General features: G+C 45.7%; 1 protein-coding gene across 2 annotated transcripts; it reads right to left on the reverse strand.

Annotated features, from left to right (window-relative positions):
* Positions 1-7,213: 7,213 nt before the first annotated feature.
* On the reverse strand, positions 7,214-228,605 carry LOC119180657 (protein aurora borealis). 2 transcript variants are annotated; one of them, XM_037431768.2, is made up of 11 exons: positions 228,162-228,605; positions 212,747-212,969; positions 176,804-176,898; positions 157,533-157,657; positions 153,355-153,408; positions 144,733-144,789; positions 85,261-85,387; positions 80,536-80,605; positions 72,854-72,986; positions 39,407-39,469; positions 7,214-10,544 (listed from the first exon to the last, which is right to left on the reverse strand). In XM_037431768.2, the coding sequence occupies exons 1-11, from the start codon at positions 228,188-228,190 to the stop codon at positions 10,405-10,407; spliced, it is 1,116 nt and encodes a 371-aa protein (XP_037287665.2). In that variant the 5' UTR covers positions 228,191-228,605; the 3' UTR covers positions 7,214-10,404. The 2 variants fall into 2 exon arrangements, with proteins under 2 accessions (XP_037287665.2, XP_075739065.1); XM_075882950.1 differs by lacking the exon at positions 228,162-228,605 and adding an exon at positions 227,675-227,815.
* Between the last annotated feature and the right edge of the window lie 59,753 nt (positions 228,606-288,358).

A 288,358-nucleotide genomic window follows, 5' to 3' on the forward strand; every position in this document is an offset into this window, starting at 1 on the left:
ACAGAATTTGGTCACAGTCCGGAGTTGGATGTCCCTTGAAAAAAATACATAGGCTTGTAGGTGTACAGGTCGCCACAATTCAGCCCTTTTATTAGGTAAGCCACCACTGAAACGTGGCGCCCCCTGTTACTTGCATTGATTTTGCGCTTTTATATAACTTAGCGCTCATTTGGGAATGTCGGGTCAAGGTGTACGAGAGGCAAAGTCAATGCTTGGCCATACATATTTTCAAATGCTGTAGATTCGCGCTGCCCATATTAAAGCACTTATAATTTCGATGCCTCTGCATGAAATCCACATGTGCTGGAAACTTACTGTAGTATTTCGAAGTTTGCAGGCTATATAGTATGGAGGGCGCTGCTGAATGAAAAAAATCACAGCCCGATCGAGTGAAGTTAGAAGAGTGCCACGTTCTACGTTCACAGGTCACACTCGATTAAAAGGGTTGCTTTTTGTTTCATGAAACTAACGCTGCTTTTCATTGTAACACTGTTTCAAGAATCCCCCCGTCAAGCCGCAGAAGCAGGATACAGGGAGGAGGGTACAGGCGGTCGCCATGCGTCTAGACTATGTCTACACTAAACGTCTCCAGTTCTGTGATGACCACAGGCTAGTTACAGATGCCTTTTGGTCGGTTATGACCGCCCATTTGCACTGTGAATTTGATGGTGTTCAGTGAATAAGTTGTGCAATGTGAGAACAAACATCAAAATGTTTTGCTTGTTCAAGAAGTATGCAATACGCATTGAGAGTTTGATGCATCTGGTATGAAATACGGCGGTGTTACATAGCAGTTACGGTTTGCACTTTTTCTTTCTTTATTAGTCTACCTCAACGAATACTTAGTTTTCATTAGAAGTACACCGTTATGCTACATGTGTGACTTTTTTATTTAGATGCTGTCGAAAGTAGAGTAAATGAACACGACACTAATATTGCCATTTGGCTACCAAAACATTATGAAAATTCAGATGACGAAAAAGGAGACGATGACAACTTCAGCGCTATCACTGTGAAAGACATGGAGGGTGAATGCAGATCGCCTAATCGAAGCCTTCTACAATATTCCAGCAAACTTGCTTCTCACATACTTTAATTCAATGAAATTACCAGGGCCTTCAGTTATCTAAAGCGTACCTGTGCTTCGGTTTATCACTTCATGAATATCTGCACGCGATATAATAGTAAAATTATGAGTCAGGATAGGAGAGCAATATGATTCAATGGCAGTAATTAGCCCAATTTTCTCCAACACAAGTCTCCAAAAAGGTGGAATGCTAGAATGTCTCTATATTTCTCAAAATAAGGCACTTAGCACCGAAACAAAACAGACTGTTTGAAAAAAAATAATACTTCCACAGACGAATTGATACCTTCTTACAATTACCTACCAGCAAAATGCAGCAGTTGCCTTGCTTTTCTTCGTAAATCGGACCAAAATAAATGCAGCAACAGCAAAAAAAATTGCCTTCAGTTCAGCTAAATGATCCTGGCAGCGATTTTTGCTTGTAAGCAAAAAAAAAACATGTCTGCGCTCTGCTATTTGCCGCGGTCTCTGCCGCCAGCGGAATTCGCGCCTTCTCGCGGTAGACAGGCGCGCGAAGCGATAGTCGTCATGGCCTCCGAGACGGCGAGCGCGCGGCGTGTTTCTCTCAGACCATCCCAATCACTGTGCTGCTCAGCAAAATAACCGAGTACTGCCTCGCGCACCCAACTATTGCGAGACGGCGCAGTTTTTGGTGGTGGCAGATCCCGCGGAGAGCAGAGCGCACCGAGTTCCAGAGTGCTTGTGGTTTCTTTTTTCTGCGTACGAGCAAAAATCACTGCCAGAACCTCCTGGCTGCACTAAAGGCAAGTATTTCTTTCTGTCACTGCATTTATTTTGGTCCAATTTATGAAGATAAGCGAGGAAAGTGCCGAATTTTTCTGATATATATCATTGTAAGGAGCTATGAATTCGTTTGCGACATTATGTTTTTTTCCATTACAGTCCGTTTTATCTCGGTGCTAAATACCTTGATTTCAGAAATATGGATGTATTCTAGCACTCCTCCTTTCTGGAGACATGCTAAAACTGGGCTAATTATCATCGTGAAATCATATTGCCCTCCTATTATGACATGTTGTAGTACTTTAACGCGTATGAATATTTATGATGTGGTCAACAGAAGCACAGTTACTCTCTAAATAAATGAATGCCCTAGCCACATCACTGAAGTAAGGTGACAAGTAATTTTGCTGCAATATTGCGGAAGGCTTCGATTAGTCGACCTAAATTTATGATGTGGTCAATCGAAGCAGTTACCCTCTAGATAAGTGAGTGCCGTGGCCCACTGAAGTAAGGTGATAAGTAATTTTGCCGCAATATTGTCGAAGGCTTCAATTAGCCAATCTACATTTACCTCCCCCCTCCACGTCTTTCGCAGAGAAGGTGCCCCAGATGTCATCTTCTCATTTTCGTCATCTGTATATTATGTTTTGGTGGTATAATGGCAGTATCAGTATCGAGTTTACTTACTGTACTCATGTCTACATCCAAATCAAAGGGTCATACATGCAGCAGAACAAAGTCTTGGCAGAACGCGTCAGTCTCTGCGTGTCTGTGCCCCCGCAGCACTAACCACATGACATGGTGTCAGAAGTGGCTGGTTTGACATCGCGGGACAGGAAGTCCGGAGCTTAACGCCCTCAGCCCTAGGCCTCGCCATGACAAAACTGCAGCACGATAGCACTCAAGACCGGTGATCCATCGAAAATATACGGCGTTAACCTTCAGCTACCGGCTCTGTTTGACTTCGCGAATCTGGCAACATGGTCGACATATCTCGGCCGCTATGAAGACTTCGCGGCGATTTCGGCACCAACAAAAGCGTCGAAAGATGTGCAGGTACGCTGGCTACTGTACTGCATAGGCCTGGAGGCACGTCCGCTCCTTGAGACATTCTCGCTTGATGCCCAGTCACTCGCCTCGCACAAAGTTGTTGCCGCCCGTTAGAGCGAGCACTTCGTGCACCCAACCAACAAGCTCTATGAGTCGTTGCGGTTCCGCAAGCAGATTCAGCTACCCGGCGTGCGCGTCAACATGTACAATGTGAAACTGTGCTAAATGGTCAGGTGGTGCAACCACCTGTCAGCCCCTGTTGAGAAAAGGCTCGTATACGACCGGTCTGTCGTCGGCGTCAGTGACTCTCGTCTCTCTATTCAGCTGTGCCGAAATGCGAAGCTGACGCTCAAGGAGGCATGGGCACATTCCCATCAGTCCGAAGACGCTAACAAAGAAAATGAGTTGACCAAGAACCGCACCGAAAACGCACGCGAGCTCAACCTCAAAGGCCCATAAGTTAAAAAGTTTACCTCTCGTTGTCGCACTGGAGCGCTGAGCCTATACGTCGCAGCCGTCAGCCGAGCGCTCTGGCGAGCCGTCTATGTGTGAATTTTCAAGCCACGCCCCTTACCGACGTTCGGGCTGCCCGGCTCGACACTTCGCCTGCAACTCCTGCAAAAGAAAGGACATTTTGCCAAAGTGTGCCAAACTCGCAAGAACCAGCAAAACAAGCATGCCGTCGGCATGCCCACCGTGGCCAAGTTCGTCAACGCGACCGTTGAAAAATACACAGCACAGTTCAAAGTCAGCTCCTGCGCCGAAGTATCTGCTGTACCCAGCAACTTCTCTACGCTGCTCGCCCAGCTCAACCAAGTCGACAGACAGCTCAACGACCCTGGAGGACAGCCACTTGCACAGGCATTACACGTGCTTGGCTCGTATTGTGCCTCTTTTGGGACTGTCAGCGCTCCAAGCTTGGAAAGCTGTAAAATTTCTGAACAAACTCAATACTCTAAAAGCAATGCTGCACGCCAAGCTATTTAAAGGATTGGGCACTCTCAAGGACGAGTACGTCATTCCGCTGAAACCTGATGCCGTGCAATTCTTCCCGTGCCAAAATTCCCATCAGGTTGCTCGAGGTCGTTTGCCACGAGCTCGACAAATTGGAGAGCGCGGCCATGATCCGCAGTCTCGACAAGCCAACTACATGGCTCCTTGACTCAACAAGGTCGTCCTGTGCGAACGCCATATTATGCCAACATTCGAGCAAGTCCTTGGCCTCGGTGGTGCAACAGTACTTTCAAGGCTGGATGCAACTGCAAGCTTCTATCAGGTGAAGCTTTCTGCCAATTCCCAAAAGCTGACAACGTTCATCAACCCATATGGCCAATACTGCTTTTGCCGGCCCCCTTCGGCACACCTCCGCTCCTGAGTACTTCCAGAGATAAATGGCAAGAATGCTGAAAGGCCAAGAAGAAGTTGCCAACATGATAGATGACATTCTGGTTTTTGAAAGCACCTGCCAGGAGCATGACACCAAACAGAGCCAGGTGCTATCTCGCCTTGCAAAAGTAGGTATCACATTGAAGGAGGACAAGTGTCATTTTGGGTTGTTCGAGGTCTCCTTCCTTGGAGTGTTCACCTCTGCTCAGGGCATCCAGCCAGACCCAAGCAATGTGAAAGCGGTCAAAGCTATAGAAGCTCTCACAGAGGTTGCTGGTGTTAGACAACAGCTTGGAATGGTGAGTTGTTACGCGAGAATCCTTCCACACATCTCGGATGTCACAGCACCCATCAGAGCCTTGCTGAATAAGTCTGCAAGTTAGGTGCTGCAGCATGAGCAAGCAGCAGCATTCAAGGAAGTCAAAGAACTCCTGACGTCACACAGGTACATGGGAAAGTATCACCTGTCATATGCCAGGACACTGTCTCTAGATGCCAGCTCTTTCAAACTTGGCACAGCATTGCTGCAGACTCAACCCTCAGGAGAACGTCACCCAGTTGCATTCACTTCGAGGTCAACGACTGATACTGCACAGCGTTACAGCTAGACCAAGAAAGAAGCTTTGACAACGATGTGGCCTATCCAAAGGTTTGACGAGTTTGTCCATGGCATCACCTTTGAGATCAAGACTGACCACCTGCCACTCGTTTTACTTCTGGGCCAGATGGAACTGCATATGTTGCTGCTGCTTCATCAAAAACTACGGCTCAAGACAATGCAGTACCAGTTCCACATGCTGCATGTGCCAGAAAAACTGATAGCAATAGCAGACACCTTATCACATATCACCCACAAGGCATCCACTCATGTAGACACTATGGAACTCTTTGCAGCACAAGTAGTCGGCTGCATGTTGGAAGTCCTGCCACTCAGCCCTGTAGATGCAAAACAAGCCCTAGAATTTGAGTGATAGTGCAAGGCCCTCATCTTCTGCCAGCAAGGTTGGCCACAAGATACCTCTGCATGTGTTAAAGTACGCCTCCGTGATGGTCGAGCTCTCTGTCTGCGACAGTATCCCACTGAAAGGTGCTCGGATGATTATCCCACCGCCTCTTCGGCCGGCGGTCATGACGCTGTTGCACGAAGGCCATCAGGGCATCAACAAGACTAAAGCTCTAGCTTGGGAGTTGGTTTGGTGGCTGGGTATCTCAGCGGACATCGCCTCTCTCATCACCAACTGCCAACAATGTGCTTCCACTCGTGTGCACCTGGCAGAACCCCCAGTCTCCACAGCTCTACCCGAACGTCCTTGGGAATTTCTTGGAATGTACTTGTTCCGTCTCAATGACTAGACGTTCCTTCTAGTGGTAGACTACTACTTGAGATTCCCAAAGGTGGTGACCCTGAGAAGCACAATAGCACTGGCTAACTAGGTCCTTCATTATGATGCGTCGAGTGCTTCAGCTAACAGAGTTCGCTAGGTATACGCTACAGAGAACTCTAGCGCTAGTGTCTATGGGAGCTGCAATGCATGGCACTTCAGCGAGCATAGGAATTATGGGTAGTACATGGATGTGCCTACTCTTCATACCTTACGTTCCTTCTGGCTTCGCATGGCTTAAAGCTACTTTGTCACAAAAAAAAAACAATTAGCAAATGTTTGGCAGTTACGCTTCACCACCTTCACCTTTTAGGATCACCATTTCAATTCAGCTCATGAACTTCAAAACGGTCTGTTCTTTCGTTGAAAACAAAACTGAAACACACTAATAAATGAAGCCACAAGTGCAATTTGCCGTCTGCAAGCACAAAGACTAGGCAAATCCATGTCATACCCATAATTCCCATGGTTGCTGAACAACCACAGCAGAGTCCCCTCTAGCTAATTTTAGAAAACTCTATGCTTCAGCTGCGCACTCGCTAGAAGTCTCGAAGTTGGAACAGTGCGACTGCACGCTGGGCAGAAAATAACACACCGACAGCGCTGTGCGTGTGTTTGCATGTTCCGCTCCATCTGTGTCCAGTTGCGCAGTTCAAACATAACATAATAAACCAACTATAGCTCGCCAACGCACTGTGGGTTGATTCCCCATGTGCTTCCACAGCCGATTGCGAGTGTCGTAATGGCAACGTCTGATAATGGCAACTCGCAGTATTTATCGAACGCTTGACCTAGCGACGAAAGTCGAACATCGTGAAAGAAGTTGAACAGAGAGGCACCACCAAGCAAGACATCACACGAAAGTACTACAGCGTCAAGCCTAACTTGCTCTTGAATATTTAACAAGTGCGAGTAGATGAACTTGACAACGGTAGCTTTGAGGCCATTCTTAGCGACGACGGTTTTGAAAAATTCATTGCCGGGGACAGTAACATCGATACATGCAGTTAACAAACAAAAATTGTGCAGTTGGTTCGGCTAGTGGATGATGACATAGAAACAAGCCGCCATCGAGGACTACCGATGTTCCTGCGGTTCTTGCTCTTGCGCTGCATTTAATTATTTGTTGAAGAAGACAATGCTGAAGAAGCACTTCCACATGTGTAAGGCTTGAAAAACTTGCTAGCCGCAGCCAGGTTTCGCAAGAGAAGATGACAGACTATTTTCTTTGAGAACTGTAGGGTTTGAAGCAATAAAAAGTGCTGTATTTAATGCTTAACTGGCAGTTTGTTAATTTATAAGTTTTCTGCAGTTCCCGTTAACTTCGTATTACCAGAAGTCGACTGTAATGTGCCTACATCTCAGCAGACAATATTCCCTCGAACTCTTGACTATGTATAATATGGATTGACGACTGCTTTGAGTTTTTAAAGTGTCTGCTATGAATAAATCTGTCAGACAGGGCCAATGAGCTGATATGTAAAAAAATGTTAAACTAATTTGCCCACAATCTACAACATTTGCTCCTTCATGTAGAGAGGTAGAGACACAGGAATTCAGTAAAAACAGAAGCAACACACATGATATATATATTTTTTTCATCATTTAAACCCGTCACTGTCGAAATTACATTGTGCCAACTTGTGTAAACAAGGGTATTGTACTTATATAAAAATTTCAACAGCATAAAAGATAAAAACTTAGAGGAAAAAAAATAGACTAATATGATACACAAGCAATGGACAGTTTGCAAAAATATGCAAACAGGCTTTCCTGTAAGGCTTGTTTTCCAACCAAAAACTCTCCTTCATAGACTGCTTTTCTCGCTCATTGTGTTTTTGCCTTCTCCCTTTTTCTTACGAATGACAGGTTCTACGCCGTCTACCATGCGATAGCTGAGGTTATGTACAAAGTGGAAAAATATGTGTTGTACTCGCGTGCCTTCACAAGAATTCAAAGAGGTCAAAGCACAATGAGCGAGAAAAGCAGTCTGTAAACACGAGTTTTTAGTTGGAAAGCAAAACTTACAGAAAGGCGGCCTTGCAGATTTCTGAAAACTGTCCATTCTTTGTCAGCATGCCTAAAAACTCAAAAACGTCAAACTGCATAAAAGTAAATGTGTATGAGCACTTTCACAGTGTGTACAAGCTCATTGCGGTTGTGTCGAATGTGTTTCTCGGCCTCACACTGTTAAACTTTGCAGAAAATGTTGGACAAAACTGCACAGACACAAGAGAATCAATAAGGGAGTGCATTTACGCTGTGCCTCTTTTCTCTTGTGTCCATGATGACATTTTTTTTCTTTCTATAGCGAATCAACTTGCCTAAGGTTTTGAATTTCCAAACTTTTGCAGTAGTGAAAAGCCCCATTATGTTTTCTGAATAGAAAGCATACAATTGACCTCAATATGTCTGCATGATCACAGCAATGCGAAAAATCTGAGGACTATAGACAGACTGTTTCGTTATTTCAAAAGGGTGTGTTGAAAGGCCAGTTGGTACATGATACCGAGGGGAACAGAGCAAAAATAGGACGGAGAAAGAATTATCTCACGACAAAAGCACTGACTAACTGTGTGTAAGTTTACTACACTGGGAAGTATATAGCTGAAAATGGAAACAAAATTAAAACCTTGATGTGCACATCAACATGAAATGCAAGAATAATCCACCAAAAGCCGAGATGTCCATGTTAACTGCTCAAAAGCAAAAGGGGGAGTGAAGGCTTACCGATCCATATTTCCTTTCTTCTTAACATGGAGAGTTTCCTGGATTTCGCACTCTGCCTTGTTCGAATATCTTGAGAGCATCTTGCAATTATGAAAGAGCGGGGCGCAGCCGCATGAGGAACAATGGGCTGCTAAGGTGCTGCATATTGAAGTCCTGAGATTGTTCGTGAGGTCTCTCAAGAGTGCATTAGCAATGTTGTGTTTTATTCCATTGTCTTGTGGCAGCACCTATAGTGGACAGACCGGTCACTGTTTGAGCGACCACCTTAGAGAGCACACAAACTATCTCAGAACTTCAACATGCAGCACCTTAGCAGCCCATTGTTCTTTGTGCGGCTGTGCCCCACTTTTTCATAACTGCAAGATGCTCTCAAGTATTGTAAGAGCACAGAGCAGGAAATAAACGAGGTTTTTCATATCAAGAAGAAAGGAAACATGTGTGTCAGTGAGCCTTCACTCGTCCTCCTGGATTATTATGTTTTTGAGAAGTTAGCATGGGACATTTCGACTAGTGGCAGATTCTTCTTGCATTTCATCATTATGTGCACGTGATGGTTTTAATCTTGTTTCGGTTTTCAGCTATATAGTTCCCGGTATAATAGATTTACACACATTTGTTTGTCAGTGCTTGCGTTGTGTGATCACTTTTTCTCCATCCCGTTTTTGTGCTGTTCCCGTCAGTTTCGATATTTAATGACTATCGCATCTTTGCACACGTAGCTGGACCATGAAAAAATATAAATTGAGCCTAAAAGCTTTCACTACGGTAGGCAAAAGCTGACTTTATATAAACGTTTCAACCGACCAATGTCATCGACATTCTTATAAGAAAAATGGCTCTGATACAACTGTGTCTAAATGGTCAAGTAATGCAAAACTAGTGCTTGAGGAGCAGCAGGTCAAATTATATCAACAGGTTCAGGCATACAAAGTGTGCAGGTATGGCATCCTTCAGACAATATAATATGTTCAGTGGTCTCACCATGACTTTATAATGCTCGCAAGCCATATTTGCACACGTATAACCAATGCAAAATATACAGAAATTTCAAACCCGTATTTTGGGCACAAGCTGGCTTCGCAATAATGCGAGGAAGGCCTTAAATTTTTTAATACATTTTCGCAGTTTTTAGTTGGAGGCACAGATTACATGCAAGGGTAGCCTATACATGAGCAAATACTGATGCGTACTAAAATTCTTATGTGTACTGCACCTCGCTGCTTTTTAAAAACCACAAAATTGATCATGCAATATTTCATTAGACGGCTTTTTCTGCTTACAAAGACTTTCAAGATCATCATGAAGCATAATGTTTGGGTTCTGTCATAAAAAGAGAGATGAATTTGCATGATTGCAAGAACAGTGGCATAGACTGCATTTTCAATTCTTTCATCAATGCAAAGCTCCCCCATCTTGGCTAGACTAGTCACGTTACACAGATAAGCACGTCAGCAATTCTTCCCCTAACGTTCAATTAGTTTTAAGTGTGCGCACTGCATGAGTAGAAAAGACACACGAAGACACGAGGGATGAAAACAACAGTATGAATTTCTGGGAATTTCGAAGATGCCTGGATCGGCAAAGTAGGGACCACGTGAACAGTTTCTAACCTAAGTCAGAAGCAACATTGCAAACATCACACGAGAACTTCCTTCAGTCACATATCCACTCACGAGAACGATGATGTGGGCGAGCTGGTTTGACTTGGCCCAGCAGAACTTGCAGTGTGAGGCACTGAAGTGAAGTAAGAAAGGTAAAGAATTGCAAAGAAAAGAGAATGATGAACACAGGTGAGGTTGTTCGAGATTTTGTCCTAACTCTTGCACCTTCCCTTCCAAGCTTCAGTGCTTCAAGCTGCAGATTATAAACACAAACTGCGCGTCTAGCACCTCACTCTATAGTAAGAAAGAAAAATGAAAACACTGTTCCACCCACAGATGGCCTGGATGTATAGACAAGACTTGCTGACAGAACTGTCAAGAAGAAAAAAAAGGAAAGTCTTAAAAAACTAAAGTGTGGCTGTCGTCATAGTGGCTCAGCCTGCCTCTGTCCGCTGGCGCAAGGGCTGAGCTGCATGCAGTCAGACCGGTCGGCAGCAGTGACCACTGACATGTCGCCGGCACCTCCACTGGTCGCCACACTCTCGTCGGTGTGGTCTTCCTCATCTGCATGAAATGACCACCACAGAATACCGATCAATTTTTTTGTGTTCATAATTTAGGGAAACATGCAATAATTGTTGGGGTCTTGTGTCTTAATACTATGACATGATTATCAGGGGTGCTGTGGCAGAGGAGTTGGAAAACTTACGCAACCTGTGCTTATTTTATGTGTGCCTAAATCTACGCACAGAGCCCTCTAGCATTTCGCTTCCAGTGATATGCGGCTGCCCTGGCTGAGATTCCATCCTATGTCTTTTGGGTCAGCAGTCGAGCACCATTAGACCATGATAGAATGTCACGATTTAACATTATGATAACAGAGTCAGAGCCATGGTTATTATGAAGGACTTATTAGTGGAGGCCCTGATATCAAATTTTCAAAATGGTCAAAGCAACTTTCACAAAATAATCACAGACATAAAGCCTCTACAACCGTATCTTTTTTCTTTTTAGTTGTAGACTCCCACCATCACATTTGGGCCGATGCAGAGAAGGAGGGCAGTGACAATAACATCGTGGACGACACTTTCGGGGGCAAATGTTTCTGAAAAATGCACAAAGCACTGTGTATCTAAAAGATACCTTTGCTATTGCGACAGAACATCGACTATCTGCTAATGCTGGCTGAAAAATATATGCTTTGCTGTGTGCATCTTCGGGCTAGTTGTACTTGAACTGGTATAGCACATTACAGGAAAGAAGAAACAGCGGAGCAGACTGAAACAATCCTAACTTCCAACTCACGTTTAAAAGCAATTTGCATCAAATATGTAGACTTGCACAAGCATGCAAAAACACCTGAACCTAACACCAAGATTAAACAACACCATCACATCACGAATTGAAGTTTCATAGACTGCTCGCCTGATGAAGGAAGTACACATGTTCCGACCAAGGGGCACTGATAGATGCAAGGCCAGCTTTTGCTATACAGTGCGCTTCTGTTATTTCTCGAGCAATTTCTGATGGGTGCTTTTTTCACCACTTCTTGTAAATCAGAAGAGAACGCCGTTTGTGGTGTTCACCATAGCACACCTGATAACCGAACAGTCATTGATACGCATGCGCCCACTAGAGATAAAATTGTAACACTCAATGCACTGTACGGCCATTCATGATGTAACCACCAGCCCGTCAGCTTCTGGCAATAATTGCTTTTGTTCCCCAATGGAACCCTCGCCTGTCAGTCCTTGGACGAGGTACAACACTGGCAATGAAGATGGGATAAAAAAAATGAAGTAGCGAGTAGTTCGGTGAAGAAGTGACAATGCCATCTACAGAGAAGCTGGGTCAGATAGAGTCGTTCAACATCAGTGCAAGCGACCGGATGATATACAAGGATAGATTGACCTCTTTGATTATTAACATGGTTCCCGACAGCGACAAGGTACACGCATTCCTCAGCATCATCGGACCACATACGTATGGGTTGCTCATGTCCTTGGCTGTACCGGACCTGCAATTCGAAAAAAGTTTCGGGCAACTGAAAAGCCTCTCAGATACACATCTTGCCCCAAAGCTGTCCATAATCGGGGAACGAGCAAAGTTTTATAGCAGAACACAGCACGAAGGAGAGTCTTTGCCTGAATATGCTGCTAACTTCGGAAGTTGTCCCTAGTTGTCAGTTTGGAGCGAATTAGGACAAAGCGCTGCGGGATCGTTTTGTTTATGGACTACCGTAGGAGGGCGTGCAGCAAGTACTCTTTACAGAGGACGACAAACTGACGTTACCAAAAGCATTCGAGCGCGCCCTAGCCCTGGAAGCAGCCTGAAAGCATGTCCTCGAGACTCGAGTCATAGAGTCAATGGCCACACAGCTGCACCAAATGGAGGGAGAAGGCAATGATGATCCTGCTGATCTGCATGAGGTGCAAACGACTGCCGGTAGACAGCTACTGGCATGTTATTGCTGCAGTTCTCTGAGCCACACTCATTCAGTATGCCCTCACATTAATAATACTTGCTGTAAGTGTGGAAAGAAAGGGCATATTTAAAGGGCCTGTCGCAGCAATGGGCAATCTTGTGGTGTGTATCAGTTAAAATGGAGAGTGAAAACGCTGAAATGGTGACGCAGGTGCTACCCATAGATATAGGCTGGAGATGGCAACAGCGCCGGCAGGCTCGTTCTGCGACGTGCTGCTGGACAGCGGGCCCAAATGGAGGCCTGAACGAAGCTCCAGGAGGAGGTAGAGCAGGCAGGGAGAAAACTGAAGACCAAAATCCGCCTCTACCACATATGACGTCTTTGTGTAGACAGTGTTTATCAGCTTAAGGATTCGGCAGCAAACAGGCAGTCTGACGCAGAGTGCAGACACATCCAATAACGATGTTGGTGACATCCGGTGAAAATGAGGACAGACCCAAACGAATGATGACGGTTATGATAATGTATAAATCAGAAGTGCACAGCAAATGCCCACAGCATGTTTATTTGTATGATGTGTTCATTAGGCTGTTTTCTTTTAATGATTACAAACCAAGCATCGGCTATAAAATATTTTTTATTACACAAAAACATTGAATTCGTAAGTTGCAGCCTGAGCAATCTTTTTTCCAGAACAACCTTATTGCACACTGTTAAAGAGGTATGAAGCCAAGCGTCAAAAATAAATGTTTAAAAAGTGCTAGGAACCTTAGTTTCTTAGACTATATTATAAGGCACATCTTTTTTGGCCCAGTGAGCATTATGGAGCTCTATCTTTTTTGTTACTCATTAAGGAAAGTGGCTTTTATGTAAAACATGACATAACCTTTGGCCAGTGCAATGAATCACAACAAGTGTGATCTGATGAATATTAAAAAAATAGTGATTAAAGCACCAAAAATATATAAACTAGCACTGGGGACACCTTTGTAAAACAAGGAGCCATATTAAACCTTATGGCATGACTTTGCTTACTGAAGTCTATTCAACATCCACTAATGTGATGCAGAATCTATTAGATTTTGATGAAAAATTTTTATTAGCGAAATGATTCTGACAGTGTGCGTGCGGCAAAATACCGAAAATGTGAAGTCTGAGAAAATGAATAAGAAAAATTTGAAGCAGATGAAACCCTTACACGAGGTGCTATGGAACGCTAAAATCCCTGGTATTTATAACCATTTCAATCGTGGATCACACTTTTCTGTGCTGTTGCTCGAGTGATAACTCGCCATTTTTACCTGGCTTGAATTGAAGCGTCAGTGCCGTCGATGAGATGCTTTCACGATGTGGTGCTAAATTATTTGGGAGGCAAGCTCGGGCGTCTAGTCTGCTCCCAGAACGTTGCGTTGCCACTGTTTAAACACCACTTCCTTGGGCACATTGAACAAAGACAACTTTTTTTTGTACAATTTATACCTGCTCTGGCAACCGGGCACAATACAGTAACTCTCTCGTCTGGCCATCCTCACTCCTCAAGGCATGAATTGAATGGAAAAAACAACACGAAAAGCCTGCACGACGCATGCTGTCGAGTATGCAGACGCGTTTCTCGTGGTAGCCTGACGTGCATGCGGGAGAGCATGCCACTTAGTGGATACATCGCCAAGTGGCCTCAAGTGTCCCTATACGTGCCACTTGGCGGTAATCACACTACAAGTATTTTAGGCACTGTACTTGGGACACACAACAACAATTTAAGGCGAGTCACTAAAGTGCGGCGGTGGTTGAGTGTCACGCGCTTCCAGCATTCAATAGTGAAACTTTCGTTGTAAGCACAGTGATAGTGCTGATAGCACATTTCACGAATAACCATCATGGGCGACCTTTCCAACTCGCCTGCGGCTTCTTGTAGCCTGTTCCGTAGCCAAGCCATGTCAAGACTGTCAAAAGTAAAATAAATGGCGGTGCCCAGGTAGACTTGGTGGACTAGATTGCGACACATCATGCAGTAATGCGCTCACAGTTCCGCCGTTACGGCAGAGTTCGCAATACATGAAATTCTATGCGAGCGCCGGGATCGAGGAAAAACAATGTAACAACCAAGAAAACACAGCAGTGAGGAACGCAACAGCGAAGTTCTGCTGTATGCACAAGCGGCTATAACATTAACAAGTGCCTGAGACACTTCTAGGCTCCACGTCATGTGGCTCTCCATGCTGCATGGTATCACGCTATTGCACGTATTTACAAAAGGCTGTCGGATAAATCACGAGTTTGCGATATGCATCTTCATGTGGAGGACACCTTGGAAACCTAAAGCCACGCTTTTCGTGGGAACAAAGTCCAAAATGCTCACGGTAATCAAGTGGAGTCGTGTCCAGGAAAGTGCCTAAATTTTTCCTAACCTTCTGTGACATCTTTGAAGCCACAAAAAGATTCCAAATCGAGGAAGGATGGTTGAAGAAAATGCATGAAGTTTGTTATGTGGTCACGTGAGCCTGAAAACTGTGTGAATACGGCAAGCAGTGCACTCACTTTGAGTGATATTGAAAGTGGTCCTTGGCACCTGCCAGTTGGCAGCTGCCATGACCGCTTTGATTGAAGTGGTCGTTTTGTAGACTTTTGTGAAATAAAGACTGAAGAGCGTGTACTAGTCATTAAAAAATGCGTCTACGTCCCTGACGATATGTAAGCAAGTGTTAGTGTGCGTAGGCATGCTGCAAAGACATTTAAATCTGACAATATCACCATGCTTTCACAACTCACAGAATTCCTTATAGGCGTTAACGCACTAAGTGTGTGCCAAGGCTGGAAAAAAGTATGTGCAGGGCCGCTATTACATGAAGGAGAAAGTAGCTACTGTAAAGCATTAACCCAGAGTTTATAATCTGCATACTTAGTTCGTATGTGAACCTCCCAACCTCCTTTCCGCACCTTGCGCAGATGAGCCATTGAAAAACTGGGTTGCAACTGGGCTTGATCGCTATCGAAGGGTGCACATGTATAACTTAATTGGTACGCACGAGGCTTGACTTCTGCGAATTCACTGTGCCGCAAAGCTAATCTGCTCAACAACGTTAGCAATGCTATCTAGTCTTCTTTGCGTTTCTTGGTCACTTAAGAAAAACTATAATAATGATATCTACGGTTTCACATCGCAAAACCACGATAATGTTATGAGTAACTTCTTTATTAACCTATATATGAAGCACAGAGCTCGGCGAGCAAGATGGCACCAGTTCATCAACAATCACAGCTGACTTCGTCTTTTCTTTCATGCTCCGCGTTGTGGTGGCAGTTATGTATCAGAACTAGAGCACTGCACGGGCCGATTTTTCTAGCGCAGGCCCGGTGCGGCCCGAAAACTTCATGCTTCGGCCCTCCCAAGCCCAGCCCGGTGATTTTAAATACAACCCATACCCGGCCAGGGCCCAAAAGGTTGGGGCCTAACCCGGCCCAGCTCGTTTCACCCAATCATGCCTTGAACATTAACGAAGCACTGTCCACTCTTCGGTTATTGTTAAGATACCTGCCGCACGAAGGTATATTCTAGTGAGGGCTGTGGAACTAATTTCAGTGTCACGACTTTTACTGGTGTAATCTGCATACCTTCGGTTAACTTCTCGTTATACTTTGCAAAATATTTGGAGAGTAATATAAAATGTAATTGTAGTCATAGCAGGCTGTCTCATGTACATAGAGCTAACTATACAATCTTATTTTTACATTTCAAAGAACAACTACAAAATATACTAAACCCTAAAGTGGAAAAAATAGCAGATATTTTTTGTTTGAGTTTAAATAATTGCATGCTGAGTAAAGGGCTGCTAAGTAGGGGTAACACATCTTCTGCGAACGTCATTTATTACGGCATGCAGAAGATTAACATACACACGCTCTAGCTACTTCTGGGACGAATCCTCCAGGCTGGGCAGCGTTACATAAATTAAAGCTCTTGTGTCAACCCCTCAGCTCTCTCCAACCTACGCTGTTTTTCCGCTCAAAACAAGAAGGTTATTTGCCCGACCCTTCTTCCCAGAGTTGCCGCCACCACAGTTCCATGGATTTGTCAGAGGGAGCCACAGCCATTAGCAAGCGAGCCGCGTCCTCGTTGTTCCCTGAAGATGCCTATATCGTCCTCTACGTGTGACGGCCTTTAATCTTTGAGTGTGTCATGTCTTTGTGGGAAAATCTCTCTTTGTGCTCAGTGCAGCGATGCCCACAACATGGCGTACATTCGAACAGCCCAAGAACAAACAAGCCTCTGCCCCGCTACCTTTCTTCGTCTCTTAATTCCTTGTCAGGCGCAATTTTTTTATAGTATTAAAACAAGACCATACTCAGGGTTTCTAAAACAACTGTCAAAGCGCTGAAGTGAACCAGCTGGTGGCTTATTTAGCGCTCCCCGTCGAAAATGGCATATCGGGTGTCCGGAGCGCGATTGCCCGTAGGGATCCAAAGCAGGAAAGTGGGTTGCCCAGTCGCCGATGGCCCAAGACCTCGGTGCGAATAGGGCAGCGAAGTGCGGCTGTGATTGCAGGCTTTTCGCTCGCGCAAAGACAATGTAGGAGAAGGTGATATGTATGGCCGAAAGGAAAAAGCGGCGACTACGGTGGGGAAATAAAGGTGAAGGGCAAACAAGAAACAGCATGTCTGCCAGAGATACTTCGTCGAGTCAAGCTGCAGGCATTCTTGGAATTTTTAACAAACGTAAGGTCCCTAATGAAGCAACTATGCGGCTTGCCAAACTATGCGACGCAAGCAGCTAGGTCCTCTGCAGACAACAAGGAAACATAAAATAAACGCTTGTTATATGTTAAATTTTTTGCAAGAGTAGGGGATCATGTTTCCATTTTCAATGTATGGTACTTATCTGTTCATATCCAAAAACAGCAGAAATGGGGGAAGAAGTCTAAAGAAATGAAAAATTCCTCAACTGGCGCCATCAAACATTTATGCGGTAAAAGGTGCCAATACATATCATTTTCATGTGACACTCAACTCACCCTGTTTGTTAACAACCTAAGTTCTAGCCTGGATATTAACATACCTGTAGACGCCATTTTCATTGATTTCTAAAAAGCGTTCGACAAAGTTCCCCATAACAGATTATTTTTGAAGCTTTCACGTCTTAACCTTAATTGTCTTGTTTTTAATTGCATATGTGACTTCTTGACTAACTGTAAGCAGTTCGTTTGTGCTAACAACCATCGCTCCTCCCTATCCGCTGTAACCTCTGGCGTACTTCAAGGCACCGTCCTTGGACTTCTGCTATTCCTAATCTATGTTAACGACCTCCTCAATAACTTAGCTTCTAACACTCGTCTATTCGCAGACGACTGTGTCATTTATAACCTTGTATACAATGAAAGCGACACTGTCATCATAAAATCAGACGTTTTTTTTATTCAATCATGGTGCGAAAACTGGCTGATGTCCCTTAACAAAAAGAAAACCTGTGCCATTTCTTTCTATCGCCGACAATCTTATTCCTCCAAAAAATACTTCCTGTCCGATTCTGAAATTACAGCAGCTAATTCATGTAAATACTTTAGTATCACTCTACCTTCGGATCTCACCTGGTCATACCACATTATGAACACCACTAATGACTCAAACCGCATTCTTGGATATCTTTGAAGAAACTTACGTCTAGCCCCGCCTGCTGTTAAACTTTTAACCATTCTAACACTAGTTCGCCCGAAGCTAGAATACGCATGTGCCATCTGGGATTCCTATCAAGTCATCCTTACTAAAACACTCAAATCTATCCAAAATCATGCAGCCAGATTCATTTATTCGGACTATTCCTATCACAGTAGCGTCACTGAGCTAAAATTTCGTGCTAACAAGGTTAACTTAGCTTCGCACCGCAAAGTTTCAAGACAGTGTTTCTATCATATATTTTATCATGCATTGCACCTAAACCATGTTATCGTTCTAGCTCATCGTCTTTCATGCCATATCAGCCATTCGAAAGCCGTTTATTCACCCCGTGTACATACCACAGTCCATCACTCTTCATTTTTTGTGCAAACATCAATAGCACGGAACGATCTTCCTGCTGACGTCGTGCTCCACTCCAGCATCGTCCATTTCAAAGAAGCCATCGAACAAATCATCTGTTTGTGAACTGTCTACCACCTCAAGTAACACCCCTTGAATGGGCCCTTGACGTATTATAAATAAATAAAATAAATAATACATTCCTTGCCTATACCCTCCCCCGCCTTTTTTTTGAAGGGTGCAGCAGTAAATCAACATTATAATCATGACTTTCCTTATACAGAGCTCTTACTTCGTTCGCGCGAGTGTTTGCACCTTTTTGATTTCCATGAGAACACTTGCACCTGGATAAATGAGGACACGTATGAATTACTGTAGAACCGCAAAAAACACAAAGGTGGCCGTAAACTAAGCAAAAACTTGTTGCGTACAAAGGGCATTCCAGTTAAATGCTGAACATTTTTGGATAATTGCCAAGTGCTAAATATCTGCAACGGCCTTGCTAGTACAAAAAAAAAAAACGGCAACATTTGCACTGAGTGACGTGCCTGTGATACAATTCACTCCGAATCTCGCGCTTAAAGTGCACCAACAGCATCTCTGGACGTATTCATGACTCAGCAGTCGCATTGGAAAAAAGGCGTGGCGGGCATGTGAATGTATATGCCCACTTGAAATATATCTCTATAAACAAGCCCGCACATCTTGTGTACACTATATAGCGTTTTCAGTGCACCTTTGCTGTTGCAGCAGTACCACCTGGCAAACCTTTCCTTACGTTATGCAACAGCGTCTTTCACTCAATATAATAGGGCAAACTTACATTACGAGTTCCTTGATTTGCGTGTAGTACACCGAAGGAGTAAATTGGTAAACATCTTGTACATTTCGTTTTCAGATGGTCTAACTTAGCTGCAGAAGCCCTCAACCACAACATCTTATGTAACCTGGGTCGCTTCGGGGTGTTAAACCCCGAAAAACAAGAAAACCAAACAGCATAGACATGCCATCATATCGATATGCAGGGTGTTCCACGAAATGTGTTTATTTTTTTTTAAATATCACAGAAAGGAAGCATCTAATCCTACCTACAGCATTATTTTACTTTGGCAGAAGGCATCTTCATGTGTGTAGAAACATTGTTTACGACAGTAATTTTAAAAATAAAAGTTATACAATTAACTTTTTAACCAGTGGAAATAGCTGGTCGAGTCAAATGGGCAAATCAAAGTTATTCCATACCAATAGTACAGCTACTTTGAAATTTTGGAAAAGTGGCCACTAGTAATCACTGCAGAGCGATGGAATTTGGCTAATTTAGCTGGTCAAACCGAAATCGACGCCCCATACAGTGAGCACTATTCACTTCGACAACGCCCTCAATAAAAAGGTAATTGTTTTAATTCCTTTATTTACTGTTGTGAATAATAAATCGCACTTGCTTCTTGTATATTTGCCTGTTATTGCCTAGTGTCTCGATTTTTAGTTATATATTCGCATGTACCCCCTATTTTACTAGTACCAGTTATGAAAAATTGCTACTGTTGTTACCTTTTGTGCGCATGTTTTGTTTGTTTCTTCGAAAGTGTCCGTATATATTTATATTTTAAATAACCTTGTTTTGAATTTCGAAGACCCTTTCTGTAAATTGCTCTAATTTTATTCTGCTAAAGTGTCCGCTGCTGGGTAATGGGATGTGGGGCCAGTCAAGTAAAATATGCGTAGCTTTTTTCTCACCTTCCAAACTACATCTGAAGTTTTTGTACTTTGTGTGGCAAAATAAACCAAACTTCAAACTTCGTAATAAAGGTTTGTATACATATACAGATGCCCTGTGCCAAAGTTAATGGAACGCCGCAAGTAGCATGCAAATGCCTCCTTTCTGAAATCTTTAAATAATATTAGGCCCATTTCTTGAAACAACCTGTGTATAAGACCCGGGCCTAATACTGGCCTGACTCCGGCCCGAGCCCGATACAACGATGCCTTACCCAGCCTGGGCCCGTGCAGTGCTCTAATCAGAACCCCCCCTTGGTGCAAGCACCGTCCCGGTGCTTAATCTACGCAAATGAAGTCGAAGGGGGGTAATAGGGCTTTAGCTGGGCCCCGTGAAAGGTGTTGCGTGAAGCTGACAATGACGTTAGATCCTTTGGGTAGATCGCGTATGTGATGCTGACAAAGCTAGAGACGACTCTTCCAAATGAAAGGTGTTTATTTAATTGGCTGTACTTGTGGCCAATAAACAGCATCAAGTTACAGTGATACACACTGGCACTGATTCTGTTCATTACAGTATGATACACACTGGCACTGATTCTGTTAATTACGTCTTACACACACTCACAAACAAGTTCATTACACAAGCAATCTTGAAATGCAAGGCGGACGACGCGTCGTCGATTCCCTAACTCTGAGACACGATCTCTTTTTAGTTGCATAGCAGCACACATAGCAAGAGAATGCGCCCCGACTTTTGCAACCCGCATTTTATGTTCATTCCATCAATTAAAACGGCCAACGTAGCTCACGCACTCGCAAAATGTACCGCGGACGACACCAAAGCCTCACAGAGAAGCCACAACTACAGCGGCAAAGTTCTCCACCAAACTTAGCAGCAGTCTGGCAACAACCACCCCAAAGTCTGGCAACTGGGGTATGAGACGCCAAACAGAACTTTGCTGAGACGCGGGACGTGGACAATTTCAGGTCGCAATCAGGGTCATTGAGAGTTGGTGATGTCGTCGGGGGCAACCTTGTAATCGAGTGGGCCGAGGCTTCTAACTACCCTGTATGGCCCGAAGTACCACCGCAGAAGTCTTTCACTGAGTCCACGTCTGCGTATCGGCGTCCATACCCAAACACGTTCACCAGGGTAGTATTCCACAAAGCGTCATCGAAAGATTGTAACGGCGGCTGTCGGTCCTCTGTTGGTTTTTGCTGCGAAGGCGGGCGAGTTGTCGGGCCTTTTCAAAGCGCAGAAGGTAGTCATTCACATCGAGCGTCGTTGCTGGGGTCCTTCCATAGACCAGCTGGTATGGCATCATCTGTTTCGTTTCTTGAACAGCAGTGTTGTATGCGAAGCTCACGTACGGAAGGATGGCGTCTCATGTCTTCTGTTCAACCTCAACGTACATGGCCAGCATGTCGACGATGATGTTCTTTAGCCACTCGGCGAGGCCATTGGTAAGTAGATGGTACACTGTTGTACAGCAGTGACTTGCCTGGCTGTATGCTGAAATCGCCTGGGTTAGCTCAGCGGTAAATGCCATACCTCTGTCAGTGATAGGGGACCTCCGGGGTGCCGTGACGCAGGACAATGTTTTTGACAAAGAATTCGGCTACCTAAGATGAACTACCTTTGGGCAGGGCTTTTGTCTTGGCGTAACGGGTAAGATAGTCGGTAGCTAGGTTAATCCATTTGTTTCCAACAGCTGACGCCGGGAACGGCCCAAGCAAGTCCATACCGATTAGCTGGAACGGTCGGCAAGGTGGATCGATGGGCTGCAGAAGTGCTGCTGGCCTTGTCGGCGGTGTCTTGCGTCACTGGCACTTCCGTCATGTGCTCAAGTAATGAGCGACGTCGGCGGAAAGGTGTGGCTAGTAGTATTTTTCTTGCATTCTCGTAAGCGGGCGGGAAAAACTAAGGTGGCCAGCAGTTGGGTCGTTGTGAAGGGCCTGCAGAATTTCTCGTCGCATTGCCGATGGTACAGCGATAAGGTAGCTGGCTCGGGCCGTAAACAATTTCTTCTTTACGAGGACGTTGTTTTTTAAGAAAAATGACGCCAGTCCTCGCCTGAATACTTTTGAGACGACACTAGCCCGGCCCTTGAGCTATTCATCATAATGGCGTATTCATCATAATGTGGAAACAGTAGCGGTGCCTGCAGCCGTCAATTAAGTTTCTAAAATGCCTCCTTTTCTGCCGTGTCCCACCTAAATTCGACATTTGTTTTCGTGGGGCGAGTTAGCGGCTCACTCAATGATCTGCGAAAAGCCCCTTGACAAAATGCAATGCCTGTAATAGGTGCACAATCCGAGGAATAGGCTTACTGAGTTCTTGTCGTTGGGTTGTAGAAAAGCAGGAATGGCGGCTGTTTTCCGTGGATCAGGCCGGACTCCAGACTGGCTAATCACATGTCCCAGGAACAAGAGCTCCTCCTACGTGAAGCAACGCGTTTCGGGCTTTAGGGTGAGCCCGGAGGTCTTGATAGCTTTAATTACTAATTCAATGCGCCGGAGATGCCCGTCGAAGCTCGAGAAAAACACGACGACGTCCAAGTACACAAGGCAAGTCTGCCACTTTAATCCAGCCAGAAAGGTATCGTCCATCACATGCTTGAACCTCGCCGGTGCAGAGCGAAGACCGAATGGCATGACCTTGAACTCGAAGAGGCTGTCTGGTGTGATAAAGGCAGCCTTCCCTCAATCTCTCTCAGTGACTTCGATTTGACAATAGCCGGTCTTGAGGTCCATCGACGAAAAGTACTTCGCGCTGTGCAGACGATTCAGGGTGTCGTTAATACGTGAGAGAGGCTACACGTCCTTCTGCGTCATTTTGTTCAGGCAGTGGTAATCGACGCAAAAACATAGGGTTTCGTCCTTTTTTTTCACTAAGACTACAAGTGACGCCCACGGATTCTTTGACAGCTGAATTATGTCATCTCGTAGCATTTCGTTGACTTGCCTCTTCCCGGGCTCGCGTTCACGCATCGGAACTCAGTACAAGCTTTGTCGAACTGGTCGATCACTTTCTTCTATTATGATGCGATGTTTCTCAACTGGGGTTCGCCGAAATCAGGACGATCCCGAGAAGCAGTCCTTAAATTGTAGGAGCAGAGTCTTGAGCTGGTCTTGCTCGCACTTTGGAGGCTTCAGGTTGACGACAAAATCTGGATGGATACAACGATTTATAGAAGCTTCGACAGCATCGAAGAGAATGAGAGTGCTGCTGGCGTCCACAAATTCATTGATATAGACTACCATCATACCAACATTTAGGTGCTTATTTTCCTGGCTGAAGTTTGCCAGCCATACCTTTGTTTTGCCCTCACGTAGCTCGCCTATGCGTCTTGCGACATAGATGTGATGGTTTAGAAATAGGTGCTAATTGCTCTCGATGACGCTTTCAAGGCTTGTGTGTTCATCTGTGCTGACAGAAATGATTACGCTGATGAAAGGTGGAATGGCGACCTGCTCTTCAGTCATCTTTAAAGCATGGGTAGGGGGCATCATGTGGGGCGGCCGTGCTTCTTCTGACGTTAGTGTGATCGACTCAGACCTCAGGTCGATGACAGAACCGTGTTGACAAAGAAAGTCCATCCCAAGTATCACATCTCTGAAGCATTGCTGTAGGATTACAAAGCTTGCAGGGTAAGTCTGCTCATTGATGGTGACTCTTGCTGTGCAGAGCCCAGCGGGCATTATTAGATGGCCTCCAGCAGTCCGAATTTCAAGGCCTCTCCATGCGGTCTAGACTTTTTTCACTATGGCGGAGAATGTCCCACTGATGACAGAATAGTCGGTTCCGGTGTTGACGAAAGCTGCGACGCTGCGGCCGTCAATCAGAACGTCGAGGTCACTCGTTTGTCACGTGGCATTGCGGTTGGGTCGTGGCGTCAGCGACCGCTACAGGGCTATCTACAGACCCAGATCAGGTATAAAACTTTCCAATTGGGAAGATGAAAGATTTCAGAAGGAATAGCCCGAGCCTGTGGATATGATTTTCGTGACTTCAGTGCCAATGTCATCACTCAAACGCAGTGGCGTCAAAATTTGATTATCACTAGCTCCGGAGATGACGACTATGCACTCAAACTGGCTGAAGTCACCAGCATTCGCCTTGGAACTGCCACATTTGAACTAACTCTATACATCAAGCCGGTTCCGGGCGCAGTTAGTGGTGTCGTCCATAGAATCACACCGGGTACGACGGATGCAAGACTCAAAGAACTGCTAGCAGCAAATGAAAACTGCACGATCCTGCACACCAGAATGTTGGACAAGTCTTCATCTGCAGTAACCACTTTCGAAGGACCCCATGTCCCCTTTTACGTAAAGAAGGTAGCAAGCTCTTTCACCGGTTCCAGACCTTATCAGAAATCTGTGCAGTTCTGCAAAACATGTGGGGATATAGGGCACTGGCAGGATGTTTGTCCGAACCCCGATACTAGAATTCGCAATAGGTGTGCCAAACTGCACATTGATCCCAATTATGAGTAAGAACCGATCTGCAAACTTTGCGAATTACCTCACGAGACAGCAAGCAGAGAATTTCAAAATAAGCTAAAGCCAGCGCCTTTGCCTCTTCACATAATAGAACACAGTCGATCTAAAAACAGAAACACCCTGTGCCCTGCCCAGGTGAACCTTCTTCCAGCATACCCCTATCGCTGCGTTCGCGATTGAGCCCCTAAGTAGAGAGCGAGACATGCGAGGAACAAGCAAGAAACGCCAAGAGTGGCCAGCAAAAGCTCAGTTGGGCAGAAATCGCTGCTGAAGCTACACACAACACAACGCCTAGAAGGAACGCCTCCTCTGCCCGTGGATCATGGCACGAGGAAGAAATAACATTACGCAGACAGAATAAAGACCTAGAACATAACATGAGAAGAAAGAGAAACCAGCACAAGGAGAGACTAATCTATAAGGGAAGCTGGATCTTCTCATGCAACATAGTAGGAGAACGCATCTACCACACCTCCACCGAAACACGAAGCCGAAAATCCACATATCCTTCAAGCAATTGAGACAACATTCAAAGCATGCCTCAAAATCGCCATGGAATCAATGATGGCAAAGGTAACAGCGACGGTGCAAACAGTCATTTAGTGATTCAAGCTTGAAATCGCCCAAATGGGCAAGGGATTGAGCCAAAACAACCTAACACTAGAACGTGAAAAGGAACAAGCTCGTAAGAAACCAAGCACCCTTTTCGTGAAGCCTGCATTTAAGAAAACCTCAGCAGTCAAAATGGTGGGGACAAATAAGCAGGATTCCAAACAACACCAGTACACCAAGTTATGGCAATAAAATTGCCATTCTACTCAAAGAAAAAGACACAACCTTGTACAGCTGTGCACACAACCGGAATCGGACATCATCGCTATTCAAGAAACTGAAGCAAAAGAACTTCATGTCCGAGGGTGCCATACTCACATCAATGGCAAAACAAGAATGGCAATTCCATCCAAAAAAAGCATCACCACCCAGCATCACGTCGCTGCACATTGCATCGAATATACCCTCATGGAAATCGTCCCTGAAAGAAAAGCCCAACAAAGCCTTTTTGTTTAGAATACATGTATATACAACCCTCCACGAGATCATCTAAAAGATCTCAACAGATTCCTTTGTGAAGTTAAGCATATAGCTAAGAGAAATAAGCTGATTGTCGCGGCGATTTTATTGCGCCTCATGTAGCCTGGGGCTACACTTGGACCCTCAGGAAAAATGAGGCAGTTCACAATGCTGCTTAGCATTATCAACTCATCTTGTTTAACAACTTGAACATATTATAACACAGTGCTCGACTACATGGACACAAAAGAAAAAGGAACAAACCACAGCGCTACAATTTGTCTTTTCTTCTTTTGTGTCCGCGTAGTCGAGCGCTGTGTTATAATATGTTCAAATACTATTATCAACCAGCCTAGCTTTCACTCCTTCTGCTCAATGACCCTCAAGTGCCTACACGCATTAAAAATAACACAAGCCCTGATCTCACATTGACTCATAGAATGAAAAAATGTGAATGGAGTTGCCTGGACGAAACTTCAGGTGGTGATCATGAAATAGTGCAAACATCATACCGCATGCAAAAACCAGATTACGGATTAGAACAGCAAAAGTTACCAATTGGCAAGCCTTTCACTCCGAAACTACAAGCACTACGTCAGAAGGCATCGAAAAAAGTGGACCAAGGACATTTTAGCCACGGCAGCAAAGCATCGAGAACTATCCAGATGTATCTGGGCAGTGCTTAAAACACCCTTTGCAAATAAAAAACATAAGAAAGCCACTAGACAGTCTGTTCAGCATCTTATATACAATTACCCGGGGACAGAAGACAAAGCCATAAGCCAAGAAGAAGTTCCACGGAATAGTTTGCAAGAGACGGATCCACCGAAAATTCAATTCATACACAGGCCACCCCAATCATGAACTAATCTGCCATTTCACTAAAGCAAAAATGTGTGTGATTTTGAGCAACCTTACTCACAATACGACTCCCGGCAAGGACCAAATCAACAACAAGATTCTTTGCAACCTTGACGGCCAAACACTTGATTCGCTTCTTGGCTATATGAATACATGTTGAGAAGAAGGGAGAGTTTCACCAGAGTGAAAACATGCTGAAGCAACTATGATACCTAAACCGAACAGGCCCTTGACTATGCAGAATTTTCGCCCCTGTCAAGAATGACAAGATGAAGAAAAGAGGAAGAGAAAGAAGTTGTCTGGAATAGGTAATTTAAAATGCTGGAATGAGGGAGAAGAAGAGGAAAAAGAAGAGGGCGCGAGGCGAATGAGGAACGTGAGAGCCGGGACGTGGCGTTTGAGGGGGAACAGCTGTGGAAGTTCGGACTTGGTCTCGCTCCAGGCTCCCGCTCGAGCACCTGACTCGGCGAGCAGCGCAAGGAAGTACCGCTGCCCCTAGTTCTCGCCCGAGCACCTGACTCGGCGAGCAGCTCACGGAGCAACCGCTGATCCTGGACAGCAGTTCTCGCCCGAGCACCTGACTCGGCGAGCAGCGCACAGAGCAACCGCTGATCCTGGTCTGCAGTTTCTCGCCAGAGCACCGACCTCGGCGAGCAGCCCCGGAGCCACCGCCGCCCCTGGTCTGCAGTGTATCCCGCCCCAGCACCTGCCTCGGCGAGAAACCACTGGAGCTACCGCCGTAGTGGGTCTTCAACATCTGTGGCCACCGTTGAGCATCGATATGGCGTGTCATCACGCCTGAGAGACACTCCCAGCGGACCAGAGGCCACGCCACAACTGTAAGCGCGAGACTTGGAGAACGCCAACGGAATCGGACGTTGAAACGCACGTCATTAAGACATCTCCTTTTCTGTGTTTTTCAACGTGTGGGTGTTTGTGTTGTTGTTTCGTCTTTGTGATTGTCATGGTAATGAAGTGATAGTTTTCGTTTGGTACCATCAGCCTCTATGGTTCATTTCGCAACGCCCGACGAGCCAACCAGGCCTCAGCATATATTCGTGACAATGGCGAGCCTGCCAGGATCCATGTAACTTTGTCACACGCCTAGGTCTGTCGGGAGCCGTGAGATGGATCTGGAACGCTTGATGGCAGCCGGTAGTGCTGCAGGATTATCAGCTGAAGCTATAATGACGCTCTATCATGAGGAACAGAAAAGATTACGTGAAGAGCGTGCAGAGGCACCAGAGGCCGCGAAAGAAGATGAAGAGCGAGCGAAAGCCACTGAAGAGAGAGCGAAAGCCGCTAACGAGCGAACTCATAAAAACTTAATGCTGGAAAAGGAGCTCACGGAAAAAAAATTGCAGTTGCGCGTAAGCACTAGCGTGGAAGTACCAGATAGGTCAGAGATCGTACCCCAGCCACCAAAAATGAGCCCGCGTAAGTTAATTGCACCTTTTGACGAAAGGCGAGATGACCTCGACGCTTATATACAGCGGTTTGAGAGAATAGCGATAGGACAAGGCTGGCAGAGGAGTGATTGGGCGACTGGATTGAGCATGTGCCTTGCGGGAGAGGCACTGGCTGTTTTTAGCCGTATGCCAGCAGCGGATGCGCTAGATTACGACAAGGTAAAAAGGGCTCTGCTCCAACGCTTCAGATTAACTGCCGAGGGTTTCCGAGAGAAATTCCGGAGCTCGAAACCACAGGAAAATGAGACAGGCCAGCAGTTCGCTGCTCGAATCTCCAATTACTTCGATCGGTGGTTGGAGATGGCTAACATAGAGAGATCATTCGAGGATCTAAGAGATAGCATGATTGTGTAACAATTCCTGGCCTCGTGTCACAAGGGAGTGGCAATATTCCTGAAGGAGAGGAACTTGAAGACGGTGGCTGAGCTATCCGAACACGCCAACCGTTATTTGGAAGCTCAAGGGCAAAGGAATCTAGGGAAAGCCCAAGATGAGAGAGGTTTGGAGAAAAAAAAGCAAACCCGGAGCGCAGTCAAATGCTACCTCTGTGACAAGATTGGGCATAGAGCAGCAAATTGTGCCGCGGGTCGCACTCACAGTTCATCGTCGAAATGCGACCTGTGCGGAAAGCGTGGGCACACAACAGAAACCTGTCGTGATCGGTCAGGAAATAAAACGGCTTGCATGGTTGCAGATGAAAGCTCTACTGATGCTGACAGGGAAAAACAACGTGACCAGGAGGACAAGGATAAGACAAGTGCTGTTACGGCATCTGTCAAGGCGGGAGAAGTCGAAAATGCTATGCCAGTGGTCGTGGGGATGTTGCACAGACGTAAAGTGTCGGTACTTCGAGACACGGGCTCCAACATTGTACTTGTAAGAGAATCCATGGTGCCAGAAACGAATATCACGGGTACAGAAAAGCCGGTTCGGTTGGCTGATGGAACAGTACGGTGGATGCCAGTTGCTAGGGTACTGATTTTGTCGCCGTATTACTGCGGTTGGATTGAAGCCCGATGTGTCAAAGACCCTCTTTACAACGTGATTCTCGGTAATATGCCAGGGGTCGGAGGAGTTGACGATCCGCATCCCCTCTGGAGATTGCCTACTACAACGTGCGCTGAGGGTACGGAGTTCCAACCTCATAAGGTTATGGATAAACGTGACGAGAGATGTGTTGATCAGCATACCAGGGAAGATTCCGCCTATGCCGTGGAGAAAGCTACGAGGAACAAGAGGGAAAAGGAAAAGAAGGGCATCAAGGAGAACGACTCAGTAGCAGCCATGGACATAACTGCAGCAGAAATGGGGAAAATGCAGGAAGCAGACAGTACGCTGCGACGGTGTTTTGAGATTCAGGGCAAATGGATCTATTGTAAGAGGAGTCCGGTCGTGCACAAGTTTGAGAAGCTTTCAGGGCTGCTGTATAGAATAGTCAAGACCCATGAGGGAGGAGAAAAGAGACAGTTAGCAGTGCCGGTGAGTTTACGAAGGGCTGTTCTAGACTTGGCAAATGACACTATTAGGGCTGGCCATCAGGGAGTAAGAAAGACAACTAGCAGGGTCGCTGAAGAGTTTTTATGGCCGTGCATGCAAAGCGACATTAAAAGGTTTGTGCGATCTTGTGACACATGTCAGAGAACCACACAAAAAGGTTTGGTCTCGAAGGTACCTTTGAGAACTACGCCTATTATTGAGCAACTTTTTAAAAGAGTCGCAGTGGACATTATAGGACCTATAAAACCAGTGTCCCACAGAGGAAACTCCGTGCGGACACATACCTAGTATCATTGTTTCATGGATGATGTGGGGTGACAGTGAAGTGTGACTGTGACTCACGAAGATGGATCTGCGTGTTAGTGTAGGCAAGTCTAGTGGTGCCACTGTGGATTTAAGTATGCCGTGCAGTGACGTGGTGTGCCGTGAAGTGAAGTGCTGTATCGTGCAGGTAAGGGTTGTGTGGTACAGTGAAGTGTATGGTGCTAGTGGGGACGACAGTTTTCGTGGAGCGAAAACTAAAAAAATTGGGGGCCACTGTCAAGAATGACAAGATGAAGAAAAGAGGAAGAGAAAGAAGTTGTCTTGAATAGGTAATTTAAAATGCTGGAATGAGGGAGAAGAAGAAAAAGAAGAGGGCGCGAGGCGACTGAGGAATGTGAGAGCCGGGATGTGGCGTTCGAGGGGGAAGAGCTGTGGAAGTTCGGACTTGGTCTCGCTCCAGGCTCCCGCCCGAGCACCTGACTCGGCGAGCAGCGCAAGGAAGTACCGCTGCCCCTAGTTCTCGCCCGAGCACCTGACTCGGTGAGCAGCTCACGGAGCAACCGCTGATCCTGGACGGCAGTTCTCGCCCGAGCACCTGACCCGGCGAGCAGCGCACAGAGCAACCGCTGATCCTGGTCTGCAGCTTCCCGCCCGAGCACCGACCTCGGCGAGCAGCCCCAAAACCACCACCACCGACCCTGGTCCGCAGTTTCCCGCCAGAGCACCGACCTCGGCGAGCAGCCCCGGAGCCACCGCCGACCCTGGTCTGCAGTGTATCCCGCCCCAGCACCTGCCTCGGCGAGAAACCACTGGAGCTACCGCTGTAGTGGGTCTTCAACATCGTGGCCACCGTTGAGCACCGATATGGCGTGTCATCACGCCTGAGAGGGACTCCCAGCGGACCAGAGGCCACGCCACAACTGTAAGCGCGAGACTTAGAGAACGCCAACGAAATCGGACGTTGAAACACGCGTCATTAAGACATCTCCTTTTCTGTGTTTTTTAACGTGTGCGTGTTTGTGTTGTTGTTTCGTCTTTGTGATTGTCATGATAATGAAGTGATAGTTTTCGTTTGGTACCACCAGCCTCTATGGTTCATTTCGCAACGCCCGACGAGCGAACCAGGCCTCAGCATATACGCGTGACAGCCCCATATCTCTAACTTCATGTGTGGGAAATCTTTTTGAGCATATGGTTCTAAATTGCCTCACGCCATACCTCGAAGAAAACGGATACATTCCAAACACCATGTTTGATTTCAGGTCCTACTTTTCTGCCCAAGACATCTTTTTGCAACTTAAAAAGGAAGTAATAGACCAATTAGACACTTGCAGTAAACGAGCTATCCTCGCCCTTGATGTGAAAGGGGCTTTTGATAATGTCTCCCAGGAGAGCATCCTTCATCATCTAAATGTGTACAACTGTGGAGAGAAACTGTATCACTATGTTCAAAATTTCCTTACCGACAGGGTTGCAACAGTAGGACTGGGAAATCTTCACTCAGGAAAACTCACGCTGCCGTCAAAATGTACACTACAAGGCTTTGTTATATCACCAATTCTTTTCAACTTAGCCATGAGCTCGCTGCCTAAGCTACTAAAATGAGTAAAAGGCATAAAGCATGCACTTTATGCCGATGACCTCACAATCTGGACCACAGGTGGATCTACCGGAACCCAACAGGATCAGCTGAAAGAAGCAGTGCAAGTCACTGAACAATACCTTGTAACATGTGGTCTCTTGTGCGCACCAGAGAAATCGGAACTCTTGGTTTTACGAAAACGCACAGGAGGCCGCCCGCCGCAGAAAATTCTGGATCCTGGAGTGACTCTTGGAGGAATCACTATTCCCAAAGTCTCTACACTATGCATTTTTGGCCTTCTTATTCAAAAAAATGAAACCGGTGGAGTGGAAATAGATAAGCTACAATGAACAGCTCAACAAGGAATGCATTTTATCAAGCGAGTTGCCAGCAAACGCCATGGACTCAAAGAGGAGGACTGCATAACTATGATTCAAGCATTACTTACAAGCACCCTAACATACGGGACTCCGTACAAGAACATCAAGAACCGTCAGTGTAACAAGGTGAACATCCTCATCAGCAAAGTCCATAAAATTGCCTTAGAACTTTCACCCACCACGTCTAAGACAAAGCTCCTCAAGGTGGGGGTCTATAATACCTGAGAAGAGTTAATTGAAGCCCAAAAAATGAACTAACTAGAAAGATTGAGACTTACAAAAAACAGGACCAGCACTTTTAAACAGTTCTGACTATGCAGTCGAAAAATAAGCACACCTGCCCCGGTCTATTTCCCACGAAATCAAAGACAAAATAATTGTGTGCCAAATACCAAAAAACATGCACCCAGAACATGACAAAGAAAGAAGACATGCACGAGCACAGCTGTTACAGCAGAGGCTAGCGAGCTACAGTAACAATGAGAGTATACGATACAAAGATGCCGCTAAATACCAAAAAACAAACAAATGTGTAGCCTGCATGGATGGATGAAAAAGGTACAGAGCTCGCTGCCGCTTCGACTTATGCCAATGATGGAACCACCGCAGAGAAACTGGACATGACATTAGCAATAAGTTCAAGTTCTTCGTCGGTAACAGTCGTGACAGATTCACAAGAAGCTTGTTGCAGGTTTCAAAAGGGATCAATTGGCAAAACAGCCCTTCGAATCTTCCTAAAGAGCGACTTCGAAGACGCAAGTATCCTCTGGACACCAGGGCACGAATCCCTAGCGGGGAACCAAGCGATACATGCCGCAGCCCGAAAGCATATATACCGGGCTTCTCCGCAGCAATACTCGGACTCCGGAAATGAAGAGGAGCCAATAACGAGAAAATACTCTGACATTATTTGGAGCATTCCGTTATGTATTTTCTTTCGATGCTTAGTATGTATTTTCTTCTTTCCACTCCTGCATGGGCCGTGAAAAGCCTGCAGTATGTTCGAATAAAAATATTTTACAAATATTTGCGCACTACTGGAAGGGACGATGCCAATATCCACCTGCTAACAAAAGATTGAGCCAAGAACAAGCGGTGACCTGGAGAAGGCTACAGGCAGGCACCTATCCACATGGTACAATACTTCACGCAATGTATCCCGACAACTACCGCAGGCACTGTTACTACTGCCCGTAGTCTCTAAACACCCTGTATCACATGGTGTGCGACTGTCGAAACAACCCAAGTGTCCCTCCCATGGACGAACACAGTGTACAAGAACATCCAGAAGACCAGTGGGAGGCATTGCTGACGTCGGTGAACCCTGAGGACCAGCTCCGGCTAGTGGAAATAGCTCGGGAATCGGCGGCTAGCCAAGGCTACCTGGAATGAGTAAGTCACCTACCTCTGGGTGAAGAGAACGCGCGCCTGGTTGCAAATAAAGCTTATTCCATTGTGGTGAAGTGATAAGCGTGTCAGGCTCGCAATCGTCTTGAGGTCAAAGGTTCGAAGTCTCACTAGGTCATCTTTAATTTTTTTTTCAGCTTTTCCTCTTTTTTTTTTGTTATACTAGCGCTCATATTTAGCCATTCTGATAGTCTGTGCGCGAGGAAACCAGTCAAAAGAACTAAAATGCAAAACTTGGCCCTAGTTCTGCTATTTTTTTTTTCATGAGGTTTACTACTAATCTCTTCAGTAGGGTCACACTACTCTGCTTCGGACAGCACTATGTTACTCTGTTGCACGTAACTAAGCACGTCACAATGCTGAAATCAGTCAATGGTCGTTCATTTGGGTATGAGACATGAGTTGCAGAAAGATTGATTGATTGATTTGTGGGGTTTAACGTCCCAAAACCACTATTTGATTATGAGAGACGCCGTAGTGAAGGGCTCCAGAAATTTTGACCACCTGGGGTTCTTTAACGTGCACCAAAATCTCAGTACGCGGGCCTACAACAGTTCTGCCTCCATCGGAAATGCAGCCGCCACAGCCGGGATTTGATCCCGCGACCTGCGGGTCAGCAGCCGAGTACCTTAGCCACTAGACCACCGTGGCGGGGCCAGTTGCAGAAAGAAGAAGAAACAATATCTGGCTCGCCGTCAAAATTAGGTGGAGCACTTTGACCCATTCTGAGAGAATTCTATACTCTGCTTCAAAAATAGATGATTTGCTCTAGAAAAGAGAGTTAATTATGAGACAAGAAAGTACTATCCCTAAAGAGCCCCTAGCACTGACTCGGTTTTTAGAGTGCATCACGTTCTCTGTTTTTGTATATACTAAGTTTTTTTCTCTTATTTCACAGGATAGTGGTTACGAACAGAGGTGGCGGCAGACAACTACAGTACATGCGACCCTTGTTGTGATCTCATAACAGCTTTCGCTGTAAAAAGCACCCGTCACAAATCAACACGAGAAATAATAAAAGCAAATCATACAGCAAGAGTCGACCTATCAGTGCCCCTTTATTGGCTTTATCTAAACATGCAATGTTGTCCCTTAATCTCGGCGTTACGTTTAGGCATTTTTTGTGTGCTTGCGCGAGTGTGTATGTTAGCCCATAAGCTCAGTCGGAAGTAGGTGCTCTGTTCTCTTGTGTTGGTCTGCTTGGCCGTGTCTTTCCCGTAATGCGCTACACCAGCTCAAGTATGACAAGCCAAATTTTCGACCTAGTCGGCAATCCGAGATTTCTTCTTAAGCCCGAAAAAGCTTCTGAAACAAATGACAAAAAGGGTATCACACACTCACAAGCACTTGTGCGACAATAAGCAAGTTGCATGTCACATTTTTTTCATCCATGCTTTCAGAAGTTTTTTATGTATAAAGAAATTGTGCTTCGCTATGTCCATAAGAAAGTTGCCGTTACATTGCCCAAGTTAAATTAGTTGGTGAAGCAGGAATGGGCCGGGGCCACAAAAATGAGAGGCAAGTAAAATTTTGCTTAAAGGAGCCCTGTGGCACGTTTCTAAATAAGCATTGAATGGCTTCATTGGCATTTGATAACCTCACGAATCGAGTGGCAGACAAATTTCTAGAACCCACGAAGTACGAATAGAGATTCATCGCACTACGTAATTTCTTTCTCTCTTCCCCGGCTTCGATGAGTGCATCAAAAGTTAAGCAGGGAGAGATGATATGGAGGAAATAAGTCATACGCGTGTGTGTCTTCACTTGGAGCAATTCTTGTTTTGAACTTTCTGCTTACCTTTATTTAATCCAATCGCGAGCGTGCATGTGGGTGCACAAGTGCGTCCCCCAGTGGTGGTCGCTATAACTAAGCATCTCATAATGCTTAAATCAGTCAATGGTCACTTATTTGGGTATGAGACATGAGTTGCAGAAAGAAGAGGGAACAATATCTAGCTCACATAAAAATTATTAGCGTTTCAGGTCGCGTCCTGAGGTATAGCGTATGCTCTGTGTGTTCCCAGGAATGTTGACTAACTACAGATGCAGTTTTCCGACCATGCTGAAAAAAGGCTGCAGAGCCCCTCTGAAGGGTGATTAGAGTCGAAAACATAAGTCTTTTTCGAAAATTACATAATTTTCTATTTTACTTGCTTTCAAAAGTTTAGTTTCTCTACTTTCACAAAAAACAAAAAAACAAACGGAAGATTGAAACTAAACTGAATGTAGGCTAAAGTCACTTTTGAAGAGCACAAAGTGGCCACTGAAAACAAAAAGAGCTCATTGTCTTGAGTCGCCTGGGAATTGTCACCCGGCTGCTTGCCATTGCATTTCGGATGAGCAGTTCACTAAAGCCACATGCTCAAAATAACCGTGACTGCCAAGCTCTCGTGATGGAAAAAAAATCATCATTAAAAAAAATGTATTTTTTCAGCATACACCAGCTGTTACTTATACCTTTAAAATGCATTTTTCTCAAGATCCATTCTTGGCCAACTTCTTGAATTAGAACAGAATGTTTTAGTACTTCTGTAGCTCGATGCAATGCAACTTTGCCCACATATCTCTTAACATGTGTAGAGAGCAAGTATCTTGTTTAAAATTTGATATTGACTGTATAATTATTGTAAGAGACCTCTAAATTTTGTTTGAATCATTAAGAAGTTTGAACTATCAGAATATTTCAGATATAAAACTGTGGGTGAGGTGATACCACATATTATGATTAGGCATTGATTTTATCACATTAAAAATTTGGCAGAGACTGCTGCACCGTGTGACACACAAGCCACCTCCATACAAAAACGGTTGCTGCGCCGCACGGAAGTGACGTCATACACGTTTCCGGTTAGGCGCTTTGTGTCTAGTGTCTAGCATTATGCCTAGAAGTAGCGATAGAAGCCGTTGAAGTTACGTCCAATCGTAAAAATGAAAAATGTTAGTTACGTCCACTGTGACTACAATACAAAACTAATTTGTTAAACCCTCTGAATCGATTAGCAGTTGTGGCGTAGTTGGCTAGCACAACACATAAAGAACAAGTGAGGTCGGTCGTTCTAACCCCATTGCCGTATTTGTCTTTTATCTTTTGTTTGCCCAAGTATTGTTTTAACATTCGCGCCTCCTCATCGGCCTCCCGTCAGCCTGACTTGCTGCTGGTGGTCCTGTTCACAGGACCTTTGACATTGGATGTTTGATGACCCTCGCAGAATTGGCTACATTTATTATGATAAAGTGTTTTGCGAATTAATGCTCTTAATCGGCGAGACGCAAAAAAAAAAACTAAAATTTTAAACGCAGCTGGCTGCATCGGTTTCTCCAGCACACGCGTCAGGAATGTTGGTTTCCACGGTTTATCAAAGTTTTGATGACAGAAAGGCGCACAGCAACGTATCCATGCCGAATAAACAACAGAAAACTTTTTTTATGCCGCTCAGCATACAGTCACCTGATGAGGTAACCGACAGGCCACTTCAAAATACCGACTTGCCACCGTAATGCTCATGATGAAACAAGCGCAAAAAGCGCGAAGTCGGCAATGACATACATGCGTGTGATGTATTTATTAGTGTTCGCTTCGAAATAAAATTGTCAGTTGCTAGTAAGCACCTGTCTGTGTCCTCTCTGAGTGTGTGTGTTTTTGCGCTTGTTTCATCATGAACCTTTACCAACACGCCCAACTGGCAGTCATCCTAAACCGTAATGCTGTAGGCGATCATCACTAAATAAACAATGCCCAAGGGCAAGTGCCGAGTCTGCCCACTGCGTTAGCCTATCTAACTACAAAACAGCTTGTCTGCCTTACTGAATACCATGCGCGGCCTGTGACAGCACGGGGGCAATCACGTAGCAACGAATGAGAACAGCCGTACATTTTCGCACTTAGCAAAACAGCCTGCTATGCAGTAGCTTTGGCCTTCAGTGATGACAGGCTTCGTAAGAACACTTAATAGACGCACTGTAGTTTCATGCGTGTGCATCCAGACAGCCAAATGTGAATTGTATTCATTTCATCGACGACCTTGCCCTTCGCGACACGGAAAACTCGGCAGCAAGGACACTTTCACCTTCGACAACACCACGCTTGGCATTGCAATCTAGAAAATGCAGTACGTCCACAACAATAATCCGCACTTCATACTGAGAAACTTTATGGCGCACACATTCAGATGAAGCTGCGGCCCGATGGACGGCCGCGCTAGCTCCAACCTTCAGGACCAACTGGGCATTGAGCAATCCCATGAGGCAGCGATGACAAAGGGTTTTTGGCCCTCCTTAAGGGCGGCCTAGGCACAGTAGGCACAAGCCACGAACTTGTCTGAGTTTTCATTAAGGTTCCTACCACCACTGCACATCGCAGGCAGCTGCAATTTTTGCCACTCTGCTTACCTTTTGCAGCAGCAGCACCCGTAGCCCCTCCTGTATTTAAAATGCTTGTGATATGTACTTAATTAACAAATATAGGCTAATTGACTCATCAAACACCTTGTAACATTTTTATAGGTTTAACATACTATACAATAAGAATTTGTACATTTAAATAGCTTTAAGTAATAATTTTTAAAGTGACGTCGCTTCCGTGCCGCACAATAGCCACTTCTGTGTGGGGCTGGCTGCTGCACTGCGCAGCGCAGGAAGCGCTGCCTTAAAATTTTGAAGCCCTAACTGCATGCAATAAATAGAAAGCAAAAGTGTAAGGTCCACAACTTTATCGGCCATTTAATGCGATCAGACCTCTAAAGAAATCGTGACTTGACAACTGCTCCTTTGCTATATGTGCCTTCAGCACGAACCTCTCTCTACCAGTTAAAAAGCATGTGAGTGCTTCGTTTCAAACATTTGTTTACTAGCAAAGCCTTTTTCTTGAAGGCCTGAGATGCTTATTAGACTGTTACAACTATATAAGCACCAAAATTTTTAAATAGTAGTGGGAAAACAGCAGATATTTTCAGGTATGGAACCACAAAAAAGTATGAATTAACCAAATGATGGAGTTTGAATCAACAGGTTTTCAAACACATTGAAAGAATGGAGGGCCACACAAAAAATTGAATTTGGTTTGAATTAATCGAAAGTATGAATTATCAGAATTTGAATTATTGCAAGTCTACTGTATTATGAACCTAAAATAAGCAATTAGTATTGTCTGAGGATCCTAAGAATTTTAGCATTACAATTTTTCTTGCCTATTAAAATGTCTTATGTGCACTTTCTTGATAGTTATTTGCATTCTACTGAGAATGATGCCATTCAAATCTTCACTAATAGCAACTTCTTTACCAATGCCTCTCCATCACATCATGACCCCGACAAATTAAATATACGTATCAGGCTTGCTATCTCAATATTATGTTTTATAAACTTCTTATTAAACAGCTCTCAACCGTGTTTATTGATTCCAGCTTTCTTACTAATAAAAATATTACCAGGTTTGCACACAACTTCAACTTTCTGTTGCCCGTTTTACATACTAACTAAGCCAAATAACCTCAACATTCACTGCCATAAAACTGTGGAATGATTTGCCCCAGGCTATCAAACCTTCCATATCAGTTCAGATATGAAATTAAGCTTTTTTAGTAAATTTATGCAATTCAGAATATCGCTGCTTAAACGAGTTGTCCTTTCTGATCATCACAATGCATCACTTGTGTTACAATTTATTTTGTTAGCTTTTGTCCTCATTTATTGTACTTTGCTACTGTGTTTCAATTGATATATGTAGCTTTGTATATTACTTGTTTTTTAAATATTTTTTGTTGCTGTTCAAAGGCTCACCTTTTTTTTTTTCATTTTTAGACTTCTTGTTAGCAATTATTAACAGGGGGTACAGCTGCAGTCTTTAACTAAGAGACCCTCATCTGTATATTATTCTGTAATAGCATTTCACTGTGTAAGAATAATAAATGAAATTAAAGGAAATGTGGAGCAATATGAGCCATTAGTGGCTCAGAACCATAAAAAAGTTTAGTGGCATAAAAGTTTGTCTTGAACAAACTATATAACACTTCGTATTGGCACAAAACAAGAACTGTGCTACTTACTATGAAACTAAATGCGTATTTGAAATCAGCATAAGAGTTTATATATACAGCAAAAATTTCATTGCCCTAGGCTACAAATTAACAAAATTCTTTTTTTTGTTCTAAATAGTATCTCCCCTAAAGAAGCATAACAAAAGTAGAATGCTTCGAAAACAGTGCAAGCACTGCGGCGTTCAGCCCAGTTTTACTCACCAGTAAAGGGAGGAGATTCACCAGGATCAGAGAGCTTCATGTTTTGTTGTTGCTGAGGTGATCCTGCAAATGAAAAAAAGTAATGAGGAAACCAACTAAATAAATTCTGAAGCATGGTGTACCTAAAGCACAATTAAATTATGACACAACCACATCGATTTAACAGGCAGAGAAAGCATCGGGGCCTCTAATTTTTGTCTTCTGCTGTACTGTATTGACATTAAGAAACTGAAATGAATAAAAGTGAACAAAATATCAAACTCTTCATAGGAGAGGTCGGAACAAACTACGTTCGAATTACGCATCCAGTGCTTTACCAGTTCACCTACAACTGAAAGCACTTCTCTGTCTACTTTGTTGGGTTTTCCACCTAGGTTTTTCCATCCTTGGGAATGCGGATCAGCGCTACAATGTACTAGAAGAGGGCAGTGGGCTCACTCTCCAGTGAAGGCTATGTGGTGGAGTGGCTCCACATACGTCGCCAATTCATGCTTCTCTCTTGGCCTGGGCTGCGGCGCTGGCATCTTCATCAATAGAACTTAAAAGTAGCTATGCGACTGAAAGAGCTGGCCAGCTCATCCAGAACAACAGTTGTCAAGCCACGTTTCATTGCGGTATATGCTGCAGCGCCAAGTTTTTTTTTTTTTTTTACAGCATTTAGCTGTATGCAGCACGCATCAAGTTAGTGTGGCTTTCTGTGCCTGATCCACGCCACAACATCAGAAAAACTAGTGCCACGTATTTAAGTGCCAAACATACATGTACGTGAAGGGTGAGTTGAAGCTGTCGTTGTTCGGAGTCCTGAAAAATCACAACAGGAGTGAGTAAAGAATGCCAAAAGAACCTGTCAGAGCGGACAAGCCCATGAAGACACCGGCGCAGTGCTCAAGCTCCACTTCGAGCTGCATTATGTGCCCAGAGGCCGTGTGCACATTATCATTGGAAAAGTGAATACCTTGTACGAAACCGATTCTCCACGGCGATGCTGTGCCATGATTCTTCTCAATCTACCAGCCTACTTTAGCCAAAAGGCAATGCAAGAGAGGACAGTTCTTAAAAGAAAAAGATCGGAAGCTTTAGACAAACAATTATAAGCACGCACAGGGTTACTCATCAGAGAAAAGGGGGGCAAAGGTTCATTGCAGCGCTCTCCCCATCTCTCTTAGCAGATGGTGGATAATAATGATGGTTAGTAACAGCCCCCACAAAACTACTATCTTTTCTGCAATAAGCATGTTAGTAACAGCCCCCACAAAACTACTATCTTTTCTGCAATAAGCAAAGTGAAGCAAAAATAGTTTCCGTTACAATATTTCATTCTAGCATACCAAAATGAAAGTGGCCCCCTTCGGGCTAGGACACTAGCGCGACCTATTAGACATTAATGAAGTTTTTTCATCCATCCATCCATCCATCCATCCATCCATCCATCCATCCATCCATCCATCCATCCATCCATCCATCCAAAGCGAAGGCACAAACCCAACAAGCATACCTGCATGTTTAAGCTTGGTAAAGAAGTGGGCGTGCTCTATTTTCTTATTCGGAGCTAGAAGGCAAAAGTTACACATAGTTTTGGTACAAAAGGTCAGGTCTACATGGCATAAAAGCACATGTTTTAGAGGGTACAACATGGCTATTTTCCATGAGGTGCCATACAGGGGCAAATGCGATGTGGTTTAAAAAGATATATATAGTGAATATGCAATGAACTCAAGTGCACCAAAATAAAAAGATGCATTAACTACATTGCACTAAAAAAAAATAAAGACATGGGTTGCGTTCGTTGCCATTGAGTCAACTTTCAGCAAATTCTATTGCAAAAAAAGAAAAAAAATGAATGCAACAGACACTTTCAATATAGTCAGATGGCAGTTAATACAAGCAAGATTATTTTAAATATAGAAAAATCACTCATCACAACTCGTGTACGGCCAGCGAAGAACAGCTTCTGCAAGCAAAGCTTCTATTGAAGTTGCCTGTGGCGCCACCTATCCTTTGCAATGCGAATGGCGTCGGAGGAGCAGAGGAGTAAGTAAGCCCACTGCTCTCTTTTAGTACACTGTATCAGCGCCGCTCGTATTTAAAGAGTCAAGTGTGAAACACTTTTACACAAGATGTCCCATGGCTTGTGACCTTTGCACGAGGTCTCTGCTAACCAATAAACCACAAAGTTTCATACAATAATACCTGAAGGGGAATCTGGCGCTAGTGTCTACGTGGGCTTCTCCAGCGGCGCGTGTACCCCCATTGTAATTATGGGAAGTACAGGCTTCGGATCTGCTATAGATGGATTACGTTCTTGAGATTCACAACACTTGTTTGCAGAGTATAAAACAAGGTGATAAAAAATTATATCCAACTGAAACTTGCTTTAATCTTTCGTACTGTTACGGGTAACTTATTTAATAAATTAAATACGATGCACTGTGCTCGGCGAACAAGATGGCGACAGTTCATAAACAACCAGCCACCAGCGTCGTCTTTCTCTTTCTTCCAGACAGGCTGTGCCGGCTGTTGCGTATTAACCCCCCGGTGGTAGAAGCACCGTCTCGGTGCTTAAGCGACTCGGATGCGGTAGAAGGAGGGTGATAGGGCTTGAGTCGAGCTATGTGCACAATGTCACTCGAAGGTGACAATGATGACGTTGAATCGGCTGGAACGATCTCGTATATAACGTCAGTCACCTGGTGAACGACGCGGTATGGTCCGGTGTTTTTCAGAAAGCCCTACACGCCGAGTGGGGGACCAGAGGAGGACAAGGGAACCCGGTGAAAAGTGCACGTTTCGATGATGGAAATCGTAGAGCTGTCTTTGGCGCTCCTGTGAAGCCTGCAGGCGGCTGCAGGCGAGTTGGCGTGCGTGGTCGGCTCGCGCGATGGCTTCGCCGACATACTCAGTGACCGAGGGCAGCAAGGTGTCAAATGGTAGGGCGGGTTCTCGGCCGTATAGAAGATGGAATGGTGAATAGCCGGCAGTGTCGTGACGAATTATATGCGAACGTCACAAATGGCAAATGAACGTCCCTGTCCCGGTGGTCGGCCGCTACGTATTTAGAAAGCATGTCGGTTATGGTGCGGTTGAGGCGCTCCGTAAGACCGTTCGTTTGCGGATGGTACGAAGTGGCAAACTTGTGCTTGGCAGAGCAAGAGCGCAGGATTTCATCAACGACAGCTGATAGGAAGGTGCGGCCCCGGTCAGTGAGAAGTTGGTGTGGAGCTCCGTGTACTAAAATAATATCATATACCAGAAAGTCCGCCACATCGGTTGCACAACTCGTCGGAAGTGCTCGTGTGATAGCGTACCGTGTCGCATAGTCAGTGGCGACAGCAATCCATTTGTTGCCTGAGCTGGAGATCGTGAATGGGCCAAGCAGGTCGAGGCCAACTCGAAAAAAAGGTTCGATGGGAATGTCGATCGGCTGAAGGAATCCAGCTGGTAGGGAAGATGGCTTTTTGCGGCGCTGGCAGGGTTCACAAGCGGCGACGTAGCGTCGAACAGAGCGGGCATGACCAGGCCAAAAGAAACGACGACGTACACGGTCGTATGTGCGAGAGACGCCCAAGTGGCCCGCCAAAGGAGCGTCATGAAGTTGGTTGAGAACAGTCGCACGAAGATGTGCTGGTATGACGGGGAGCAAGTCATGGCCATATGGATCGAGGTTACGGCGATACAGGATGCCGTCTTTTACCAGGAACATTTGTAGAGATGCGTCGCGAGGCCTTGACTCAAGTTTGCCAATGATGGTTCGCAGGGAAGCATCCAGGCGTTGTTCGTGCCCAAGGTTGAGTAGCTGCGTCACAGACAGAAGGTCTGGAAAGGTGTCAGTATGGGCAGCCTCTTCCACGGGGTAGCGTGATAAGCAATCAGCATCTTGGTGTGACCGCACTGTTTTGTACGTTACGGTGAACGTGTATTCTTGTAATCGTAGGGGCCAACGAGCGAGGCGTCCTGTGGGATCCTTGAGTGAGGCCAGCCAGCAGAGCGCGTGATGGTCGGTGACTACCCGGAATGGACGCCCGTATAAGTATGGGCGAAACTTGGCGACTGCCCACACGAGAGCGAGACACTCGCGTTCCGTGATTGAATAGTTGCGCTCGGCTGTAGATAGCAGGCGGTTTGCATATGCTATAACACGGTCATGTCCGCGTTGATGTTGCATTAGCATTGCCCCGATGCCATGCCCACTAGCGTCAGTGCGAACCTCGGTTGGAGCTGATGGATCGAAATGGGCTAAAATCGGCGGTGTTGTAAGGAGCGTCGTGAGCTGGGAAAAAGATGAGGCTTGATCAGCGCCCCAGAAAAACAGGGTGTCCTTCTTCAGGAGGTTTGTGAGTGGGCGTGCAATGATGGCGAAGTCCTTAACAAACCGCCTAAAGTAGGAGCACAAGCCCACAAAACTGCGAACGACCTTTGTTGACTTCGGAACAGGAAAGTCCGTGACGGCGCGAAGTTTCTCGGGATCCGGGCGGACTCCTGCGGCATCGACGATGTGGCCAAGTACGGTTATTTGACGACGAGCAAAGTGGCATTTCAACGAGTTCAGTTGAAGTCCGGCTCGACGAAAAACTTCAAGAATCGCCGATAAACGCTTGAGATGGGAGTCGAATGTGGGCGAGAAAACGATAACGTCGTCTAAATAACATAAGCAGGTTGACCATTTAAACCCTTGGAGCAACGAGTCCATCATTCTTTCGAATGTGGCCGGCGCATTACAGAGACCAAAGGGCATAACTTTAAAATGATAAAGCCCGTCAGGAGTGACGAATGCGGTCTTCTCACAGTCCATCTCATCCACAGCGATCTGCCAATAGCCAGATCGAAGGTCGATAGTGGAAAAATACGTAGCACCGTAAAGGCAGTCTAAGGCATCGTCGATTCTAGGCAACGGATAAACATCTTTCTTCGTAATTTTGTTGAGATGCCTATAATCTACACAAAAGCGCCATGTTCCATCCTTCTTTCTGATCAGGACGACAGGAGAAGCCCAGGGGCTACAAGAGGGTTCGATTATGTCTTTCGCAAGCATCTTTTCGACTTCCTGTTGTATGACTGTGCGCTCGGACGCGGAAACACGGTATGGACGTCGGTGAATGGGACTCGCGTCACCGGTATTGATGCGATGAGTAACAACACTCGTTCGGCTTAAAGCCGTGCTGGCGAAGTCACTATAGGACTCCAGGACGTGACGAAGGGCTTCCGCTTGATCAGGAGCGAGGTCTGATGGTACCATGTGGTCAACGTCGACGCCCGATGAACGTGTTAGAGTTGGTTCATTGTTTGAGGTGCAGCAACCATCCACTCTGAAGGGTTCAACCGCATGGTCTTGTAGAGCAGTAATTTCGGCCAGGGAGATACCTTGTGGAAGAATTTGGGCAGTGAGGGCAAAATTGACAATAGGAAGGCATGTGCGGCTTCCAACGATTGTCAAAATGGTGTGCGGAAAAGCGACGCCATACGTAAGCATCACAGCATGAATTGGTGCCACCATGTAATCGCCGTCAGGTACAGGTGGTGTAGAGAAGAGGTCGATATGTGTGACACAGTTAGGCGGAAGGCGTGCGAAATCAATGCAGCAAAGGCGACTTTGGGGTGGGTTGGTCATATCAGAAAGTAGAGGCATTTCAAGGTCAAGACAGCCGGCTGAACAATCTATAAGGGCCGAGTGAGCGATTAGAAAATCCATGCCTAGAATTACTTCATGAGGACAATTTTCTATAACGGTGAAAAGAACAGCAGTGCTTCTATCGGCGATAGTCACGCGGGCAGAGCACATGCCAATAATCGCGGCAGTTCCCCCGTCGGCGACTCAAACGGCTCGGTTCAAGGCGGGTGTGACAACTTTCTTTAGGCGGCGACGAAGAGCAGCACTCATTATGGACACATGCGCGCCGGTATCGATCAATGCGCGCACAGGTACATTGTCTAAAGCAACGTTCAACAGATTCCGGGTGGTCGGTAATGTTAAACGAGGATTTCTTGCAGAGGTCGTCGTCAATGCAGCTTCACCTCCAGAAGCTGCACTGCCTAGTTTTCCGGTCGGGGGCGCTGCGAATAGGTCGGAGAGGCAGGACGGCATTGTGGGGGCGAACGAGATTGACGGTGAGCAGGGGATGGTGAGCGGGCGTAGCGAGGTCTCGTCAGAGGTGCGGCAGAATCAGAGGATGTGGTCGGCATAGAGGAACCAAAATCAAATGTTGAGGACGACTGGTGGTCAGAAGTAGCTTGGGTAGGAGGCCCATAGCATGCCGGCGGAGCCCAGTGATTGCGGCAGTGGCGAGCAATATGACCGACACGTCGGCAGTTGAAGCATATGGGCTTGTCGTCCAGTGTACGCCATTCGGACAAAATGCGCTGTCGAGAGTAGTTGGACCCAAATCGAGGAGCGGATGGACGACGATAAAAAGGCTCGGCAGAGTAGGCTGGTTGAATGGGGTGTAAGCCGACGTTCGATAATTCTTGACGAACGACGGCTTGTATCAGTGAGATAGTGGTCGGTGAAGGATCAGGCGTTGTAAATGGAGTAGCTACTGGTTGGGCTGCCTCGACCTCACGACGAATGATGCGGGTGAGGTTGTCACATCGGGGAACTGGGCGGACGGAGTCATCACAAGAGGAAGTAGCAGCTGTGTTCGGCAGGCGCGTGATGCCGTGGGTGACGCGGCGGGCTTTAGCCTGATCTAGACGGCAGCACTCTGTCAGGATCGTGTCGATTCTCGTGATATTATTAAAAACCAGCAGGTTGAAGGCATTGTCAGCAATCCCTTTGAGGACATGGTTAACTTTTTCTTCTTCTGACATGCGCTGGTCGACCTTGCTACAAAGCGCCAAGACGTCAAGAGTGTATGGAGACGTACGATTCAGTAGACGTCTGGGCGCGACTGGCGAGAGTCTTCTTGGCAGCGAGCTGACGACCAGATGAATCGCCGAAAAGATCACGGATCTTCGATTTGAAAAGATCCCAGCTCGTGATTTCGGCTTCGTTGGTTTCGAACCATGTCCGCGGCGTGCCGTCGAGGTAGAACACAACATTGGCGAGCATGAGCGTGGGATCCCAGCGGTGGGTAGCACTGACTCGCTCGTACCGGTGCAGCCAGGAGTCAACGTCGATGGTGCCGTCAGCGGAGAAAGTTCCAGGATCCCGCAGGGGTGGCAGGGTGACGTAGGTTGTCGACTCGGATCGAGAGACCGGTGGGGATGAGGCACTGGCAGTTGAAGTAGCCGAAGAATCCCCGGTGTTGCGACCGCTGCGCGTCTCCATCGAGGTACGGGAGTCGTCCACCTCCACCAATAATGTTACGGGTAACTTATTTAATAAATTAAATACGATGCACTGTGCTCGGCGAACAAGATGATGACAGTTCATAAACAACCAGCCACCAACGTCGTCTTTCTCCTTCTTCCAGACAGGCTGTGCCAGCTGTTGCGTATAAGTACATAAACTTTATCGCAAAAAGTTTCTGTAATCATGAGATAGAAGTAATACATGGAGAAACTTGAACACCAGGGTGTGCATCGCTCTGCCATTGCGTTCCAGATTTGGCATCAAGATATAGTGAAATACTTTTGCAGCAATTGACAACGAACATGCTTTTTTTTTTTTTTTTGAAAGTACGCATTATCTATTTATAGAAATAACAGTGCAGTATCAAGTGAGAAACACTTAATCTTTCGTCTGCTGCAATGCCAGGTGCGTGTGTCAAAGTGATATTCCCCCAACACACATGTTTTGTTCTGAAGTTGAGTCGGGGGAGCATGACGGTGCATATGATTAGCTTCGCCGTCGTTTAGTAGTCCATATGAACTACTTTAGGCAAGACGCGCTCGTTAAAAAACATGAAATCGATGCAATATCTTGCACCAGCATTAGACGCTGTATTGCAGCGGCGAGTACATAAGGCTTCGTTTAAACTGTCAAACATGACTCGTACAGCTCCAACGTTCCAGGAAATCAGGAGATTTAGTAGTCTTCAGCCTCTTCAAACAACAAAGACACTGCTTCAGCCCTTTTCAACACACCCCACTACCAGCGCTGCATGAAGAACGAAACTGAAACGGTAGATAAATGGCAGCATATCCACGGGGTGAATGATGGAGAGAGGGCAAAGCATCCGTACGTCCATTCGTTCTTGCTTCCGTCCATCCATGCGTCCGTCTGTGAGACCGTCCGTGCGTCCATCTGCCCGTCCGTACGTGCGTCTGTTTGTACACCTGGACGTCCATCCGTGCATCTGTTTTTGCGTTCGTTCATGCATCCGCCCCTGCGTTCGTCCATGCGTCCATCCGTCCGTGCAGCCATCCGTGCATCCGTCCATGCGTCTGTCCGTGTGTCCATTTGTCCATCTAGTCAACACTCCAAGTGCCACCATCTCGCATCTTTTCATCATATATTCCCCATATAGAAGCACCGCCACCCAGCGGACATAACAAAGACTAAACGACAGGTGGCACACGCACGCTTTCTTACGGCTTGCGCTTCTTGTCTACTTCCCACCTTTAACCACCTCGAGTTCACGGTATATACTAGTTCACTGTATTCATGGCACTGCGGCCGAACGCTCGCTAAACCTTTCGAAAACCAAGGAGGTTACGCCCAGCGAGTATGACGTAGCAAACTTTTTCAGTCAGATAGTGCTCAACGTACATGCCAATGGCTGCTAATAGGGAATGAGAGACAGGAGAATTTGGCTTTTAGTTAACGCACACGCTGCAAATTTTTTATTGTTCAGCAACGCACAGGAGAAATCTCCCACCGGCACCACCTTGCAGGTCAAAGCGTAAAACTGGTTACGCACTACGACTACGACGAGAGACGAATGGGTGCCGCCTTAAGGAGCTTTGCCCCTAGAAGATGTGTAGAAAGTTCACAAGCTAACGCTATCCAATCCGAAGCCTGTACTTCGCATAATTACCATGGGGGTGCACGATCGCAGAGACGAATTCCTCTCTAGGTAATATTGTATGAAAATCTATGCGATAAACCTTTGCATACCAACATAAGACATTAGGTCTGCTGGGGCGAGGAGTTATTTGATGGTTGTGCCACAGGCCTGTGCATGAGGGAGACAGAAAGGGCAGCCATCTGCCCTAGTCGCCTAAAAAAGAGGGGGCACCAAGTCTGTTCCATACACTGACTTACAAGGGCAGCAGAGGGGGCAGCCGCCTCCCCTAGTCTCCTAAGAGAAAGGGGGCGCCAAGCCTATTCCATACACTGACTCAATGAGGAGGGGAGCAGAATGTCTGCCCCATACATTGACTTAAAAGGGAGGAGGAGGCACTGTGACATACCTTTGCCCCCCTCCCTGAAAGGGAACCCTGTGCACGCGTCTTGGTTGTGGGTCGAGATATGACCCATGGAAAGGATTCTACTTTGGTTTCAATTTATGCCATTACTAGTGCCAGCTCTACCGCATACGTGATTGATACCAGGATGCTGGTTGCGTTGTGCGCTGTGGTCAACACAACTAATGCCGGAATTTGGCGGTGCGTTCATATTGCCGTTTCAGTCACTGCAGCATTACTGCGCTTCGATGCTGGACTTGTATTGGACTCTTCATGAGCTAGCGGGCATCGCATGCTGAGTTCGCTGTTGTAAGCAGCACGAGAAAAAAGAATGTTGCAATGTTCTCTGTGTGCTGTTGGGCTCTTCTAAATTGTGATCTGTGCTGCTGGTGCTTGTGCTCCTGTTCGTCTATGAGTGACTACACTGAGAGCAGCTGCGATGCCAAGGAAGTGTTGTGCACACATTTCTGGACCTCAAGAGTAGGTATTTGAATTTCGGACTGACCAAGGCATGCGCAAGGCATGAATATGGGCAATACTAAGGGATAGTGTCACCCCAACAAAACATGAAAACGTAAATATGCTGCTTTTCTTTCGTTTCATGTACAGTGAAATCTCGGTAGAACGAATCTCACGTTAACAAACTTTTCACATTAACGAAATTTTCAAAAATCCTGTGCCGACTGCTAATAGTTCCGATGTAAAATTGTTTCACTACTACAAACTTCAGAATACTGACCTTTTCAGAATAACGAGCGCTAATATTAACCGCGTTATATTAACAATTATAATATCCACATTATATTAACAACGCCTCAGTACTACGAGCTCATTTTCTGAAAGCCGTCGCGATTACTGGAGCGGTACGCAAGCGGACGACACAGCGAACGGACGCCTTACTTTTTGGAAGACGCGAGACGGTGCTGAGGGGGAAAAAACAAAAAAACAAAGAAGGACTTTCTTTTCTTTCTTTATGTTGACAAACGCTGACACCGCAGGTTTACAAGCGCAGAGACGAGGGGCAAGAGCAACACGAGAGGGCAAAGTCAGCGAGGCAGAGTGGGAGTTGCGGAGCGGCAAGCATGGGGACGGAAAACCTGAGACAGCGAGAGAGTAGAGAACGAAATGCAAGCAATTTTCTTTTTTAGCACTTTTTTTTTCTTCGGAAGAGGCGATCACAGCCGCGACGCTTCGGGATTTTCTTTTTTTGTCACTTCTATATGTGCTCTAGGAGGCCTTGTTTGTCAGTCGTGTTCATCTCTTTTCGGTGATTACTTATCACATCCGCAAAGCAAGTCGGCGTTCGCGTTGCGGTACTACTACAGATGAGTTCATCTCTTTGCGACAAAGAAGCAGAATCAGTTTTCGCTAAGCGAGAAAGTGGATATTCTTTAATTGGAAGGCAAAAAGCTAGCTGTTGTGACCAAATAACTGAAATAGTCTGGTTGATATTGACGCAAGGTGAACGCAGTATTCAAACTACGCGCGCTAGTTCATGCGCCCCCCCAAGAGATCAGCGGCTTTATGATCAAACAAGAAAAGGCCGTGACGGCGCGCGCTTCCTCAGCACGGGATTTTGATGAAGAAGAAGTGGACCACCACTCGAGGGTTTTTCTCTCTCGGAGATTGATCCCTTTTTGCTGATCGCCTGTTACAGACGCCGCTACTTTTCGGGCACAAGTTCACCCCAATAAACAGTTATTCGTACACCATTTGGATTGTACGTAACAATTCTGGTGGAAGTGCTGGGTAATGATCCCAAACCCAGTTGGACTTCGAGGAAGCAGCCCGGAACCACGAGCAGTCCAACCAACTGAGCTCACGCCAGTTCATCAGCGCTCCAGCCGTCGTCTACGTGGTGAGCCGCCGGAATTTCCCCTGCCACTAGAGCCCAGAGTGTCTCCAGCTGCCTCCGGTGAGAGTACCGAAATGTCGTCTCCAACCGCTGCCGCACACGCCGTTTCGTCTCCAGTCGCTGCCACGCACGTCGTTGTCGATGAGCCACGGACGCCGGACCCTTTTCATGGCGATCCTCATGAAGACGCCGAGGATTGGCTGGAGGGTTTTGAGCGCGTCGCCAACTGCAACGGATGGCCCGAAGAACGGAAGCTCCGCCGAGTTTATTTCGCATTGCAGGACAGCGCACGAACGTGGTTTGAAAACCATGAAGGTACCATTCGATCGTGGGATGATTTCCGACGGGAGCTACTAGCCACATACCCGAGTACAGACCGCAAGGAAAGAGCTGAAGCTGCCTTGCAGGCAAGAAACCAGCGCAACAATGAAAGCGTCGCAATGTATGTGGAAGACATGTGCCGGTTATTCCGCCGGTCTGATCAAAATATGAGCGAGGACAAGAAACTTCGGCACCTGATGCGTGGGGTGAAGCAGGAGATTTTTGCCGGTTTGCTCCGATGTCCCCCACGGAACGTCGCTGAATTTCGCACCGAGGCGACAGCGGTTGAAAAGACTCTGCAACAGCGAGCGAGGCACTACAATCGAGATGTTAACGTCGCATCCGTAGACGCGGTGTCAGCAGTCTTCGGGAATGGCATCGACGTATTACGAGAGCTCATTCGATCGGTGGTTCGAGAAGAGCTCCAGAAGCTAAACGGCAACCCCTCAATGGTCTCGTCTTTAGGGGAAGTTGTTCGGGAGGAGGTGAGACAGGCAGTCCCTGAGCAGCAGCCACAAGCCCAGCCTGTGCAAGCGTCAGTTCCGATGCAGCCCGCAGTCTCATACGCCGAGGTACTGAGAAACACTCCTGTACCTCATTTCGTCGCCCCTGGACCTCCTTTCGCCGCCCCTGGACCTTATTTCGCCGCAGCAAGCACGCATCTGCCGAAACCTCGATTTACGCCGTCCCCAGCCGAGACTAGGATCCGAAAAGCTGATATATGGTGCACTCCTGATCGAATTCCGCTTTGTTATCACTGCGGCGAAGCTGGCCATCTTTACCGGATGTGTGCATATCGCCGAGCTGGACTTCGGGGTTTTCCCGTAAATGCTGCCTGTCCACGGAATGGGGAGCGACCTTTTGAAATCGAGGAGTACTCGTCAACGCGTCAAGGGGCTCACTCCTCGCAGCAGCATCAGTCTCGGTCGACAGCGCCACTGAGGTATCGGTCACCAAGTCCGCGCCCATCTTCAAACTCTCCGAGGCGACTTCCCCAAAGCCCGCTTCGGGAAAACTAGAATCGGCGACCTGGGGAGGTAAGGCCGCTGCCGACGCAAGAAAACAACCTCCAGTGCCGATTTCAAAATGTGATGACGGACCCGAGACTACGTGCGGAAATGGTAACGTCGCTTCTGATTTGTCGGTAATTATAGACGGTTACGAAACGAATGCTTTAGTAGACACAGGCGCAGACTATTCCGTGATGAGCAGGGGACTTGCCAGAACGCTGAAAAAAGTGCTGACCCCTTGGATAAGACCACAAGTGCGAACCGCCGGGGGACACCTTATCGATCCGGCAGGCATGTGTACCTCTAGAGTTGGGATACGCGGCTTCACCTACGTCACCAGCTTCATTGTCCTGTCGGAGTGTTCAAGAGATGTAATTATCGGAATGGACTTTTTGCAGGCCAATGGCGCAGTGATAAACTTGCAGGAAACGTGCGTCTCGTTCTCGACGAAACACGCCATCGCGACTTTCGAGAGTGAAAAACGATTCGATGCGCTCCAGATTGCAGGTGATGATGTAACAGTACCCGCAAGATCCATCATCGTTGTCACCGTAAAAAGCAATGTGTACAACGACTATGAAAAAATGGCAGAAAGCAATACTGGGCTATTACTCGAGAAAGGGATCTGTGCAGCAAAAGGTATTGTACGACTGCGTGATGGGTGTACGAGTGTCTTCCTGACAAATTTCCGAAATGAGGTGCAGCACCTTGCGAAGGGAACTGTGGTTGGTCACTTGCATAATTACGTTCCGATTACGGATTTGAATTCTTCCGAGACTGCACCACTGCACCCTGACGGTATAGATTCCATACTCGCATCTATCCACATCGAAGCAGCCCTATCACCGAACCAGAAACAAAAAATCGAGAGCCTTATACGAGAGTACGCCTCATGTTTTTCCACGTCATCGAAAGTGCAAAGAACGTCTATCATCAAACACCGCATCATAGTCGATCAATCTGTTAGACCTATTTGCCAGCACCCGTACCGAGTGTCACCAAAAGAGAGAGAAGTCATCAGAGGCCAAGTTGAAGAAATGCTCAAGGACGACGTAATTCAACCGTCGGCCAGCCCATGGGCCTCACCTGTAGTACTGGTAAAGAAAAAGGACCAGACCTTGCGCTTCTGCGTTGACTACCGAAAATTGAACGTCGTCACAAAGCGGGATGTCTATCCCCTTCCAAGGATCGATGACACGCTTGACAGACTACGAGACGCAAAATTTTTTTCCTCTCTAGACCTCAAGAGCGGATACTGGCAGATAGAGGTGGACGAACGAGATCGCGAGAAAACTGCTTTCGTGACCCCAGATGGGTTATACGAGTTCAAGGTACTCCCATTTGGCCTGTGTTCCGCACCCGCCACATTTCAGTGGATGATGGATACTGTGCTGTCCGGGTTAAAATGGCAGTCCTGCCTTGTTTATCTCGATGACGTCGTGATCTTTTCGGCCACCTTCGATCAGCATGTGGAACGACTACGAACTGTGCTCGAAGCGATTAGTTCAGCAGGGCTGACGATAAAACCCCAAAAGTGCCATTTTGGTTTTCATGAACTGCTTTTCCTCGGTCATGTGGTTAGCTCTGAAGGCATTCGACCTGACCCCGAAAAGACAGCAGCTGTAGAAAAGTTTCCTAGACCGACAGATAAAAGGGCTGTGAGACGATTCTTAGGACTTTGTGCCTATTACAGAAGATTCGTTAAAGATTTTTCGAAGATTGCGGAGCCACTAACCCGACTGACGAAAGAAGACATGCCTTTCACCTGGACAAGCGAGCAAGAAGAGGCGTTCAATGAGCTACGACAGCGACTCCTATACCACCCTGTCCTGGCACATTTCCACGAAGAAGCCGAAACAGAGATTCACACGGACGCAAGCAATTTGGGACTAGGCGCCGTCCTTGTGCAGCTGCAAAACGGAGAGGAAAGAGTGGTCGCATATGCTAGTCGCACTCTTTCGAGAGCTGAAATAAATTATTCGGCGACGGAAAAAGAATGTCTGGCGGTAATATGGGCCATACAGAAATTCCGACCGTACTTATATGGTAGACCATTTCGAGCAGTGAGCGACCATCACTCGTTGTGCTGGCTCGCAGGCCTAAAGGACCCTTCTGGGCGACTTGCTAGATGGAGCCTCAGGTTGCAAGAATACGACATAACAGTCGTATACAAGTCGGGTCGCAAGCACAGCGATGCTGATTGCCTATCACGCGCACCAATGGAATCTGCACCTGGGGAAGATGGAGACGACTTTCCGTTTCTTGGGGCCGTGAGCACCGCAGACATGACTGAATATCAGCGATCTGACGCGGAGTTGCTTAAACTGATCAAGCATCTGGAAGGGCAACCCGTGCGTGTTCCTCGAGTTTTCGTCCGGGGATTGTCCTCGTACCTCATGAGAAACAACGTTTTATACAAAAGAAACTTCGAGCACAGCAAGGAGAAATTCCTACTCGTCGTTCCTTCGGCCTTGCGACCCGAAATCCTGGAAGCCTGCCACGATGACCCAGCAGCAGGACACCTCGGAGTGAGTAGAACATTGGCTCGCATCCGCACAAAATACTACTGGCCAAAGTTACTGGATGCTGTACAGCATTATGTAAGGACATGTAGAGATTGCCAGAGACGCAAAACGCCTCCATTGAAACCTGCAGGATTTCTCCAACCAATTGAACCACCTGAGTCTCCGTTCGAACAAGTAGGAATGGATCTACTTGGTCCATTTCCCACGTCATCAATGGGCAACCGATGGATTGTAGTGGCGACAGACTACTTAACCCGGTATGCCGAGACAGCCTCTCTCACCAGGGGCACGGCTATAGAAGTAGCTAAATTTTTCGTCACTAACATTGTACTACGGCATGGTGCCCCAAAGGTGGTTATCACGGATCGAGGAACTGCATTCACAGCCAATCTGACACAGTCCATTATGAAACTTACCCACACAAGTCATAGGAAAACAACGGCTTACCACCCCCAAACTAATGGGCTAACCGAGCGACTCAACAGAACTCTAACCGATATGTTGTCCATTTACGTTGACTTGGAGCACCGTGCGGGGGACAAGATACTGCCGTACGCCACTTTCGCTTACAATACTGCTGTGCAGGAGACTACTAAAGTGACGCCATTCTAGCTAGTCTATGGTCGAGTAGTTACCACACCATTAGATGCAATGCTGCCTGTAGGCGACAATAAAGAGCACAAGCCTGACACCAGCGAATTCATTGAGCGAGCCGAAGAAGCACGGCAGTTGGCGCGACATCGCATAAAACAACAACAACGCGTGGATGCAAACCGTTACAACCTTCGTCGGAGAGGAGTCGACTACGCACCAGGCGACCTAGTTTGGATTTGGACTCCTGTGCGGACGCCTGGCCTTTCCGAAAAGCTCATGCGCCGCTATTTCGGCCCTTACCGAGTCCTTCGTCGCATCAGCTCCTTGAACTACGAGGTGTCACCGGAAGGACAAGTGAGCTCATCAAGATGCCGAAGGAGCACAGAAATCGTGCATGTAGTCAGAATGAAGCCATACTATGACAGGCAATGAACATCGAATTATACACACCCGATTATGAGGAATACCTATTTCTCCATTGGAAATCACGCATTCAGACCATCTCAGCAACACTGCTTTTACGCATCGGGACGATGTGTTTTTGGAGGAGGGATAATGACGCAAGGTGAACGCAGTATTCAAACTACGCGCGCTAGTTCATGCGCCCGCCCAAGAGATCAGCGGCTTTATGATCAAACAAGAAAAGGCCGTGACGGCGCGCGCTTCCTCAGCACGGGATTTTGATGAAGAAGAAGTGGACCACCACTCGAGGGTTTTTCTCTCTCGGAGATTGATCCCTTTTTGCTGATCGCCTGTTACAGACGCCGCTACTTTTCGGGCACAAGTTCGCCCCAATAAACAGTTATTCGTACACCATTTGGATTGTACCTAACAATATAGATGAGAGCGCCAGCGATGAACAGAGGGAGATCCTGGCGTAAACGAGACGCGCTTTTTTATTGCCCCGGTCTGTGTGCGGGCTTCTCAACCAGTGCTTTAGTGCGACGTGTACCGCTTTCTTGCGGGACGATATGCATTTCTTGCAGGCCGGTTTATTTGATTGACAGTTCTAACAAGCTACTCTACTTCGCGTGTGCTGGTGCACTCTGCTGCATTCTCTCACAAGGACCATGGTAGAGTCCGTACTTTATAAGATATCCCGCTCCAATGAACATCTAACTCATGACATGTCGAAGCAGAGAGCGGATTCTCATTGCTTTGCGCCGGGTAGCCGAAGCGGCTACGCGAGCGATCCGAAGGCGTCGTTGTTTGCATCTTCCAAGGGCGATGATCTTCGCACAAAGTGGTAGCGTGAGCTCTGGCAGACAGGCCTCTGACCGAAACTTCAGCAATGTGCAAACATTATTTCGAGCCAAAATATATCCTGCTCGATTATATGCACATGATAAATGGCAGTGGAGGGTGCATTCCCCAAGGAAAACCATCACTGCTTGCTGATGCCGTGCCAAAGCTTTTACCAGGTTGTCCACACAGTAACTAACCGGGTAATTTTACATCTGTATGAACCAGAAAGTGAACGTGGTTAGAAGTAACCATATGCGCGCCTCTGCAGGAGTCCACAACGGCTTGACAACGCAGCCAAAGCTGGCATGAATGGATGGATGCAATGAGCGTCCCCTTTATAACGTGGCAGTGACGTGTGTCACCAGGGTCGCAAGAAAAAAAAATGAAAAGAAATATTTTCTTTTATGTGTGCTAATGCCTTATCTACTTGAATTAAGTTGATGTTACATAACAAACAAAAATATAAATTTGTGTTCCATTTCCGTGCTTCTTCAGGCAGAGTGACCTCATTTTCACACTATTTCTGTTCTTTATCTCTACTTTTCTGCCACCAACACTCTGTCTTTTACTTGCTTATATCGCAGACGTGTTCAGCTTTCCATGTTTGTCCCTGAAACCCAAAGACTCATGTATGCTTGTACCCACACCTATACCTGGTTGGATATCGCCGCATTCAATCATAACAAAATCCACCGTTACTTTAACTTCCCTACAGCATGTACATTGTCCTTCTTCTTTACTGAATCTCGCTTTATGACTAAGCGTTCTAGAGCAACCTGCCCTCACTTCGAACGGTAACACACTTTCCCTTGAATTATCGTAAAATACCTCTCCCGCCTTATTTAATTTGTGCCCTTTCAGCAGTTACTGAGAGCCGGCTTTTTTTCCATCACTGTCATCCAATAAATAATCTCCATCTCTCTGACTTTTCCCTTAATGCTTCTTGTTGCATGGGTCACCTACACTGACAGACGTGTATTTACTGGCGAGCCTCCTAGTTCTTTTCCTCTATTGGGGTGCACGCTCTTCCTATAGTACAAATACCTGGACACTTTCCCTGCCCATCTACTCTTCTTCATTTTCCTAATGTTCTGTTCAAATCTCATTTTGCTCTGAGCTTCCCTTACCTCAAAGCCTGTTCATCCCGTATCCCCCTTTACAGCCTCATTCATCGTCTTCCCATAAGCGCCCAATGCGAGGCGTCCCACAGTTCTTTGATTTACATCCTATCCTAATTGCACTTCTGACTTCATGCACACCACTGTGTTCCTAAATGTAAGCCCTGGAACCATTATGCTTTTCCACAGACCTTGAACCACTTTGTACCTATTATATTCCTATAATGCTCTGTGCTTAATTATTGCAGCATTCCTCTTTCCCTTTGCTGCCGATGTTCTTTTCTGTACATTCATATCGACATCAGACTCTGGAGTTTTGCGGACACGCAGTGCCTCCTCTCAACGCAGTTTTGAATAGTGCAAAGCCAGACTCTCTTGCACAGTTTGCTGCATAACTAGGTGCAAGTACAACGTACGAAACAACGATTTAGCCAAATATTAGGCGTATTTGTGCATGGAACACTTGGAAAAAAAAGCAACGAATTTCTCTCCGCTAGTCAAACGCGTCACCAAATCGCCGTGAAGTGCCTGCTGGTTCACTCGCCAGTACAACGGCGAAAACATGAGCAGGCACGACAGCTCCGTGCTCCACGAAGAAGGAGCCCACTTGACACTACTAATGCGTCGTGAATTGCCACTAGTATAAAGGACTTTAATTTTACTGATTTACGACTTTTGCAAAACAGAATGATGAGAGCGATAGATACAGGCTGTTGCGCCATTGTAAACGTGTTGGATAAGCGAATTACTCACATTCTCAACAGCCGTTCGCACGAGAGTGCGATAACGTAGGTCTCCTGCTATTGTTTTCAGTAGCCTTGACGGAGAATCATGGTAACTTTGATTATGAAGCTTAACAGACCCTCTGACCACGATGCGCAACGTGCAACGTTATATAGGTGAAGCGCGCTATAAACATCGCACACGGTGTGACCACCGATAATCTGAAGTTGCACACTGAAGCATTACGCCTGAAGGCTTTCAAGGCTCTAAGTTCTGGTTTTACTTAGGAAATGTGAACACGTACTTCAAAGAGGCAAATCGCAAAATGATCACGACTGCAACCAGATTTCTCTTGCCGTTGGTCTCCGCAACTTCCGGAGCTATTTCGGAGGCCTCGGTTTTGCCTTTTGTTGTATACTGAAAAAGTGAACACGCATGTATCTCCGTTTGTAGTATATACAAATGAAATAAAACTGTTAATAGAACATTCTAGCATGTATATTAAAACAGTGCAATGCACAGGTAGTGCAGGTAGTGTAGGCAATTCGTGCCAGATAAAGCGACCTTCGTACCACTGATAGATTGCTCGTGCATGCACTTCAACGCTTTATCATAATGTGCATGCCTAAATTTAACGCACCTAGCCATTACAGAACGCACGTCAAAGTGATTGCATCAGTGTCATGTGATGCTCGCTTGCACTTAAATTTCAAGTTTCAGCATGCTGAAAAAACTGAAACAACTTTTGCATTGTGCCTGCATTTCGTTTTCACGAGCTTCCTACTTTTTTGAAGCTATGTTGGATTGAAGGAAGAAGCTTGCCAGGCCACCGATTTTCAGGAAACCGTGCCTCAAAACCAACGAAGGAAGAAGGCCTATGCCCGTTCACTTGTGGAAGGCTCTCTTTGAACTACCCATTTATGGCAGGCGCGACAATGGGGCGCTGGTGGCGGCGTTTTTTGCAGTGCCACCCGGGCAGAGTCTGACATTTATATCTATCTCCCTCATTTACCTATACCCTGAGGTACTTGTACTCCCTAACCCCAGTATTTATTGGCCCTGTATTGAGACCCCCTGGTCTTTGTGATCATTGAATACCATCAATCTGCATTTTGTAACACTTAATCCTAGTCCTAGAGCCACACCTTCTTTTCCACATACATCTCCCAGCCGCTCTATATTGACGCAAGGTAGGCTGGCAACTATGGTAGCCAGCCTCTGAGGAGGACAAGGAAGTAGTTTTGTGTGCGCATGCTCTGGTGTTCGCGTTTTCTGGCCCTTGGGTTACGAAAGTAAACACTCTATTTTGTATTCCGCACCTCCACCGGAAAATGTCACAAGGACACGGGTACGCAGGTACAAAATAGGGCGTTTACTAATAGGGCATTTTGCTGGCCTGATTCGAAACCCGCCTGCGACACTTGCGGAGTTCCATGAGGAAGCCACTGCCATGGAGAGGGCCCTTCAACAGCGTGCCAGGCAGTATAACCATGGTGTACAACCAAGTGAGGTCACTTCTGTAATTCTCGGCAATGACATCAGCGCGTTGCGAGAGCTTATCAGAGCTCTCATTAAGGAAGAGCTACAAAAGATGCGGGTGACTGCTTCACCTGTAGAGCAGCTCTCCATTGCGGAGATGGTACGCGCCGAGCTACGATAAGCCGTTCACGCTCCCCAACCGTCCGAGGCGCCACAACAGAGGCACTGCGTCGAGATGAGCTACGCGGAACCAGTGCGATATCCTCCATCGTGCAGTTCAACCAGCGTATTTTACCCCAATGAGCGACACGCTCAGCAAATGGACATAGGCTTCCGTCCTCGTAGCTCACCGTTGATCGCCGAAGCAAGACCGAGAAAGAGTGACATCTGGCGTACACCCGACCACAGGCCCCTTTGTTTCCACTGCGGGGAAGCCGGACACGTCTACCGATCATGTCCATACTGTCGTGTGGGTCTCCGTGGATTTTCGCCTAATGCCCCTCGTCCACGACCTGGCGAGCGACCACAGAAAATAGAGAGTTTCATCTCGAATCGCCGCAGTATCGAACATTGGTCGCAAGAGCCTCGCTCGTCGTCGCCTGCTCGCTACAGGCCACCGAGCCCAGCCTGTTCACGCGGCGCTCCGAGATGCCATTCACCCAGTCCTGCAAGTCGGGAAAACTGAGTTCAGCGACCTCCGGAGGTGAGGCCGCTGACGCTGACTCTACGGAAGATCCTCCACTACGACGACGGCGACGGCAGAAAAAAGATGTACAGACGCAGTCAAACGTGGTACGAAGAGTGGTGACATCAAACATTGCGGTAATCATCGACAACGAAGAAGTAATGACGGTAATTGACGCTTCAGCAGACACTTCCGTTATGAGCATGGGTCTTGCCTGCAGGCTGAAGAAGGTTTCTACCCAGTGGGCTGGGTTGCAGATACGTACGGCAGGAGGCCATCTTCTCACTCCAGAGAGACGATGCACGGCGCAAGTTAGTATTCACGGATTTATGTATCTCAGTGATTTTGTAATACTGCTCAGTTGCTCAAGGGACCTAATTCTCGGACTGGACTTTCTGCATGATAACGGAGCCGTGATTGACTTGCAAGAGTCGCAGGTGACGTTTTCTACGGCACACGCTTTAGCACGCAACCCTCACGGCAGTTACGTCAATGCTTTGAGAATTGTTGACGATGACGTCACGTTACCGCCGAAGAGTGGCATGTTCACCTTGGAAGCCTACGACATTTTTGATGAATTCAACGACTATGAAGGTATTGATGATCTGTGGGGTTTAACGTCCCAAAACCGCGATATGATTATGAGAGACGCCGTAGTGGAGGGCTCCGGAAATTTGGACCACCTGGGGTTCTTTAACGTGCGCCCAAATCTGAGCACACGGGCAAAAAATAACCAGCCGTGAGCAGGAATCGAACCTACGACTATGAAGGTGTTGCAGAGGCAAATATCCCACTTCTGCTCAAACGAAACATATGCATAGCCCGATGCCTTGTTCAGTTAGAGAATAAACGCTCTCGAGTTCTGCTGACCAACTTCAGCAATGAGTTTCAGCACGTCCCTAGAGGGACTACTGTCGCTTTCCTCAGTGAAATCGCCGACTTTTTCGATATCGGCATATTGGATATGACTTCACCACATGCAAAAGCTTGTGCTGACCTGGGTAGCCGCATTCACGTTAATCCAGACTTGGCAGATTCACGAAAAGAGCGGCTGCTAAACCTTGTGAGGGAATTCTCGGACTGTTTCTCCATAGCATCGAAAGTTCAGCGTACCACCGTTACAAAACACCGCATTGTTGCCGAGGACTCGGCACGTCCTCTTTGCCAACATCCGTACCGGGTGTCCCCGAAAGAAAGGTGATTAAGCGTCAAGTTCAAGAAATGCTGAATGATGACGTCATTCAACCCTAACAAGTTCGTGGGCGTCACCTGTTGTCTTAGTAAAGAAAAAAGACAACACACTACGCTTATGCGTCGACTATCGACGACTTAACAATGTCACAAAACACGACATTTACCCCCTGCCACGGATTGATGACGCCTTAGACCGTCTACGCCACGGTCAGTTCTTTACATCATTAGATCTCAAGTCAAGGTACTGGCAAATTGAAGTTGACGAGGGCGACCGTGAGAAATCGCGTTTATAACGCCTGAAGGGCTCTACAAAATTGAAGTGCTGCCTTTCAGTCTCTGTTCCACTCCCGCCATGTTTCAACGCATGATGGACACTGTACTAGCTGAACTAAAGCGGCAGACATGTCTTGTATACTTGGATGATGTCGTTGTGTTTTCAAGCACATTTGACGAGCATCTTTCAAAGCTAAAAAGTGTCCTCAGTGCAATAAGAAGAGCGAACCTTACTATCAAGCCTGAAAAGTGCTACTTCGGCTATCAGGAACTCAAGTTTCTCGGCCACCTGGTGAGCCCGGGGGGTGTTCGACCAGATCCAGAGAAGTTGGCTGCCGTTTCCGATTTCCCTCGTCCTCGAGACAAAAAGGCTGTTCAGCGATTCCTCGAACTCAGTGCGCACCACCGCCGTTTTGTCGAAAAATTTTCGAGAATTGCGGGACCTCTTACAAGACTGACACGGCCAGATGTCCTTTCGTATGGACGGAAGAACAACAAGCCTTTGAAGAGCTGCGCAATCGACTGCAGCCAGCTTCAGTGCTGGCACATTTCGACGACACTGCTGACACCGAGATCCACACAGACGCCCGCAACGTAGGAATCGGAGCCATTCTAGTTCAAAGGCAGAACGGCGCAGAGCGTGTGATCGCTTACGTGAGCCGCAGTCTCACAAAAGCAGAGGCTAATCACTCTACCACCGAAAAAGAGTGCCTAGCAGTCGTTTGGGCCATTAGCAAGTTTCGACCCTACCTATACGGCCGGCCATTTCGAGCGGTCAGTGACCACCATTCGCTCTGTTGGCTTGCCAGTCTACGGGATCCATCAGGCCGCCTTGTCCGCTGGAGCCTCCGCCTTCAAGAGTACGACATAACGGTGGTCTACCGATCAGGACATAAACATACAGATGCTGACTGCCTGTCTCGTGCTCCTGTTTCCCCGACGTCATCTCACACTGAACAAGATTTACCGTTTCTTGGCATCGTCGATGTGGTGCAGATGACTGAGCTTCAACGTGAGGACACTGAACTACTACCTGTCATCCAGCATCTTCAAGGAGAAGACGTTATCGTCCCACGCCTGCTCTCACGTGGTATAACGTCGTATTGCCTGCGGAACAATGTTCTCTACAAAAGAAATCTTGAGGGCAGCTAAGAAATTTTTCTCCTCGCCATTCCAACGGCACTGCGTGATGAAATTTTGCAGGCGTGCCACGATGATCCTTCTGCGGGTCACTTAGTCTTTGCTAGTACATTAGTGCGCATCCGACAAAAGTACTACTGGCCACAGCTGTATTAGTCCGTTCAGCGCTATGTCCGTAGAGCTGTGACTCAGAGGCGTGAAGTTCCACCTGCAAAAGCCGCCGGCTTTTTCCAACCTTTAGATCCACCTCAAGCACCATTTCAGCAAGTGGGAATGGATCTTCTTGGTCCCTTTCCTATGTCATCCTCAGAAAATAAGTGGATAATCGTCGCAACCGACTATCTGACTCACTATGCAGAAAGCAAAGCTGTGCCTAAGGGAACTGCAGTTGAAGTCGCCAGATTTTTTGTCCACGACATTGTTTTGTGTCATGGTGCACCTGCTGTTCTCATAACCGATCGCGGAGCAGCATTTACGGCAGAGTTATTGCAACGAGTCACCAAGCTGACGCACACCAACCACCGGAAAACAAGAGCTTATCATCCCCAAACGAACGGCCTGACGGAGAGGTTAAACAAAACACTGGCAGACATGCTATCTATGTATGTTGATGTAGAGCACAAAACGTGGGATGAAATTTTGCCGTACGTCACGTTTGCTTATAACACCTCTGTGCAAGAGACCACAGACCTAACACCATTCGAGTTTGTTTATGACCATCGCGTCACAACACCGTTAGACACTATGCTCCCCGTAGACCAGGACAACAGCGGAAATGACAGCGTTGACGACTTCATCGAGAAAGCCGTGGGAGCCCGCCAGCTTGCATGGAACCGCATTCGAGTGCAGCAAGATATCGACGCTCACCGTTACAACCAAGACCGAAGGAACGTCCACTATCAACCAGGTGACTATGTATGGGTGTGGACACCAGTTGGACATCGTTTGCTTTCGGAGAAGCTATTGCGACGCTACTTTGGCCCTTACGAAGTTGTGGGCTGCCTCAGTGACGTGAATTACGAGGTAGTTCCCCAAAGCTCCGACACCAGTTTAAACCGAAGACATCCATGTCCAGAAGTAGGCTATGTAGTACGGATGAAACCGTACCACGCCCCCGAGTTATAAACACTTCGAACGTTTTCCTTATTATTCACAACAGCGTAGGCTTTTTTTTTTTCGTTGACATGATCATTTTTTTTTTCATGGCCACCTCTAGCATCTCAGTCAATCGATCGGGACGGTCGCTCTTGAAAGGAGGGAATTGACGCCAGGTAGGCTGGCGACTATAGTAGCCAGCCTCTGAGGAGGACAACGAAGTAGTTCTGTGTGCGCATGCTCTGGTGTTCGCATTTTCTGGCCCTTGGGTTACGAAAGTAAACGCCCTATTTTGTACCTGCGTACCTGTGTCCTTGTGACAATATCGTCGTGACTGTCTGCAAATAGGAGGACATAGGCCACGCTGTGGCCGTCGCTGAGATTGTCAAGGTCGCTACTTCTTCGCCTGGCGTTGCGGTTGGGTCGCGGCGTCGGATCATGGCTACGACAGTTTGCAGCTGTGTTTCGACGTTGCTTAATTAGGACTTCTTCTGGTCGCCAAGTTTCGACCTCGGGGCTACGTTGAGGTGACGGCGGGTTCTTGAAGTTTCCTCCTGGCGGTGTCGGCGGCGGCAGAGGATCTTCAGCAGTTCGTCATGCAGCAACTGCCCCTGCATCGATTGCTGCCCTTAGTTTTCCCGATACGGGCAACACGACGGGCCCGGACTTGGGCAGTGTATTGACGACGGTGCAGAGACATGTAGCGACGAGGTGAAGATGAACGAGAAGATCCTCGGGGTCTCCTTTGCCTTCCAACGAGATAGGAAGCGATGTCACGTGGTCATTCACCACACTATGGACGCGGCGCGTCGATGGCGAAACCACGTAGTCCCATCTGGCAGTACTGGCAGCAGCGGTAGGTGTGGCCAGCTTCCCCGCAGTGGTAGCAGAGAGACCAGTGGTCGGGGGCACGCCACACGTCAATTTTTCTCGGACCACTGCGCTGGCCGGCAGGTGCACGGTATGGCATTGGGGGTGGCGGCAGCAGTGTCTGGCGACGAAAATGCGGGGGCGCGGCCTTGACGTGGACGTGTAGATGGTGTCGGGCAGAAGCAGCGTAGCTCGTGGCTTGAGGTTGTGGTTGCGATGTCTCAGGGATACCCATTGATTGCTGGATTTTCTCTCTGACGATGTCTGCAATCGACGAAACTCGAGGCTGGCATAACGGGAACATTCGGCGAAGTTCTTCGCGCACAACAGCCTTTGTGGTCTCGCACAGGTCATCGAAGCATAGTGGTTGTATTTCAGCATAGCCTGGAGCCGAGCGGCAGTTGAACTGTCATGTGAGCATTTGGAGGGTTTTTTCAGCAGTTTTCGCTTCTGTGAGGAATTCCTGGACGGTCTTCGGTGGATTTCTCATCAATCCCGCAAAGAGCTCCTGTTTGACTCCTCGCATGAGGAAACAAACTTTCTTCTCCTCAGGCATGTCCGGGTGAGTGTGACGGAATAAGCGGGTCATTTCTTCTGTGAAAATAGCAACATTTTCATTTGGTAGCTGAACCAGAGAGTCCAGCAAAGCAGCGGCCCTCTCTTTGCGATCGACGCTCACGTACGTTTGCAGAAATGCGCCGCAGAAGACATCACACGTTTGGAGCGCGGACTCTCAATTTTCGAGCCAGGTCCTTGCGGTGTCTTCCAGGTAGATGTACACGCGGTAGAGCTTTTATTCAGTGTCTCAGTGGTTGAGGGTGGCGACGCGGTCGTATGTCTCCAGCCAGGTCTACTGGTCTTCAAACGATGACCCGCGGAAAGTTGGTGGTTCCCTGGGTTAATGCATAATGATCGCGGGCTGTGTTACAGCGGCTGTCATATTGCCGCAGTCAAGGTCAAGGCCTTGGTCTTCCGCACCTTGTCTTGTAGAAGCCTGTACTACGGTGGTAAACTTTGCTGCCGGCAGCTTGTTCACTTCTCCTGGTTGGCGTCGGTGTCTTCTCTGCGACGTGGGCTGGGTTCCCGGCTTAACGGGGACGTCCGGTACATGAACGAAGCTGCACCTCTACCAGATGTCACAGGGTCGTGACGTGGCTGAAGGCAGGAGACTGGATGGTTGGATAATAAACTCTTTATTCGGGCCTAACCTGTGGCCACATAAAAGGAAAGTCAGATTACAGCAAGGCACTGGAACTGATAGCGGCGAGCAGAGCGTCGACCGTCGATCAACTGACAAGCGGCGAAGCGCGTTGGCATTTATACACTTGCCATGGAATGTTCTAGCGTTATTGCTAGCGGCGCCATAGGTTCCAGAATAATCTGTAATGTTTACGAAGTGGGCATAATCCTAACAAAATGATCTACTACCTCATCGAAGTTTTTCGAACATCATAAGCACGGTTTGCGTTGAACGTAGTGTAACGGGGGTGATAACAAAACTTGAGGAAAAGAACGTGGCATTATTGTCTGCATAAAATAGACCTGGTAGCTTCTGCTCAACCATCGCGCGTGTGACAGATTAAACCCAACGATTCTACCTTCAAGCGCTTTTTCCATCCTCACCATGTACAGCATATATAACAGCGGGGACAAAGGACATCCCTGTCTCAGCCCCTTGTTAATTTCAACGATGCCATTGCTACTTATTCCTTCCCATTCTATACAAACTGTATTTTCTCAATATATTTCTCTCAAAAGCTGTTTACAGTTATCACCTATTCCTATTTCCTTCAATATATCCCACAAAATTTCCTGATTAATGTTGTCATACGAAGTGGTGTCCAAATAAGCTACGTATAACAGCCTCTTTGTAATTTTAGATATTTCTATACACTGAGTAAGAACAAACAGATTATTGTTTAATTGCATGTCCATTCGGAATCCATTCTGAAGTGCTCTCAAAAAATCATTTTGCTCTGCCCACGTTTCTATTTTGAATTTCACTGCCTACATCGCCAACCTGTATAGCTCAAATGTAATAATTAGCGGTCTATACGAGTGAATGTTAACCTTTTCTCCCTTTTCTTAACCTTTTCTACTGGCTTTATTCTACCGCTAGGTGCCCTTGGACCTCTTAGATCGCTATTGCGTTGCCGCGACCACGGATTTGTGTGCAGTGGTTGAGGTAAACGGCCCTTCCTTTTACAATACCCGTGCGCTTGGTTGCTCACGCGCCTTCAAAACTAAGTCGTTTTATGCCATCTACAATCGCATCTGCTGCAGTTTTGTCCGCAGAGTTTGCAGAAAGCAGCATTGCTTCGATTGGTTGAGCGTACCTTTTCGGGGTTTTGTCAGTTACATCGTCGCCATGCATGATCTTGTCAAGAGCGGCCGCGGTTCCGTTCACAGCGATTGTGGCAACGACAATCACATGCACTCAAGAAGACAGTACGTGTGCCACTCGCACGCGTACTTCCAGAACTTCGTGTACACTGTTCTCGGCCTTCGTTCAACGATTTTCATTCTTAAGTTCGTATCACCTGCTGCGATTAAAAAATGTGTTCAGAACATTCAAATTTAGGTCCAACGGACATCGTAAAATTTGGCTGGGCAATTTCACGGATTGTTATCTGCCACGGTTTCGCATCACTGAAATTCTACTGTATGTTTAGATGAACGCCTCTCAAACTAATTTAAAATAAAATGGGGTAGGTTCGAAAAGCCTGGAGCAGATTGAGCTGCTTTTTTTTTTTAGCAATGCGGCCAGATGACGCACAGAAATTTCGATTTCCGGGAGATTTTGATGACAACCGTAAAAACAGAAAAAATGGTCGAAATCCGGAAGTCCAATCCGGGAGACTTGGCAGGTATGCATTACTCATGTGCAACAGACCAGACGAATTGTCTGCTACTATTTTTCCGATATTTAGAGACCACCTGTTAGGAACTTGTCTATACTTTTGTCGTTGGAGAGCTTTTGCCATGTTATACAAAGTACAGTGCATGCGCATTCATTTTGTCTTTTATTACTTTGCTGTTTCTATCAAAGCAGCCAAGGAGCTGCCACCGTGAGGACTTCTCCAAAACCTACAGCGTCAGAGAACAATAAAGTTTTGTTTTTTTACCCTCTTTTTTCCCTGTTTTGTTGTCTATTACTCTTGCACATTGGTGCGGCTAAGGAGCTGCCACCATGAAGCTGTTTGGTCAATTGGTTACTCCAACCAATTGGTACCTATTCACTACCAAGTGGTCCATCCCACAAAAACCAATTGGTCGCTTTCCAATACGCCCAAATGCGTACTAAATTGCGATTGGGAATTTTCCAATTCGTTCGAACTCGAAGCATTCCAATTGGAGTCAATATTTTTTTTTTTTTTTTAAGTTAGTTCGCACTGGCAGCCCCTGGTTTCCATCGTTGCTTGCAGAAGTTGGCCCCGAGTGATCCCAATGTGTTTTAAAACCAAATAAACCAACTGATTGTCCTCTTTCCCTTCCTTAAACCAAATTCGCTATAAAGATGAAAAACAACGAAACAGCAGGTTTAATGTTGAGCTACTGATGCGTTTATCAAAATATTGCTACTGGTGAAGCATTTCAGGCTGAGCAAGTGTGAGCAGCATCAACAGTCGTTCTCTTCTTTCACTGGTATTCCCACTGGCCTGTGCCATACACCGCATTTACTTGCATAATGAATGCACTTTTTTTTCTTGAGAAATCAGAGCAAAGGTGGGGTTGCATTTATTATGTGGAGAATATTTTATGAAAACTTTTTTGGGACGGGCAAAAAATGCGGTATTGCAAAAAAAAAGTTAGGTGACTTAGCTTTTCGCAATAGACATGCACGTACACTGTTTGGAAACAGCTTCTTTGTTGCATTCCACTCATCTTAGGCGGTCGATTACACTATCTTCTGCAAGCTGTCTCCGCCCATGCCATAAAAGCGTTTCGTGACTATCTTTAATTTTAAGAATCACTTATACGCTACAGTAGTATATGCTGTGATCTCGATGGGCATAGAGTGTACGCTACAACGCACTTTTTCAACTTCGCGTCAACTTCACAAGATGACCTCGCTGCCGCCGTTGATATTGTAGCAAGTAACCAACATAGCAGCAAGCTGCCATCGAAGCATCAGAACAAACATTCAATAACAAGATTAACGACAAAATACGGCCGTCACCTCACTGTCCAAAGGAGAAGATACTGTAGAAAAGGTTGCCTATATCTTGCATTCCTTAAGGTACATGCGGATAGCAAGCATGTAGAGCATATTGTAACCAAAGCAAGAATCGGGGGAGCTACAATGTTGCAGAAATAGTCACAATCTTTTCAAGACACCAAGTAATTTTTGAAACCTGCGACGCAATGGTAACAAATGGCCCTTTGCGACCGCCATGACGACAGCAAAATTTGTTGTCGTCGCTCGAAAATTGCGTGCATGCGGTAGGGCCTTGAAGTTTTGTATTTGCCGGATGCAACTGTTATTTTGTGCCCGCAGTTTCATGACCTTCGCTCGCTGTGTGCTGATCAGCTGCCATGTCTACACTCGCACCGTTCGTGAGCCCCGCTGTGGCCCGTAGATATTTTAAATAGACTTGGGACGTGCCGCGCACAGATCAAAAAGAAAAAGAATGCGGCGCACGGCAGCGGGTGAAGGGGAAGAGGGAGCGATCAGAGGTGGCCGAGGGGGGTCGGCATAATAAATAATGGAAGAGAGAAGAAAAAATGGAAAGAATTCTGTTGTAGACTGAGTGGCGCTATTTTAAGCATAAGTTACAAAGGATGGTCAGTGGACATGTACATGAATAGCACGTCACCCAGTTACTCTTTTACTCCATTGGTTTGTGGATGGTACACACTGGTTGTCCAAAGCACAACATTTCATTCATGAAGAAGGGTTTTTAAGGCTTCGGAGAGGAACATACATCCAAAGTCGCTCAGTAACTCACTAAGCACGCATGGCAAAGATCAAGTTTCTGAAAAATAAATAAGCCAACTTCATGTGATGTGGCCTCTGGCAGCGCGGCAGTTTCAGCATAGCACACCATGTGATCAATAGCAACAATCACCCAGCGCTTCTTGTCAGGTGTGTAGGGAAGGGGATTGTACAACTCTATTGCAATGTGATCAAAAGACTGGTAGAGGCAAGGTGATGGCTCTGGTGGTCCAGAGACTATGTGAAGTGAGCTCTTCCAACATTGAGATTTGAAACACGACACACGTACTGTTGGACAAGTGGTACATTCCATGCCAGTAGTACCACAGCTTTGCTGTGAAAACATGACCATCACTGCATCCACAATGAAAACTGCACTGGCGGTATGCCTGCATAAGTATTTCCCCAAGTCAGCTTCAAGACCTGGCGTGCCTCTGTGGTAGAATACCTGGCTAACACGCAGAGTGCTCAGGTTTGATTCCTGCCGAGATCTTGATATTCATTCTTCATATTTGTCATGTGAATGCTGCTGATCGTGGCTTTTTTTAATGTGCTTGATTTAAAATACCCACATCTATTCTAGCTGTTGCTGCGTCAGAACTCTTGGGGTGCATATCTGCATACCACGGCCTATAATATACAGATATGTGCCACATGTGTCAGATAGAAAGGGTTTGACAATGTATGCGGAGCGATTGTGACATTATACATGTCATAAATAGACAGCCATATTCATCAAACTCTCTTACTTTTCCATAAAAATTTTGGTTGGCAGTAAGTTCAAGAGGCGGGTACAAAAGCACTTAGACATAAGCAGCTAGATAGATACACTCAAACCTCATTGTAACAAAGGCACACCTGCCATGAAAATAGTTTGTTATATCCAAAGCTTCGTTATAAACATATTTGTAACACTGCATCTGTGACAAAGCTATTCTTCATTTACTTCCCTATAATAAATAATTTGGTATATCCAGGTTCGTTGATTGATTGATTGATTGATTGATTGATTGATATGTGGGGTTTAACGTCCCAAAACGACCATATGATTATGAGAGACGCCGTAGCGGAGGGCTCCGGAAATTTAGACCACCTGGGGTTCTTTAACGTGCACTCAAATCTGAGCACACGGGCCTAGAACATTTCCATCTCCATCAGAAATGCAGCCGCCGCAGCCGGGATTCGATCCCACGACCTGCGGGTCAGCAGCCGAGTACCTTAGCCACTAGACCACCGCGGCGGGGCTATCCAGGTTCGATATATCGACGTTTGAGTGTAGATACATAGAAATGCTCAAAGTGCCTGCAGTTCGCTAGGAAATTCTTGGCACTTGAAAAACATTGGGTAATGACTATGTACTTCTATAACAAAGAGGAGCTATATTTTTGTCCTGAATCTTAGTCACAATAAAGTACTATATTACTATAAGTTTTAAATTTCCATGCTTACGGCTCTAAAAACTACTAATGACATCACATGATCAGCAATAGCTTTACAGGCTACTTCATTAGTAAACCCTTCGGAGTCATTTGTCGTGCTCCTCCCAACTATGCAACATCAGCAAAGCAGTGTCTGCAGTTCCGCACTTCTCGGCAATATTTTTCGAAGTTGGTTTGTGCCCACATTTTTTTCACTGTACTAAGGGCCACCTCTAAAAAAGACGTAAAATTGCTTTACTTGATATTGACTTTTTCTTTAGTTTCAGAGCGAAAAGGAAAAAAAATATAAGTTTTAAGGTTACGGACTAGGAATACTGATTTTGTAGAATGATATTGAATCAAGTAGTTCGAATATTGTATGTCACATGTTAGCATTAAGAAAATAAGAATTTTTGTAACGACCCAACTAATGCACTCACTAGTTAAAAAATTAAAACATGACGTGTAGATGTCATTTTTTGTGGGTTCAACGTTGAGTGGAAGCAATTTTGAATAGTAGCAAAACTTGAATTTCTGTAGGATGAAAAGTGATAACCGATGAAAAGAGTTACATATTAAAATTTATTATAGTTAGAAGACATAACTGACTACAACAAGTTTTTGAAGTCGGAAAACAATCAATCGATGTCAGTGTAATACGTTCACTTAATTTTGATCAGGGGCTTTGCAGCAGTGTGAATGTTTGCTGAAGGTGTTTTGAGGGCATAGCACTTTTTAGTTATGGTGCAATAATAGGCCCTGTACAGGGAGGCTACATGTGCTCTAATACACACCTATTCGTTCATTTGGAAGTTTCGGATGATTTAAATTCAAGCTACAGTGAATTAAAATAGAGTAAAACATGATCAATTAAGACTTACAGTTAATCCGAACTGATGCCCCGGTCTCAGCTCAGCCCTGCGTATTTCTATGGAGGAGAACTCCCTCACAATTCAAACACGTCAGTATCCACTCCGGTTATTTCGAATTGGGAGGGAGAAACTGGGTTTCATCACCTCTCGCAGAAGTCTGCCCAGAGTCAAAACCAAACCATACCAAATTTGCTGGAGGTTTGAAACAACAAAACAGCTATTTGCCAAGCTGTCGCTGCTTATGGAGTCACGACAGAAAAATGTGAGAAAATGAAAAGGACTGATTAACTTCTATTTCCATTCGGTTAAATTTGCCATGTAAATAAACGTGTTATGAAGCATAGATTGCATTCACCATTTTGAGGCTCACTGCTTGTATGAATACAAGTACTGCTTGTTTCCGGTGCATCACTCTCATCACTTAATTCTCTCTGCTGTTGAAGCTCGATGAACGCAATTTACGAAATAGCTTGCCACAAATGTGTATTAGCATCCAATTAGGGATAATGAGCTTACAGTTAGCTCTATTAGGTTCTGAACGCACAGTGTGGCACGATTTTAGCTCATTGTAGTATGCGCCTACTAATTTGAACTCCAGTAAATTAAAACAATTTTATAGTACCCTTTATATTCTATAGTCCCCTGTAATATTTGTTGAAATATTCAAGTGCTCGAATATTCACACGAGCAATATTCACACGAGCCTACTTAAACATTGTAACTTTTGGTGTAACCGGGCTACTTCTCTGCTCCAGGTAAACTGTAATAGTTCTCCTTTCAAGGAAGCGTGCCCAATACTGGTGCATACTCACCAAGCAGTGGCCTGGTGTGGGCCTGGCGGCATATTGGAGACAGCTGCATGCGTTCGCAGCCTGGGCTCGAGGCCTGGCTGCAACGGGGTCGTATGCCTCCTCCCCCACCGATGGGGCTGGAGCACAGTGCCATCTGAAAGAGAAGGCACTCAGACTCTTTGTTGTGCACACCCTTCTAACATATATCAACTTCAAATAAAATTGAGCATAAATAAGGTTGAAAACTCAAAGCCGCTGAAGCAGCATAAAAAAAACGTGGCTGATCCTTCTGTAATAGGAATCAGAAACACAAAAGTAAAACGAATCTTCGTCAAGCATTCATGGTACACTGTTTTGCCACAAAGCTCAAGGATTCAATGGCAAAACAAGAAGTTGTAATGTCGCACAAAGAATGGCAGGCAGCTCGAAAACTGCAGCATCCCCGAGCAGAAAGGATGTATGAGAAGAACATGCGCAGGATGGGCGCGACTAACAACTGCCACAACTCAACAATTGAAGTGTATTGCTCACAAACAGTGAAGGACGCATGAAACGAATGCTTAAGTATACGTAGGATGAGCACAAACTAACAACTGTCCCGACTATTACTTTTTTGTGTGTGAGCAATGCACTCCTTTCGCAAATGTGACCGCTGGGGAAGTGAAGTGACCTGCACTCTAAACGCAAACTAGCGGTAAAAAAACATGATGTCTTGTGATGGAGTCATAGCGAGACAAACGCTAGCGGCCAGGCCATGACCTGTAAAAGTGTGCTTGCATCACAATGCATAGGGCGTCAAACTTTCAAGCGCACTTTCCATGCCTTTTTTCTGATAATAAAAACACTCTGTATCCACCAAGCTGTAAGTGCGTAAGTGCCGCCAATGGTAAATGGTGTATAAAAATAGCTCGCTGGTAGTAATCTAAGGAATGTACGCTCTGTGGTCGAGTCAAATCCCACAGTGCACTGTGAGCAAGGTGTCCCCAGACGCGCCCTGTCCCCAGAAAAAGCTTCTACCATTTCAGTCTTTGCACTCTAAAATAGTGAAGCATGCCATAGCCAACTTATGCATCAACAATGCTCTGAACAGAAGCTGCCATCACTCGATGGAGCAAAGCTTTCACGAACAGGTAAAACGTCTGTAGGCGGCTCGCTTTCCTAAAGCGTCCCCTAAGGCAGTAACTGAGACAAAACTAAAAAAGTTGAAACAAGCAACCAAAGAAGGACGAGTTAGCAGTGCTAACAATACTGCTAATGATGACCGCAAGCGAGTAGAAGTAATGCCTTACATTCATAAGGTCTCACATAACATGAAAATGGTTGCCATGTGGCATGTTGTTCGCGTTGTGTTTTCATCGCCGTGTAAGCTATCAAGTCTCCGGTAAGATCGATGGGCGGAAACCTAAGAATGCTTTTTGTACCAGCCATAAATCATCTTTCACTGCCTGCCCCATCACAACGGTTATTTATTGCATTCCATTGTCGTGTGGTTGTGTGTATATAGGAGAGACGGGACGATGCATTTATGTCCAACTAAAAGAACATAAAGCGTCTATCAGGTCGGGAGGAGGAGCAAATCTGTCTGCTCATTGCCTGGTGTGCGGCTGTCCTCGTGATCTGAAAGGTACGCAAATAATAACCTACAACAGATAACAAACAAAGAAGACGAACACTGTGACGTCATTTTAAACACCTTCCTTGGTCATCAAAAGGCAGATACAGGCCGCATCCACCTTCGAGTTAATGGAACTGATGCCTCATTTGTAACAGACTTTGTTGTCGATCAGGACATTCCAGTAACATTAATTAAGCGGAGCAGTCGCTGAGCAACTGGGTCTTTTACTTAGACTAGCTTCAGTGGACCAGCGAGAGCTATACGAGGCCGCGAAACATCATGCAGACATTTTCAACAGACTCGGCAGCTTGAAAGGTATCATCCACCGTATGAAGCTTAAGCCTGGTTTCCAAGGAGTCGTCAGACCGGCAAGGCGAATACCAATCGCACTTAAAGACCATGTCAAAAGGAAACTAGACTGCATGGAAGACGAGCACGTAATACAGAAAGTGACTGGGCCGACAGAATGAGCGAGCTACATGGTCACGATGAAGAAAAAAGATAAAGTACGCATTTTTCTCAACCCTACTGAACTCAACAAAGCACTTCTAAGGAAACACTACCCTAGGCCGATTTTAGAAAACATTGCGCTTTCACTAGCGGGAGCTAGGTACTTCTCGACACTTGACGCTGCTTCGGGCTTCTGGCAGATTAAGCTTGACGAAGACAGCTCCAAATTTTGCACGATGAGCAACCCCTTTGGCCGGTACAGATTCTTGCGGATTTCGGAATAGCATCAGCACCAGAAATTTTCCAGCGAGCAATGCAGAGAATATTGGAAGGCCTCGAGGAAACTGCAGTTGTAATGGACAATATTATCGTGTGGGGAAATTCAAAGCAAGAGCATGGCCGCAACCTTGTCAACATGCTAAACCAGTGTCGGGAGCACAACTTGAAGTTGAGCCACGCAAAATGTCATTTTTTGCAGAAATCTGTCAAGTACCTCGGTCATGTTCTGACTTGGGAAGGACTCAGCCTCAATAAGGAGTGGCTGGAGGACATACTTCAAGTTCCACTCCCACACAGCAAGAAGGAACTGCAGACATTCCTAGGTATGATTACCTTTGTTTCCCGTTTCATTCCACATGTCTGAAACCATAACTCCACTTCGTGAACTTCTAAAGAACGACGCAGCATGGTTCTGGGAAGACAGACACCAGGCTAGTTTAGAAGCCCTTCGTGAAGCTTTAACAAAGGTGCCCATTCTCGCATACTACCAGAAGAACAAGCCCATCATGCTTTCGGTAGATGCCAGCCAGAATGGGATCAATGCCGTGATTACGCAAAATGGTCATCCAGTAGCAACTCGTCGGGCCCTCTTTTGAAAACTCCACAGAGATACGTGCAGATAGAAAAGAAATGCTTGCAATCGTGCACGGTGGTGAAAAGTTTCAGGACTACTAGTTTGGGCAGCCTAAGGTTAGAGTAAAGTCTGATCACAAACCGCCTGAGATGATCTTTCAGAAACCTTTGTGCCAATGCCCACTTTGACTTCAGTGCATGCGCCTCAACCTGCAAAAATTGTGCGAGTGATGTATACGCCAGGAAAAGAGCTTTTTGTAGCCAACGCCATTATCCCATTTCCCAAGTCCAATTTTGAGTTAATACGATACGCACTTTCATGTCAATTCAATGGCCTATCTTCCAATTTCAGACAAATGCCTGAACCAGATTCTGCAAGAAACAGAAAAAGAACAGACCATGTGTCAACTTCATGACTACGCAAGCCCAAGCTGGCCCAACAGCAAGCATGACGTCATTCCAGAGTTGTGCAACTACTGGAATATTCGTGACGAGCAACACACGGAAAGTGGCATCGTGCTTCGCAGCAACAGGCTCGTTATCCCTCCAAAAATACATGGGGACATTCTCTTTTGTCTGCATGCTGCACACGCGGGAAGAGAAAAAATGAAAGCACGTGCTCGTATTTGTCTATTTTGGCCAGGCATTAATGGTGACATAGACGAAACAGCACGACGCTGTAAATTGTGCAAGCGGCATAGACCTAGAATGCCAGAATGCCATTGGACAGCCATGAAACACCAAGTTTACCTTGGGAGGTCACTGGAGCAGACCTCTGCTACCATCAAGAAAATTAATACTTGGTTGTTGCTGACTTTTACTCCTTTTTTTATGAAATCAGGGCTGTGCAGTCTTCATCAGCGAGCAAAGTGATCTGTGCCTTCACGGGTATTTTTGCTACGCATGGCTTCCCAAGCAGACTCATCAGAAACAATGGACCACCGTTCAGTAGTCAAGAGTTTCAAGACTTCACCAGCCAGATAGGAACAAACCATGTTTTATCGAGTCTATACAATCCTCGCTCTAACGGCATGGCCAAGCGAGCAGCGCCGGAGGCCAAAAAATTACTACAAAAGTATCACTTTGGCTCTTTTGACTTCTGCGCTGCCTTGCTAAAGTGGCAGAACACACCGCGCAATGACCTTTTGAAATCTCCTTCGCAGCGACTCATGGGTCGGCTGACCAGGACGCTCATACCAGTTCCGGCTACCCACTTACAGCCTCAGACGGTGCAACCAAAAGACGTCCAGCAAAGACTGCAAGGCATCCATCACAAGGAACGCACCTACTGCAACAGGTGCCAGGCATCTACCTGAGCTGCCACTGGGTGCCAGGGTCACTGTATATAGTGTACCTTCGGGAACATGGTCACCCGTCACAATCATCAGGAAAGGTAACAGCCCCCGCTCCTACATACTGGAAGGGGAAGATGAACGACAGTTTTAGAGGACAAGAGAACACCTCAAACCATCTCGCACACCTACCGGGCAAGATGCAGTGCCACCTGTCCCTCTAGCCACTAAGACGTCTGAGTCTGCTATGCAACAACCAGTGCAGAAAAGCCAACGAAAGTGTCATCAACCGATTCGATCCCATAGCCAGAACAGTATTAAACTGGCTCAATAAACAAAAAAAAAGGGAGATGTGATGTAGCGATTGCGTCGTACAAAGCCTTGCACACGCGCTCATGTGCAACAAGATACGCCCTTTTGCTCGGGGCTATATAATCTGTAGCTTTCCGGAATAAAGCCCTCTTTTCCCACATCCCCACCCGCCTCGAGCGTGTTACATGGGTGTTACAGAGGAGGGCTCCGGAAATTTCGACGACCTGGTGTTCTTTAACATGCACCTTAATTTAAATGTGTTCACACCGGCCTCAAGAATTTTCACCTTTGTCTAAAGTGCGGCTGTCGCAGCCGCGATTCGTTCCCATGACCTGGTCAGCAGCAGAGTGCCTTAGCCACTAGACCACCATGGCAGGTTAAAGAAGTGACGCAGATGAACACCAACTAACAACTGATTTTCATTAGAATATTAATCAGTTGTGCTGGGAGTTGACATAACTCTTCACATTAGGCAGAAGACAAACCACGAATGACCGAGACACGGAAAGACATTTTTTTTAATGAACGTTACTGTGTTATCTGTTAGATTTTGTTGCTATATAACCATTATAACATTTGCTTTATGTTCATGTTTCATTTTTGTTAAACATAAGATAACATGTACCATCAAATCAGTGCATGAGATTGCCATGAGAATCTCTCGAGGAACATTTATGTTGGCTGTACAAACACCGATCCATAAAGGGTATCTTGCCATTTACCTCAGGCCATTCCAAGATAGTCAAGTCCGGCAGTATTTATGCTGCGCTGCGAGTTGGGATCTAGAAAACATGCGCACATACGATTAAAAAAAAAGTTTCCTGAGCCAAGTTGAAAGGCTGAAGTCAGCGGGCTACCCTGATGCTGAAATTTTGAGGAGCTGACAAAAGCTTGTCAAGTGGGTCAAAGATATTAATTATAAGCGTAGGAGAACAGAGTGCATGTGCAATGAAAGGAGACCAGTTGTGTTGCCTTAGGTGCACAGGTTGTCACATTCATACTCAAGCCTACTCGCACTTGCAGGCAGCCACTCCTGTTCCCAGTCACGTCCACTCACATTCATGAGTGCTCACTCATGTTCATACTCTCTTCTAATCACACTCATCAGTGCCCACTCTCATTCACACTGAAACCTACCCACACTCGTAGGCACTCATGCTCCCGAGAACCCACTCACCTTCATACTCATAATTTATTTCACGTTCAGACTTGCGTCAATTTACATTGACAAGTTCCCCCTCCCGTATCAGGTATCAGCGGTCAGAAGACGACAACGAGGAAGTGGTCTGTCGGTTGTGCGTGCTGTCTTCCATCTTAGTCGACGCCATACGCATCAGTTTGCATATAGATTTTAAATAGACACGCCTCGTGTCATTTTTATGTAACATCTTTGTGGTGGACGTGCTGGGTACTTCCCCGTCTTAATCACGAAGCTCCGCAACAGCCGCATCATCATAGGTCCAACCATGTCACAGGTTGAACAACCATCGTCTTCGCCACCTGCCCCTACCGTGACTTCTACATACGTCGTTCTACCTCCTGCTCGTGATCCCGGTGTATTTTCTGGTCAGGATGACGTTGACGTCAACAAATGGATCAACCGGTACGAACGGGTCAGCGCAAGCTATAGGTGGGACCCGACTCTTATGCTTGCCAATGTGTTTTTTTTACCTCGACGGCCCACCGCGAGTGTGGTTCGAGACGCACGAAAAGGAGATTACGAGCTGGGACTCCTTTAAAGAGAAGATCCGCGACCTTTTTGGCGACACCGTTGGGCGGCAGATCGCAGTGCGGAATCAACTGGCGGCTCGTGCACAGACGTCGACGGAGTCGTACGTCGCGTACATTCACGACGTCATCGCCCTATGCCGCCAGATTGACGAGCACATGAGTGAGTCGGAGAAAGTGGCCCATGTGCTGAAAGGCATAGCAGACGACGCATTTAATCTTGTAATTTACAACAACGTTGCCACCATCGACGCCATCATTAAAGAGTGCCGGCGTTTCGAAGAAGCCAAGAGCCGCCGCATTACTCAGCGATTCACCCGGCTGCCCAACACGGCCGCAACCTCATCGTGTGAAGCCGCCCGCCAGTCCCCCACGTATGACAATATGGTAAAAAAAAAAAATTACTGATGTAATGTCTCTTGATTATTCCATATTCAATTCTGATTAAAAAAATCTAATACTAGCGTACTCTTAATTACCCCCTTCAGGCACCGTGTGTACATATAAACTTTGGAGGCACATCATGCACCACGTGTTTCTTCCCATGGCTTGAAATGCTGCCAGAAAGCAATCTCGTGCAGGCTTCCCGAGTGGATAACTACTGGTCGTTTAGGTATATTATGCTGCGTATTGTAGCAGAAAATCACTGTGCTGGAGACACTACCTTCGATGATCACTCGTTATGCCATGTTCATAACAGGAAATCTGTTCAATTTATTGGCCACTTCATTCAATGGGAAAGGGGTTCATAATTCTAATATGCAACTAGTGCATTGCGTTTCATTTAAGCACCTACTGCATTTCAAAGATTTCCATTTATTCTATAATAAAAATTTGGAATTGCATCTACTGTATATCCTATCGATGAAGAACATTACAAGAAAAATTATGCCTCGTCCAGTACCATTAATTAGGGCATACTAGAATATTTTACTCAATCTAATGAGCACACCTCTGCCACTGGTAAAAGTAACAGATGATGATCAAAACTCTATTACTCACAAAAGAGTGGACCGTCCGAGAGGTCGGTTACGCTTCTTAGAGGAGGTCAGCAGGGATCCCATGGGACATTGCGGCCTCCAATGCGCGTGAGATTACCCGGCGTTGCTGTGCCGAGTCAGTGATATGCAGAAGGGACTCCCATGTATCTTCTGTGTGAGAAGCGTCAGCGTACTGTGGGCCCGTCTATGCCATGTATGAGGGTGGCCGATTGTGAGCAGTATTTGCAGTTTGGTGTCACGAGATGTGGGTATACCTTGCTATAAAGCCAGGGGTTGGGAAAGACACCTGTCTAAAGCTTGCGCCACAGGACGGCATCACGTCGAGGGAGGTTTTTGTGAGCTGGAGCACAGCGGAGACGGCCTAGTCTATAGTGCTGTAGAATGTCTGTGTAAGTGACCAAAGGAGTAGTAAGCAAGGATTTTCCTGCATTCGCATCCTGATAGGAAACTCACATGCACGGACGTAGAAGAGAGCCTCCTCGATGAGCCATCCATCAAGAGACTTAGTCGTTCACTTTCATGCCTGAAACACAAAACACATCAGCATAAATTTGACAGGATGGCAAGGTAACGGACTGGCTTAGACAGCAGTGGTAAATTTGCGAGCTCGAAATACAGGCAAAATGTGGCAATAAGCACAGACAAGAAATGCCACACTTATACTAAGATGCATAAAAGAAAAAAAAATGTGCTTTCAAGAGACCTGCATAAGTTTAAGCAGATGATGTTTAATAACAATTGTTGGTGTTTTGGATCTCAAAACCACAATACAACTGTAAGAAAGGCCATAGTGGGGGGCTCCTCATCTTCCACAATTGGGCGTTCTTTAGAGTGCATCTAAATCCAAGTTCACAGACCTACAGCATTTTATTTCCACTGAAATGGTGCCATCACAACTGGGATTCAATTGCGCGACTTTTGTGTAGGCAATTGAGCGTCATGACCCCTAAACTGCCATGACAGGTGCACATCAAGTTTAAAGGCCCCTTGCAACACTTTACCAAGTAACTACCAAATATTAAACTTGATGTTGTGCGAATCTCTAATTTGTGATATTGTAGGTAAATTTAGTGCAACTTGGAAATCCCTTGAAACACTCAAACAATGCTACACTCTTCTACTGTGATTCTTGAGAGGAAGAGTGCATGAATGTGTGAGTGTTTCAAGGGATTTTTAAATTGTACTGAATTTGCCTATAATAAAACCATTAAATAGCTCGAATAAAGAGGTTTACAGCCTCACTAATAAAACTGCCCTGCGAGCCACATGCAGCTCGCGGGCCTCAGGTTGCGGACCCCTGATATAGACGGTTTGGCACAATTTACGACGATTTTATCAGGTTGGCGCAGCAAATCTTGTTTGGCGCACTTTGGCGCAGTTGGCGCAGTAATGATATCCTTGTATTATGAAAGTAAATGAATTCTACTCAGAGGAAACAGCATTCAAGGCAACTGTAGAGCTTGGTTCATATTGAAAAATTGTTCAGCCGATGAGAAGGCGTTGTCTGAATCTGCTCTTCACGCTTGCCTCATTGGAACTGTGGTGAAGCAGCTAGTACAGCTGCTCTACCCTTTAAAAGCCAATTAACCTCCTCTGTCGGCACAGGAGACGGTTGGGACTTCTTTTTTTACATCACTTCTAGCAGAAGACTGATCATTACTGATACTCCTCATGAGCTGAAAGGTGCTCTCGCAGCAATGCTGGCTTGTCTCTCTCTCTTTTTTCTTATCGGTTTTATTAGAGCTTTCAGGGATGGAACAGGATACATGGGTTTTAGAGCAGTCCTGGGAGCGGGCAAAAGTGCTCTTTGTAGCAGGCTTGGAGAAGCCAGAGGAATGTTTTGGAGCGTGCTTGAAGCAGCCAGAAGGGCCTCTTCGAACAAGTTTAGAGCAGTAAGAGCATTCGGAGCAGATTTAGCCCTGTTCAATGCACCTGTGAGGCAACATTTGTTTACCGTAATTACTCGAATCTAACGCGCACCTTTTTTCCGGTTAAGCAAGTTCGTAAATCGCATGCGCATTAGAATCGAGTACGAAAAAGAAATGAACACGGTCATTCTATTGCAATCGGCATTTCCAAAATGGCCGCCCCCTATGTGCGTCGGCCATTTCTGCCTATGTGTTTCCCATGTGCGGCAGCACTTCGTACGTGTGCTGAGGAGTTCGTCATCTTGTAGTGCATTAGCATGGACGGCATGGAAGAGCCGACTCCAAAAACTCGACGAGTGCACCACGATGCCGCTTTTAAAAGAAAAGTCATCGCTTCTGCCGTAACGAACGGAAATCGGGCCACATCGTGGTCTTTCAAAGTTCCCGAAACGTGCGTGCGCGACTGGCAGAAACAAAAGCAGAAGATTGCCCACAGCAAAGATTCATGCAAAGGCTTCAGTAGACCACAGCATGGTTGGTTTCCGCAAATTGAAGAGCTGCTCGGCGAGTATGTGATTGAGCAGTGAGCGGCCTGTGACGACAGAACTGCTCCAAGTGCAGGCGATTCAGTTAGCCTTAGAAAAAGGGCTAATGCGGAGCCAGTTTAAAACGAACAGGTGCTGGCTAACTAACTTTATTAAGAGAAAAGGCTTTTCCCTCCGAAGGCGAACGGGCATATGCCAAAAGTTGCCGGAGGAGTACAAAGAAAAGCTTCCCAGTTTTCAGAGGTTCGTCCTAAACTTGCGGCACAACAACGGCTACCTGCTTGGGCAAATCGGGAATGCCGATCAGACGCCTTTTTACTTCGACTTGCCTGGCACCACAACCGTCGAGAAGAAGGGGGCGAAGCAAGTTCGCGTGCTGACATCGGGCCACGAAAAAACTAGAGTGACGGCAATGCTCCATTGCACGTCAGATAGGCACAAGCTTCCCCCGTACCTCATATTTAAACGGAAGACGCTCCCGAAAGGAGTCGTTTTCCCCAGTGGTGTGATCGTGCGGGCCAACGAGAAAAATGGGTGCGCGTTGCAATCGATGTCTTACTTTTTTTTTTTTTTGTCGTGGAAACCGGGCGCGCGTTACAGTAGAGGGCGCGGTAGAATCGAGTAAATACGGTACGCTGCATTTTTCAAACACTCAACTACATTGTGCAATAACCTCATTATTCCAACAGGAATTATATGGACACTGTCGACAGGTTTTTGCCATTGCTGCAATGTCCCATGTAAATTACAAATTGATAACGTGGCCCCGTGCATAGTGTGTTCTAACCACGGGTAAAAGAATGCGAGCAGGAGCAACGAACGCAGTTGAATCCGAGATCAAACGATCTGGCTTATTTCCACCACTCGGAGGGCACATGCGACATCATTCGATACTCCCGCCCAGGAGGCCTGTAGTCGAAGCAGACAGGAAGCACTCCATTCAACTTAGAGCATAAAAAAAAAGGAAAGGAGAAGGGAAGTAGGTATCACTCTAGCAACAACTAAGAAGTTTGCTTCTAAGGACGTGGTCGCGATCGCTGGCATGCACGCTAGCTCGGCAGCCGTCAGCGCGTGACTCGCATGCACTTCTACTTACTGCACTCTCATCGCGAAGAAACTGTGCGAAAAGTGTTGCTCTCCTCGAAGCGGTCGTATTATCGTACACCAGCGTTTTGTATACTTACGTGTGATCAGATTGAAGGAAGTTAACTGCCAGCCTCACTTCATACAATGTTAGAATTTGTTGCTATCGCATTCAATGCTTCACCCTCGCGGTGCAACTGTGACTTTAGCTGTGAACAGTCACTCATGCAGGGGCGTAGCCAGGAGGTGGCACACTGGGCACGTGCCTTCTCCAATTTTTTTTCACCATGGCATAAAGAGCGAAAAATGGCCATATGCCCCTTAAAATGCCCCCCCCCCCCCCCCAAATTATTTCAGGCTACGCACCTGCATCCAAGTTATTATTTTTTTATCTTAACGCACAGGCCTCAACCATCAAGCCAATAAGTGCGAAGCCCAGCGGCCAAATAAACAAGAATACGCGCATACGTTCGATTAGAGGTCATGTGCACCTGTCATTGCTAAGCTGTTCTGTTCCGGAAAACGGACACCACCCTCTTCATTTTGAGCTGCGTGATTGCCATCCTTTATTTATTTTCCGCATGCTACCATTAGGCTATAGGAAAGTAGTTTCACCGGAATGGCAAAGCAATGAACGTGATGGTGACAAATTTACAGCAAACTTTTTTGATCCGATATTGCGTACCTCTACAAAATGCTCGTGTAAGTGAATAAAGCAGTGCTAAAGAGAGATGCTCTTTTCGCATTGTTTTCGCATTAACAGCGCAGCACGTAGAAGGGTTAATGAGCTATTTGCACCGATGCCTGCGGTGCACAGCGATAGCGACCATGCTTTTAGGATCAAAGTTCACCGCTGCTCCTGAAGCGATCACAACCCTTATACAACTAAAGCTTTAACTGTTTCGATAAAACCAAAAAGACAATGTTTCAGCCACATTTCCATGCATGGTGCTTTATGACTTTTCCAAATTGCGATTAAGTTCTGATTGATTGATTGATTGATTGATTGATGGATTGATATGTGGGGTATAACATCCAGAAACCACCATATGATTATGAAAAACGCCATGGTGGAGGGCTCCAGAAATTTCGACCACCTAGGGTTCTTCAAAGTGCACCAAAATCTGAGCACACGGGCCTACACCATTTTCACCTCCATCGAAAATGCACCCGCCGCTGCCGGGCTTCCACAGCTGAATTCTGGTGCTGCGGTGCAATACCAAGCTCATAGGTGAGCTTGGCGCAGCAGGAGTGGTTTGGCGCAGGATAGTGCAAGTAAGCAATTTTCGGCGCACAATGGCGCAAATGGTGCAGCTGTTCCACTCCCGAGCTTTTCATTTTGCAAGACATGTTCTTTCCTCGATGTTGACCACACGGCATTTGAAAGTCTTTAAGGTTCAAAAACCCATCTTACTACCAATACTTCCAAAACCCAAAAAAAAAGATTGGCGAGCATTATGATAAGTAAACTTTGCACTATATGCAATATCAGGAACTTTTACATGCCTTTTCCAGGACAACCAAGCAGAACAACACTAAAAAGACTGACCCTGAAACATGTTATGACAACATTTAAATGCACTCTCCGGGGTTATAACACAAGGCTTACGAGTGATAATACAATGTCAAAAATACATTTTACTATATTGCAAAATCAAAGAAACTGCACAGGCAAAACACACCTCTCAGGAGTGTGCATCTTCGCCTCAACAGTGTTGCAGAAGAGCTTGCGTCTAAGAGAATCGCGGCTGTGGTTCACTTGACTGGTCGTTTGCTTGTCCTGTGCTGCATGAAACTTGAAGTAGTCTCCTGCGAAACAAACACATGTTGTACCTAAAAGGGGCACTGAAATGAAAATCATCAATTTTCATTTCTTTTTGTAAAATGGAAGGCACAATTCTCGAGAGCCAAGAAAATGTGCTAGTATGTATGAGCACATGCTGTGAGGTATATTATCTCTATAAAAGGTAGTCTCTATTTTCCACTGCATCCTAATGTTGCAACACAGTGTGGGCTTCTCGTCGTATGCTAGAGCAAGATGTTATTTATATGGCCGCTCTGCTGGTTACGCACAGGTGGCTATTTCCAATGTTCTCGTACCGACGTCACAACTACCTATAGTGGTGCGTGAAGCGGGGTCTGAAACTTGCATGGAACAGTGGGTCGCACTGAAGCAAAATATTCCTGCAAAGACTGGGAGAGAGGGTAGGAGGTAAAAACAGGTGGGGAAGTGGAGTCGTACAGATGATCAGCTAATGTTACCATTTAAAAAGAGAAATCTCATATACAGATCATTTCTGAAGGAGCTTTGGCACCAATATTTTAATAACACGTCGAGAGCAGTCGCGTAAATGACTAATAAAGCCATTACACCAATTCGAAAATGTAACTTTTGTTTCACAGTTATGCAACGGCGACCACATGATGTCCCTCATGAAAATAATGTGCGAGACCATTCAAGCCTATGTAGCATGCAGACATACTTATTAAGCAAACAAAAATATGTGGGATAGATATGTAAATAACGTCTTGCTTGTTTCATTTTTCATTACTGATGTAACTTTTTATTGTATAAAGTAGTATTATTCCTTTTTCACAGTTTGCACTTCTGAAGATGTATTCTGCATAATTTTTTCTTTTTTTTATTTGAACATACTGCAGGCTTTTCACGGCCCATGCAGGAGTGGAGACAAGAAAATACATACTAAGCATCGAAGGGAAAATATATAACGGAATAACAAGAAAGAAGATACAATGTCAAACAGCTCCTAATTCAAATTGGACACACTGTATTATGTTTATAAATAATTGAATAATGTTACAGCACACAACATTGTTGTCTAGTCTATTCCAATGGTGGATAGCTGACGAAAAAAGGGAATGTTTGTGAGCATTAACACGACTGAAAGGGTGGTGGATAGTTTCAAAATGGTTCAGTCGCGATGAGTGTTTGGGCAAGTCTAGAAGGTAATGAGATCGGGATATGCGAAATTGACCATGATATAATTGGTAAAGAAATTTTAGTCGCGAGATAATTCTGCGTTGCGAAAGAGGTTTTAAGAATGGTTTCAGAATGGTTCAGTTGCGAGTGTTTGGGCGGGTCTAGCAGGTAATCAGATCGTGATATGCGGAATTGACTATGATATAATTGGTAAAGAAATTTAAGTCGCGAGATAATTCTGCGTTGCAAAAGAGGTTTTAAGTTTTAAGGTCCAAAATCTGTAATTTCTTCAGTGTGCGAAGCTTTGTTGTAAAAAATCAAACAAAAACAAGAAAAGGCAGGAGGAAATAAAGAGCGAAAAAGAGTTGCAGTCATCCCATACTTCCACAATATATCTCATGGTTTGAAGAAGGTAGGCTCGAGATATGGTGTAGATGTAATTTTATCAGCCCCATGCAAAGTAAGCCAGATTTGCAGAATGACGGATGAGCGACTTAGTGGAATCACCAAAAAAAGTTGGACATGCCGTAAAACACAAATAAATTTGTAGATTGCGCAGTTGGTGCTGTTTACATGCTTTCTTTAATGTGCGGTCGTTGTTATATAGGCCAAACTGGGCGGTGCATTAATAAAAGGTTAGGAGAACATATGAATGATATATGCAAAGGAAGTAGTTCAAACCTTGTTTTGCACTGCAAAAGCTGCGGGTGCCAGCCTCGATCTCCGGGTGTGAGTGTGCTGGCACGCCACATGGACAAGTAAACTCGTGAAATAGCTGAAGCGTATTTTATTAGAGAACATGGTGACGGATGCGTGAGCCAACCTTCGGTGGCCTAGCATGACAAAGAGTTCGCGCTTTTAGATAAGGGTTAGCCATTTTATCACTGTACCTTCTTTTTATCAGACCGTTCCCCAGAATATGTCACGTTGCTCACGTTTGCTGTTAAAAGGTTGCCTGTTGTATATATTATCATGTGTGCTGCGAATAATAAAATTCATTGGTAGTCAGCGCTCGTGTTGTCCTCTTTGCTTTCCATGCCTCGCCTTTCGTCTGTTTCTTCTAGCACCTTCGTGCTCGCGCTGCAGCCCTTATTACCATGAATTCAAACCGACTAGCGCAAATAGCCATTCTTCTTATTGCAACTACCGGCAGCCGCTAAGGTACGACCGATCACCGAGATATAACCGCTCTGGCTTTACAACGAGCACCGACATTCCCGAGAAGCGCGTATTACGAGATCCCAGGACCGCTAAGAAACCAATCTCTGGCTTCTGACCGCAGTGTGACACCACCGCCTGCCCCTCACGTCAACCGATCATCGTCTCCTCGGCGTCGCCACTCCTCGCCTCCTACGGAAAACTAGTCGGCGCAGCCGTTGGAGGTGAGGTCACCGGACAGTCTTCGGTTTCAACAGAAATACCTCCTTTAGCTTCCATGTTTAAAAATAAGGTTTGAGTGCTTATGGATGGTGTACCAACAAAGGCGTTGGTGGACACAGGTACAACCGTGTCAGTGATGAGTTTTGTTTTCACCCGCCTCCTTGGACGAAAAGTTATGTTTCGTAGGGACCGCCTGACACGTTTCCTGGAGTCATTGGAGATGTGTTACAACCTGTTGGTGTCTGCACTGTGACTGTTAGTTTGGCGTGCTAGAAATTCGTTGCAGAGTTTGCTGTCTTCCCTCATAATACACATGACGTCATTCTGGGACTCGATTTCTTGCAGCTATGTGGTGCCACTGTTGATTGCCGCACAGGACAAATCACAGTAGATTCAATATTCCAGTTGCGTTTATGGAAAACTCGCCCAGTCAGTAAAGTGCTCTTTGCGTGTCCGTGCACACAGCTGTGCCGCCGTTGTCTGCAAAATGTGTCCCTATTGTCTATTCACCTGCAAGCGAGAAAACATTTGACGCAACCGTGGAGCCCGTGCATCTCAGTTGCATAAAGAAGGCAGTTCTAATGCCCTACTGCTGCTATAAGTTGCGCAAGGCCATACTGGTTTATGGGTGATTAACTGCTCTGATAAACCTACAGTGCTGCCGGAGGGTCTGAAACTTGCAGAGATTCGTGAACAAGTATTCTCACTTGCCATCCTTGCAGATAGCAGCGATTCCCCGGATAAGACCCGTTGCGATAATCTGCACGCCAGGGACACCACCATTATGGCTATGATTGACAAGTCACTCAACACCAACGAACGTAATGAACTGGCGAGTATTTTGCGCAAACATGCCAGTATTTTTTATTTTGCTCAGCATGATCCATTGTCATTATCTGCTTCTCGTGTAAAACACCGAATCGACAACATCTGACAGACCTCTCCGACAGAAACCATATTGTGTATCGCCTTCGGAACGCACAGTGATCAATGAACAGGTTGCTCAAGAAAAATGTAATTCAAGAATCATGTAGTCAGTGAGTCGCTCCAGTAATTCTAGTGAAGAAGAAGGATGGAACATGGCGATTTCGTGTTGACTACCGCCGTCTCAACGCCATCGCTAAAAAAGACCTATACCCACTTCCGCGGATTGATGATGCTATCCACTGTCTACCATCGGCCTATAACTTTTCGTCTGTGGATTTGAGGTCAGGCTACTGGCAGATCCCAATGCACGAGGAAGACAAGGAGAAAACGGCATTTGTAACAATTTAGTGTGATGCCGCTCGGACTCTGCAATGCGCCTGCAACTTTTGAGTGCTTCATGGACAACATTCTGCGTGGATTGAAGTGTGAAGTGTGTATATGTTACTTGGACGATGTGGTAATTTTTGGGCGCACCTTTTGTGAGCACAACACACGCCTCGGCCTCGTGCTGGACTGCCTAAGCAAAGCACGATTGGTGCTCAACTTAAAGAAATGTCGTTTTGCAGAGCGCCAAACACTCGTCCTTGGACACTTAGTAGACAAAGAAGGCATACAACCAGATCCAGCCAAGACGGCCGCAGTGGAGGCGTTTAAGCAACCCCACTCAGTGAAAGATCTGCGCAGCTTTTTGGGGCTTTGTTCATACTTTCACCAATTCATTCCCGGCTTTGCCAATATCACACACCCGCTCACGTGCCTGCTTTAGAAAGGTGCGCAATTTGACTAGACCCTGGAATGTGAGTCTGCTTTTTCGGAGTTAAAGTTTCTTTTGACGTGTCATCCGATTTTTCGACATTTCAATCATCTGGCTCCCACTGAACTTAACACAGACGCTAGTGGTATTGGTGTAGGTGCTGTACTGGTTCAACGCTTGGATAACCAAGAACATGTCGTAGTGTATGCCAGTCGCTCGATCAGCAAGTCCGAGCATAACTACACTGTCACAGAGCAAGAATGCCTTGCAGTAGTCTTTGCAGTGCAGCGCTTCTGGTCCTGCCAGTACGGACGCCCCTTTACCATCGTGACAGACCATCATTTTCTCTGCTGGTTGGTCAATCTGCATGGCCCATCTGGTCGACTGGCTCGCTGGGCACTTCGTCTACAAGAATATGACTTCACGGTTTCCTATAAAAGTGGCCGACGCCACACTGACGCAGATTGTCTTTAACGACTACCGCTTCCAACGGCAGAATGTAACGCGGACAACTTCGAAGCCTACATCACATCACTGAACCAACCATTTCCCGATACCAAGACCTTTAAGGATGAGCAACAAAGGGACAGCACCATACAGCAACTTCTTGCTGCCAAACCAAAATCATCGCCTACGCAGTTCTGCATCCGAGACGGGCTAGTTTACAAAAAGAACTACACCAGCACAGGCTCGCGATATCTTCTGTTAGTTCTAAAGAGTCTTCGCGTTTATGTCTCCCAGGCTATGCATGATGACCCAACGTTCGGTCATCTAGGCACAATGAAAACTCTTTGCCGTGTTCAAGAAAGATTCTACTGGCCCAAAATTCACCAGACGATAAAACAATACGTGTCTGGCTGTAATGAGGGCCAACGTCATAAGCGCCCAACAAGTGCTCCTCCAGGCCGATTACATCCGCTACCGCCCCCTAGAACTCCATTCAAGCAAGTCGGGATTGACCTTCCTAGGCTCTTTTCCCGATCTTCCGATGGAAATTGCTGGATAGTCGTCTGCACCGACCATTTAACACGGTACTGCGAGACAGCTGCCATACCATCGGCAACTGCAGCCGATGTGTCTTGCTTCATGCTACACTTTGTAATTCTATAACATGGACCTCCCAAAATTATAATCAGTGACCCTGGCTGACAATTCACAGCAGACGTGGTAGAAGAGATGCTTTGTATCTGCGCTTCAAGGTTTCGGCACTCTACACCATACCATCCCCAAACGAACGGTCTGACTGAACGAAGGAACAGAACTCTACAGTATTCTACCTTTTATCACTTATGCATTCAACACCGCACAGCATGAAACTACCAGCTATAGTCTTTTTTTTCTTCTATATGCTCGACTGCCTCGTCATACCCTGAGTACCATCTTCCCGTGTTTGGACCACCAAAATTCCTGCATATCAGACATCATCTGTCGAGCAGAAGAAGCCAGACGCCTTGCTTATTTGCGCACTCTTGCTTCGCAAGACCGCTCGAAGGCACATTTTGACCACCAACACCGACACGTGACGTACAATCGCGGTGACCTAGTGTTGCTGTGGGCACTAACTAGAAAACGTGTTTTGAGTGAGAAACTGCTAGCGCACTATGCGGGACCTTATCTTGGTATAGACTGTATCAGTGATTTAGTTTACCGCATAGCGCGTCTCCATTCGAACGGCCGACGGTCTGCAAAAACTGAACTTGCCCATGTTGCGCGTTTGAAGCGCTTTATTCCTCAAAAGACTGTTTAAATCGCCCAGTGGGCTTTGTCTGCATGGATGGAAATGTTACCACATATGCAATTTAGGTATGTGCCTGTGTGTAGCGGAGAACAGGGTCGTGCCTGACTAAGAGGACCTTCGGTTGGTGGCAATAGGTCTCTGCTGCGCGTTCATTGTATACCCTCGAGTCGACCGTTACGTCGCCTCTTAATGAACCCCTCTCGTAGACGTAACAATATGTATTTATCAAGAACTTCCCTGGGAGAAATAGAAAGGGGACATCAAAGCAACCCGCCTACGTAATTCATGCCTCTGATGAATAGATATTTAAATAGAGTATGAACAAAACTGTTTTGGAATATGTGTGAATAGATACGAGTACAAATGTTAATCCTGGTAAGCTGAATATGAGTATATAGAACCATAGGTTAGCTAACGAAAGTGCAACTCACTCAGACTCATTCAAGAAATAAATCTTGCGCTTTGGAATCACTCGGATTCATGTTTACCAAAATATTCCCGAGCCGAGCTCACTCCGACTCACACTCAAAAAAAAAATTTTCTTTAACTTGACTCACCCGGGCTCAGACTCACCAAAATATTATTCAGAAGCTTGTGTGGCACTTGTAACCCTTGAAGGATGGTTTGTTATTCGACTGCTGTGTCTTAGGTATAAGTGCGAGCCCGTGAAACCAGTCAAGGGTTACCGTTCAGCGCACATAATTTTGCTCGTGATAATGTGCATAATCTAGGTGGCCTGAAATTTAACCAGTGAATTTACGCAATGGCACTTTCTTTTTTCGTACTTTTTCTTTTTGGTACTTTTTCTTTTCAATAAGAGCCACTTTGTTGAGTACGCAGTTCTTCTTGATGTTAATTTTTGGGAATTTCAATGCACACTGCAACACATGCCTCGATTCTCAGACATGCGAGACTTCTTGCACAGTATGTTTTGTGCTAGTGTAGCCTATGAAGAAAGTTGTTTCGGCTGTAGCACGGATATTTGTGACTTCAGCGATATATGCGTTATCAGCCGTCTATGCTGTAGCAGTGATGGAAGTGACTTTTTACTTTTTGGAGCACACTTTGGAGCAAGAAAAGTCCTACTTTCGAGCAACCATACGAGCTTTCGGAGCATAAAGAATGCTAGTTTAGAGCAGCTACTAGTGTTTTAGCAGCAGATATTGAATCTGCCATGCATTAACTGAAGTTCAGAGCATTGTCAAAGCATCTTACAAATAATCTTTATTATGAAATGTATTCACCAGACAACAATCAAAGTAAATTTCATGAAGCAAACAATGAAAGGTTGTCAAGAATGTGCTTTGAAATGAGCTACAATTTTAAATGCTAATATTTGGGGCAGAAATCAAATTAAACAGAAAAAGCTAAGCATCACAATTTAGCAGTAACCACAGTCCATTATAAGTGTCCATTATAAGCCAAATGAGCAGTAGATAACAGGTATGAGACAAAAGCAATCCGGTTCATTTTCGCATTTCACCACACTATCCTGCATGTCCATCCGAGGAAAAAAATGGCCAAATAACCTTTATGGTCAATATGACAGTTCTGTCGCACAAATGGGAACAGAGCCGATAATTCTGCACACTAGTTGCGCAGTGGGATGAAAGTACACCGGTTCTTTTAAGTTTATTAAGGACTTGTGAGTTGATCAAAGAGTAAAAGTTTGTCACTTGCATTCTCTGTGTCATTTCGAAGCAGCTTTGGAGCAATTACTGACAAAAATTACTGTTTGGAGCAGCGTGGAGCAACGTTTATCTTCTGGAGCTGTTTGGAGCAGCACTTTCACCACTGCTGTAGTCGGATACAAAATTTTCCGAAATTTTTCTACGCCTAGTAGGTGCACCTCGAACTTGGAGCCAAATTTTCTGCGAAAAAAAGTACGCCTACTATGCGAGTAAATGCGAGAAATTCAGGGGCTTTATGTGCACAAACTAGAGACATGTCATAATGTGTGCCATAATAGATGTCTTCAATATTTTACCCCCTATGATGCTCTCACATCACCTGAACTTTAAAGTATGTGAGCCTCCTTGCAATTTGTGTCCATCAAAATGCGGCCAGTCACTCGGAATACACCCTGTGCCTATATTTTAACAAGGTAACACCATAAGAGTTAGGCCGCAATGTAGGGTTGTAAGCGGGCTTCAGTCTTGGAGCAGCTTTCGGAGCAAGAATAATGTGGTTTTGAAGCAGCTTTGGAGCAGTAAAAAGGAAGTTTAGGAGCAGCTCTGGAGCACCAAATGGTGTGCTTTGCAGCATGAAAATTTAGTTTTGGAGATTTCTTGGGTCACACATCGCTGTTATTTAGAATTTTTACTTTCTTTTATACACAAAAAATTTCAGTGGTTTTTATAAAGCATGCAATGCTGATGAAGTGACGAGACTTGCCCCAGATTCATATACCGGGTGTTGAAAGTTAAGCTTTATGACTTCTTTTTAAATTAGGTGCTCGAAAGCACGTGACAACCACTTGTGCAATTAAGTTAAGCGGCCATGGGGACAGAACGTTAAACAATAATTATCATTGTCAGCAGCCGAATGAACTAAAACTTAATTATAATTCTTTAATGGCTGCAGTAAGTTGGCATGTTTAAATTGAAAAAATGTAGGCAGTGGTGTTTGTACAAAGTTTCAGTTGAAATATTTTTCCGAGCATGCATGGGCTCGGAGATATCCGGCTCCAAAGTTTAATTGTCTTTCGCAAGATTACGCATGCAAGAGTGTGAGGGTTCGTGCAAAGCTCCTCCCTAAAGTGACGCATCTGTTGCGTGTGGTGTTTAGTGTGTGAAGAGGATGGAAGCGCAGGCATACATGATAACAATTACCCTTGCCCTCTCGGCTGGCGAAATCAAAATGTGACCGTGCAGTGGGCCATGAGCCTTACGCATGATCCTAATGAGCGCAATAACAGGAGACAAATTTTCGCAATTTTTTTTCGTGACTTTAGATCACACGGAGACATCCTCTTGTGAATGCGTTAGCTTGACCGTTCTGTACTAGAGTGCCTCCGGTAGCACAGCATCTCTGCATTAAAGACCTACCAAAGAAATCCATGTGGAGTCCTTTCGAGCTAAAGTGGCTGCTTCTGGCGTCAGGTATTCTACCAAAGAAAAAGTTGATGCGGTGCTTGCAATGGCTGAAAGGAATGGCAACACTTCATTAGCAATGGAGCCTTACACATCTTGCCACCCACACCGTCCCCTTCCAACAAAGCCCACTTTCATGAACCTATTTCGACGCTTTTGCACAATAGGCTATGTCCACATTCCGAGACAGACCACGAAGGCAATCATCGATGAAAGCTTCGAAATCGATGTTGTCGCGTGCGTAACCTCGATGCCAGAGCTCAGCATCCGACAGATTGCCGATGAGTGCGGTCGCAGCATCGGAACACTCACAAATGTTCTAAGAAAGCACAAATTCCATCCATATCACGTTTACCTTCATCAGGCCCTAAATGAGACAGACTTTGAAAGGCGAATTGACTTCTGCAAATAAGGCCTCATCAAAACTGATAAAAAAATGACTTTTTGCACAGAATAATTTGGACTGATGCAGCTCAGTTTTGCCCAAACCGAAGTGTTAATCTTCACAATGCCAATTAGAGGGCACAATAAAATCCACACTGGCTGAGGCAGCACAAGCATTGAGTTCGCTGGAGTGTGAACAAGTGGTGCGGAATACTCGGGGACAAAATTATCGGACCTCACTTTTTTAAGGACAACTTGAACGGATAGATGTAAACAGAAGAAATATTAGGTGTTGTCATTGATGACCTTGTCTGCTGTCTTTTTCTGAATGACCTGCGCCAAGTATGGTTGCAGCGTGATGCAGCACCACCACATTTTTCTACCAGAGCGAAGAACTGATTGCACACACATTTTCCCCAAGAGTAGACTGGGCGCGCTGGAGCGATGTTTTGGCCACCAAGATCTCCTGACCTTTCTCCGCTCGACTCTTTTCCTTTGGGGCTACATTAAAAGATCGAACTTACGCAACAGAGCTGAGCGATGTTAATGACATGAAGGACAGAATGACATCTGCCTGTGCAAGTATTCCTGCAGACGTAGTGCGCCGAGTCATCGAGACGACGCAAGAGCGGTTCATGCTTTGCTTTACTGCCGAAGGCAAGCATTTTGAACACTTTTTTGGGCATTGACGTCTTGAGAAGTAAACAGTTTAGATGAGACCTGTGCATGACCAAAATGAACTTATGTAGCAGCAGGAGAGATGCGTTGGCAAGGATAAAACTGTTTGTTATCAATGATGGAGTTGTCGCTCTTCATTTCAACAAAAGTTACAATACCCGCACATCAGCAGTCACGCTATTCGCGTAGCCCAGGCAACGACCATGTATGCTTCTTTAGCCATTATTACGCACTCGCACTGGCATCCAGATTCTCTGCTCGCACCATTATCTCGGCATAATATGTGCCACTATCGGTGGAGGTTCTGCAGCTGCGCATTAAGACACTGGTTGCAAGGGTTCTTCAATTTTTTATTTTGCCAGCCGAGAGTGCAAGCGTAATTGTTATCATGTATGCCTATGCTTCCACCCTCTTCACACATTAAACACCCCATGCAACAGATACGTCACTTTAAGGAGGAGCTTTGCGTGAACCCTCACCCTCTTGCATGCGTAATCATGCGAAAGACAATTAAACTTTGAAGCCGAATATCTCAAAGCACAGGCGTGCTAGAAGAAAATCTTTCAATTGAAACTGTATACAAACACCACTGCCTACATTTTCTCAATATAAACATGCCGACTTAATGCAGACAGTAAAAATATTATAATTAGGTTTTAGTTAATTGGGCTGCCGACAACAATAATTATCATCTAACTTTCTGTCCTCCTGGCCGCTTAACTTATTCACACAAGTGGTTCTCATGTGCCTTCAAGCGTCTAAGTTTAAAAAAATCATAAAGCCTTACTTTGAACACCCTGTATATTAAACATTACTAAATCAAAGTTGAAAGCAGAGTAACTCATAGCAAAAAACATAAGCGGCACTCCGGTCAGCTACTAAACCTCAGACGAATGAAAAAAATTTAATGTTAAATGTCTGAAAATTCAAAATGCGATTAAAACAATGCATCCAACATGAACAGCAACTCAATGCCAGAGATGAGCTAATGCAATGAAAGTTACCTTCATACTAAACCAATAAGGCTCTATAAAAATAAATGTAAAAAGCAAAAATCTCATGTTCTGGTCCCTGAAGTGTCCCAGCCCACATGAGAATCTGAAGAAAATTTAGACGAGATTTCTAGGCAATTAGGTGAAAAATTTTATTACCATAGCAATTATATGAATGCTCGATAGATTTTGCCTGTCGCTGCCACGTTCTGCGTAAACTACAAGTTAGTAACATTCCCCGCGTATCACACGTTTGGCCCGCACTGAAAATTGCGCAAGCTGGGGTGATGAGCACTGCTCAAACAGATACTAAACGACGATCTCTGTCACTCAGAGGGCGTATCGGGTAGCATCCCGCCGCGTGTTAGACCTGCCGTCAAATACTCAAGCAGAGAGAAAACACGCAGCCCGTCTTTAGCGAGCATGAAAAGATGCGAGAGAAAGGGGTGGGGTGTCGCTTGAGCAGCAGCTGTGACCGTTGATTTTAAGGGCATGTTTGCGATAGCTGGCGCGCACGATATCAGCGAGTGTCAGCGCACGACTCATAAAACATTCTACCTCATGAGCTCTCAATGGGAGGAGATTGTGCGATAAGAGCATTTTTCCCTGGAGCGGACGTGTATAATTGTATGCTTGACAATTAGGACACTTCAGTATACTGTAAGATTGTAAAGTTGAATTTTGCACCAGCATTTTGTAGAGTATGGCGATGTCAGGTCCAAAAAAGTTAGCTGTAAGCGTTCATATGGTCACGAGGTCGTGATTGGTCAGGATGTTCACGAAGGCAGCAGCCGCAGTTTTTATAAGTGAACTTTCATTTGGGCGAACCTATGCCTGGAAAACGAGGCGTCACTCAGCAAGCAATACAGGCTGATTGCAGTGAACATATGATGATATACGAGTTTTATAGATGCAAGGGCCATGTTTGGCAAAAGAGCGTCATGTACAATGATGATCAAATAACAATGATACATGGTTTGATATGATATGACAGGATATGAACTAGGATACTGTTAGGTAGCTGTAAAGAGGTCTAAAATTCCAGGCCCTGAGGCAGGTTAAAACATACAAGTATTGAAACCATGAAAGTGAGGTGAAATGTGTGTAGTGGAGATAACAGGCACTGTTCTTGGTGATAGCACTAGACTAGAAAGATATGAAATTAGTGCAAATGCCGTGTAAATGCACGCCCTTGAGCCCAAGGGCAGCGAGGCAGGTGCTGCCTTTAATGTGACCACCGCAGCCTCGACCTCTGTACAGAGGTTGTGCTACGAATCACCTTAGACTATGGAGTGAAAACTGTATCTTTTATAAACATGAACAGTTATTCAAGCTTAAAAAGCGGATCCCTACTGATGAACATGACAGGATGTAATGGAAGTTGCTGTCGGTAGGGTTATAAAATGTGCTTTTTTCTTAGTCTAACTCATTGCACTGACCAAGTATATGGAGAACCGTAAGCGGTTCCCCACATCTCTCACAGATGGGTTGCTCGCCGCCAGACTACAAATATGCATGTGTGCTGTGTATGTGTCCCATTTGTAACCTTGTGAGTGTTACCCGTGTGTAGCGTGGTCTGGATACTGTTGGTCAATTACCAAGTCTCAGATTGATTACCAGTAATTTGTTTTGCATTTGCCTATCCCATTACCGCTGCCAAAACGCCCTAATCTCTGGTCGAATGAAAGGCTTCAGGTCAAGCGCAGGAACCGCTATAGGTGTATTGGCGACAGTTTTGCCTTGGGCGGATGCAGCAAGTTGATCCGCCAAGACATTTCCCTCGATATCATGGTGCCCTGGCACCCAGCACACTACTAGGTGTTGCTTGAGTGTGTATACTGTGCATAAAAGAGTGTATAGTGACACAAGAACAAGATTTTTATGTTTATGTAGAGATTTTAGAGCTCTTGATTGATTGATTTGTGGGGTTTCACGTCCCAAAACCACCATATGATTATGAGAGACACCGTAGTGGAGGGCTCCGGAAATTTTAACCACCTGGGGTTCTTTAACGTGCACCCAAATCTGAGCACACGGGCCTACAACATTTCCGCCTCCATCGGAAATGCAGCCGCCGCAGCCGGGATTTGAACCCGCGACCTGCGGGTCAGCAGCCGAGTACCTTAGCCACTAGACCACCACGGCGGGGCGATTTTAAAGCTCTTATAACGCCAAAAAAATCCGTGTATATAACTGCACATTGCAGTTTGGATTCCTTAATCTCTTTAACGGACATCAGTAGTGCATAAGCTTCGGCGGAAAATATGCTTGAGTTATGGTGCAAAATACCAGAATCACAAAAGGATGGTCCAATGGTTGCATAGGACACAGTAGTCGAAGACTTTGAAGTTTCCGTAAAGAATTAAGGAAAGGAGTATTCAGCTGCAATTCGAGAAAATGAGATGCCACTGCCACGATGGTGGATATGCGGCGGGAGTCATTATATTGTTTTCAAAAAGCGGCACACCGGTTTCTTCAGCTAGACCCCTCACGCGAAGTGAGAAGGGTCGTCTCACTGGAGGCCGGTTATCAAAAAAAACGACAGAACTAGACAAATTATCAATCGTGGAGTGTGTCGGGTGTTCCTTATCTGCCTTTAGTTTCAAATTATACAAGAAGGCCATATGAGTTCTCTGAAGGCAGAGCGACCACTCGTTCAACTCTACATATAGGTTTTCTCTATATATGTTTGGACTTCCTACAGGGCTTGTGCGAAATGCCCCTGTAGAGAGGCGAATGCCCAGATGATGAACAGGATCAACAATTTTAAATGCGCTCGGTGTGGCAGACTAGTACACTATGGCTCCATAGTCTAGTCGTGTGCATACAAGACTTTTGTACCGGTTTAGGAGACCTTTTCTGTCACTGCCCCATGATGTACGTGGCAGGACCTTTAAAACATTTATTGTTTTCATACACTTGTTCTTGAGGTCCGGCAGGGGGCGCCAACTAGTGCGGTTCGGTTCGGACTGTCACGGTGGATGGACGTGTTTTTTGAGCGCTCCCGATCGACTATGCAGATAAGTGGTTTTGCATGTTTTGAGCTCATCTTTATAATTAATAAGGCAGCAGTTAAAATCTTTGTAGCACTTATTACATTGTACGGCTTTTTCGAGGGTCAGTCACCAGGTATTTAATAGTTTGTGCACGTGTGCGTTTCATTTTTATTTTTTTTTCTTGCCACCCCGTGGGGGAGGTACACATACATTGAACACGCAAATTTTTGTGGTAGAGCTTAGACTGTCTTTTTCGTAGGGCAGAGCTCGAGTTTTGTAATTATCGAGTGAGACAAGTCATAGGGACAATTGATGTCAGAAAGACATAGTTAAAAAGACTGTAAAGTGTTCAGGATGTGGGGTGGGTTTGAGAATGGACCCAAGTGTAGAAGTGGATGGAGAAGAGGCTGACGCGAAGTGTAGGCAATGTCAGGTCGAGGAAAAAATGAAGAAAATGATGGTTGCCCAGAGTGAACTGCTGAAGAGAATCACCGAGCTAGAGACTGCGTTGGCGACAGAGCAAGAGAAAATGAGGGCAATGGGAGAAAAGTTGAAGTCCGCCGAGGAAGCACTAACCAAGGTGAACAATGGAGCGGCCGCAGAGAGAACAGTAGGGCATTGGCAACTAGAATGGCGCAGAAGAAAGAGCAAGCAAGTTTGGAAAAAACAGGTTCAGCCCGTTCAATTGTCACAAGGCCCAGCTTCAGCAAAGTACTGGAGGGGCTGGGAGGGGACAAAGAAGCCGGCGTGACAGGTGCAAGTAACCCCCAAGTGCAGGACGCTCCAGCTGATAAGTCACAGCATGTGACAATCGCCGGGGACTCGAATTTAAATCGATTCATAGAAGCAATCAAAGAGAGGATAAGAGGTGACAAGAGGGTTGTAGTAGGGGCGTTCCCAGGACGCAAGCTGGAAGCAGTCATGAGGCAAGCGAGCGCAAAACTCAAAACAACAGCTGATAGATGGAACCTCGTGATAATTTCAGGCGGTTTAAACGATGTCTTGAATGGAGATACAGCAGGACTAGCAACCACACTGGCGAAAGGGGTCAATAACATGCATGCCACTTCTCCTGAGGTAAAGGTAGCGATATGCACGATACCGGAGGTACCGCTATGTGACAGAAACCTGCAAAGAGCCGTTGTCAACGCAAACCAAGAAATATGGCGGATGAGTCGTGAGAAAGGCTTTGAAGTGGTGGAAATAAACAGAGATGTGCATAGATGGGGTGGTTTTCAACGACACAGAATTCACTTCGATGGGCGGCAAGGTCATGAGGTGGGTTGGCGACTTGCAGGACGCGTAGTAGCTTTTTTGGATGGCACGCGGGCCCTTCGGGGTGCATGATAGCTAGTAACGAGAAAAACAACCAGGGAGACTCTTTGACAGGTGATATGGACAGATACGATTCCAAAGTGGCACCAGTATCTAAAATAAGTAGAGTCCGAGACAGAAATAGACGTAGCCATGAGCGCCGAGCCAATTCAGACATAGGGTATATTAACATGCAGGTTGGCAGGAACACACTGAAGTGGGAAGAGATAGAAGAACAGCTAAAGGAGGAGAGGCCGATAGTATACAGTTTTGTAGAAACACATCTTAGAGACATTAAACAACCTCCTAACAATCTGGACTATGCGTGGGAATATTGTAATAAAACAGAAGGCAGCAGAAAGGGGCGTGGTATTGGGGACATTCATTCATAAAAGTACAGACTGGCCAAGGGTCAAGCAGGAGTGCAAGGAACATTTATGGCTAAAAGGGAAAGTGGCAGGGCAAACGACACTCCTTAGTTTCGTGTACTTGTGGACGGGAGCAAAGGCCAGAGAGGAAAACCAGGCAATGGTAGAGTGTATATCAAAGGACATTGAGGAGTTAGGAGGAGAGAGCGAGATAATTATACTGGGAGATATGAATGCGCACATAGAAGATATAAATGGGTATACCGACCCGACAGGCATAATGATCATGGATATGTGTGAAAGGCATCGTTTGATCATTTGCAACAGTACGGAGAAGTGTGAAGGGCAAAAAACATGGGAGGTAGGAAGGCTGCAGTCGACGATCGATTACGCACTGATCACATAGCATGTATGATAAGCTCAGGGGAATACACATAGATGAAGGTGGCTTCAGAAGTCTGGGCAGTGATCACGAACGTATCAAGCTAAGTTTTTGAAGAGCTGTGAAAGTGGGAAAGAGACAAGATGAGCAACTACAGGAAAATTTTTATTCAGAAAGGCAAATAAAAGTAGCTACCAAACAAATTAAGAAAGTAATCACTGAGGATAATATAACAGTGTGGACATACACGAATCTTAATAGACTGATCTAGAGCTTCATAAGGCATGTGACAAGTCCCCCCGGAAAAGAAGACACAAACCCAAAAGTTGGCGGGATGAGGAAGTTAAGAGAGTCATATCAAAACGTCAGAAAGCCTCTAAGGATCACAGACATGCTAAGCAGCGGGGTGAACTGACAGATGATGTTGATAGAAAATGGGAAATCTTTCTAAGCTGTAGAAAGGATGCATCCCTCCTGATCAATGAAAAGATTAGAAGAAAGGGAGCTCAGTGGGTGGCAGAAGTACATTAAAAAAATAGAAAGGCAACTGTGAAATTATGGAACCTTCTAAGCTCCCTAAGAAATGAAACAAGCCTAGAGCAGAGGTTTATAACTACAGCTCAAGGTGCTAGGCTAGAAGGGGACGAAGCTATTGAATATATAACAACAAGGGTGACAGAAAAAATTTAAACAAAGAAGTGCCTTATGCACCACAATAGACAAGGATGGATCAAGTGGTGCAATGGCTCCATTTTCACAACGAGATTGGGAAAGGGCTGAGAGGAGGGTTCAGTAGTACATCAACAGGCCTAGATGGCATTCCAATTACGCTGATAAAGACATTAGGTTCAAAGTCTAAGCAGGCTTTGAGAGAGGCAGTGAGCAAAATAATAATCGATGATGAAGTCCCCCATGGATGGAAACTAAGCAGGATGAACATGATCTATAAAGGAAAGGGGGACAAAGCTGACATAAACAACTAACATCCTATAACAATGACATCAGTGGTCTACAGGCTGGCGATGCAGCTTATAAAGGAAAGACTGCAGGCACAGATAGAGGATGAGGGGGTGCTGGGGAAACTGCAGAATGGGTTTCGGAAACACAGGAGGTTGGAAGACAATCTGTTCTCACTGATGCAGTGCATCAAAATAGCAGAAAAGAAACACAGGCCCCTGTGGCAAGCATTTTTAGATATCAAGGGAGCGTACAATAGCATGGTTCCAGAGGAATTGTGGGGAATACTGGACACACTAGGCGTGGAAGATGGAGTCACTAATCTTTTAAAGGATATCTATAAAGGTAATAAGGCAGTTATAAAGTAGGAAAAACAGGGATTCAAGCCTGCAGGGGTGTCCTCTGTGACTCTTGTTATTCATGATGCACCTACAAGGATTAGAGGCCAAATTAGAGGAAAGTGGACTGGGCTTCAACCTCTCTTTCGTCAAACAAGGAAAACTCATTGAACAGGCACTTCCAGCATTGATGTACGCAGACGATATAGTGCTAATGGCCGACAACAAGGAATATTTGCAGAGATTGGTGGACATCTGCAGAAATGAGGGAGATAGGTTAGATTTCAGATTCAGTAAGGGAAAATCAGCAGTCATGATTTTTAATGACAATGAAGGTAGTGAGCTTAAAATACAGGAGGTCATGCTAGAGATAACAGATAGATACAAATATCTGGGCGTATGGATAAGCAATGGGGCCGAGTACCTAAAGGAACACGAAATATACGTGACGACTAAAGGTAACAAGAACGCAGCGGTGATGAAAAACAGGGCACTGTGGAATTACAATAGGTATGATATTGCCGCGAACCATGCATTAGGTTGTTTATTTGTGTTTTGTTTTTTCGGCCTGGCTGCGCCAGCCTGTGCTATCGCCGTTTTCACAGCGTTTCGAACAAACGCTACCACAGCGTTTCGAACAAACGCTATCGAACAACGCTTCGGGCGTTGTTCGATAGAACAAATGCTTCAAGCGTTGTTTGTTAGAAGCGCTGTTCGAACGAACAGCGTTTCTAACAAACGCTATCACGGCGTTCCCGATACAATTCGACTATTTGAGAAACCCTCGCGCCGAGGGATATAAATTCCCGCACAGCCGATGCCGCGACATTCGATCGCCGACGCTCACTAGCGTGCACGTCGTTTTTCCGGCCGCTGCTTCGCCGCCTGTGTATTCTTTCAGTTGTTAGGGGAGCACAGGTTTGCTCCAATAAACTTGTTTTCCTTATAGACAACTGCGTCGTCCTTTGCTGCGTGACAATATTGTGAGAGGAATATGAAAAGGGGTCATGGTTCCTGGTCAGGCATTCAGCAATGCGGTCTTGTGCATGAGGTCAGAAGTTCAAGCAAGATTAGAAATTAAACAACGTGGAATAAGTAGGCTTGCCTTAGGAGCTCATGGGAATACACCAAATCAGGGAGTACAAGGTGATATGGGATGGACATCATTTGAGGGCAGGGAAGCTAGCAGCAAGATAAACTTTGAGAAGCGATTGAGAGAAATGGGGGAGGAGCATTGGGCTAGGAAGGTATTCAGCTACTTGTACATGAAAAATGTCGATACAAAATGGAGGAAACAAACCAGAAAATTCCCTGGTATATTGCCGCGAACCATGCATTGGGTTTGTTTATTTGTGTTTTGCTTTTTCGGCCTGGCTGCGCCAGCCTGTGCTATCACTGTTTTCACAGCGTTTCGAACAAACGCTATTGAACAGCGTTTCGAGCGTTCCAAACAAACAGCGTTTCGAACAAACCCTATCACAGCGTTCTCGATACAACTCGACTATTCGAGAAACCCTCGCGCTGAGGGATATAAATTCCCGCACAGCCGATGCCGCGACATTCGATCGCCGACGCTCACTAGCGTGCACGTCGTTTTGCCGGCCGCTGCTTCGCCGCCTGTGTATTCTTTCAGTTGTTAGGGGAGCACAGGTTCGCTCCAATAAACGTGTTTTCCTTATAGACAACTGCGTCGTCCTTTGCTGCGTAACATCTGGTGGAGGTGCGGGGTACATGAACCCTAAGTCATTGCCAAGCCGACAAGCAAGCCCAACACGACAAGCACGCCCAACTTGTGTCAGCCGCCGACAGCAAGGCCTCCAGCCAGAGTTTGGACTGCTCCCGGATGAAAAGAGGAAAGAAGACGTAAAAACCACGATGATCAAGGCAGGCACCATGACCAGCGCTACCAACCCTCCCGTCGTTCTGCAACAACCTCGTGAGCCCCCATCATTCTGAGGATCTCCTGGTGAAGACCCGGAAGAGTGGCTGGAGAAGCTTGAGCGCATCCGCATCTTTAACAGGTGGGATGACGAAGAAACGTTTCGTCATGTCTTCTTCTATTTGGAGGATGCAGCTCGAACGTGGCTTGAGAACCATGAAGGCTTCCTAACCGACTGAACTGTCTTTAAGAGCGAATTCCTCAAAACATTCGCTACGATTGTGCGGAAAGAACGAGCCGCCCTTTTGTTGGAGACGCGAATGCAACACCCTAAGAAGGTGTTGTACTGTTCGCTGAGGAGATGAAGATGCTGTTCCAGAGAGCTGACCCCGAAATGGCAGAAGAGAAGAAGGTGCGCTTTCTGATGCGGAGAGTTAAAGAAGAGCTCTTCGCTGGACTTATCCGCAACCCCCCAAAGACCGCGCTTAGTTCGTCACCGAGGCTTCGATGATCGAGAGGACCTTGCATATGCATTCGCGGCAATACGATAGACCACTCAACACCCTTTCGGTGAACCCGGTAAACGCCCCTGGATTGGCGACGGAAGACTTTCGGGAGACCATCCGCACCGTCGTTCGCGAGGAACTAAGGAAATTGTTCCCAGCAACGCCGCAGCCCCAAGTCGCCTCCCTCACTGACGTCGTCCGCTAGGAGGTTCAGCAAGCACTGGGGAATTCTACGCCGTCGGAAGCATCTTACGAACCACAAGCGATGACCTACTCCGCTGCTGCTCGTCGACCCCGACCCGTACGTCCCAACCCGTTATCAAGAGGCCCCGCCGTACCGCCGCCCAATGTCGCCCGCCCGACCCCCTGTAACCCGAAACCAGGCGCCCAGGAAGACCGAGGTGTGGCGAACGCCAGATAATCGTCCGCTGTGCTACCACTGCGGAGAGGCCGACCACGTCTACCGCCGCTGCCCGTACAAGAGGCTGGGTTTGCGTGGGTTCTCCGTCGACGCACCCCGCCCCCGAGCCGGCCAGGGCCCATTTGAGATCGAAGAATACCTGTCGAACACCAGCAGTGGACCCTCCCGTTTCAACTGTTCGCCGTCGCCATACCCGTACCAATCCCCCAACCGTCGCAGCAATGCTGAATTCGCCCGTGGAAGGTCCCCCAGCCCACGAGGGGGAAACTAAAAGCAGCAACTTCTGGAGATGAAGTTGCACAACGGCGAGAAAATGAAAACCCTCCAACGACGCAAGACCGTGACTCACGACATGCCCTCATCCCGACGACCCGACGACACCCTGACGAGACCCCCAAAAACGACGACAGCTACGCTGCGCGACGCGTACCCGAAATGACGAAGCCTGCCGCTGAGAAGACGACGATGACGACGCATAGTGCCCGACCCAACGTTACTAGAATAGCTTCAGTTGTAAAACTCTCCGCCGGCACCCCTGCTGCCGGTGTCTCCACTCCTCTGCCCTCCGCCAGATGGCGGCACCGCTCCATCTTGCTCCGCAGCAGACGCTCCGCCGCAGCCGGCTGCGGCCTAAATCTCTCGCAGACGGAGTGTTTGTGGCTGTTTCACGCGTATTTTCACGTCTTCTGGCGTTCTGCGTAAAAGAATTTGTGATACCAGGCGAAACCGGTATTTACCCACAGCGGCTTGGTATATTTACTCGCGTACTTCACTTCAAAACTGGGTCTCCGCCGCTGTTTCAGGAATGTAGCAGTTAGATACACGGGTACTTTTAAAGGAAATTCGATGATGCCCGCATAAAGTTTGTGAAAGTGCCAGAGGTGGCCGAAAAGTGTTTACACTCTGGCCAATTCACACTTCATTCTTTACAGGCTGGTATCGCGTGCCTGTGAAAGATGTGCGACCATTCGCCTGTTTCCGCCACTATCAAATGGTGGCTAATTCACTCCTGAGAAGTAATGGGAAAATATCTCCGTCCCGACTTTTAAAGCGGAGATTATATGGCTACGGTTCCATGTACTTTACTGTTCGGGGACGAGGGCTCCCACTGTCTCTGAAGCGCGTGATGCGTTGGAAAAGGAACGTCCGATGTGTTTGCTAATAACACGCGGTCAACACCAAAGCCGCACGCCGTGAAATGCATGATTTAGAACCCGAGCGTATACGGCTAATCAACAGGATATGCACCACCGTCAATATTAAATGTGACTTCGATTTTAAACCTTCTGACCCTTGGATGTGCACTTTGAGGTGATTACAGTGAGTAACCACTACTTTCAAAGTTGTTGAATTAAAAGTGTGTGCGCGTGCGCACACCCATTTCTATATTAGAAATTATCGCCATCCACGATCACGACGAAATATTGTTCTTACCTTTCTCCTATACTCCGTATCAATCCCATGTCGTGTGTTAAAAAGCTTTCATGGTCATCCACCTTTACGTGAATGGAAAGGTTCGCGAGTTTTTTGTTCTCTGTATGTTACAATGCGACTTAATGTGATAGGAGTCAGTTGTCAACTAGCTAGTGAAAACACCTTTGATTTAATCTTATTTGGGTCAATTGTCAACTAGCTTTACGATTCAGGAAACGAACAGCCCTACCATTAAGAATCAACAACTCACGTTTTGAAATGAAATGACTATTTCAAAAAAAAAAAAGCACTATTCTATGGGAGATATTCAGGGGAAAAGGTTGTGGGTACGCAACTTGACTGGCCCTAAAATAGATGGCAGGCTGCAGTGGAGCAGGAACACTTACTGCCAAGGGAAAAAAATAAATAAAAAGAAAGAGGAGAGAGAAAGAGAGAGAGGAAGCAATGCACAACTGACAAATACTACAGGTTACAATCCCAGAATTTCACAAATATATATATATAATGTGGACATAGCTATAACACCTAAGCAAAAACAGACAAACAATGAAATTTCCTTCAGACAAGCTATGTACAATATAATTTCTGGCAAAGAAAAGTGCCCCCAGGGTGGAAGCCTACAGCAGCTTTGCCCGCTTTCTCCCTGCCTTTACTTGAGCACTAGAACTTCGATGCTGCTCCAGAAATCTGGAGTAGAAGTGCATGCGTGTTGCAAGGTAAAATTTAATAATGCGTGCACTGAGCTCCTGAAAGTGCAAGGGGCACCCAACACGACAAAGCAACTTCATTAAAACCATACTCACAAGGCACCTCAGACAGAATTTGATTTAGGCGGCTGGTCGTTGGAAGGGGAAGCAGCTTTGTATTTCGCAGAAGGTTGTACGCTCTCGGGCTTGCAATGCGAAGTAAAAGGCAGTTCATTGCCCACACTCTAGTGTAGCGGACACCTCGTGGGCTCTTTGCCTTCACCTGTTGTAGTGACATCTGAAATGCAAGCCTTTGGATGGGTGGCAGTGAGCTCAGTGCCTCCTCGATAGCCACAGATTTTTGGCTTTGCAGCTGCTTCCTTAGGTCAGCCACTTCAGCCATGAATGAAACTCTTGCAGATGCTGCTCTTATTGCTTTCTTGTGAAGGTTTTTACCTTCTTCTGTCTTTGCGACGCTCTTTTTTACTTCTGGAGCATTTGAACTTGCTGCTCTTTCATTCTCTTGGGGGCACGGCTTGCACCTCGCTTCAGAAGAGAGCACCTTGCACTTGCACGTATAGCTCACAGCTTTCACTCTTTCCACCCCGTGACAGACATTGAGCTTATCAACTCGGTCTACGAGATTGGCTAGGTCACCTAATGTGCGGATGCTAACGTTCTTCAACGCCGTCGCCACGCGGCCAAGAGCACTTGCAGTGGCTATGTTGTCAGTCCCCACCACAACACATTTTTCAATTTGGGAGAGCCTTCGTTGGGCTGTAAGCGTGAAACACACCATACACTTTCCATCGCTGTCCTTGAGAGTAAGCATTCGCCACAAAGACGGCAGCTGAACGCTTTCCAGGTCACTCAAAGTAACTTCCTCAAAATCTGCGCTCCAAGCGGTCTGAGTTTCTTGCGCATCTTCACCCTGAACTCCATCAGAAGGCGAAACCAAAGGGCTAACTAATTGGCCTGTACTACGTTCCCTTCTTTTCCGTTTTTTGTCCGGCAGCTTCGACAGGTACGAGGGAAGGTTCGGGAAAACTTTCGGCACCGCACCCTCTACTAGCGTCCACTTGCCCCGTGGCACCTTGACTGTTTCTCCATTGATAGTGTGCACATAACACTTTTGCATGTCCTGGTCATAAAAATGCAGATCACACACTTTTGATTTTTCCGCAAGTTTCCGGTCTGCACGCGGAATCGCTTTGTTCCACGCCGAGAGAAGCCTCGCGTCGCTGGGAGCAGAAAAGATGTGGCGTTCCGACTTATTCGCATCGTTCCGGTAGCCGCTCGTGCAGCAAGGAACGTAGCACGTCGGCATGGATGTCGGAAACACAGCACGTCGGCTGGTGTGTGACGAAGGCTGCAGTAACGGAAAACCACGTGCGAGCGAGCGAACGCCGAGCTGGTCTGGCGCTGGTGCCGCCCGTCGACGCGGTCGGCGGCAGGGGAGAGGTGAAGCTCGATGCGACTGCAGCGCCATGAGGCGCACGGACAAGCGGCGGTTCCGCGCAGCTCCGCCGAGTTTTACAACTGAAGCTATTCTAGTAACGTTGGCCCGACCATGAACACGCGCAAGCCGCGATACGACGCCCCGACGCACCCGAAATTGGAGGAAAGCGGCATCCGACGTCCAGTTGTCCATCGACGGCCTTGACATAGTCGCCCTCATCGACACGGGAGCCCACTACTCGGTCATGAGCGGGTCATTCGCGTCCAAGCTAAAGAAAGTTACGACCAGATGGGGCGGTCCGCACATACGCACAGCAGGAGGCCACCTTGTGACCCCAAGTGGAATGTGCACATCGCGCGTCACCATAGACGGCACTACGTACCCTTCGGAGTTCGTCGTTTTGCCTAACTGCTCCCGCGACGTAATTCTCGGAATGGACTTTTTGACAGACAATGGCGCAATAATTGATCTGCAGACCAGGTCGATAACGTTTTCTTCTGATCACTCCACGACGCCGCAGCCGAACCTCGGACACCGTGCTGCTGTAAGGATCGCCGACGATCACGTCACCCTGCCACCCCGCGCAAGCTTGATGATTGCCGTCTATTGTGAAGGTGCTGCTCCTGACGTCGACGCTATCGTGGAAACTGACCAAAAGTTGCTTCTAGACCGCGGTGTGTCTGTCGCAAGAGGCATTGCGCGGTTTAGGCAATGCAGATCCCCCGTTTTGGTCACCAATTTCACCGAGGAGTACCAGCATCTAAACAAGGGCGCTGCGATTGCGTTCCTCGAAGAAACGCAAGAGGCGAGTCAAGTGATCGCGGTCGCCACCTTTGAACGCGCACGCGCAGATGCTTCCAGGCTGCCACATCCTTTCGACGTAAACCCGGCGCTGTCGCAAGAAAATCTGGACAGATTACGGGAGTTGCTCCGTCGCTACAGCGAGTGTTTTTCCTCGAACTCGAAGTTACGTCAGACACCTTTGGCGAAGCACCGGATAATAACCGAAGATGGAGCCCGACCTACCAGACAGTCACCGTACCGCAATTTCTTCACACGAGCGCGAAGCCATCCGGACTCAAGTAGATGACATGCTCAGCGACGACATAATACAGCCATCGAAAAGTCCGTGGGCTGCGCTGGTTGTACTCGTGAAGAAAAAAGATGGCACTTTAAGATTCTGCATTGACTACCGGAGACTAAACAAAATCACCAAAAAGGACGTGTACCCCCTGCCACGAATCGACGACGCCCTCGACCACCTCTGCCACGCCAAGTACTTCTCATCCATGGATCTGAAGACCGGCTACTGGCAAATTGAAGTGGACGAGAGAGACCGAGAGAAGACTGCATTTATAACCCCGGACGGTCTATACGAGTTCAAGGTGATGCCGTTTGGGCTGTGCACGGCGCCCGCAACGTTTCAGAGAGTCATGGACACTGTGCTAGCAGGCCTGAAGTGGCACACTTGCCTCGTATACCTCGACGAAGTTGTCGTATTCGCCCGGACTTTCGACGAACACCTCACAAGGTTGGAATCTGTACTCGAGGCCATTCGTACGTCGGGGTTAACGCTGAAGCCTGAGAAGTGCCGTTTCGCGTACGAGGAACTCAAGTTCTTGGGTCACGTCGTGAACGCCGCGGGAGTCCTACCTGACCCGGCAAAAACATCAGCCATTGCGAACTTCCCAAGGCCGAAAGATAAGAAGGGTGTGCGAAGGTTTCTCGGACTGTGCGTATACTACCGGCGCTTCGTCGCAAACTTCGCACGCATTGCAGAGCCACTCACGCGCCTGACGAAAAAAAGCACCCCTTTCAGCTGGGAAAACGACCAAGAAAAGGCATTCTGCGAGCTGCAACAACGCCTGCGAAACCTGCCCGTGCTCGCTCATTTCGACGAAAACGCCGAAACGGAAATGCACACGGACGCCAGTGATATCTGTTTGGGTGCCGTCCTCGTCTAAAAGCAAAGCGGTTACGAAAAGGTAATCGCCTATGCAAGTCATGGTCTGTCGAAGGAGGAGAGAAACTACTCTGCCTTCGAGAAAGAGTGCCTGGCTATCATATGGGCCATTTCAAAATTTCGCCCATACGTCTATGGTAGACCGTTTAAGGTTGTGACAGACCATCATGTGCTGTGTTGGCTCGCCAATTTGAAGGACCCCTCTGGTCGTCTTGGGCGGTGGAGCTTGCGCATGCAAGAGTTCGACGTTACAATATTTTAAGGCAGGAAACACTCCGACGCGGACTGCCTGTCCCTCGGCCCCGTCGACCCACCACCACAGGACTCCGATGAAGACAGTGCGTTCTTCGGAGTCGTGACAGAGAGCGACCTAGCCGCCCAGCAGCGTGCCGACCCTGACCTCCGCGCCATGATCGACTACCTCGAAGGACGCAACGTCGCCGTGCTTAGGGTGTTCAAGCGCAATTACCAGCGTTCAGCCTCAAAAAGTCCATCCTAGTGAAGAAGAATTTCAACCCCGGAACGAGAACGAATTATCTACTTGTCATCCCCGCAGACCTTCGTGACGAAATTTTGGAAGCGTGCCACGACGACCCGTCTTCCGGACATCTCGGAACAGCTCGCACGATTACAAAAATCAAGGCGAAATACTTCTGGCCCCGCCTTACATCCGATGTCACCCACTACGTCCGGAGCTGCCGTGACTGCCAGCGACGAAAAACACCACCGACGAGACCTGCCAGACTTCTGCAGCCGATCGCCATCCCAACGAGGCCCTTCCAACAGATCGAAATGGACCTTCTGGGCCCGTTCCCTACATCCCGATCTGCGAACAAATGGATTGTCGTAGCGACAGACTACATGACGCGCTACGCAGAGACCAGCGCTCTTCCGAGGGGAACTGCACAAGAAGTTGCAAAGTTCTATATTAACCAAGTTGTGCTGCGACATGGAGCCCCTGAGGCCCTAATCACGGACCGCGGAACGACCTTCACTGCGGAGCTCATGCAAGGAATCTTACGCTACAGCAACACGGATAACCGAAGAACGACGGCGTACCACCCCCAAACGAACGGACTAACGGAACGGCTGAATAAGACAATCGCGGATATGCTGTCTATGTACGTCGACGTTGAACATAAGGTGTGGGACGAATACCTCCCGTACGTCACGTTTGTGTACAACACGGCTATCCAAGAAACCACGCAGATGACACCGTTCGAGCTCGTCCACGGAAGACGGCGGACTACGATGCTCGACGCCATGCTTCCGCACGTAGAAGACGACAACCTCAACGCCGACGTCCAAGGATACCCCCAACGTGCGGAGGAGGCCCGCCAGCTCGCTCGTGTTCGTATAACGGACCAGTATCTGGTGGATGCCGGACGCTACAATCTCCGATGCCGAGACGCCGAGTACCATCCTGGAGATCGTGTGTGGGTTTGGACTCTCATTCCACAACGTGAACTCAGTGAGAACCTTCTACGATGCTATTTCGGACCCTAACGGATTCTACGACGTGTTGGCGAACTAACGTACGAAGTGATCCCCGATGGTGACCCCGTACATCACGACGACGCACGCGGCCCGAAGTCGTCCATGTGGTTCGCTTAAAACCTTTCTACGGACAATGAGGAACTTTTATTTTAATTTGTTTGGACTGTCCTCTATGTTAGCATCGGGTCGATGCACTCTTAGAGGGGGGTAATGCCGCGAACCATGCATTGGGTTTGTTTATTTGTGTTTTGCTTTTTCCGCCTGGCTGCGCCGGCCTGTGCTATCACTGTTTTCACAGCGTTTCGAACAAACGCTATCACAGCGTTTCGAACAAACGCTATTCAACAGCGTTTCGAGCGTTCCGAACAAACAGCGTTTCGAACAAACGCTATCACAGCGTTCTCGATACGACTCGACTATTCGAGAAACCCTCGCGCCGAGGGATATAAATTCCCGCACAGCCGATGCCGCGACATTCGATCGCCGACACTCACTAGCGTGCACGTCGTTTTGCCGGCCGCTGCTTCGCCACCTGTGTATTTTTTCAGTTGTTAGGGGAGCACAGGTTCGCTCCAATAAACTTGTTTTTCTTATAGACAACTGCGTCGTCCTTTGCTGGGTGACAATATACTTAGAAAACAGCAGGGGGCCCAACCAAAAGAATTATCGGTTAAGAAGAAGGTGAAGGAAGCTGAGACCGATATGTGGAGAATCGGCATGATTAAGATGTCCGGACTGGAAATCTATCGAACTGTTCAGCAGGAAATAGCCAAGAAAAGAATCTCTGATAATACTCGGGGTCGTTCTCTACTGTTTGAGGCCAGGACGGGAGTATTGCGAACCAAGACATATCGGACCAAATACGAAGGGTAGACACAGTATGCAGTGCGTGTGGAAAGGAAGAAGAAACTGCCGAACACTTGATAATGTTCTGTAAAGGGCTTCACCCTATAGTTCAGGATGATGGCACAGAGTTTCTCAAAGCACTGGGGTTTAGGGACAAGGAGGGCAAAATAGACTTTACACGGGTAGAATTAACTAGAAGGAGGTTATCTGATCGGTGACTAAAGTCAAGGCACGAGTGAAAATTAAACCCTTCACTGCAAATTAAGAATCCTCAACCTCACTATTTAAAAGAAAAATAAATAAATATAGTTTTCGGTTCATTCAGTATTACGGCTTGGTGGCGCTAGCCACCGCCCGATCTAAAGGGTACCGCCATATTCATCCATCCATCCATCCATCTGTATGAATGTCGACTTCTGTTTCACTAAATGTTTTTGGATGCAACTTTTTGGTCCCTGTGGCTGAGCTTCAAGTCCTTCAACACAGTTTGCGCTACTGATCACACCGATACCGGACTTTTCTCGGTGAGTGATCCCACTGCAGTATTTCAGGAACTTTTCTGCCAGGCTACGTCGACCCCATCCCGCGCCTCGCGCGGCCGCCCAAGAGGTTGCGCTTTTGTGAAGAAAATTATGTTTATGCAAGTTCAAGTAGAAGGGGTGGACATTACCCCTGAAGAGTCCCTTGAGGCTGACTGGACAACGGTTATTTCGAAGCGCAAGCAACACGGTGCATCCAAGCAAGACACGCATGCAAGTTTGATACAACATGGTGGCGTCTTCGGTGGAGGTCGTGCACTCACCGGCGTAAAGAAGCGTCTCAACGCTGCATCGAGACTGCCTTGCCTACCAAGGCAGCACTATAATGTCATCGTCAGACCCCGAGGAGGCATGAAGGTCAAGAATGTTAGTCAAATCAAAGTGGCCCATGCTTTGACACTGGCAGAGCAACTCAGCCCGGCCAAGATAGCCTATGACATTGTGTGCCCCAACCCTACGCAGAACATTTTCGTCGTGAGTACACTGGCTGAAAAGAACGCCCAAAACATATTTAGGAGTCGAAGCAATCACAGTAGGGGAGGCCAGTTATGAGGTCAGCTCCTACTTGACCGCACCAGACAACACGTGTAAGGGGGTCCTCAGAGGTGTCGACCTAGACTTCAATCCCGAGCAGCTGAGCAGCATAATTGTTCAACCAAAAAATCCGAGAGCACTAGAGGTCAAGCACATAAAGAACACCACAACGGTCATCGTTCTTTTCGTTGGCTTGCAAGTGCCTAACTACGTGATGTGTGGGCAAAGTATGTTACGGTGCACGCTTTACCAGAAACAAACCGATGAGTGCTATGCGTTCAAAAGGCTAGGCCATCGCGCCGACATGTGCCCGGTGCCAGAAGATTTGATTTGTAGAAGTTGCGGCGAGGCGTTGCCATCCAAGGATCACGTGTGCACCCCTAAATATGCCCTATCTGGAGCGCCTCACCCTACAGCGGACAGGCTATGCAGACAACGCTTTCAAGTACCATATGCAGTTTGCCGACAAAGACGTGAACGTCAACGCACCAAGTCCCCAGCGCCGACCAGCACCGAGCACTTGTGGAGCCGCAGCAAATTGCTGTCGAGAGGGCGCGCTGGACAACCAGTGCCACGGTCATCATCCAAGAGCGGTCGCTACAGATCCAGGGGACGCTCGCGATCGAAGGACTCATCTGCTGTTCGACTACAAACACTGCCCGCCAGGGATGATACTCACTGGGCCGATTGTGTCAAGGAAACGCCATCCATGGTAACGAGAGAAGTGCCTCCAGTGTCAGAGCATGGCGCGGCTAGGATTGCACAACTCGAACGCGAAAACGCTTTGCTAAGGAGCGCTTTTGAGCGTCTTCAAGCAGAGGTAGCTGAACTAAAATTGGCGACCGCGTCGTCGCCGTCGCAGTCGCCTCCCCCATCGGGAACAGCAGGCATGCCCATTGAGATGCTGTCTGATACACCTGCAGACGAACGTCCCGCAAAGAAGAGAGCTCTGTCCCAGCCTTTACGAGTTGAGGGGCTGAAAGATCCTAAATCTGACTTTAACGAGTTTAAAAATGACATGAAAGAATTTCAGGCCAAATTGAAGAACACGCTCAAGTCCCCTAGCGAAGCGTTCTCAATTTTGAGCATGAGGGATGCAAAACTCGAATCCAAGAGTAATAGTGGGTCAACAGGTTCGACAGTAGCAAGTCCTTCATTTTCATCGGGTATCTCCAAAGCAAGGCCACTCTAAAGGGTGGAAAGCAGGTCCCTATACATAATATGCCGCAAGGCAAATCAAACTGGAGTTGCAATCATGGCAGGCCCGACTAGTAATAGTAACATCGTAGTTTGGCAACAGAACTGTTGTGTATCCCTGCGTAAGAAGACGGTCCTTCAGCAATTCATTCGGTCTCATACTAACAAGCCGGAGATTGTCCTACTCCAAGAAACATTGACGGACTCATTTACCCTATTGGCCTATAGGTCCCACTGCTTATTCGGGCAAGATACGAGGGGTATCTGCACTCTTGTCTCGACGAAGTTTACCACCGTAGTTCACGATCTTTCCATGAGCCATAGTTAAACTGAGCACTTGTTCGTCGAGGTTATACCATGCGGGCAGCTTCGGAACAGCCTCTTCATCCTGAACATTTACAGTACTCCTAAGGACATGAGACAGCCCTTCTTGTCGCCAATATTTATTTATTTTCCAAATACTGTTAGCCTTTCGGCTGTTACAGGGGTGGGACATACTAAGAATGACAAACATCAATACATTCAAATCATACAGCAATTTAAACATCAACACTTGAACTTGTAAATGTTACATGATATATGATTGGAAACACCGGCATTGAGGCTGAAGGAAAAACAGTGTAGTCGTAGTAAGCATACAAATGAATTGCAATAAATTAACATAGTAGACCGTGCTTACAGAAAAATATCTTTGAGCCCTTCCTCAAACTTTTCCAGGGAATCACAATGAACCAGTGGTAATGGCAAAGCATTCCACTGACGAATTGTTTTGGGAAAAAATGAGTTCGCATATACATTGAGACGCTGTTGTGGCACTTCGTATGTGTAATCGTTTACACTTCTTAGGTTTCTTCCACGGCGTGGCGTTAAGTATTTTGTTGAGTTTATGTTTAATTTATTTTTTGACAATAAAAACAAGAACTTCATCCTTGCCAATTGCCGTCGTTTGGCTAAAGTGGGCAGTTGAAGAGAGCGTAGCATTTCTGTTACTGACTCAGTAACTTTGAAAGAATACTTTGAGTACTTTGAAAGAATAAACCTGGCAGCTCGCCTTTGTACTCTTTCTAGCATATTAATGAGGCCGATTTCCGAGGGATCCCACACAATGCTGGCATATTCCAATGTTGGCCGAATATACGTGAGATATGCTGCTAGCTTAACGGGAGTCGTAGCAAGTCTTAATTTTCTTCGCAAGTGCCATAGTTTTCTCTCCGCCACCGCACAAATGTTTTCCAAATGGGTCCTCCACTTTAGATTACTGGATATTGTTACACCTAAATATTTTATTTCATTGGCGGTAGACAGGCGGGTAGAACATAGAGTGTAATTGCAATAGAAGACACGCTTACTTTTGTTTGTGACGCACAAAGCAACTGTTTTAGTTTGATTTATTTCCATTTTACATTCAGTGCACCAATTACTGACAGCATCAAGAATATCATTAAACGTTTTTTGGTCAGCTTCAATGTGTATTTCTTTATAAATTAGGCAGTCGTCTGCAAAAAGTCGCACTGTAGTACTTCTATCTATGCCGCATGAAATGTCATTTATGTAAGTTAAGAATAATATCCGTCCTAAAACTGAACCTTGCGGTACACCTGAGGTAACGCTTAATAACCCAGATTTGAAGCCGTTTATTTCTACATATTGTGTTCTGCCTGTCAGGTACGCACTTATCCATTGTATTATGTTATAATTTATGCCTAGGTGTGCTAACTTATTAACTCCCTGTGGGGAACCTTGTCAAAGGCTTTGGAGAAGTCGAGACATACTGCGTCAATCTGAACACTATTATTTAAGGCACGCGTGAAGTCATCGACTGTTTCTATTAATTGGGTTACAGTGGATAAATTCTGCCGAAAACCATGCTGATTAGGAAAAAATGTTTTTGTGCCCTCAAGATACGTATACATAGCTTTGGATATAATATGCTCTAAAAGCTTGCAGCATACACAGGTGAGGGAAATTGGACGGTAATTTTCCACCTTTTGTTGGTCTCCACACTTATGCGTTGGCACGACCTTCGCCACAAGCCAGTCGTCTGGGACACGCTTTTGCTCTATTGAGGCATTATATATTATGTATAAATAGTGCGCAACCCATTCCGCATACCTTCGCAGTAAATCATTTGGTATGCCATCTGGTCCAATCGACTTTTTCACGTTCATGTTCAGTAATAATGATACAATGCCTTCATAAGTGATCTGAACGTCAGGCATAACTGAAAACTGAGAAGGAAGTGGCGTGGATGCATCACCATTATCAGGACAAGCAGTAAACACTGACTGGAAAAATCTGTTGTGTAGGTAAGCGATGGAAGAGCAGTTTGTCACCAATTCATCATTGACAACAAGAGAATGCACGCGTCTTGAGTGGTCTTCCTTCTGAGATAAGTGACGCCAAAAACGATGGGGGGAAGATTTCATAAATGTCGGCAATATTTCTTCGTAATACTTTGTTTTTGATTCTGTCAGTTCAGCACGCAGAAGCCTTGATAATTTGCGTATCTTGGATTGATCTTTGTTTACTTTTTGCCTCTGGCGGTTAATGGCGCGCTTCAAATGTATTATCTTCCTATTCATCCAAGGATTCTGTTTATTTTGTTTCCTTTTTTGCAATGGCACAAATTTGTTGATACATAGCGTGACAATTTCTTTAAACCTTATTCACATCTTATTGACGTCACTTTCCTCACTGAACGCATCCAAAGAAAACGACAAGTAATCAATTATGCTTGTATCATCGGCCTTGTTGAAGTTGCGCACATGCCTGAAGCTTTCTTTTTTGCATGGCAAGGCGCCATCAATGCTTATCTCAACTGAAACAAGTTTGTGGTCCGACAATCCATGTTCAATTGCAACGTTGTATGTGTCAATTCGCCCGTCAATAAAAACAAGATCCAGTATGGAAGGCGAATACCCTGTTTCACGTGTACTGTCAGTGACGACCTGCGTGAGGTCATGGCTGAATGCCATGTCTAAAAGCCATTGGCAGTCTATTGCTTCCTTCGATTTAGTTGAGAATGTGGTCCGATTAATTCCAGGAAGATTGCAATCTCCCGCAATAACCATTCTACGATTCCGGGTAGCAATACCATCAAGGTATTGCTGCAAGCTTTCTAGGTATGAAGTAGGGGCGCCTGGAGGCCTGTAAACGGCACCCAAAACAAAAGAAGTCTTGGGTAATTTTATTTCTACCCATACACTTTCATGGTGGGGTATTCCTTCCATAACAATTGCTTCAACATCTTCTGCAAGTAGGATCGCCACACCACCACCTCGTGTATCGCGGTCTTTCCTAAATATTTTGTAGCCGGGTGGTACGATTTCGCTATCCGCTATTTCCGGTCGCAGCCACGTTTCTGTGATGGTGATTACGTGTGGGTTATAGCTTGCTAATATATATTCTAGATCACTAACTTTATTGATAAGGCTCCGAGCATTTAGATTAATTAAGCGAAGACTGCATGCACTTGACTGCGAATGGCATCAGTCATCGTCGTCAGAGTGATGTGGTTTTTTCTTTGTATGCTTAAGCTTAACTCGGCAGTTTTTGTCGTAGTCCCAGGAATACACGTCTTTGTCTATGACCAACTTATCGTAATTCAAACGCATGCCTTTTCCTGCATCTCTTTCTTTTTTTCCCGATTCCCATAATAGCTTACGCTTGGCTAGAGTTTCCTTGCAAAAGTCGTCCCCAACTGATATACTGCTGCCTTTCAGCTTTTTGCAATTTTTGTTAACTGTTAACTTCTCTCGGGAGTCGTATAATTTCATAATAACCGGACGCGGCGAACGGCCCCCTTTTCGGCCTATTCTGTGGATCCGTTCAACTGTTTTTAGTTCGACGCCAAGCCTCCGAACAAAAATGTCCTGCAGTACCACTTGTTCCAGGCCTTCTGTGGTTTCTGCCTCGCCCTCTTCAACCCCAAAGACCAAAAGATTATTCCGTCTACTCCTATCTTTTAAGCTTATTAGCCTTTCTTCTTGTCTTGATAGTGTCACATTAAGGTTGGTGACGGTTTTCGTAAGCTGGCCTATTTTTTTACCCTGATCTTTGATTTTTTGAATGGCGTCTTCCATTTTAGTCATTCTTTCTCCTAGAGCGCTCAGATCTGCCTTAATTGACTTCTGGCCTTCAGACAGTTCCTTTAGGAGGACTTTCACATCAGGACTTGGGTTGAGTTCAACATCGCCATACAATAGCAGGCACAAAGAGGAAAATCCAGAGAACAGTACACTTGGGCACGGCAGCACAACAACAAATCTGTTGTCAGTTTTGTAACAGTATTCTGAGTAGAAGCTGACCTGTTCAAGCAACAGAAGCCGCAGATTAGGCGACATTGCTTTCGCAGTGCTGCCGTGCCCACTAAACGCTGCTGGCAGGGGGTCCAACTTTATAGGTCCCGCAAAGAACCGCTCTATGCGCGTTCCAGGGTGCCTGCGCTCGAGGGTAGCGTCGATGATGTGTTCGTGGTCGATAACAGCGGTGTCAGCAGCTGGTACGGCCACGCATGCGCTGTATGCCCCAGCTCGTAGTGATCCGCAGACGAATAAAACCTGTTCGAGCAACAGAAGCCGCAGATTAGGCGACATTGCTTTCGCAGTGCTGCCGTGCCCACCAGGGCAATATCCAGGGCAGTAGAAAAGGCAGCTGGGGCCCCACTCATTATTGCCGGGGACTTCAATGCCCCATATCAGAAGTGGGAATATCACCACACTAAAGCTAAGGGTAGAAATCTCTGGCAGGCTGCTTCAGACTATAAGCTAACTCTACTCACGGATCCTTCATTCCCTACCAGAATTGGAAATTCATGCTCCAGGGACACTACCCTGGACCTCACCTTCATGGCAAACTCGGGATCGGTAGCCTGGCACAATCTCAACGAAAGTCTCGGCAGTGAACATTACATTCTCGTCACTTCGATCGAAATAGAGAGCAGACCTCCAAGGGAATTTCAGTTCATGGATTGGGATCGTTTCCGCGAAATCATGGTGCAGAAAAGTGAGAACCGGGAGTCACCAGATTCTTTCAATCACTGGGTGGCACAGCTCAAGGAGGATGTAGCTGCAGCTACCAAGTCCATAGTTACTGATCTTAAGGTTGACAGAACGGACAGCCGTCTAGCGCATTTGCTCGAAGCTAAAAACGCCCTTCTCTGCAGATGGAATGGACAGAAACTGAACCAAAAAGGCGGCGGAAAAGAATCGCTGAGCTGAATCTCCAGATTAAGGAACACTGTCAGACGCTCTCTAGACAACAATAGGATGAAGTTTGCAACTTGGTCGATGGCCAGATGCGCACAGGAGGCAGGTGGAACTTGCTGAAGCACCTGTTAAAAGAATCGAACTCTAAATCCAACCAGAGGGGTGCAATAGACAAAATCCTCCATAAGGCCAAACAAGAAGACGCAGAACAAGAAGTTTTCGAACGCCTCGCGAAAAGTTATCTCCCAGTTGATCTCTCGTTTGAAGCCGACTATCCCCCTTACAAGGGTCCGCACGTGGAGTCTTTAGACGAACCTTTCAGCACAGCTGATGTAAAGGAGGTTCTCATGAAACCCAATAGTCGATCAGCCCCAGGCCCGCACGGTATCTCAAATCGAATTCTGCGTAATCTGGACGATGCTTCCATACAAATACTCACGGTCAAGATTAACAAGGTATGGGAACAAGGCACTGTCCCGGAATCATGGAAGATGGCGTCAGTCATCTTTATCCCGAAACTGGGACGTCCTCTTTGTAATCACAGACCCATATCGCTTACATCTTGCATAGGAAAGGTGGCCGAACACGTCATTAATAGCCGCATTACTCAACACATTGAAGACCATGGCTTTATTTCCGTACAACATGATTGGCTTCCGACCGACATTATCGACACAAGATGCCATGAAGTTGATTAAACACCAGATTATTGAGGTTTAAACGAGAGATGTCAGGGCAATCTTGGGACTAGATTTAGAGAAAGCTTTTGACAATCTCTCCCATACTCATATTCTCAACTCCATCTCTAGTTTTGGTTTGAGGCATAGATTCCACGCATTCATCAGCTGTTTCCTCAAAAGCAGAAAGGCCATGATTAAGATAGCAGATCTGAAATCAGAACCCTTCGTTCTTGGCTCCAAAAGTACGCCACAGGGTTCGGTGGTCTCACCACTTCTGTTCAATATCGCTATCTGTGAGCTTTCCAAGAGGCTCTCGCAAATACAAGGCATATGTCATACCCTTTGGGCCGATGACATCACTGTCCGGTGCACGGGTGGTAGTGAGGGCAGAGTAGAAGAAGCACTCCAACAGGCTATAGAATACACCGAAGCTTTTCTTAGTGGCACTGGACTACGACTCTCTCCAACCAAGTCGGAACTTTTGCTTTACCGACCTAATAAAAGAGGTGTAAAGCCTCAAGGCTGGGTCCCCCTTCCAGATATCAATATAGTGCTTCGCACCAGCTCTGGTCATATCATCCCCAGGGTAGAGGTAATCAGAGTACTTGGAATGCTTATAGAGGCAAATGGCACAAATGGACAGACCCTACACAAGCTCACAGATAAAACGGCAAGCATGATTCGGCTTATGCTTAGGGTCTCCAACTCTAGAGGTGACTTGAGAGAGGACAATTTACTAAGGCTATTCCACGCTTTCTTAATAAGTCACATTGCTTACATTGCTGCCATGCACTGTTGGCGAAGTCATGAAAAGGTCAAGATTATTCTCCTGATCCGCAAGAGCATCAAAAGAGTGTTAGGGGTCCCTAAGGGTACCAGTATGAAACGCCTTATGCAGTTGGGAATACACAACACGTTGGAAGAGATCATCGAAGCACAGTATGCGGCTCAGATGGCCAGGCTCTCCTCCTCGGCTGCAGGAAGGAGCATCCCGACAATCCAAGTCTATAGTGCGGTAGAAGAGGAACATAGTCAGTCTCTCACTAAGAAGCAAAGGTCCAACATTATGGTCGCTCCGTTCCCCCGCAACGTACATCCGCAGCACAACACGAACAGGCGGAAGGCCAGGGGTGAAGCACTGCTCAAGAGTGTTTGTGCAAACCCGGAGTCTGCATGCTTCGTAGACGCGGCGCAATACGGTCGAAAAGCCAACTTCTCGGTCGTTGCAGTTGACCACGCAGGTTGTGTTATTCACTCCGCGTCTATCAGGAACACCACTCTCGCTAAAGCTGAACAGGTAGCCAGAGCTCTCGCTCTCCTTGACAACTCTCGGCAACACATCTATACAGACTCACGAGCGGCAATGCGAGCCTTTGCATCTGGATCGGTATCGGCTGAAGTAGCTCGCATCTTAGGTTAATAGAGATATTACAGAACACGCCATAATATGGTTCCCCGCTCACCTCGGATCACATCTGGCCTCCATGGCAAACCTAAACGAGATCACCCACGCTCGAGCACGCGAACTTACTCACCGTGCTGGACAGCCTGCAGTACCTTCAGACTCCAACGTAATGGTCTTTAGGTATGTTCTCCTCACTTTCAACGAGGTGACCAAACATTATCAGTTGGACAGAAGGATTTTCCCCCTTCCTCATATACAACTTTGTAGGGCCCAGGCATCTACCCTCCGCATGCTTCAAACCAGGTCGTACCCCAGTCTTCGTTCCCACAGACAGTTTATTGAAAGCATTGATCCAACATGCCCAGATTGTGGCGCCGTATCTAAGTTAGAACACATGCTCTGGCAGTGCCCTTCATCATGCGATTCTCAGCACATGACTGAAGAGGAATGGAGCTCTGCACTCAAGAGCTTAGAACTTGCACATCAACTCTGGGCTGTCCAGAGGGCCCACAACGCGGCGGTGAGGCTCGGCCTACCTGTTCCGACGTGGGAGCGGCACGTTGCTCTACCTCCTTGCGGTAGTGTTCCTCAGCACCTCAATAAAGTTCTGTGTCTGTCTGTCTGTCTGACTTGTTTTTGATATATTTTATTTTGTGTGGCACAAATGATGGCTTCGCATCAAAAATCAAGCCTAAAAATTTCAGTTCTGTTTCTACAGGTAGGGGTTGACCCTGTAGGTGTATGTCAGGATCGAGATGTAGGCCCCTTTTTCTCGTAAAAAAACACATGTGCTTTTATGAGCATTGAAGCGGAAGGCGGTTTCATCCGCCCATTTTGCCACCTTGTTCAAACCAAGCTGTACCTGTCTCTCACACGTCGCCAAGTTGAAGTCTCTAAAGCCTACCAGCTTGTCATCCACATACCTACAATAAAACATGTTTCTGGGAATGTGCAGACTCAGCGAATACATTTTAACAAAAAAAAGCGTGCAGCTAAGGACGCAACCTTGTGGTACTCCTGCTTCCTGAGCAAATGCTCATGAAAGCATGTTTCCTACTCGGACTCGGAAAGTGCGATTCAACAGGTAACTCTCAATTATAGCCAACATTCTACGTTGTAAACCTAAGTGGGATAGATCTCTTAGTATTCTGAACCACCAAATTGTGCCGTATGCTTTTTCCATGTCAAGGAACACTGAGAGAAAAATTGCTTGCGCACGAAGGCTTCATGGATTTCCGCCTCAACATGTACAAGTTGATCAGTGGTGGATTGACCTTCTCGAAAGCCACACTGATGTGGGTCAAGGAATTTGCCTGACTCTAGGAGATGTATTAGTCGACAGTTAATCATTTTTTCACAAAGCTTACACAAGCAACTTGTCAGTGCGATCGGCCTGTAACTTGTGACGAAACACGGATCCTTGCCCTGTTTCAATATAGGAATCACAATGGCCTCTTTCCAGGAAGCGGGGATATCCCCGGAAAGCCAGATGGCATTATACAGGGAGATTAAAGTTTGTGTTTCCTGAGGTAAGTGTTTCGAGATACTATAAGTAATGCGATCAGAACCTGGAACAGATTCGTTGCAGCTGTTCAGCATTGCCTGTAGCTCTGCTAAGTGGAATGGTTCATTATACGCCTCCCTATTTGAAGTTGTTCTATCCAACCTTTGTCATTCGCATGTTGGTTTGCGCCTTTGGAAGTGGTCCGAGTAGTGTGTTGAACTGGAAATGGATTTCAAATGTGCTCTCAGACAGTCAGCTTGGTCTTCCAGGCTTTCCCACTGGGTGTCTACTAAGGGTGTGAAGTGCATTGATTGACCTTTTATTTTCTTTACGCTCAGCCAGACCTTAGCCTCATCTCTATAACAATCACACCAGATATCAACCTCTGCCAGCTCTCGTTTCTTGCCTGTTGGCATGTCCTCCATCCTTCTGATCTGACATGTTTAAAATTAATTAGGTTTTCTACTGCGGGGGAATCGCGCAGAAGCCCCCACGCTTTATTTTGTTTCTTTCTAGCCTTGCAGCAGTCGTCGTTCCATCAGGATAGACGACGTTTACTGGTGGCACTAGTTTCTGGTATAAAATCAGTAGTTTCATTGATGATGAAAGCAGTAAAATATTTCACAGCAGCGTCAATACTAAAACAAGACAGGTTCGCCCACGAGATCTTGGTAGCATTGTGAAAATCCTCCCAGTTAGCTTTGTCAAACTTCTACCGAAGAGCACGAGGTGGGGATTTATTTCGTATCTGCGTTTTGAGAAGTACTGGGAAGTGTTCACTCCCATAGGGGTTTTGAACCACTTACCAGTTAAAATCAAGTAAAATGGGCGGTGAGATGATGCTAAGATCGATGGAGGAATATGTGTTGTTTATGAGACTAAAAAACGTGGGCTCTTTTCATTCAGCAGGCATGCGCCTGTGGAAATGGTGAAGTTCTCAATAAGCCTGCCTCGCGCATCGATACGAGAGTCACCCCACAGGCTGCTGTGAGCGTTAAAATTGCCAAGGACTAGGTAGGGCTCCGGCAACTCATTTATGAGAGATTGGAAGTCGTATTTGTGTAACTGGTAATGTGGGGGTCTATATTGTCACGGAGTCGTGACAAGGCCGAAGACAGGAAACTGTATGTCGAGATCAAACTGCTTACTTGAGCGAACCTGTGCCCGGTGAACGGAAAGTCAGATTTCAGTAGCAGTCTTGCGCTGATAGCGGCGAACGAAGCATCGGCCGTCGATCAACTGACAAGCGGCGAAGCGTGTCGGCATTTATACCCTTGACATCAAATATTCTAGCGCTATCGCTAGCGGCGACGTAGGTTCATGAATAATCTGCGACGTTCCCGAAGTGGGCGTAATCTCAACAAAACGATCTACTAAAGCCTTGAAGCTTCTTGAACATCGCAGCTGTGGTTTGTGCTGAACCTAGTGTAACGGGGTGATAACAAAACTTGAGGAAAGGAACGTGGCAATATATTGAGCAGATAGTAAGGAGTTGGTTTGCAATTATGGCACATACGGCTACTGCTTACAGTGCCGTTTGGAGCGGTAAATGCTGGCAATGTACATTTCAGTAGAGTATTATTGCAACACTGCCAGATGATGCGAGACGTTCATATCGGTCCTTGCGAAAAACAACATATGACAAAGGAAATTTGTATTCTTTGGATTTATGTGAGCCTCCTGTACACACAGCACCTTTAGAGAAAACTTTAGAAAAAGCTCTTGTATATTGCCACGATGAGTCACAAGCACTGGGGGATTTATTAAACCACCGGGTAGCAATCTCTAGGACGATGCGTCAGTCGTGGCTGGCTCTCGAGCAGAAAAGAAGCACACGATCTTCTATTTCCTCCAGATTGAGAGCCGCTCTTGCTGTCGACCCACTAGGTGCTGGTGGCATTCTCCCCCTTCCGAAAAAAAAAAAAAAAACAAGTCCCAAAAAGAGGAAAGAAAAGTACATAGCAGCACCGCGATGGTACTACATAGGCACGTGAAAAAGAAATTGGAAATTCGCATAAAGTAAAAGTAAAAATTGAAGAGCATGCCAATATAAGAAACGTCAATGAACGAGAAAGCAAGTTCACACAAATAAACAAAAAACACAAAGAATGCTGTTCGGTAAAGAAAAAGTTACGAGCAACGCGCAATAAATGGTTTGATGCGCAACACATGAACTATGCTCGCCCTCAGTCGTGTTCTGCTCCGTGCATGGAGTGTTGAGTCCAGAACCACTTCGTAGTTCACGTCACTGACGCGGCGTAACACTTTATATGGACCAAAGTACCGGCTCAGTAACTTCTCACTAAGGCCACGGTGGCGGACGGGCGTCCACACCCAAACTTGATCTCCGGGGTTGTAAAACACTTCTCTGTGGCAGGTGTTATAGCGTCGTGCGTCTGCCTGCTGTTGCTGGCCGATGTGCAGTCGCCCGAGTTGCCAGGCTTCCTCAGCACGCTCTACGAATTCTTCGGCGTCAGTTGCCAACTCGTCTTCGTCTTGAAACGGTAGCATAGAGTCTAGCATGGTCTGCACTTCGCAGCCGTAGAGAAGCCGAAATGACGTGAATTATGTGGTCTCTTGCACGGCAGTATTATACGCGAAGGTCAAGTAAGGTAAGATCCGGTCATGTTTTGTGCTGTACATCGATGTACATTGAGATCATGTCTGCGAGGGTCTTATTCAGTCGCTCGGTAAGTCCGTTGGTTTGCGGGTGGTATGCAGTTGTCCTTCGGTGTCTCGTGTTGCTCAGTTTAAAAACTTCGTTCGTAAGCTGCGCCGTGAATGCCGTCCCTTTGTCCGTTATTACACTGGAAGGAGCACCGTGTCGTAACACGATGTGGCGCATGAAAAATTGTGCTACCTCAGAAGCCGTGGCTCCTGGGATTGCCTGCGTCTCAGCATAGCGTGTCAAATAGTCGGTCGCGACGATCACCCATTTGTTGCTGTCCGAAGACAGAGGAAATGGCCCAAGAATGTGCTTACCTCCACCAGGAGGTAAGCACGGTTGTTCGAATGAGCGTTCTTTTTGTACAGCACACCGTCTCGCAGGCAGAACGACGTCAACGAGCGGGATAAATGACGTGATATGATAGCGCCCTAGCCCTCTAAATGATCAATAATTGGACGAATCTCTGCGTCATCTCGTTGCCGTTTGCTCAAGTCTAATGCGTTAACGGCGCCCAGGAAGCCTCCGTCTTCCTCTGCTTCCTGACTGACGACATGAAGGGGTGCGCGTGACAGTGATTGATTGATTTGTGGGGTTTAACGTCCCAAAACCACCGTGATTATGAGAGACGCCGTAGTGGAGGGCTCTGGAAATTTTGACCACCTGGGGTTCTTTAACTTGCACCCAAATCTGAGCACACGGGCCTCGACATTTCCGCCTCCATCGGAAATGCAGCCGCCGCAGCCGGGATTTGAACCCGCGACCTGCACGCGCGTGACAGTGTGTCAGCGTCTTCATGCTTATGGCCAGACTTATGGACGATGGTGACATCAAATTCCTGCAGCCGCAAGCTCCACCGTGCTAGCCGTCCTGAAGGGTCACGCAGGCTTGCCAACCAACCGAGCGCGTGATGGTCCGTCACTATCTTGAAGGGACGACCATAAAGATACGGGTGAAACTTGGTGATTGCCCACACGACTGCGAGGCACTCTTTCTCCGTAGTGGAATAATTCGCCTCGGCACGGGATAGAGAGCGGCTGCCGTAGACTATGACTCTTTCGGTGTCCTCTTGACGCTGAACGAGCACTGCACAATGTTACTAGCGTCGGTATGGACCTCCGTGTCAGCATCATCATCGAAATGAGCGAGAATGGGCACTGATTGCATGCGCTGTCGCAGCTCATCAAAAGCTGCTTGTTGCTCTTGCTGTTGACCCACTACGTGCTGGTGGCAATATCATCTTAATTGTGTAGGAGGCCTCTAACATTCCATTGTAGTATTTTCGCCTTCTTGCAAGTGCGTGTGTGCTGTGTGTCTCGGAAGAGAAAAGTGACTAATTTCCGAGAGCCTTTGTCAGGCCCTGTTATTGGCATTTTGTCCTCCTTGGAGCGATCGAGGATATCTCTCCACTCCTTCGGTGCAGTCTGTGCCAGTGGACCAGTGGTGTGCATTGCTCCAAGAGAGGCGCAGGGCCGTCTTGTACGTAAAGTGGGCTTCGTTACGACAGATGGAGCCTTCGGCACCACCGAGCCAGATGCTGCAGGGACCTCTTTAGCCTGTGTGCTGCCCTGGCTGTTGCCAGGGTTCACAGGGGCCTTCGGTGGGGCCGCGTTCAATGAGGGCGGGGAAGCCGGAGCTGCCCCCACACGGGGGCTGAGGGCGTTTGCCTTGTCACGCTGGCTCTCCTCGCACCACTTCAGCCTAAGACGTGTTCCCTGCAAAATGTGGGGAGACACGCTGTCTTGCTTCACGAAAACTGATGTTCAACTTGATTTTAGTAGTAATTATTTTTTTTCCCTCTTCTAGGCCACGCATGACCTGGAATATGCGGGATGATGACCCTCAAAGTTGGCACAGTGCACTTTCGAGTTACACTCATTGTCAGCAGAATGTCCCGTGGTGCCGCATTTCGCGCATTTAAGCTACCGTCGGTAGCTCTGAGTGCCATAACCAAAGCGCTGGCACTTGAAGCAGTGTAATAGTTTAGGAATAATGGCCTAACTGGCAGTTTAAGGTAGCCTGTAACTATTTTTGTGGGAAGTGTTGTGGCTCCAAAAGCCAGTATAATGTGTTTTGCTGGAATTTCTTGTTTATCTCTTCGTATTTTTATGCGCTTCACCTCGGTAACATTCTCATCCTTCAAGGCTGCCAACAGTTCCTCATCCGATAGTCCCATTAGCTCGCCATCTGATACACCCTTTACAGTGTTTAGAGTGCGGTGCAGGGTGATGGTGATGGACTGATCACCCAATGCTGTTAAGCTGCGCAGTCTCTGATAATGTTGATTATCCTTCGGCTCCAGGACCAGGTCACCACTGGCAGTCTTGTTGGCTTTGTAGCCCAGGCCTAGTATTTCGATTAGACACTTTGATACACGGAAAAATGATATATTTCTAGCTTTTTTTTTCCTTACTCTGTCATTGAATAATGTGATACTTGGGGAAGTTGTCATGTTTAGTGGGCAACAGTTGAAAGACTGCATCAATGCACCACCTCTTCGAGGGGCGATCCATTGTGAAGGGGTTAGGGGTTCCCATGTTGCTTATTCGGCAGCCACACCGGCCGCCCACCACGCAGCCCAATAAGGGGATGCTACGCAACACAGTGGAAATGCAGGCGCCAGCTGTACATGGCTGCTATAATCTAATATATTGCTACGATACTGAGGGGACGCGTGGAAGAAGAGGAGAACGAGGTTGGCACGAGCGGTGATCGGCCAGATCCCTGGACTCTCGCATTCATCATCTCTTGTAAATAAAAGCATCTCAACATAACAAGATTGGTGGAGGTGCGAGGTACAGCAGAGCGACCCCAGGTGAACGATCACGGAAGGGCTACCTCAAGAACTACGCCAAAGCCACCGACTGGCTGGTCTACCACCGCTCTCTATGAATCTGATTGCTGACGGCGACACCACGCACTCTTCTTCTGGCGCTACATGGTCCCGACACATGGTACCACGAAGCTTCTCTGGGAGCTTCAGTAAAACTTGCGTTGGGTCTAGTTGGTACATAGCACAAAAAAAAAAAGAAGAAAAAAAAAAGAAGTTAACTTCTTTGGCGCAAACAATACGGAAAAAAGGAAAAAAGAAGGCGAGGAAAGAAACAGATTGACGCCAAACTAACAACTACTTTATTCTTCACACAGCAACGCATATATATGCCGAAACCACATACATTAAAGTAACAATAAAGTAGTTGTTAGTTTGGCGTCAATCTGTTTCTTTCCTCGCCTTCTTTTTTCCTTTTTTCCGTATTGTTTGCGCCAAAGAAGTTAACTTCTTTTTTTTGTTCTCTGGGAGGGTCGGAGAAGACGTCGACAAATGGCTAAAACACTTCAACCGTGTGAGTAAATACAATTGTTGGGATGCGGCCTCCCGGTTGTCCAACGTCGCATTGTTTATTCAAGGGATGGCGTTGGTGTGGTCTGAAAGCACGAAGAAACAATAACGACCTGGGAAGCATTTGAGAAAGAAATAGCGAGCTGCTTCGGGGACCATTGATGAAAAAAAAGCGCGCTGAGCAAACTTTGATGGAGCGTGCTCAAGTCCCCAGTGAAACATGCACAACGTATATTGAAGACATTCTGAAATTGTGCAAATCTGTAGACCCACGCATGAAAGAAGAAGACAAGGTTGGGCATCTCCTCAAAGGGGTTACTGAGGATGTCTACAATTTCCTCATCGGCAAAGACACCTTGGCGTCTGTAGCGGACGGAATCCAACACTGCCGCACGTTTGAGACCCTGAAGGCTAAGCGCATCACTCACAAATTTGGTAGACTTGCCAGCCAACAACTCCACCGTTGCAAGTGTCGACGCCCCTCCAACATCCTCCTGTGATTTTGCCTCAATGATCAGGCAAATCGTACGCGAAGAGCTTGGATGACGTGATGCTGTCAACCCACAGAGGGCACCTGCTATCAACACCTCCCTGCCATACGACGCAATGTATGCTGCCGTTGATGCCACGCTATGTGATGTGCCCCAATCAAGAGCACCAGAGCCCCCAACCGACAACCTACATCATTGCCACGGTTTCCAGAACGCCTCCTGCCAACCACCTACAATGGTGTCTTCGTGGGACGATCATGGCTACATGGCGCCTCCTGGAAGGTTTGGCGACGTGCGCGAGGCCCCTGTGTGCTATAACTGCTGTTTCCGTGGACATGTGGCTCGATTTTGTGGTCAGAAGTGTCGCACCCAGCAGCGCTACTACGAGGGATCATCAGTTTCTCGACAAAACCGCTGGTGCGGTGGTATGCGCTCAATGCGGGACGCGTACAGTGGGGACGGCTTCTAGCAAACGACCCACAGTGATATACATGTAGGATGCAATTTCCACTGGAATTTACGCAATGACTCGCCTTCCTCCGTGCGAAGCTTGACGCCCTCCGCAACACGCCGGTTTCGTTCCCCATCTCCTGGTCGACGCATCCCCTCAATAATGCAGCAATTTATATTTTCGCCTACAACACTGCACAGCACGAAACAACGAGGTACAGTCCATTTTATTTGCTCTACGCATGCCGACCCCCCACAGCTCTTGACACTATTCTTCCTTTTTCTGAGACTGATCAACCTACTTTCGCTGAAACCATTCGCCGCGCAGAAGAGGCCTGGCGCATCGCCTGCCTTCGAACTTTCGTCTCCCAGAAGCGCTCTAAGAACTGTTACGACAGAAGTCACCGGCATGTATTGTTTAAGAAAGGGAATTTGGTGTGGCTTTGGACGCCGGTTTGCAAGCGCGGCCTCTGCCAAAAGTTTCTGGCCAACTACACTGGTCTGTTTGTTGTCCTGGAATGTCTCAGCGATGTCCCATATGTGATATCTCAGCTCCTGTCAACTGGCCGCCGCTCAAGCAAGGCCAACGTAGTTCATGTTGCCCGTTTAAAACGCTATCATCATCGCAACGAAGCCTAACTCGCCAGGTGGGCATCGTCTGCAAAGGGGGAATTGCTGTGAATACTAAGGGGGCACATGGAAGAAGAGGAGAACGAGGTTAACACGAGCGGCGATCAGCCAGATCCCTGGACTCTCGCATTCATCATCTCTTGTAGATAAAGGCATCTCACCGTAACAATATGTACCCAAGGTTGGACATATACACCAGGTTAACTTTTGCCCCCGAGAAACATGTAAGTAAAAAAGAAGAGAGGAGATGACAGGAAAGATTGAAAGTAAGAGAGAAAGACAAAGGCGCAGAGAGAAATAGAGACAGGCAATGGCGACTGCCGATTTCCCTTGGGTGGGTTAGCCCAAGGGTGCCGAGCGGCGATCGGCCAGATCCCTGGACTCTCGCATTCATCATCTCTTGTAAATAAAGGCCTCTCACCGTAACAATATGTACCCAAGGTTGGACATATACACCAGGTTAACTTTTGCCCCCGAGAAACATGTAAGTAAAAAAGAAGAGAGGAGATGACAGGAAAGATTGAAAGTAAGAGAGAAAGACAAAGGCACAGAGAGAAATAGAGACAGGCAATGGCGACTGCCGATTTCCCTTGGGTGGGTTAGCCCAAGGGTGCCGAGCGGCGATCGGCCAGATCCCTGGACTCTCGCATTCATCATCTCTTGTAGATAAAGGCATCTCACCGTAACAATATGTACCCAAGGTTGGACATATACACCAGGTTAACTTTTGCCCCCGAGAAACATGTAAGTAAAAAAGAAGAGAGGAGATGACAGGAAAGATTGAAAGTAAGAGAGAAAGACAAAGGCGCAGAGAGAAATAGAGACAGGCAATGGCGACTGCCGATTTCCCTTGGGTGGGTTAGCCCAAGGGTGCCGAGCGGCGATCGGCCAGATCCCTGGACTCTCGCATTCATCATCTCTTGTAAATAAAGGCCTCTCACCGTAACAATATGTACCCAAGGTTGGACATATACACCAGGTTAACTTTTGCCCCCGAGAAACATGTAAGTAAAAAGGAAGAGAGGAGATGACAGGAAAGATTGAAAGTAAGAGAGAAAGACAAAGGCGCAGAGAGAAATAGAGACGGGAAATGGCGACTGCCGATTTCCCTTGGATGGGTCAGCCCAAGGGTGCCGGCTACATGAAGATAGGGCCAAAGAGGTGCGTAGCCCCCGCCGGGGGACCTTAACGGTCCAATCACTTGGCATTGGCTGAACCCCCAGGATACCCTTTTCCCCGGTTATGGCCTCCGTAAGCTCAGGTTTGTGGTGTCACTACACACCAAACGCCTGCTTGCGCAGACACCCTAGCAGCAAACACAGAGCGTTGGCCGTCGATAATCTGCCAAACAGCGAAGTCGGTTGGCATTCATACACATGCCATCGAAGATTCCAACGTTATGGCTAGCGGCAGCGTAAGTTTCAGAACAAACTTTAATGTACACATACGCGTAATCTCATCAAAAGGTTTTAAGACTATCTAGATGGTTCCCAGTCATTCGGGCTCGGTTTGTGCAAGGCAGCGTTACATGCATGATGGTGCAGTAAGAAAAAAACACAGCATATCTACGAAGTGAATGATGATGAGTGGGGCGATGCGCCTGTCCGTTTATCGTGCATGTGTCCTTCAGTCTGCGAGTGCGTCCATGCGCCAGATTGCGTTCAAGAATGCAGACGGCGCGCGGGTAACATTGACGAGACTCGAGCCAAACAAGCCGAGTCCAAGCGTCTTCAACGCACCCACCGCTCTGCTTCGTCAATGCTCCACCAACGATCTGCCACATACGGAGACTATTCAGGAGACAGAGAGGCACTCCTTGGCAAAGCACGTGCTGCAGCCAAACGGAGAGTAGCGCGCGCCGCAGCCATTCGGAGAGTAGCGACATTTCAGAGAGTAACAATAGAGTAACGCCATCTAGAAAATGAGACGAGATATCGTCATCCATTTCTTTTGCCTTTTTTTTCTTTCTCTGCTCTTCTTTCTCGGTTGCACATGACTAGTCACAAGGTTAGACTATAAGTGTAACTTGATAAGACAGATGCTTGGGCTAGTTGGTGATTGGGAATCAACATATTCGCACAGTGAAAGACTACGAGTAGTTACGACGTAACTACCGAAAAAGACAAGGACAGAAAGAGCGCTCTTTCTGTCCTTATCTCTTCTTCTGTAGTTACGTCGTAGCTACTCATAGCCTTGCGCTGTGCAAATATGTTAGACTATAAGGAGCTTCGCCCCTACAATAGAAAATAGCACATGCGGCATTACCATTAGAACATTACAAATTGTTACTATTGAAGTCATTGTTTTGCCAGTGAAACTGATTTTTATTTTTTTCAGTTTATATGGTTCAATGGTCTCAATCGCAAAGCGCGGTGCTCGGCAGTTGCTCGGCAACGGTGGGGCGAGTTTTTTTGAAACACAACTGCCATCTTTATGGTTTGACAAACAGAATTTGCTGTCAAAACATATATAGAGTCACATAACGAGGTATGCATACAAACGATGCCTTTAGATTCGTGCATGAATTTAAATACGACGTGATTGAACAAACTTGATATGGATGCGGTTGCGTCATTTGTGTAGCTTACGCGTGTTGCTTGGTTGATGATAAAATTGGACTAAATTTGGCGTTGCACGCGCGAATTGCCATTTAGACGCAGCAGGTCAGATTGACGCAGAATGGCGCAATTGGCGCAGTACTTTCACCGCTGCGCAATGGTGAATTTAAGATGCCTTTAAGCACGGACGTGCCTTTGGAAATGAACTTTCTTGTTTCTGGTTGGATATTGATAAAAATTAGCACAGACACTAATAATGGCCTCACAGTGCCACCACAAAAATTTCGAGGCGATACCACAATTACCTAATGAGACAGACAAATTATTTCTTCATTGAACCTCGTGGAGGGGCTGGCGAATTTATAAAATGACAAAAATAGCTGGTAACTACTGTACGCAGAGCCAAATGTATGCTGAAGGAGGCAGCATTTTCAAAATAATGTTTTAGCAACACTACAATTTGTAGTTCATGTTTTCTACAGTGACACTGCAATGAGCACACTTGCACTACAAGAAGAATCCCTATGATAAATTCTTTAGGAAGCCAAATGAAAAACTCAGATCACAGCTCCCCGAAACACAGTTTAAGAAGTGTTACAAAACAAACGGAATCAAAATCTGTGAAGTAGTTGCCAAGATATCAGCTCCACGAGCTGAGCATAATGCGAAAAAAAACAGTATTGAGAAAACTGCGTTTATAGTTTCACCCTCTCTTTACGCTTCTGAAACACCTAAAAACTACGATCTCAGGTTTGTCTTGTGCCTTTTATTTTTTTTTTCATAACCTCCTTTTTTTGATCTACAAAGAACAAGTATAGATTTCAAACCAAGTTCGCTGTATGAACGAATGGTGTGATAGGTATGACATAACAGATTGTAATTGAATAAGGCTATATACTGAAAGGATTACGCATCTTTCTTGTGTTCAAGCTGCCATTAGCTTAATTAAGTACTTCTTGATTAAAAAGAATCACTGAACGATTTTTATATAGAGGTTTATTGCATCAGAAAAATGGCTTACACCATGACAGCCTATGCCTTCTTTCCAAATAACAAAATTATGGACAGAAAACTGGTGGCGCAGGAATTTGTCAGCAGTTTTTTTAATGATGCGAGATGAACATCTAAAAAGTCACGCCCCAGCTTCATACATGCTTATTTGCCCCTCTAGCCATGAAACGCATCATTGTATCGCCAGTTACCGAAACGCTGATCTACGAGACTTTCATAGTCTCAGAACATTTATAGACGCTCCCGGCGACATAAAACACGGCTTTAGGCACGGCTAAATCGCATCAAAGAAGCTCATTAACAGCACTCCATATGACTGTGGAGCGCGCGGATGCGTGGAGAGCGCATCCGGCGCATGATGCAGCGGCGTGCGGTGACGATGCGCGAAATATGTAGCTACGACGACAAAAAATTTGCCCCGTACCTGCATGTTACACCGCAAATGTCGTGGAAAGATGATAGTCTTGCGTCTAGAGAGAGTGAACAAAATGTTCATTTGATCTTCTGCGCAAGAAAATCGGTGAATGGTGTTGTGGAAGCACTGCGTTAGAGTGCCTCGAGCGTGCAGCGAAGGCGAACGAGCGCATCAAGTCACGTCACACTATCCGAGCGCTATCTATCACGTCAAACTATCTATCTACCACGTCACGCTACGAGCGCTATCTGGCAGTTATCCCAGACAACTGGCCCGATAAGGTGTAGAACGCAAGGCGACGGGTAGGTGCCACCACCGTGCCGTCTTAGCAAAGCGTTCAAAACGCTTGCCATTTCGTGAAAGTGTTGCATGGCCAGCGCAGCCTTATAAAGGCTATGATCCTTAAAATTACTTATGCATGGCTTTTCCAGTAAAAAAATACACATACATAATATTGACGTGTTATGGTGCCTCAGGTGTGCACAATAATTGCATCTTAATTGACAATCGCACAAGTATGAACGCTGAAACTTGAGTAATATTGGTGGGTGCTGCGGATGGGGTCCGCCGTTTGAAGTATCGTTTGGTCACTTTGGTGCCGTTTAGGATACCGTTAGGGGTGAACAAACAGATAAATGTACAGACGGAGACAGACAGACCAAACACTTTGCATCGAAAGTCGCCAAGAAAGACTATCGTCATTAAAAAACGGCGCGCATGGCCCTTGGTATTGCATTATCAAGTACCGACGCACTAAATTGCTAGCCGCTGTTCCAAGCAATCCTTGGCAGTGAAGGGAAAGGGGGGAGGGGTTGACAAGCTTGACTCTGAGGTCCACTACACATGCATGAAATGCCCGGCCACGGCTCCGGGTAGCTAGCGAGTGATGTGCTTCGTTGCTTGCGAGGAAGCACGGTGCCACGAGCGCGCTAGCGCGTCGTTCTTGCCCGCGAAGTTAGTCTCGCCATCAGTGTAGTTATGCCTAACGACGACTCCGATGACATGCCGCGCTCGTACACAGGGCGTCCGCTCGTAGTCATCTGATATAGCATCCGGTTAAAGCTCCTAACTAAAGCGTAATTATGTCTTAAGTCAACGTCGAGCCCTGAACATGTCACGAAGTACCACTTTTCGAGAGCCATGTCCTTGCGACGCACAAGCAGCAAACGATGATCTCCCAGAGTGAGCATCGGGCCAATGGCGAGGAGAGCTGAACAACACGGCGGCCACAGCCAATCAGGGGCCTTGAAACTACCTTCGGACATTTGCTTTTTGTGCGCTTGTGCTTAAAGAAAAGAGCTAGCAGAGGCGAGAAATTTAGACAAGGAGAATTGCTTCTTCTGATGAACTCAAGAAGCCAGCTCCCGGCTGCGCCATCGCGAAGCTACAAGTTTTTGAAAATCACTGCTTTCTCACGATTTCCAGAAAAAGTTTTCGCTATTTAGGAGGGTGAAACAAATGTTTTGAAGCACTTCTGCGCAGTTTTCAGTGTATTTTGTAATCTGATATAATTAGGGTTCCAGAAACTGAAAACGTGATTTTCAAAAAAATCACTCTCTTTGTTATTTTTCGCTATATGAAAGCCGCATTCAATTTACAGTACTTGTGGATTGAATCGTAACATCGAATTTTTTAATATGAGTGATATAAGCAACTACTCGAAATATTTGCATTACGTTACTTCAAATGTGGTCACTAAAGATAACGCTGGTTTTTATCTCCATGTTTGAGTCAAAGTTACGCTAATATGACCTAAAAATACCATTATTGGAAACAAGAATATGTGCATTACTTATCCCTAAATTGTCCTGTTTCAATCCGTGAGCATAAAACTACTCGTGGGTTAAAACCGGATGATTTAGTTCGAATTATTGTGCCTACTTTCATTTCAACCGTCCTTAGTTTAGATATTAGCAGCGTAATTCTGACTCAAATGTGTAGATAAGAGCCAGCATTACCTTCAGAAACCATATTTGTCATGACATGATGTGATGTGATCATAACAATCAACTTATCATGATTTATACAATAAAAATCTATTTCGTGTTTGAATCCGCAAGTAGTGTGCATGTGTAAACACATGCTAGCTTGCACACTCCTGGTTATTTTTTTTTTTCATGAGAGCGTCATAAGCATGGGTGATTGGAGTTTGGTTACACAGTTGAAGTACATAGTGCTAAAATATGAAAGAAGAGAGCACTACAAACACTGTAGTTTTTTTAGCTCCAATTCGACTAACAAATAAATTTTGCTTAAAGTGTTGAGTTCCAGGTGTCACTTATGATACAATGATGAATTTAAGCTTTTTTTATTCATGTTAACACACCTGCTCCTGAAAAGAACACGAGACTATGGGCACATACGAACTAGCAGTAAATGCAACTTAAAATGAACTGCCATGTACACTCAGTTAAATTTGTCGTGTGGGACACGAGCGCAGCTGGTTATCAGCATAGAGAAGCGAGTGGGGCATCTGTGAAGAACCAGCAACAACTTTGTTTCTCTGATTGTAAAGCAACTATGGCTCGGTCGCGCATCCTCGCAATGCTTCCCTTTCGAATTCGAAAGGGAAGCAAATAGCAGTCTTGGGGATGTCTTCTGGTGGCACAGATATATGATGGTATCTGGAATTATCTAAATGGACACACCAAGTGATTTTTCACCCATAAAAGCGAATACTGATGATGTGAGAGAAGGTCTGCAGGGTGCACAGAATACAATCTCGTATGCCCACACGAGATCATTTTTTGGGAAAATTGTGTCACCATGCAGGCCAGCGAGTATGTCGTGAATAAGTGGCACATGGTACCTGTCGGGAGTTGTGACACTGTTCTGTGCTCGACAGTACCCGCAATGGCGCCAGTCACCTTGACGAGTGCTCAGGAATGATGTGAAATAGAGATGCCGAAGGACTGGCAGAAGGTTGGATGATGCCCAGCTCGAACATATGGTGATATTTCTGCCGTGCCACTGCCGATTTTTCAGGCAACAATCTGCATGTTCGAGCAGGAACCGGCGGCTCAGTAGTAGTGATGTGGTGAAACATGTCGTGCTTTACTGGGTATGCCACTTGAAGTTGCTTTGTCAGCTCAGAAAATTCACTCAGTATGAAAGTGAAACGAAAAAGACCCGCTGGTTTGATTAGTGTAGGGCTGAGCAGCACATGCCTTGAAGGCTGATCTTTTACATTGCTTTGCAACACTGGGTCCTGTAGCTTCCGGTTATGCACATCAACTAACAGTCCAAAGTGGCACAGAAAACCCGCCCCTTTACCTCAGCTACGATGAAGATCCATTGTAGCATTCTTTTCAGGACCAAATTAACAGTTATGGAGCGGTTGCCGTTTGTGGCAATGGTCGTGTGGTTGACTACTTGCAGAGGCGATGTGTTCGGGCGCTTGCCATTCGCTGGTGACACTGGCAGTATACTCACTTTCACACCTGTGTCGATGAGAAAAATGAAGCCATTGTTAAGGTCAGTCAGGAATACTGATTAGTGATGTTCTTCCATGGCAGCAATGCCGTTTGCCCTCAGCACCTGCTCAGGGTGTTTCCCGAGCTCACAGAGTGGTTTGTATTTGCACGTAGCGTTGCCAAACTTACGATGGTACAAACTAGTTTTTCACGTTTCATTGATGAGTGCGAAGAACTTGGACTGCTTGACCATGATGCTGCATGGGGGGCAGCCACGGAGTCCATGAGACGCGAGATTTCAATCTGCATCTCTTGATGCTGCTCATGTGGAGACTGTTCACAGGTGACAACCGCGACAGATGTGAAAGGTACCGCTTTGAGCTTGCCGGTACCGCTTTGAGCTTGTCAGTTTCGGTAGATCGTTCTCATTTGAGGCACTGCAGACCATTCTGACATTTGGGGGAATTTTCTGTAGAAATATTCCTCAAAGCAGCAGGCTCTGAAGACCATCTACTTTGTTGCCCAATAATTGTTGCACATGACATAGGAGCTGGCTTGGTGTTCTGTAGCCAAGGTTTGCTTCATGAAGAAGCTGTTGCAGCCATTTACTTTCGGGAATGGGGGCTGATCTTGCGAATGAGTGTTGCCTTCAACGCCTCGATGACACCTGATGGTGGGAAAGCAACAGACCTCGATTTTCGATAGTGGTTGATGGTGGCAGACTGCTCACCTCATAATGATATTTTATGGAATCTGCTATGATGCGCTGTAAAGCAAATCGTGACTCTACCTCAATGAACCTAAGTGCAGGATCCGCAGTGCAAAAGGGAGGCAGTTTGACGTCGACGCTGCAGAGTGCCGTTGTGTTGGGGCCTTGCTCATAGCTTTTGCTGCTACTCCTGGTCACCAATCTTGTGCAAGACGCGAGCGCGGCTGGAGATCAGCCCAGAGAAGCGAGTAGTGCGTCCCTGAAGGAAACGACTAACTTTACTTCTGTGTCTGTGCAGCCACTGCGACTCCGTCGCACACCCTTGCACCACTTCCCTTTCTGGCACACAACGCGATAAAATTTAACAGAAAATATGAGAAAGGTTGTTTGGCTGCTGCTGTGTGACCATGAGGCTGCCACAAATGCAGTGTAGCCTGTGGCCATTGAGCAACCTAGAGTAGAAAGCAAACAGCACGAACTCATTTGACCAACAATAATACCTTCACGAGCAATGTTTGTGACATCAGCAATTGCACGACAGCTGTGAGATCTTTTGCTCTTCATTAGGTTACACAAGAACTGTGCACACTATCACTTAAATTTTAGTGATCGCAAACATCACACCTCCAATTTATCGACAACACCAAGGAATTATTTCAATCAGATTGGGTGAAAATACCCTCTAGTTCTATATTGAGCAAACCACACTGAAACAATCATTAGCACCAAGCTTTAGTTTTTGCTGTTGGACCGTGCTCACACAATAAGGAATCGGCGTAAAAACAAAAAAGAAGAGAACCATGACTCAAGTACAGTGAGTGCCCGCACCAACTTTCTTGATGATGAATCCTCAGCAACTAGCTCAGTTTTCTGTCATAAACATGAGAACACCAAAATTGAAACCTCAAGAAGCTTATGTTTCATCGTACTGTATAGGTTGATACTATCGATCGATTACTATTAATGCCAGATATTACCTTTTAGATATTTCAAACTGCTTTTAAAGTAAGCATGAGTGCTCATTTGAGATGGCCTTGTAATATTCCCACTGGAATGATCTAAATGAACACACCGTGTGATTTTTCACCCATAAAAGCAAATACTGTTGATGTGAGAGAAAGACTGCAAAGTGCACACAATACAAAAACTGCAAAGGCTATTGTTCTTCACCCTTCTCACTCTGTTGTCAGGCTGCTATACTAAGGGACAACTTTCTGTGGCAATGCAGCAAAGGCTGCAAAGCCGAGCCACACTGATTTGATAGCGTCGCTGCACACCTGGTAGTAGTGCCACACAAACTTATTTGAAATGTGTGAACTAAGCATTTCAAAAATGTGCAGTTCTTATTTTTTAACCTCAAATTAACAATGCTACTAATTCTAATTTCTCAGCCAGATTTCCATTCTTTTAGGTTTAGCATCCTTCACTGGTGTCACCTACGTTCCCTTTAGAGAAAAAACAAAGAAGAGACATAGCTTTTTTTTTTTTTTTTTTTACAATAACTTGGCACTTGCTCTGGTAGCTTGCCACTTCAATCAGTGCAGAGGACTTTCAAGAAGCTTTATGACTAAAAGCTGGCAAAACAAACAAAGCAAGTAGTCTGCAATGTGTACAATGTGAACAAGCCAGTGGTCTGCAGGTGAGACTGATGCAGCCAGCACTCTTGTTTCCACATTGCATCTAGTTAGCTAGCTTACCAACGTGAGCAAGCATACTGTTACACGGATATGGCAGAAATTCTGAGTGGTACCCTGGTCAGAAGCAAATGAAGCATAGGGAAAGAGTTGCCATTATGCTTGCCTACTCAGTGGTTGTGGCTCAACATACTCAACCATGAAAAACGTGTGAAAAAATAAAATGTAGCAAATACGTATTTGTCAAGCGGAGACCAAAACCGAAAACCAGTACAGTCGAATCTCATAAATTCGAACACGCTTAATTCTAACTTCCGGTTAATTCAAACTCACGCTGTGGTCCCATTGGAATACACGCTGTGTATTCCAATGGGCGAAAATGCTTTGTAATTCGAACGCGGAAGCACTCGCGGCGGTTAATTCGAACATACCGCGCTCAGAAAATGCTCTCAGCACCACACCCAATCCCGTGGCACCACCTCCGACACCTCAACGCTGCGCGCAATGGAGGAAAAGAGAAAAAGGAAAGGTAAGGCTGAGGCCGAATGTTTGCTCTCTCTCAAATGCCGACTTACGATGCACCTGTGCCATACTTCTCCCTTTTTCATCTCTACCACGTAGAGACCCTTCTCCTTTCAATGCCGCAAGCGAAAAGAGCAAAAAAAAAAGAAAAAGAAGAAGAAAAAGAAGCTGCCACGGAGTGTTGGTTCTCCCTCAAATACTGATCTGCTTCTCTCTGCATGGAGACCCTCCTCCTTTCTTGTCACATGCTGGCCACGCTGCGGCTGCGGTGAAAAAGGTAGCAGCGGAGACGCAGTTGTCGCCATCGTCTTTGTTGCCATCGGCTGGACATTACCACGCACAACTTCTCTTGCCAGGAGACTGCTAAAGCCGAAGTATAAATGCTTTGAAAGCTGCATGCAAAATTGGCTGACTCGCTGCAAGGCGAACAAGTGCAGACGCCCATCACCGATTCATTCAATTAAGGACGGATGTGCTGTGATTTTGAATAAATGTAAGCCTTCTGAATTTCGCCCTCGTGTGTAAGCTCAATGCACATCTGCCACTGCATGGTGAGCCTTCTGCTTATTTAGCTTTCATTAATTCGAACTTCTTTTAATTCTAACAAATTTTCGGGCCCCTTCAAGCTCAAATTATCGAGATTTGACTGTATATCAAAAACTACTACTTTGTATGTCAATGAGGTGAAGGCAAAAAGAAACTCGTATGTCTCCTCACAAGGTCTTTACTCCTGACCTATAAGTTCAACAGCACATGTCAAATTATAGAAATAATTAACTGCTCATTCCGCAGTATGCGAATAGGAATGAAAATTAAAAAAACACTTTGACATGAATATCAGGAAAAAGCTTACATAAATTGTAATAGTGGAAGTAAATGTCTGCATATTAAGCACATACAGTATAAAGCAAAAGGTAAACAACAGCATTTTATGATACATCATTGAAAACTTATACGTTTGTAAAAGACATGAGAAGTACTTTTACTTGTTTTTTAGAATGAGAAACACATGTGGTTTCATTGGCCAGTTTGATTGAGGATGGGTGTGCACTACACAACAAAGTTATTTGATAATCTAACGTTTTAGTGCCGTAGCTAGTTCATGGCCTTGATCCCATCAGTGATGTAGTGCGTAGGTTGTATGCCACTTGTCTGGTTAAATATTTCTTTGAGAAGGCGGTATAATCATGTTTAATTTTGTAGAAAATCATTGCTGCTAAGCAAAATTTATACCACTGGGAGTACGGTAGTATGTGTGAAGTATTATAAAGAAAATCATCTGATGAGGGTGGATGAGAGGAAATCAGTTTCAAGCTTCTTTTTTTGTAAAGAGGAAACACATTTGGCATCTGTCTTGTTGCATGTACCCCTGACTAGATGACAGTATGTTAGATGAGAATGAATAAATGGGAAATACAATTGTTTTTTAATACGTAATAACAGAAATATTTTAATTTTTATAACACATAAAGAGACCTAAATAACTTGACATGAATATAGTTTATATGTTGAGACCAACTGAGATTAGCCCTGATAATTACTTCCATAAAATTACCCCTAGTAAGCTCCAACTACCATAGCTTTCGCTCCATTGCCACACAAACTTGTCCCCGAGTATCGCATTGACTATTTGCCCAGGAACGTTTCTTTTTTCCTGACAGGGCCCACACTTAACAGGCTTAATATACTGAAGCACCCACATCATTTCAGTATTTACCACATGCAGCACCACAATTGTAAAACTGCACTTTTAACAACACCAGAGTGTGAGCACACAGGACCTTAGATGCCCTCCAGCTGCGGGGCGCTAGTTTCTTACGGTTTTATGTGAGGATTCGGAAGTGATGCAATAATCACACAGATTAACAATGGCAGGATTAATTACGAGATGATTACGAGATGATTACGAGATGATTACAAGATGATTAATTACGAGATAATTTACCGATGTCCAAGCAAATGCACCCCCCCCCCCTCCCAACTTCTGACCATTTTCATTGTGTCATTCACTTCCCGATGCGGGCAAAGAAGAACCGTGAGCATATGCGTATTAAAAAAGCACTTCATTAGAAACACGGGAGTGTATTCATTTTTCTTAACAGCTGTTCACTGCCACCTCAAATCATTCACAACCAAGCATGGAACCCTTCCCAAATCTTGAACAATGTTTCACAATAGAAGGCTTGCTCGGGATTTCTCTGTCAGGAGTCTTCAAAGAATATTAGTCGATTCTACATGTCATTGTCTTCCTGTTCACAAGAATTGTTTGCTTGAAGGTACAGATATCCTTAAATACCATCACTCATGCATGAACTTACCCAAAACTGCACTGAGGTCAACATCCGGAGGAATTGTGAGCGTTGTCTGACTCCAAGCTGCACAGCAAAGCACATGTGCGAAACAATTAACGAAGATCCACTGATTAAGCAACTTAAACATACCAATTTTCATAGTGAACATCAGAGGACATAGCTATGCCTATAATAAAATGGTACTTCGATGGTATTCTGATGTGCCAACAGGCCTAATATACCACAGTAGTGAAGATATCAAGCTCCACTGGGACTGAATAGAATGTCTCCAACGATGAATAATGTTCTTGATTATAGTGACGTCTCGTTCATTTATATTTCCCTTGATTGGGAAGAAATACTAATAAAACTTATGTAAAATCTTTGAAGGTATGAGGAAAACAAACAAATACTACTCCCATGAGCAATTTTATTGCCTGAATGAATTGGCAAATCCAGTTATTTTGTCCAAATGCAACAGGCAAGATGCAATTCTCAACATCCTACAACTAATTTTCTCCAACACAGTCACAACACAGAACTCGTGATGTTATCAGCATCTGCTTATCATTGCCTACATCATTGTTTCACTGGCACAATCCCGGTTTCTGCAAGCGAGGTGGTTGGCGAGGTTGTCTATTGCAATGTAGCCGACAAGTATTGCAATCGTAAACATACTATGGTCAAATCTCTCCACACCAAACATCTCATAGTGTGAACACAAACAGAGTCATAGGACGGCAAACTCCCTCACGAGTCGACAGTCTCTCAGATTGAGCCACGAGTGTGTGCTTGAGTTCGGGTGAGTAATATTTTGTTGAGTTCAAGTCTGAGCTAGTCCTGTAGAAAAAAATTTGTCAGTGCGATTTCAAGCAAGTTCGTTTGAAGAGCGTTTTGCAGAGTCTCAGTCAAAGTGAGTTCTAAGCAAAAGATATATTTTTTCAGCATGTCTCGGCAAGTACTACTTTTTTTTTTTTTTTGCCAACCTATGGTCACACGAGATCACGAACTTTTCTGAAATAGTTCGCAGGGGGAGGGGCCATCGAGGCAACTCCGTATGAAATCCTCGCCTTTGATCAATAATGAGATGGTGAATGAACAATATAGCTTCGCAATGCTTCCAAGTAGACACAAGTCCAGTCTACTGATGTCTACTTACAAATCATTCCAAAGCAGTATCATTCATACACCGTCTGATTATTTATTGATCAGAGGCATGACTTTCGTGAAGGGTGCCTTGACCATCCCCGCCAACTGTTCTAGAGAAGTTATTGATTTCGTTATCTCATGTGAGTCATCTCCTTCAAGAAAATTGTTCTTACTGAATTGCAACCATTCATAACTCATAGTCTTAAGTATAAGATCAAAAGACACCAAGAAGAGCAACAATTACATTATATATTGATGGTAAAGAGCATTGACACAGAAACCTGTTGTGTCAGGGTTGAACTGGCCACGATGCCGACGATGCCAGCGGTAGCCAGTCACGACTTGGGCATGGAGCGCCAAGAGAAAGAATCTCTGCCTCGAACAATAGACCGTCACCAACTGACTTATTTACAACTATGTACACATATGCCTCATACGTACCTTAGTGGTGCATTTCACATACATCGCTGCCGTTGCGAGGTCCCACCTCGCAACTGGAACCGAAAAAAAAACTAAACGGAACATCACAACACAACAAAACCATCGCAAGGACGCAATGCTACTAAAAATATAAAGCAGGGCAACTCAAAAAATGTGGTCCGCAGTATGTATTAAATAAAATAAAAATAAAAATAAAAAAAGATCCCGCTACGTCCCTGGTAGACTTGCAGAGGCCAGCTATGATCCTGTACATGCACAAGGTCACACACAGCCAGAAAAAAGTGGCTAGCTGATTCAACGTGCCATTGGTTCTCTTTGCCCCGAAGAAGCACGTTCAGCTGTGTTGGCGCACCACATGCGTAGAGCAAAAGGGGGCTGCCTAAAAAACCCTGAAAAACATTTTGTTAAGTGTGCCAACAACGCCGTGTACAAGATTACACCAGATCTACACCAGCCAGACAGGGCGCTGCTTCAATGACCGAACACAAAAGAAACCTTGATAACAAAGAGAAGTCACCTTCTTGACCACTGCTTGGTTTGCCCACACTGTGAGCCGCGATTTCGCCGTGCGAAAATCCTAGGCAGAAGTAGAGATAAAACGGCTTACAGAACGCTAGAACCTTTTTTAATTAAAAGAGCAGGTGATAAGTGCGTGAGTGAAACCTCCATTGCACTGTACAATGCTGAACTATAATTTCTTTCTCACCTGGTTCAAATTTTCTTGGTTATTGTAACAGTGTCCCCGTGCAAGGTGTTGATGTATAACGGTGTGGATTTTCTTTGAATGAAGTCAGTTGGTAGTTCACGCCTGTTCTCATCTGTTTCTTTCTCTGTGTTGTGTTTAGTTGCACCCTTACGATGGTTTTGAAATCAAAGCACCAACTCACCCAACAGTTCTTTTGAAGCATCGACACCATAGTTGAACAGGCTAATTCAAGGCCGACAAACTAGCAAGTCGACTCACTTGGACTCCCAGACTCAGATTGAGGCGAGAGTCTGATGGCATATTCGGTTGGCTGCTCCGGCCCCCTGGCTAGGATTCACCACATGCTGAAGCACCTCGCAATCGGAGCGCCAGAGGAAGCGTACCAATCAAATGTGTCAGCGATATCAGTGCAGCACGACTGTAGTGCCATCAGTGCAGCCAGTGCGGAAAGCTGCCGGCTAAGCATTTCGGCGCCGCATCGCCAAATGACGCCGATCAGTTCAGGCCATCTCCAATACATCTGGACGCAGTGACATTCTTTTGAGCTCAGCACGTAAACATGGCGACCGTCATCGTCCAAGCTGCTATCTTCAAGGCAAATTACGTGGCTGTCTGCGAGCTGCTATAACGACAGCATTGGCATTACCTCCACCTTCGCTAGCTGCCTCTATTTTTGACATGACGCATTTACTGCTTCGTAAATGTGAACTAATCACACACACGCTAAAAAATGCCTTAACAATGCACATGCACAAAGGATTATGCACCCCGGGGTGTCCCCTTACAAAATATGCATTCGTGCTGTAGGCACTGTTCACCTTTTGGCAGCCGCGCGATTTGTCTGATGGTGTAATGTGATATATCCTCTTGGTCAGATCACGCCTCGCTCTCACTTCAAAGTCAGAGGGCTCCAAGTCAGAGGCTGAGGCTCCAAAACAACCAACCGAAGGTAGTCCAAGTCCTCGAATTCTACCAACCGAACACTAAACCACTTTTCAGAGCCCTCGTAAACGCCCAACCGAATACGCCAGGTACGAGTCTGGGCGAGTAATATTTCTATTAGTTTTAAGTATGGCCCTTCGTTCTTTCTAAACGTCTGCGTCGCAGCCAGCTCAATCCAAACACATCTATGGCAACGAGGTGAAGTAGGAACGATTTCTTTCGCAGCCTCTTCTTTTCAGTATGCCTAAACGATTCTATTCTGCTGCAATGCTACTTCGGCGTTTCCCACCATCGCTCCTTTCTTCTCCGTAGCGACAGCCGAGTCGCACCTTGTTCTGCGTTTCCTTGTCGAGCGGCTCCGTGTCTATTCGTGAATGCTGTAGACTTCTTTCTTTTCACATTAGCATTTTTGTTTTTGTGTTCGGTTTCTTTCTCGTTAGTGTAGAGTTTTCCCGGTTATGATGGCATCTCCCATGCCTCCACCACTCTTTCTTTCTACGCCCGGGGATCCGCCAATCCCTTCCGTTGATTGAAAGTTCATTTCCGAAGCATACATGGATGCTGTCAGGGAAGACACTCGTAAGCCAGAGCGGCGGAAGGCCCTGCTGCTTAAGTACGAGTGAGTCTGGTGGCAAAACATTTTTGCAAGTGAATGCCTCAGTGAGTCAGTTCAAGTGATCCCTAAGTAAGAGCGCTCAACAATTTTTGCAGAACCAAGCCAAGATTACTACCTACAGTTTGCCACAGCAGATGCAGAGGAAACTTGCAGTTAACTGCGGTTGCAAATGATAAGCACGCAGTTCTGAACACATATGCAGAGGAAAACCCAAATGTTGTAGGCAGGCGTGCAATCTGTTCTTTCTCGTCATTTGTGCATGCATCCCATTCGTGTTGATGCACCATGTGCAGTTTGGTCCAATTCAGCTAGAGCAGCCAAACATACTTAAAGCACCAAGAGGGCTCTTGGTGCCCTCGTATAATGTATGCACTTGAAAGCATGAGTGCTAATACTATCACTATCTTCGCTACTAACCAGAGTCCAAACAAGGTTTCATTGTCACAGAAAAAATTTACACACAACAATGCAGATAAGCAGACTGAACTGGAGAATGTGCCTAAGCCTGTCCGAGGCACTTTTATTTGTTTGTTATGCTTGTCCCCGCAGCGATTTAGGCAGAGCAGTTTACTAATCACTCCGATCTGATTAAATGCACACTATGTGCAATAACGAACAAATATATACTCACTGTTTAAAAGGTGCAAGACCTCTTTCATTGAAGGGACAATGAAGGGCAAAACAATTTTTCACATATTAGTAAGGTACGATTTAAAAATCGTGGGAAAAACCACATTTACCACGACACGGTGCTTGGTAATCCAGAAAACGGGCGAAAAGTAAAAACGGGTGGAGACGCCACCTTGAGATTTCTGCACTAAACATTGTGAAATATGTTTCAAAGGTGTCTACTGGGCCTTACTAACCTCTAACTGATAAAAAGTAAGTACCTTGTCATCTGCAGGTGCCACAGGCCTAGTATACAAAGTTTCAGAAATTTTCATTAGGGTCAATGTCGTGAAAATGTAAAAAACGATATTTTGAAATTTCTGACACCGCACGTGACGATTTCGGCACAATATTTAAAAGTTAAAGTTCCATTTTGATTTTCACCACTTGAAAAAAACTTTTAGAGAGACATATGGCATTACAGTTTTTAGAGTGCAATTTGTCAATCTAAATGAAGTCATTGTTTTACATTAGTGTCCCGTTAAAAAAAATATGGACATTCTATTAAAATATTGTTACTCAAGCACTCCCATGAACTTATCTTTATTTATCTCTATATACTGCCATCTTGCACAGCAAGATATTGTAGAAATGAGTACAATCACAAAAATAAAATACAATATGAAAAAAAAAACAAGTATACAGATTGAATGAACAGAACATCAGGAAAGTAGACACAGCTGCTCAGTGAAAAACACATAGCATTTGCCACACAAATTCATCGTTTGACAGCTCATGCATGGAGCCCGGAAGACCATTCCAAATATCAACAGCGTGAGGAAAAAAATTATGGACCATCTCCCCGAAAGGACCCCTGATGGAATGCGAAGCAGCAGCGGTGCACACAGCGTTGACCTGGTTGAAACGGGCGTCGACACTAGTACTGGAAAAACGGTTTGAAGCAAAACTCTAGGTTTGAAGCAAAACTGTAGCGTTTACTCTAGTAAACGTTTGTTTTAAATGCAAAGACACAAAAGGCGGGACGCGTTGAATCTGCTTGCGCTCAACTTCCCTGGCTCGCGTTGAGTCGGTGTTACCCGTGCGCCATCTGTATTCTCAAACACGATTGGTGTTCTTGACTCGCCTTTCGTCAGTGTTGACATCGCCATTGGCAAATACGATCAGCTTCGCTAATCGTCACAACACCAGCGACAGTCGGGCAAATGCGCACACTAGCAGGAAGCATGCCACGACGACGTCCCGCCCGTTGGCGAGATCGCGTAGCAAGCAGCGGCGATTTGTCCACATGTTGGCGCAGCGAGATTCTAAAAGCGTGCGCAGCGCGTGCATCCACTGGCTCACGGCTTCTCACCGACAGATGGAGAAAAGTGGCCCGGGTGACATGAAGTCCACGTAAGGAGTGGGCTTGAGCGTTGCGAGTGATGGAGAGGGTGAAGCTCTTGAACGTTGCAAGCAGTGAAGAGGGTGAAGCAAAGAGATTATGGACAACGAGGGGAGACAGGCTAGAGAAAGGGTGACGTCAATGTGCGCGTACTGCGAGGGAAGACGTGACCTACTTGGCAACGCCCCAACAACTGCAGCCAAGGGAACGTGGTGCGGATAGAGAAACAGCGCTACACAGGCTTGTCAAAGAGCTGCTTCGCATCTAAAAAAGGAAAACTTGAACCAATCTTGCTCAGACCATAACTAATTCCAGAAAAACACTTGAAGCTTTACACATACGTATTATGTTTTTCAGCTGGCTTAAGAAATTCTTTTTAACTATTTTTATTTTATTCACGAGTAAACATATCCACTCCATTCGGGACCTATAGGGGGCACTTTGAAAGCCACGCGCAGCGCCACTTGTAGTGTGGCGGATGCACAACGTTGAGAATCGTATAGCAGACAGAAGCTCCTCATTGCTTTGACAGCTCTGACTGCAAAAGTGGCCGTGATTGGCACGTTGGTTCTTTGAGCAGGAATTTAAGATATCGCAGGGAGACATTCTTCTGCAATGCCACTAAGAATAAATGGGAAATCCTGCATGAAAGTGGCCACATTTTCAACGTTAGTGAGCTCCTTGCTGACCATCGTCAGCATTGATCACAAATGCGTGCATAAGGTTTATGCAGTGCAAAATGCTTGCTTCATAACTGTCGCGGTAAGCTGTCATTTTTTCACACTTTGAACTTTTTTCACACTTTGAACTTTTTCGCCTCCGCTGGCGGCGCGTCTTACCTATACCAAGTAACAAGGCCAGAATTACCCGCTCGTTTCCGGCGGCTCTCCGTCGCTCCTTTCTAGTTCCTCTCCTTCTTCTGCTTCCTGTTGTCTGTTGCTACCTCGTTCGCCCGCTTGTCTTTTTCTCTCTCTTTTTTTTGGAGGGTCTTTAAACTGTGAGGGTGACCCTCTGCTACGGGAACTTGTATCATTTCACTTACATCCTCCGAAGAAGGCTGGTCCACCAGCCGAAACTGTTAGGATTAAATAAATATTTTATTGTTTTGTTTCCTATACTGCACTATTCTCGAAGTTTATAACTTTTATTACGGTAGCCGGAAGAAACTCTCATCATCTATTTCATCTAAATATATATATATATATATATATATATAAAACTCAAGAAACATTTTAAAAAAAGACGCTCGCGCTCAGCGCCCAGCTTCCACATCTACTTGGCACCGCGAATGACGTGGGGGGTTAGATGCTTGTGCGCGCGTGCTTATTCTTCTGTGGGGAGAATGTGCCTTCGGCTTTCACCAGAACGATTACGTTAGTTGCCGGGCTCACAAAGGTCACTTTGCTCGCTGCACAGGCCCAGTTTGCTTTTCATACACAATGAAGTATAACAACCAGGACACTTGTTAGTTTGACTCATCTGTACTTGTGATTATCTTCCGTGCAACGTTTTTGTTTAAACAGAGCGTTAACTGTCGAGCGGTCAACTTTGTTCACTCTCATCTTGCACATATTTTTGTGCATTCTTTGTGCATGAGCAGCGCGCTGCACATTTGGATCTGCTTGCCATTCTCAGCGTTACATTCCAAGCTGTTGCTATCGCATTCATTGCTTCCCCCTTGAGGCAAAACTGCGACTTTTTCTTCAAATGAGTAGCATATTTTTGATGTGCAACCAAGCACAGGTGCCTGGCAGCATTTTACGGCAGTTACTTACAATAACTGCGACTCACGATGCTCAAATCAGCAAACCTTCATGAACATTGTGCTTATTACATGGTCATTTCGTATGTACGATATCGCTTGTGAAAAGAGGAGGGAGATATTTCTAGCATATCGAGAATGAATCGTAAATTCCCGGTCACGTGTTGTGCTATAATGTTTGGAGCACATGCGCTTAGTAGCCTCGAATACTGATTGGCAACATATCAAGAAGATGCTGAAAAAGTATTGCAGGGCCCCTTTAAGGATATTAATCATAAACACAAGCACATCCTAATAGCCAGGAACTAACGTGGCGTAAGTTCTGAGAACATCTGTACATCTTTTACTAAAGTAGTGATGGAAATTCAGAAAGTTGCTTTGGAATAAGTGCACTCTACAAACTACACTAGGGTACTGAAGCAGTGTCAACAAAAATATTGTCATGGGGTCGTGACATCGACGTAGGGAAGCTGACAGTACTTTGAAGATTATTCTATTTATTCGGCCGAACCTGTGGCCACGCAAAAGGAAGGTCAGATTACAGCAGGACACTGACACTGATAGCGGCGAACAGAGCGTCGGCCGTCGATCAACTGACAAGCGGCAAGGCGTGCTGGCATTTATACACTTGCCACGAAATATTCTAGCGTTATCGCTAGCAGCGACGTACGTTTCAAAAAAATATGTAATGTTCACGAAGTGGGCATAATCTTAACAAAACAATCTACTACAGCCTCGAAGCTTCTCAAACATCGTAGGCGCAGTTTGTGCTGAATGTAGTGTGGCAGGGCGATAACAATGCTTGAGATACGAACGTGCCAATATTATACTTGTTCATCAATTAAATATGTTTTTTTCAGTACACCTTTCGGTAAACCACTGAAATAAAAAATTTTAAAAAATGCTTCTTTATTGTAAACAATAATTTTTTTCCAATTACAGCAAGCAGAATTTTCATTGAAAGATGAAGAAAATGAAAAAGTTGGGTAAAGCATGTTCAAATGTTGAGAATGACGACGTACCTGAGGACATGAGAGGGCACTGTTTCATGAGCGAGGGATCACCACAACCAAGGCCTGGGGGGGGGAAAAAAAGCAGGACATTTCAAATTTACATACAGTCGAATCTCATTAATTCGAACACGGTTTATTCGAACTTCCGGTCAATTCGAACTCACAATGAGGTCCCCTCAAAGCTATTTGTATTCCAATGGGCGAAAACGCCTGGTAATTCGAACGTGCAAGCACTTGCGACAGTTAATTCGAACATACAGTGCTCCGAAAATGCTTTCAGCACCCCGCCCGATCTTGCGGCGGCACCTGTGACCCCTCAATGCTGCGCACGAAGGAAATGAAAAGGAAAGAAAAGGCTGCAGCGGAATGTTTGTTCTCTCTCAAATGCCGACCTGCGACGCGCTCGTGTCACGCTTCTCCCTTTTCCGTCCCTGCCACGTAAAGACGTGCGCGAAGAGAGGGACGAAAAAAAAAAAAGCTGTCGCTGGGTAGAATGAATGTGTGTATGAAGGAAAGGATAAAGGCACTTTCTTCTGCAGCCTTTGCCCCTTGGGGCAGCATGACTCTGCGCCTTGAGGGGAGGAGGGAGAGTCTCTCACGGGCCCGTGCCGCGCTTCCCCCTTCTTTCCCGTCCCTGCCACGTAACCTTTCTCCTTTCAACGATGCGCGCAAAGAGAGTAAAAAAAAAAGCTGCCGTGGAGTGTTGTTTTTCTCTTAAATGCCAATCCGCTTCTTCTTTCTCGTCAGGTGCTGGCCATGCTGCGGCTGCGTAGCGGAGAGACTACGCAGTCGTTATTGTCATCGTCTTTAGAGAGTGTTGGCGCTGGACATTTCCACACGCAACTTCTCTTGCCAGGAGAATGCTGAAGCCGAAGTAGAAATGCTTTGCAAGCTGCGTGCGGTATTGATTGACTTGCTGCAAGGCAAACGTGTGCAGATGCGCATCGCCGAATACTTCAAATAATAACGAATGTGCCATGATTTCTAAATAAATGTATGTCTTCTGAAACTTCCCCCTCGTGTGTTAGCTCCAAGCACATGCACCACTGCATGGAGAGCCCTCGGTTTATTTAGCTTTCATTTATTCGAACTTCTTTTAATTCGAACAAATCTTCAAGACCCTTCGAGTTCGAATTATCGAGATTCGACTGTATAAGAGTAAAACATGATAGTGTGATTGAGGCCTCATTTGCTTGCCATGCTTCGCTTAATGACGGACACCAAAAAAAAAAGTAACACAGACGAGTGACACTGAATGCTGCAAATTCTCCTAGGACACCTACTGCAAGTACAGTTGGGAAGATCCCACCTGCACCGCAATTCATCACTTAATGGCAGTCAAGCACCCACTATGCCGATAGCTGCGCACTTTGCTGATGGTGTGGCTGATGATGTTGGCTAATCGTGGCTGAGAACTTGGTAATGGGTGAACCTGCCTCACATTTTTGAACAACTCAAATAGTGCGATACCTGGTGCTTTTCTGTGCTTCTGTCATGCACTTGTTGGTACGTGCGAGTGACGGAGAGGTGAAGCGTGTTGCTGAGAGTCTCAATACCAACTGGAGGATCGATTCTCCTATCCTCTCATGCTGCGGGCCTATGTTGACAGTGCAGAGAGAGGAAAAAGAATGTCGTCCTGCGACATGCTGGCAGCGCCACCTGCCGCACTGTGGCGCACTTAGAATTCACCACAGTACTCCCCCTTAGTGACAGCGCGAATGAAATGAAACGGCAGGGCAGTCACTGGCTACAGGTCGAGGCAATATGGTGCACCTGTCCGTCTTCCACTGCGTGTGTGATAAAATTCAGTCTCTTAGGGAACTCCTGTGTCCGTCACTCCCGCTGGTGTGGGATGTGGCGCTGTTCTGCAGGTTTCAGGCGGATAGATAGAGATTGCTGTCGCGGACTGCCTGGCTTCCATGTGCGCAGGCTTAACTCGGTCCAGTGACAACTTCTTGGTGGCTGCGCCTATCGGTGATAATCGTCTTCTTCCCATGGCGAATAACTTTGAAGGGTCCATCGTACAGCGCTTGTAGTGGTCTTTCTACTGCATTGTTATGCAAAAAGACGTGGCTACACGACTCAAGTTCGCTGCTCACATATGTTGTTCTTTCTCTGGCCTGCCGTGGAAGTGTAGGCCCAACTTTTATCATAATGTGACATAGGCTCGATGCTTAGTACCCAGCAGGAATGTGGCCTTGTTGTCGGTCAAGCACAAAGACCTCGCCAGGAAGATGCAGGGTTGTGTCATAGACAAGTTCTGCAGCACTGCATCCGACATCCACCTTGAACACGGTGCGTATGCCTCAAGAGTACAATGAACAGTGCTTCGACTCATGAGTGTCCTTCCCTTGCAAAAAGTGCGGCTTTCAACTGCCTATAGATACTCATCGATATTCATTCCAATACTCATCAGCCGTCATTCTGATCCACATGTACTGATTAGCTTCATCAGATTGGTGAACAATGTGGACTTGAATTGGTTTCCTATGTCAGTTGTGATAGATTATGGCACACCTAAGCAACAGAGCCAGTGGCTAATGAAAGCACAAGCAACAGTTCCAGCTGTGATATCAGGAAGGTCAGTAGCCTCAGCCCAACAAGTGAAACGATCCATACAAGTTAACGAGTACATTTGGCCCTGACAGGTTGGCACAGGCCTGACAATGTCGACATGTAGAATGTATGTGGGTCCACATACTTTTTACCACACGTCAAAGGAATGACGTACACAACGTCTTGAATGCATGGTACGAACTTTCGCTTATGGGTCGGGCGGGACGCTGTCTGAATGACAGACTTCATGAGCACTACTATAGTGTTTATACACTACAGTATTGGGGCTCCTCAACATCCATGTGCGGGACTGCAAGTGTAGCCCTACCTTTGAAAAAACCACGGTCCTTGCACACAATTGGGACCAAGGGGTAAGGGGAATCATTGAGGCTGAAGAAATCAAACGGTCTGGGACGCATGAGTAAGCATGCTTTCTTTGCACCTTTCTGACAAAGAGCTTTTGTTTTTGGCGAGTCATGGAAAAGGGGCAGTGTTATGCTCGTGTGCGACTTGTCGGCACTTTAAATTTCACCTTTTGATTTTTCCTTCCTGGTTTTTATCTTTTCTTGCTTTGCCTGTGCACATATACGTGCATCCCAATATAATAAACTTCAGTTGGAAGAATGCACTGTGTCCTCATTTTCTCGCTTGTTGTCTGGTTTTTGCACTGCACAACATTATGATTGGCTTGTTCGATTCGCCCAACAAGCAATGTTGCTCACTTTTTAATTGTCAATAACCTGAATATCGACGACTTCTCTGTCACAATCTGCTAAAAATATGTTACACGGGACAGATGCTACACATGAACCTACGCTGATCCCTTTTCTCTGAATGCAAACAAGATTATCATGGCACACGAACATCGAGCACAGGTAAAGCTCATGCAACATCATAAAATTGTGGCCCTCTCATTGAGTGGCACTCTCAAAGGCAAGAACACCATTCTACTCTACACAGTTTCTAACGATTAAAAACAACTCTGCATGGGGAACCGAGCAAAATAAATCTTCAACATATATAGAAAATGCATTGCCACTGTCGTTTAGGCCTATTAAGAACTACTATGTAACCTTACTATACTTCGTAACAAGAATAGGATCATCCACAACAAGTGCATTTGTATGCTTTAATAAAAATTTGCTCACATTTTGTGCTTACGTTTCCCGTTCACTACCAATACACCTAAATGACATGTCGACCCAACAGGTTTTTACACTGTAAAAAACACAGACGGCGCAGCTCACTTTGAGGAACTGACAGCTTTTGAGAGTTTGTGAAGCCCCAGATCCTTGCACAGTATATCGCCTTAGCTTTAAACTTGTTCAGCTGTGTCTTCACTTGGGCAAAGTTCTTGTCAAATGCTTGTGATGCTTTTTCACAAAAGCCTATGTTGCCTGACCAAGAATATCTTTGGGTCATAGAAGGTTCGATGCCGAGCAAAAAGGTGGTGGATTAATGAACTTTGGAGCAGTTCGAGCAAGCTGCACTGGATTGCGTGAAGCAAGGCACAGATACAAGAAATTTCAGAAAAATGATGCATTGGAACATCACTGTAAGCTGCCTACCAATAGCGATATTACACGAACTTGCCCAGCTGTGCCTATTTTTTATATTTTAATGTCACGTACCTTTGGACGCCGCAGACACACTCTTAGTCTTCGACGGCGCCTCCCATGGTGAAGGAACAATCTCGTGGCGTGAGAAAAACAGTTCTATAGCCTGCTGAGACTGTTCCTCGTAGAGGGCATCGCTCCTGCATGAGTGGAACAGATCAATATTTCAAGCCTTGTTCCAAAAAAAATTGCCACTCAGAAGTATTAGCAGATGTACGTATAATATACCCCACCTCCAGGTGCGAATCAAATCTGCCAGTAACAAAATTCAGAAGCCTTTGCTCTATTATGCAAATGGGGAAAAGCTAAGCTTGGAATGTGCCTGCCTGATGTACAGTAAAAGCCCGTTAATTTGGAATTCACAGGACCTCAAAAAACTGTCTGAATGAACCAAATTTCAAATTATCAAAAGTGTACACAAAACAATAAAATGTATGTTATGTAAGGACACTCATTTTCTTGAATACCTAATTTCTGTACTGTGCAAAAATGCAATTGAAAAGCCATATTTTTCACCACTTACGGCTTTGTTTGCAAAAAGACCATGGTTAAACACCTTCCCAGCTTAAGTAATGCAAACTAATCAGAAAAGTTGTTACCACTGTTACTTTACAGTTTGTACAATCGCAATGCAAACTGCACCATCTCGTTTTGGTAGTCTGCAAATGCCATTTTCTTTTCCTTTGTGCTGCACATTTGAGGCACTTCATGCTACGATAATTGTATGAATTAACTGGGTCGCCTTGCAGCCAGATATGAACGAATTATTGAGGGTCGGCACCCATAAACAATAGATATGCTTGTCAGAAACAGAGAATGTGCCCGAATCATCTGGTTTTCCGAACTAGCAGGTGTGAAATCGACAAACCTTTACTGCACTATTTTTACTTTTTCTTATTCATGTGTTCAGCAGAGCAACACTTTAGTTGCTCTGCTGAATAAATACATATGTATAAAAATATGTATACAAATACATGAATACATATAAATACTACTTAAATGGTCCTCCGAGAGAAAATCTCGCAATGCACAACAATTACGATGCACTCTGAATGAAATCCACAGCGCCAGCAAGTTCGCATTAGCTTGAAACAGGGCCCACGCACCGTGCATAGTCCTGCGGCTATTGTTTTTCGAATTCACCACACCACATAGTCATTGTCCCAACACGTGAGACCCACTCCATGTGCCCTCCAGGCTCCACGTAACACACTCAAAAAGGGGGCGACAGATGCATAGCCTAGCCCCAATGAATCGCACACAAAGGATACAATTAATAATGAACTCCTTTCACAAACGCTACCTTATTTAATCTACAAAAGTATTCTTACAGAACACGTCTAATAAACATAGTTGGTGAATTAGACTTGGAGGCAAGTTTGTATAGCACCAATCACAACGAAAACAAAAAAAGCCCAATATAACAACTAAGACATTTTCACATCACTGAAAATATTAGTCTCTTCGAATCACTTAAGGGGAGATGCTACTCGAAGACTTTTTTTTAAATATTCACCCTAGAGCAATGAAACTTGTGCTGTATATGAAACTTTTTATGCCGATTTCAGATAAATATTTAGTTTTCTTGCAAGTTGCATACTTTTAGCTCTGCAACATGACAAAGTGAAAACCTTAATCCTTTTGCCCCCCCCCCCCCTCTTTTCATCCCTAAACGTCATAATTTTTTATCATTTATAGTTCATAATGTTTCAAATAAAGTGTAAAATGCAAATAACTGATTAGGAAACACATACAAAATATGTAATAGGCGTGAAAAATAATAGACGTAAAAAGTTCATATTTCACCTACCCTAGTGAAGGTTTACATACAATTTTTGTTATACAATAAAATATTAAAATTTAAGATAGGTAATTGCATTTTTCATATTTTGGAAAAAATTTGGGCAAAATTTCATACAGATCCGAGCACTAGAAGTGCCTGAAAAAGGAGGGGCACATTGAAAAAAATGGCAAATTTGTGTTTTGAGCAAAACTAGTTTTAATGTTAAAATTGAGTTTTTATTTATGATAGATATCATTAAATTTGATGAAAGTTGCACACCAGAAAGAACAATCCTTCTTTTAGTGGTCAGTGCCACTACAACAAGACATGAAAGAAGACATGAAAAATTATTCTGAGGTTCTTGTGAAGAACTAAAAATATGTATATTTATTGCAAATTTCATGGAACCAATAATCTTAGAAGCACTCCCTATTTCAGTTGATGATGGAAAAATAATGGCATCATGTTGTTGAGCATCCTGGAAAAGCTTGTTCAGTGAATGTTTTTGTAGCAAATGAACAAAATACTGGTTGAATAAAACTGTATATCATGAAATAACAATATAAATATACCTACGTGGTTATCAGCAGATATGGTAGACAAACGCTGTGACGTACAATGCTAGTGACTTACAGAGTCCCAAGTACCTTTCCCTAAGTTGACTTCAAGAATAAAAAAGGTTCTTTTTCTTCATGACTGATTAGACTGCTGGGCGTAATGTGACGACATTCAGCAAGTCTCAGAAAGCCAATCTCCTCCGCTACTCATCTCCCATCTCCGAGCTGAAACTACAAAATTTAAAAAACTTCGTTTTCTTTTTGCAGCAATAATTTATGTGGCTTGGGCATTCTGTCTATTCTCCAAAAACCCCTTATTGAGTCCTCTATAATGTAGTGCATTAAAAAAATCTCACAGAGTACCTTACGCAAACGCCTAAAACAACTCGAAGGCGAGATCCATTTTGTTTTTAGTGGGGTAGCAATTATATGGACATTGCCGACTGGTTTTCGCCATTGCCAGAAGTGTATCCATAAATTTTTAAAGGGACTGTCTACCACTCGGAAAAATTTTGTCCGATTGTGGCGCAAATGAAAAGATCCTTCATCACATCGGCGGCAACGAGCATGCTTTCGGGCTAGAAACAAGAAATTATAATTTTTACTTGATGTTAAAAGTCAATAAAAAGTGACCACTAGCGTCGCCCAACAGCGAATATGGTCAATATTGACAATCTATTGGTAGGACAAGAAATCCTCGCAGGTAAACTTATTTTGCTTAAAAACAAACACATTTAACTTGAAACTGTATTTCATGCATTTGAGGCAGCTTTAGGCGGCGCCAGAGACGAATTTTTGCTTTTTTTTTCCTCATGTGCTCAAATAGGCGCCTAGTGGCCCTGCCAGCAGTGTGTTCGCTTGTCTGCATGTCTGCCTGCAAACAGCAGAGAAACACGACCACGGCGTCCGCCGCCACTCATGAGAACAACAGAAAAGTGTGTGCCTAAAACAACCACTAAGATATTTGTTTTATTAATAACCAAACTTGATGAAGCCTTCGAAAACCACACCCCATTTCAATTTTCGACTTTCAGTGTTGTGGGCATTCATCTCCCCGATGGAAAGAGACATAATGGTGACAGAAAAATTCTGATTTAAAAATTTCTACGCACTTTCCAGAGAAACCGCTGCAAGGTTAGACACTTCACATGATACGGTCTTTATTGCGACACAAAACAAGATGGCAATGAAGGACGGTAGACAGGTCCTTTAAAAATTTGGTGGGGGCACGCAAACATAACGCTATTGTGCGCTATATCTTCCATGTGCCCCCCCCCCCCCCTCGGGCTACGCCACTGGCTGTCATGTTTTGTGTAATGTCCCAATCGATAACATTCCTCAGCACACAGTTTTTACATGCGACGCGGGTAAAAACTTGCAAGCGGGGGCGATGAAAGCGGCTAAAGCAGAGCTGACCTATCTCCTTTCCACTGAGGGCAGATGCAATAACATCACCCCCCCTTCCAGGCCTAACATCGATTGTTACTCAAGCAGAGAGGAACGCGCCGCCCGTGTCCAAGGGACAGGAAGGATCGAGCTAGGAACGCGAAAGGGGGGAGGGGAGGTCTGAGCTTTGATTTTAGAGGTGTGATCGCTGGCGCACACGCTATTTACGACTGGTATACCCTTCTACCTTGTACTCTCAACGCGAACAGACTGTGCAAAAAGTGTTTCGCTTTCAAGGCAACCACATCATCTTCGCGCCGTCTCGGAGGTCCATTCGTATGTGCCAATCATGCTGTGCAGTGGAATCACACTGGTCTAGAGCAGCAGAGCATGTGCCTCTCGACACTGTTGTTAGCTGCGGCTTTTATCTCGCGTTAGCTACAAGGTTCCATTGATGCTTGCATTACACCACAAGGGCCCAACACGCAGTACGACCATGTTGGATAAAATTACCCCGTCTATCTTTACACATTTCTGAAGAAAATGCCAGCTGGAGTAGCCAGCTGGGCACACTAGACAAGTCTGATTCCATCTGCATGTGCATCGGCGTGCAAGCGATGTTTCGGGGGTCTCTAGCCACCCAAGTCGCAGATATTGAACACCACGCGTGCAGCAAGTTATTGCGAGTGCGCGTACCTTGGAAATGGCAACCCCCCCTAGCGCTTCTCACAGATGACGTCAAGCCTTATTATTTGGTGTAACAATACAATTTGTTGGTACCGCACTCACTCTTAAGAGCTTAATTAAGTGAAATCAACAAATTGTGATCCAATATCATGTAGCTCAAAAGAATACAAGCTAATGAACACTAGTTGCCGAAGCTTTCGTGCTATCAGTATCTAAACACAAAGCAGATGTTAGTAGCACAGAAAGTTAACTAACAGTCTAATTATGCCTTGAGATAGTGTGCGCCAGCTACTTCAAGCGACGCAGCAGTTTCCCCTCCACACCTCCCTTCAAAACGAAGCAATAAACACGATGTCATGATGTTAATTTTTTTTTGTAACCGTCAGCTATTTACCCTGGAAAGAGATAGGCGGACGTGTAACAAGACATAGGCGCTTCCAAGGCCTTCCGACACCACAGACGCAGGCGATGGCCTCACTATAGCTGCAGGTATTAAAATTGAATTGCTACTGCTACAACCAGGAAGCATGCCTTTATAAATGAGATGACATTTAAAAAGACAGCACACGAGAATTTTCCATTCAGAGCCTAGTAACCTTGAGTACGAAAGGGCAAGGTCATTTAGGGGCTTTTACCACCACAGCGATTATAAACGCGGATCTGCTGATGGAAGGAATTATGAAAAAGCTCTTTTGTATGGTGCTCCATGCATAAAGTATATTGAGGAAAGGTGTCAACGCCTTTCCACCATTTACGTGTTTTTCTGAGGATGCGAAGCTTGGAAAATTAGATCACGATGTCCAAACATAGACGTGACTGACACTTTGGTGGTGCGCGTGCACAATTTAGTGACAATTTCTATATTTTATGCCGCGCAACTCTTCAAACGAACTATCAGCAGCGTTCCTGGAATGGACGATGTCCGGCGATGAATCACCGCCACAGTTTCACGCTACCGATTGGATTAGACACCACGAGGCCCTCCAGAGAGCTTGTTTCGCCATTAAACAGACTTGCACAATAGAGTTGCGTCGGCACCAAACATAGCATCGTCGATTTTAGGACCCACTCGCGACCCCAGTTTATTCAGCGGTATTAAATAAGTGTGCGATTGTGACTTGGTAGCCACGAGAACAAGGTGCCTATGTATTGACATGCTGGCATGGCTACTGCCAATGACAGACACTCCCAAATCCGACGTTGGCACAGCTTGGCGTAATTTCGTTGATATCATCAGGATAGCACAGTAAATCTGGTTTGGTGCACTTTGTCGCAAGAGAGGAATCAATGCAAAGATATCCAAATGACTCCACCTCTATACTTCTAAGGTAGTAAATTAACACAGTCTCCAAGTGTGTTTTCACTTGGTTCCGAGACTCATCTGCCTCTCTTTTAATTTGCAGAAACACTTGACGGTACTCGCTCAGAGTCAGACGCAGCTCCTTAAGCACTCTTGATTTTAAATCCTAGTGTGCCATTACCCCAGCTTCAGATTGATTGGCAATGAACAAGCGCATCTTGTCACTTAAGAATGGTGAAAGGATCGTGCCCTGCACTTCCTCGGGTCACCAACCCTAGTTGCGGCAGCTTTTCTGGTGCTCCAGGTGCTCGACCGGACCACCCCTGTCATTGTCTGAAGTCAGCCACGTCGACTGTCCCTGCTGCTCTGCTGTCGTTTACTGATGCGCAGCGCTCTTGCACTACCCAACTCCCGGCTGACCAGCAGGCTCGTGATGAATTCCCATGCTCCTTCTCCCAGCCCACCAACAGGTCCCAAAACATTATGTCTTGACGCTACCTCTCGCAGTGCACCAGCAGGTCCAAAAAGGGGCGAGGGTCTTGTCAGCTTCGCCGGACCTCTATACGGCATTTAATAAACTTGTCCATCTATATGTGTTTTTTTCTTTAACCATTTTGCTTTTCTGTAGTTTTTGTACTGCTCTAGGTTCGACGTGATATATTTTTCTAGTGATCTGTCCGGAATGTACATGGGTCACGTCTTCTGTAATCTTAAACGCATTGCTGATCGTGGTATGTTAACTTTTGATGTTGTATACCACCTGTAATGCATTATTTTATTTTTGTTTTCCCCCAACAATAATGCCTTTAGGGTGCTTTAAGTATCTGAATATATATATTTATAGGGCGACGGCCTAAGGTATTCGTTGAGCCAAATGCGTCGATCAGGTGAATAAAGCGGTACAATAACTTGTGTGACATACTTCACTATATCGCAGTAATTTGTGACATTACACGATGATGTAATTGCGTGGCATCGTCACTTGGTCATAAGACTGGTGAGTCCCAGCGGTAATGCAACACCACGTGAAGTGAAGGGAGCTCGAGAAAGGGGCTAGGAATTCTTAATGTGCCTATCTCACATTGTGAGTAGATATGTCCTAAAATAAGTCTCATCCGCAATTGTACAACTTATTGCATTAGCAAGTGTACTGCAGGTTTCTACCTTCAAATGTTATTGTAACACGTTGCTTTTTAACGCCATTGCGTCAAAGAGCTCACTTTGCAGAATTCCGACGTTGGTGTCCTTCGTTGCGAGTGAAAAATCATCATCTTGTCTCTGACCAAAAAATTGAAAAACGTGCAAATAAAGTATATAATAACAATTTTGGGGTGCGAGTAAGCATCAAACCCAGGCCGTTTGTGTGGCAAGTAAGTGCTTTACCACAGAGCCATGATATTTGTTGAAACTGCTTTGAGAAATAAAAAAAAACGTATGTATGTCATGTAATAGGAGTCTTCTTCGTGCATAATATTGTCACGTGCTTGCTCAAGAAAGACGATGGCAGTTGTGCATGTGCCACGAAGGACTACAAAATGGACGAAAAAGAAGAACTCGCTTGCGCGATCTAGTTAAAAGATCAACCGGCTTCTGGTGTCTCAATCTCTGTGGCAAGACCTCTGTTTTGACGTCGTGACAGGTGTGTGAAGTGGTCGTACCAAAACGGTAACCGGCAGCTAATTAACTCGATAAATACGGTTTTATACGCACGACGTGCACGACTTCGGGTGAATGCTTTGGTGCTTAGAACTACATTTAGTGTCGGGAAGAACTTCGTAATTCACGTCGTTCAAGCGTCGTGTGATGCTGTATGGGCCAAAGTACCGTCTTAGCAGTTTTTCACAGTCCACGTCAACGTATCGGAATCCAGACCCAGACTTTGTCGCCTGGTGTGAAGCTAATAAACTTGTGTCGGGTGTCGTAGCATTGTGCATCATGATGCTGCTGATGACGGATGCGCACGCGTGCGAGCTGTCTGGCTTCTTCGGTGCGCTGAGTGAATTCTTCAGCGTCTACATGGATGTCGTCACACTCATGCGGCAACATGGCCTCCAACGTTGTCGTGACTTCACGACCATAGATCAGACTAAATGGTGTCGTTCCAGTGGTTTCTTGTCGAGCAGTGTTATAGGCAAAGGTCACGTACGGCAATATCTGATCCTAGTTTTTATGTTCCGTGTCAACGTACATACTGATCATGTCTGTGAGGGTCCTATTGAGGCACTCCGTCAGTCTTATTGTCTGCGGATGGTATGCAGTTGTTCTCCGGTGAGCTGTACCGCTGAGTCTGAGAACCGACTCCCAAATCTCTGCGGTGAAGGCAGGCCCTCTGTCTGTGATCACTGTTGTCGGAGCGCCATGCCGAAGGACGATGTTTGCGATGAAGAACTGAGCTGCTTTTGCTGCTGTGCCGCACTGCACAGCTTTAGTCTCTGCATAACGGGAGAGGTAATCGGTGGCCACAATAATCCATCTGTTCCCTGTTGTGGGAGTTCGAAAGGGACCCAGGAAATCTATTCCAATTTTGGTGAACAGCTTTTCTGGTGCTTCCACTGGATGTAAAAGACCGGCTTCCTTGCTGGGAGGGGCTTTGCGTCTTTGGCAGTCTGTGCAAGTTCACATGTGATGGTTAACAGCAGCAGGTAACTTTGGCCAGTAGTACTTGCATTGTAGTCGGCAAAATGTTCGGGTGTAGCCTAGATGACCAGAAGTTGCTTCATCATGGCACGCTTTCATAATTTCATATCGAAGAGAGGCAGGCACGATGAGCAAGTGCGGGTTACCGGTTGGTGAAAAGTTTTTGTTATAGAGAACATCATCTCGCAAGCTAAAAGATGGCAGTCGTCTCGCAAATAGCCCCGGCACGTCTTTATGTCGTCCTTCTAGATATTCAATGAGTGGTAACAGCTCAGGGTCACTGCGCTGCTCTCTTGCAATAGTGGCCGTGTTGACAACTCCCAAGAATGCTGCGTCGATGTTTTCGTCATTACGAGGGACAGTTTCCACTGGCGACCGTGAGAGACAGTCGGTGTGCCTCTTCCCAAATTTATAGACGATGGTCATGTCGAACTCTTGAAGCCTTAGGCTCCAGCGCGCCAAACGGCCAGATGGATCTTTAAGGTTGGTGAGCCAGCACAAAGAGTGATGGTCGCTAACAACCTTGAAGCAGCGGCCTTACAAATACGGACAAAATTTGATGACTGCCCACACCACGGCAAGACATTCCTTTTCGGTGGTCGAGTAGTTCTCCTCCGTGTGAGAGAGAGTTCTGCTGGGGTAGGCTATTACTCTTTCACAGCCGTCTTGTCACTGCACCAGAACGGCACCCAGACCTACATTGCTGGCGTCAATGTGAAGTACTTTAGAAGCTTCCTGGTCGAAGTGCTCAAGGACTGGAGGTGTTTGCAGGCGTTGTCGTAGTTGATTGAATGCCATTTGCTCCTGTTCACACCCAAAAGAAGGGGACGTCCTCACGTGTGAGTTGTGCCAACGGCGCCGCAACAGAGGAAAAGTCCTCGATGAATCGCCGGTACAGGCGCACAACCCTAAGAAGCATCTCACAGCCTTTTTGTCACATGGTGCAGGAAATTGCGCTACGGCGTCTATTTTGGCCGGGTCAGGTCGAACACCCTCGTGACTGACGACGTGGTCTAGGAAGCTGAGTTCGTTGAAACAAAAATGACATTTTTCCGGTCTTGAAGTGAAGCCGGCCGAGCGTATGGCTTGTAGGACGGTTAATAGACGGCCGAGATGTTCCTCGAATGATGCTGAGAATACAACAACACCATCCAGATAGACCAAGCATGTTTGCCACTTCAAGCCTGATAGTACAGTGTCCATGAGACGCTGAAAAGCGGCTGGCGCTGAGCACAACCCAAAAGGAAGCACCTTAAATTCGTAAAGGCCATTGAGCGTCACAAAGGCCGTTTTTTCACAATCTCTCTTGTCGACCTCTATCTGCCAGTAGTCGCTTATGAGGTCCATTGAAGACAAATAGCGCGCATGACACAGCCGATCGAGTGAATCGTCTATGCGAGGCAGTGGATAGACTTCTTTCTTCGTGACTTGGTTCAACTTGCGATAATCAATACAGAAGCGCAAGCTGCCGTCTTTTTTCTTGACCAAAACAATGGGGAACACTCAAGGACTTTTCGAAGGCTGTATGACGTCATCCACGAGTATCTCCTGTACTTGCTTCTGAATCTCCTTGTGTTCATTCGGAGCCAGACTGTAGGGGTTGCGTCAAATCGGTAACATGTTGTCTTCAGTAATGATGCAGTGCTTGGTCAATGGTATTTTGCTGGACCTTTGACGTACACGAAAAGCAGTCTTTGAATTGGTGTATAAGTTCAAGCAGGCGCTTCCCATCAGGCGGCGGTAGCGTGGAGCAGATATCCACCGACAAAGTTGTCGAGGCAGGGCCAGTCTCGTCGTCTGGTTGCAAAGCAAAGCAATCCTCGGCTTGGTCTATATTGTCGTAGTAGGCGATTGCGGTACCCTTCTGGATTTGACAGCGCTCGTTCGTGAAGTTTGTGAGGAGCACTTCTGCCTGTCCACCAGTAAGCGCCAGGATGCCTCTCGCGATGGAAATGCCTCGCGTTAGCAAACGAGCGACTGTGTGCTCCGCTGTCACATCTTTATACAAGGCCACCTACTGGACACAGATACAAGGCAGCAGGATCTCGATGGTTGCGTCATATCGTCAGCTATTCGCAAACGGCCGCTAGCTCGTCGCTGCTGTTGTCGACATACAGATGTGCGCAAAACGTCACCATACGTTGAGGGATGTTGATTACAGCGCCATGATCTCGAAGAAAACCCATGCCCAAAATTAGCTCTTTACAGCAGTCTGACAACAGGACGAAAGTGGCCATGAAGCTAGAATACCCGATGCGAAGTCGAGTGGTGCACTTACCCGTGGGAGTCATCAGCTGACCACCAGCACTCCTTACGTGTGGCCCTGTCCACGGTGTCTTGACCTTCTAAGGTGGTCAACGAGCTCTTGTCACATGATTAAGAAGTCGGTGCCAGTGTCGACCAGTGCTGTAACGTGATGTCCGTCAATGAGAACGCCAAGATCAGCACGTACAACTTTATCAGTATTAGGAATCACTGTCGTGTTTGTCGTCATTGTCGTCGTATCTCCTTGCGATGATAGGGGAAACTTTTCGGTGTCTCGATGGTTGGCAACCTTGCCCCCGGAGGTCGCAGCAGTTAGTTTCCCCGGCACGGGCTAGGAGAACGGCCTCTGGTGACGTCCGTGTAGCTCTGAGAGAAGTTACGATGACGCGCACGAGATGGAGATCGCCAGCGACGCGGTGTAGTTGCTTGGCCAGTCGACAGTTGATCGGCATCGCGAGCGTGATGGTCTTCAAAGTGGAAAGAAGCAGGATGAGAAAAGTTCTCGAACCCAGAATCGCCATGACGGCAATAGTGGTCAATGTGCCTGGTTCTCCGCAGCGGAAGCAAATAGGCCGACGGTCGGCCATGCGCCATAAGTGAGTTCGGCGAACTGCTGGTCGTATCATGGAAGCCCGTTGCCACCAAGGTACGGCAGCGGGTCGTGCCTGGAAGGGCGTCGCCTCGAATGACAATGGAGGATGACAGACCGCATCAGCGTAGCTTGCTGGATGTGGCTCAGGACTTAGCGCGGGTGGTGTTAACGGCTTGCCTCAACAGCTGACGGGCGATTTCGGCAACAGATGCGACAAGCGGTCGGGTAGGAGTAACTAAGAGGGCCCGAAGTTCCTCACGCAGTATTTCGGCATGAGGAACTTCGGCGGTCAAGTGTCGGTATCGTTGTTGCAGTGCGCGCTTGATGACAGTCACCTCTCTTACGAACTCATCTACTGTTTAGGTGGATTTCGTACAAGGCCCGCAAACACTGGTTGCTTAACACCCTGCATTAGATGACGCACCTTCTCCGCCTCAGGCATGTCAGGGTCAGCTCGTCGAAACAGACGGATCATACCCTCTGCGTACATGGCGGCTGTTTCGTTGGGGTTTTGCACGCGAGCCTCAATCAGTTGCTGTGACCGATCTCATCGGTCCGAGTTCAAAAATTTGGCATGGAGCTTTCGACGGAAATCTTCCCAAGACTAGAAAGCAGCCTCGTGCCTTTCGTACCACGTGCGAGCACTATCTTTCAGTGCGAAATATGCACGGCTAACTTTGTGCTGTTCGTTCCAGTGGTTAGATACAGCGAACTGTTCGAACTGTTCGAGCCAGTCCTCAACATCCTCGTACTCTTCCCCACGGAAAACTTCAGGAGTGCAAGGATGTTCAACAGTCACCTGCAAGGGAATAGCGGTCTGCGATGGAAGGGTAACCCTGGATGTGGTAGGAGCTGCTATGCTGGCCAGAGGCGGAACAGGTGCGGACTCCGGACTTAGGACTAGTAGGTGCGACTGAATCGGTGCACCGGAGTCGTGACGAGGGGCTGAGTCTCTGGGCTAGGTGAACGGGTTCAAGCAAGACTGTTCTGCATCAGGTTGTAGGCTCCAGCACCTCCACCAGTGTCACGACGTCGAAACAGAGGTCTTGCCGCAAAGATTGAGACACCAGAAGCAGGTCGACCTTTTGATTAGGATGCGCAAGCGAGTTCTTCTTTTTCGTCCATTTCGTAGTCCTTCGTCACATATGCACAACTGCCATCGTCTTTCTTGAGTAAGCACGTGACAATATATTGCGTGGCAGAAGCGTAGAATCGCACCAGGCATCAAAATACGTGAATTGAGCTACGAGTGGGTGTTTTAAAGGCCAATTCATCTCATTATGCTCAGGCATTTCATCATCAGCTGCAAAAGCATCAACAAAGCGAGCAGCTGCATGTGTTCACATGCTGCCTAACGATTGTGTAGTGAGTCCTTGGCCGATTCGCAAAGGGAGGAATTTTGGCGTAGGGTAACTATAACTGTGCTTGCAGTATGCATTCAAATAAACTTTGAAACAGCTAATGTTGCGCGCATAGTCGATCGTGTCCTTACAGCATAGTTGAGGCATGCACTGAGAACCAAATCAGGCTAGCAGTTCAGAAGGCTAGGCGCACAAGGCTGGATATTCTATGGTGATCTGGGCTTGAAGATGAAGCTAGAGCGTGCTTTCTCTTTCTCTCTCTTTTTTAATTTTTGCGCGATTAACTTTTATCGTAACGTCTGACGGGCTCTGTCCCGTATGCTGTTAATAACTGTACCGTTCCTGTGGCCTTTATTGGAAATATGCGGCTGTGGACAGTCTCACCTATACTCGTCAAGACCAGACCCGCGTAATCTAAACTGTGGCCCCGTGAAGTGTACCGATGTCAGTTCAAACATCTACCCTCGCTTTCGCAAAAGCAAAGGTTTCATAGGAAATGCGGTGGAGGGATACTGTGCCAGATTTCTTTATTTCTTTTTTAAGTGCTGCATTGCGGAAACATTTTTCTTCACTTGCTCCCTTTGTGCCATAGCTTGTGCATGAACATTTACCTTCTTTTAAGTTCATGTACATTACTTCTTATGCAAATTGGACAACAACCAACAGCTCAGCAGCATTGAAAAAAATCGCACTTTTGTCACCCAGTGGCCTTTACACATACTCCAAGAGTGGGCAGCAGAAGTCGGCTTTAGTGGCTGGTTCAAAAATGCAACAAAACAACGATGGGCAGATTGTGCATTGCGTTGCTGCTTAGTTTTGACTGTTTTGCAATTTATATTTTGTTATCCTATAAGGTACTGGCAACAGAAGTTGTGTTATTAGTTTGTAGGAATCATTAAAAAAATATTTGATGCAGCCAAAGCCAGTTTTTGAATTTATTGGCGGTGTTTTTACCATGTTTGCAAATATCTTCGTTTGTTGACACCTGTATACCATCTGTAAAATGAAATTTCTGTCGGAAAGTTCTTTAGGCATTTTTGATTTGTAAAACCACATGAAATTATATTTTGCTGACTGTATTTTTTGTACATATTTGTTCGGTTGCGAAGAGATTAAAAGAGCACGCACAAATTTTAGAAAATTTTGCATTGCTCTAAATAAAGGTTTACAAACACGTGCTCCGCGGCAAGCACATTGGTATGTTCGTCCCATGTTTAATTTTTGTTCTCACAATAAGCATATGCGTGAGCTACACAGAAACGATTGGTCTAAAGCATTGTTTTCCTGAGGCACACAATGTGACCACCATGTGTTGAAGTGTATACCATGAAATAAAAACAGTATCGCACAATCGGCATCCAGAATTTACTCATTTTGAAGATCGCGGCATCGGCATGTTGTTGGGTGCAACCCTGACCCAAAATCTTGAAATTTGAGAAAGGTTTTCTTTTCAATGTTAGCGTTTGCTAACAATGTATTCATACTAGCCTCCTGCTTCCCCCCCCCCCCCCCATTCCACTTTTACCTCTTCCCTGACCCTTGCAAAACTAAATGAGCTTGAAACTCCTGCTATGCATAGAAAACTAGTGTCTAGAACAGTAACAGGAGTATCGCGGTGCCTCAGAACGCACTGAATATCTTTTTAATGCTGCTACCTTAAACATTAACACTTTCTGTTTAGACATCGAAGTCGGGATTTCAGATATATGTGTCAACACAGTCTCGCATAAATCCAAGCTACATGGATACAAGAACTCGCGGCGTCTTACTAGCAAGTACTACATCTGTCGTCTCATACACGTTGCACGTCTACTCAGCCCATTCCTCCAATGGGTGTGTGCCAGGGGCGTAGCCAGGAGGTGGCACACCAGGCACATGCGCATTGCGTGGGCTGTTAGTCACGAACTAATGATTGTGTTGGCTTTAAGTTTGTGTCCACAAGCATCGCCGGCAACGTATTCATAACAATTCGGTGCTGTTTCTGAGCACCGCACTCATTTTCTGAGAGCTGTAGGCTTAGCAAGTGCTGATATTGACAGAGCATGAGCTAGAAGATCTGCAATAGCGCGAGTGGCACGGGCTTGGTGTGCAACCCTTTGGCTACGCCACTGGCGGATGGAAATCCATGTGGTCAGGCACACACATGGGGACGGACACCCGTGGAGGAGGGTGGGGATGGCACAGACTGCGATTAGGTCACCTCAGCGAGAGAAGTAAGCTTTAGCAAAGACTGGTGCGGCACATCTACGATGTAAGAAAGAAGGTTTCGACGAACAGGCTGGTTGAACACGGAGAAGCAACTGGCCACGAAATAGATTGTAAGAGATAAAATTAAAAAAAATAAAGGGAAATGCACTAAACTTGCGGGCTATGTCTTGACTCTCTGACAATTCAGACAACGGCTCACATTCTTGAACGTAATGACAGCAACGTCCCCTATATGTACACACCTACGTCCTATTTGAAAGTATACATAAAAGGACTTGTAGCGAGAGAGGAAGACGGGACGGCGGCCAACGTGGTCGTGTCGTTCTCTCGCCACTTTATTCCACGCCTGAAGCGGAGCCGCGTGGCTTTCCACGTCCGACACACCAAGTGCGCTAGCTTGTTCTAATCCTTGCGCAGCTCGAGCTAGCATCTGCTGCGCGAGAGGCGCGGCGCGGTAATTCAGAAATGATGATGGTGATGGTGGCACTACAGGGCTCCCCCCCTAGCGCTTTGCGTGATTTGAAGGAACATGAAAAAAGAAAGAGAGCGACAAATGCTATATACATGAACGACAATCCATAAAGTGTTCATTTGGCAAGTCCAGGTTGTCAACGTTTATAGGCCATCGGTAAGCAGTTTGTCTCCGGTGGGCGACTCTGGGAGAAGCGCAAGGGACGAAGAAGGAAGTGCCGGGTCGCTTTGGTTGCTGACAAGCGGGTCTCACGATGACCTGGTCGGACAGGCCGAGAGTGGACCGTGTGTCGCGAGGTCATGCTGCTAACGTCGGCAGAGGGTCGGCAGTGCGGGTTTTGACATTGGGGTAGACGCAACACAGACCTCAAAGTCGAGCGGCGTCTGACGTGCCGGCATAGATAGACGTGCCGACGCACGCTGGAAGGTGTACTAACAATGTCGCCAAGTGTACGGTGGGTAGTCGGGTACACGACTAGTGGTGGGACATTGCGTCGGATAGGCAGAGTATGCGCTAGCGCCGTCCTCAGGGCTCTGACTGCAACTCGTGGCTGCGTAGCAGAGCGGCTCAAAAGCTGCCACAATGTGTAACGCCAAGCACGTTGTCGTCGCCGACGTAGGGTAATTAATGGGTGGTAGACACGTATGAGGTATGAGCGTCGTCGCGGTTGTGACACACGAGCTGGCCTTGTGAACACACGTCTGGTTGTTGCCGTCCGGAGGCAAAGGCTCTGGGAAATGGTGGTGGTGGAACCCAGTCAGCGTGGGCTCGCCCGGAGTATTGGACGGGACACCTGTGCTCGTGTAATGACCTCCGGTAGTCCGCGCACGAGGGTTGGCGTGCAGGTCTGCATAATTGATGGCTGCCTCTAGCCAACACCCCCTAGATTGCTCCACCGCAGGCGTGGTATGCCTGGTGAGCCCTGTCTGAAGCGGACCAAGCACGTCGTTCTCAAGCGCGTCAGTCATAGTCGTAGCGTCTTGGAAGCTTGGCCGTGGTTGATGGCTGGTGGCTTTAACTTCAGCTGCGGGAAACTGCGAGGACGATGGTGGTCGTTGCTGGCAGGACGTGCAGAGCGTTGAGGCTGGTCGACAGTCGCCTTCCAACATCGGGGAGGGTGAAGGTTCCGCGACCGAGAGGTGAATAGTGGGCGTGACAATGCCCATAGTCGTGGTAGCCACCAGGGCGTTCGGTGATGTTGCCGTCATAGAACTTGACGTGTCAGCCGTGTTGTGAGCCATGGAGGTCGGCCAAGACGAGCCGGCGGTAAGCATGCCTGCAGTGTCGTCGGCCGAGGACGATGAAAACACAAACCTCATGGTTGACTGGTTGCATTCAGCCCAAATGTCGAGAACCTTGGCGGATGGGCAGTCGGGCGCAGGACACGCGTCGCTAGTGGCCAGACGAGAGGTTAAGTCTCGTTTATCGGACGTTGTTGAAGGCGGAAGCTTCGAGGTCGGGAAGTCAACAACGGGCGAAAGGTCACCTGTGCCAGGCTCCGAGGCGGGCGGCAAGGTGGTCGTCATGGAGTCTGGTGGGGCCACGGTTGGTAGCACACGTAGCGACGCAGTGACAGCCCGAAAGTCGCGGGTCCCTGGAAGCGGTCGGTACGTGAGGCCGTTGCGGGCGAGCACCGCAGTGCAGAGGGCATCGTAAGGCTGCGAGCTGGTGCTTGAAGTGGCAGCGAGATGACGCAACTCTACCAGAAGGGCGTCATGAAGAATGGCGTGCATCAGCGGCTAGTCCGTGACGCCATTCAACGCAAGAACGGCATCGAGCTGCATGAACCATACCTTGGGGTAGGTCGATTGGGACGGCGGCACTGGCGGGCAGAGTTGCGGGAACATGGCAGCGGGCCGCTCCACGAAGGGCGTGTCCTCCGGGTCACCAATGTAGCGAGAGAGGAAGACGGGACGGCGGCCAACGTGGTCGTGTCGTTCTCTCACCACTTTATTCCACGCCTGAAGCGGAGCCGCGTGGCTTTCCACGTCCGACACACCAAGTGCGCTAGCTTGTTCTAATCCTCGCGCAGCTCGAGCTAGCATCTGCTGCGCAAGAGGCGCGGCGCGGTGATTCAGAAATGATGATGGTGATGGTGGCACTACAGACTGTTTGCACATTCATTTTTCATTGAGAACGAGGCTCCCGTGCAGAAAATGAAATGTTTTGCTTTCATGTGAGCATTCATAATTGGTGCTCATTTTAACCTCATAGACTTGAAACAACAACCACAACAACACAGAAAGAGAGAGGTGACAGTGTCACAGCCAGCGGCCGTGACAGTGCCTTCACGTACGTAGCGCACTGGGGCACGCTGCCGGTAACTTTTGCTGCGACTTTCCGGATTGTGTAGTCTGTAGAAGCACGCACACATGAAGCCAGAGAAAAACAAAGCTGTTCAAAAATAAATACACTGCGAAGTCACGGTAGAAACAATGCATCCAACTGCCAGCTTTCCCTCACCAGAACTAGGCGAGATGACGTGATACAACCTTGCACGTCCCAGCACTTGCAGTGCCCGTGACTGCAGTGGTGCGTCTCACGCCCAATATTATTTTTTAGACCAGCATTTTGTATTTATGTGAGATCAAATTCAAAAGAATAGTTGCTGGTGTCGCTTCTTATATTTTTAGCCTCAACGTGTGACCGTCATTAGGAGAGTTGATAAGCGTCGTATAAAGCACAGCGGCGAAATGAACGAAAATACACGCGTGCAAGTGCTCGATGAGCACTTCTGAGCACCTGTCTTTGCTAGGCTATTCCGAGAACCGCACACCACACTTTTCTTTTGAACACAGTTACCGTCCTTTCTTTTTCTAAATGTTGCCATCAAGTTATAAAAATATCACCACAAGGGTTCAGCAATGAATGTGACAGCAACAAATTGGAATGTTACACAAAGTAAGAATAGCAGCTAACTCGTTTGGATTCGATATCCCGTAACTCTACAAAACGCCATACCAGGGAGAGATGCTTTTTTCGCACAGCCTCTTCACATTGAGAGTGCAGCACATGAAAGGGTTTGCGAGCCATTCGCACTGATCTGAAAACAGCCGAGATGACGCATGCGCCATCGACCACACCCCCAGAATCAATATTCACAGCTTTTGTTCGAACGATCACAGCCCTGACGATACCAAAGTTTCGATGAAACGGAAAACACAATGTTGCAGTCACGTTCTCCAGCAAGGCATAGAGTTGTCTAAAATTTATAGGGAACTCTATGCGAACTATGTATCACATTCATTGCTTGATTCTTTCACACCGTTATTAACATCCCAGAAAGTGAATCAGATGAGAACGATGACAGCAGTTCGCTTAGGCCAGCAAGAGAACATGAACGTCGCATATAACAGCAGCTAACGAAAAGACCAAGGACGTCTTCAGAGCAGTTTGGGCACAACAATGACCTTCGGAGGAGGATAGGGCAGTACTTCCACCCCTGTTTAGAGGACTCTTGTTGCCACATCCCATTGTCGACTGGACATGACCACACAGCCGTCACTGTTGCCTGTAGCAGCAAGTGAAGTGTCACTCTGCTAAGCACGTGGATACAATTCTCAGCAGAGAGGCAGGAAACTGGTGAGAGCATTGTGCAATGTGGTAACAAACAAACAATCCCAATAGGCCGAGGTCTCCTGAACTTCTTTTTAGTGACTTTTCTTTACGGAGAGCACAAAACATTGACGATTTTTATGAACCCACTGAGTCAATTGCGGAACTGCTTCAGATGACTGAGTGACTTTGCACTCTGCACAGGTTAGCACTTGCATAGCAAAAAAGCAGAAAGAAAAATGTGCCGCTAGGTATGTGGCTCAACTTGGTATAAGAAACATCAACATGAGAAGCATGGAGCATCGGCAACAGACTCCAGAAGGTGGAGCTTCGGCCTAACCACTCAGTGGAGTTGTGAAGGAGGGATCTCGAGCAGGGCAAGTTGTTTTGCCTAGGCTGAGGTGCTAATGCAAGTTATAAGAGAAACCCCTTCAGGGCCCTTTATATGAATACAGAAAAAAAAAAGAAGCACAAGCAGGTTACCTTGCAGGTTGTAGAAGACTAGGCTCCTGTTCTTCCTCTATGTTTGCCGGCCACAGACCGGCCATCTGCTCAATAGACCACCGGAACGACCGGCGCTGCACATGAAATAGATGTGATAATAATAAACTGCATTAGAAATGCAAACCTAAAATGATGTTCCCCATCATGCTTTCTCAACCTTATACTCTCTTAACAGAAAATGTCGGCTCCACCAACAGCCATCGCAGTTTCTTCCACAAAGAATTTGCCTAAGTCATATGGCACTTACTCATCCTAATTACCTCAGGCAATTAACCCTTTGTACACAATTGTGTGCATCATTTCCCTTAAAATATGGCTGGTAGCATTCAGTAGACCACTTAGTAAGCATTCGTTAACATTGGTAACCATCTACAAGCATTTGCAGTCTAGTAACAATTGTTAATAGATAATCAAAAGGCTTCCTTTTTACTACTTCATAAAGACACCATCTAAAGGCATCCTTCTAACTATTGTATAAAGACTTTATTGTGTAAACTGTCCGAAGAATCATCTCTTACTATTTTACTTAGATTATATTATGTAAACCGCCTAAAGGCCTCCTTTTAATTACTGCGTAAAGACTACATTACTCACACCGCCTAAAGACTGTGTTGTGTAGACCATCTAAAGGCCTGCTACTTACCGACATATAGACTATTGTAAATACATGCACCAAGGCTTCATTTGTAAGTACTATATTAAATGTTTGTACTACCTACAGCAAAAGTTTACGGGACGCAAAATGTTCAATAAGGCTTAATCCCCGTTTTGCCTGGGAATGTAATTTCAAAATAAATGTTTCATACTGCATTTGTAATTACGACCTATGCAACCACCAGCTTTATTACAAGTACTAAGCACTGATATAGCCAAAATTCCCATTTGTTGTGCATCAAACATCCCGCATACTTTTGCTGTTGATAGTACCTTAAAACATTATTGGGCTTTGGCTAAGTATCAGAAGTCATCAAATATATAACCTTTCCAGCTCGCCCTGCCCCAATAAAGTATGGCATGCATTTAGCGCATGCACACGCACGCACACACACACACACACACACACACACACACACACCAAAATAACTTTAACATATACGATAAGACATACGATTTTGGACATACTCACGAGTACCTACACAGGTGTAATAATAATGCATCTATGCAGGCGCTCTTTGGTACGTGCTGCTGCTTTTATATGCAAAAGACACCGGCACCGGAGCATCCCAATGTATTGGTGTGCCAACACGAATAAGTGCCTGCGCTATATAGTGCTAGTGCCGTACGTACGACTCGAGAAGCGGATGGCGTACCACTCCTCCCTTCTTCAGTTTTCTCAAATCCCTATGCTCAGCAGTGCTGGCTACCACAACCACTTTTCTATCCAAACAAAGTGTTCATCCAAAACATAATTAACTCTCACAGTGGCTACTTTGTTGACCATAAGCTGCACAGTCTCAAAAAGTCAAAATTAGGTGACACCTACCATCAATCTCATGGGGCAAACTCACAATGCTTCGCTTCAGTTTGCTGTTCTTGTCACTAATTAACAACTTAGCATGTTCAGCATCCCAAACTATTCTCGAACACTTCTAGTGTAAAACATTTTTCTGAATACGCACTCTGGGTCATAAACCGAATTGGACATCTTTACAGGACTACAGCCATACATTTTTTCTAGGCACTGAGTGTGTGATGTGCATGCTCATTAACTACACAGATCAGTGAAGTGTCAAATAATTTTGCCTTTTGCCAGATAGTAACGGACAACTTTCGATCAGCATTTCTAACGATGCTGTTAGCACTAGTGTACTCAAGATTATTATTATTATTCTTGATAATGAAGAGCAACAAAAATATGGTTCTAACACCCGTGTACCTACTGCTTTTAGATTGCCTCAATCCTAGCATTTTTTCATATTCGTTTCTTTTTTTTTCTTTACGAGAGACTCGGAGAAAAAGCTAGAATGACTTTCTGCGGAGGGGCCGTGCTGTGCTGTGGAAATTCACACTCCCTCTCTCTCTTTCTCTCTCCAAAGAGACAGGGCGTGATGCAGCATTATAAAAGCCATGCGCTGGCATGCTGAAATGGGTATGTGTAGTCAGGCCTTAAAGGGAAACTCCAACACTTTTTTAAAAAATCGAGGTTATAGTGTTATGATACTTAATTTCGTGAGGAGAACTCGAAAATCAAGTCAAAATATGCATAAACTAAGTCAAATAACTTTATTTTGCTGAAAGCAAGTAACACTGCGGCCACCATAGCGAATCTCGCCCCCGCCTGTGATTGGTCGAGGCTTAATGACATCACGCGCGGGACGGTGAGGACAGCGGACTGCACTCGCCGGCAGGCAATGCCGAGTTTATCTGCTGAAATCGGGTAGTTGCTGTTATTATGACGAACTGCGGAAGTCATAATGAGTTCGCTGTACATCTGTACTTGTTTAAGCCGGTCCCCGCTGTAAGAGCAACGACCCAAGGCAATGCCAGCACCCATGATGCTGCACAGGAAAGCGAGTCCCAACCAGCCACCCCATCACCCACGTTGGAAACAAACTGCTACGTATAAGATGCATGTCAGAGCTTAATTTCGCTGTAGTAAACTGATACAAATTGTATGTTCAACCGTAATTAGTTAGTCCGATGAGGAACAGCAGCATCAGCACTCGCTTTTACCCGCGTAATAATTGGCACGGTCCGCGCTATGCATGGGCATCCTGCGGTAACATAAGCTGGTAGTTTATTTCACTGCTCAGAGTGCAGCATTAATGATGCAGTCATTGTCACCCTTCACAGCAGGCAAGAAGCATGCGATCAATTGTGTGCTACCACCAGGAAAAAAAAATCATAGCATATCCACGTAGTGAATGATGAGTGGGGCGAAGCGCTAGAGGCTTTCATCGCTAAACCGTAAACCATCCACGAATATCGCCCATTACATCATCGAAGACGTGACAAATACTGTATATATTTAGACACGAAACTTTATCATGCACAAGTGATAGCACTTGAGAAGCACTTGAGAGATTTACAGCGGGGGCTGCCACATGGTGTTTGAGAAATGGCACGCCCATTTTCTGAGCTAGGCTCCTTACACGCAACGAGTAGGGCTGCCTCAAAGAAGGATGGTTGTCGAAGAATGCTGAACAGGAGAGATCATTAATTGTAGAGTGTGCAGGGTGTTCCTCATCATAGTTTACTTTCAAAAAATATACAAAAGCTGTGTAAGATCTCTACAGGTGGAGCAACCACTCGTTCAATTCAGCGTGGAGGCTTTCTACAGGGCTCGTGCGAAAAGCACCTGCAGAAAGACGAATTGCGAGATGGTGAAGGGCGTCTAGCATCTTCAGGGCAGTTGGTGTGGCAAACTGATAGACAACAGCCCAGCAGTCTAGGCGAGTGCGAATGAGGCTTTTATACAGATAGAGTAGACACTTCCTGTCACTACTCCACGTGGTGCGTGACAACACTTTCAGAACATTCATAGTTTTAAACACTTCTTTTTTGTATATTTTATGTGGGGTATGACAGTTAGTTTTGCGTCTAATATGAGGCCTAGAAATTTATGCACGGTCTTTACTGACAGAGGCTGACTATAAAGATCAATCTCAGGATCTGGATGAACGCCCCTCTTTCAGGAGAATAGGACGCAAGTGCTCTTTTGTGGGTTCAATTTAAAACCATTTTTGTATACCCATTGTAAGACCTTGTTTACACTCAGCTGTATTTGTCGTTCACACATGGAAAGGTTGGATTCAAAACCAACCTGTACATTGTCGACATGTCTGCAATAACACATATTACGAGGAATGTATAGGTGCAAGGAAATCATTTTCACAATAAAAAGTGTGCAACTCAGTATATCACCTTGTGGCACTCCTGTTCCTTGGACAAGCGTTCGGGATAAAACAGCGCCTACTCGAACACGAAATGTACGATTGGACAGGTAACTTTCAATTATAGTCAACATTTTTCCCCGAACACCTAAATGTGACAGGTTTCTGATGATGCCGTAGCGCCACGCAGTGTCATAGGCCCTTTCCATATCGAGGAACACAGAGAGAAAAATTGGTTATGAATGAAAACGTCCCAAATTTGTGCCTCGTTATGGACAAGGTGGTCAGTAGTGGATTTAGCTTCTCTAAACCCGCACTGGTGAAGGTCAAGTAGATTACTTGTCTCAAGGAAGTGCATGAATAGCCTGTTTATCATGTTTTCAAAAATCTTGCAGAGAGCTAGTTAAGGTGATGGGCCTGTAGCTTGACACAGAGGACGAGTCCTTGCCCCGTTTTAGGGTAGGAATAACGATGGCTTCTTTCCAGGCTGAGGGAATTTCGCTCGAAAACCACACAGCATTCAATATACAGGGAGAAAAGGGCTTTTCGCGTTTCGGATGGCAGATGTTTTAACATTTCATATACTACTCGGTCAGAACCTGGGGAGTTCAGCTAAAGAAAAAGATTCATTGCATGCCTCGTGTTTCGTGAATTTGCGCTCTATTTTCTGTTTTCCATAACTCGCGGGCGTGGTACGGTTTCATCCGTACTACATGGACTACTTCTGGACGTGGACGTCTTCGGTTTGAACTGGTATCCGAGCTTTGAGGAACTACCTGGTAATTCACGTCACTGAGGCAGCGCACAACTTCGTAAGGGCCAAAGTAGCATTGCAATAGCTTCTCCAAAAGCCCACGAAGTCGAACTGGTGTCCACACCCATACATAGTCACCTGGTTAATAGTGAACGTTCCTTTGGCCTTGGTTGTAACGGCGAGCGTCAATATCTTGCTGCGTGCGAATGCGGTTCCGTGCAAGCTGGCGGGCTTTGTCGGCTTTCTCAATGAATTCGTCAACACTGTCATTTCCACTGGTGTCCTGGTCTACGGGGAGCATAGACTCTAACGTTGTTGTGACGCTACGGCCATAAACATGCTCGAGTGGTGTTAGGTCTGTGGTCTCTTGCACAGCGGTATTATAAACAAACGTGACGTACGGCAAAATTTCATCACATGCTTTGTGCTCAACATCAACATACATAGATGGCATGTCGGTCAGTGTTTTGTTTAACTGCTCCGTCAAATCGTTCCTTTGAGGATGATAAACTGCTGTTTTCCGGTGGTTGGTGTGCGTCAGCTTGGTGACTTGTTGCAAAAACTCTGCCGTAAATGCTGCTCCGCGATCAGTTATGAGAACAGCAGGTGCACCATGACGCAAAACAATGTCATGGACGAAGAATCTGGCGACTTCAACTGCAGTTCCACTAGGCACAACTTTGGTTTCTGCATAGCGAGTCAGATGGTCGGTTGCGATGATTATCCACTTATTTTCTGAAGATCACATAGGGAATAGACCAACAAGATCCATTCCTACTTGCTGAAACGGTGCTCGAGGTGGATCTAAAGGTTGTAAAAAGCCGGCGGCTTTTGCAGGTGGAACTTCACGCCTCTGACAGTCACAGCTCTACGGACATAGCGCTGAACGGACTAATACAGCTGTGGCCAGTAGTACTTTTGTCGGATGCGCACTAATGTACTAGCAAAGACTAAGTGACCCGCAGAAGGATCGTTGTGGCACGCCTGCAAAACTTCATCACGCAGTGCCGTTGGAATGGCGAGGAGAAAAATTTCTTAGCTGCCCTCAAGATTTCTCTTGTAGAGAACATTGTTCCGCAGGCAATACGACGTTATACCACGTGAGAGCAGGCGTGGGACGATAACGTCTTCTCCTTGAAGATGCTGGATGACAGGTAGTAGTTCAGTGTCCTCACGTTGAAGCTCAGCCATCTGCACCACATCGACGATGCCAAGAAACGGTAAATCTTGTTCAGTGTGAGATGACGTCGGGGAAACAGGAGCACGAGACAGGCAGTCAGCATCTGTATGTTTATGTCCTGATCGGTAGACCACCGTTATGTCGTACTCTTGAAGGCGGAGGCTCCAGCGGACAAGGCGGCCTGATGGATCCCGTAGACTGGCAAGCCAACAGAGCGAATGGTGGTCACTGACCGCTCGAAATGGCCGGCCGTATAGGTAGGGTCTAAACTTGCTAATGACCCAAACGACAGCTAGGCACTCTTTTTCGGTGGTAGAGTAGTTAGCCTCTGCTTTTGCGAGACTGCGGCTCGCGTAAGCGATCACACGCTCTGCGCCGTTCTGCCATTGAACTAGAATGGCTCCGATTCCTACGTTGCTGGCGTCTGTGTGGATCTCGGTGTCGGCAGTGTCGTCAAAATGTGCCAGCACTAGAGCTGTCTGCAGTCGATTGCGTAGCTCTACGAAGGCTTGTTGTTGTTCTTCCGTTCATATAAAGGGTACATCTGGCCGTGTCAGTCTTGTAAGAGGTTCCGCAATTTTTGAAAATCCTTCGGCAAAACGGTGTCAATATAATGTTTATGTCGCTGAAATGCTTGAGTATAATGCGACAAGCTGGACACCTGTTCTAAGTGCACCCCAAGAGAGTTCGCCTGGTCCTCCAAGCTGTCGCCTTGTGTGTTCACTAGTGGAACTGAGTCTGCTTGTAGTCCTGCTACTTTACCAACCATGTTCCAGACTCTCGCCTGATCTGTATATGAATTAATACCCGTTGAAAATTTCTGCCAGCTCTCTCTTCTATCTTGTCAATGGACTCTTCTTTCTTGGGACTTAGAAACTGTCAAAATTCTTGACTGTCAGTGAGCATCGAAGCAGTCTCCACGCTTTATTTTGCTTTTTGCATGCATTTTGACACTCGCTATTCCACCAAGGAGCTCGTCGCTTTGTGCAGAGTCCCGTTTGTGGGATAAATTTTGTTTCAGCATCAATTATAAAAAGCGGTAAAGAAGTCAATAGCTGCATCTATGCTTAAGCCACGTATGTTAGACCAACTTAGGTGAGTAGTTTTTCGAAACGCCTCCTAGTCGGCCTTGTCAATACCATTTGGGAATCTGTGGCGGACATGCATTACATATTGGTATGCTCAGAATTATTGGAAAGTGATCACTTCTGTAAGGATTACTAATGACTTTTCATTTGAGCAGGGGTAGGAGTGAAGTGGATGTAATGCTGAGACCTAAAGACGAGTAGGTGTTGTTGGCCAGGTTGCAATATGTTGGTTGCATCTGATTCAAAAGACAAGCGGTGGATGAGAAAAGGAAATATTCAATTAGACAGCCTGCCGCGAGAATCACCCCATAAACAACTATGTGCATTAAAGTCTCCAAGAACCAGATAAGGCTCAAGTAGTTAATCTATCAAGGACTGAAATTCATGCTTTTCAAGGCGGTACAGCAGAGGTATGCAAAGAGAGCAGATGGTGACGAGTTTGTTCAAAAGAACTGCTCGAACAGCCCCTGCCTCAAGAAATGTGTAGTGGTAAATGTGTACATGCAATAGCCTGATCAACTATAATGGCCACCCCACCACAGGACGCTACAGCGTCATTGCGATTCTTTTTTAATATTACATTACGCTACAGAAAATTAGTGTTCCTGGAATTTAAGTGTGTCTCTTGTACACACAGTACTTTTGGAGAATGTTTGTGTAAGAGTTCCTGGATATCGTCGAGGTTTCTAAGCAGTCCTCTGACGTTCCATTGTATAATTTGTGCATTCATTATGAGTGTAAATGAGTGCTGTGTGTCCTAAATGTACTATTGCCTTAAGTCAGGAGCCCTTGTCAGAGCCCATGATAATGATTTTTTACTTTCTGGCGTGCTCCAAAGAGCCGCGCCTGTCCTGCGGCGCCGAAGACACCGTAGGACTTGCTGTTGTGTCCATCACCTCAGACGAAGTGATGCTGGATGCCTGCTCGCAGTTCACGCGTGCTTACATGGCAGTCTTAGGGCTATCTGTCAAAGCAGAAGGTCCAGCGGCTTCAGGTCCGGAGGCCTGCAAGCCTTTTTGTGGCGGAAGAGCTTGTGCTACTTTCGCTGAGGGGGTGAATGGCACTGCCGTCCGTCCACTTTGTGTGGTACGTACGGGCGCCCCGGATTTTGGTGGCACAGCCCCTTTCATGCCAGCTCCGTGAACGAAAGACCTTGCAAAGATAGACGCTTGCACGCCTCCCTAAACGAGTTGTTTTCATTTACTTTCAGTGTGAGTACTTCTTTTTCATGTTTCCATGTAGGGCATGTGCGAGAGTAAGCGGGGTGTCCACCATCGCAGTTTACGCAGTGGGTAGTGGCTTCTTCACATTTGTCTGTAGCGTGTTCGTGCGAACTACACTTTGCATTGGTTTGACGGTCGCGGCAGCTGTGAGAGCCGTGGCTGAAATGCTGGTACTTAAAACAATGGTGGGGGTTGGGGATTTAGGGCGGAACTTTTTAACTTCAGGTAGACTGCTTCAATATATTTTGGAAGTGTGCATGTGCAAAATGCAAGAATGAGGTGCTTTGTCGGAGTTTCTTTGTTGTCACGCCTGATCTTGATTCTCTGTACATGCGTTACGTGCTGTTCGTTCCAGCCCTCAAGGAGCTCACTGTCTCTTAGGTTAATTAAGTCTTGATCAGACACTACGCCTCGGGAACTGTTAAGGAACGGTGCGATGTGACAGATACAGGTATGGCTCCGAAAGAGGTGAGTTTCGACAGATTTTCGTGCTGGGCCTTGCTTTGGACTTCAAAAAGAAGGTCGCCACTAGCCATGCGTGTAGCCTGATAACCTAGACTATTAAAAGAATTATAAAAAAGCATGCCAGCGCCAGCTGTACAAAGCCACTATAACCCAATACTATTATGTGACCAAGAGAGGGCACATACACAAGGTTAACCCTTGCCGCCTGGAGGAAGGAAGTAAAAAGTAGTGAAGAGATGACAGGCAAGATTAAAAGAGAGAAATGACAGGAAAGATGACAGGCAAAATGACAGGCATTTGTATTAAGTGTATCATAGTTGCTTTTATATTAGCTGGTGGTTTTTGAAATACATATGCACTGACATGTAGGTGGCTAATGGGGCTTTTTGGTGATTCAAGACAAGAAGGTATTTCTGATAGCGCAGCAGAACAATTTTTCATGACAAAGATTGACTGATTATACCATATGCAACAAATGTTGTGTAGTTGCATTTTATTAAACCACAAGTTCAATATTCACTTATACAAAACTTCATGTACTTACTCACTTGCAAGCGGCGAGGTAGATGGGGCCTGCGTTGCACTGACTACGTCTGGATTTATATCTTAAAGCTGCTGTAGTTCCACAGGGCTAGGAATAAAGCACGAGTCTTGTAAGCCTATCCTTAAGAAAAAAGCATCACAAATGAATAAGAGATTTGTAAATATGCTATTTCAGAGCTGCTACGTATGTTCATGTATCCTTTCATTACTTCTGAATTAAATACCTCGTATTTGGACTTGCAGGCTCTTTTATTCGACTCAGTCTACATGTAATGTTCAAAGTAACCTATATTAATCAAAGCTAGTTGTGGACAGCCCTGGAATATTTGACCGCTGGCTGGCACACATGAAAATGCCCCAAGCAGAAATAATGAAATACTAAAATTATCTGTGAAGTTGGATTACGTAGAACGAAAGCCACGGTTTTCATTATCAGCCCTTCCTTAGAAGAACGGAAGCATTCTGCGAAGACAACATGCATGTTACCTGCATGCACACACACGCAATGCTATAAGAACAAACCTTTGGATGGTACGGCCATGAGAGAAAGGCAAGCAGCTTACGGCAAAACACAAACTCGTCGTGAGTAATCACATAACTCGCGTGCATGTGAGAAATCCCCAGTGAAACAGCCGCGAAGGCTCGCGGCATTGCAGTTACTATGTTGAAAATGCCAGCCTTCATGTTTTTGAGAGTGCTGTATGCTAGCTATGCATGCTAACCAATTTTTTCACAGGCATATCACAGCCGCTGACTCGCGAGTGGGAATCTACATAGCGGCCCGCAAAATTTAACGGCAACTATGTATGGCAACTGGGTTGCCCGCCAAATCTGACGGCTACTAGCAGCTGCAATGTGGAAGATGTCACCACCCTGTCAAATGGGTGAGACTTTTCACAACAAATCCGTGCAGGGTGGGGCCTCAGATCAACGACATAGGCACCCTTTTCTCTCACTCTCCCTGTTGTAGCACGCTGGCTACCCTTTTCATTTCTTTTTCACCGTCTCTGCCTCTCGCTTGGTTTCATGGCACAAGTGCCGTTTGTTTGCGGTATGCTTGCAGTATGTGCATTGTCTTGTTTCGCTTGTGGCCGTAGGTGCGATGCAACGATGCAAGAGCCTTTTGATCAACGTAATGATAAAAAGGTAGCTTCAAGGGATACGTCATCATGAAGACAGCTTCCCAAAGCTACCTGAAGTCAGATGATGAGCTTAAGCTTTTTGAGAGGTCCGGCTGCCATCAACGAGTAGTTATGCTATGCAAACATTGAGAGACCTGCACAAGTAATCCAAATGTAAAGATGTATTGATTGCTTAATATGTCCTTATGCACTTTGATTTAGCCCATCCACCACCAGTCGACATTGGTACGAGTTTAATACCGACTTGAATATGCCGTCTTTACCAGTTCAAAGACTGCTTTTCCTTGAAGTCACGAGTGGATCAAGCGCCTCTGACTAAACATGGTATAATCACAGAAGAAACAGCAAAACCGATCTGACAGAACCCATGTCACATTGCTCAAAAAGAATGTGAGGTCATGCAGCAGAGTGTCAAGAATATGCTACACGATAATATAATGTTGAAAAAACAGGTCACTGACCAATGTCAAATAAAAACAAAGACGTTTCGAGATCCGTACGGATCCCTTGTTCACAATGGGATGACGGCTGAGCAACAGGTTCTTATGTAACGTTGAGCGCATGACGCAAAGTCCGGGAGTACACGTGGTTTAGTGTGCCAGATGATCTATTGATTGTGTTACTTGTCGTCTGAATGATTAGTGATTCGAGGTTCAGTCTGGTTGTAAAATTCTTCTCCGTGGCCATGATGCGTGCGTTGTCCCAGCTTATCTCGTGGCCCGTCTTCTCGGCATGCTCTGCGAGTGCATTTGTCACTGTGTGGCCCTTGGCGACATCATTCTTGTGTTGCATCAGACGTCTGCAGTAATTTCCACTTGTGCCAATGTACACCGATTCGCAATCGGCGCATGGTATCTTGTAGACTACACCAGGAAAGTGTTGCCGAGGGAGAGGATCCTTCACATTTAGCAACTCAGCTTTAAGCTTGCTTGCTGGAACATGCGCGATCTGCACACCACGTTTTCTGAATAGACGGGCTAGGGCTTCGCTTATATTTTGAATATAAGGAATCGATGCACGCTTTTTTGTAGACGATGTGTTATGCATGGCTTGACTAGTTGACTGCAGTTTATGCATGACGGATTTAGTTCTTTTTCTAATAAAAATCTTGGGGTATCCATTCCTGATCAGGTCATCTTCAATGGTCCGGAGCTCCTCCTGCAGGCTTCCTTCATCGGAACAAGTGCGAATCGCTCGTTGAACTAAAGACCGAATCACTGAGCGTTTGTGGGCTACCGGGTGGACTGACTCATAGTCGAGGTATCTACCGGAGTGCGTTGGCTTTCGGTACACAGCGAAGGCGAGGCCTGTGGGAGTACGTTTTACAACTGCATCCAAGAAAGGGAGGCAACCGTCTTTTTCTTCTTCCACAGTAAACTTGATGGAGGTCTCGATGCCATTTAGGCAGTCAAGGAAAGCTTGGACGTCTTTCTTCTTTATCACGCAGAAGCAGTCGTCGACGTATCTCAGAAAAACCTTGGGTCTCGGCTGAAATGTTCCCAATGCTTTCTGCTCAATTGCTTCCATTGTGATATTCGCAGTTGTGACCGAAATCGACGCTCCCATTGCGGTACCGAAAACTTGCCTGTAGAATTCACCCTTGTACGAGAAGTAAGTGTTGGATAGGCAAAACCGTAACAAGGTGCACAGCTCGGTGACGTCGAACGGTGTGCGATCGGCCAATGTCGTGTCCTTGTGAAGCAATTGTCTGGAAGTGTCTACAGCAAGGTCGACCTCGAATCTCGAATCACTAATCGACCTGAACCTCGAATCACTAATCATTCAGACGACAAGTAACACAATCAATAGATCATCTGGCACACTAAACCACGTGTACTCCCGGACTTTGCGTCATGCGCTCAACGTTACATAAGAACCTGTTGCTCAGCCGTCATCCCATTGTGAACAAGGGATCCGTACGGATCTCGAAACGTCTTTGTTTTTATTTGACATTGGTCAGTGACCTGTTTTTTCAACAATGCCTTTACCTGACCAGACGGCATTCCGTCGAACTCTCGACTACGATAATATAATCTATCAGAAGGCCCTTGGGCCTCACCGGTGGGACTCCTGAAAAAAAAAGATGGCTGCTTGTGCGTTTCTGCATTGATTACCACAAGCTGAGCAACATTACAAAAGAAGGCATTTGTTTGCTGCCACAGGTTGACGACTTCTTGGACAGGCTATACGGCATGCACACTTCCTCGTCAATGGACCTTAAAAGTTGATACTCGCAAATATAAGTGGATGAGCAGGACCGAGAAAACACCACATATTTGACATCAGACGAGCTATACGAATTCAAAAGTCCCCCCCTTTCAGTATATGCTCGGCCTGAACGACGTTTCAAAGGCTCATTTTGTCCGGTCTAACATAGAAAACATGCCCTGTGTGCCTCAAAGAGACAACTGCTCTTTCGGCCACGTTTGAAGAAAGCCTGAAACGGCTGCTGTCTGTTCTTCAAGCCATATGGTCCGTGGGAATCGAACCAAAAACTGGAGAAATGGCACTTTGGCTTTGAAAAAACTGTGCAGCACAGTCACAGCAAAAGCTTGAAGAGCTGCCTTTCAGAGCCTTTGCTGAACACTCCTAGGGTAACTGCTACGAACACACTTGCAGGTACCCACTAAGCCATTATAATTTTTGTGTAGTAGGCCGGCACTCAGAATGCTATCCTTTGCCATTACTCAGAGAAGTGTGGCATCGGCTACACACTTGCAAGGATTTCTGTGCAAATCTTTTAGGCATTGGCCGACGACAATGAAGAATTATGCGTGAAGTGGGTATGCACCACATTAAATAAGGTGAACAAGAACAAGCTTTTTTGATGGGTTGGAGCATTGGACGACCCCCTCATTACGCAATTCACCTGGTTGTTCCTTTGCTGTTTTAAAACGCTTTATTACTCATACTAACACAATTCTTTTCAGACATCAAGCCACCTGCCTAATCCCTTTAATCCCGAATTATGATGCACTGTCAGAAATGCATCAAATTTGCGTGGCATAATTCCAGGACACTCAGTATTACATTCAAAGCAAGAAAGTGAGGAAAAGCATTGTTTTGTATGAGTTCCAGTAGTTAAAGTTAATGAGTGTGTGACTAATCTAAATATCCCCCCCCCCAGTGAGCTTCAATACTTGCGTAAAAATAATTCACTATTAGGCCCAAAATGCATGCACAGTTAGTTTTTTGGTTGTATATGTTTTCAGCGAACAAAATAATCCTGTTCACGTTGGTTGTGGATCGAGTTACGTCGAACATGGTTGTGTATACAGCAAAATGATCCTCTTTAGCAATACACAGCATAAACAAGTTAAATGATCGCCAATTGTCCCCTCAGGAGGCCTGCACGAATGTGCGCACTAAGTTTCAGGCCATTTGATGAAAACACATGTGGTGTGACGTGCCATTGAAGTTGGCGTGTAGATTTGTACACAGTGCGACTAAAAGGGCTAAGGCAAGTTTGCGACGGAGTTTCAAGCACCAGCGTGGCTCTGAGATAGAATACTGGAATGCCGTGCAGGAGACCTGGATTAGAATTCCGCTGTGTCCTTGGTGTTTTTCTTCACAAATTTTATTTCGTGCGATAGGGGTGACGGACAACGGCGGTGGCAAACAACTACGGTGCACGCGACCTTTGTTGTGGTCTCATAACAGTTCTCACTGTAAAACTGATTCCTGGGACATGTCCCAGGAATCAGGCCTTGCCCAGATAAAACTGCAGTCGTTGCAAAGTTTGCAAGGCCTGAATATAAGAAGGCTTTCAGGTTTCCTGGGTCTCTGTATCTACTACCAGCGATTCGTAGCAGACTTTGCGCACATTGCCTCTCCACTTAACCGATTCACAAAGGAAGATGTTGTGGGGTGAAGTGCAAGAAACGTCGTTCGTCAAACTACGGCAGCATTTACAAACCCCATCCGTTCTTGCTATGTGGGCCTAGGTGCTGTTTTTGTCCAGTGCCACAATGGTGCAGAGAGAGTATACCTAGTTGCCTACACTAGCAAACCTTTTAACACTTGCCGAGGCCAAGTACTCAACAACTGAGGAGTGTCTGGCTGTTGCGTAGGCAGCACCTGTCCTGTGTATGCATTCTCTTCTTCTGTGTGGTTGTGATTTTGGCCAAGGTTGACTATTTATTTCAGCAGTTGCAAAGTTCGGCCCATATTATAGTGAACTAGAAGAGATGTAGCGGCATGTCTGGAGGGCCATGCCCGGCGTCTTTTTGGACAGGTGCCAGGGTAGGTGGGGGCACTGCAGCTCCTTTCCACACTGCGATGCAGTTGCGGACGGTTGGGCCTTGCGTGCTAGTAATGTTGGCTGGGCCTTCATATGACCGAAGAGGGGGTACGAGCTGCAACCAGGCACCAGAGAAGAAGAACGCTTGTGAGGCTTCTCGTGTAAAAAAGAACACACTTTTATTTACATATTTAGAGGAGTTTAAACACAAAAAGCGTAATGAATGAATGCGTGATTCTTAAAGAAGGTAAAAGGGGCATTTAATTTCTGTCTGCCAATTTGGCAACACTGTGCAGCGCCTTGAAGGGGATGGGAAAAGGTGGATAAAAAGAACAGTAGAAAGATAAAGAAGTCTGAGCACTCGCCACACAGTAGCGACAGAAAGAAGAGATAGGAATGATAGGGGACATGGTCAAAGGAGTCTGAGGACGAGGAACCACTCAGCGAGGGCTACACGGCGTCAGGAGATCACGGACTGCGCCCATCGGCAAGCTACACTGACGTCTGAGATCGCGGGCGGCACACCCATTCAGCACAGAATTTAGCAAGTGAGTCTGTATTTGTTCTTTTGTTGAGACTAAAATCCCAAAACCATCATATGAGTCCGGTGTGGAAATTTCCGGAGCGGACATCTCCGAAATTTCAGCCTTCTAGGGTTATTTAACGTGCACCTGAATCTAAGCACACAGGTCTCAAGCATTTTTGCTTCCATCGAAAATGCGACCCCCACGACCGGGACTCAATCGCGCAATCTGCGGGACAGCAGCCGAGTACCTTAACTACCAGACCAATAAGGCGGGTTAGGAGAGTCTGTAGAGAACACACAATGATCAAACGACGCAGTTGAATCAGCTACTATACACAAGCTAGGGCTAGACTGTGTTAGCGCCCCATCTTTATATAATAAAGAATTATCATCAGGATCAAAAGTTGGGCTAGTTGGATATGCACGGTCTATCTGTCCTTTAAGCACATGAAGAAAGTTTATCCTCTGTTCCTTTGCGTTTCTTCAGGCGTTTGAACGACAGTTATACCAAAAATCATTATGTCATCACATTTGCACATGTATGAGTGTACGCCCTTTCATGTACACATCCTGTGATCTGGCTTCCAATAAATCATTGTAGAAAGTTGGCACTCGTGCCTGTTCTCTTTGTCCCGTCCGCGCTTACCTTGCTAAACCAACAAGGCCAACAAGCCACCCTTGCTAAATATCGGTCCATTAATATGGAATGCCTTTCTCTTATAAGCGCTCCATTACTTCTGGAAAAGACAAAATTTGCTCTGCCTTTGTTTATAAGGCTGCAAACTCAAATAGCATGAGCAAGACCTTCCTGTGCGCTTTCTTGGCATATGAAGATTTCCTTGTTGGGAGAGCATCTTGTTTCGACAGATACGAAGGGCAGCCAGGTAATTGAAATGCCACTGGTTCAAGGCACAAGCAACACTTTTAGGGAAACCTCTAGAACATTTCCTGTCCGGGGATCGGTGTACGATGATGTATGCTCAAGGCACGATGCGTGGAAGTGCAAGGCGCATACATAAATTACAGCAAACATGTCGAGCACAGGATTGCCCTTGCGGTAAAATAGAATAAGATAACGCTTGTGATGGCTACCTCATCAATCGCACATTTGTGGTAGCAGTAGTGAAAATTTACTTCATACCTTGTTGGCAGTAGGTACGAAATTCCGTTGAGGAATCGCAGTGATCCATTCCTTGTAGTTCATTTCATTCTTTGAAAGTACTGCAGTGGTGGGAATGCCTTCCAGCATTTTGGAGCAGCCATTGGAGCATGCAAAATCTACTTTTGAAGCAGCTACCTCTGTGTTTGGAGTACGCACAGGCTTTCCATGACACACACATCATAAGCCTGACTACACCCACTGCAGGGCAAAGGCCTCTCCCATTATCCGCCAATCAACCCGGTCTTGTACTTTCCGTTGCCACGTTATGCCTGCGAACTTTTTAATCTTATGGGCCCACCTAACTTTCTGTCCCCCCTTTGTGCGTTTGCCTGCTCTGGGAATTTAGTCAGTTACCCTTAATGGCCAACAGTTATCCTGCCTATGTGCTACGTGCCCGGCCCTTGTCCATTTCTTCTTGATTACAACATTAATATCCTTAAACCCGATTCGTTCCCTGACCCACTCTGCTCTCTTCTTGTCTCTTACGGTCACACCTACCATTATCCTTTCTATCGCCTGCTGTGTCGTCCTCAATTTAAGCTGAAACCTCTTTGCAAGCCTCCATATTTCTGCTCCATTGGTAAGTACTGGCAAGATGCAGCTGTTATATCGTTTCCTCTTCAGCGTTAGTGGCAAATTATCATTCATGATTTGAGAATGCTTGATGAATGTGATCCACCCCATCCTTATTCTTCTAGTTATTTCACTCTCATGGTTCGGCTCCACGGTTACTGCCTGTCCTAAGTAGACATATTTCTTTACAACTTCCAGCGTCTGTTCACGTATCGCAGTGCTGTTTTCTGCTGAGACTGTTGCACATTAGTTTTGTGCACATTAATTTTCAAACCTACACTTCTGCCTTCCGTTTAGAGTTCAGTAATCATGAGCTGTAATTCCTCGCTTGACTTACTCATCAAGGCAATGTTATCAGATACTCTTAGGATACTCCCCATTAACTCTTATCCCAATCTCTTCCTAATCTAGGGCTCTGAAAACCTGTAAAAACGCGGTGAACAGCATTGGAGAGATCGTCTCTCCTTGCCTTACACCCTTCTTTATTTGGGATTCTGTCACTTCCTTTATGGAAAACTATGGTGGCTGTGGACCGAATTCAATCAATGCAATTCAATACATTTATTATTCACAAGGAGATATGTACATCAGTTTTGTTATAAAGGCAGAGCCCCATAACTCGCAGAGGAGTTGTGATGGGGGCCCTTATGTCGTATCCAGTTATACAAATGCTAGAGCATGCAACGAACTAGTATGACGGGGATAGAATTCATACAATATAGCATGAACCAATTTAAGTGAAATTTATAACAGGTAAATTACTGGCGTCTTGTTAGGTCTTTTGGTAGTTTGTTCCAAAGATGTGATGCGGTATGTGTGAATGTAAATGATTCATAATTCATGCGATACTTCAGAATTGTTAAAATACTGGAGGTAACTGATCGTGTTGGATATGGGGTGTTTTGGTAACTAACTTTTACAGGACACAGTATAATTTATGCATGATTTTATACAGCAATATGAGAACATGATAATCAATGTAGCATTTCACAGGAAGAATGTTAAGTAATGAGTATGCGTATGTAATTGAATCAGTTTGTTTTAAATAGAAAATTTGAAGCGCTGTGTTCTGTGTTGCGATACGTGACAATAAAGTGGTGGGGTATGTGAGTCCATATATTGGAATGGCGTACGTAATGTGTAAATGTATGAAACTGATATAGAGTGTGCGAATGGGATGCAAAGGAAATATGTAACACAGTTTATACAATATTGGTATTTTCTTATGAATAGACAGTGTTGTTTCATGTATGTGTTTATGTCCTTTTAACTGACTGTCGAGATGGACACCGAGAAACTTTGTGCGATTAAATCGTTGCAAAAAAAGGCTATTGAAAATATATATTCAAAAATATACTATATAAACACTATATTCAAAAATATAGTGTTCATTAGTAGAGTGTTTTTTGCAGTGAATATTATATAGTTACTTTTTGTTGTGCTTGCAAATAGATGATTTCCTTGGAGCCAGTTAGCTAGCTTTAGCAGGATATCGTTACCTTTCTTGTAAAGCTCGGTTTCCATTTCAGCTGTGAGAAAGATATTGGTATCGTCCACGTATGAAATGCAGTCTTCTAAGATATAGCTGGGTAAATCATTTATGTATGCTAGGAAAAGAAAAGGGCCTAAAATGGAACCCAGGGAAATTCCTCTGTTAGTTGTCATTTGGGATGATGTCGTATGATTCACAACTTCGTACTATTGCCGGTTTGTGAGATAGATGCTAATGAGGCTTAATGGTGCTCCAGGAATACCATACTTGTCAAGTTTTTGCAGCAATATGTCGTTGGTTACAAGATATAAAGCTTCTGTGAGGTCCATAAAGATACCCATAGTTAATAGTTTTCTTTCTAAATTTATTTTCGTTTTTTCCACTGTAGATTTTTTTTTGGTATGTTTATGTACGGTTCATTGATGCCCTGATTCCGTAGTGCCTGGATTACTACTGATGTCTCGATTGAGTCAAACGTCTTCTATGAGAGCTATGCATAGGGGCTGCGTGTTTCCCGTGCATTTTTCTATTATCCGATCGATAGTATGAACATGGTCTATTCTAGAGTAGCCTGTACGAAATCCTGCTCAGTCCTTTGGTTGTTTTAACTCTAATGTCGTTGTAATTCTATTAGCTATTATTATTGTAAATAGTTTGTAAAGAATGGACAGTAAGCCGAGCGGCCTGTATTTTTTTCAAGTCCATGGCATCTCCATTCTTATGGATTAAGACTATGTTGGCCTTTTCCAAGATTCCGGTACCTTCCCATCAAAAGACGCATCATATAAAGCGTGGCCAATTTTTCTAACACAATTTCTCCACCATCTTTCAGGAAGGTCCGTTGTTACCTTATTTGCACCAGCGGCTTTGCATTCTTCAGAGGTGATATGGCCGAGTCTGAATTGGGAGCAGTTTTTGGAGCAGCGAAAGTTCAATTTTGGAGCAGAAAAACCTTGCTTCGGAGCAGTTAGCAGTATTTATTATGTTGTTTTGGGAGCCTTAAAATACAAATCTTTAGTAACATGGGGGCACCAGTGCATATTTTAATTCACCAAAAATACACATAACACTGAAACAGATTTTGAAGGAAGTTTTTTGAACAGATTATTGCCAGGTGTGAACTGCACTACTTTTTTTACATACCATGAGAACTATGTAGCCCTCATAACAAACATATGAAATAATATTTGAAAAAGGCTTTGTTGAAAACTAGGTGTCCCGGAAACATTTAAAAAGAAAAACGCATCAAAGTCAGACAACTTCGAAAATTGTGATTTCACAAGAATTGTAGTAACGTAACAATAGGCCTGCGCTTAAAGAAAAGCCTGACATGATAGCATCAACTGTACTGCGAGCTTTTGACAGACAACAAAAGCGTGCAGCATCGCTGTTCACAGCCACCTCGTGCGGGACCACCTTCAAGAGTGCAGCGTGATAGCCAATAAACCTCGATGCACGGCCTATCTCTTAAAGAATGCGTATAGCACTAAGTAATAAGCAAATTACACTGATAACACCTCTCCACAGAAGCAACGGCACGTTATTAATACGGCCCGCGCTGGCCTGTTCTATTTTCTTTAATATCATAGGTCATCACCGTTGATGTGGAACTTCTGATAATACATTAACTTGCCGTTGCCACCCGCGCCGCAATTCACGTAGAAGCCTGATCAAACATACCCTTGCAGCGCGTGACTTTTAGATGGGGTGCCACGTCCTCTCTGTGTGAAAAGGGGCACGTGGCTATGCGAAGCTGCAGTCCGCTCGCTCTCCATAAAAAGAAGGCGCAACGCTGCGTCAGAGCCACGCGCTGACGGGTTGCAACATTTACGTGTGGTCAGGCTTGAAAGGGCCCGCACTGCGCAAAGCAGCTAAAAAATTCGTGTCCACACAAATGAACCGGCAAACACACAGAGGCCGGCATATAGCAAAAAAAAAAAGAAGAAAGAACACTAAGTACACTGGTCACACTGCGGAATGGCCGCCGAGCGAAACACTGATCAAACGTAAAGCTGAACTATTGGGCGCAAACCGGGAATGGGTTGCACAGGTTGTGTCGCTTACAAAATCCATTTTGAGAATGAATGCGCACATGCTAGAGCATCCAGGAGACGCGAAGCATGCAGGAAAATGGCTCCACGTTTACAGTTACTCACTCACAGCAAACGCGCATGCGACAGAACGCAGCAGCGTTGACATGAAAGTCGCAGCTACCGGAGGAACCTGCACCGCACAACGAAAAACCCGAGAGTCAACCCCGCTAACATTTGCCACTTGACTCTGGTTTTCGCTAGGCAGCAGTGGTACCAGAACACACAACGTAGCTAGTAGAAGCATCACGCTCGATGCGGGATAGCACATTTTTGCCGGGTTACGCATCTTTACAACAGTTTAGATGATATTATGGCGCCACCATAATATCACCATAATAGCACCAGAAAATTGCAAAGTAAAAAAACGCACATGGGCAAGTCTTATTTGTCAACTCGGCCTTTTCCGCCCGCTGGAACTGAGGTTGGCATCAAAATTCTAGCTTTAGAGGCTGTTTTGGAGCATTTCAGCACAATTTTCGCGATTTTTATGCTTTTGGAGCAGCTTGGTGCAAGAAAACGGAAATGTATGAAAAATGCGCAATATGCGCAGCTGTCTGGCCCCCCGATTCCTCCTAGGAGGCTTTCCTTACTTCCTTGTCGTTACTGGTAAGATGTTGAATGCCTCTGGCCTATTGTTTCTCACAATATCATCCTAGTTGCTTGTTATTTTGGCTTTTGTACAGCTGTCTGTAGAACTCCTCCGCCACCTTGACTATCCTATCTATATTGGTTATGACATTGCCTTCCTTGTTCCTCAATGCATATATTCAATTTTTGCCTATGCACAAGTCTGCCTTTGCAGCTTTCGGGCTTCTGCCGCTTTTTACAGCCTGCTGAATTCTTTCCATGCTATACCTTCTGATGCCGGCTACCTTACGCCTACTTATTAACTTCAAAAGCTCCACTAGCTCTACTTTGTTGGTTGCATTTGAGGCTTTCATTTTAAGTTTAACAAAAGGTACAAGATGGAGGTGGTACAGGCCTATGTGCCAACAGCAAGCCACGATGATCATTTAGTAGAACGCTTCTATGAAGACATAGAGTCTGCAATAAATAAAGACACAGTATAGCATTTCGATGGGATACTTTAATGCCAAAGTAGGCAAGAAACAGGCTGGAGACCATGCAATGGGTGAATATGGAAACGGCTCCAAAAATGCCAGAGGGGAGTTATTAGTAAAGTTCGCAGAGCGTAACAATTTAAGCATTTTGAATACATTCTTCAGAAAACGAGCTAACCATAAGTGGATGCAGCGAAGTCCTAATGGCGAAAAAAAAAATTAAATAGACCTCATTCTGTGTACACATCCAGGCATCGTACAGGATGTAGGAGTATTTTCGGTGTGTTCTCTTGTGTGCGTGTGTGTGTTCTTGTAACCGCATATATATGTCTATTTTCTTCAATAAAGTTGTGCGCTGTCTACAGGTTTCTTCCTTCCGTATTTCAATTTTTTCGCGCAACTCTGTTAAAATGAATTACCAACTTGCCCAGCAGTCCGTGCTTCCCATGTAGAAGTAGTTGGCAAGGTCAGATGCAGTGACCATAGAATGATAAGAGCTCGTATTCACCTAGATTTAAAAAAGCAAAGACAAGAACTGATATGCAAGAAGCCAATAATGAAATGGCAGTGAGAGGAAAAGTACAGGAATTCCGAGTTTCACTTCAGAATAGATTCGAGGCACTAAACGAGATAACTGCCATTAGCGTTTATAGAATGAACCATAATCATACTAGAATTATCAAAGAGTGTGCAATGGAAGCTGGAGGTACAGTCACAAGATGGGTAACTGGCAAACTATCTCAGGAGATGAAGAATCTTATTAATGACACACACAGAGGAAAAAAATTTAGCTTTAATTTAGTTTATTGTTCCGCGAGTTAACATAACCATTTATACAAAAGCAGCAAGCCCACAAATACGATGAACAAAATTATGATTATGTACAGCAGTGGTGACATAAAATAGTGAAGGATATTGCACCAACAAGCTAGCAACATATAGTGTATAGCAGCGCACACAAACACACACATTCAAAGCTCGATACAATAAAACCTTCTAATACGTACATGCGTGCCGAGAACCTGCCGGGAACATGGCTAACTACACAATAAATGTAGTATGCATTAACCACCAAGTATATAAGCATGTGCAGGCTTCCCATTCAGGGGAGAGGGAGGGGGCAAAGATTCAATGCAGCTCCCCTCCTCCCCATCATGTCAATGTATGGGGCTGACTTCGCGCCACCCTCCCTATTATGAGACTATGGAGCCGGCTTTGTGCCCATTCCCCCCCCCCCCCCCCCCCGCACGAAGTACCAATATGTATTTCTTTACATGCGCCATGACCACTAAAGAAGGAATAAATACAACAATACAGCAGTTATTGCCTAAAAAGCCCACCACGAAGCCACCTTTTTTTCTTTTTGCCAAGGTTGAAAAATTATTGGCATTCTCACACAACCGTCCGACGGCACTCAAAGGTGACATTGAAGAGCATTTCGAAACTACTGCGGAATCCGGGATACACAGCCAACACAGCCTCTGACATAGCGACGAAACGGACATAATCGCCTGTTCGCGATAAATGTGTGCCGTGATATGCTACTTAGTGAAAACTGACACAGTTTTCTTGAGACGCGGTATGGTCGCAGCGGGCCAATCGTTTACTACATAGTTGCATGCAGCACTTCGCCTACTTGGCGTACGCACCGTGCCAAGCCATTTGCCCCCAGTCCGCTGCCGATTACACAAATGTGGCGAGAAGCCTGTTGCGTTAATGCGACGATGCGAGCTTTCTGCAAGCGATGCTCTAACGGTTTTGGCAGCAGACAGAGGCGCGTTTGGGCTGTCGCCTCATGAAAGCGTGCGCTACGCTTGCTTCAGTACCTGCGAACCACAACACTCACCTCCGCAACAGGGAGCTGCTTACATTTCTGCAAAGCAGTGCACGCTCAACACGGCCCCGCACTATGTTTGAGGCGGTAGTGATCGGGGTCTGAGCGCTCTTAGGTAGTCCCTAGCTAACAAAAGAGTGGAGTAAACTTTTTGTCGATGATAAGTCATACTGGCGTGCTTTTCGGTAGTCGCCACATTACCCTTGTTCTTTGCCAATAGTTATCAGAAAATGCACCACCATAACCGCACAGAAGTCAGAATAATCGATCGGCCGATTCCGTGATTTTGCAACAGCACAAATGCAAAGCCACAGCGTCAGTGTACAAGATGGCGCCCATCACGTAATATCCACTCACGATGCGTGCTGTCAACATAACTCTCAGTTTCACAACCACCTTATGGTGCAGCAATGGCACAAATCAGACAAAAAAAAAAAACAACCTTTTGGAGCAGTATGGCGAAGCTATTTCCAGCCGGCGCAAATGGGCGCAATCGGCACAGGTTTCCGACCACTGGTATTGCAGAGGAGCCGGAGCTGATAACAGGAACATTTATTTACAGTATCTACATTACTGCAAGTAGCATTTTGCTACAATATTGATAGTATCGTATTTTTACGTGATGAAGGAAGCTCTTGAAACATGATGATAGAAGCTCATTTGGAGCCTCTAGACACTCCAAATCAAGATGTCTTCTTCGTGTAAAGGTCAAGCACTGTCATATTCCCAACAGAAGAGGGAAGAGACCCAGCCATTTCGTCCGGCAGCGAGGGAGAGGTCCACCTAAGGCACAATAGAGCCCCACACAGCATAGCACTATAACCTGGCCATGGGAGTAAACCAGCCATGTAGTTAGGTACAGTGATGATGCATATGACGGCTAGCTCCCAAGCACACCACGAAGACGGCTCGGAGCTTTGGAAACATGCCTGAAGGCAATTCCCAAGCCTTGTAGCATGCTGAACAAAGCAAGCAGCCTCGACTGCAAACAGCACTTTCTAGGCCATGCAACCATCCAAGTCTGTCGGGAGTGTCCAAAGGGTTGGATGAGATTCGCGTAGAGCCATCAAGGGTTTACAAGCGCTGGCGCTGCTTCAAGCGCATTTGGGGGACACAGAACAAAGCAGGGCATACTTTGCCGTAATCACTCAGATTGTCCAAGTGGCACCAAGCCATAACACTGTACAGAGGCGAAATGAACCTTTCGTTTAAAGTCAACACTTTGTTTCCTGTGTGCCTCTCTACGCAACCGTCAGTAACTGCAGAAGCCTATTTCACCGTGCTTTGAGAAAGCTACCAATAAATGGATCAGGGAAAAAAAGTTAGCATTTATTTATGTTCATTCACCACAATCTTCTGAAAATACAAGAGGATACCAATTATTGGTGGCTGGAACCGTTTAGCTGGGCTAAAGGCCCAGATTCTAAACACGCCAGTTTCAGACGTTCGAGAAACCCAGTATGATACAAATTAATATTTAACATGTTTACATAGCTTTTGCTAATAAGATGAAAATTTATACAGTGCATCAAACAGCCAATATACAAAATGCAATACCAATTAAAGGAAATTAAGCTAGGTAACCAGCAGCAAAAAAATTAAATGCGTTCACTAGATCACAATATACCTTCGAAAGAGTCATTTTAGAGAATCAGGGATAACTAACACCACTAAGTAATGTTCATATCAATTCCAAGTTTCCTCATGATGCCCTAGATTACAAAAAAAAAGTTAAAACACTGTTCTCGAGCTTTCTAGAGTTGCTAAACCTCGGGAATGGGAAAAGAATAATGAAAAAGCTAAGTAGCAAAATAACAAAAAATACAGTAGATCTGTAAAACAATAATGTGTGTCAGTCTTTTCACATCTTACCAGCTTTCACAAATACAGAGTTCACATAAAAAGGTACAATACCTTGTTATGTATCGAAACTGTCTCTGTATATGAACATCTATGGTTTCAAGCAAGCGCTGTTTGCTAAGCCCGTGTCCTAGTCCGCATATGGGCAACAAGTGCATTGGTGCGCCGGCGATTTTTATTTTTTATTTTTTTTTTTTTTTTGAGGGAGAGGAATGTGGCCGAGCGTTGTTTTGTACCCTGTATTCAATGGCAATTTCTTTCTTTTCTTTTTTTTTATTGAGGGGATGGTATGGGCTTGATGTGCCAACCCCTGGCTGCGCCACTGCACGTTCATCCTGCGTGGTCTATGCCCGGCCTGTCTTGAGTTACCCAGCGCTCACGGCTATGAAATCCCAGCATGGCAATGCATATTCTCTGCGGTAGTACTTACATCTTACATCCGAGACACGAACTTTCTGGGTCACATAAGCAGACCACACTGCAAATTGTGAACTCTTTTCATACCTACTATCAGTCAAAGGCATTTCTTTTATGGCACTGTATTTCAAGTGCCTCTTTATCACAGGCTGGGGCCAGATGACTTGGGGTGAGAAATTTCCCATTATATGATACTATTTTAATACCGTATCTCTTGAGTAAACTTTCCGGCCACTTGGGTGAGCAGGGGGGGGGGGGGGGGGGGCAGGCGAGAATACTGGGAGGAGCTCCAGTTCACCCATGCCTCCCCCCCCCTCCCTCCTGGTGCCAACCCTGCACCACTCTGTTTGTTGACCTACATGAAAAACATATCTGGACATTTGGCGCGATGACGCTTATGGCTGTAAGAGTACGACATGACTGTAGTCTGCAAGTCGCAAAGGCAACACTTAGATGCCAACTGCCTGTTAAGATCACCGATTATGCCTCCGACCACAGAGGACGACGAATATGCCGTCATTTTAGGAGTTGTTGACGAGACTGTCATCACTCGGTAACATAAAGACAGTCGGGAGCACGACTTGCTCACAGAATTCCTGAAAAGACGAGCCCTAAATGCCCAGAGGTCTTTGTAAAAATTTCTCAATCTGCTTACATAACGAAATTCGCTACAAGTACAAATTCTCATCAACATCAACAATGGGAAGCTATAAGAAGCTCCGTAAGCTCTCCACAGCAAAACTTTGCAAGCCTGCCATGACGAAGCCACTGCGGGTCACCTCAGTTTCACGAGAACATTGACACGCGTCAAAGAAAAATACTACTGGCCAAGAATGGCAGCAGAGGTGAAACAATATGTGCAAACATGCATTGATCGTCAGCGGCACACGGTACCACCTGTCAATCCCGCTGGCATCCCGTTCCAGTGCAGGAAACTTCGTTTGCTCAAATTGGACTGGATCTTCTGGGTCCATTTCCAACATCAGACAGCGGCAACAAATGGGTTATAGCGGCGACGGACTACCTCACTCGATACGTGGAGACCAAGGTGATTCGAGTAGCTCTGCAGCTGAAGCGGCCTGGTTCTTCATTGAGAACATTGCTCCGGAGACATGGTGTTCCCGCAATTATCGTAAACAAATATATGGAATTTACAGCCGAACCTTTGCACACTGTGCTTACGCTCAGTGATACAGCACATAAGAAGAATACAGCTTATCACGCACAAACCTATGGGCCTGCGAAATGACTCAACAAGACAACTGCTGACATGCTTTGCACGTATGTCAATGTGGAACACAAGAATTCTGACTGAGCTCTATCACACGTCACATTAGCGTATAATACGTCACGCCAGGAAACAAAGTGTAATGGCGAATTCTATTGGAAGAGCAGGAGCACTCAAAAGCACGCTGAAAGTGCCCTTAAAAGATGTTTCAGTGGTCGAACAGGAGTAGCAGCACTGTCATCCATTGGTAGAGTGAGAGCGCTTTTGCTGTGCCAAAAGCAGCCAGAAGCAGTTTGTAGTGCTCTCGCTGAAAAGTGAAGTAGGTGCACTCAATGAGCCACGTGACATTTGACAGTCAGTCTCCGCATTTTTCTTCAGCCTGCGAGTGTGAAGGAAATGGTAGCAATCACGTGTAGTTTGACACCGCTGTTTTGTACTGGTGGCAACAATGATAGCGGGATGTTTGCCGAATGCATCGTTGCACAAACATACTATGTATTAGCATAATTAAGAGCATGTGGCTGACAGATTTCACGCGTATTCGGCTACTACCCCACAGCAAATGCTGGGACTTGGAATGTTTCAGTCACATGGTCTTGTCCCCCGCTCTTTGGGAGCATGCCAAATTCTAGTGGCACATCGAGTGACCATGCATTCAGTGCTCTGCCTCCTCACTGCACTACCACTCTGCAACTATTCTCTCAATGGAATTTGCAATAATTCATGGCAGCGAAGGGACTACAATGCTTGATGCTACGCTGCCTCATGACTACGATGCTTCAGAAATAGACGCCCCAGAATTCACTAACCGCAGCAAGGAAGCAAAACAGCTTGCCCACATCGGAATAATCAACCAGCAAGAAGTTGTTTCATAACTTTCGTAAGCGCAACAGACATGTACGTAAGATGAACAAAATACACATGAGAAGTGCTACCTTCAGCTAAAACTTTTTGGAAGGTAACACCAAATTGAATATAGGTCTTACCACCAGAAAGTCAAAGCAGAAAACTAGACAAGATAAAAAGAACGATTGAACAAAAAGACATACTACCACTATGCACAGTTAATGTTAACACGTGTCAAGAGTGTATGCACTGGCAAGGGTCTAAGTGAAGACCTTATTCGACATCACGCCGATAGCGCCAGCAAAAGAAGTGCCAAGGTGCGCACTACCAACATGGTGTCTAATAAGGTATTCACTTCGACCCTTGCCTGCACATACGCTAGGAATTCTGAAGCTTGGCACCTGTGCTATGATCAACAGTTGATTATTGTATCCCAAGATTCAAAATTCCTGTAGCAGAAGCTTTAGAGTACATTCCCCAAAAAGAAGCTTGGCTATCGAACTGGGCAAAGAGTTGAGAAGTTAGGAGGTGCAGACAATCCAAGAAGTGTGAAACAGGTGCAAGATCTTGGACCAAAATTTTCGGTGGCCCCAAAACCTGACGAAGTCAAACTTGTCTGACTGGTCAGAGACACCACCAGCAAAGCCAAACCAGCTCAAAGTAATCATGTCACTCTCGAATGCGTTGAATCACTCCCAGCAAAATTGACATGCATCCAGCGTCCTGAACTTTCAAGTGTGGTTGCTTCACTACGTCAAAGCGACTTCAAGCTTCTTCTGACCGAAAAAGAAGGAGAGTTAGCCGCGCTGACTTCTACCGCCTACATTGAAAAAGCTGATAGTGCCCTTAGCAACTTTTGGCTGGCGAAAACTTTCACCCAGTGAAAGCGAAGAAGAGAGCCCTGATATTATGTGAAGATTCAGGTCTTTCCAAGTTGTCAGCTTTGCCCAAGAGCTCCAAAGAGCTTTGTCTATCGGCTTCCTTCACAGTGAAAATTCACATACAGTGTCACCCTTTTCGACGACTGTTCGGGCGAAGTTGTCACACAGCAGCGTTGCTTAGGTCAGTTCCTGCAAAAGGACCTTTCCATGTTAGAAGTAAACAACCCGTTCATCGTTAGAAGACCCTGCGAAGTGTATGTTTCTGAAACAGCCATGCCCTGAAAGAGCCCAAGCATTCTCAATAGATGTAAAAGACCCGTATTACTCGTTGCCTCAGGCCACTCTAGCTGAAACCTTACAAGAAGAAATTGAGAAACAATGGCCAATGAGTTTTCAAAACGCAGTTGGCACCAGTGTTTCCAGGTTTTTAGAACATTTACTTCGGAAAGACTGTCATAAAACAAGAGCGGTATTATATGCAAAAAGAGTGAATGTGCATAGGGTCTTGCATCGTCCTCATCTTGAATAGGCCCTCCAACAATATTCAACCCCCATGTTTTATTTGTGAATTGTGTAGATTAAAGTACAGACAGACAAATGCAGCAAAAGCGGCAGTGATAACGGCATGCAGTCAGAAATTATTCGACTTGGAAAATTCAAAATACAAGAAATAAAATTGCGACCGTTAACTTTCGCGGGGTCACTTGACCACATTTCACTCGCCCATGACGTCGGAAGGCTGCCCCAATGAAATACTAATCTGGAAGGGCCTACGTAGGGAAAGCTCACACCACATTGTTGCTTTTTTTTTTCAAAGTAATATTGACCTTGTTGCCACAGTAAAAAACGTGGTGCCTGATGCCTGGCTTATCAGAATGTGAGCTGGAGGTGCTGTGTCGAAGTGAGGTATTTTCTGCTGTTCTTTATAACATTCCGAGTCACTCCCTTCTCTTACTATAAGAAAGAAACTTGTGGAATGACCAGGAAAGTGAAGTACTGTCGACCCCGCGCGTTGTTCCGTGAGCCGCCCGACAAACAACAATGATGCACTGCACCCCTTCAACTAGCCACCCTACCTTCAACAGCGCACATGCGAAAAAAGACAGCTCGCAAACTCCCAAAAGCAAGAAGAGGAAAGAAAGACAGAGAGGTCTTTCGTATTAACATCCTACCCGCACAAGCCAGAAATCCAGCGGCGAAATGGTAGCCAGTGTGTCTGTCGTGGTTTGTAGTCGCAGTGACAGTGGTGATCCTTCCCATTTACGATTTGGAGCGATTTTTGGAGCAAAGAAAAGTCTATTTTGGAGCAGATTTGAAGCAGGAAGAACTGTGTTTCGGAGCAGATTTGGAGCAGACAAAACAGAATTAGGATCACTTAGTGCAAAACACGTCTAAATTTTCCGCAAATATTCTTACTTGTGTTCAAACTGAAAATAGTGCTGCAATGTAAACAAGGAGAGAAAGTAATCGGGTTCTTAGCACCAAGGTGTTACATTCTGGTTTTACTGCACTGCACAGGATGTGCACATGTGAAGCGTTATAGCGACAAGAACAGTCGCATGTGTTCTTGACAAGATAAGCATGCCGCATACTGTTTCTGCAATATGACAGATGTCATAAGGTCCTTCCAAAAAAGTAAATCCCATTCACAAAACCAGCAGTCTAGCAATTAAAGAATTAAAATGAAAAAAACTCAATTGTTGCAAGTGGGAATGTCCTGTTTGAAATTGGTTACGTAGATAGTGCAGTAAATAATGGCCACCACTCACTGTGGATGATGCTCCACACTACCCAATAATTGCTAGAGGTGTGAGCACCCAGTGACACTTGAAATCTAGAAAATTTTGGGCTCAGCACTTCCAGTTTTCCAGATTCAGATAAAAAAGGTATTCTAAAAATTAAACTGGCATGATTTAAACAGCTGGTACAAGGGGTGGGGTCGGTCCTCCATCTAAATATGAGGAGGGGAGGGATGCATTTATTCAAGGCAGCCATGAAGGAGACGAGTCCGTTTGTCAAAATATTCGCTTTTGCGACTCGCCTGTCACCTTATTTTTCACCTAGATATGCTGTGAAGGTATTAGCCCCGGGCTACCGACATAGTTCGGGATTAAGTACGGTGTTCCACGAACAGGCAAGATGACAGATGGCGACCGACTGGTTAGATAGAAGGAGTGCTACCATTTTATTTTTTGGGGGGGGAGGAGGGGGGAGGAGGTAGTCAGTGTGCAATTTCTGAACATAGGGTGCTGAGCTCGCTCCCAAGCGAAGTTTTCAACAAGTATGAAGGAATCACTTGTGAATATTTACAAGCCGGGGAGACTTGTTTTAGCCAATGTTACTATGGTTTTACCTTTCCCTGTGCTAGCACATACTCAAAGTATCGACGGGGTTTCTAGCATCACCATCATGTCGCCCGATCCCCTTCACTCAGAGGCCGATAAGATGAGATCCCCCGCCACGGTCTTTTAGGCCGGCCGTCAAATTCTGAACAGGGAGGAAACGCCCCACCCGTCTTTAACTCGAGTCAAAAGACGCGAGAGAGAAGGGGGGTCTCACTTGCACCAGCTGCGACCTTTGATTTTACGAGCACAGTCCTCACTGGCGCGCACGTTATTTAGCCAGCGTGAAGAGTGTTCGTGGAGCGGCCATACTCTCTTAATAAACCAACGTTTTCTAGATTTGCGCGAGATCGAATCCTAAAGAGTGACCTGCCAGCCTCACTTCGTATAACATTGCAATTTGTTTCTACTGCATTCATCGCTTCACCTGTGCTGAGAAACTGACAGTTTTTTTTTTGGTCTACTGACGACAACACAGATTGCTCTAATAGCGTTAAGGAGGTGTGAGAGCACTGGTTCTTTATTTATGGCTGAATTCGCGTCTTAACTACAATGTGCAGTGGTTTGGATCTGTCAATTTGGAAATCAAGATGCACGACGAGCCCTTGCACATTCGCAAGCTCTACTTGGATATTAAGGCTTAACCTTACAATAGGCATAGCGAAGAATGTTGCGCAGCATGATCAAGAGGAGTCTACTTTTTTTTTGGGGAAATATTAAGCAAAATGTTTCACGGCCACAATTCAATTTGCGGGAATAGGAAGTTTCTAGCACACAATGCCGATACCTGTTGCGTATTGGCCACATTGACTAAAGTATGGTACGCGGAGTGACTTTTCTACATGTTATCGCCAGTTCCATAACAAATAACTGAGGCTATCAATGGCATGCTAAACTTTCAACAACAAAGTCATACACAGAGGCGCAAACTCTTTGGTTAGCAGTGGCATTATGAAAAAGCTCTAGTTGTGCTTGTTGCGGCCAAAAATAGTTTTGGGCCATAAAAAGTCCGACGCCGTATACAAAGGTGGACTAGCGAACTTTGGCACAGTTTGCGCAAGCTGTACTCGAGTGTGCGCAGCAAGGCGCAGAGATATGGAATTGTAGCAAAACGGCGCAATTGGCGCAGTTGGATCACCACTGCAGTGATTTTTTTTTTTTTTTGTTCTAGCCACGTTTTTTCAGGGTTCGATGAAAAAACATGGAAAAGAAAAATGAAACCGATTAGTAACCTCAGTTTTGATCCTACACCAGCATCACTTCTAACATTGCGTTTATCCAACCATATGACAGCAACTTTCCGGCGTCATTTCCACCCACAAAGTTTTGGCGAGCACCACTATGGGGCGATGCAGTAGGCAGCGATGTAGTGACTTTATTGCATGAATTGGGTACTAAATCAGTTGATATCGGCACTTATACTTATTCTAAAACTATGTCCAGCTATTGGTGTAGGCAAAGCACTATTAAAGAATAGGTGCTTCAATAGTGCTGGAAGGCCTTCTTAAAAAGGGCCCTGCAAAACTTCTTTAGCGTGGTTGGAAATTGCTGCCGATCAGCAGTAGGAGCTCCCCAGAACACGCAAGCCAAATATTATAGCACAGCATGCCGTTTGTAATTCAGAATAAATTCTGAAAGTCAGCTAAAAATTGCTTTCTGCTTTTCTCAACAAGTGATAGAAGAAGCTCATAAATTAACTCATCATAGCCGTTCCATCAGCCATTAGGCGAGTGCAGCATGGGAGTGCTCGGTCACTATAGGGATCGCCGTAAAAAGCCGAGACTTGTCCATGCATGCATGAGCAATCGCACTCGGAAGCTGCGTATTCAAAGAAAAAAAAAGAGAAAAAGAAAGCGCACAAGGACAAAAGGGGGGCGTAATGTATTTGCTTTCCCCACGCCACCTCTCCTTCCATAGCTTCCAGCACTGTGATAAGGACTAGAGATGCAGCCTGCAACAAATCTGCAACAAACTCTGCTCGTATTGGACACATTCGAAAAATTTTTGCGGTGGTGAATTTGTGAGGCAATAAGCTCCTTCAGTGGATACATTCTATGGTTAAGTAAAAAAGTGTTGTGACTCGCTTTTGGTGAAGTGCAACAGATGCTTGGAAGAGAGCCTAACGACGATCAGGAAGGCAAAAATTTTTCGCTTTTTCGATGACTACCTTGTTTTATTCCATGCGAATCCCGACGAAGGCAGTATGATGACAGACAAGATTTACAGCAGCTTCTGAAAAATCTTCCCTGGACTATCCTTCACCAGGGAACTACATAAAGGCCAAAAACTCGCTTCTTAGAACTCTTCATCCACAGACAGACACACCTGCTGGTTGTATACCCTGTGATTAAAAAAGGACCTTCCACCATTTTCATCTCATCACTCGAAGCTGGTTAATCGCGCCATCACATTGACCACCATGAGTCCATGTCCCCATCAAGTCACTTCGAGCTTCACCCTTCAAGTTCACAGGTTGACAAGGGCTCGTTTCTCTGAACAGTTCCTGGCAGGAGTTATTCTGCACGAATTTAGGTTTCCAAGAAGAGAAACACCGCTGCAAGCTGACCAGACCAAAGTTTCTGTAATTCCCTACTGCACAGAGTCTCCTACCAGGTGAAAAGCGGCAGCGCGAGCGGGCGTAGTTTATTCTGCTCCTTTAAACTGAACTTTCTCTGCAAGTTCTGGAAAATCTGCGTGCCAGAAATAAAATGCAAGTCCTTTTGTTCCCTGCAAAACAGGTGTGGTGTACGAGATCCCAATGCCACGTGGAGGCTTGTATATCGGTTGTGTTATGACAAGAACATGCCAGCGATCTTAGAACAAAGACAAGGTGCAGTGCAACCCCCTTTTCCAGCAGGTGCACATTATTCACTCCAGAAATCTATGAAGCCAACCAAATTCAGCATGTGTCCGTGCACCCTTGATAACAAGGAGATCAGCTATGTAGATGCGACGTATAGGCACATGCACTTTTTCAATCCGCAAAAATAATAAACTCATTTGTTCATAGCTCTTCCCTGCGCATTTCTTTCCGTCGCCTCCTTATTCACTTAGACTGTGCTTTCTTGTTTGTTATATACTTCATTGTATAAAAATATGCATTTGCACATGATTTTATCTCGTATCACATAGGTAATGTTCATTCTAGGGCCCTTAGAGGGACACTAAGAAAGAAACAAGGTTTTTCACTTATCAGTATATTGTTCTTTCACGATAGTAAAAGCATCATGCTCACTATGAGAAAACGATGGGTAAGTGACACAACGCACAAACAAGAAATGCAAGTGGCAATGCCACCTTCCTGCACCAGTCGCTGTCATGGTGTATATCAGGGGTCTCCCACAGGTGGGCCGCACAAGACTCTCTTTGTCCTATAATTTTTTCTTATCAATTTGAGATTGTTCGTGACACTGCTAAAAGGTGCTCAAATTTCTTCTCAACTATCGTCATTATAGGCACAGATATCTGGGAAAATTTGTACTGACCCATGTTGGTACTTAAGTGTGCAAAACAGACAATATACAAGAGAAGATGTGGGTCACTCATCCAGTCTAGGCCTTCTCTTGCATCTGGTCCGTTTTGTTCTAGATATCATAGAGATTAATACTGATTTGTTCGGGCGAGGCACACAGACACTAATGGCCTTAAGCATTTTTGTTTCGCAAGACCCCACCGGTTCGCCTTGTACTGAAACATATCCGCAAAACAACTATTACTTCTGAATTTGTGTCCAAACCCGTCATTGTGGAGATTGATATGAATATTTTTCTGGTGCCCCGATGCCAAATCCGCTTCAGAAATGACCCATATATGAGATATAGAAAGTCCTCCCTTGAAATTGAACTGACAGCATGAGCCAGTAATTTGCTAAAACTAGGACAACCCTGCAAGCTAAACTGGTGTGTGCAAATAAAAAAAAGACAAACACTGAAAGAAAAGAAGGCACTGCGTCAACAATCATGCAAGGGGACATGCGCTGTTAATTAGCAATAACGAAAACATGCCTTTGCCTGTGCATTGTCAAGCCTGCAAGTATTCATTGATTATCGAAAACATTACCCAAGACATATTATTGGGCAGAAACACTGATACCACAGTCGTGAACTGATGGAGGCTTTCTATATATGTAAGAGGCAATGCTTGTGTTAGCGACCTGTATATTTCATTATTTCATAGCGAGAACACATTTTTGCATGCCTTCCGGTAATATTTTTGTTTGTGACCTTGTAACCACTTCTGCTTGCATATGTGTGCGAGTACACATAGAGGAGTGATAACAGTTAGTTGAAAGTTTCCACCTGTCTCCGTTCTTTTTGTGTCTCTGTTTTTCTTTTGACACACCGGTTTGTCCTGAAGTATGAACCAAACTGCCCAGCTACAAGTTGTATTGAGCAAGACACTGCCTTCAGACAAATCTTCTGCCAAAGGATATATGCTAGGACTCATTCTGCGTGTCTCGCTCTTGTGAATATATGCTTTTGGATCCAAAAGCTCTGCCCCATCTTGCAGAACTTCAGGTTTTGTTAAACAACATTCATGATCAATAGATTTTGTGGAGCTTAGCAAACAAAAAATGCCATTCTTGTGCAAGTTTCAATGTAACTCCTGCGCTTCATGTGGCTGTGAAACCTGTGAAAATGCGTAGCATGAGCCACTCCCTTGGCAATTGTGCACTTGTCGAGATGATGCGTTGCGGGTATCACTAAATGTTTTGGAAGAGTTTCTCGCAGTTTTAGGTAAATTATTGCGATTAACTTTCAGTTACTTCTGTAGTTTGTTTAAATCTTGTTAGATTATTCTGCACCACCTTTGAGCATTGGTAGCCTTGTTTTAGGCTTCTATTGACCACTACGTGACCACATGACACGAGAAGTAGGATAAATGACAAGACAGGCCTCCAAGGTGCTATGCACTTAAAGGCTCTTAAACTGGTATAGCACATTACGAAAAAGAAGAAGTTGTCCAACAGACCGACACAAAGAACAGAGCATTATGTCCCAGTGCTCAGTCCTCTTGTGCCAGTCAGTCAGTTCAGCTGTTTCTTCTGCGCTATACCAGTTCAAGTACAACAAACCAACTCGCTCAATCTTTAACTCTTGAGCACTGAAATGTTCAACTTATAAGCTGGCCCACCCGCACCGATCCCGGCGTCTGGCGACTCCTTGACAGGAACATGGATGGCGAACAGGACGGCTGAGTGAGTTGCTCCGGCTCAACATCGAAGGGATTGGCAATGCTGCTGCTGCGACAAGCGCTGGGAGTCGCCCCAGCCAGCGCACTACTCCCACTCAGGGGTGAGCCAGGGAGGTTGTTCAAAGAGGCGGCAGTGTCCTCGGCACTGGTGCTACTGCTAGCGCTTCCACTGTCACAAAGAGAGGTAGCCAGTTTGTTTTCAAAGTAGCATGTAGCACTATGAAGGCTGTGCAGTCAGTTAAGAGTACAAACAAAAATTCGTGGCCTAGACAGCAATTGCAAAACATCTACAGCAAATATAGTTTAGAAGGTATTTTAAATGAACTTAGAAGTCTGCATGCACGATGGAACGCTACTGTGGTATTGACTACCTCAAAAGTGATGCCACAGTGATTCTTCCTACTTACCTTGCATCACCACCCTGCAACAAGTTAAGATGGCGTCATAGAAACCACTTTTATTTTTTTGCCGCATTTCTTGTTCTTAAGACTTCTGGATGCAAACTACGCGGAAGTGAATCACAGTTTTGTGCTGACGTAGTGCACATGCTAGGTAGTGATAGTTACACCCAGCGGCTAGTATTTGAAGCTCTCTCAAACCGAAACAGAGATTGGCAAGTAATGAGGAGCTTGTAATGAATTGTCACAAACTGCAGCTAATGGTGTGCCATCTTTTGACTAACAGGCCCCCAGCAACACATTGCAGTAAAAATGGTCAAAATTTTCACAATTGCACCCCTTACTCAACACTGCTTAAGTACCGCAAGCTCCTTTTGCTACTTCTGCACAATGCTGGCAAGGAAGAGACCACAAGCACTGAGCAAATCGTTAATAATACATTTTTAGTTACCTAAAAGAACACTGACAGAAAAATTGTGTATCTTGTTTTTTCTCTTGCTATAGGTAGCTTAACACGGCTGAAAACCTCGCTTGCTCGAACACGCCAAGGTTCATTATTTGGAGACTGTTTTATACCACTCAGTCACAGCTTCAGTTTCAGAGAGCACTGAAGAGGCAGTATCAAAGAGGGTTTTGTGAAAGCATAGCTAGCAGCGAGAGGACACAAAACCACATGTGCATGAGCACCACATTGTAAATATCAGTGACCCCCTTAAAAATGCCCTACAAGGACTAGGAGATCAACCTTTTTACTTCTGTGCAAGTCTGCTCTCTCTTTTCTTTGAAAAAGCCTGCTAGGAAAGAGTGCTTGCACAAATTGTGGCAGCCAACTTGAACTCGCGATACAGGTGGCGGTTGGTTGTTTACGCGAAAACCAAAGATGCATTTTGCATTCAGTGGCACGACAGTCGCTTCAAAATTTACTTTCAAAATGTTCCATGGTAGAATGCAACTTTAGAAGTACGCAGTTTTTCCTCCTACAAGGCATATGAACTAGAGTCAGCACCAACGGACGCACACTGCAGACTGACCTCTAAAGCTGGAGGTCTAGTTTTCGGAGAACATTGCCAACTGAATAAGAAGAATTGTTTCCTAAATGATCGAAGTGATTGGCTATATTATTCATTGATATTTTGCAGATGATGCGTGTGTGTCCACACAAATCTTTCCCAAAAGCCATCTCGCCTTTGCAATTTTGGGTCCGTACTGCTCCAAGTCTGTTTATATCGTTTTTGGTTAAAATCATTTTTTATGTTCGATTGCTTCAGTGAAGGCAGTACCCTGTCTGACAAGATAATAGAAGGCTTCTACTGAAATTTGTACCTTCTAGTAATTCTCACAGTGAGAAGATAATTATCAAATCTCCCTTGAGTAGGCTGATGAATTCATTTCGTAAAGAAATACAGAATGACCAGTCATACAATATTTACACGATTACGTTATTATTAATAATTGCTGTAAAACACACTGCTAGTCGTTCAAACACTTCCACTTGCTTTAAATTTTGCCTCCAGAACCTAAGGATCAAGTCATGCAAGTTTCGTGCTTTCGTAGACAATCACGATATAAGCCACAGAGAATAAAGCAAAATGTTTAGCTCTGCCTGCACGCTCTCGAACCAGTACTGCCCAGTATTGAAGATACATGCATCTCAGATACTCTGGGTATCTTGTATCTGTATCAGGATATGCCTCGCAAGACGAGTATCTGTATCTGTATGTTGATACATTCCATAATGTATTGTGCATCTTAAAATTATTTTATTTTAAGTACATTACTTCATTTTATGTACTTGCTACATTAATACCACGCTGCCCATTTCAGCAGTAAGAAAAATAGAGGCAAGGGGTAGCTGCTTAAATTTCTTTTTCTGGCATGGTATGTGTTCCCATAATGCGGTATGTGTGCGGTGGATGTTGATTAAGCAAACCAGTGTGGCAGCATAGCGCATATGATGTCGCGCTGCTATGCTCGAGGGCGCAGTATAGATTCCCACCCATGGCAGCCGCATTTCGATGGAGGCAAAATACAGAGAACACCCGTGATTTATACGCACATTAAATAAGGCCAAGAGGTCAAAACTAGTCTTGACACCCACACCACGGCATGCCTCGTGATATTGCTTTGTCTGGCATGCAACCCCTTAGCAGTTATTGATGTTCATAAAACACTTTTATTCTAAAAAGATACGGGCAAGCAGAAAAACTAATACACTAGGTTGGACAAATTAAACGACTAGTAAATAACAAGTGACAATTCTCTGGTGAGGCATAAACTCCAATGTCGCTTCCACACAGCAGCCAATGCAGGTAGAGTCTTTACCGTATTGGCCGACACCAGAAAGCTAAGCTTCGGGAAAGTCCACTGCTTTATTTGCAACAAGTGCCATGTCTAGCACAAATTAAGTTAAACGGAGGCATCCAAGCATCAAGTATCCATTGGGTGCGCATTTTTTACAACAGCTTGAACTGCGGCTTCGGCGAAAGTGCCTCTCGCAAACATTTCGTAGAATAGGCAGCAGGCAGCTTTCTTTCTACGAAACTGTTTGCAAATAGTGTGCACTGTCTGCCCATCGTAGCATTTAACATTACACGGTGGCATCAAAAGAAGGTTGGTGGTGGTGGTAAAAAAAATTGCTACATATGCCACATGCTGCACAACATGCTCGTTTTACTTGCAACAAACCTAGATGCTAGATCTATGCCACAATGCTAGATCTACCTAACAGACAATATCACGATATGTTGACATGCCATGCTGTTTAATTCCTGCTACCTGAATTCAAAGAACTCTTCGAATCATCATAAGACAGCTAGCACAAGTGCTTTCTTAGTAGCCTTTCTTTTAAATCCCATGTCTCTAAACAATTTTCACACGCGCGTGCGTGTGTGTGTGTGCGTGTACGCGTGTGTGTGTGTGTGATTCGATATGTCTTTATAACGTGCTGCCAAAGGAAGCTTCGTGATTTACCCTTGCTTTTAGTGTCCCTTGGTTTTCCGCTATTGCTTACACATTTATATTTGCCTTCGGTCAAGATGATTTAGGAAAATATATGCAATTATCATGTATAGGAGAATACAGTACAAACAATTCTGCTAAGTGCTTGGTGAAATGGCAAATTTGAGTTCGCATTATCAAATGGAAACGATTAGGAGCCATTTTAAAGACCTTGGGATGAGGATTCTAGAAACACTGTTATACCAAACGGTCAGTTTTTCTGACAAGCTCCTAACGAGCCATTTCAGGCAATTCTTCATAGGCACTGAATTGTTTCATTGTCTTACCTTAAATGGTAAGTTGATGATACTGCATACTTAATTGATTGATGTGATATGTGGGGTTTAATGTCCCAAAACCACGATATGAGTTGGAGGGCTCTGGAAATTTCGACCAACTAGGGTTCTTCAACGTGCACCCAAATCTGAGCATACGGGCCTACAGCCTTTTCGCCTCCATCCAAGATGCAGCCACCGCAGCCGGGATTCGATCCCGCGACCTGCGGTTGAGTACTTTAGCCACTAGACCACTGCGGCGGGGCACTTCATACTTAATTGTTATAGCTCTTTGGGGTACTGCCTGTTCATGTTTGTATACTTGTTCAGTATGAATGTTTGACACTGAATGGCTTTTCTATTCTAGTTACAAGTGTTTTCCTTTTTCAGGCCTATTTTCTTGCTATTACTAATTACCGTGTAATCAGAACAGACACATTCCACCGGACATGTGTCACAAAAGTGCAGTAGCGCTGTTGTCGGGCGTTTGGTTTCGCTTGGTAGACAAATGCCGCTGTGCCTACCGCAGTTGCTGCTGTGTTTTCGCTGGTGTGTGCACTGTTTGTGGCCGTGCAAAGAGGAGAAAATGATGTGATTTGCACGGGAAGGTAGAACAAAAATGAGCCAGGTCTTCCTATCTTTTAGTTTTCTGTTGACGAAAACCGTTGCAGATCAGCCACAGCTGTGAAACGCAGAACTTGCCTTCGTTGCCGCTTCATTAGTCATGTTTTGGAGTGGCTTACCCAGAAAAAACAAGTACCTCTTTCAGGCGATGGAATAAGCCATAAAATTTTTTTATAATAAGCCATGGAGGAGTATCAAGCACGTTTACTTCAAAGCATGTTAACATTCTGGATAGCACTGCCATATGCGAAACATTTTTCATGGTTACCATTGTTGATATAACTGCAAAAGTCTTCGACACATCAAAACAATATTGTCATACTCGCGTGAACTAAAGGTGTCACTCCGTCACCGAGCCAACGATCGAGCATGTGTTTCTTTCTGCGTGGGTTCATTAAAGTAGCAGGGAACGAAAGGATGACTTAGACTCAGCTTTTTCTGATTATATGCGGCTGTGATGACGCACCTGAGACAAGAGTATAGGGCAGGGCTTTCTGGCTGTGGTACCCTTTACAAGAGTTTCAAGTCTGTGTGAATTCCCAAAAAGACATCACTCTGAAAACTTGCCGAGTCTGTCTATGGTTCGTACGAGATTCGCAGTGTCGGCTTGAGCATACGAATTGAGCCGCGCACCTTACTGGTAACCGTATTGTCCACAGCATGCAGTTGACGCATTATAGCAAGCGTATTGTGGATGAGTGTCACCAAGGTTGCCCTTGTTGTTTGCAATATAATGTAAATGCAAGGTCAAAAGCGGTATCAGCGTCTGTACAAAAGCAGCAAGAGCTGGCCGGGTGTACGGGCAGCGTCGCAGCAACAACCAGGCAGTCTTAGCTCGTGTCTCGCGCCAACGTGTCGATGTCGCTTTAGTAGTGGGCATTCCTCTTCACTACACTTCGTCCCCCGTCGGAAAAGGAGCCACCCTGGCGACTCAAGGTGAACAGAGTACGAGCGGGTCGTAATAAGGTTTCAACTGCTGTACGTGAACAGTTTCACGACCCCAAAAGCGCTGGTCTGTGGATGGCATAACGGGTTCGACGATGTAGTTAACAGGTGAAGTCTGCGAGACAATGCGGTAGGGTCCCTGGTATTTTGAAACAAGCTTCAAGGAAAGGCCTGTAGGCACAGCGGGAACCCAAAGCCACACAAGAGTGTCCGGAACAAAGTTAGCGTACGGCTGGTTATCGTCACGTCGAGATTTTTGTCTCCATTGGTCGACAGTTGTAAATGACTGGGCGAGCTTACGGCATTCCTCGGCACGGCGGGCAGCTTCAGAGATAGGCGTAGACTCGGAGGAATCTAGGTGGTAGGGTAGAATGATATCTAGTGTGGTGGAAGAGTCTCAGCCATATAACAGGAAAAATAGCGAAAAGCCCGTAGTTGCCTGTGGAGCAGTGTTATATGCGTATGTCACAAACGGGAGAATGAGGTCCCGATCGGAGTGGTCCGAGGCAACATACTTTGATATCATGTCCCCTAGGGTACGGTTGAATCTTTCCGTCAAGCCATTCGTCTGCGGATGGTAGGCGGTGGTAGTCCGGTGAATGATACGGCATTCGGCAAGGAGTGCGTTGACGACTTCAGAGAGGAATACACGTCCTCTATCGCTGAGAAGTTAACGCGGTGCGCTGTGACAGAAAATGAAGTTCCGCAGGAGAAAAGAGGATATGTCGCATGCTGTGGCAGCAGGCAAAGCGGCTGTTTCTGCGTATCGCGTCAAGTAGTCGACAGCGACAACAATCCAACGGTTTCCGGAAGCCGTGAATGGAAGAGGCCCGTACAGATCGATCCCAATGCGGTCAAAAGGCCTGGTGGGCAAGGGATTGGCTGGATCGGACCAGAGGTATGATGAGACAGAGCTTTCCGTCGTTGGCACTGTGAGCATGAATGAATGTACTTGTGCAAAAAGGTGTACATGCCTCGCCAATAAAACCGGGAGGAAAGCCGAGCGTATGTTTTGAAGATGCCCGCATGTGCGCACTGAGGGTCAGCGTGGAAAGCTAAACATATTTCAGCACGAAGATGGCATGGAATGACGAGTAACCATTTTCGGCCGTCGTACTTGTAGTTCCTGCGATAAAGGAGGCCATCGCGGACCTCAAAGTGAGCCGCTTGACGGCGCAACGTCCGAGAAGATGGAGAAGTTAACGGGTCCGAAAGGAATCGCAGAAGAGTGCCGATCCAGTCATCCTTACGTTGCTCAGACGCCATGTCGCAGTTTTCTGGGAACGCAACCATTTCGTCCACGGCAGATAGACATGCAGAGCTTTCGAAGGACACAGGTGAACGTGATAGGGCGTCGGCATCAGTGTGACGTCAACCAGACCTGTAGACACCAGCATGTCGAACTCTTGCAACCGCAAAGCCCAGCGAGCTAAACGGCCGGAGGGGTCTTTCAATGTGGATAACCAGCAAAGCGCATGGTGATCGGTGACTACGTCGAAGGTGTGACCATATAGGTATGGTCTAAATTTACCTAGAGCCCATATAATTACCAGACACTCCTTTTCTGTCAAGAATAGTTCTTTTCCGCTTTGGTGAGGGTACGGCTTGCGTATGCGACTACTTACTCCTCGAATCCTGATTTGCGCTGCGCGATCACTGCGCCGAGTCCAACACCGCTGGCATCGATGTGTACCTCAGTCGGAGCAGACGGGTCAAAGTGACGCAGGATTGGCGGCGAGGTTAACAGGCGGCGCAACTTTTCGAAAGCATCGTCACAAGCGAGTGACCAAGCGCAACTTTTCGAGTCACTGCGCAGAAGTTCAGTCAAGGAGGTGCTGATCATCGCCAAATTCCGAATAAAGCAGCGGAAATAGGAGCAGAAGCCAAGAAAGCTGCACAGATCCTTCAGAGATGCAGGTTTAGGAAACTCTGCAACTGCCCGAAGCTTGGTGGTGTCAGGAAGAATACCGTCTTTAGAGGCAACATGGCCGAGGATGGTGAGCTGATTTACGCCGAAGCGGCATTTCTTCAGGTTGAGCTGAAGGCCGGCGTCAGGCACTGCAGTACTTCATCTAGCCTGCGGAGATGCGTTGGAAAATCTGGTGAAAATATGCTACGTCATTCAAGTAGCACAAGCATGTTTTCCACTTCAGGCCATGCAAAAGATTATCCATCATCCGCTCAAATGTTGCGGGTGCGTTGCAAAGACCAAAAGGCATGACACAGAATTCGTAAAGGCCATCAGGTGTGACAAAGGCCGTCTTAGGCTGATCTTCATGTGCCAGAGGGACTTGCCAGTAGCCACTTCGTAGGTCAATAGAAGAGAAGTACTCCGCACCTTGGAGGCAGTCAAGGGCATCGTCGATTCTCGTTAAGGGATAAACGTCTTTTCGAGTTATTTTGTTAAGACGACGGTAGTCAAAACAGAAGCGAATTGACCCGTCCTTCTTTTTAACGACGACTGGAGATGCCCAAGGGCTATTCGAAGGCTGGATGACGCCACGCTTGAGCATGTCAGCTACTTGGTCATCGATAACCTGGCGCTCGGCTGCAGACACGCGATAGGGTCTTTGACGCAATGGCGCATTGGTACCTGTATTGATGCGGTGACACACAGTGGACGTGCGGCCGAGGGGAGTATGCTGGCAGTCAAAGGAAGAACGGGACTTCTCCAGCAGTCGTAGAAGCTGAGCACGTTTCGAAATGATTAATGTGTCGGCGATGGAGCTGCTGTGTACGTCAGGCCTAGTAGTCTGCGGCGAAGAGACACAAGTTATTCCGGCGACTTTGTATTTGGCGGAAGGACCAGACGACATGTCAAAAATTGCAGAAGGGTCGAGACTGTAAACCCACCCGACGCACTCACCCCGAAGTAGTGTTACAGGACATGACAAGAGGTTCGAGATGAGCAGTCTGCTGACGCCGTCATGATGTTCTAGAAGGGCATAAGGTAGCGGTGAACACTTGCGGCGAACGAAAAGGGCAGATGGCGTGAAAAGGGCACTCGACTCGGCGAGCGAGTTGCAAGATACCATGGTAAGGGTGAAAGAGTGCGGCGGTATGATGACGTCTTCAGCAACAAATAGTTTGTCCCCGGTTTCAAGAGCATCATTTAACGGCGCGTCGCCAAACACTTCAAATTCTACCTCAGCGCGAAAGCAGTCGATAGCGGCCTTGTTAGCGGAGAGAAAGTCCCAACCCAAAATGAGGTCATGGGAGTAGGAATCCAAAACTAGTAATTCAACGACATAGATGAGGCCATCAATCGCGATGCGAGCAGTACAGGCAGCGGCTGGCGTGACGTGCTCTGCACTGGCTGTACGAAATGATATGCTTGCTACTGGCGTCATAACCTTTTTGAGCAAGCAGCAGAGTCTGCACTGATCACTGAAACTGCGGCACCAGTGTCGACAAGTGCGAGTGCAGCGACGCCGTCCGCATATACGTCGAGAACATTCGTTGGGGAAGAGAGAGGCCTTGGCCTTTTCACGGGCGACGCAGTTCCTGCCTCTGGAACTGTGGCAATCAGTTTTCCCGCTCCGGCGATGAAGGACGACGACGCATCAGGGATGGCGAGCGGCGTCGAGGTGATGGCGAGCGACGCTTAACAGGAGGGCGGTGGTCGGCGTATGATGACATGCGGTCAGGAGGCTGAGATCTTGTGAACAAAGGGCGCGGAGGCACATAAGGGGCAGGTTCGAAGCTCTGGTGGTAGCTCTGGTGGTAGACAGGGACGCGTCGACGGCAGTATCGCGCTATGTGGCCAGGTAGGCCACAGGCAAAGCATATGGGCCGATTGTCGACTGTACGCCATTGTCCACTACTCTGGGGGGACCTTGGCTGAGCGAACCGAGCAGTAGTAGGTCGCGGTGGCACGGCTGATGGCAGTGACGTAAAAGTCTGAAGAGGTGGTCGAGCAGCCACTTCAGCATAGCTTAGAGGTGCATTTACCTCGGCACAGGCAACGGGGGTCGGCAACGGTGAAGCGTCACGGGCAGATGGCAGAGCCGCGCAAACTTGCTCCTGGATGGCCTGGCGAAGGTTTGCTGGAAGAGGTGACTGTGGTTGGCCGACTGTCGATAGCAGCGATAGCTGACAAGCGACTTCAGCACGAACAAACTCTTTGATTTGCGATAGCAGGGACTCATGGTCAGATGTGGTGGTTAGGCTTGAGAGTGTGTCATCCGCGACGTTAGGGCGTCGCGTGAGAAGACGCTGTCGTCGGAGCTCGTCGAAACTGACACAACTCGATGAGCTCAGAGACGGTGACAGGGTTCTTCGAGAGCAGCATTTGAAAGGCGTCGTCGGAAATGCCTTTCATGATGAGTCGTACCTTGTCAGTTTCCGCCATTGTCGGGTCGACACGCCGGCAGAGGTCGAGGATGTCCTCGATGTAGCTAGTGAATGTCTCGCCAGTTTGTTGAGACCGGCTTCGTAGACGTTGTTCTGCGCGAAGTTTGCGCACACCAGGGCGTCCAAAAACATCTGCGATGCAGGCTTTGAAGGTCGTCCAGGTGGGGATATCCGCCTCATGGTTTCTGTACGACAGCTTGGCAACATCCGTTAAATAAAACATCACGGTACTAAGCTTTGCGGGATCGTCCCATTTGTTAGTAGCGCTGGCTCGTTCATAAGATTCCAGCCAATCCTCAACGTCTTTCTCGTCGGTGCCGCTGAAGATGTCGGGCTCTCGCAAGAGCTGGGCACCGGGACAGGTCCTGCGTGGCGAAGCCGGTGGGTGTGTGAAGACAGCGTCGTCAGGCATGACGGACGGCAGCTTTCGGCTACGCAGTTCCAGGACTGGGGAAGACCGCAGCACTCTCCACCAAAATATAATGTAAATGCAAGGTCAAAAGCGGTATCAGCGTCTGTACAAAAGCAGCAAGAGCTGGCCGGGTGTACGGGCAGCGTCGCAGCAACAACCAGGCAGTCTTAGCTCGTGTCTCGCGCCAACGTGTCGATGTCGCTTTAGTAGTGGGCATTCCTCTTCACTACAGCAAGGATAACTTCTCCGGCACGTTTGTTATATGCGAGGATTTACCCCAACGATTTTTGGCGACGTATTTTAACACCGCACATTTGCATATTGTACCCTAGAGCCTCTTGCAGAATTGGGTCTGTTCTTGCATTAATACAAATCAAAATGCGCACGTGTAATGTAGGCTGCAGCAACAATGACGATGTTTTGCAAATGAGCTACATTTCCGCCATTAAGATACCTCATATGCTTTGATGAGGTTCTCAAAGCTAGAGCTACATGTCAACATAGCTCATATGTTCATTTCAGAACCCCTCGACAGCCACTGCAACTTCCTTTGTTGCGACTGCTGTTCGTAAACATGCGAGAGGCGTCCCGACGCGCTGTTCTCGAAGGCAGCTTGTGCACCTGCTGCGCTAGTTGTCACATGATCAAAAAGGGTGGTGGTGCGCTTTTAGCTGAGACGACTGGGCGTGGCCAACGTGCCATGACAAACGTGGAATAGGTCTATAGGTTGCAATAGCGTAGATAACGGCGCTGCCCGGTGACGATTCACACGACTACACTGCAACGCGCTCCTACTTTTTTATTCCGGTGTGACTGCGTTTAAACTACAACAAACTGATCACCACTCAGCACAAGCTGTGCCACATTTCCTGGTCTCCAAGATCGTCTCGGATTATTTTGTTAAGACCACACGCAAATCCTGCTGTGGCAGCCACACTTTGATGAAGGCGAAATGCTACAGGCCCAACGCCTTAGATTTAGGTGCATGTCAAAGAAAACCAGATGGTCAAAATTTACGGAGCCACTCACTACTACATTCCTCATAATCATATAGTGATTTTGGGAAGTGAACAACTACTATCCAGATTACACACGGTACACTCTAGTTCATCAGAGAGCTTACGCAAGCACCAGCAATAACTCTGGAAGGTGCGATCGCTGATGTATAAAACAAGACACGTTGGGCTTATAATGAGATTACCAAATGACAACATTTACTGCAGCTATCAGTGCACTTTAGCTTAGTTTTCTTGGAATGAGCTAGCCAATAATTTTGTCTCTACGCGAGTGACTGCCACTTTCTGCATTACGCAATACTATAATAGTTCAGAGGCGTTTGGGGAGGCAAATGTTCTCTCGAAGAAAAATTGATTGCACATAAGTAAGTATATAGATAATGAACACTTCCCACCAGCAGATGAGAAAAATATGAAAAGTAATAGTAGTTTTATGTGTTCTACATATACAATGAAGGAAATAAGGGTAAACTTAAGGGTTCCTTGTGAGAACCAATGCTAATGAGAAGTGACAGACAATTATGCCAAGATAAGCATAGGGGATATTATCAGATGTAATTGCAATGTAAATGTGCAGAAAGAAAAGTGTATGAAAAGATAACTTGCCATGGGCAGGAACCGAACCTGCGACCTTTGCATAACACACATTTACGTTAAAATTACTTTTAATAATACCCGCTACACTTTCCATGGCACAATTGTCTGTCAGTTATATACTTCTAACAAAAAAATGAGCACTTAATTTTACCCTTATTTTCTCCATTCATAGCAAGGGTCTCGTTCTGGCAGACTTAATGCCTCCAGGTGGTATGTGAAGGATTATTGGTCAACTGCCAGCTCGTAATAAGATCACATGCTACGCGACGCCAATAGGCAAAAAATGAGTGTCCACACTGACCGCAGTGACAAGGGGCGGTGCTGACTGAGCCTCCCACGTTTAATGCACATGCATACTCAATAAAGTGGATGGGGAGATAGCCGCCTTGGTAGCTTAGTTAGTAGAGCATCGAAAGTGTTATTCGAAGGTCGCAGGTTTGATTCTTGCGCACCGCAACTTATCTTTTCCTCCACTTTTCTTCACACTTACATTACAAGTACATCTATTATTATCCCCTATGCTTTCCTTGGCATAATTGTCTGTCAGTTCTTATTACTACATAGACAATGCATCACAAAATGTGTTGCAACTGACATTGTTGCTGCTGTACACCAGTGATTCGTACATACATGGTCTTTTATGAACTAGATAAAACTGTTCCCCATCATTGATTCCATTGTGCAAAAGCTTCATATTTAGGCTCATGTGGTTAGATGGCAACCTGCTACCTGGTCAGCAACTCAGCTGCGACTCCCATCAATTACAGAAATGACAAACAATAACCGCTGTTAGCGACGTGTATAAAGAGTCATCCTGTTAAACAGCTAAAGCAAACCCTAATAAGCTCATTCAAAATTAAGCTAATATACTTTGAGCAAGAACAAAACTTGGAGATACGAAGAAATGTTTGACTAAAATGCAATGGTCATATTTAGATAATTTTCAAGCAGATATTTCTGTGCATAGGCTTTTGGTACCTCAGTACGGGAGTCTATAACAAGAAATTTGCAAATCTACCGAGGTATCTTAATATGCTATTGGAAAGTTTCGTATCGGATATGAGTGTTGCCCGTAGTACCTTGTATCCATCTCCAATACAATACTGTATATCCTATTGTAATACAATTTCAGAGCCTTTTCAAAAGCCTCGAGCTCCGTACGGCACCGTGGTTGCGGTGCCCGACCCAAAAGGTTAATCCCAGCCGCAGCATTTAGAAAAAGGCAAACTGCCACAGGCCTTGTGCGATGCCAGCACACGTTCAGTTTCCTCTACTATGGCATGCCTCATCATGCTTTTGGCACGTAGAGCCACATATATTACTAGACGGTAAGAGAGCTGTGCCTGCTTGAGCTGATGTGAAGCTCAAGAGTTTTCGCTCTGCTAGTTTAAACTCCTCATTTACTGAATAATAATGCACGGGAAAAAACGCACAAAAAAAGAAAAGACACCATAAAGAAGGAAAGAGGCTGTCAGTTGTTTCTATCCAAAATATAATCTTTGGCCGAGTACTAATGTGAATTTATGAAAAAGCCCGACATCAATGATCAGCCAAAGATAGTGCGCTAGATAGAAACGAGTTTTTTTTTTAATTTTTCAATAAGTCAAGTAGTTATGATACATAGGTAGGGTAAACACAAGCTCCGAATAATATTTGGCTTGCCTTTATTAGATTTGAAAAGCAAATGCATCATAGTGCTTTAGAATGAGCTAACCTTCACCAAAGCAATTTTTTGTAAAATAATTCCCAATGAAAGTGTTCACTGCACCTTGTGTGGCTATGTATTGCAGCTTTGATAACATGCAACCACTTGGAAGGATATGCACGCTAGCTTTAACATAAAGACAATTTAGCCGCAAATTAAAAAGTCCATAAAAGGGCGGATCATGACTACTGGACGAGCGGACTGCTCGAAGCCGTTAGGCAAGGAAGGCGAATCTTGTGTCAGTGTGCCTCTGGTATTGCTGAACTATGGTGAATATGAACAGTCAGATGGCCCTTTGTTATTGTGAACTATATTTTAATCCTTCTTTGTGTATTCATGCATGGTTGCCCAGTTTCAACCTGCAGGCATGATTTCAGTGCTTTTATATTAGGAAACCAGTCTTTGTTTTAGTTGCCTCTTGATTCCCTGGCATGCCTCGCCTTTTTTTTTTTTTTTTTTTTTTTTTCAGGGGCATGCTGGAAAGCAGTCTAGGCCTGCGGATGTCTTCAGAAGCCATGTGCTTATGGGCAATAAAATGAATTCAGAATTAATGCTCTTTCTGCCTTTTTCTCTCTCCTCGTTTGAAACATTTGCCAAGTGTTTCAAGGGGATTTATTTTTGTCAGTGAAGTCCCGGAGAAAATCAAGTTGTCCAGTCAACATTTTCTTTTCTAATGAAATTGCCGGTTTAACAATTTCTTATTTCCAACCTCCATCTTCTCATTATATTCAGCATGAAAGTCTAACCTGCCAACCAAACAAGCTAAGTTGGTTACATAGTAAGAGAAAGCTCACTTTTGTTTTGCACTTGCACTGAAAAAAGAAAGTGGCAGCTAAAAATGAAAGAGATGCAGTGCACAGATGTTTTGCTCTTGGCTTACTTTCTTCCACTACTAAACTTGGCGTGATGGAATTACTAAAAGCACCAAGTTTTTTAGCTGGCTAATGGAATTGCACACATGAACTTAAGCAGATATATGCTCTTTCTTGATACTACAGCAGCAATTGTATCCAATACCATAGTTGCCAATAATATCCTAAGATACCTCAACAGATGCGCAAATTTGTTGTTATAGACTCCCATAATGTTTTCCAGAACCTAAATTTCGAAAGCCTATGCAAAAATGTCAGAAATTTGAAGAATGCACAGCAAGTGTCCAGTATGCTGAAGGTCTTCACTAGAAAAGGATTCGATTAACATTGTGTGCAGGCAGTTTCAAAGAAATGAAAAGCAAAGATCGTTACGGACGATGGACTAGGGTCGAGAATCGATGTCAATAGATGTCGGGAGTACATGGAAGCAGGGACTTAAACCACAGCAGAAAACCACTCAAACTCTGGCTCCTTCTTCTGCCTTCAATTCTAGCTTTTGTTAATTATTATTTACTGCAGCACATATTTCTGAAAGAAAAGCCAACTTCCAGAATAAACTGCCAGCACACCGCAATCAGGGTGTGCTCCATAATTTCCGGGAAGTTGCTTTTGCCCACGCATCGTAAACCGAATGTCACCGCATCGATCTGCAGGATGTATAACTTATCCAAGCACAATACCTTGGGCGTGAGGGACAGCAACTCTCAAATGAGCCGAGTCGAACACAGCATTACGCCTAAAAAGGAAAAAAATCAAAATACTAAACGAAAAAAAGTGAAGAAATTGTGACCCGAGTCAGTGGCATTGTCAGGGGCGGCACATCGGGCCCGCGACTCCCCCCCCCCCCCCCCCTTCTTTTTTGCCATAGCATACAAAGCGCAATATGACACAAGACTCCAACCCCTCCCGGAAAAATTCTCCCTATTCGCCTGACCTCTCAGTAAAGGGATGAGTGAAGATCACAGGGCGAAGTTAGGCATCGGAGACGCGACATTGTCTCGTATTTATTAAACGTGGACGTGTGAGATTATATGTAACACAACTACTCAACAATAGTCGAGCTTCTGAATCTACGCCCTGCGTTTCATACCAATCAACTACTTCGTGTCACGTACCAATCATACATTGTACTAAAACTGTAAACAAACAAACAAACAAAAAACTCACCGTACGAGAGACTGCTTGAATTCGCTCATCGTTGGCAATGCTCCTGAAACTTCCCACAGTCTTTGCAGGTTCCTCAGTGACTCGTCCAAGCACTGCGCGACAGCGGAGACTTCCAGAAAAGCGCAGCAACAAATGTCAAGAATTCGTTGTCGCGCAAGAAGGCATGCTTTTCACTGACGATGCGGCAGAGGTTCAGCGAGGCTGAGAGTTGGCCTTGAACGTGCGGCCACTGTGATGATTCGCGTAATAGGAACGCCCCATCATCTGCGCTTGAACGGTTCAGCACGCGAGATACGACCCGGCATGCCACTGCAAATCTATTGTGCCATACGCCATCCCTACCAGGGAGGACTTTAAGCATAAAGAAAGGGAAACAATTTAAAGGCACCGCCGGGGCCGCGAACACTACAGCGCTGTTTTGAAGCCGCCAATGATATTCTCCACTTTTACAATAGCCAATCAAAAACGGCTTTGCAAGCGGCTAAGCAATTTTGACTTGAAACGACTTGAAGAGGTTGCGCAGAGTTGTGATTAGAGTGTACTAGAATGGGGGAGTGGGTCCACTGTGGCCGGCGGCAAGCGGTGCGGGTGAAGCAAAAACGGCGGAAAATTTGGTGGCGCTGCAGTAGCCTTCTCCTGAAGTGACGTCAGTTTCGGCGGGAGCGTGCGAGTCGTGCGGCGGTTCGGGCCGCACGACGCGCTGGCGGGGACGCTGAGCGCTCGATGTTGTCGTCTGCTCGACGCGCCGTCGTCTGTTCGATGCACCGTCGTTCGTGCGCTGTTTTCACAATTTGTCTCCTGGTTCTTTTTTTACACATTATTAGAGACAAAAACAAGTGACATGAAATAAAATGTATGCTTTTTTTCGTGAACGCGTAGGTTTGTATTTCCCTTTGAGCAAAGCCGTCTGGACAAAGAATACGCGGCAGACGGCACGTTTGCGTGCGCAGATATGTGTCTGCTGGTTGCATAACGGAGCGTTCCAAGCTGCTTCAAAAGATTAGAGGATGAGCACGTCTAGGCGTAGAAATTACTGTTGTGTCGTAGGCTGCCAAACCGGATACAGCAGAGTTAAAAACCAGCCCAAGCTCTCACTCTTTGGAGTACCTCAAGACGAAGAAAGACGCCGGCTATGGGACCAGAATCTCAACCGCGCTGATCGGCCCTTGCAAGTCACCGATGCCATTTGCGAGCTGCACTTCGAGCAAAAATACATACTAAGGCAATATGTACATATTATCGAAGGCCGAGAAGTATATATAGAGCGGGGAAAGCCGGAACTTCGCAGTGATGCTGTACCCATAATTATACCTCATCTCCTGAAGTGTCCTGACGAGCAGCCCACACCGGAGCAGTCAACGAAGAAGAGAGCGGCTTCACCACCAACCTGTGAAGACCAGCCGTCAAAAAGAACTGCGCTGCAATCAGTTGAGCCGCAACTGAGATTTGAAGATTGCGAAAGTGCGAGGCAAAGCGACAACGCATTTGAACTTGAAGACGTTGTCCGGCCAAACGACCACTGGGCAATGCACAAGTTTCGTCATTATGACGGAATTGCTTATGTTTCGGCCTCCCTAAGTCGTGAACTCGTAAGCATCGAAAAGACTGTGCTCATGAATTACGGTACCGACCGGAGTGAAGTGATTTGTCGGACATATGTTCGGAAGACGCTGATCTCCGAAAAGGTCGCCTATAACCTTGAAGATGCCAAACAAGTCCTGGACTGCGCAGAATCTCTTCACCCTTGCAGAGGAGCAGGTAGGGCGAAGGACTTCACCTATGACGTTCTTACGAAGAAACTGGAGCAGCAAATCTCTCATTCCGACGGCCTTGTCTTCAGTGTCACGTGCAAAGGAGCGGTTAAACAACAAGGTGAGTGCGGCAAACGTTTATTGAGACGTCACTTGTAATTGTACAATTAATCAATCAGTAACCTGTTTAATGCTAGAACATTTGTGTGGCCCCTAATTTTTGTAGTACTCATTAACATTTACGAAAGAATAGTTTGCCTACAGAAAGTGAAAGTGCATAAATTGCGTTTCAAACATGCATGGTAAAAAACTGGAAGCTCTTCATAATTTTTTTCTCGTATACTTCCAGGTTCTTCATGCATTTCATGCAAGTACGTGAGGAAAGTAATACTCACCAGAAAAAGCTACCTAAAACGAAAAGAGCGAAGAAACTCAGTCTCCACCAAACTGCGGGTCCTGAGTCAGAGAAACAAGCGGATGGCGACAAGGCTGTTGGACATTGCTGGTCGTCTCGAAGAGATGAGGGCAAACAATGCGAATGTCGCGGATAAAATACTAGAGGATAAAATATCGTCACTACCGCGAAAGCAGCAGGCAAGTGTTCGCGCTTGCTTTCAAGCTGCCAAACAAACCAGCAAGCAGGGCATGCGCTACAATCAGGAGTGGATCCTCGAGTGTTTACTCATGAAACTAAAGAGTCCCCGGCTTTATCAGCACATCAGAAAGAACGAAATTCTCATGATGCCCAGCAACACTACTTTGAAAAGATACTTGAGGTCATACGAGTCGGCCTTCGGTTTTAATCAAGCAGTAATGAACACTCTAAAGAAAAAAACCGCGAGCATGTCAGACCTCGAAAGACACGGCGGACTATCGGTGGACGAAATGAAATTGTCAGAACATTTCAATGTGACGGCGTCTGGCCAGATTCAAGGCTTCGTGGACCTTGGAGAATTTACGAAGCCCGAAGACAAGTACCAGCAATGTGATCACGGCATGGTCATCATGTTTGTGCCTTTCGCTGGAAAATGGAGCCAAATTGTGGGCGTTTTTGCGACAAAAGGAAATGTGAGAGGAGACATTTTATTGAAAATTCTCATGGAAGCTACCATCCTCGTGGAACAGGCGGGCTTGTTCGTCGACCACATCACTTGTGACGGAGCCCCCTGGAATCGAAAAATGTGGAAGCTAGCGGGGGTGTCGGCGTCATCGAAGAAAATAAATGGCGCCATACAGCATCCTGTCGACGAGATGAGGAAATTGCACTTTATCTCCGATTTCCCGCATCTGCTAAAATGCCTCAGGAATGGTCTTCTCCAGAAAGGCTTTGCAACACCAGACGGATTGGTACGTATAGATTCATGGTTGACATTTTACAAAGATTGTGTTTTTTGCATACATTGCATTACCTCAACCTATATTTCTAGGTGTCTGTGCATCCGGTTCGGGAGGCGTACCTTCTAGACAGAAGTGTTAGGACACTGAAAGTTATGCCCAATTTGACCGAGACGCATCTGGAACCAAACTCATTTGAGAAGATGAGAACCCCTTTCGCCTTCCAACTATTCGGTCCATATGTCCTACGGGGCCTGGCCTTCTACAAGGAGGACATCGAGAGAAGGTGTGGCAGCATCGAGGCAACTCAGCTGTTCTTCTCGTGAGTTGCGCCTACGTTCCAAATGAATTAAGTGTAATCGTAAACATCTCAAACGCATGATGAGCGCTCTTCTGACATACATTCTTTTTGTTTATTTTGCAGGAAGATCCAACGACTGATCACCGTGATGACTTCCAGGTTTCGGGCCGAAGCGCTGAGACCAGCTTCTACAGACGTGGCATTCCTGTCCAATTTTCTGGACTTCCTGAATGACTGGGAATCATTCAGTGACAACAAGCGGCACTTTCTCAGCGAGTCCACTGCCATAGGTTTTAGGGTCACTATAGCAAATACCCTTTCATTGCTGAAGTACCTGACAGAGAGCGTTGGATTCAAATATCTCATGACATCTCGACTTAGCACCGATCCCGTGGAACATTTCTTCGGCATCGTTCGCCAGTCAAGTGGCTGCAACGCGCACCCCTCTCCGGATGAGTTTCTAATAACCGTCAACTGCTTGTCCTTTTATAACTTGGCGCACAGTGTGGACAGCGCAAACGCAAACCCTGACATGATAAACGCTCTTGTCACTGTGCATGACAGACAGGGTCTAAAGGTCACGCACAAAAAAATTGATGATCTTATATCACAGGGAAAACTTGGCGAGGTCGAAAGCACGATTGCCACGATGCCAGAAAAGTTTGCTGACCACATCGATGTGACTTTGGAGAAGAGTGACTCGAGACTCATTTACTACACAGCAGGGTACGTGGCCAGAAAGTGTGTATTGAAGTTGGCATGCGTACAATGCAAAGAAGTGCTTCTGTTTGAGAAAGCTGTCGCGGTTGCTGAACAGCTCCCTTCGCAATTCACGGAGCAATGCGACTGGGGTGGACTTCTGTACCCCTCACGACAGCTGTATGATTTCATTGCCTCACTTGAAAACTTGTTTACTGAATGTTTCAGTGTTTCCATGTTGCACACAGATAGCATCTCTGACATCCTTTCATTGGTGAAAACTAATTTTCTGAACTCGAAAGCGGTCGGCTGTCCAGACCACAAAGATGCAGTGAGCACAAAGCTCGTTTCGTTCTACGTGCTCACTCGCCTTCACTTCTTAGTGAAGGGAATGAACAGGGAAAACGCTTCGAAACGAGCGAGAGCAAAACACTTAAAGCTTAGCAGGACAACATAGAGCCTGACGTTCCTTGAGCGACGGTGTCGAAGTCTTTCGATGATATTTATTTTGTTTTTTATATTTATGCGAAAAGCTTGCGCAGTCAATTTAAAATAAAATATTTTGCGCATATCACTTCTTTATTGGTGTCTTTCAGACTTCCTATCTATAGGTGAAAACACGTTCATGTTTCGAACAAATGTTTGCATGGACACGTACCGCAGGCACGAAGAGAAAAGGTAAAATATAACATATTTCATTAATACCTACAACGTATACCAGCACTAGATGCCGAACAAAAACTCATCATAAAACCACCGCGACGGACGTGCGTCCGCCCTATAAGTCATTTCCTACGAATAGCACAGTTGCCGTCCGATGTGACTAAACTTCCTTTGCCAACACCCTCACGTAATCGCAACAGGACTGGTTCAGTTTTTCAATAATATCACGCGTCCCTAACGAATAGCTGCAAATTTGCAGAAGGGTTCGCATACTTTAGCTTTAATTCTCGTGATAACAGCTGGTAACTTTAGTCTTGCATCATATTCAATTTGCTGCCGTGAGTCTAAATTTGCACCAAACGCAAACTTACTTATATATCCCAGTTATATTGACATTTTTAAAAGCATCGCAGTTAATGCTCATATTACACTTTCGATGCGTACGTTTTCGCAAAAGCCAAATTCAACTTACGCTCTTGATTGTAAACAATTACCGTGGAAATCACGGTACTTGCGTGCGTGACTACCTATACGAGCAGGGCGTTTCGCAATATAAACATTTAGATTTTGTTGAACTGGCGCGGAAGCACGGTGCGACGCCGTTCACGGCCACGCACGCACGAACGAAGCAACAACGCTGCGAGACTGCGCCAGACGCGCGAGCAGCACGCGAACCGCGCGAACTATCAGACTACCCACCCGTCGCGAACCGCGTGGCAAAGGGGACTTGTAACCATGGCAACCACGGCTAAGTCTTCAGGTGAAGGCGATGGTAGCGCCACCTGGATTTTCCGAAAAAAACGCCTCAGCGTGGAGCCTTCAGTGGACCCACTCCCCCATTCTAGTACACTCTAGTTGTGATTCTAGGTAAAATAAACGTGTAGTAGCGAACAATTTTCGACAACAAAACTAAATACTTTAAACAAAAGTTTTACTTTATATGAGTTATTAATTTTGAACTAATTGAACGTTAAAGGCGATTGGAAAGACATAGAGTAGATGACAATGATGATGTTTGTGGTCGTCTCTTTTGTATTTGGTGGGCACCTTGTGGTGTCCTGATGACCAGAGCAATAATATAAATTATTCATCTCACAAAATGCACAAAATTACACAATAGAGGTAGTGTCCCAAGCAGCGCGCCGTATAGAGTTATGCACCATATAGTTCCCCAATATACGCTAACAGAAACTCAGGCGCTAGTGTCTACGCGAGCTGCAACGCACGGTGCTTCAGCGAGAATGAGAATCCCCTTCCGCCGTGATGGGAATCATGATGGGAATGATGCGTGGTAGCACGGAATTATGCGTAGTAGACACACATTCACGGAGGAATATTTCTACTATTTCTAATATTTCTACTTCTGGCCAGCTTTTGACTCCGTGTGTGTTCGTGTGGCTTGAAGCTGTTTTCTCATGAAACAAAAATCTGCAAATGTTCAGTGGTTGCACCTGACCACCTTATTTTTTTAGATTTACTTTCTAAATTGACTCACGAAGTTCAAAAGGGGTCAATCTTTCTTTCAAAACAAAACCGAAACACAGCAATAAACGAAGCCGCAAGTACGATTCGCCGCCCGCAAGTGCGAAGACCAGGCAAATGGGTGTGCCACTTTATAGTTAGAGGTGTGCGCCGAGGTGATTTCGACCTGCGGCGGCGTGAAGGTCGTTCAGAGTCGGCGGCGGTGGCGTTGTCGGCGCACGCCGGTTAATTCATCGGCAGCGGCGCGCAGCCAATTTTCATCGGCGGCGCCGGCGGCGCAGAAACCGAAACTAAAAATTCGAAAGGTTCTTCTGCCAGAGGTTGCTGAATTAGTTGAAATTCACAGATTTTCATCCAAATAGCACTAATGACACTACAAAGACGTGTCGACATCACGATGATTGCAAAGTGTTTTGAAAATAGTTTTCATTTCGCTTTCATAATAAAAAAACACGTATTTCAATCCATGTTCTACCACAAATGTGCAGCACTTTGCTTGTTTTTTTTTAAAATTTAAGATGCGGCAGTTTGTTTCTGTTGTTGGCTACGTCATACTTCATAAAACTTTCTTTCACTGAACATTGAGCAAGCAGTGACGCACGTCACTCATTTCGCTTTTTCCGGATTTGATCTTACTTTTACATTGTACGCTGCACAAAAGAAGAAGCACCTCTGCTTCGAGTTTTCTTATTACAATTGCAGGAAACCGCTCTTTTGAGTATCTGTCATGCTTTGAATGTTACTTTCCTTCAAACGAATCGAAATACCTACTTTTCCCAGTATGAGAATGTTTTATGTAGCGGTGTAAGACGCGGAAGAAAACAAATCTGCGAATTTAGTCAACTAGTCCTCACCATTGTCTTCAATGAATGAAGTGTAGACATAAGCGGGGTGCAAAAGGGGCACTTGACTCCTTCAAGCTGCACCAGCACTTGCTACCCACTCTAGCGACAGCAACACGACCCCCTCCCTCAGCCATGATACAAGTTGAAAGAAGGGTTTCCTTACCCCCAAGACAAAAACCTGTCGATGGCCATATGTGAAGATGAGAGCAAATGCAATATTTTCTCAGATGCACAGTCCATACTGGTCATGACCTGGACGCCCGTTGACCACGCCTGCAGAGAACGTTGACTCCCCGACCCCTTTGTGCTCTGTCAGGGGAGGGGGACACCCCTCGCAAGTGGGCCCCATCAAAATTTCTCTTAAAAACGTCACAAATAAGAATGCTTGATAAGTATGTATAAAACATTCACTTTTTTAATGCTTTTTTTGTAGAGTGTACACGTGCTCAATACCCATCAGGTGTGTGAGACAATTGAAATCGCAACTGCCACTCTCGACTGGTTCCGGAAAAGACTCAATAGAAGAATGCAATTACGAGTGCTGGGAACCTATGTTCGTTTGTCAATTTGATTTCTAGGCATGATTTATTCTTATATAAACAAAAATAAAACCTGCAAAATATTAAAACAAAATGGCTGCTGTTGCAAGATGTGTGTCCCCCTTCGTGATTTTTCTAGACTTACGCGTCTGCAAGCAACATCTGGTGTCACAAACTTGCAAGTGTCCCCCCTCCTCCCCAAGACATCTCCCAATACTCCCCCATCCCCAATAAAAAGGCACCAATGTAGGCCTCCGTAGGCCTCCGTGATTGCCTACTGGCGCTCGGCGGGCCAGTAGGCAATCACGGTTGCTAGGACCAACAGTACCGATTTCGACATGCTTTATTGAAAGTGCTGAAGGATCGAGAAAAGGCCGATTGTTGTAAATTTCTTTAGAGTTCAATGATAGCTTCTTTGTGAATACCATAGATTATCGAACCTCACTTTTATATTATGCTTCAATGAAAAAAAAAAATGGTTTCACCCTGGGTCACTGCAGAGTCAGAAGCCATCACATGGGCAGGCGTCATTAAGCCTCTATATAACATTTCTAAGGTTCAGCACATTTGTACAAATAATTCTTGTTAATTGAACATTGAGTATAATCCTTGCTTGGGTTAGTATGTGTGAAACATAAATTTGAAATTTAAAAATTCTCATCGTCGGTTTCTGCAGAAAAGACACGTTGATTAAAACTGATGATTCCGGAGCTACGGCAGAGGTAACATTCGTTATGTTTTTTCTTTTCGGTTACGGTAATGGTAATGCGTTACCTTTTTTATGTATATATAGAACGTGGAGCCGTGAAACGTTCCCCTTTTTTATTAAAGTAACGAGTAACGTATTTAATTACCTTTTACTGTAACGGATACAACCCTAAATATATAGACTTACAAAAGTGATGTCTGCCCACACTAGCAGTTGCGGTCTATAGGCTGGCTGTAAACATTACATGGATATATTCCTTTCACCCAGCACGTGATAGGGAAGGGTCGCTCGACCATTGAGGATCTCGACCTTTGAAAAATACACAACAGCTTCTTAATGCTATGAATATCATCCCACCGAAGCGTGCACTTCGTTTCGTTAAAATTTACAGTCAACGTTAGTGCTGTCGTCACGCCGTAAGGTTTAGGTAGAAACTTAGCCTACTCGAAATACCCAAAGACGTCGATCCACCCAGCAACGCGTGGCTACCCGCTGATGGTTCTGTATGAAAATAGCATCCACAGTGAAGCCTCTCGCATCTGCTGAAATTTTATCGCAACATTATTATACTGCCACTTCGCTTGTATTTTTATGTCACTGTCTTGCGCAAAGACACCGCCATTGTGGTTCAGTAGCTAAGGTAGTCGGCTGCTGACCCGCAGGTCGCGCAATCGAATCCCGCCTGTGGCGGCTGCATTTTCGATAGAGGCGAAAATGCTGTAGGCCCATGTGTTCAGATTTGGGTGCACGTTAAAGAACCCCAGGTTGTCATAATTTCTGGAGTCCTCCACTTCGGCATCTCTCATAATCATATGGTGGTTTTGAAACGTTAAACACCTCATATTAATCAATTGCCTTGCGCAAAGCACGCTTGGCAGTCTGCGAAAATTCTAGATTATTTTAGAATCTTCTGATAAGCTTGAGACACCTACGATATGAATGCTACGTGTATAAATGGCGACGTACCTTCACGCAGATCATATTACCGACGACCATTGCTCTGATCACCGCTATCTGTGTAAAGCGTGAATTTCTAGTACTTTGTACTTTTCTAGGCACATGTTCACGAAATAAAAACTCTCGTCTTGAGCAACCCAAGTACCATATTCTTTGCCGTCACAACCACGTGGCAATAAGGTAAGTAAGATGAGAACGGTGAAAGGATTCATACAAAACAGTGAGATGGGGCGTAAGTGCACGGCCAAGTTTTATTTAAGATACGTATACCACAAGCTATTTTCTTCTATAGAACCAATATAATGTGGATTTGTTAAATTACTGTGAAGTTCAATGTCAAGAAAGGAAGGACGCGAACTTGGAAAGAGACAGTGGAGACGAAAAGTGATAGGTATCGACGTAAAGTTTGATCGGTCATTCCACGCCAAACGTCCAAGGCGTTTTGGCGGCTATCTTTGGTGTATTCGAAAACTGTCGGGATGATTTACTCCATTGAAAGCAGTCTATTGCGGAAATGTTTTGCAGAGAAAAATATTTTTGGTCACCTATATGTGACCAAAATACCGCCTATAGGCTGGGCCCTATATCGAGTCCTAAGATTAAAGCACATTTACTGAGCGAGTCTATGTAGGCTCCATTTATTTTGCCGACCTATTGTTCCGATTATTTAAAACCTCCTACTATGGCGTGCCTTGTTGTCGTATTGACGTTCCGGCTTGTAAAGCCAAAAACTTTATTTTTCAAATGATAAAACTGTTCATATCTCTCCCTCCCCGGAACTCATTCTAGGTTCTTTGATGAACACCAGTCATATATATTTAAAAAATGCTTGGATATCAACCATTCATAACTCTAATTTAAGGATGTGGAAATGAAATGACCATCACTAAATAATCGATGAGGTAAAATATTAGCATTAAAAAGCATTGTAAACGTGACTAAAAAGCTAATTCTACACAAAAACAATGTATCCTGAACCACACACCACACACATCTGTCACCACACATCTAAAACCTCATGCAATGTATATTGCATACCTGGAAGGTGCAGTTATTCAAGCGCTTTTTGCAGTGAAATTCGGCCATAGAGTCAATCACGTTCATGATGGTGCTATTTTTAAATTTGACGTTTGAATATATAACGAAGCATTAGGAAATTCTTTCCATGAAACCCCTATTTTTTTTGGCGATGTAATTGAGGATTGTATGCATTGTGCTGGCACGAAGTTTAATGTAGGTGATGTGTTTGTAGAGTACACCGTTCGCTGACTGTGGTGAAATAGAAACAGCACCTTATGTTAATTAATCACGTGATCTGCTACCAAAGAACAGAATACATAACAAAGTGCGTTACTAACGAACAGAGGACTTAAATATTTCTCGGTCTTTTAATGTTGTTTCTGTAATCCAATCTACAAACGTTTGTATTAAACGAGCATGACGGTACGAAGGGATGGAATTGGGTTCTGCAGCTTGTTGTGACACATGTGCCACTCCAGGTCACCTTAATTACGTGACATCGGAATATACACTGAGCTTGATCTATGATTATGTACCTAATCAACGGAGAAGAAGTGCTAAGCTCCAGATTCATTATTAATGTGGCTTCAAAGACGAGAAAGCAGCACGATTCGTGAGCAATCGAGCACCTGTTCTCTCTCTCTATTGCGTTGAACTGCTTGTGCCCTCAGATGTATTTTTAGTTTTTTTCTTGAATAAATGTGGCACTTGGGAAAGTTGTGAGCGCTAAACAAAACGTTAAGAAGAACGAGAGAGACAGGATGGGTGCTTGTGAACGTCGTGAGGAAGCATTAGTTTGCGCTAAACATTTCCCGATAGCAATGCGCCATCTGGCTGGATTTGAAGTTTTGTTAAAATGTACGATGACACAGACTATGAGCTTTTGTCATGTCATTTGCTACCAATCGAACAGCTGCTGCGTAGTTTAGGGTACCATGAAAATTCTCGCGGCCATATTTCAAGGAGGAAGGAGGCAGAAACGCACCGTTCATGCCGTACCTTATCCTTCATCACTCGCGGAAATAAATTTATTCAAGCTGAAACGTGGTCGAAGAATTCTTTTACCTCTCGGCAATCAGAGAGGCTTTTAATTCTCGAGTCTCTTTATGAGATATTGCTGCCATCTTTTCCAACAGGCCTGCAGTTCTTTTGTACCGACACAACATAGCAACGCCCATGTTTTTGAAGATTTTTTTTCCATTCCCATTTAAACACTTTTCCATTCATAGTCATCTTTGAAGCGCGTAAGAACTTCCTGTCGTCCCTCACCAATCATTGCGTTTTTCCAGTCCACACTGCAAAAGGCTTGATGGCAAGGTCGTTTTCCACGCTCAAGTTTCTCGTACCTAATCTTTCGCGCTCTTTGTGCTCTTCAAGGAATGCAGAAAGACTAGAAATCGCAACGAGCTCTACACGGTGCCTTCAGGATTGGTATGGGGCAAACATGTTGCGAGTGGTGTCGCAGTGTTCTGCCATTGTGCTCCGTTCGCTGTTCCCTGCGCTCAAGTTGGGTCGGCATGGGGCGTCGTTGCAGTGCCATTGGTGTCGTGTTTCCTGTGTCTTTTCTTATACACAGTGTTCTGCGAATAGATGCCTCTGTGTAGCCGCTGGTGCCGAGGTCACGGATTACGTTTTTCCTTCCTTCCACAGCAGTGGTGACAATCGGTGGTTGGACTATCGGTTTTTTATTTATTTTAGTTTTCTCGTTTAGCTAGTTTTCTGTATTCTTGCCCAAGAAAGGTGATCTAGGACATTTTTTTCTTGTGGGAATGGCCATAGGTATGTGCGTACGTGGTTGCAGTTGCACATTTCCAAGTCCTACGGCTCGGACTGCCCTGCCAACGGCCCCTATTCTCTTTCTACTCTGGCAGCCTTGGCCATCACGTTCTTCCAAACCTTCTCCTCCTTCCTACTTCTTAACTCTTTTCTCCACTCCCCCCCCCCCCCCTCCTTTCAAGCCACTGAGCCCCGCTCTCGCAAGGAAAGATAGCGTCTTTTTCCTGTTTTCCAACCACAGATTCATCCATTCAGGGGAAGCTTGCATGCAGTAACTGGTTTGGAAGGCAGGTAAGGTTCGCGGAAACTCACCTCACCCTGAGCTAGCGAGCACAAAACAAAGCTTAGCCGAGAGTCATGAGAAGGCTATAGGAGATTACACAGCAAGATGAAAAGAGAACATATTTTGCCTAATGAAGTATTGTGAAAGCCACTGGGGCCATCCTTTCCTTTACCACCATCCCTACTTCTATTCGTACATTGAAGTAATGAGAAAAGTCCAACGAAAACATATAAAAAAACGACGTTTTGAAGCCAACCTCTCACCCCTGAGGAAGAAGCCGGACCAGCTTCAAAACATCTGGTTTTTTTTTTCCTTAAATATATTTTGGTTGGAGTTCTCATTCCTTCAGTTTCTATCCAAAACAGACAGGCTTATGTCGAATGTTCACCCTTGATTCCTGTCGTACATTATATACTCGCTGCTCCGATAAACACCCTCACACCAAAACATTTAGAGAAGCAATGACAGGTGCGCAACCGTAAACAGCCCCTCTTCCTTCTTGGACGCTGATAGCTCAGGTGTGCGCGTGTGTGCAGGGGGTGGGGAGCAGAAAGAGAAGTAGTAAAAGAAGAAAAATGTTGCATCTTGTTTTTTTTAATTTGTTGCAGCAGGTAGCTAACGACCTAGTCATTATTTTCCTTTTGAGGAAGCAGCATACAATACAACACAATCATTCCCACCTAAAAAGACGCAAACACAGGTGCTGTATTGCAACTGATGAGTTATTGTCGAAAGACTCAGCTTATGTAGGATAACACGTACATGTGCACTAACCACAGATCTTTCCAATGAAGACAAGTTTTTTTTTGCAGTGTTTTGCAGGAAGACTTGATGAATAATGAACCATGAATGCACCTTACCTGATACGAAACTCGGGACAGGTAACAGACTTTTTAAAGAACGCGACTCTGTCAAGTCATGGTTCTCAGATTTTCTGCTGACAAACATTTTATATTACAGCATTCCGCACAATGACCAAATTACAAGCGTGGATATACCAGCATAGTATCACCAAATTTCAACATTGCACAGGTATTTACAGCAGCCAATTCATATGGTACGTATTATATATATATATATATATATATATATATATATATATATATATATATATATATATATATATATATATATATATATATATATATATATATATATATATATATATATATATATATATATACAGAAGAATAACTTCGGTTGCCGCAAGGTTATAAATATGAAAGTAGATGCGCTTTTACATAACAACTGTTTATTGTGCCGACGTTTCGACAGGAACCCTGTCTTTTTCAAGGCATAATACTATTTACACATGTTCCGTGCCTTTTTATATCCTGTTGAGACAGGGAGGGAGGGGTCAATTGATAGAGAGAGAGAGAGAAAAAAAAAGAAGAAACAGCGAAACGGGAGGACAAACATTAAATAAAATATAAAAAAATCTAGGAGAAGAAGCAAGACCGACATGGCGTAATTAGAATTAATTAATTCTTAGGACCTAAGAAAACACTTTAACATATTGGAACAGAGCGGGCGACTATCCAAAATTTTCACTTCTCCTCCTTGTGTTGTATACAGAAGGCCGAAAAATATAAAGGATCATTTAATAAATTCAAAGATAGGTGTGAAACCTCAAATTGGGTGTCACCCTTGCGGAAAAAGCAGATGCAGGGTATGCAAACACATGCAGACAACGACAGTGGCGAAAAGCACCCACTCGGATTTTAAGCACAGGATAAGAGGTGCACTAGACTGTGACTCAGACAATGTCATATACCTCCTGGAATGTAGGGTATGTAACAAGCAATACGTGGGCCAGACAGACACTCCGTTTAGAATTAGATTCAACAACCATCGGGCACATGTACGATCTCTTCCAGGCCTTCCACTTTCAAAACACTGCACATTAAAAGACCGCAGCTTTGATGACATCAGGGTTACACTACTAGAAAACAACTTTCGAACAATCAGAGAACGGGAACAACGGGAATCTTATTTTATCTACAAATTTAACACGATAAAATACGGAATAAATGAACACCCAGGCACTCTGTCTGCGTTACGACCGCTAAAAGACGCAAACGCTTCTCTCTAATCAGTCCGGTTTCATTACGACAACAATATTACCCGCTAACAAAGCTTTTGGCCTATGCACCTGACAACATAGAAATGATTTGCCTCATCAAGCACAGCCGGAACGCACAGATAAGTGGTCCCGGAAGTCGTACGGTCCCCCCCCCCCTTTTTTTTTCTTCTTCTTTTTTTTTTCTTCGTCAAGCTTCAATGCACATTCTGTTCTTTCACTGACAAGGAGCTGACAGCTAGGTGGTTTCGTTAACTTTTTCCTACATGCGCGCATATCTTCCCAGTGCGCCGCAACTGTGTGGTGACTGTCCCGAAGTGGTACAGTCTCCCCCCCCCCCCCCCCTGTTCTTCTTTTTTTTCCCCTTCGTTAATCCTTTAACGCACATTCTGTTCCTTCACTGACAAGGAGCCAATGCATATAATGAATATCGATGGCCGTGCCTCATTCACCGGTTTTTTCGCTCCTCCCGATGCCACCAGCATGAACTTAAAGCGCTTAAGCCCTCCCCATTAACTTGTCATACACTTCAAAGAGGAACGAGCCGCCAGCGGACTACACGGAAAGGTGAAATACAAAAACCGCGGCTCCCTGCCCACTTGGGGAAGTGTGAGTGCGGGGGAGGTATTGTTGACAATGATGACATTCCTCATCTACCTCTGCCCTACTCTGTTGAAATGCTGCCCCTTTCTAATTACGCCATGTCGGTCTTGCTTCTTCTCCTAGATTTTTTTATATTTTATTTAATGTTTGTCCTCCCGTTTCGCTGTTTCTTCTTTTTTTTTCTCTCTCTCTCTCTCTCAATTGACCCCTCCCTCCCTGTCTCGACAGGATATAAAAAGGCACGGAACATGTGTAAATAGTATTATGCCTTGAAAAAGACAGGGTTCCTGTCGAAACGTCGGCACAATAAACAGTTGTTATGTAAAAGCGCATCTACTTTCATATTTATATATATATATATATATATATATATATATATATATATATATATATATATATATATATATATATATATATATATATATATATATATATATATATATATATATATATATATATATATATATATATATATATATATAGGTTGCTTGGCAATTGCAATTCTTTCACATGTGTTTTTCAATGGTGCTCCTTCAACGTTTATTGTATGAGCCGGACCAAGTCGAATATCGCTCATTTTCAGTCCAAGTGCGTCTGTTTTAGAAACATTTGGCGAGTCCATTAGTCCGAGTGAGTCCGCTGAAGGAACGTTTTGATTAGTCCGAGTATGAGTGGGTATATTTGAGGAAAGTATTAGTGGATCCGGCTGACAAAACATCGGTGAGTCTGAGTCTGAGTGAGTTTAAATAGAGAGAAATTTCGTTAGTTTCAGTCCGAGTGAGTCCAAAGCAAAATATTTTTATATATGGTTTCGTTACACCAGCCGTACAGACAACAGCATAGAGGATTTCACTTGCCGTCTTCGCGCTCGCGATGATCAAGAGTTGCAATTTGGAACATCTGTGCACCGGGCCCCAGTGCATAAACCGGGTTTTCTGCAGAACACCAAAGTCTATATGGTGATGGTCTACAAGTCCTTCAATTAGCAGAAGTGGTCTCTTACAATGTGCTTTACTTTTCCAAGTGTGTCAGGCGTATAGTCTTCTATGCAGCCCCCTAGCATAGGTTTAATTGAAGGACTCATTGAAGAAGCGATCCAAACTAGTTTTCTTTTTGTACCAGCACCAAATAGCACATAGGCACTACTGCCGCGTGCTCCACATAGCACCACTCAGTTAATAGAGAAACGCCATGATGAAAAATAGAATGGGCAAAGTGCATGGTTTAACCCAACACCCTCAAGACTGGAGGGTTTCGTTACACCGGCCGTACAGACAACAGCATAGTGGCTTTCACTTGCTGTCTTCGCGCTCGCGATGATCAAGAGTTGCAATTTGGAACATCTGTGCACCGGACCCCAGTGCATAAACCGGGTTTTCAGCAAAAATATGTCGCTTCTTTCAATCAAAATACGCCGGAGGAAAAATTCCTGGTGATCGAATGCTTGGTAGTCTGTAGGAAATCCTGTCACTGCGTTGATATTGCTTATCGCACACCATTCTATAGAAGCGGCAGCGGGGATTAACACTCATGAAGCATGGAATAGCGCAGACCGAGAACAAGTACTTCCGCGTGCGAACTTAGTTTAAAAATATTGGAGTGATTTCCTGTTTTTTTTTTTTTTGAGTGTCATTTCCAGAAGTCATGCGCGGTGAATAAATATTTGTAGTACTTTAACCCAAATATATGCGACTAACAACCGCCTCATACTTCAGCTGTGTAATGAAAATATACTAGAATTCCAAGATTTTCAAAGAAAAGAAGCTATATATGGCATACACTGCACGTCTTTTTATAGAAGATACACGTTACGTACGTCATTGCGACCAATTCCCTCTCGGAGTGAAACTGTGCGTGCTTGTGTGCGTGTGTCTGTAGAGGTTAAGATCAGCCTCCCTGGCTGGGCGCCGCTTGGACGCGGGACGATTGCAGCTAAGCCTACCCTGATTTGTTCCGGATCAACGCTCTCGAGGTACGCCAAAAGCAGCGACAACACGAAAGTCATACTTCGAATTCTTTAGGACTGTTGGCTACCCTCGTCAAAAACTCTTTGGACACGCCTGACTGACTGACGGCCTGGGAAGAGCTGTTTGAAATCGAGGCTGCTTGTTTTGTTCGACGTGCCAAGAGACGCGCTGAACAATTAGACGAGAGCTTGGGATCCCTCGTCAGGTATGTTTCCCACACTCTGTGGTGCTTGCAGGTCTTCCATTCTCTCAAGCCCTAGCCTGCCTAGCGCTGCAGACCCTATTCTGCACATGCGATGCAATGTTATTGCACTGTGATGTGTTGTGCGTATTATTGCACTGTGACCTACGTTATGTTTCTCTCTCGCCGTGTGACAAACTGAACGTGCATCTTCTCTCTTTCCTGGGTTGAAAAGAAGGCAGTGTTTGACTTTTTCTCTCTTTCTCCCTCTCTCGTTTTTTAAAAATACTTATTCGCTGCTCCCTGTGCTCCCTGCTGGGCTGCAGAAATCAGACACCTTCTTATAACCACTACACCTCCCCCCCCCCCCCCCATTCGGCGGATGGAGATGAAGACGACAATTTGTTCGCACTGCCCTGAACTGAATTGACATGCAGCCTGCCAGTTTACAGTGATCTGCAAGGCGACTTTCCTGTAAGGTTTTTTTTTCAACCAAGAACTCGCGTTCACAGACTGCTTTTATTTCTCATTTTGAGCACACGAGTACAACGAAATGTCACCTCTCCAAATTCCAGCGAAGGCACGCGAGCACAACAAGATCTCAAAAAAAAAAAGTATGGCAAAAACGAAATGAGCGAGAAAAGCAGCCTGTGAACGTGAGTTCTTGGTTGAAAAACTAACCTTACATGAAAGCTGCCTAGCAGATTATTGTAAACTGTCCACTGTTTTCTCCTGCAGATAATTTTAGGAAGACCAGGGCGTAAAGCGTGAGCACCGAGACGCTCTGAACCATCTCTGAGAAGCTCTCATCACGCTTCCATGATGCTATCATCAACATATAGCTACCTTTAGTGTGTAAATAGTGAACATAAACGTTGCTCTTATCAGCCCCGACTACTCTGCTTGGCTTCTACCTGAGACTTGGCTAGCTCCTTCGAACACATCACGAGCAAGCAAAAGGGCACGGAGTTGTAAAGATGAAAATCTGCAACATCACATCGCTTTTATTACGTGACATATTCGTTCTCCGCTGCATTCGCCAGATCGTGTCCCTAGATAACGTTCCATGTTTTATAGCGACGACACGCCGTTGATCGCAGTCACGTCATTGAATATCAATTAAACTGAGGTTGCATTATTTATTTGCAAATTACTTCACCATAAAGTATGGTGAAGTAATTTATTACTTAGCCACTTGAGAAGCTTTTTAACTTGACTAACTTTTTATCAAGACCTGAATATAAAGTTAAGATTTATTTGGTTAATTTTGAGCATTACCTTCGCAACAGAAGTACATCACCACTGTCCGCAACAATTATTATTCACCTTTCACAGTGCCAGTAGGTCCGTTCAAGGTACGTGATGAAAACATGTTTGCTGGAGTACGTCATATATGACATGTCGCTCAAGTGTCTGTCTCCGCATTATTGACGAATCCAGCCGTCTTTGGTAAACTTTTTGCTGGCAAGTTTTTTCAATTTAATTTTTTTTTACTGGTGGCCTCAGACAAGCTTATTACGCCTCTGCTCACCACTTATATAGCGTTGTTACATGCGGCGCCTGGGCCGACGGGGGAGAGTGGCGTTCTTTGTCCGTCAAACAAGCCACTGAAGGGCTGCCAGCCGTGTTTTGTCCATCTTAGCCGGGAAGTGAGGTGGCATTCCGACACCATAAGACGTTAGACGTGACGACCACAGTGGTTTCTTGGTGTCACAGGTGCAGCGTGGTGGCCACGCCCCCATCAAAGACGTTGACGTGAGCGAGTGTGAGCATCACCGTCAGAAATGGTGTGTGTCCCCCGTGATTCAACAGCGCATTCTGGACCCATTCCCTGATTTAGTCAAAACGCACACTTTATAATGAGGCACCCAGCTCATTCGCAAGAGATCTCTCACCCTGTCTGTGCAGAATGTGAAAAATCCTCTGTTAAGTTTGCCATCCTACTCCTGAGTGCACATGCGTTTTCTTTTCTGTCTCTCTACACCCCCTTTCTTGCCCCTATTTCTCCACCCCCAGTGCTGGGCAGCAAACCGGATGCCAAGATCTGGTTAACCCCCCAGCCTTCCTTTCTCTTTCTTGCCATCTTACTGCCTTGGCATCTTCATCCTGGATATCTGATGCCTGAATTAAAAGGCATCAAATATTTTCTGCAGCATGTTCAGACGCTGCATATAAGTGGTCATCCTCGAAAATTATTAACTTTAACACCGCGGGCAGGTGATGGTACACCCTGAGTAGGTTTGAGCATGTATTATGCCTCGACGCTTCTAATCTCCCTTAAACTTCTCCCTTTCGATTTCATCCTTCGGGGCTTTGTGTAGTTCTTCACCTAACGCGCTGCATTGGTGCTGCACTGTTACCATTTCATTTCTTCTGTGTATACGCCCTGTTTCGGGCACGATCATAGGCTGCCATCTTGGACTGATTATGATGCCGTTTTGCATCCATATGAATATTCGAATAGTGCTGCGGTGAACTCGCATGCATCAACACGCTGGGCCAGTACATTCAACGTTGTATGACCAAAATCATTGCTAAATACAACATAGAAAACCAGCAAAAATTGATTTTAAGCCTAAGATGGCAGCGTCTGTGCATTACTGTAACTGTTACATTTTTTTTTTTTTGTCAATTTGTCCAATACGTCATTTCATGCAGCGGCCGCCGAACTCGTTCCGCTGTTCATAGTGGTACTCTCGGTCTCTGAAGCTGGATGAAGATAACTAAGAAGCCTGGTTTTTACTGGCTACATAAATGTGAAACGAAGCTATAAATCAAGATGAAAAAGAACGAGACAAATCTGTGAAAATTCGGTACTGGTGCATAAATGGCGCGCCGATTGCGCCGATGAAAAACGTCGTCGTCGTCGGCGGCGGCGGCGTGGCGAAAACTCTCGGTGGCATCGCGCCGACCAGTCGGCGCACACCTCTAGTTAGAGGCAACGTTAGTAACGTTGGTTAGAGGTGTGTGCCGAGGTCCTCCGTGGCGCCGAGGCGATTTCGACCGGCGGCGGCGTGAGGATCGTTCAGAGTCGGCGTTGTCGGCGCACGCCGGTTTTTTCATCGGCGGCGGCGCGCGGCCCATATTTGTCGGCGGCGCCAGCGGCGCAGAAACCGAAACTGATAATTCAAAAGGCTCCTCTGTCATAGGTCACTGAAATAGTGTAAATTCAGGTATTTTAATCCAAATAGCATAAATGACACTACACAGATGTGCCGACATCCCGATGAATGCAAAGCGTTTTGTAAAATACTTTTTATTTCGCTTTCATGAAAAATAACGCGTATTTCAATCTATGGCCATGTTCTACGGTAAATGTGCAGCACTTTGCTTTTTTTTAATTTAAGATGCATCAGTTTGTTGTTGTTGTTGGCAACGTCATACTTCATGAAACCCTCTTTCATTGAACAATGAGCAAGCAGTGACGCACGTCACTCATTTCGCTTTTTCCGGATCTGATCTTACTTTTATATTGTACGCTGCACAAAAGAAGAAGCACCTCTGCTTCGAGTTTTCTTATTACGATTGCATGAAACCGCTTTTTTGAGTATCTGTCATGCTTTGAATTTAACTTTCCTTCAAACGAATCAACATACCTACTTTTCACAATGTGAGAATCTTTTATGCAGCGGTATAGGATGCGGAAGGAAGCAAATCTGCGCATTTATTCAACTAGTTCTCAGCGCGGTGTTCAATGAATGAAGTGTAGACATGGGCGTGGGCGAGGTGGGTGGTGCAAAAAGGACATTTGAACCCTTCAAGTTCCACCAGCACTTGCTACCCACTCTAGCGACACCAACACGACCTACTCCCTCAGTTGTGATGCAAGTTGAAAGAAGGGTTTGCATCCCCCAAGACAAAAACCTGTCGATGGTCATATGTGCAGATGAGAGCAAATGCAATATTTTCTCAGATGCACAGTCCATACTGGTCATGACCTGGACGCCCGTTGACCACGCCTGCAGAGAACGTTGACTCCCCGACCCCTTTGTGCTCGGTCAGGGGAGGGGGACACCCCTTGCAAGTGGGCCCCATCAAAATTTCTCTTAAAAACGTCACAAATAAGAATGCTTGATAAGTATGTATAAAACATTCAACTTTTCAATGCTTTTTTTGTAGCGTGTTCACGTGCTCAATACCCATCAGATGTGTGAGAAATTGAAATAGCAACTGCCACTCTCGACTTGTTCCGGAAAAGACACAATAGAACAATGCAATTACGAGTGCTGGGAACCTTTCTTCTTTTGTATATTTGATTTCTAGGCATGATTTGAATTCTTATATAAACAAAAATAAAACCTGCAACATATTAACAAAAGGCTGCTATTGCAAGATGTGTGTTGCAAGACGTCATTTTTCTAGACTTACGTCTCTGCAAGGCACATCTGGTGTCACAAACTTGTAAGTGTCCCCCCTTTTCCCCACGACATCTCCCGATCCCCCCCTCTCTCTCTAATAAAAAGGCACCAATGTAGGCCTCCGTAGGCCTCCGTGATTGCCTACTGGCGCGCGGCCAGTAGGCAATCTTGTTAATTCTTGTTAATTGAACATTGTTAATTGAACATTGTTAATTCTTGTTAATTGAACAATTCTTGTTAATTGAACATTGAGTATAATCCTTGCTTGGGTTAGTATGTGTGAAACATAAATTTGAAATTTAAAAATTCTCATCGTCGGTTTCTGCAGAAAAGACACGTTGATTAAAACTGATGATTCCGGAGCTACGGCAGAGGTAACATTCGTTATGTTTTTTTTTCGGTTACGGTAATGGTAATGCGTTACCTTTTTTATGTATATATAGAACGTGGAGCCGTGAAACGTTCCCCTTTTTTATTAAAGTAACGAGTAACGTATTTAGTTACTTTTTACTGTAACGGATACAACCCTGAATATATAGACTTACAGGAGTGATGTCTGCCCACACCGGAAGTTGCGGTCTATAGGCTGGCTGTAAACATTACATGGATATATTCCTTTCACCCAGCACGTGATAGGGAAGGGTCGCTCGACCATTGAGGATCTCGACCTTTGAAAAATACACAACAGCTTCTTAATGATATGAATATCATCCCACCGAATCGTGCACTTCGTTTCGTTAATATTTACAGTCAACGTGAGTGCTGTCATCATGCCGTATGTTTTAGGTAGAAATTTAGCCTACTCAAAATACCTAAAGACGTCGATCCACCTTGCAACGCGTGGCCACCCGCTGACGGTTCTGTAAGAAAATGGCATCCACCGTGAAACATGTTGCATCTGCTGAAATTTTATCGCAACATTATTATACTGCCACGCTCGCTTGTATTTTTATGTCACTGTCTTGCGCAAAGGCACTGCCGTAGTGGTTCAGTAGCTAAGGTACTCGGCTGCTGACCCGCACGTCGCGGGATCAAGTCCCACCTGCGGCTGCTTTATTTTTGATAGAGGCGAAAATGCTGTAGGCCGATGTGCTGCGATTTGGGTGCATGTTAAAGAACCCCAGGTTGTCATAATTTCTGGAGTCCTCCACTACGGCATCTCTCATAATCATGTGGTGGTTTTCAAACGTTAAACACCACATAATAATCAGTTGCCTTTCGCAAAGGACGCTTGGCTGTCTGCGAAAACTCTAGATTATTTTATAATCTTCTGATAAGCTTGAGACACCTACGATATGAATGCTACGTGTATAAATGGCGACGTACCTTCGCGCAGATCATTTTACCGACGACCAATGCTCTAATTACCGCTATATGTGTAAAGCACGAATTTCTAGTACTTTGTACTTTTCTAGGCACATGTTCACTCAATAAAAAGTGTCGTGTGGAGCAACCCACGTACCATACTCTTTGCCGTCGCAACCACGTGACAATGCCGTAAGTGAAATGAGAACGCTGAAATGATCGATACAAAACAGTGAGATGGGGCGTAAGTGCACGCCCAAGTTTGATTTTAGATGCGTATACCACAAGCTATTTTCTTCTATAGAACCAATATAATGTGGATTTGTTAAATTACTGTGAAGTCGAATGTCAAGAAAGAAAGAACACGAACTTGGAAAGAGACAGTGGAGACGAAAAGTGATAGGTATTCACGTAAAGTTTGATCGGTCATTCCACTATCTCAGATGTATTCGAAAAATGTCGCACTGATTTACTCTATATTGAAAGCAGTCTATTGCGAAAATGTTTTGCAGAGAAAAATGTTTTTATATGTGACCGAAATTCCGGCTATAGGATGGGCCCTATATCGAGTCCTAAAATAAAAGCACATTTACTGAGTGCGTCTATGTGGGCTCCATTTATTTTGCCGACCTATTGTTCCGATTATTTAAAACCTCCCACGATGGCGTGCCTTGTTGTCGTAATGACGTTCCGGCTTGTAAAGCCGAAAATTTTATTTTTCAAATTATACGACTATTACTATCTCCCCCTCTCTGGAACTCGTTCTAGGGTTGGTCCTTTGATAAAAACCAGTCATAGCTTCGGATGGTCTGCGGCTCAAAAGCAAGTGGCACAAAAGCAGGGCAATCTCATTGCCATCACTATCGAGCAATTGCGGCGCTCATGCTTACTGAACAGCGGCAATAGAGCGGCGGCTCTTGGTGGTGCCAATGCGTGTTTTAGACTTTGTTGACGCATTTGCAGGCTCTGAAAATGCATCGAAATGTCAAAGATTGGGTTTACTGCATAGCAATTAGTATTTGAGCCTGGAATCGCATCGTAAAATTTCATAGAGGAGGTACGATCGAAGAAAAAGTGTTCGTTGTGGTGACAATATTGATGCATTGACTCCTATAGAGTGCTGACGGGTGATCGTGAGTTTTTCGTTGTAGCGGAAATTTCAATGAAGCGGCGTTCGTTGTGGCGGAGTTCGACTGTAATGAAATTTATCTCAGTTTCACGTGCTTTGATGCACAGGTGTTTTACTGTACTAAAGAATTTCGACGGCCGTATAGCAAGCAGGTACCACCGCAAAGATGATCACGCCATTTTGCTTTCAGGTGAACCCTCACCTGCCTCGAGGAATCGGAGACAAGATGCTACTGCGTGCACTAGCTGCATCCCTGCACCTCGACGAGGCTGCCTGTCGGCCTAAACGAGCCATGCAGTTTAGAACACGTGTGGTGTGTGCCGAAGAAGATCATGCCAAAGGCGGTGACATTTGCCAAAAACTCATGGACGTAAGTGTCTGATAACTGGTCCTCTCTTTCCTTCTTTGTATTATCAAAAGATTCACTTTTGAATTGTCCGTAAACATACAGATGGACCTAGATACGCTCAAATGTCATTGTTGGAAATTGTTTGAACCTCCCGCGCGAATAGCGCGCGCACCAAGAGACGGAGAACGACGAGGAAGAAGAAGAGACCAGCAAGGAAATAGAACACGCTCTTTTTACCATGGATGCTGGCGTTTGCGTCTCCTTCATTTGGTGCCTTTAAACTCCGAAGCGTGGTTTTCCCACGGCGATCCATTTGGAGTTGTGCTCCGATATGACGGCGGGGTCATTTTTAATGGCTTTCCGTCGGTTTGTGTCGCGACGCGGCTTGCCTAGTGTTATTTATTCCGACAATGCTCTAGCTTTTCATGCTGCCAGTCGCGACTTAAAAGTGATGTACAGAGCTTTGAGAGACTTCCAAGTACAGGACTTTTGCTCTACTAACCACATTACCTGGAAATTCATTGCAGAACGTAGTCCTTGGTGGGGTGGATTTTGGGAGAGGATGATTCGCACTGTTAAAAGCTGCCTACGGAAAATTCTAGGGAAAGGTTGCTTTGATTTCGAGCAGCTTGTGACCATTCTTGCCGAAGTAGAAAATGTAGTGAATTCTAGGCCATTAACGTACCTCTCCGCTGACGCTACCGATCCAGCTGTACTTACACCTTCGCACTTTCTAACCGGTAGGAAGTCTACTACACTGCCTAGTGCTAATACTGCTGAAACGTCGGGAACTCGCTCCGATACTTTAAAGCATTGGAAGTACAGGCAGCAAATAGTGGCTGATTTTTGGAAGCGTTGGTATAAAGACTACCTCTTGTGCTTGAGGAGTGCACACATTAGGCGAGTACAGCCTTGCAACCAGCTTAAGGTTAACGATGTAGTCGTCATTAAGGAAGACAAGGTGCCCATAACTTTTTGGAAAGTTGGTAGAGTTACTGACGTGTACTTATCAAGTGATAATCACGTTAGAGCCTGCAAGATTGTCTTGGCAGGAGGTACGGAAGTTACGAGGCCAGTACAGTCATTACAGTCGAACACGGATATATCGAACTCGAAGGGTATCCCGAATTAGTTTGATATATGAAAAGTTTGATATAAAAAATAGAGGTCCCTAGAGCTAGCCTGTAGCAGATTATCACCTACAATAAGCGCATTCAAGAATGACAACTGATTCTGCACACTTGCCGCAACAGAACGACGTATTTGCGTGAAAAAAATCGCTAATCTTGGCCTGGTTCTTTGTTTTTGAAATGTTTACCCTAGTCTCGATCTTATCAAGGCTGTCCAGGCGCGGCAGCTCGGTTCTCTCCATGTAACCGATACAACACCAAATGATGCCGAATGATGCCGCCATTTCAGCGGCTAAGTGCACGCATATAGTCAGTGCCTCGTCCGGACAATTTTCTTCGTCACATGCGCTGTCAGCCTGGACATTGTAGTCTGCTTCTACAAAGTCGTTTATAGACACTTTGTGTGGAACTTCTGCTGGGAAGCGAAACGTTAACTCGCAAAAAGTGTTGTCTATGCGCTAGACGTCGTCTTCACTGGTTTCCGCAGGTTGTGCCGTCTCAAAGCTTGCCTTGCAGAAGCAGTTGACCACTTCGTCCGTCTTCACGTCTCGCCAGGCATTTAGGATCTCCGCGGGAGAAAACTTCACAGAGATTTCTTGCCACTCCTTCGTCATTCACTGCAGGGTATCCTGGCTTCCAATTGCTTCGCTTTCGCCAGAATTGGTTTTGCCAAGGATGCTTTAGCGCTGTTTAAATCAGTGAAGCCACCCGCTGTTGTCGGCATAGTTGTTTCACCAAGTGCAGCGGCAAACCATTTGGCATCGGGCCATCCACCAGAATGTTCTTCGGGTGCACTTCGAAAAACCAGGCATAGAGTGTCTTTTCTGCGTTAACCTGGGCAGAAGCGCGCATATGACAGGCTCCCGAAGTTTGATGCTCCGCCGCTTTTGCCTTGATATCTGCCTTATTTTTCAACAAGAAACTGAGAGTGGTGTATCCCGAAGTCGTCAGCGACGGTCGAAAATTTCTCGCCTGCCTCAATACTCTGAATAGCCTTCAACTTCGTCGCAAAGTCAAGGGTCTTGCGCTTCTTGTCGCTGGCCATAGCTAAACGAGAAATCTACGTTTCAAGGATTCCACAACAGCTTTGCACGCCATGCATGCAAAAGAGAGATGCTGCAAATGGGTGGTACGTAAGCGACACGACAGCGAAACAAAAAAGGGCTCGCGAGGTCATGGCCACCTGCAAGGGCATCAGCAAAAGGCGCAAGTTTGGGTTGTTAATCAAAATTCTCAAAACAGCTACAAAAAATAAAAGGCAAAAGGAGGAGGACGTCGCCTCCTTCATGCCTGCTCTCCGAGCCGGCGGGTACCCAGAGAAAGCTTGAGAGAAAGAAGAAGAAACAGAAAAAAAAATGTTCCGCAAGTTTGACATAGTGCAGTACGAGCCCCCTCTCTTATTTTTTTCGAGCATTCCGAGTTTTTACAGAGGCGTGGTGCGGCGCTGCGAGTGCCTAAGCGCCTTCCAACTCACGCGGGGAGCCACGCTCTAGCGGAGATCACGAGTGGGTGAAGGGAGGGTGGGGGGTTGGGGGGGCGGTATAAGGGGGTGTAGGGGTAAGAAAATGAACACAGGCTCTGTCTTCCTGGTATATCATGCTGTCCTTGTATTGTTTGCTGTTCTAATTTGCTGTAATGCCGTTATACTGATGTGTCTAGGCTAATGTAGTTTAATGCGCCTGTTTTTTAACTTTTTCAGATGGAGTTGGGATTCGTTCCCGAGAGCGAAAAAGCGTACTGCAAAATGTGGTACGCATTTTTCTTTAAATTTTTTTTGCCTGCTGCAATTTCCTTGAGTATAAAAAATGCAGTTGGTTTGTGTTTAATTAATGCTGCATTTTCATGTGACGAGCTTGATCACAAGTGAAATAGGATATCTTAAAGTGTGATGCCTCTGGCGGTCAGGGAAAGATCTCCTGATTAAGACGGCTTGTCACTGGTTTTCTGTGCTGAAGTCTGACAACTGAATTGCACTAAATCCAAAACACACTTTGCACTGCCTGACTGCCTGCACTACAAGGCTATGCAAACAGTTTTAGCGCACGGGATTTGCACATAGGTTGTGGACAAGCCAAAGCAAGCCTCTAGCCACGAACTGTGTTCCCATCTATACTCAATCTCACCACTACCCTTCAGCACTACCCAGGCTATGGGTTGAAATCAAGCCACAATTTTGTACAGCAAAACATTGTTTCGGATGTAATTATTCTACATTTGGCAGGGTTGACATATTTGCACTTGTTTGACACAGTTTGTGTCACATCGATGCATGGTACATACATTCTTCTTTGCCTTAATGTCATGTAGTTTTAACTGTTGTATCTGTAACCACCATTAACTTTCGTTACAAATCTACATGGCAGTGCTCTTGCAGATGCGACGACCCGCTTAGTTCTGAAGTTTTGCTTGCTCTTCACCCACTGCGCCGGCAGTAACGAATAAATGATAGAATAAGCCAATGCGTTGTGCAATCTCACACAGAGGACAAAGCATCAGGTACCTTTCGTCACTGTTTTTCAGTTGTTTGGCCACACCTGCTAAGACTGAAGGGCCGAGAATTATATAAAAGTGCTTGGAAAAGCACAATGTAATCACGAATACATTGCTGTCAAAGCATCAGCACATTAATCGAAAGCAAAACAAGCGCCGCTTTCTAACTTATGGGTCGTACAGCGCTCAATAATGAGTCGATAAATTTAAAGCGAAGCATACCAGCTGCGAGGGTTGCAGTCATTTTTTTTTCTATGTCATTTGCTCGCTTTACTCCCCCACACGTGCCAGGGAGACACCGAGCAGACGACGGGGCATCAATAAATACACGTGGAGGGGCTAATGATCCTTTCTGTTGCCTAAGGGAGCCATAGTGTTCACAGTGCTGAAAGGAATTTTCGAGATAAAGTAAAAATTGTGGCATTTCAGCATGCTCTTTCCAACTACGCAACGTTTACGCTGCCATGATTGCCATTTCTGGAGCCAAAAGATGCATATCTCAATTGGGCCTTGAGTAAGTAAATATACTTCAGTCAAGCTGCTACGTGTAGTCTCACTTGTTCCATTTCTCAGTTTTCTAAAGCGGCTGAATAAAGCAGTGACAACCAGGTTTTAGATGGGCCTAAAACTCGTCTATCGATACATCGGATATCTGTCTGTCACATCAGGGCTCAGTTATGCAGACCTGCAGTAGCATTTTGCGAATCAAGTAAATAAGTTGTAGGAGCAGTGCTTTAAGTGTAGTTCATTCATTTTGTGCCTATTTTTCATCTTGCTTTTGTGCAGAGCACTTCCCAGAAGCTGCAACTCGCACGTGAAAATCACCGTGGGCAACGCACTGTGATAACTGACACGTGCCATCATCCGCATCGGACACCATTTAGGAGCCTCTCCTCATGTAAATTTTACACATGAAATATTTCAATTATTGTATATATGTATGCATTTATGTACAATTTTATACATATAAATATTCATGACGACTGGACTAAACTTGTCTGCAGAGTTGCCAGTTCCACATGTAACAAGCGGATATGTGCTTCTGTTCTCACCGAGTAATTTTTAGAATGTGTATTCTAGTTAGTTGCCACATTTGTTTTGTTTTTAACCAATGTAGTTACTTTGTTGGTCATTACCTTCATGGTACATTTGTCCATGCCTTGATATAGCTGAATGTTTAAATCAAATGTTGTCGGGTGGGGAGTCAACTAGCAATGTCGTTCATGCACTGGTAAATGTGTACTGAACAGTAAAAAATACTCAGGCGACTGTGTTAAAAAGTACACATGTATAATATACTATAATTGATAGTTGCACATATTTTTTACATATTTTGCTGTATAAGATAATTAAGGCTATTTCTTTAACCTTCCTCTGTTCAAAAGTTCGTTGTAGCATGAGATTGACACAGGAAAAAAACAACACTTTTGATCTCTTAGTCATAGGAATCGGTAAAACATGGACGTAAAACGTGTCCTTACCGAAGTAGTTTAATGTTTACTGTACACTGATGTAAGAGAACTTGCGCAATATCCGTTGGTGTCTCACAGCTATAATACCGCTTATCCTGGATGCATCCACGTTAACGCTTAGTCATGTGCCTCCATCCTGACGACTAACATCCGTCAGTAATGTTTAACGAACCCTTGTGGTGATAGGTGAGTGCAAAACGAGGGAAAGCGAGTGACAGCCAGAAGAACTCGACTGATTGGACACCGAACTTCCTACTCGCCGCAAGTTGGAGTTATTGAACGCCACGGTCCTACCAGAGGGAAACACAATGCACGTTATCTGTTGGCCAGCACGATTTTTCGCTGAGTGAGCATAAGCAGGGAACATAGAGTTAGTACAAACAGGCGAATAAGGTTCATTGCTTTAAGCGTTGCAGACAAGGGGTTAAAAAATGAATCGGTGGAGTGCAAATTATTGCCCGGAAGTGGGTGCCTTTGGTAAGATGGCGGCTGTGGCTGCCATCTTACTAGGGGCATGATAGACTATGACCGTTCAGCCATAAGAAACAGAATATTTCTCTTGCACACCCCACGAGTTGAATGTAGAAACGTTTTTTGGTCACATTGCTTAATAAGCCACTGATTGGAGGCAAAGTTCATTGGAGATTCAGTCACCCATACTCGATTCTGTGCATTATTTCATTAAGACTATTTTTTAATATAAATATAACATAGCATATACACTAACCTTTCAAAGCCACTTGATCTTTAAGTGAGCACTACCAAAAAAGAGCATGTTTACAGCACATTTTCAGGGCAAAAGATGGCTTCACTTTGGCTGGCAAGACATTGCGAGAGCTTCCACTCAAGCAATATTTTTATACCTCCTTGGTTGCAGGGCTGTTTTTTTATGTGGATGAATGCTGTGAGCGACACCGATGCTTGGGGTGAAATCGTCACCTGGAAGTGTGTTTGGCGTTGACAAAATCGCACACTCCTATTTGAAACGCACCCAAAATGAGACAAACGCTTAGAAATGATACGTTGGAGGAACTAATCATGGATGCCACGGTAATGATGCTTTAGTGCACTTTGCCAAGAACGCTGAGAGGGCTGTAGTAGATATAAAAGGCATATTTTTAACGGCTCGAAGCATGGACTTTCATACAATAGAGGGCAATCTGGCGCTAGTGTCTACGCAGGCTCCTTCAGCGGCGCTTGTACCCACAGGCTTTGAAGCTGCTTTGGATGAATCATGTTCTTGAGATTTGCGAGGCTTGTTGGCTGAGTGTGAAACAAAGCGATGTGAAGTTATGTTCAATTGAAACTTACTTAATTTTTTTGTATGCAAGCTTTATTGCAAAAAGTTTTTGCGACTAGGTGGTAGAGGTGAAACCTCCACAAATTCAACCACCAGGGTTTGCATTGATCTGTCATAGCATTGCAGATTTGGTCACAAGATGTAATGAATTATACTTATCAACATTTCAAAACAAACATTCTTGATTTGCCCTCAAAAGTACGCAATATCTATTTATGGAAATAACAGCACAGTGAGGAACACTTAACGTTTCGTCTGCTGCGATGCCAGGTGCTTCTGCTCATGTGGTCTGCCCCCAATGCACCTCTCGTTTTGTTGTGAAGTCGAGTCATAAGAGCTTGGCAATGTTTCTACTTCGCCTCGCTGTCGTTTCGCATTTCGCAGTTGATTTCAACAAGCTTTGCCAAGACACACTAACAAGAAACGTGAACTCAATGCAATATTCTGCACTGGCATGAAACGCTACATCTATGCGCAGTGTTGAGTGGACGACGCTTTGCTTAAACTGTAAAATAGGACTTATACAGCTCCAGCAGTGCAGTAAATTGAGAGGCCTAGCACTTTTCAGCTTCTTTGAACAACAAAGGCGCCGCTTCAGTCCTCTGCACCTACCCCACTGCCCACTCTACGCGAAGAACGAAACTGAAACTGTAGAAGAAGATGCGTAGACAATTCACTGGCTAACGCGATCCAGTTTAAAGGCTGTACTTCCCATAATTCCCATGAGGGTACACGATCGCAGCGCCAGATTCCTTTCTAGATATTATTGTATGAAACTCTATGGCTCGAAGTATGTGACCATGGTGCATTGGGAAGCGTGCCCGGCATCTGTTGCCGCGGACCCAGGGATCACAGGTTCGGCTCCCGATGATTGAACTTTCTGGCTTCTGATCATGCGTATTTTTTATAAGTCACTTCCGTGATGGAATTACGTCATTGATGTCCTGGTGGGCCTCAGCATAAAACACTGTCGGATTAAAAAAAAAAGACGGAAGACACACATGCAGGGCTAATAGCAACATTTATTTTCCTCCAGAGCTGAGCACTCTATATGCACCACAAGCACTGTAATTATCAATGATCATGGGCTAGTAACACAAGACATGCACAAGGGCAGCGTCAATGAGGCAGCGTCATCACAAGTAAGAACTGCTCAGCATTCGATTGTCAGCATTTTAGGGGCGAAGCCCCTTTCATTCTAACCTTGTCCTACGTGCGGTGTAACTGAGAGAAAAAGAGACGAGGAAGAAAAGAAGGCAGTATCTCCCGAACAGTGTAATAGACCGCACTGTCTCATAGAAGTACGTACAAACTGCAGTTGAGCTAGGATATTCTAGATCGAGCTTTACCGCTGCTCTCCCATTGGCTGCTGTGCGGGTTGTGCCTGGGTGCGCGAGGAAAGAGTGCCTCCCCCAGTCTCTTGGATTGTCGCCGTACGTGGTGGATCGTTGGTGGGGCATGAGCGAAACCGAGTGGCAGGTGCGTTCAAGAGGCTTGTGCTCGGCTCGCTTGGCTCGCGTCTCATTGGTGTTACCTGCGCGCCGTCTGCATTCTCCAACGCTATCGGACGCATAGATGCATGCACGGACGGACGGACGCGTGGACAGACAGACATATGGATGGACGGACGCATGTTTTTTTTCTTTTATCTATCTCTCTCTATCCTCCTTTCAACCCTTCTTTCCCCACCTCTGTACAGGGTAACAAACTAGTTCTTCTACTAGAATAACCTCCCTCACTTCCTTTTATTTATTTATCTCTTTCTTGGCTAATAAAACAACCTTGCTTCCTCAATCATTCTTGCTTGTCTTCCTTTTCTATCGTTCACTCAATCGGCCAACCATAAGGACGCAGTAAGGTCTCGTATTTATCAAAAGGCATGTAAAAGGTCGGCAATCAAGAAAATTTTCAGTTGCGCGCCATGTAGGGCAAATGCACGACATCGCTACCACTTCCGGCTGTGACGTCATATTTAAAAACTTTTTTGTATACTGTTTTCCCCTTCATAAGTAGATGGCGACGGTGGCAACTAGCCGCCTACTATTGGATACATAAGATTTTGTAGAAGTTGCGCTACCAGTTTACAAAAGGTTTACAAAAGATACGTCTGAGTCAAAACTTTCCTTGCTATATTTTACGTCCGAAGCTTGAGCACATCCTGTCTCCGCAATTTTGTTTGATTTTATTCACTAACGCCGCTGTTTTTGTCTTCCCTGCCCCGTACCATGTTGTTTCTTGCACTTCAGAAGCACCCGAACGTGTGTATACGAACACGATGGCTAGTGGAACGTCTGGTTTCATAAGAGGCTTGATGACTTGCGGTCACAGATCCGCTGTTTCTTCTAAGAGCGGGGCTCTTTAGGAGGGCCAGGCTGTCACAATACGTTGTCGTCTTCTGGCATAACGCAGGCGAAACACCATACAGCATATACATATGAAGCATATTGATACAAATGAAAAGTTTTTTTTCTCTTGTTGTTCGGGCGCATTGGTGATGATTTCAACGCAGACAAAACTACATATGTAGAATATAGAGTGCGCGCTCACGTAGACTCTTCCTGTTGTTATTTGAGCGCCTTGATGATGATATCAAGTACGGACGCAATTGCTGCGATGGCTAGGAAAACACGGGATGATCACAAACCACGCAAAGAAATTGACAAAGAAAGCGACCCGGATGAAAATGGCATGTGAACTTCCAGCTGGATTCCAAGCCAGAATTATCTCTTCTGGTTGGAAAATTTTCATTCTCAGCTGGACAGAACTGGAAATGGCAGATTCCGGCTGGAAGCAAAAGCCACCTTAGATTATGTTCTAGCTAGAAGCGACTAGATATGACTGTAGAAAACCATAGCCTCCTCTATAACTTTGTGCCCGAGCGGTCGGTCCCTCAGCGCCGTCCCCCGAGCTATTATGGGATGCGAGCGCTCCTGGCGGAGCGCCGAGGCGCAAAACGAGAGAATGGATGGCAGCTATGGAGAAAAAACCGGCTTTGAGTAACTACCGAAAGGGCAAAAATGAAATAAGGAGGGAGGCATTTTACGATAATTCAAGGGGAAGCGCTTTACTGTTTGAAGCGAGATCGGGTTGCCTTAGAACGCGTAGTTATAAAGCAAGATTCAGTAAAGAAGAAGAACAATGCACATGCTGCGGGAAAGATAAGGAAACGGCGGAGCATGTTCTGATTGAATGTGGAGATATCCACCCAGGTGTACGTTTGGGCACGAGCCTACAGGAAGCCTTGGGTTTTAGGGACAACAATGGAAAGCTGAACACACCCGCGATTGAAATAAGTAAGAGACGGTTAGAGTATTGGTGGCAGAAAATTAGAGAGAAAGGACAAAAATAAATATTGGAAAAATAAAATATGGACAGTGGCTATATACAGTGCTTGTGTTAAAAATTTGGTGTGTGCGCACTTCTTAACGTATACGCATAATCCAATGCAATGTAGACGGTTTCTAGACCGTCATAAACGCAAGCGTGCATAGGCCGCGTCGTCTGCTGTTATTATGGGATCGGTGCGGCATCTGGCGGCGAGCGCCAAAACTATAAGGGACGGATGGCGCGTATGTATTTAGCGCTAATGCGCGGGCACAAAAAAATATAGGAGGCTATGAGAAAACAGATTGAGGATGGAGCTCGGAGTCGAGAAAAAAGAAGTGGCCAGGGGCACGCTCTGTATATTTTTTTATTCTCGTTCTGTCAGCAATAAACCGAAAACGTATCGGTTCTGCGGTCTCTCTGGTCCTTCTGAAACATGGTGCCGTGACCAGGAGGATCTGAAGACAGACACAGAGACTTCAACCCTGTTCGCAACTACGGGTCGAAGAACGAAGCAGCGGCGTCTGGCTCAAGGACGAACCGTCGAGAGAAGGACCATGACCGACGACTGTTGGCGACACATATGAACAGGCAACAGCTCTTTCAACATGTTTTAAGCATGAATAAAAAGGTCCTATCGAAGAATCGGAAGACGCTTTGAGCAAATGTGACAACACTTACGAGCAAAATTGATAAGAAGATAGAAGAAAACGCCGATCGAGCGCAACTTATGACGCTTCTAAACCAGATGAAGAGCGTGTCACAGACGCCAAGACAAGTTAACGAACAGATTGAACCGTTCATTGAAGAAGACGACGTGGAGGCAGAATTTGAAAGAGTTTTGCATTATGAGATGAAGATCGTCGCTACTATGACAAAAATAGAGGAGCAATCACACGAGTTAGAACAAGCGGCACAACTGACTACGAGAATAGTCACAAAACAGGCGAGCTCAGTGCAAGGTACTAACCAAATCTCGGAGACGCAAGAGCTTGTTAAGTTTCCACGTCTTGAGATGATCAAGTTTGATGAAAAAAACTGTCTGGCCAAGGTTTTTGCATAAGTTCCAGACATCAGTGCCTAACAAAGTGAACATGCCGAAGAATCAAAAATTTAATTACCTTCTGGCATTTCTGAGCGGGGAGGCTGTGTCCCTCATAGAAGGTTTGCACTTTTCTGATCAGAATTACGAGCATGCAGTCACTCTTTACAAAGAAATATACGAATGACAAGATCATTTAAGAAAGACGTGCATAAAACAGCTAGCAAACGTGGAAGCAGTGAAGAGTCCTAAAGATATAGATGGGTTGAAGAAACTCTTCTAAAAGTTGCAAGTGAACACATGAGCATTGCAGTCATTAGGAGTGGAAATGGATAGTTATGCCACAGTGATAGCTCCTGTTGTAAAATCTGTGCTACCGGTGGATATGAGGATTGAGATGAAGATGAAGGATATAGAGAAAGGTGACAACAGACCAGTAACTACGGAATCGGACTCAGCGTCAAGAGACAGCACTAGCAGTTTGAAAAAAATTATGGAGTTTTTAAAGATATATATACGCAGCAGAGAAAAAACTCGAGAGGAAAAATACGACGTGACATCGTCACCGCACGGTATGAGGCGGACTAGAACATCTACGCTTCAAAGCACCTCGATTAAAAAATGCATCTTCTGTGAGATGACTGGACACTATACGGAAGATTGCAGAAAAACCATTAGTATGCAACAGAAGAAAGAAGCCTTGCAACAGGAACGAAGGTGCTTCAGATGTACCAGACCTCACCACACGGCAAAGATATGCCGCGCTAATTTACGCTGCAAAACATGCAAGGGAAGGCACACCACATCCATGTGTCGACCACGTACGCCTGCAGGAAAGTCAGCACAGCAGCAAAGCAGAAATGATGTTGAGCAAGTGCGTAAAAGCGCGCAACCTCACCGGTTACACACCAGCAAGTCCTGCAACATGCACGCATAGCAGTCTGATGAACACAAGTGCATACAATTGCAGACAGCCTTTTCGTGCACGGACGGAGACAACGTGTGCTACGCACGGATTCTGCTGGACAACGGGAGCCAGAGGACTATAATCCTCAAAAGATTGTCAAGAAAACTAGCGTGCAAGGTAAAAAGATCCGAAAGGATTACCGTAGGATCATTTGGAGTAGGAGAAATGGAACTAGACATGAAAGTAATCTAGGTCAGCGTGAAGAAGGACCGCACATCGGAGCGATCGAGTCACAATTGAGGCCCTGGAGATAGAAGTTATATCCTGTGACGTGCTGCTATCGCCACCGTTGCCAATACACGAAAAAGCAAGATTGATGCGAATTCGTTTCACTGATGACTGTGAAAAGACGGGCAAAGAAAGAAAAACTATGGAAACGTTGATATTAATTGGAGCCGATTATTACTGGGCCGCAGTCACTGGTCGCATTCGCGAGATCCATCCAAAAGTAATGGCAATAGAAACTATGTTGGGATGGACGGTCCAAGCTCCTCTAGGACTTTATTGTATGCCAATGAAATCATCGACGGTTATGGTACTCGAGGTCAGTGCCAAGTCGGTCGGACACGACTGTGGACGAACTGCAGCGATTCTGGGACTTGGAAAACATGGGTATCAAGGAGAAAACAGCAACAAAGATGAGCGATGAACATGTGCTAGAGTACGTCCGACAAACGATGGAGTTCAAGGCAGGAAGATACCAAGTGCGGCTACCATGGAAGGAAAACGTAACATTGGGCGACAACAACACCATTTCAGAGAAGAGGCTTATCCAGGTGACAAAGAAATTATACAAGGATAAAGATGAGCTCTTAGCCTATGACAAAAATATACGAGACTACTTCGAGCAAGAAATAGCAGAAAACGTCGAAGAAGATGCTTCATCAAATATACAGAACAAATTTGTATACTACATGTTGCATCAAGCAGTAATTAAGAAGGACCGAACAATGACAAAAACACGGATCGTCTTTGACGCATCGTCAAGCCAGAATCTAGGCGAGTCCTTGAATGACAACTTGGAAAATAAGCCAAACCTAAACCCCGACATCACAAGCTTGCTGATGAACTTTCGACATCACAAGAGCGCTATGTCAGCTGACATGGCAAAAGCATTTTTTGCAGATCAAGATGCATGAAAATGACTGAGACGCACTGCAATTCATGTGGTGGGAAAGAATACCCAGCGAAGATATGCCAGCCCCGAAGATAAAAACGTGCAGTATGACGAGGGTTACTTTCAGAACTACACCAAGTAGCTTCCTTCTAGCGGCCACGATTCATCAACATTTGGATAAATTCGAAGAAAAATGTCCTGCACTTGTGACGCAATTCCGGAAAGGAATCTACGTCGATGACGGTTTACTAGGAGCTGACGAATACTCGACATCGACAAAGATTTACAAAGAAGCACGAGACATTTTTCGTAATGCGGGAATGAATTTAAGAAAATAGATTTCAAATGACGCCGAACTAAGAAAACTATTTGACGAAAAAGGCGATGATCTAGATCGAGGGATAAGAAAAGAGGGACAAATCAAGATTTTGGTACTGAAATAGAATTTCGTAGACGAAGTGTTGAGCTTTCCCGACACTACATGGCGAAATGACAAGGACATGAGACAACTCTCAAAAATACCGGTTTTCCACGTCACGGCAAGGCTATATGACCCTCTAGGTTTCAGTTATTTTCAGTTAGAGCAAAAGTATTGCTGCAACAAATTTGGATGGAAAAACTGAAATGGGACGGCCCGTTACCAAGCCAGCATCGATAAGTTTGAAAGGACTGGTCGGAGGAGCTTCAGCAGTTAGACGATTTCCCCGTTAACAGATGCTATGACAACAGGCAAGCTGAAGTGAAAGCATAGACTGTACACGTGTTCTCCCTTGCAAGTCCAATGTCGTATGGAGCAGCAGCATATATTGTAACAGAAGACTCCGATGGAAGCAATGAAGCTAATTTATTCATTGCAAAAGGTACAGTCACTCCAATCAAAAAGATTACACTAGAGAGAATGGAGTTGTTGGCTGCCACAATATCAGTCAGATAGGCCAGTCATATAACTGACAATTTCATCAGGAAACTAAGGAGTGTGAAATTCTGGACTGACTCTCAAATTGTACTATGCTGGATAAAGTCAAACAAGACGAAAGATCTGTTTGTTCGCAACCGCTCAGCAGAAATCAAGAGCAAGTCCAACGAGATTCAATAGGGCTATGTTAAAAGTGATGAAAATCCTGCGGATTTGATGACAAGGGGGATGAAGATGAAACGTTTGCTGGACAGTGAATTATGGTGGAAAGGCCCCACATGAATCAAGAATGAAAAACAAAGGCCTGATTATGACATCACGCAAGAAGCGGACAGTGATGACAACAAAGACGACGAAAACACCATGGCAAGCTTAACTACCGCCACGAGTAAAGAAAAGATAATTGATGTGAACAGGTTTGGATGATACAAGAAAGTGTTACGAGTTACCGCGTGGGTGATGCGTTATATAGGAAACCGACGAAAAGAAAGGAAAACAGGTTCGCTCACAGAAGAAGAATTGGATAGGCACAGTTTGAATAAAGCAGGAGAAGGAAACATTACAAAATGCAGTGACAGGAATATATGACAACATGAATCTGTGCGGCACGAACATTTTCGAAGATAATCAAGGTGTCCTAAGAGTAAAAGGGAGGCTTCAGTAAAGTGATTTTAGCTTCGATGAGAAGCATCCTATTGATTTACCAAGAAAAAGTCACTTTTCAGAACTCCTAGATCTGAACGTGCATCAAGTGACAATGCACGGTGGCATTGCGGCAGCATTGACACTTCTAAGAACGAAGTTTTTAATTGTGCGCGCCCGACAGATGGTGAAATATGTGATAAAGAAATGCATCACATGTAGGAGATTTAACTCTAGACCAATGGCACAAGTAATTTCACCACTACCAGCTGACAGGATAACACAGACGAGGCCATTTGACACAGTTGGTATATACTTTGCTGGACCGCTAAATGCTCGAGAGGAGAAAGGCGACAAAATTACAAAGTTTTACATTGTGATATTTACGTGTGCAGTAACAAGAGCCATACAATTGGAGTTGGTCAAGAGGATGTCATCAGAAGCGTTTATACAAGCATTCTGAAGATTCGTAGCTATAAGAGGATTGTGTACAACTATTTACAGTGATATTGCAAGAGCGTTCAAGAAATCTGAGAAAGAGCTAGATGAACAAGATATTAAAAATGGAAGATGAAAGGGTGCAACAGTATACCAGTAACCTGAAAATAAAATGGAAGTTTATTGTAGAGTTAGCTCCATGGTGGGGAGGATTTTATGAAAGACTGACCAGAAGCTTTAAGACGTCCATGGCAAAAACTATAGTTGCTCGACTTTAGGAGGAAGGAGAACTACGGACTGTGGTTGTTGAAGCAGAAGGAGTAATTAACAACCGGCCTCTTATGTGTATGACGATCCTAACGAGCCACAATCCATCACACTGGCAGACGTTATAGGAGGCAGGCAAGCAATGAACAAGCAGGAAGAAAACAGACTCAGAGAATACAGTTTGCTCAATTACTGGAGTGCAAGAAAACAGGCAATGATAACATGGTGGACCAGATGGAAAAAGGAGTACCTGAGGGAGCTTAGGTGTGCCAGCAGAAAAATAGAGGGTCACAGAAATATACAAGAAGGAGATGTACTTCTGCTTGGAGAAGCGCGAAAAAGAACACAAAGTAAACTCTGTAAGGTCGAAAAGATTTTTCCAGGCAAGGATGGACTAGTGAGAACATGCTTGCTTCGTACATCATCATCATCATCATCAGCCTGACTACTTCCACTGCAAGACAAAGGCCTCTCCCGTGTTCCGCCAGTTAACCCGGTCCTGTGCTTGCTGCTGCCAATTTATACTCGCAAACTTCCTAATCTCATCTGCCCACCTAACCTTCTGTCTCCCCCTAACTTACTACCCTTCTCTGGGAATCCAGTTAGTTACCCTTAATGACCAGCGGTTATCCTGTCTACGCGCTACATGCCCGGCCCATGTCCATTTCCTATTTTTTATTTCAACTATGATATCCTAAACCCCCGTTTGTCCCCTAATCCACTCTGCTCTCTTCTTCTCTCTTAAGGTTACACCTACCATTTTTCTTTCCATTGCTCGCTGCGTCGTCCTCAATTTAAGCTGAGCCCTCTTTGTAAGTCTCCAGGTTTCTGCTCCGTAGCTAAGTACCGGCAAGATACAGCTGTTATATACCTTCCTCTTGAGGGATAGTGGCAATCTACCTGTCATAATTTGAGAGTGCTTGCCGAATGTGCTCCACCCCATTCTTATTCTTCTAGTTACTGTAATCTCGTGGTTCGGCTCAGAGGTTATTACCTGCCCTAAGTAGACATAGTTTTTTACAACTTCAAGTGTACTATTACCTATCTCGAAGCGCTGCTCCTTTTCGAGGTTGTTGTACATTACTTTCGTTTTCTGCAGATTAATTTTAAGACCCATCTTTCTGCTCTCCTTGTCTAACTCCGTAATCATGAGTTGCAATTTGTCCGCCGAGTTACTCAGCAATGCAATGTCATCAGCAAAGCGCAGGTTACTAAGGTATTCTCCATTAACTCTTATCCCTAACTGTTCCCATTCTAGGCTTCTGAAAACCTCCTGTAAGTACGCGGTAAATAGCATTGGGGAGATTGTGTCCCCCTGCCTTACACTCTTCTTGATTGGTATTCTGTTGCTTTCTTTATGAAGCACTATAGTAGCAGTTGATCCGCTGTAGATTTCTTCCAGAATGTTTATATATACTTCATCTACGCCCTGATTCCGCAGTGTCTGCATGACGGCTGACATTTCTACTGAATCAAACGCCTTCTCGTAATCTATGAAGGCTATGTATAGTGGTTGGTTATACTCTGAGCATTTCTCTATTACCTGAATGATAGTATGAATGTGGTCGATTGTTGAGTAGCCTGTTCGAAATCCTGCTTGTTCCTTTAGTTGATTGAATTTTAATGTTTTCTTTACTCTGTTAGCAATTACCTTTGTAAATAGCATGTATGCTACAGAGAGCAAGCTGATCGGCCTGTAATTCTTCAAGTCCTTGTCATCTCCTTTCTTAGGTATTAAGATGATGTTAGCGTTCTTTCAAGACTCTGGTACTCTTCCCGTCATGACACTCCTCGTAAACAGGGTGGCTGGTTTTTCTAACACAATCTATCCTCCATCTTTCAGCAGATCTGATGTTACCTGATCCTCACCAGCAGCTTTGCCTCTTTGCATGCTCTCCAAAGCTTTTCTAACTTCTATCATTACTGGTGGGGTGTCATCTGCGTTACTGCTAGTTCTTACAGTATTAAGGTCGTGGTTGTCTTGGCTACTGTACAGGTCTCTGTAAAACTCCTCCGCTATTTTAACTATCCTATTCATATTGGTAGTTATTTTGCCTTCTTTGTCCCTTAGTGCACACATCCGACTTTTGCCTATCCCAAGCTTCCTCTTCACTGCTTTGACGCTTCCTCCACTTTTCAGAGCGTGTTCAATTCTCTCCATGTTATACCTTCTTACATCGCATACCTTACGTCTATTAATCAACTTCCAAAGCTCTGCCAGTTCTATTTCGTCTGTTGTACTTGACACTTTCATGCTTTGACACTTCTTAATTAGGTTCTTCGTTTCCTGGGAAAGCTTGCCAGTGTCCTGTCTAACTGCCCTGCCTCCAACTTCCACTGCACACTCCGTAATGATACTCGTCAGATTATCATTCATTGTATCTACGCTAAGGTTGGTTCTCTCACTAAGAGCCGAGTACCTGTTCTGCAGCGACACTCTGAATTCCTGTACTTTCCCTCTCAGTGCTAGCTCATTGATTGGCTTCTTGCGTATCAGTTTCTGTCGTTCCTTCTTCAAGTCTAGGCGAATTCGAGACCATACCATTCTATGGTCACTGCATCGTACCTTGCCAACCACTTTTACATCCTGCCCGATTCCTGGTTGTGCACTCATGATAAAGAATTTTTCGTTCTTATTTTCACCATTAGGGCTCCTTCATGTGCACTTGCGGTTTTCTCGTCTTCGGTAGAAGGTATTCGAAATCCGTAAATTATTGCGTTCTGCAAATTCTACTAGTAGCTCTCCTCTTACATTTCTAGTACCGATGCCATAATCTCCTACTGCCTGGTCTCCAGCCTGCCTTTTCCCTATCTTTGCATTAAAGTCTCCCATCAGTATAGTATACAGTCTTTTTACCTTACTCATTGCCAATTCCACATCTTCACAGAAGCTTTCAACTGAAGCGTCATCATGGCTGGATGTAAGCGCGTAAGCCTTTATCACCTTCATCTTGTATCTTTACTGAGTTCAATTACGATGACTACTACCCTTTCATTAATGCTATAGTATTCCTCTATGTTGCCAGCTATGTTTCTGTGAATTAGGAGCCCCACTCTCAGTTCTCTTCTTTCTGCCAAGCCCCGATAGCAAAGGACGTGCCCATTCTGTAGCACCGTATAGGCCTCATCTGTCCTTCTAACCTCACTGAGCCCTATTATATCCCATTTAACACCCTCTAGCTCCTCGAATAGTACAGCTAGACTTGCCTCAAATGATGAGCTTCTAGCGTGAAACGTTGCCAAGTTCAGGTTTCAATGGCGGCCTGTCCGGGTCCACAGATTTTTAGCCCCCTCTGCTGCATTGCAGATCTGACCGCCGCCGTGGTCAGTTGCTTCGCAGCTGCTGGGAACTGAGGGCCGTGAGTTATTTGACATATGCATGTGGGAGGTAGTGACCAGATACTGCACCAGGGTGGCCAATCCTTCTCTGGTGAGGGAGTGCGTTCCCGGCGGTGGTTACCGGTGAGGCCACACCCCAGGCCTCTTAATGCAGTTCCATCAACACGCGGATTTTTTTTAATCCGGTTGGGAACTGCGCGGCACCGGGATTTGAACCACGGACCTCTTGCATGCGAGGTGGATGCTCTAACCACTACGCCATCGCCGCATATTATTGCTTCGTACACCTGAAGGCAAATTAGTCAAGAGGCCGATTCAACTATTCGCTCGAAGGTTGCTTCGGTTGAATCTGGCCGGCTGGAAGATGTAAAAAACAGGTTGAAGATGGAGCTCGGAGTCGAGGAAGAAGAGGTGGCCAGGGGCACGCTCTGTATATTTTTTTTATTCTCGTTCTGTCAACAATAAACTGAAGACGTATCAGTTCTGCGGTCTCTCTGGTCCTTCTGAAACAATGACTTTTCCACCGGAGGTTGAAGTGCAGCCGGAGCAGATTTCTACATGGAAGTTGTTATGCTACAGCTGAAAAGAAAAGGGCAAACACAATTTTCCAGCTGGAAACAGAACCCACCCGAATTTATAATAATTTCAAGGGTTGGTTTCACAACTTGCCAGAACCACGACATGATTATGAGACACACCTCTGTGAAATGCTCACAAAATTTTGAATACACGGCATTCCTTACCGTGCACTACCATCGCGTAACGCGCCATCGCATCGCATGCCATCGCATTGCCCCTTCATCAAAATGTGACCGTCATGGCCAGGATTGAACCCACGTCTTTCGGGCCAGCAGCCGAGCACTCCAACCACCGTGCCATGGCGGATGTCTCACTTTTTTTTCAATTCATTTCACCTTAAGTATCTTAGAAAGCGCCATGGAACAATAGAAAACGAGCATTTTTCAGCTTAACGTTGTTGGATCCAGTGGGAACGTTCACCTTGAACATTGAAATCTGGCGTTCTGCCATGCTGCTGCGTGAAGCCATTTTTAATAGTTTAGCTTATGAAAGGCGGCCCTGCCACGGTGGTCTATAGTAATTATGGGACTCTACTGCTGACCCGAAGGTCGCGGGATCGAATCCCAGCCCCGTCGGCTGCTTTTTCGATGGAGGCGAAAATGATTGAGGCCCATGTACTCACATTTAGGTGCATGTTAAAGAATCTCAGGTCAACGTTACTAAAAACGCCCAAGCATTTCCCCGAGGGTGAACATGGTTAAGTGCGAATGCACGGGGTGATGCTATGAGAGGGAGTAAAGTTAAAATTCGTTGGCATTCGCCAGTGACTGAGCCTAAACTTCCCCGTGTGATCGCACTGCGATTCCCAGGAACCATTAGTTCCTCTAGGGAAATCTTGGTGAGTTTACGCGTAGATGTTAGAGTAAATTCGCACTATAATGATGTTTATGTCAGCGGCCCGCTTCGCCCGCTTGAGCTCGGTATCACGGGCCCTTTGCCGCGCTGCCTTGTGTTCAACCGATGTGACATCTTCAACGACGCGTGCAATGCTCGCATTCGATTGCGTTGTACTCGCTGTTGGAGGTATCGCAGTCGAGGTTGATGCCTGCGATGAATTCATACCAATGACGACTTTCCGATCTCGAGCGAGTCGTGGCTGCGCTGGCACGCGCAATCACGTGGTGTGTGACGTCGCTGCGCCGTTGCTACAGACGCTCCTCTCCACTTCTCGCGCCGTTACTATGGGAGAGGAGGAGGCGCACCGCGGACGGTGGATTCAGGGTCGCCACGGAGGAAAGAAAGGTAAAGAGAGGGCATGCCCAGCCGGCGCAGGGCGCAAAAAATGTGGCAGAAATTACGTCACGCGCGGCCATATTCACTAGGCACAATGGCGGCGTTTTGTTATTGTTGATGTAGTGCGGTGCGGCACCGCCCAGGCGGTCCAGCAGCGGTGTGCGCGTTTTCATGGGTCTCACACCTAACCGTGGCGTACTGCAGGTGTTCGACAGCATCCATTCTTTGTGCCGCATTGTTAAATACGCGATTTTCCTCCGGTGGTAGTTGTAACCAGGTGTCTGAACTAGAAACCACGGAACGAGCGCACGTATACGTACTCCGAATTTGCAGCATCCGTCAAATATATGCTGAAAAGCCATCATAGAAGATAACGACTGTGCTCAAGAATTCGTTCAATGAATGCCTTGCAGGTTAGTGACAGTTATGCGGTGTTGCTTCTATGACAACGGACGATGCATTTGCGGTCCACAGGCCCTTATTAAGACTGTAATCTAATATTGCTTTTCATGTTTCTGTACAGTTACCACATGCTTCTGCGCATTAAAGTTCCTGTTTTGTTTCGCTTAATATGCTCGCTCTTCGCAATATTGTCTGTATTGTAGCACAACTCGTTAAAATGTCTACAAGCACCTGCACAAGGTAACTAACTAGGTGCACCTCACTAGACGCGCGTGCTTGTGCATTCAGAAGCTGACAAGGCCATTCGAACGATGTTGACCAAGTGATGTTGACCTTTTCTCACGCATTCCTTCAGCTAACTTTCCCACCTTTCTACCTAACGCGATCCTGGTCTCCGTTCTCCGTAGCTACCAGTAGGCGTGAATCACGCTGGAGACGTGTTCCCACGGACTTTCGGGTGGTCTTCACTGCTTTCGTCATAATGAAATCATTGCCTTTGGAATATCCGTAGGAACCAGTGCGCGTCGGACAAAAGAGGGACGAAAACAAAGAGGCCGACGCAAACTCAATGGGCTGCCACGCAAACAAGCTCCACCATGACGCCGACTTTACTGGCATAATTACGGACCTCCGGGTTTATTGCGGGGAAGACATATTTCTTTTTTTATCGTTGTGTCTAGCCCACAACCTGACCAAAAATTTTGTAAAGCCTAAAGAGAAGCACAAAAGGGAGAAAAAGTGATCAGAAAGAAGCTGCACAAATTTCGGTGCCTGGTTCGTCACGCGGCAATGCCCGAAATAGCATCTTTATTTTCACAAAGAGCACAGCAGGCCACGTGCTTTTTGAGACAGAGAGGGAGTCGCGCCTTCCGCTTCGCATTCATATGTAAACAAGAAAGTAGAATTTGCCCACTAAATATGGCCGACTTCCGGCTTCATAGCGGCTTCACAACGAGTGACGTCAGGGCCTCTCCTTACCTTTTCTTCCTCCTTGAGGGTCGCTTATAAAGTGCATTCGCACTTAAAATAAACTCAGTTTCAAAGCTCCGTAACACCGCCAGTGGAATAAGATGGGACGAATGGCGGTCGCGAGAACTAGCGGCGCTGCAGTCTGATCTTTCGCTACTCTCCGTGTATCGTCTGCTACGGCGGCGTACTGGTAGGTGTTCTGTGGGCGTACCGTGGCGGTTCGCTGCGCTGTTTCTTGCGCCGGCTTCCCTGTTGTACTGTTATCGAACTTAACCATTAATCATGCGCTTCCAGTCAACATTCTCGCGTCGCATTTATGGACTGGACGAGGTATCCTGTATAGATTGGCCCGGGTGTGTTGCTCATTGCAAGTTGGCTAAGAATAGATGTCATGCCTATATTTGCGTTCTTTGCATTTGATTTAACCCCCAAGTACAGGAAATTCTACGTGAATAAGTGTTTCCAGCGTAAACATTTTATGACGACCACTAGCATTTTAACCTCGGTCATCTTGCCTAGGCGAAAAACGGCCAAAAACCCCCGCAAATGCCTCAAACAAGTTGACTTGCTGTAATACAGGAATGCTCTATAAAAACAGTACTTATGTTTTCTACTAGTAACAAAAAATAAAAAACTTGCTTCAAGAAACAGTACCCGCCCTTCACACTGTTCATCAGACAAGTCTTCACCACCAATCGAGAGCAGAGAGCAAAATGTTACAGCAACTTCACCTTCTTTCTCGCATTTTCCACCTTTTCAGATAGCTCCTGATTGGTTTCCTAGCAAAAAAAAAAACGAATATTCACGAACAATGTAAAAAATAACCCTCACGTTCTCAAGATGAGTGGTAAAACTCAAAAGATGCACCGGCAGCCACTCCAACTTTTGAAGCACAATCCGAAAGAGGTCATCAACCAGGGAGTTTCCGTAAAAAGCCTCTCAACAGTTTCCTCACTTGCTTTTAATGTAGAAAGAAGGCCGTGTAAGAGATAATCTAAGCAGCCTTCTTGAAAACACCTAGTCTGAATGAGTGCACTTTCGTTTGGTTTGTGCGCGCCTGCTCCAAGGATACTTGTGCAAGATCCTAGAGGCCCTCTGTGCTCGTTGTCACTTATTCAATATTTTACGAGGGTACCCACAGATGCAGTACTCTCATGGTGGGCTACATCGTGGTGCACGTCGCTGCACCGAGACGTGACACCGACATGTGCCACTGTTACCTGCTAAGGTTCAGAAATGAGTACACTGCGGCTGAAAAAAATGTTTAGTGTTGTAGTAAAAAGGAAAAAAAAAACACCACCACCACTCACGCTTGTTTTGGTTAACAGAAAATATATATTGAAGCAAAAACATCCACTGCTTGTAAGGCAGCGAGATAGTCGGCATTTGCTCGAATGTAAGTATCGACAGGGTTGCTCGTCGCGTGCCATGATGGCATGCAATTAATTCACTTTACTATGCCTGATTTGAACGTGCCTTTCTTCTTGCTGTTATGTTTCTGACGGCTCCTCCAAACTGGCCACTGAGCATTCAAGGGGTGCCATGCGGTCGGATTGGCGCCTCGGTTATGAACATTTCGGCTTCCATATATGGAATGGAATCGCTGCATGGGAACAAGCGTGGACGGGTGCCGGGTGCGAGCTTCCCCTTTTCACGTGAGATCAAGACTTCTTGTCCAGCAAGACTTGATGGTGGTGCGTTACGATGCCGTCATAGTACTAGGTGGTACGTCGTAGACTCTCCGTTTGGCAGTGAGCTTTCTATCTTTGCGACGCAAAGCTTGGTACCACCTTCTGAATTGCGCCGGATATCTTCAGAGGTCTGTCACGGTCAACAATAATTGGTTTATACCATAATCGAGAATGAATGATAGCATGCAATTGATTCACTTTACTATGCCTGATTTAAAAGTTCTACTCTATGGTAACACATTCTTAAATTGTTTCGATTGTCCCGTCACTCTCCCGGGTTATTTTTGTAGGAGGTTAGAACTACCTTGTAGTGTGTGCTTTGATCATGCTCTCAAATTAAGTTGTATAGGATAAACGACTGTCTCTTCACCTATACTTATATTTATCATTTTATGCGTTGTTTATTAATTGAAAGTGATAGCTTTAACAAGCTCGTTTCAGAGACATTCCGGTGTTGGCGTCACTGTCAGCGCCTTCTGTGGTTGTGAGCAACAAGACATCATCTTGTGCGTGACAAAAAAAAACAAGAAACCTGCCAATAAAGAAGAAAACCCCAGTGCGAGTGAAAATCAATCCCAGGTTCTCTGCATGGCAATCAGGTGTTATACTACAGAGGCACGCCAATGGTCGAAACGATTCAGAAAAAAAAACTATATGAATTTTATATAGTAGAAGTTCTCATTATTAGTGTGTCCAATCCAAAAAGCGAGGCCCTATGTTTACAGTTCTTTTGTTCATGGAGCAGAAGGAATTTCTTCAACCCACGCAATACTAAGTGGTAGAAGCGTAGACTCGTACCAGGCGTCTAAACATGCGAAATGCGCAATGAGTGGGTGTTAGAAAGGCCCAGCCAGCCATTACAGGGCACTCAAACTTATGTTCGCGCGTTGCTTTACGCACGCGTAATAGCCCTTTGCTGATTCGTAAAAGGAACAATCATGGCGCAGTTGGCAATTCGCAAATGTACTTACAGTAGACATTCTACGATAGTTTGAAACAGCCAGAACGCTAGGTGGCGTCGAGCGGATCGGACGCGTTCGTCTCGGCTCCTCAAAATATTGCCTGTTTTTGCGTTCAACTTCGTGGCTTCTTTAAAGAAAACGTAGAGTGTGTCCGGAAGTATGACGTGATAATTTTGACACCAAGTTATCGGGACAACGACACCGATTTCTTCCCTTCTGAAGTGACCAAGGTCCTGGCATGCCCGGCCGCCAGGCTAGGACTAGCGGCGGACCGGGGAGCAGTGCATCGACTACCAGCAACTCTCCTGGGCGTGCCAATGCAGCAGCCAATAAACCAACGGGTGACGACCAGGTAACAGCAAAGGAAGCCATGGACACGGACGATCAAGATTTGAGCACAGAACTGGTCTCTGCAGAAGATTTCGTCAAATACTCCCCATCGTTTGACGAGGCGATACAAGTGGAGCCAGCCAGCGGCGACGCCCTCGAACAACATGAAGCATCAAAGGGAGCTGGCGACGAGGCGAAAGACGGTCAGTGGCAGCTTGCTCTTTCATTACGCGAACGTAAGAGACTAAGGAAGCAAGCGCGGGCCATGGAAGATCCCAGGCAAATTGGTGATTTTCAGCAAACTTTATCACTAAATCTTACAAAAAGAACAACTAATGACTTAGCGTCTCTGGCAGACAGCAGCTTCAGAGACAGTGAGAGGAACGCGGGTGGCAGTTACGGAACGCCTGAGCGGGCGCACGGGAGTAGACGCGACGCGTCGGGTGCCATGAGAGGCCGCCGACGCTCACGTGCGACGCCTCTACCCAAGAACGATATGAAAATTATTATACGACCCAAACTAGGGCTCGTGGTGAGAGTCTTAAAAACTTATGAAGTGGCACGAGCGATTGCACGTGCATGTGGAGACGCGGAAATATGCAGAGGTGACAAATTGCTGCTGCGCCTCCGGAATGGATCCAACATTATCATTGCAAGTACCCCGCGCGAGAACGTCGCCGAGCAAATTTTGAAAATCAAGGCGCTCGACCTCAAGAACACCAGACATCTCGTGAATACCTACATTTCTACACCCGAGGGGTTTCTCAAGGGAGTTGTGTATGAACTGGAACGTGAAACATCGGAAAAAGAACTTCTCAACAACCTTAGAGTACGCACACAGGGCGTCACAATCGTGCAAACACGCATGTTGGGAAAATCTGAGACGGCAATGATAACCTTTGATGGACCCATTGTGCCGCGTTTTGTGTATTACCATGGTGGTGAGATGCCATGTCTACCATACCAACCCACAAGACAATACTGTAAACTGTGTAAAAGCCAAGGCCACAGGACGGACGTCTGTCCAACACCCACTGTGAATGTGTGTGGCGGCTGCAGGCTTAAAGACCCTCCAAACGACCACGAGTGCGTTCCCGAGTGTGCACTATGTGGCGGGGATCATCCAACGGCGGCAAAAGAATGCACTAAAAGGCTTGAGAAAGTCCCCCAATGGGGAAAGGAACAGGTACAGCAGCTCAGACACGAAAATGGACAACGATCTCCAGGAATACTGAAGCGTCGGTGGTTCAGCACCGAATGGCAGGATATGGATTTAACGGAGGGGTCCGACGCGGGATCACGCTCCGGATCTCGATCCAGTTCCCGCTCGAGATCAAGGTCCACATCGAATTCCCGAGACCACTTCAGCCCCAAAGGCAATCGGCAAGAAGAGAGCAAGACGAACAAGAACAAGAAGCTCAAGAAGACATCGCAGCAACAGCAGCAGCACCACCACCAACAGCAGCAGCACCACCACCAGCACCGGCAGCCGCACAGCAGCAGCAACAACAACAACAACAACAGCAGCAGCAACAGCAGCAGCAACAGCAGCACCACCACCACCACCACCACCAGAAATCCAGGGTAAGCTGGGCAGCGGCAGCCTCCCAACCTCCTCCAAACCAAGCGCAATCAACACACACACAGCTCGCGCGACTCGAGTGAGAACTAGAGTTAGTGCGTGTAAGAATGGGGGATTTAGAAAGAGAAAATAGGCAACTTAGAAGCCAAGAAAAGCAGCAGCAGCAACAACCACAAGAGAAACCCACTCAATCTTCCTTGGCAGGACAGCAGCATCAACAGCCACAAAGCGTATCAATATTGAACGGTGACACTGTGGTGACGATAGCTATTCTGAAAGAAGCCGTAAAGGAAATAGTTACCTCCATCGTTGAACAGGTCATGGGACAGGTAGACAGAAAACTCGACGTGTTGGAAAGAAAACTTAAGCGCCACAGATAGAACTCACGAAGGCGTTCAGAAAGCATACCAATGGCAGCCACATAAGGGAAAAATCAGATAAGGCATACAACAGGCCGGGCCTACTTAATACGACACAAGAAGATACTGATAATGCATAAGCAACCAAGAAAAACTACGGAAGAGTGTGACATATGGCAGTGGAACTGCCGGAGATTCCGACGAAAAAAGGAACAGCTTTCACAGCTGGTGGCCATGCAGCCGAGGCCACCTGCTGTGATAGCTCTTCCAGAGGTGGTAATAAAGCCAAGCATGCAGAGCTATGACACTCATGGTGAAGCTGTGAATAGTAACAACGAATGGAGAGTGGCGACATTAGTCCACAAATCCATAACCGCAATACAGCATAAACCAATAGAAGGAATCGAAATCCCACATATCATTACGGAAATCCTAAATAAAGAGAAGAAAAAGAAAAGCATTTTCATCCTGAACATTTATAGCCCACCTCGACAAAGAAACGCAACTTTTGACAAACTATTTGAAGATTCATCAAAACTAGCGAAGCATAACACGCTCATAGTGGTGGGGGAGTTCAATGCAAAAGACCCAAGCTGGGGATACCTCACTCAGGATGCCAAAGGCAGAAACATAGCTCAGCAAATTGAAATTACAGGTATGACACTCCTGACGGATCCAGCAATGCCAACAAGACTAGGAAACAGTAACTCCAGAGACACGACACATGTGCAAAAATTGTCAAGAGGTGGAATGGCACAACACTCTAGAAAATCTAGGCAGTGATCATTAAATATTATGCACCACTATACACACAGATCCGATACGCAAAAAGATTGGCGTTGCCAAAATACCTAATTGGCATGTGTTCAGAAAATCACTGGAACAAAGGTTGACTGCCTCAGATATAACAAACTTGAGTGATTGGTGTGACGAAATAAGGCGTCAAAAAGAAAGGTACAGTAAAGGAATAATGCGATCAAGCAATGTCCCTGAGGTCGACTCATACCTACTACATCTTTGGGAAGGAAGAAGAAGCCTTACGAAAAGATGGAAAAGACAGAAACGTAACCGTGAATTGAAAGAAAAAATCAGATATAACCCAGCGCGCAGAGGATTACGCCAATCAACTAGCTGCAACTAATTGGGCCCATTTCTGTGATTCACTCAATGGAACGCTGAGTACGGCCAAAACATGGAACATACTGAAAGCCATGAGAGACCCCACGAAGACAAAAAATGAAAACAGTAAAGCCGTTGAAGGATTGTTGCACTTATACCCAGGTACAAAAGAGAACCTCATTCAAGCCATGCATAAAAAATGCTTTGGGGAAGATGGAGAGACGCCTTCATATCAAGGAAGGTATAAAGGATCACCGCAACCTGATTTAGACAAGCCTTTTACGGACGCTGAGATAAGAGCAGTCATATTTAGTAACAAGAAGAACACAGCCGCGGGTGCAGATAAAATCACCAATCAGGAATCTAAATGACGAAGCCATTGAAGCTCTCACTAAATACATAAACAAACAATAGCTGGCTGGAACTGTCCCATCAGAATGGAAACATGCGATTGTGGTCATGGTGCCCAAACCAGAAAAAAAAACTTGCCATTGAGAACATGAGACCTATCTCGCTCACGTCCTGCTTAGGAAAAATCTATGAAAAACTGGTGAACACCAGGCTCCTCAACCATCTCGAAAAGAACAACCTCATGCCCGAAACTATGTTTGGCTTTCGCTCACACCTTTTTACGCAAGATGTTCTACTACTTTTAAAAGAACAAGTATGAATGAGCATCTCTAAGGTTGGGGAAAACGTCGTTATGGCAGTTGACATGAAGGGAGCCTTTGATAACATCCGTCACAAAGCAATACTAGAAGGTCTGGAGCAAGCTTACTGTAGAGAACGATTGTTCGACTACGTCAAAAGTTTTCTTAGTAACAGGACTGCAACAATCAAGCTGGGAGATTACGAATACGACATCATTAAACTTCCAAACAAAGGAACACCCCAAGGAGCGGTCATTTCACCGACACTTTTCAATGTCGCCATGACAGGCCTTGCAGGAAAACTGAAAGATATTGCCGGTCTACAACATGCGATATATGCAGGCGATATTACGGTATGGACAACCACAGGCAGCCTAGCAGAGAAAGAAGATAGGTTACAACAGGCAGCTTACACCATAGAAGAGTACGCAAGGATACGGGGTCTTCAGTGCTTAGCCGAAAAGTCAGAGCTCATTCGCTTGACGAAGAGAAAAGCACGGAGGATCGACCCGAATCTAAAGCTGGAAGTCAAGCTCGACGGAAATGTCATTCCGGAGAAAGACACCGTACGTATACAAGGAATGTGGCTTCAAGCTAATCAGAGATTTCTGCACACACTAAATCAACTCAAAACATCAGTACAGCAGATCTCACGCATGATCTCGCGAATAACAAACAACCATAAAGGCATGAGAGAACAAGATACCCTAAAATTGGTCAAAAGCCTCGTCATCATTCGCATTACATACTCGCTTCCGTATCAAATTATGAACAGGGAAGAGAAGGAAAAAGCAAGCCAAATAATTAGAATGGCCTACAAGACACCCCTGAGATTACCGCAGAATACTTCAAACGACAAGCTGCTGGCGCTTGGTCTTCATAACAGAATTGAAGTATTATCCGAGGCCCAGTTACTAGCGCAAGAAAATCGCCTTCTCCAGACCCCAACGGGCAGAGCAGTCCTAACAAAACTAGGGTGCGATACTTTATTACAAACACACCAAGAAACTAAAGAAGTACCAAGCGAATTCAGAAAATGGTACACCGTATTGCCAATACCAAGCAACATGGATCCTACTCTGCAGGCTGGAAGAAGAAAGGCAAGGGCTGACTACATAGACAAAAAGATAAGATTTTTGAACACGGCCAGATTCACTGACACCGCGCCTTATCAGACCAATGCAAAGAGATATGTGTGTGTATCCACCGACCGTAGAGGGAAAATTACAGCCTGCGCTTCAATAGATCAGGTGTCGACAACACAAGCAGAAGAAGTTGCCATAGCGCTCGCAATAAAAGAGGGATGGACGCGAAACGCTTCATTAACAATCATTTCAGATTCGCAAAAAGCTTGCAGAAACTATCTAAAGGGCAAAATTGGAGCCCAAGCACTCCGTATATTGGTTGGGACAGGATGGGACCCCACAGTGAAATACGTACAAGCTGTGACTTGGGCACCGGGGCACGAGGGCGTGACAGGGAACCTACACGCGGACGAGGCGGCTCGAGGCTTCACAAATCACCGAGCCACTCAAGCCAATGCAAGTGATGACCCTACACCCCTGGACCCTTGCTTCGCAACAATTTTAAAGTACTACAGAGAAAATAGGCAGCTGTATCCACGTCCTCACAGCAAGCTCAGCGCTGCGGAGGCAACAGCGCTAAGAAAAATACAGACTAACACTTACATAAATCTGCACACTCTTAACCTGATTTACCCCACGGCGTACAGAGATATGTGCCCGTGGTGTGGAGCCACCCCAACACTCTTTCGCATCACGTGGGAGTGTGCAGAGCACGACGAAGAGCACAACACCACTGCCACGTGGGAGGAATGGGAGGCGCTGCTGTCTAGCCCAGCCCTAGGGGATCAGCTGCGACTGACCAAAAGAGCTGAGCGGATGGCTCACGCCAGTGGGGCCCTGGAATAGGGGCACCACCCTGCCGGACAGACTTCGCTCTCCACCCCGTATAATCTTCGGGGCACTGGAGCTGAAGCATGTCTGAATTATGTGTATAATAAAGTTTTGTACTACTACTACTACTTGAAACGGCCAGTGTTGCGCGAACAGTAGTTGTTCGTTCTTTCACGGCATGGTTTAGGGGTACACCGAGACCGAAGCTAGGCTAGTAATTGAGAAAGTGATTCGCACAGGGCCTGGTTACGGTATTGCGGTCAACTCTAGAAGGCGAAGCTCAAGCGCCCTCTAACTTTTGTCATTCTTGTGTATTTAACTGTTGTGTGATTGTTTTCACATGATATACATAATACTCAAAGGCGTCACATGTACCATATCCACCAATGGCTACCGCATTCAACAACAACAGCAACAACAATAATAATAATTAATAAGAATAATGGAAACATAATATTTATTTGCACTAGAATATGAATTCTCTCGGGTAACGTGCAACACTAGACAGCAAATTTGCTTACGATCGTTCGTCTGCAAGCCCGTCACTGCTGGGCAAAAAAGATTGGAGGCTACATATATTAGGTTCTCAAGCTGCTTATAGCAGATTTTATGTTGGCCCACGCCACTGTGTAGCCATGTTTACAAAGAAAATAAATTAATGAATAAACAAACGAACGAACAAGTTGCAATCCGAGAAACGGAGTGGTCAATGCTGTCACCGCTGTTGGAGCCTGGCGCAAAGCTAGTCCGCGTACCTCGATGTAGATAAATCTGCTCCTCCTCGCTACGTCTCATACATGACAAACGCGTTTTCGTACAAGAAATTACGCAGTGTCAAAAACAGTCCAATAACTGAAGTGGGAACACAGCGCACCATTCGCGGTAGGCGCTTGCACGTCGCCGCCGCCGATCACAACACGCACGCCCCTCATCGCTGGAGCAAGAACTGACCGCCGCTCCACTAGTTCTCCTGACCGCCATGGCCCGCCTTTTCGGCGGAGCTTTCGAACTGAGTTTATTCTAGTAACGTTGTCCCAGGTGGTAAAAATTTCTGGAGCCTTTCACTACGGCGTCTCTCATAATTATATCGTGTTTTTGGGACGTTAAACTCCACATGTTATGATTATTTGTTTGGAAAGCGGAGACTTTGTGCAACAGTAGAAATGTTTTGGCTGCAAAACTGGCCGGATCTTCGCAAGCTTCCTGGCAGCATGGCAAAAAGACATGGACGTAGACAAGAAAGACACACACAATGGCATGCAGAGCTATGTGTGGTCGCGTCCATTTCTTTTTCATGTTCCTGTCCCTAACTGAGTGCGCTACAACGGAGCATAAGAAATGACCCAATCGCTGTAAACCAACGTGCCCAGCGTTATAAGCAGAACTGCCTTATCTCTTACGTGGGCAAGCCCAACAGTATAGTACGTTTGTTATAATTTCAGCAAGACTACCTTTGCCGGGGGGGGGGGGGGGTGGCTTCAGTAATCGTGCAACGATATCAATTGTGCACAAAACGTCATCATATATAGTCACTATCAAAGTCGTTTTTTCGCGCTTGCTCCGCTCGATCATGATTAGTCCCTCTCGAACGTCACTTTTACAACATGAGAAGAGCGTCCATTGTAGTAACCACCATGTTTGTTGTTCTGTGAGTTCACTTGTGACTTCCGCTCAGTGCTTGTGTGCTCTGGCACTTACACAAACATACATAATACAGTCAAATTGTCAGTGTATTAATTTAAGAGCAATGCTGCGATTATTTACGGTCGAAAGAGCAAATGTGAATAATCAGGATATCTCTACAACCGATAACCGCAGTCTTGTATAGCCATGAAAACGTTTAGGCGCAAACGAGACGAAATACAATGCATATCAGTTCCAACTCGCCCATCTCTCTACTTTCGTACAGAACACGTGTTGTGTGCGTCATGGCTGTTGCACATGTTCTAGGCAGTATTCTAGGCGCTATGTAATTCGTCCGAGAGGTGCGCGTTTTTGTGTAGTTAATGAAGTCGTAGTTCTAACAAATATTTTGTGCGCAAATATCGTTAATTAAATGATATTTTGAGACAGTTATTCATGCGGAAGGTGTTGTGACTTCACACGGTTGCTCCCGGTTGGCTCTCTGTTCTAAGCGTCGTGGTGATTCATCCAGTCTTATCCACCCGCTTCTTCCTCCTGAAGGTAACTATGAAGTTTCCTTCTCTCATGTTTCATTTGCATGCGCGCAGGCGTTGGTGTTTTTTACTGAAGGGTTCGATTAACAGCACGTGACTATTAATGGCTTGGTTGTTGTATGAATTGTTTCCATGCGCGAACTACGTGTAGCCGCGGTCCCACTGGAGAACTTTGTGCCTTGTGCTCCTTGTTAGAGGAGTGTGACATGCTGCAAGCTAAACGGCCTAAGTGACGGTGGCAAGGAGTATGCACTGAAACTCAACCGCAGCGTGACGCTGCGGTGACTCAGACAGGGCGCCATCTTTGAGGTTTTCACACAGTTGACGACCCATGCCCGACTATGCGTTTGTTGTATTTATGTGATGGGGTGTTGTGCGGTGTTCCCCGGCATTCAGTGGCCCTCGTGTGTTGCACTTACAATTCTGCAGCGTTGGAAGTTTCCTCTAATACCGCGTGCTGCATGTACTCGTAAAATTGCACTGGCAGCAACATCATGTTGCGCCCCGCCGCGGTGGTCAAGTGGCTAAGGTATTCGGCTGCTGACCCGCAGGTCGCGAAATCAAATCCCGGCTTCGGCGGCTGCATCTCCGATGGAGGCGGAAATGTTGTAGGCCCGTGTGCTCAGAGGGTGCAGGTTAAAGAACCCCAGGTGGTCGAAATTTCCGGAGCCCTCCACTACGGCGTCTCTCGTAATCGCATGGTGGTTTGGGGACGTTAAACCCCGCATATCAATCAACATTTCGTTGCGCGTCGAATTGCATCAAATTAGGTATGGCCAACCGCACAATATCTTCGGTTGCTATGCACGAAAAACAAGCTCAATTAACAACTGGGATATTCAACAGGGAGGTTTCTATGTCGTGCCGAAAGACCAATAGGACAGTGTGCGGAGATAACCGAAGTGTAGTGAAGGCGCATAATTCTATATATGGCTGGACCTAATTCCCCGCGAAGACCTGGAAGATTCGGCGTCACATTGCCGAGTTCGCGGGGTGCACTTCTCCGACGTGTGAGCACGCCCTGCCAATGTCAGCTATATGCATGCGCAGTGTGCGCACAAAACTTCGTCCGCCTTAACGAGTGGCCACAACAGCAGCGGCTTTTCCTTGAATGCCTCTGAGCGGTGGACTTGCACTCCGACGGTAAGATAGCTCGGTTTTCAGCTTACGTGATTATAAGACACTACCTGCATGACCTCAAGAGCGAAAAACACGATGCACGTATCGGAAAATTGGCTACCGATCTAGTGAACAACGCCAAGAAAGTACAATGGATGGCAATAAGATCGAAAGGTGGGCTTGTTTGTAATTCACGATTGTTCAGCGAATTGGGAGTGCGGGAGGAACACAGGCACGAAGGAAAGAGGTGCTGAGCGCCTCCTCTTTGCTTCGTGTCTGTGTTCCTTCCGCGCTCTTAGTTCGTTGAACAATTACGATGGATGGGGCGCTGCATCGGCGAATAATTACTTAGCATTATCGTTGACTTTACGGATCGCGGAAAAACTTGGTTCCGGTGGCCCAAAGTTGGTCGCCGAGGCTGGGGCTGTGGCGGAAGGGTTCCAGAGTTCACACCATACGTGTCTTGGTACAAACCCGTAGTATGCGGGTTAATGTGGTGAGCTCAATACGGTAGACCTTGCATATATTTTCTGGGTATGCATTAGGGTTGAGCCTGTTCTCAGATCTTGCATACATTAAAAGGACACTAAAGTCAAATAACAATTTACGTCAGAATGAAAGCTCAATGTATGGCATCTAAAACGACAATATTATCAACAACAGTACCCTACGTATTGAAAAATTAAGGTAAATGCACAATAACACAAGCGCCGCAGTAGGACATCTTCAAAATGATCCCAATGACATTAGACGGACCACCTACAATGATCATTAGCAATTGATCTAACTGCACTAAATTAAGAACCTTCCGTGCATTAAAAGACGCAATAAAATGCTATTTCTTTGTTTCTATTTGATTCATGGAAAAAAGAACCGCCGGATGTTACTATGGGTAATGGTGCAAGTGGTTCAAGAATTCGCTTGGTTACACAGGACAAGTGGTGCCACCTCGTGGGGCGCAGTTGAAACAAAAGCGTCTGCTATCCCGAAGCCAATGGCGGGAAATTGATCAGTGACCGTTGTTACTGCTGTAGCTCCCACTGTTTTCGCTCTGCTGCTACTAACGCAGTAAGCCGGGCAACGTTGTGCATGGCAACAGTGACGTGAGTCGGTCCGGTCAGTCCGCTTCTCGAGGCGGGTAATTTCAAGTGCACTAACCCGATGCGGAGCATTAAAACACGGTTTTATTTCAAAATAGGCCCTTACGTGACACAGAAGCAACACTACAAGGTTTCTGGACCGCCATTTCAAAAATCAACTTCGACTTAATAGTTGATTTTAGAGTCCCTTCAATGTGTACTGAGAGAAGCGCGGCTGCGCACGCATGTCCATTGCTTTTTCGCACAAGGTGCGGCGCCAAGAGGTAACATTTCAGGATTGGACGCCATGGTAATGCGTGACGTTATCTCCTCAATAGTGCCATGATAGTACCATGCAGTTCCGCGCTGACGATTGCGGTATCTCGGCACCGGTACGCTCATTTCCGGTTGGTGAATAACTTTCTGCTCGGAGAGTGAACGCTCGCGCCTTCAGAGATTGTATGAATGGTACACGGAAACGCAGGTGCATGGCTAGAAATCGCGGGTTACTCTAAAATCTGCAAAGATAGCCCACCTAATATCGAGAGAAAATCTAGAGGAAAAGTTACGGAACAGTCTAACTTTGAGTGCACATGTGCCTAAATAGAAGTTGGATATTATATCATCCAAACAATTCACACGCGTCCATAACACTGAAGCCATTAATCGCCAAAGCAGTCTATCGAACAGTCGCTCTGTCGTATTGGCATTAGATTAGAACAGCCCCGCCATGGTGGTCTAGTGCCCCGCCGCGGTGGTTTAGTGGCTAAGGTACTCGGCTGCTGACCCGCAGGGCGTGGGTTCAAATCCCGGCTGCGGCGGATGCATTTCCGATGGAGGCGGAAATGTTGTAGGTCCGTGTGCTCAGATTTGGGTGCACGTTAAAGAACCCCAGGTGGTCTAAATTTCCGAAGTCCTCCACTACGGCGTCTCTCATAATCATATAGTGGTTTTGGGACGTTAAACCCCACGTATCAATCAATTAACGGTGGTCTAGTGGCTAAGGTACTCGGCTGCTGACCCGCAGGTCACGGGATCAAATCCCGGCTGTGGCGGCTGCATTTCCGATGGTGGCGGAAATGTTGTAGGCCCGTGTACTCAGATTTGGGTGCACGTTAAAGAACCCCAGGTGGTCGAAATTTCCGGAGCCCTCCACTATGGCGTCCCTCATAATCAAATAGTGGTTTTGGGACGTTAAACCCCACAAATCAATCAATCAATCAATCAGATTAGAACAGATTTTATATGTGCCAG

The sequence above is a fragment of the Rhipicephalus microplus genome, unplaced genomic scaffold (assembly GCF_043290135.1).
Source record: "Rhipicephalus microplus isolate Deutch F79 unplaced genomic scaffold, USDA_Rmic scaffold_14, whole genome shotgun sequence".
NCBI classification, from domain to species: Eukaryota; Metazoa; Arthropoda; class Arachnida; order Ixodida; family Ixodidae; genus Rhipicephalus; species Rhipicephalus microplus.

Coding starts and splice junctions, on each gene's coding strand:
- LOC119180657 (XM_037431768.2), bottom strand. CDS start 228,190: ATGAGCGAATTCAAGCAGTCTCTCGTACG. Junction 212,970..228,161: donor TTCAAGCAGTCTCTCGTACG/GTGAGTTTTTTG, acceptor TCTTTGTGACAG/TGGAAGCGCTAGCAGTAGCA. Junction 10,545..39,406: donor TGAATCTCCTCCCTTTACTG/GTGAGTAAAACT, acceptor CATTTCATGCAG/ATGAGGAAGACCACACCGAC.